This window comes from Diabrotica virgifera, chromosome 1 (assembly GCF_917563875.1).
Source record: "Diabrotica virgifera virgifera chromosome 1, PGI_DIABVI_V3a".
NCBI classification, from domain to species: domain Eukaryota; kingdom Metazoa; phylum Arthropoda; class Insecta; order Coleoptera; family Chrysomelidae; genus Diabrotica; species Diabrotica virgifera.
Window position 1 is genome coordinate 314091555 of NC_065443.1, and position 288358 is coordinate 314379912.

At 32.5% G+C, this 288358-nt stretch overlaps 3 protein-coding genes and 1 long non-coding RNA gene across 4 annotated transcripts; 2 read left to right on the forward strand and 2 right to left on the reverse strand.

Annotated features, from left to right (window-relative positions):
* Nucleotides 1-5354: 5354 nt before the first annotated feature.
* LOC126886374 (uncharacterized) lies at nt 5355-87362 on the reverse strand. Its single transcript, XM_050653265.1, has 4 exons — nt 86961-87362; nt 57030-57176; nt 33772-33860; nt 5355-10287 (listed from the first exon to the last, which is right to left on the reverse strand). The coding sequence occupies exons 3-4, from the start codon at nt 33849-33851 to the stop codon at nt 8736-8738; spliced, it is 1632 nt and encodes a 543-aa protein (XP_050509222.1). The 5' UTR covers nt 33852-33860; nt 57030-57176; nt 86961-87362; the 3' UTR covers nt 5355-8735.
* LOC126886375 (uncharacterized) lies at nt 68070-70034 on the forward strand. Its single transcript, XR_007698582.1, has 2 exons — nt 68070-68444; nt 68826-70034. It is a non-coding gene; the product is annotated as an uncharacterized LOC126886375 (long non-coding RNA).
* A 13553-nt stretch (nt 87363-100915) lies between the features above and the next one.
* On the forward strand, nt 100916-208903 carry LOC126878608 (coiled-coil domain-containing protein 170). Its single transcript, XM_050641427.1, has 16 exons — nt 100916-101041; nt 151496-151797; nt 158240-158447; nt 160222-160534; nt 164745-164917; nt 175508-175708; nt 192478-192621; nt 195068-195130; nt 195197-195229; nt 195281-195313; nt 196046-196081; nt 196276-196314; nt 196639-196671; nt 201259-201531; nt 205782-206095; nt 208631-208903. Exons 1-16 carry the CDS (start codon nt 100982-100984, stop codon nt 208806-208808), a joined length of 2403 nt encoding a protein of 800 aa, XP_050497384.1. The 5' UTR covers nt 100916-100981; the 3' UTR covers nt 208809-208903.
* LOC126886376 (uncharacterized) lies at nt 127886-142672 on the reverse strand. Its single transcript, XM_050653280.1, has 2 exons — nt 142186-142672; nt 127886-130703 (listed from the first exon to the last, which is right to left on the reverse strand). Exons 1-2 carry the CDS (start codon nt 142546-142548, stop codon nt 130320-130322), a joined length of 747 nt encoding a protein of 248 aa, XP_050509237.1. The 5' UTR covers nt 142549-142672; the 3' UTR covers nt 127886-130319.
* Nucleotides 208904-288358: the final 79455 nt, after the last annotated feature.

Below are 288358 nucleotides of genomic sequence, written 5' to 3' on the forward strand. Positions count from 1 at the left end.
TTGCATTATTAGATGTGTTAGCTTATTGAAAGCGTGATACCAAGTTAATGAATTTCTTTCACCGTTTTCTTTTTACTTTTGCTACTAAAAATAATAAATAGAAATTGAGAATAGAATTTATTATATATAGCAAATTTGAAAATCTTGGGGTAGCGGCAATCTCAAAGTAAACTCTTTATAATAGTTCCAAGCTTTTGATATTATTTAATATCATCATCAGGAAGCACCAAAACCATTAAAAAAACAATATTTTACCAAATAAACCCACTATTAATAAGTTTGTGATACTATAAATCCCAAACACCTTAGTTTTTTCATTAAACCAGGTGCCGAGGACCCTCAAAATCACAAAATTAACAAAATATTTTTCTGAGAAAGACCGAGCTACATACTCTCACTAGAAACCCTTTATATCTCAGAACAATTTTATTACAAAGTTTTATGATTAGGTATATGTATGTACTTACGTAATTTGAGGATGTAGCGTCTAGGTCCTAAGTGATAAAATACTGCTTCCACAAGGTGCCTTCACTCTTGCTTATTCTCGCCCCTTCGTTTTGCTTCAGTCCAAGTTATATTTTTCTTCTTCGGAATTTCTCCCACTTCATCGTTCCAGGTTCTTTTTGGTCTTCCTTTACCTATCTTGTTTTGTACTTTTGCCTTCCGTACGCGCTTTATTTGTCTATTGTCGTTCATTCCACACAAATCTCCAAACAATTTAAGCTTGTGTTTATATAGGATTTGCAAAGTATTTGTGTAATTGGTTCGACTTTTAGTGCTTCTCTTACAATTCTGTTTCTTATTTTATCGCTTGTTCTATCATTTTTTTTTATTACATTAACTTTTTGGTAAAATTTATGGTAAGACCAATAATTCATGTACAGGGTTATTCACTATATTTTGACCCCCATGTAAACTGCTTTATTTACAGAATTAGAAAAAAATGTAAAAAACGAAAGTTATTCGATGTTTAAATTATGATTTTTTGACATATATATCATACTAGTGACGTTATCCATCTGGGCGTGATGACGTAATCGACTATTTTTTTAAATGAGAATATGGGTCGTGTGCTAGCTCATTTGAAAGGCTATTCAATTCTCTATTCAGTAATATAAACAGTAAGATAATTATCTCTACAGGATGTCAAAAATTTTTTTTTCAATTAAATTAATTGACACAAAAAGAAGAATCTATGTAATTTATTTAATTCAAAATATCTTCTGCAGTTAGAAAACACAAATAGAAAAGTTTATTGCACAAATAAACATTGCTTTTTTGCTTAAATTCAATGTTCAAACTGCCAAGAGGCAGATGGGTGGCAGCTTGACATTGAATTTAAGTAAAAAATAATGTTTATTTGTTTAATAAACATTTATTTCTGTTTTCTTACAGCAGTATTTTGAATTACATACCTTCTTCTTTTTGTGTCAATTAATTTAATTAAAAAAATTTTTTGGACACTTTGTATAAATAATTATGTTAATGTTACTGAATAGGGGATTGAATAACCTTTCAAATGAGCAAGCACACGACCCCTTATTCTAATTTAACACTAGAAGCACCAGAGCGGTCATTTTGACTGCTTTCTATTTTTGACCCTCTGTATTACTTATTCATAGTTGCTTTAGAAAGTTGATAGTTAACGACTTTTCCTAGATATATTTGAGGAATATAATTCCTCCTTTATAGGTACTTAGCGTAATTACTTTTTGAGATGTGTTACTCTATACCTAGAAGCACCAGGGCAGTCATTTTGACTGCTTTCTATTTTTGACCTTCTGTATTACCTATTCATAGTGATTTTGGAAACTTGATAATTTAGGACTTTAGTACATCTATTTAACGATTACAATTTCTCTTTTACAGGTAGGTACTTAGTGTAATTACTTTTTGAATACAGAGAAGGGCTAAATTATGGAATAAATTAATTTTCTCTAAAATGGACGACTTTGGAGAAAAATCCCGAAACAGGTCGATTTTGATTTTTAAATTACAATTTTTTGGCATATATTTCATACTAGTGACGTCATTCATCTGGGCGTGATGACGTAATCGATGATTTTTTTAAATGAGAATAGGTGCCGTGTGGCACCTCATTTGAAAGGGTGTTCAATTCTCTATTCAATAATATAAACATTAATATCATTATTTATACAGGGTGGCCAAAAAATAAATTTTTGAATTAAATTAATTGACGAAAAAAGAAGAATGTATGCAATTTATTTAACTCAAAATACATTCTATCACTTTCAGAAAATAGGAAATAATGTTTATTTGGCAAATAAACATTGCTTTTCGCTTAAATTAAATGTTCAAACTGCCAAGTGGTAGGTGGGAGGCTGTTTGTGATTTAATTTAAGCGAAAAGAAATGTTTATTTGTGAAATAAGCATTTTTTTCTATTTACTGACAGCAATACAATGTATTTTTAGTTAAATAAATTACATACATTCTTCTTTTTGCGTCAATTAATTTAATTCAAAAATTATTTTTTTGGTCACCCTCTATAAATAATGATATTATTATTTATATTACTGAATAGAGAATTGAACACCGTTTCAAATGAGGTGCCACACGACCCCTATTCCCATTTAAAAAAATCATTGATTACGTCATCACGCCCAGATGGATGACGTCACTAGTATGAAATATATGCAAACAAATTGTAATTTAAAAATAAAAATCGACCTGTTTCGCGATTTTTCTCCAAAGTGGTCCATTTTAGATAAAATTAATTTATTCCATAATTTAGCCCCTCTCTGTATATTGATGTCTACCTAATAAAAAAATGCCGTCCTTATTATAGAGAAAAAGTACCAGATCTGAGCGATTATCAACAGATAAATTTGCACTTGCGTCAGCAATATGGAACCCATCTATTGAGAATTGTATATTTTGCTATACCTATATTTGGCTAAAATATATCTATTGACGAACAGCTTTTTCCCACGAAGGCAAAATGTCACTTCACCCAGTACATGGCGTATAAACCTGATAAGTTTGGAATTAAATTCTGACTTACAGCTAATGTCTAGTCCAAATATTAATTGAACGGATTTCCTTACCTAGGGATAGATGAACAAGGGCCAGACAATCAACTTCTAGGGAAACATGTAGTTCAGTAGAGCCATCTAATGGGACCATTTATGAATAAAGGAAGTACTGTCATGATGCATAAAAAGTATTACGAAAGAAGGCTCCCAGCAGTGTTGCAGCTGATAACAATAACCCGAGCAATAAAGGATATTTATCCGTCAATAAAAAAACGAAAAGATGGAATTATACAAATCAAAAGTTTTCAAACACGAAGACTTGAGCTAACCATAGAAACCAGTTGTACCAGAGAAAAATGATCAAAAATGTTCTAGATAGTACAAATCAGAGATACAACACCTGAACTGAATTAAATAATAAACGTAGGCAGTGGAAAACAGGGAACTGCAACACAAATAAAACATGTGAAATTTGGCATATACCTACGTAAAATTTTTGTGTGTATATCTTGTACAAGCAAAATTTAAAAAATTTGCGCTGCATAAATTGTGGTTAAATAATTTAATAATTTATTTAAATTAACTAAATATGTCTTTTATTAGTAGGTATTAACACAATATAGGTTTTTTTCAAGTAAAAAAGGATACGAAAACGACTGGCGATATAAAATTCTAATACCCGTCATCTTGACCGCAACGGTGCTTCTAGATATGCAAAAATGCTGGTGCTTCTAGTGTTAAAAAAATAGTCGATTACGTCATCACGACCAGATGGACGACGTCACTAGTACGATATATATTACGTCAAAAAATCATAATTTAAATATCGAATAACTTTTGTGTTTTACATTTTTTTCTAATTTTGTAAATAAAGCAGTTTACAGGGGTGTCAAAATATAGTAAATAACCCTGTAACTGCCTGAGCTTATTGGTTTTTAACTTTTGGTACCTGCCTGACTTTTTAGTACCTTCTCTCCCCTTCGCCGTAAAGAGTCGTTTACAGCCGATCCCCTCTCATGCTGACGGCGTTATTGCAACTCGTGACCCCCCTTTCAGTGATTTTTAAAAAAATTCCTAAATTCCCCCTTTGGTCTTATCAACGACTTAATTTATGAATGTTCCCATAGCAGGATGGGTTGGGATATACGATTTATTTGTTGGTTATACAGGGTGTCCCGAAAAGATTGGTCATAAATTATACCACAGATTCTGGGGTCAAAAATAGGTTGATTGAACCTCACTTACCTATATACAATAGTGCACACAAAAAAAGTTACAGCCCTTTGAAGTTACAAAATGAAAATCGATTTTTTTTCATATATCGAAAACTCTCAGAGATTTTTTATTGAAAATTGACATGTGGCATTTTTACGACAGCAATATCTTAAAAAAAATAAGTAAAATTTGTGCACCCCATACAAATTTTATGGGGGTTTTGTTCCTTTAAACCCCCCCAAACTTTTGTGTACGTTCCAATTAAATTATTATTGTGGCACTATTAGTTAAACACATTATTTTTAAAACTTTTTTGCCTCTTAGTACTTTTTCGATAAGCCAGTGTTTATCGAGATATTTTGAATATTTGTCGAATCCACCACATATTTGTATATGGTTAAGTACGGTTATAGAGACCTGTTAATAATCTGAAAATTTATTTATAATTTACATTTTTAGGTATATTTTGAAAAAGAAGCTACATCTCGATAAAAGGAGACTTATGAACAAAAGACTAAGAGACAAAAGTTTTAAAAACACTGTATTTAACTAATGGTACCACAATAATAGTTTAATTGGAACGTACACAAACATTAGGGGGGTTTAAAGGAACAAAACCCCCATAAAATTTATACGTAAATATATTGAAAAAGAAGCCGCATCTCAATAAAAACTGGCTTATCGAAAAAATACTAAGAGGCAAAAAAGTTTTAAAAACGTTGTGTTTAACTAATGGTACCACAATAATGAATTAATTGGAACGTACACAAAAGTTTGGGGGGGTTTAAGGGAACAAAATCCCCATAAATTTTTTATGGGGTGGACAAATTTCACTATAATTTTGTTTTAAGATGTTCCTGATATAAGAATTATACAGGTCCATTTTCAATAAAAAATCTCTAATAGTTTTCGATATATTGAAAAAAATCGATTTTCATTTTGTAACTTCAAAGGGCTGTAACTTTTTTTGTGAGCACATTTGTACTAAGGTAAGTTAGATTCAATCGAACTATTTTTAATCCCAGAATGTGTGGTATAATTTATGACCATTCTTTTCGGGACACCCTGTATAATATATCAGCCAGTTCTGTAGAGCCGTTCCTAAATTTTAATGTGTTTATTATTAAAAAATATAAAACAAATCTACAATATCGTAATATAATTTATTTTATTTACAAATTTTCGGTAAAAAACATACAACCATAATAAATAAATAATTACATAAATAACAGTTCCCAATAATATAAACCTGAATTTTCTACAAGCAGATCTAATAGCGATTTCAATATTTCTAAATCTTGACAATCTCGAAAAATATTGTAAGTATACCAAAAATATATTCGATCAGAACTAAGGGTGTTTAGAGGAAAACGTCTTATGCTGGGGCCACAGTAACGTCTAATGCCGTTATTTGCCATTTCTATAAAGCAAATAATGCGTTAATTAACGGCATTAGACGTTACTGTGGCCCCAGCATTTGCATCAGGAGCAATAAATTACTACGTTTCCTTTTTAAAAGCTTTTGCTTAGACCCACTTCTTCTACGACTTCCGGCCTTTTGCAGTTTCCTTCAGCTGTGGTACTGTTTTCACTATCTTGGTCCCGATGTCCTGGATTTGTTTCATCCACCTCTTTCTTGGTCTACAGAAGAAATACCAAATAGAAATTTAGAAAAATCTAACGTCGAAATAGAAAAAAAACTTTATTTATTTTCTTTTTTATTGTTCCTTTTCTAACAGGCCCCAAACAGGATATAATGGTAGATTCCTAGACCATTAGCCGATGAAAGTTATTGTGAAATGCAATAGATGATAGTCTACATGTTATAAAATATTTTTAGAGATTGTTGCGACTTGTCATTACTTAACTAGATCTAGTAAAATATAATATTTAGGTCAATCAAAAACGCTATAATACACAATATTATAAATAGGTCATGGTGAATAATTGTCTCATATATTATAATTAAGTCTACAGAATACGCCAGCTAGAAAGTACCAGTGCAGTTTGTAATTTTCTATGGCTCCAAAATAACTCTGTGTTGAAACCAAAGATATTATACACGGTAGATTAGGTTAGTCATATGCCACTCAATCCATCGAGGTGTAACACCGACATAGGATTGAGTGGTCTAGCCATCTTTGCCAGTCACATGTGCGGGGTCGCTTGGTTAAAAGAGATAGATAGACCACCGATCGACTGTTTCCATGGTGTTTCCGCGTTACGCTTTTTTGGTGAGTATGCCGTGTCTACCCTTGACATGTCTCTGGTTGAAACACGATCACGACAGGACACCTCCTCAAGAATATAGTCCATCAAGAGCTTCTCAGGAAAATTCGCAATACTAACCATGTGCATTATTAGTTTTTTCTTAGCTGGCGATTACTCTAGAGACGTTTTAAAACATTCATACAATATAGTAATACGATTCAGAAGAGTTTATTAATTACAATGAGAAAAGCACTTGTCTCAAAGTCAGGAAATTACTTGTGTAAAATATCTGTGGAGTAAGATCAACATTGAACATAACAAAGACAAAGAAATGGATTGCTCCAATGGCTTATATAGAACGCTTATAATATTTTTTAATCCAATATTACTACGCCAGCAACTAAGAATGTATAGTAGATATGTATAAATGTATAGTATGTAGTAGAATATGTAGTAGAATGTATAGTAGAAACGTGTTAAGAAGTACCAACGTATTACCACATGTGAAAAGCTTAGTAGAATAATGAACTTCTAAAAATCCAAAACTTAATCCAAGACTGAAACCAAAACAGTTGCAAATTTTTAGAGCGACGGTACCTAATACATTAATAATTTTAATACATAAAATAATTAGTCATTTTAGAATAACGCTGTAATCTTTGCAATACTTTTTAATACTGTATGAATTCTTCAAACGTCTATTACACAATCAGTGAAACGAACTAAAATATCTTAATTAAAGCTTTAATTGATAATACCATTACCACGCATCAAACCAACATACTTTTAGCTTGTTCTTGCGTTAATTACTTTAGAATTATCTTTACCTACAATTAAAGTTCAGTCACATCTACAGTTTGTCAAGTTGAGGTGAAGAAAAGTAATTCCAAGCAAATGTTCAGTATAATGCTTAGTAAGCGATAGAGAAATTTTTCTTTAATAAATAAACGCAAATTTCTGCATCACTCACACCTACCGAAAACTTAAGAAAATATTGCCTTCTTTTTAACTACCATAGAAAACGTAGATCTCACTTGAAATGAAGAAAGAACCCAGTGGAAGATGTCTAAACAACAGAGCTAAATATAGAAACAATGGTCAAGGCTATAGAGTGAGGAACTAAAATTTTGAGATCGTAAACAAATTTATTCATCTAGATTCTTTTATAATCTGTAATAATTATACAATGGAGAGAATAAAAAGGACGATACACGATACTACTAGAGAAACGTGCTATTTTAGATTGAGCAAATACCTAAAGAACTGGGACTTAAACAGTAATTCCTCTATGGAGTCAATACCTAGTGCACTGGTGAAGAAGAAAATCAACAAAACAACATGAAAGTGGATATCCAAAAAGGTTCATATGAACCTAAGGGCAACCATGGATTGCCTTCAAGGGAACCATCTGCGGGTGTATTGCCACCAACATTATGGAATACAGTCGTTGATGATCTGATTCATGAACTATACAAACCAAGAAATCTAGGTCCAGGGTTTTGCAGACAACATTGTAATAGTGATCAGTGACCTTTCTGGGTCTTTCAGTGACCAAAGAAATTGTATGGGGAGAGGGGGAACTAGAAACAACCAACGGTCAAGGGTACGGGGAGTGGGTCAAGTGTCTAGGCCACCCTGGATTTCAAACTCAATTGGAGTACTCATATTAACAATATAACCACCAAGGACAGCACTCTGGAACTGCAGACGAGTTGTAGGTAAAACCTGGTAATCTGTTAGTTATACATATCAGTGAGTGATACGACCCACAGTTACTTATAGTTCAGTAATTTGGTGGTAAAAGATAGCTTTGCAATCTTGTGCGATCTCTCTCACCAGCATGCAAAGACAAGCTCTTCTAAATATAACAGGAGCCTTGAGTAGTACAGGAACTACATCTTTAGATCCTCTCATTGGACCACTTTATTGGAATTATGTATTTCGGCGGTAGCTTTTAGAATCATCCCAACATTGATAATTAGAATTTTGGAGCATTTATTTTTAGACTGTTAATAGAGGAATGATGTTGAGCGTAATTGATAAATCTAGATCCAAAGGACATTCGTCGACAAAAATCTACAAAATGGTTTAAAGCTGACTGAATTCTTTGATTGTATGTATGGGTTTGGTCGACAAAAAATTATCTTGAAACTAAAAATCTGTTAAAATAACTTAAGATCGATCCTTGGAACTACTTTTTTACACCTCTACTTCTTAAATAAATAAAAAAGTCATTTTTTATATCAGTTTCAGAAATTTGCATCAGAATAACAAATGTTTTTCTTATTTCCTTTAGACTTAGCTATAATACATTTTATTTATCTTTAGAAGACTCACTAGAGTCTTGTTTCATTCTCGGTATTCTGCTAAGGCCCAAACTCCTTGGTCCATGTTCAGGAACAGCAGCAGGTGTCACCTTCTGAATTTCTTCTTTCTGAACACTACCAACAACGAACCTCTTCTCTTCTTTATTATTATTAACCTTGTTGTCGTTATTTTCTACGAATCTCTTGTTATCCTCCCTTTCGAAAAGTGCCGATACATTTTCTTGAGGAAATCTTTTGTGTGGTTGGCTATACTGAATTGGAGACGTTTGGACGTTTGACCTATAAAACTTATTAAGATAATTGTTTTTCGGAATTGACGATTTTGAGTTGATTTGCGGGAACAATTTGTTGTCAGGCATACCAGCTATGACTTGTCCAATAGCATCCTCTTCAAGCATTCCTCCTGAGTACTCATCTTTATAAAAAAAGTTCCCTTTGTCTTTCCTATCAATATCAAAGTTTCTTCTTGCTACACCGAATGGATACAAGAAGTAACTGGCCAAGCCTGCAGTCACCATCAGACCTACTAAACCAACACCAAGACTAGGAACTATCTCTCTAGATAGATAGTTGTAGATCTGAGCCCCAATTGCGTTATTTTTATTTTTTATTTTGTTGGTACTGGTAAGTGCTGTACTTTCTTTACTTGCTGGTTTCCTCCTACGTTTGTTCTTCTTCTTTTTACCAGAGGAGGTTTTCTTCTGCTTCTCGGTTGTTAAAGAAACTGAACCATCTTTGGATTCCAAAGCAATTGAACTTGAATTGGTTGCGGTAGTGTTGACCATGTTGGATTCTGAAGTAGATACTTTGGTTACTGTATTAGTTGTCGCAGCCGGACTCTCATCTTTGCTACTAGAGTCTGTCGATAGAGGTGCTTTGGCTGTTGTGGTTGTAGTTATCTTCTTTTTACTTTTTGTAGCATGTTTATCATTTTCTGGTTTATGACCTGAAGATACAGATACTGATGCAGATGTGCTGTAGATTTTAGATTTTTCCTTTACTTCTGGGACTTTATTTTCAGTTTTCTTTATTTCTGCAACTGTTGTTGTTGGAGGAGGAGAAGTGGTAGTGGATTTTCTTTTCTTTTGATTGAACTTACTGATTTCTGTAAATTTGATTTTTTCTTTGACACCATTCGATGCATTTACAGTCATGGATGGCTTTGTTGTTCTGTTATATATAGGAACAATTGTATCATTCTTCTTGTTATCATCAGCTGCAGAATTTGTAGAGTTTATTACAGTTGGTTTGTTGGTGGTCAAGGGTTGCCCACTTAGCAGAATCCATGTAGAAATACTGGAGTCTGTAGTCGGTCTCTCCAGTTTATAGAAATTGAACTTTTTGGTAGTACTTTCCTCTATGTTAATAGAGTCTTCATCGACAGGTATTGCAACACCTGGATGGGAATGCTCGTATTTTAATTTCTCCTGTTTAAGTTTTATTCTGGGTGGAGTTCGAACGTCCATTAAATCTAAGACTACATTTTCAGTTTTCTTGTTGTCTATCGATGCTTTTCTACCTTCTTCAATAGCTGAGGATCTACAATAAAAAATACATATTAAAGATTTATTGGGGAAATGAGTCACAATTTAAGTTTGAAATTGAATTTATTTGACGTTTCGACTTCCACATCGGAAGTCGTTTTCAAAATACAAAACATTAATAAATTAAACAAATTTTGTTTTTGTTGCTTGATAAAAAAAATTCATCTAATAATTTAATTTTATCTGACTCATTCTTATTGACAATCCAGACAATTATTCAGATAATACATTTACATGTGGAGATAGTATCTTGAGGTTTTTCCTTGGTTTTCCCTCGTGATGTACTATGGAATTACTAACACGAGAATTTAATTGTAATCATTGCGTGTTATTGTCTTTTTAAAGACAAATCACATGCTTTGATTTTTGCTGACGGAGATTTTTAAGTTAAAGTAGCTTTCATGTAATCGAATCTTTCAATAAAGTCGTCCCAGGAACGCAACTCAGAAATATTGGCAATATAATAATTTTAAAGTCGTCTACTTTAAAATGTGTAATATATGTCTGAATTGTTAATATGAATGAGTCAGATAAAATAGATTATTAGAAGATTTTTTTACTAAGTCACAAAAACAAGAGTTGATAATTTATTAATGTTTCGTATTTTGATAACTATTTCCGCAGTAGAAGTCGAAAAGCCAAATAAATTTAATTTCAAACATATTAAAGTATTTTTTAATGGTAAAATGTTGATAGAGTATAAGATACTTAAGCCAGGGCCAATAATTTTTGATATAAAAAATAGTAATAGGATAAATAAAAGGAAGAATGTAACAAAACATGTAAACAAAAATGTAAGAAAAAATAATTTAGGAAAGATCAGAAAGAGGTCGGGAAGTTTAAGGGGGGTGAGTTTTAACGGTAAAAAGTTCTTAAGGGCTTATCAAGATTTCCCGCAAAATTACAGGTGAAATGAAAAAACGTCCTATAAATTTCGTGTTTACACTATTTTCATATAGCTTTAAAATTTATGCAAAAAATTCAAATACCCGATTTATTTGGTTTTCTTGTTTTTATGTTCCACAAAAATTTTTTTTCACAAAATTTATCAAAAACTTACCTTTTAATGTGCCAGATAGACTGAATTTTTAATTTATAACATTTATTTTTTTCCATTATTTTAATTTAATATAGAAACAGCACCTTAATTTTTAATTGAAAATTCTCATGTCATCATATGTGCTTTTTTTAAGTCTCTTTTATTTGGTTTTCTTGTTTTTATGTTCCACAAAAATTTTTTTTCAAAAAATGTATCAAAAACTTACCTTTTAATGTGCCAGATAGACTGAATTTTTAATTTATAACATTTATTTTTTTCCATTATTTTAATTTAATGTAGAAACAGCACCTTAATTTTTAATTGAAAATTCTCATGTCATCATATTATTATGTGCTTTTTTAAGTCTTTTTTTTTTCTGTTCGTGCAAAATAGCGAATTCTCACCATAATGCAAAAAATATAAAAACTCGAATTTTTATTTTTTTTAATCACTATGTAAAATTGTGAACTGTTTACAAAAAATTACACTTCAATTATTCAAAAACAATCAGATTTTATGTTACATTGATAAACAAAGAAATTGTAAATTCATGAAACATAGACATTGCAAAAAACATGCAAAAATAGTTGATTTTATAATTATTAAAGATTTGCTACAGATTTTATCTAAAAAATGTGACTGCAGAAATTTTTTTCAGTAAAAAAGTTAATTGACTCAATTTTAATTATATTTACAGCATAGATAATGTGACAATATAATGCAGTAATAAAATAAGTATCTAATAAAATTCTTAGTACATATTTTCATGTGCTTGGCGATCCCTTTTTCTTTCAGTTCTTTTCTTATAAGAAGTAGGCATGTAAGCATTATGATAATGCGTTTTTACTGTGACTAATCAGGCACATTTATTCTCAAATGAGCTGAAATGTTTTTATGGAACAAATTTAATGTCTTTTGAATAAAAATTTAAAAATTTTTATACAAATAGATAGAAAATAAAATTATTTCATGAAAAACTCTCACAATAACAAGTATAATGAACATAGAGAGGGAAATAAAACTACCATAATACACATTATGTTCAACATTTTATTTATACAAATAACGAGAGAGCAATAATGAGTTTGCAAAAATTATGCAGAGAGTTGTCATTTTGATTACAATTAAATATATTATAATTTAAATATCTTTATTTATCTTTAGGAGACATAAAAGCATATATTTACAACAACTACCAATATATTTTTTGCAAAAATATATTTTAACAAACAGAACATGTACATGGTATTAACCTTTTTTTTTAACCGACAAAAGAAAGATTCATGAAGTATGGAATATGTAATGTAATAATGAAAACTATCTCATGTATAATGTATAATATTGCTAATAACCAAAATGTGAAATAATGGACATACATATTACCAAATAAAAATTGATTTAGTTTATTTTTTTCCACTAAATTTATTAGTGTTTTTTTTTAATAAAAAAATTGATAAAAACTTTTACACGATATCTTATTAATAGTTAATCTCTAAAGGTACTTTTTTATTAACCAACACATACAGCGTGTCTACTTAAGTTGGAAACATATGGGGAACTTTTTTATTATTAATTTCACCAAAAAAAGTTATTCTTCATTAAAAATTCTGCATGCTCTAGAACCTAAGATTCAATCATCATATATCAAATTTTATCAATATTGTACGAGGTATGTCAAAAAATATGAATTTCGTTCAAGGGTAAAGTACCTTTATTTCTCTGAATATCGAAAATTCTTATTATGAAAAGTTGTTTGGAATTAAAAACCAAGATCAAATATGTAATTACATGCTTCTAGTTGAAAAAAAAATTAAAAATTTTTCTCTTTATGAATACCCAACGTCATTTTTATTTATTAAAAATTAATAGGTATGATAACTTTTTATTATTCATTTTACGAGAAAAAGTTATTCTTCGTAAAAATCTTTGCATGGTTTAAAATCTATGATGTAACTATGATATATCAACTTTTATTAATTTTATACGAGGTGTGTCAAAAAATATGAATTTCGCTCATGAGTATAGTACCTTTATATTTCACAATATTTCAATTAGAAGGATGTAATTACATATTGAAACATAGTTTTTAATTCTAAACAACTTTTTTAATAACAATTTACAATATGGTGAAAAATAAAGGTACTTTACCCTTGAACGAAATTCATATTTTTTGACATACCTCGTATAAAATTAACAAAATGTGATATCTGATGGTTGCATCTTAGGTTTTAGACCATGCAGAACTTTTTATGAAGAATGACTTTCTTTCGTAAAATTAATAATAAAAGAGTTATAATATGAGTAATAAATAAAAACGAAGTTAGTATCCATAAAGGGAAAAATTTGGAAATTTCTTTTTCCAGTTGGAAGCATGTAATTGGATATTTGATCTTGGTTTTAAATTCCAAAAAACTTTTCATTATAAGAATTTTCGATATTCAGAGAAATAAAGGTACTTTACCCTTGAACGAAATTCATATTTTTTGACAGACCTCGTATAATATTAACAAAATTTGATATATGATGATTGAATCTTAGGTTTTAGAGCATGCAGAACTTTTTATGAAGAATAACTTTTTTTCGTAAAATTAATAATAAAAAAGTTTCCCATTTGATTCCAACTTACGTAAACACGCTGTACATATAGAGAGACTTTTTTGTCCCAATGTCCCCAAGTTGTCCCAATTTTCTACCCTGTGTAATTAACTGTATATCACTGTCACTATCTATCATCAAGAATATTTCAAAACAAAAACCACATTATTTACATATCAGGATCTGAAACCAAAAGATAAAATGGAGTAGCCATACCAATAAACAATAGAATATCGAAATATATTAGGCAATACTAAATAATAACCTATAGACTCATAGAAATAACATTAGAATCAAAACCAGAAAATTTCCATCTCATTCCATGTGGGTAAAAATGCCCACAACAGATGCTCAAGATGAAGACATTGACGAAATTTACAAGATAGGAAATATCTTGAAAAAAATTCGCAAAATAAGCAACTGTGAAAAACTGAAAATGATCCACATTTGAGAGATATTGTCGAAAACAATCTAGTGATAACAAATTTACTTTAAAAACACCATCCAACACAAGAATCAAATCGACCACATACTCGTGTGGAAAAGTAGGAAAACCTCAGTAATAAAGGTTGGGGTGGATCGGATCTTAACCTAATAAAAATTAACTGTAGTCGCAAGCTACACACTACTAGAAAAATACATCAGAAAAAAGAGCCAATTGTAAATGATGCAAAAATATCCCAGACGAAACTGATAAACAAGGGAAACCCACAAACATTAGAAGATATAAATAAAATGTGGAATGGAATAAAAAGTTGTATACATTTAGTGGAAAATAAAATGTCTGTACATCAGAGATAAAAGCAATCGTATAAATAACGTGTATTAAGAACTAGAGCAATATGTAAACCACCATGAACGTCATGTAGGTACTACATATTCGAAAAAATTCATATTTGACCAGAGAGTCTAAGCCACAACTTCAAGCCATTTAAGACTATAATGGAGAAGTAAAAGCTGACATAGAGAACATTGCAGATACCTGGAAAGACTACTACTCAGAATTGTATAAAGGCACCATTCTCAGAACACAAGAAACAAGCAATACGAGAGGCAGAATCAATCAATTTTCGAGCAGAAGTAGAGGAGGTTCCTAACTAACTAAGACACAAAAAGACACCAGGGATCGATGGCATTCTATCTAGTGAAGATTCTTAAAGTAATGGTCGAGATTGGCGTAGATGTAATACTGGTTATGTGCAACGTGATATGGATCATAGGTGAATGGTGTTATTCCTATGTCATAGGTCATACTCCTTCCAATTTTTTAAACGTTTTTTTTTTATTTTTTTTTAAAATTATTTTACTGTTTTTTTTAATATATATTTTATTTTGTGCGAAACACTTTTTTTTACTTCTTTTTTTTCTATTCTTTTTATTTTTGTTCCTTTTTTTTATTTTTTTTGTTTATTATTATTTTTTTGTTATTATTTTATTTTGTGTTTTTTTTAATATTATTTTTTTTTAAATTTTTTCAAACCACATTAACAAATTATGCCTATTTATTACATATTACGTTTACAACTTGTATTTACATACTTTAACATGTTTATAAATGAGATGAAGAATTTCCATATCATTTGTAAATATTAAAGTATGTAGGTTTATTGGGAAAAAACATTTTAAATCTTTTAATTCCTTATAAAGGTCGTTTATGTTATTTATGTTTAAATGACATTCTAATATGACATGTGTTAGATCTCCGATTTTGCCACAAGTACAATTGGGAGTATAGTCCAGGGCTCATCTGTTTTGAGATGGACGTTGAGAGGTGACTCAAATTCTTTTGCAGAAATTGCTTGAAAATAACTCAAATAATAATATGTGAGTTATCCTCCCACTCAAAATGGTCCGGAACATTGTTTAAATAATAAAAATGTCAAAATATGAAGGAAAAAATCGATTTTTTTATTGGTTTTTTGATTATAACTTAACTGTTCATTTTTGAGAAAAGTTTTACCAACATAAAAGTTGCGTAATTAAATTTCCTACAATATAGAATTGGTTAAAAATTTAAAAAATAGTCACCCTGGTTGCAAAATAGCAATACTTGCAAAAAAAACCATACCAAAACAAGTATTCGCATTTTACGATTTTCAACCATTTATGCTACACTTAGGACCTTCATATTTTACCCAGAAAAACTTTATGATATCGTAAAACAACACTGTAAATTTCATTAAGATCGGTTTTATAGATTTTGCAAAATAAATTTTGCAATCCAGCTTTCGCAAAAAAAAATTCATTTTTTAAAAATATTGCAGGACTGAAAATACAGCAGATAGCAAGTTGAATTTTTTTTTGCTTATAGAAGTGTACTGTACCTTTCATTTGCAATTTGCAAAATTAAAATCGAATGATTACCACGGCGTCAGGAAATTTTTTAAATAAACATTAATTTTTGGTGCTACGCGCAGGACAGTGGTGTTCGATTCACATGAAATTGATTTCCACCAAAATTTATTCTAATCTTTATCTAATATATTATTTTCTTACTCTATATTTTGTTGTATTTTAATATTTTAATTCCACAAAAATCAAACTAATTTTATTATTGTTTGTGAAATATTGTTTAAACAATTGCATATGTTTAAAAATAATAAACTTTTATTCTCTAAGTTAAAATATATGAACAAAGAAAGTTTTTGCTAAAAAAAGTGTTATTTTAAAGGATAAAGTATGTGTTTTTATTTTGCAATAAACAAATTTATTTATTTATATCGAAGTGTAATAAAAATTAAAATGTATCAATCATTATTAAAGGTCATTGAAATGCCCAATCAGAGCAAACTATCAGCTGTCCTGCGCGTAGCACCAATAATTAATGTTTATTTAAAAAAATTCCTGACGCCGTGGCAGTTAATCGATTTTAATTTTGCAAATTGCAAATAAAAGGTACAGTACACTTCTACACGCAAAAAAAAATCAACTTGCTATCTGCCATATTTTCAGTCCTGTAACATTTTGAAGAAACGAATTTTTTTTGCGAAGGCTGGATTGCAAAATTTATTTTGCAAAATTTATTGAATCGATCTTAATGAAATTTACAGTATTGTTTTAGTGTATCATAAAGTTTTTCTGAGTGAAATATGAAGGTCCTAAGTGTAGCATAAATGGTTGAAAAAACGTAAAATGCGAATACTTGTTTTTGTATAGTTTTTTCGCAATTATTGCTATTTTGCAACAAGGGTGACTATTTTTTAAATTTATAACCAATCCTATATTGTAGTAAATTTAATTATACAACTTTTATCTTAGTACAACTTTTCTCGGAAATTAATACTTTTAAAGTTATAATCAAAAAACGAAGAAAAAAATCGAATTTTTCCTTCATTTTTTGACATTTTGATTATTTAAACAATGTTCCGGACCTTTTTGAGAGGGAGGATAACTCAAATATTATTATTTGAATTATTTTCAAGCAATTTCTGCAAAAAAATTTGAGTCACCTCTCAACGTCCAAATGTACTAATATTTTTACAGATCCGCCCTGGTCTAGTATCTGCCAAGCCGATTGTATGCATGTAAGATGGCGTAAGAGCATGATTGGCTCTCAACCGATTAATGGTCTTTATAAAATGTCTGTTATATTCTGTGTAAAACCATCTTTTTGAGAATATCCTAGGGTTAGAATGAGCAAAATTTGAGCCAGTATTACATTCTCTGTAATGCAATTGCCAATTATTTTTAAGTTTTTGTCTGCTAAAAGTATCAATATCTGAAGCTGGAATTAAATTTTTGTTTATTTTTTCTCCGATCACATAAGCTGATTTAGCAAAATTGTCAACTATTTCATTGCCTTTTATTCCCGAATGACTCTTAATCCAAGCAATTGTTACATTTACTCAGTGGCGTGCTGGCCATATAAATGAATCGGTGCAATCACCGAGAGGCCGCGGCCTCTTGAGGCCGGTCAAATAGGTTTTCACAAAAAATTTTACACAATGTAACAAAAAATATTTTTTTAATTTCTAATCGGATGTTAATTTTGCTAATAATATTAATAAAACATTTAAAAAAATCAAATTTTTTTATTGTGAAATACAGTTTAAGTAAATGAGTAAGACTCTATAGTCTATATACATAAATAGATTGCTACAGATAATATTATTTATTTTCATACATACAAGTATATTTATGGTTTTACAATTTCCTTCAAACATGTGTGTACTCTGCAGAATTAAAAAATGGAAAAACGTCTTGCTCATTTTTGACCGAATTATTGAAAGTATCTAAAAACGACTTGATCAAGACAAATCAAACCGTTTTATGATGATATAAGCACTCTACATCCTAGAAATTTTGATACAATAAAAAAATGGTACACCTTTGATGGCATTTAAATCATTTACTGAACAATTAAGAAAGTTTTATCCTACCATATCTGCGACTGCAATTAGAGAAGAACTCATGGATTTTGCTGATAAATGGATTGTATTAAAATAGGATTTTGCAAAATACTGAGATTATATAAGATGGAGTTAATGATGAGTATGTTCAGCCTACAGAAAATATAAAGGATGATATTATTAATCCAAGTGATAATGAACATGAAGTAACAAATGACAATGTTGATATCTTGAAAACCTCACCTTCATGTGGTACTAAAAAGTGTAAAGATTGTATAGCTTGCTGTTACGCTGTTTTGCATAAGTACAACTTATATCAGTGCGTGCTTATCCAAATTTAAATAGTATAATATTAAGCATTTATTAACCCTTTCAGTGACGCAAGTATCTCTCGAAAAAAACTTTTCAACATTGAAATATCAAGATCACTTTTATGATAATGACTATAGAAAAAGAAGCTTTGTATGAGCTTAAAAATGATGAAATAATCGACGAATTTGCTCAAAAATCTAGTTTACTGCGGAAATTATTGATCGAGAGTTAAGCAATTATTTTATAAAATAATTGCAAAAGAATATTTAGATTATTGCGTTGTATTAACATTTTAAATATTGTTAAATTAAAGTATTTGTACTCTCTTGTATACCTAATTGATTTACTAAAATGCAAATTAATACATAATTTAAAAATTCTCAATTTTATTTTACTTGTACCTTAATTACATCAAATTTATATTATATTGATTTAGGAAATTATGGTTTCTGCCTTAGGTACTGCATACAATATTGTCATACATTATGTCAATTATTATTTGTAAGATTTATTATTCTTAAATGAAAAAATATAGCAAATTAAGAAAAAAATCATTGAGTTCAAAGTTTTATGTTTGATTCAAAAATAATTTATATTTTTGTTTTTTTTTGTTTTTTTAAATACCGAATAAAACATTCTGATAATAGAAGGTAAAATGAGGATGGGAGGCCGCTTTTCTATAAAATCACCGGCCCGCTTGAAAAGTTCCAGCACGCCACTGCATTTACTCCTAATTGTATAATTTCAAACAGAGTTTTAAGAATATTCAATTCAATGTGGTTTATGTGTTTGACTGTTTGAATGTTACTCAATCTGTCCACCACGCTTTTACTGTCAGTAAATATAACATAATTGCTAGTTGGATTCAGTAGTACATACTGAACAGCAAACATTACTACTATCATTTCTGCTGTGTATATTGAGCATTCAATAGGTAGGCTATATTGATGATGTAGGCTATATTTTAAACGTTGCACTGTGATTTATCTGATATCTTTTAGACTTTGTCTACATACGTAAGATAAATTTTGTACTAGAATATTTAATATATTTACACTAATAATAAATCCAATTTGATTATTGCTTTCATCTTGATAGTTATCTACATTGTACATACTTCTGAATCTTACTGTTTCTCTTACATTTCAGGCGACCTTAGTCTTCGGTTTTCTCATTGAAACATGAATCACGCCGGAAGAAATCATGACAATTCCGTGTAACCGTTAACATGAAGGAATGCAATGCAATAAATATGCATATGAAAAACCAGTTCACTATACAGGAGATGGCATACTTATTTTGCGAATACATATTCTGAGTACACGCACAGAATTTTGATTACAATTCAGAGTTGGACTTACCAGTTTTACGTTAACTTTTTATATGCGTCAACAGGTGAAAGTTTGATATTTTTTATTGTAAATGCTTTAAAAAACAGACGGTATTTTTTCCTTTATTTTATTTAGAACATTGGAATTTTCGCATAATGTTGACATTCCATTTGTTGAAACATCCGCTTAATTGAATAATCGGTCATAAACATGAGGTTTAAAATACACAGCGAACCTATATAATATGCGGCGAACTTACTCTTTCTTAACAAATATTTAAACCTGATATCATTTAAAACGTGAAGGGCCTGACATAGTGATGGTGCCACAAGTATAAAATGTAAATACACAAAATATATCATTCCAAAAATTCTTCAACTCATCTCTTATTTAAAATTTGGCCTTATTCATATCATTAGTTTTTAAGTTAGAGGACTCTAATAGCCACTTTACACGATGCAACTAATTGCGCAATTAATGGCACAATCTCTTGCAGCAATAGAAATTGCTTCGTGTCATACGAAAATTGCACAGAAAAGCTGCAACAAAAGATGCAATTACTTGCATCGTGTAAAGTGGCTATAATGCCTGGTTGCACCAACAAATATTAAGCTCCAGCTTAGCCCAGCTCAGCTTATAAATAGGGCCGCTTTAAGATTCACATACTTAATGCATAATTGCACCATAATTTTCGATTCTTATCAATGCACTCCACGTGGCAATTCATTGTGGTAAGCGTAAAATTACAAAAATACTAGATTTGATTAAAATACCCTAAAAAAGGGCCACAAAAAGACAAAACGTTTTCGGATTAAGAAATCCATCATCAGTGTTCTAAAAGCCCTAAAATTAAGTATAACCTAATTAATTGAGAAAAAGGTAAAAAATTGACAGATGTTTTAAAAAAACAAGAGGCCATACTTACAAAAAATAGCATGCTTCTTGTTTTTTTAAAACCTCTCTCAATTTTTTAACTTTTTCTCAATTAATTAGGTTATACTTAATTTTAGAGTTTTTAGAAAACTGATGATGTACTTCTTAATCCGAAAACGTTTTGTCTTATTGTGACCCTTTTTTAGGGTATTTTAAAATATACATTTTACAACAAATCTAGTATTTTTGCGATTTATGGTATACAGCCAGCTACAGGAAGTTTATTTTCCTCGTGGATTAAGGTTTTAAAATTGATCTAAGACTCAATGGTGCAACGCTTATGTTTCGTAAGCTGAGCTTAAAGCACGTCTAAAGCTTAAGATCTGTTGGTGCAACCAGGCATAAGTAATGGAAAATATCGAAACAACTTATGTTTTGCCGATGATATTGTCATATTTGCTGAGGATCTAGGAATGGCAAACGAGATCGTAGAGGAACTCGTTGTGGCTACAGAAAATCTAGGTTAAAGTATAAACATCTCGAAAACAAAAATAATGACAAATTTGGTACCCAACGAGAACATCATTATTGGTGGGCAACAAATGGAACTTGTAGATAAATATAAATACCTAGGACATGAAATTATGATTGGCAGGAATAATCAGAATCATGAACTGAAGAGTGGAATCGGTCTTGGATGGGCAGCATATGGCAAACTGAGAAAAACTTTTAAAAGTGAGCTGCCCACATGCCTAAGGAGAAAGGTATTTAATCAATGCGTCCTCCCAGACTTGATATACGGAGCAGAAACACTTACCTTAACAAAAGCCTTGGCTACCAAACTGAGAGTCACATATGTAGAGAAGAATGGAGCGATCCATGTTGGGAATAACTCTGCGATACAAAATAAATAACGAAGAGATCAGGAGAAGAACCAAGGTGACTAACGTCATCGAAAGGATAGCAGATGGGCAGGACACATAGCTAGAATCAATAAAGAGGTCCTTCGTCTCTATTCCAATAACCTTGGCAAGAGGTTAGACAAGAAGACAAGACAAGACAAGACAAGACAAGACAAGACAAGACAAGAGATAGTCGGTAGACCACCTACACGATTAACTGAGGCCTACGTTCAGCAGTGGACTTTTGAGGATGGATGAAGTTGATGACTTTAAGTGATGTTGAATTTTCTGCGTTTAAAACCATCGAAAAATCTTTCCTGGTGGCAAAAAAATACTGATCTAGAAAAGCGCTTGCTTATAAGTGTTATTCGGACTCTCACCCGTTTTAAAGAATATTTAATAGATGGTTTATTCTGACTTCAAACATGGTCGTTAAACATTCTTCTTCTTCTTCTTTCTTGTATGTAGGCTTTAAAGCCTGTTTCTTCTTCAATATTAGCCTCCTAAATTGTTTAAGTTATCGCACCATCTTTTTCTTGGTCTGCCAATACTTCTTCGTTCATTTGGTGATTTATCTCGTGCTGTTCGTACTATGCTATCCTCTTCCATTCTACTAATGTGTTCGTTCCACTCCTATTTCCGTTTTGTCACCCATTCATTTATGTCTTCTACATTGCATGGTTTTCTTATGCTTTCGCTTCTCTCACCATCCAACAGACCTTTCCCTGATATTCGTCGGAGTATTTTCATCTCTGTTGTTTATAGTAGTCGTCTCGTTTTAGATGTGTCAGGTCTTGTCTCTGCCGTGTATGTCAATATAGGTCTAATTGCCGCTTTATAGATTCTTGCTTTTGTGTCTTGTCTTAGGTGTTTGTTCTTCCAGATTGTGTCATTAAGAGATCCTGCCGCTTTACTTGCTTTTAAGCTTTGTTGTCGTACTTCCTCTTCAACATCTCGGTAACTGGTTATATCTATTCCCAGATATCTAAAACTGGCTTCCTGCTTTATTATTTTCCCATCAATTTCGATTTCACATCTTAGTGCGTATTTAGATGTTATCATACATTTGGTTTTTTCTGCTGATATTATCATATTGTTTTCTTGGCAATTGTATTGAAGATGTGTGTTAATCTTTGGAGATCATCTTCTGTCTGGGCGATTATTGCGGCGTCGTCTACATAATATATTTGGATTTCTTTATTCCCCATTCTGTAACCATGACTTTTACGTACTGCTCCTATTATTTCGTCCATTATTATATTAAAGAGCAGTGGGCTTAATGAGTCACCTTGTCTGACTCCGCCTTGTACTGGTATAAACTGCATTAAGTTTCCATTTATATCTTTGCCTGTATTCAATTATGAAAATAGATGGTTTTCGATGGTTTGTATAATATTGATAATTTGTATGAACGTATACGTATAAACAACCACGTATAAGTATTCTAGGTAGAGATTTATGTAATTTTGCATTGTACCAGTGAAATTAACATAAGTGCTTTTGACATTACATGGTTCGATATAAGCAAATATAGTAAGTGGCTTTAGCGACTATATGGACTTTCAAAAGCACTATGCTAGTGTAAAAATGCAGAGATAAACTCGATAGACTGACAAAGCGTAACAGTGTCAACAAATGCTAGGTTTTCGGGGAATATACGGCAACAAAAGACCTGATGAATAGTGATGAACTTACCACAAGAAGATCAGCTACAAAATACTTAGGTCCAGAGGCGGCTTTAGCCGGCTTTTATATGCCATATCTGTTGAGGTTGGCGACTATTACGGCAAATTCATTTCTATCCTGGGCTGTCTGTCCGTTGTTGCTCGGACAATATCTTATATTTCTCAGCCACGATTTCTTGTTTCAGCCTATACTTTCCCTTCAAGATTAATTGTAGCTGTCTGTATTTAATGTGGCGCATGATATAACCGAGGTGAATCGTTTGTCCCGTCCTAATACTTCGGAATAGTTGTGACTGGATATACATTTTTCTTAAGACTTCTGCATACGTCTTCTGGTCCAGATGATTCTTAACATATGTCTGTAGAGTCACATTTACAACATTTGCAGGTTTTTTCAATCTTCCTGCCTCATCGTGCACGTTCCAAATCCATACATCAGTCAAAGATAGCACTCTAGTTCGCGAAGTCCTAGCTGGATGGACAATTTTTGGTGAGATAGACGATATATTAGTATCATGGATAGCTATTTTCGCGCCTTTTTCATATATGATCCACGGTCAAAGACTAGAGTTTTGGTTTTTGAGAAGTTTATCTCTAGTCCCATTGTGGCACTCAATTCCAACAGGATATTCAATAGTGCTCTAGATATTTTTCCGTTTCAGTCAATACCACACATCACAGAGTCGTCTTCGTAGCATAGGTAATTGATCACAATTTCGTTGATTTTGGTACCTTTTGGACATTCCTCCAGAGATTCCTTAACACTCGCAGGACCAACCTTTTAGTAGAAACAGCGAGGACCAAGAAGGGTCAATAAATGTCCACACATAAATTAACCAAAAACGTGCTTCTTTATTTAAATTAATTTAAAAATAACACTTTTATATTATTCCTAGACGTTAATGGAATAGTTAAAAGATACGAATTTATAATTTACCCGGAGTCTTCTGTTTCAGTGGAATTGGCATCATCGTAGGATAAAGAAACACTTCTGACTTCTTGCTGTGCTTACCGCATACATACTTGCATTTTGAACAAACTATGGTTGTTTTTGCCCACTTATTGGCCTGTTTTCTTTTAGATTTTGCTAATTTTCAACATGAATGGTATCGTCCCTTTCCATTTTGGGATGGTGTTGAAGGTATTCAAGGGAATTATTTATAGTCCAGTGTCAAGTTTTTATAAAAGTATGAGGAAATGAATTAAATTATAGAAATGCTAATTATGCCATCTATGGGCCATTCCACGAACATACGACTGTTTTGGATTACTTCGACAACGAATATTTTACTGTGCAACATAAGAAGTACGAAAGTAAATGGCGCTAATAATTATTCCAATAAACAACAATGTAATTTGCAATTTACTTTCGTTCTTCTTATTTTGCACAGTAAAATATTCGTTGTCGAAGTAATCCAAAACAGGCGTATGTTCGTAGAATAGGGTATAATAGGGCAGTAGTACGCCGACAACTACTAATTATTTGATATTTTTAGGAACAAAGGTATTTAGAAAATCGGATGTAATGGAATGTTGTGGATACTTTTTAACCTTCCTGGGTCCTTCTAGGGTTAATAATGGGTTCCGCATATTAAAGAAGTGGAAACAGGAGACAGTCCACAATAAAAAAATATAATTTTTATTACATCGATAATTGTAACTGAACCCCATATAAACATAATATTTAAATAGGTAATTTGATTTATCAGTTTTTTGAGTTTGAGTTTTCACAGAGATGAGATATTGCACCAAAAATAGGTATTAGATGAACTCTCTTACTGTAGTGAACTAGTTTTATGTTAAACGGATTTTATCTAAGCTATTGCCATGAATGTTTAGAACGGAACTACCTATGTTTTTCTGTACTTAACTACATCTGTGTAATTTTTCTCCTAAAATACCGTTAAATAAATATTTGAAAGTTAACTATACAATAATAAATAAATATGCATATTTATAGTACTTAAAGAAATCAGTCTTATTTTATACTTAAATATCTCTTCTAAACTTATTAACGTATTATCAGTTGTATGTTTTGATACGCTTGTCTTAAATGCTATACCAGTTTGTCCAATATCAAAAAGAGATAAAGACTAACAATTTTGTGATGAAAAGAAGTCATACTTCAGATATTTGTTAAACTAACAGTAACAAAATAACACCTGACTTAATGTTGGCAATAGCAGTAATCGCTAAGATACTCAACAAAATCCTGAAGGTTGAGTCTCTTTCAGGTCCAAAAAACAAGAGAAAAGAATACCGTACGCTAAGCCTCATGAGTCATCTCCTAAAATTGTCCTTAAAGATAATCCACAAGATGATATACAAGCTGTCTGAAAGTCAAATTTCTCCCAACCAGTTCGGGTTCATAAATGCTGTTGGTAGGAGAAAGGCTTTGTTTTCAGTATGTCTTACTCCAGAGACGCAGAGATGTCCATTACGCACATATACTTATAGCCCGGGAGCTAGTGTCAAATTTGACCGGAGCATTTTAGCATGGTTGTTTTCTTTTTATTTAGTTAGGTGTTCCAAAGCTTATCAACAAATGATGTGTCAGCTGCCCAAAACCGGGGATTTTAGACAAGAAAAGGTAAAATATGAAACTTGATGGAAAAACGCTACAACTTATATGTCAAATATTTATCTCCGTGACTTACGTGTATTATAATAGCCTAGAATACCTAGCTACTGGCTTTCATTCAAGCGACTCGGGTTCAATTCCTGCCGTTGGAATTTTTTTTGTTTTTAAAATTGACATTTTGATTTGAAAAACAATTATGTTTTTGATAATACCACGTTTTTATTATTTATACGACACAATATAAAAAAGTCTGTATGTCTTTTATAGAATTGTAAACTATGCATTTGATCATATTATTGTGATTGACCTTAATAAGCCAATTTGTTGTACATGAACCCCTAAAGCTTCCTGAGTTGGTACGACCCTCTTTTCACTTAGATTGGTCGTATCAACTCAGGAACCTTCAGGGGTTCATGTACAACAAATTTGCTTTTTAAGATCAATCATAATAATATATGATCAAATGCATAGTTTAGGATTATACACTCACCGGCAGAGAAAACGGGCACCCCAAAAAATGGGTAATTTTTAATATCTTGTATTTCCTAAACCTGATGTCCGGTTTAAGTAATTTTTTTAATATGTTATAGCCTTATTCTTTATCAATATCGCTGTAATAATATTGTTGCTAGACAGGTACATTGTCATTGTATACAGGGTGTACGAATCAAACTGTGTTTTTTTCTCAAACTTTGGAACACCCTGTGGAATGTTCTAGCTTTTACAAAATCCTAAAATTAAAACCCAACTATAGCCACAGATTTTCTTAACATTCTGTTTTTTTATTCATTCGCTTATGTTGGATAATAAAAAAGTTAGGCACTTTAACAACTACCCCTGTTTTTCGACAATACAGGGTGTTTTTCAATAAGTACGGCAAGCTTTAAGGGGTAATTCTGCATAATAAAATAATGACAGTTTGCTTTATAAACTTATGCCCGCAAATACTTCATTTCTGAGATAGGGGGTGTTGAAATTGTTCTTACAAACTGACGATTTATTTATTGCTCTAAAACGGTTTGTGATATGCAAATGAAATTTGGTAGATTTTAAGAGCTAGTTATTGCGCATTTTTTGGCATACAATTGAGAATTTTATATTCACCATTGGCGTGCATACGGATATATCTAAAATATTTATACCCGTATGCACGCCAATGGTGAATATAAAATTCTTAATTGTATGCCAAAAAATGTGCAATAACTACCTCTTAAAATCTACCAAATTTCATTTGCATATCACAAACCGTTTTAGAGAAATAAATAAATCGTCAATTTGTAAGAACAATTTCAACACCCCCTATCTCGGAAACGAAGCATTTGCGGGCATACGTTTATAAAGCAAACTGTCATTATTTTATCATGCAGAATTACCCCTTAAAGTTTGCCGTACTTATTTAAAAACACCCTGTAGTAACGAAAAACAGGGGTAGTTGTTAAAGTGCTTAACTTTTTTATTATCCAACATAAGCGAATGAATCAAAAAACAGAATATTAAGAAAACCTGAGGCTATAGTTTGGTTATAATTTCAGTATTTTATAAAAGCTAGAACATTCCACAGGGTGTTCCAAAGTTTGAGAAAAAAACACAGTTTGATTCGTACACCCTGTATACAATGACAATGTACCTCTCTAGCAATAATATTATTACAGCGATATTGATAAAGAATAAGTCTATAACATATTAAAAAAATTACTTAAATCGGACATCAGGTTTAGGAAATACAAGACATTAAAAATGACCCATTTTTTGGGTGCCCGTTTTCTCTGCCGGTGAGTGTATAAAAGACATACAGACTTTTTTATATTGTGTCGAATAAATAAGAAAAAACGTGGTATTATCAAAAAATAATTGTTTTTCAAATCAAAATGTCAATTTTAAAAACAAAAAAAAATCCAACGGCAGGAATTGAACCCGAGTCGCTTGGGTGAAAGCCAGTAGCTAGGTATTCTAGGCTATTATATACGTAAGTCACGGAGATAAATATTTGACATATAAGTTGTAGCGTTTTTCCATCAAGTTTCATATTTTACCTTTTCTTGTATAAAATCCCCGGTTTTGGGCCAGCTGACACATTATTTGTTAATAAGCTTTGGAATACCTAACTAAATAGAGACAAAATAGCCATGCTAAAATGCTCCGGTCAAATTTGACACTATACTCGGTTCACTAAACTCAGACACAACTGGCTAGTGATTTTAGTAAGTAAATTTGCCAATTTGGCAAAATTGACAAAAAGAATAATTACTAAATGGTCAATAATTACTAACTAGTTAGTAATTTTGCCAATTTTGACAAAATTGGCCAAAAACAAAAAAAAAATACCTACTAAAATCACCAAACAGTTGTGTCTGAGCTTAGCGAACCGACTATACCTCCCGGGCCATTACGTCTGGTTTATTACGAGAAAGCTTTTGATCGAATACAGTTCGCCAAATTATGCAAATACTAATAAAAGCAGGAATTACTGGAATCAGGCCACAAATCTCAGACTTGAAGGTAAATACACCGAATATGTGAAAATCGTGCGTGGAGTGAGGCAAGGATGAATTTTGTCCACTCTCTGTGTACTCTATTTTATCTACTCTTTTGTTTCTTTTGTATATATACTTCGAAATAATATTTAGCGAAGCTTTGCACGAAACTCAAAAATACATTCTACTAAACGGGTACCAGCTAAACAACATCAGATCAGCAGATATATATCAGCATTATAAGACCTAAAAGTCCTCATGAACAAAAGAAAAAGAAAAATCGATAATAGTTATACGATCTTTAGATTTTTGTAAAACTACATTAGACATTGCAATAAAATTGAGAAATTATTTGTCGTTGTATATTTAGCAGATGTAATAAATCAATGAGAATGGAAATTTAAATAAGAAATCTGAAATTTTAATGAATTTTAATTTCTACGTCTTTGGATATCAGTTAAATTCAATAAAAAATTTTCACATAAGACAATACCCCTTTGTAAGATATGACAAGTACTATAGAAATCTCAGAAAGAGAAGCAACATTTAATAAAATTGAGAAATCAACATAATTATTATATTCGAAAATATTTAAATGAGATATTACGAAAATGAGAAAAAGACGTAGGAGTATTGAAAACCAAATAAATTCCAACATTATAAACAGATAACAGTAAAAATCAAACGTATATATTAAATGATGTTATATTTACGAACTAAATAATAAGTAAAACAAAATAAAATTAAATTTCGGAATAAAGTAAAAACATGTTTTTCATGCAAATAAATGCATTTCCCCTCAAAGAGGAATGTTCAAAACGCATAGACAACAACTGTCACATTATAGTAGGCCAGGAACCGAAGCTTTTCACCTCGCAATTTTTACAGAATGGATCGATTTGCTTAAAAATTTGAGAATAAGTAGTGGATAGTCCAAGGATCAAAATCTACATGATTCTGAAATGCGCTTTTACCATGGGGGTGGTTGCTACCCCATCCCGTGGATGGAAATGTTTTATTATATTTTAACCATAAAAGTTAATAAAAACGTTCATTCTAAGCAAAAAATGTTCTATACATTTTTTTGATAAAATTGATAGTTTTCGATTTATTCGCTATCGAAAGTGGTAGTTTTGTATAGAAAAAATCAATGTTATTCGATATACTCATTTACGATGCACTCAATTTTTGCAGTAGAATTTTTTTCTAAACTAGGTTGTTGGGAATTTAATAACCTACAATTTTATATTGAAACATTTTTTCGTATCTCTGATGCTAATCTTTGTACTTTGAAGAAAATGGCATTTTTTACCAAAATACAAAAATTCGTTATTCGCTTTTAACTCTAGGTTTTTAAAAACTGATCATTCTAAGCCAGTCAAGCTTCTAAAATCTATTAATAATACATAAATAAATAAGAATCAATAAGACCAATCACTAAAAACACCGTTAACTTACATTATGCTTCCAATTGTTTTTCTCTTTTTTTTTCAAAAAAATATATTGATTTTTTAACCGTCACTTTTTTATTTTTTATCTTAAAATGTTTGTTAAAAAATAATATTGTAGGTTCTTACACGATATATAAGCCTATTAATATTAAATCTTTATAAAATCCTCAATCGAAAAAAGAGGTGACTTTGAAAGGGTTGGTAAAGGTGGTTTTTGCACGTTATTACAAGTTTTAATTATCAATAGCTCACTCAATTTTTGACGTAGAAAATTTTTTTGCAAAGCAGGTTCTTCGGAACTAAATTAGATACAATTTCATATTTAAACATTTTTTCGTATCTCTGATGCTAATCTTGCTATTCTGAAAAAACTCCATTTTTTCCAAACTACAAAAATTCATTATCCGCTTTTAACTCCATTTTTTTTAAACTAATCATTCTATGCCTGTCAAACTTCTTGAACCTATTAATAATACATAAATAAAAAATACCAAATAAGGTCAATGACTAATTTTAATTAGGGTGGTGATTAGGGGTTGCGTGCGATCACTTTTTCGCCGAAAAAAAATAGGGACTGATATTCTTTTCATTAGAAGTCACTTAATGTTTAAGCTATAGACTTCTTTATTCTTGCTGAAAATAGATGTTTTTAAGTACTTTAAATTAGTTTGAACAAGTTGTCCTAGAAAAATTTCTATGTCCGTCTTTTGACTATGAAACTACAGTATATAGCATTTGACGAAGAGGAGCCAACATATTTTAAAGTATAGCTCGATTACTATTGGTCTTAAAGGAAATAAAAACAAAGTTTTTGTTTATTTTTTCAAAAGGTACATTTTTTTAAGTAAAGTTGTTTTGATAAAACAAAAACTTTTGGAGTTATTAGCAGAAAACTGATTAAAAACATTGATTTTTTCGATATAAAATTAACTTTTTTGCTAGCGAATAAATCGAAAACTATCAATTTTATCGAAAAAATGTATATCAACTATTCCACGAATATATGCCTGTTTTGGATTATTTCGACAACGAATATTTTGCTGTGCAAAATAAGAAGAACGAAAGTAAATTGCAAATTACAGTGTTGTTTATTGGAATAATTATTAGCGCCATTTACTTTCGTACTTCTTATGTTGCACAGTAAAATATTCTTTGTCGAAGTAATCCAAAACAGGCGTATGTTCGTGGAATGGCTCATAGTACGTTTTTTGCTTAGAATGAAAGTTTTTACCAACTTTTGCGATTAAAATATAATAAAAAATTTCCACCGACGAGATGGGGTGGTAACCACCCCCATGGTAAAAGCGCCTTTCGACATGATATAGATTTTGATCCTTGGACTATTCACTAATTATTCTCAAATTTTCAAACAAATCGATCTATTATGTAAAAATTGCGAGGTTTTGTCCTATTTTAAGCTTTATTACTTGGACTGTAGTCATAACATCATATTATAGTGAAGAAATTTATACACTTCAATTTGTCGATGACCATAGTATCGACATTTAGTCCCAGGACAAGGACGACATCGAGAAAAAAACATGTCGAGAAAGCTAAAATAGAAATACCACAAGAAAGGACCGAAAACAAATTTAGGGAAACAAAAATTCTGAGAATATGGAAAAATTAATGGAAATGATATTGTGAAAAAATTCTTGTTCGTCTTTTTGTGTAGACAAAACTCATGTTTTCATGACATGTTTTTCGATGTGTCTCCAGTAAATTGTCGTTCCATTATTTTAGTGGTCTTCCCACTGATCGTCTTCCTATTGGGGAACCGTCTCTCGCTGTCCTGACTACCCTATTTGTTGTCATTCGGCTTATGTGGTCGTTCCATTCTACTCTTCTGTTTCTTACGCAGTTCTGAGTGTTCTCCACCTTGCATCTCCGTCGTATCTACATCTGTACTTCTAGGCTATAGTGTCTTGCGATCGATTTTTTGAAAGGTTTTCATTCTAACATTCTCTTTGTTCTTGTAATCCTAACATTTAGTTCTTAAACCTTGTAATAGCACTTAAAAGGGAAATTTATCAAAACATACAAATAAAATTATACGTTGCCAGTCTGCACAAATGATTTCCTTCAATTTAAAGTTTTAATGACTCGTTTACTTTTTAGTCGACAAACATTTGACTAGCACGTCACTCATTCCATACGTTTCCTTCTTATATATCTTTCATCAAGTTTTTCGCTTAAACCTTTTGTATCCATCGCTGGTACCATTGTACAATTGATGTATCCTTTGTAGATCTTTCCGCAGAGTATCGTGAGGATCAAAACTGATCGCTTCGGGAAACTGGTCATTTCGTTTTTTATAACTATAGTCCTTCACGTTCTGCCAAGTTTTTGATTTGTGGTCCCAAAACCACCCGTCCAAATGTTTTACAGGTTTATGCACGTGTTGGTAAAAAGCTACGCGCTGTTTAGGCTTTTGCCCAGTCTTCACACTAATATAAAGTATGAGTAAGGGAATCCACCAAGGAAACAGAACTAAAACCTTTAAGAAACCTAAAAGGAAGAATAGTCCCATAGGAATGAGATATAAGTACGGATTTCTTAAAAATCCGAAGAGGAAATTCACACCTCTCCATATGTATCCTATAGCTTCGAAAAGATGTTTGAGATCGGGAAATTTCCACGCGCCTCCATCACCATTACTACCACTACCACCTGTACCTCCAGTACCACCGTTACCGGGAGTACCAACGCTTTGTGGAATTACAGATTGCCCAGCTCCTCCTGTACCAGGGTCTGCTACAGCCTCTACCGGTTCCACGGCATCAAATACCGGATCCGCTTCTGCTTCTACAGCTTCTGGATCAGAGTCATAAGTATCAACAGCAGGTAGTCTAGTACCACTGGCACTAGCGCTAGGATTTTGGTGAATGTGAGAGTTTAGGACCAAGTTTAGATCCGAACATTCCTGTTGACGTAAATTCGGTTGCAACATAGAGCTAGATATATGTATGCTAGGACAAGGAGATTTGACTCCATTGTCGGTGTTAGGAACCAGATCTAGATTAAAAGTACTCAGTGGTTTAGCTTGAGTACCTGTGTCAGTGAGTGGTAGTATAGGATCTATAGGGACTAAGTCTGTTAAATCAGGAACACCTGTTAGAGAAAATGGTGGGGAATGGGAACTTACTTCTGGCATAATATTAAATTCGTTAGAGCTACCACCAGTATTAGCTAAAGATGGTATTGGACCTAGATCGTTGAGAGAAAATGGAGGAGATGACGAAGTTACTTCTGGGTTAGGAGTTGGGAACGGTGGGGTTTGTTTGTAGATTTGTTTCAAATCTAAGAGATCACTATTTTCTTTCCATTTTGTTATGACTTTATGAACAACTGGTTTTGCATTTTTCTTGCTAGAAGGTTTTGTTTTGGAAGTAGTTAAATTATTGACTTTTACGGGTTGTCTTTTGGTCGAGAGTTTTACTAAAGGTTTAATAGAAAGTTTAGATGAACCTATTTTTGTCTTTTTAGGAGATGCTGTCGTAAATAAGTTGCTGATTTTTGCAGTAGTCTTCTTAATTTGTTTTTTGGTTGTGTTTCTACTACTACTAGGAGTTGTTAATTTAATAGGAGACTGTTTAATATCTTTTTTTGAGCTAGTATTTACTACTATTGTATAGTTGGTCTTTTTCTTTATACTACTACTATTAATATTACTACTACTACTACCAGCGACTTTTTTTGATGAATTTACTCTAAGTTTTCGACTAGTTGCAATATCGTCTTCTTTCACATTATCACAGACATTTGTTTTTAGTAATAAAGTTTTTATAGGGTCGTCTAAAATGTAAGAGCAGTTTAAGAGGGTTTTATGACTAATACTTTGTTCATTATTAGAAGAAATATTGTCTATTTCTTCGTAGACAGTGTACCTGGTGCTGGTTTCTTCTATCGGTGAAGAAGCAGCCAAACTGATGAATATTATCACAAACGACACTACCCGCGAATACATTTTGATCACCTGTAACAAAAATGCAGAATTAGGAAATTATTGAAAAGAGAAAAAATTATTAAAGAAAATAGTCATTATTAACACATCGCAATAGCTATCTCTACTGTTTTGGACATTCTAATGCGTTTAAAAATCGTTGTTGTATTTTCCAAATTTTTGTTTCTACGAACATTTTTTCAAACTAAAGTGTGTTTAAAATGATCAGTGTAATACAAAGTAAGAATAGAAATATAAACTTACACCCCACCTAAATTTCTTGTTCCCAATATTTATTAAAATGTATAAACAGTATAAACAAGACAGCTGTCTAGTAAAAACAATTAAGGGTATATACGAGTTAAAGAAACATCATAAGCAATTCCATTTCTTAATGTTGTTCTGAAGCTATTTCCTTGTGGCATTTTAATAATTAAGTATTTTCTATGGGAAATAAGCCACAATTTTACTAAAAAATGAATTTATTAACGTTTCGAAGCACAATGTATTGTATTTTGTCAATAAAATCCGATTTGGGCTTCGAAACGTTAATAAATTCATTTTTTAGTAAAATTGTGGCTTATTTCCCATATAAAATACTTAATTAATTACATTTCAAACCACTCAATTTTGGATCCAAAAAACTTTTGGATCTCCGATTTGTCTGAAACTTGGTGCATAGCTTCTGCAGAGCGCAAAAATAAGCTCGAGCTGAAGCATTTAAGCCCAAACAGTCTTCTTTTTTTCTCAAAATATCATTTTTATCGGTTTTATAGTGATTTGGTATTTACTTAAACAAATTTGTATTTTATCATAGAGTATCAGTGGAAAAACAATGTTTTAATAGAAAGGACTCAAAAATGTCATTATAAGGCATTATAACAAGTTATTTTGATTCAAAAACAAGTTATTTATCAAATTTTAGTGTAGAAAACGTTAAAATACCGCTTTTTACATTTTCCTCCATTCGCAAAATACATCATCTGCGATTTTATTGAAAATTTGCTCACCTACAGCCAAAACAAAGGTCTTTAAGAGATTAAAAGGGTGTTTATAGTTTTACAATACAAAAAAGTTATATGCAATAATATCAGAGTAAAAATATAGGCGTCTACTCTAACTACAATTAACTCGGAAAATATCGACCTCAGGACAAAAACTGTTAAAAAGAAATTGTAATAATTGTGAATACAATTTATTTGAAACAATTTCAGTTCCTATCATTTTTAAAGAAAAGTTAAAAATGACGGAGATATTGAACAAAACCACTGCCATAAAACCAATCAGGTCTTACGCTCGCGCCTTTACAGCATACGTACTAGCTTAAATATTGATTTTTGCAAAAAATGATAGAAATAAAAATTGTATAAAATTTCATTCTCTCCATTTTTGTATATCTAGGTATACTTTTTGTGTAAAACTAATAATAAAAACGAGATAGTTCAATAATTATATCACTATTTTCCACCTTAACTTGGAAAATATCGAGAGCAAAAAAAAATGTCATAAAAGAAATTATAGGAAATCGTATTTTCAACAATTTCAGTCCTTACATTTTTTGTCTAAAAGTTGAAAATGGGGGACATATTGAGCAAAAACGGGTCTCCTTTAAATCAAAATGGCAGCTAACGTAACGGCGGAATTCATTCGCGATTTTAAATTTAGACTACTATTGACCCCCCTAAAGATTGGAAAACAATTATTTTTTTTGCAGCTCAGCGTGCAAGGTCAAATGCTATCCCGACAGGACTATATACTATTGAGTCTGATATTTTTTTATGTATCTTTTTTTGTATTGTAAAACTATAAAAATCCTTTTAACCACTTAGAGTCCTGTGTTTTGGCTATATGTGGGAAAATTTTCAGCCAAATAGAAGATGATGTATTTTGGGAATGGCGTAACTTGTTATAATGCCTTATACTGACATTTCTGAGTCTCCTCTATTAAAAAATTATTTTTTTCATGGATACTTTATGATATAACACACATTTGTTTAAATAACTACCAAAGCACTGTAAAATTGCCAAAAATGATATTTTGAGAAAAAAAAAGAAGAAGACTGTTCGGGCTTAAATGCTTCAGCTTGAGCTTATTTTTACGTTCCGCAGAAGCTATAAGCCAAGTTTCGGACAAATCGGAGATCCAAAAGTTTTTTCTGAGTGCATCCAGGCAGCTAAGTATAAGTGTCAAAACAAAAAAAATATGGCGTAACAATAGCAGCTGCATATTTTGCACTAAAACATAATCTAAAAAAGAAAATTTGGTCCAATTGCTCAATACTCTGGGAGAAAAAATTATAATCCATAAGGAAAAAATTTCCTGTAGCTGGCTGTATACCATTAATTACAACAACTGAAGAAAAAATCTTCTGTGTAACAGGTATATTTATTTGAAAACCCCAATATAGAGCTACATTAAAATACAGAACGTTTTCGCTCTAAAGAGAGCATAATCATTGTTCTAAGCCTAAAATAATAATGATGCTCTCTTTAGACCGAAAACGTTCTGTCTTTTAATGTAGCCCTTTATTGGGGTTTTCAAATAAATATACCTGTTACACAGAAGATTGTTTTCTTCAGTTTTTAAAAAAGTTATCATTGGTACAGACTTTAATGCTAAAAACACCGTATGGGGTTCGAGGGTACCAATACAAAGAGTAATGAATTATATGCAGCAATGTATGCATATGCATGTAGATATAGTGTAACAGGCCTCTTAAGCCAATTGCTGGATGAATAATTTGCATCGTTTTATATTCTTAGCTGTCAGCTTCCAATCTCTGATTCCCATCTCTCTGACATCTTCCATTACTATATCTTTTTATTTCTTTCTTGGTCTTTCTCTCTTTTTTTGCCCTCAAGTACTCCCCAAATAGTATTCGTGATATGTTCATTACCTTGCATTCTTTCTAGATGTCCGAGCCATTCCAGTCTACCATTTTTCACTACTTTTGCTATTGGAGGGTTAGCATACAATTGGTACACTTCTACATTATTTCATCTTCTCCATTCTCTATCAACTACTTTTCCACCAAACATTTTGCGAAATAGCTTTTTTCACATGTTTTCAATCTGTTCTGTATGGTTTTGTGCATGGTCCGTTATCAACAGCATAGCAATAAACATGGCCAGGATGAAAAGTCATGGAAGACTTTTGGAAAGAGGAAAGAGTTTTGGAAGTTCTCTGACAGAAACCTTGAAAGACGTAAGCTTGTTTTTGTAGTAAAAACGGTATAAACAGCATATTCATCAACTTTAATATTATCAACTGACGAATTCATTTTAAAGTATATAATTTGATATATAATAAAATACCAAATTCATGTAAGAAAGTGTTGCATTTACCATAAAATTTTTATTACATCTGATTCACCAAAATTTCTGTTTTCGGCTACATTATTTTAGTATGTGGGTCACAACAACAATAAAGATTGTTAACATTTTTTCGCCTTTCAAGAAACTCATTATAACTGTATAAGAAGGCTATGACCCAGGTAAACATTTTGAGGTTCGGATGATTGGAAAACCCGCGATAATTGTATAAATTAATTAATATTTTTCGAGAAGTCAATAATAATAATGGGAGAGGTTAACCAGCGGCGTAAAAAATTAAGGCGGGAAAAAGAAATTATTGTTGCTCGAAAAATTTATTTATTTTTTCATTCCATAGTGCTTCAATGTCATATCAGAGTAAGAATATTCGTAGTTTATAGATTTCTTGCTGTTGTTTCCTGTTATCTGACTTTTTTTACCGCTTGTAAATGTCTTGTTACGTTCTATGGTTCTATATAACGTAACAGCTTCTTCATTTTGTATTTCCTTAATTAGGGGAGTGCATATAGATTTTCACTTCGGAAAAAGTCAAACAAAATAGACCTTTTTGTAATTTCATTAAGAAATGTTTAATAAACAATATAAAAAGTTCTACTCGAGAAGTGGGTGCTTCATTTTTTATTAAACAAATGAACTGCGAAATTAGATGTTTTTTTAAATAGTTACGAAAATATAAAATGTAGAAACAACTAACTTGACCGTTGAAAATCTCAGAAAATTTTACAAAAAAAACCCTTTAAGATTTTTCTAAATTTAAATCTGTAGCTTCTATAATTTTTTATTTATAACTCTAAAGTCACCCTTCTCACAAACATTGGCGCACTGTAAACTAGCGTACGGCGAAGTGCACGGTTGAGTTATTTTAATGTAATTCTTTAACTAATGGATCAAATGAAATTTTATAAATTGATCATGAAAGAAGAATAATTTATCTTTCTTATGGTTGTAATAAAAAGAAATACAATGTATGGGCATAAGTATGGTGTGGGCGGAAAATGAAACTTACATGAATTTGGTTTAAAAATGATTTAAAAATGTGTAACTAATACAATTTTTCTTAAAAAACTCTCAATTTTGCACAGCTTACCTTTCAGACATCTTACTAAACGACGTTTCTCTAAAAAAAAAACTCAAAAACTTAATTCAAATGATACGACGTCTAATAAAATGTAATTTTTGAAAACTTCGTAGTTTTACAGAATTACCATCACTTTAAGACGGTATTAATCAAGTTTGAATAGATTTATTACAGTTTTATAGGTGCTTTTTTAAAGCTTAGGATCAAACCTTTAAAATGTACTAAATTATTTTACTTTTGAAATGAATTAAACTATTTCTTTTTCAGAAAATTAAGAAAGATAAGAAAGATGTAATACAAAAACCGAAAATTACCAGTTAAAAAAATGTTTATAAAAAGTGATCAAAACTTTTTTCTATAAAACTTACCTAAAATACATTTAGTAATAAGTTTCAACAATAATAAATGTTCAACAAAATTTTTTTTTTTTAGCTCTTATACAGTCTGCGTAACTTGAAACCTATTGATAACTTTTTTATTATCAGTTTTACGAAAAAAAGTTATTCGTTATAAAATAGTCTGCATCGTATACCATCTAAGATGCAACCATCATATGTCAAATTTTCTTAATTTTATATGAGATATGTCAAAAAATATGAATTTCACTCAAAGAGTAAAGTACCTTTATATTTCACAATATCCAAAAATTGTTATTAAGAAAAGTTGTTTGGAATTAAAAAATATGTTTCAGTGTTCAATTACATCCTTCTAATTAAAATATTGTGAATAATAAAGGCACTTAACTCTTAAGTAAAATTCATATTTTTACATACCTCGTATAAAATTGCAAAAGTTTGATATCTGTTAGTTGTATCTTATATTTTAGACCAGGTAGAGCATTTTATGAAGAATAACTTTTTTTTCGTAAAATTGATAATAAACATTAGTTATCACAATTGTAATAAAATGATGATAGTCTGGGCTGATTATCTGAGAATAGACCATTTTTGGGAAAAGTTATTTACCAGCAATTTTATTGCTGGAATCGAAACTTATGATTGTATATATTAATAATATAGATATGCAAAGTCCGCAGATAGTGTGCTACTTTTTTTATAAACAAAATGGCGCCCGAAAATCGTGTTTTTTTCAATTTTTGCTCTATTACTCCAAAGAGTTTAACTTTAGACCAAAAACACCCAAATAAAAATTCACCGCAATTAAATTCTGTATAGAGACTTGTTTTTTCCGATTTACTTCAACGAAAACTTTCCCCGGAAAAAGCGGGGTTTTCCAACAAAATCTTTAATTTTCAACTAAACTTTTAGATAAGTAATTGTTAAACAATAATTAAATAACTTGGTAACGTAAAAGCCCTTTCCGAATGTATTACAATTCCAGAAGCCGATGGAAATTTAATGAACAGTTTAGCAGCAATTGAAATGTTAATTAAAAATTTACGGTCGCTATAATAACAACAATAATTACGATGCATAAGAATAACTATGATTTTTTCATAAAAAGACACTATACCTATCTAACGTACTCTACAGAATTGAAATTGGACTATTTAAGCGGCCTCAGGAATATTTTAAAATTCTAAACAATTTTTGGCTTATAAACAAATAGAATATCTCGGGAAATATTAAACTAAATTAAATTGTGAAAACGGTATTCGAAAGACAGCGGCAGGACGCTTCTTATAAAAGAAAAAACGTTTAATTATGACAAGTGGTTCCTGAGACACAACCGGTCAAAATTGACCGAAATTTACGGCAAAGATATAAAAAATAGGATCATAATCTTCAAACCATCACCTTTTTTATTTTTGTCCTCTTTCTCCACACCAATTTTCATATCTTTAAAATCCTCATAACATATATTATTATAATAAAAACTATCGATAATACGTGTGAAAATTGCCAAAAATAGCAAAATTCCAATCAAAAATTAGGTTGGAGAAAATGTAACCCTCAAAGTTCAAAATCGGTATACGTTAAAAAAAATGCATTTTCTTGGCTTTCCATGGAGCAATTTCCTTCATTCTTTTTTTGTTCCCAAGTAACTCGAGTAGAGCCATCAAACTAATGCATTATTAAATGTCAAACTTGCTTTTTTTTGTTATAATAAATTTATTTATTTATTATAACACAATATTTTAATTTGTTTAAATAAAAATTGCTTAAATAATTATACAGCTTTCAAATGAGAATATTTATGTTTTTAACTTTAAACGGTACACTTGTAGTAAGTTTACCTAAAAAAAAGCCTACAACTGGAAAAAATATGTAATTTTCTGTTCTTATAAATAAATTAATTTATTATAACAAAACAAAAGCAAGTTTGGCATTTAATAATGCGTTAGTTCGATGGCTCTACTCGAGTTATTAGGGAACAAAAAAGAATGAAGGAAATTGCTCCATGGGAAGCCGCGAAAATGCATTTTGTTAACGTATACCGATTTTGAACTTTGAGGGTTACATTTTCTCCAACCTAATTTTTGATTGGAATTTTGCTATTTTTGGCAATTTTCACACGTATTATCGATAGTTTTTATTATAATAATATATGTTATGAGGATTTTAAAGATATAAAAATTGGTGTGGAGAAAGAGGACAAAAATAAAAAGGTAATGGTTTAAAAACTATGATCCTATTGTTTATATCTTTGCCGTAAATTCTGGTCTTTGACCGATTGTATCTCAGGAACCACTCGTCATAATTAAACGTTTTTTCTTTTAAAAGAAGGGTCCTGCCACTGTCTTTCGAATACCGTTTTCACAATTTAATTTAGTTTAATATTTCCCGAGATATTCTATTTGTTTATAAACCAAAAAATTGTTTATAATTTTAAAATATTCCTGAGGCCGCTTAAATAGTCCAATTTCAATTCTGTAAAGTACATTAGATAGGTATAGTGTCGTTTTATGAAAAAATCATAGTTATTCTTATGCATTTTAATTATTGTCGTTATTATAGCGACCGTAAATTTTTAATTACCATTTTAATTGTTGCTAAACTGTTCATTCAATTTCCATAGGCTTCTGGAATTATAATATATATGGAAAGGGCTTTTACGTTACCAAGTTATTTAATTATTGATTAACAACTACTTATCTAAAAGTTTAGTTGAAAATTAAAGATTTTGTTGGAAAAACCCGCTTTTTCCGGGGAAAGTTTTCGTCGAAGTAAATCGGAAAGAACACGTCTCTATGCAGAATTTAATTGCGGTGAATTTTTATTTGAGTATTTTTGGTCTAAACTTAAAATCTTTGGAGTATAGAGCAAAAACTGAAAAAAACACGATTTTCGGGCGCCATTTTGTTTATAAAAAAAGTAGCACACTATCTGCGGACTTTGCATATCTATATTATTAATACATACAATAATAAGATTCGATTCCAGCAATAAAGTTGCTGGTAAATAACTTTTCCTTGTATTTTGCTAATTAGCCCAGAGTATGATGAGTATCCGTAATTTGAGAAAAAATTGAATTTTTTTTTTGTTAGAATGATGTATATTAAAACATAGTTTTTAATTTCAAACAACTTTTCATAATTTTTGATATTCTGGAATATGAAGGTACTTTACTCTTTAACGAAATTTCTATTTTTGACATAACTCGTATAAAATTGATAAAATTTGATATATGACGGTTGAGTTTTAAATTTTTGACTATCCAGAGAATTTTATGAACAATAACTTTTTTCGTAAAATAAAAAAGCTTTCCATGTGGTTTCTAGCTACGCAGACATACTGTATAAAAGTTTCTGTATAAGAATTTTTAAATTGTAATGCCATATTCGGATTCAGCATAATCAAAAACAAATTAGAAATATATTTGATCAAAGTAAAATGATGAATTCAACGATATTTTTAAAATTATTTATACAAAACAATTGTTATTGTTTAAACAATTAATAAACAATTAGCGGCCAAATCTGCGAGTAGAACTTTTTACTTTAATATGTATATAAACTAACAAAAAAGTTTTAGAAAAATATAAGCTTGTTTGAATTTTTCCGAAAGAATGCTTATTTTCGTTCTAATTGCACTCCCCTAAATTTTCTACCGATTATTCTCCCTTCCTGTTCTTAAATAATTAACATTAATATAACGGTCCTTTATTTTTGTTTACTGTTTTGTTTTTATTCTCAAAATCAAAATAATTGGGACTTCCTGGTCTTCCTCGTATTAGAAAAATGAACCAGCAATAGAGCCTGCATTCCGGCTCCTCGTTTTAGAGAAATGAACCAGTGATAAAGCTTGCATTCTACTGGCTTCATTCCAGATCTGGAACACCGTCGACCTTTCCTCCAGAAGCCCTCTATGGAAATTCAAGTTAGGTGTTTCATTGCAGATATGCGATTTTGTACAAGACTTGCTGTAATATAGAGGCAAGTCAATTTATTTTTTAAATAAAATGTTTATTTAAATTTTTGTCTTATGCTTTGATCTGCTTTGTGTTCGTTATTGATACCATTATTTGCCTTAGGGATTAGCCGAACTCCCTCTAAGAAGAGCTAGCCAGGGTAGAGATCTCCATGATTGTCTTTGTGATGGTGAAGAGGAGACACTTTAGCTAAGGTTGACCTCTTCAGGATCCAAGTCAATCGTGGATTTCAAAAAGGTATAACCCACGTGGTTAGGACCTTACAGTCTTTGAATACAACTGTTTTAAATTCTTGGGAATATTCTTTGAGTACCTTCCCTCCTTAGTTGTTTATTTCCTCTTTTTGACAAAATTCTGGAGACAATTCACATGTCATAATCTCCATTAATATCTTACTGAATATTAATTTTTTTTTATTGTTTTACCATAATACGTGGACCTTACAGATACTTAGTAGTCTTCAATGCAATTAACAAACACCGTATTAAATATAAACGCATAGTCCACAGTACATCGTCCTTTTTGGAAGATGATTACAAAAGCCTTTAAAATGGTTTTAACTGCTTCGTTTGAGCGTGTATACAACTTTCTGGAAAAATTTTAGCGTGCAATTTCCGCATGCCCCACGCCCAAACCTGTAGCTATAGCGCTGTTAGGTTTTGTTATTGCAAAACTATAAAATTTAAATTTTAATCAAAAGATTATACGTTAAAATAAAATAAATTATTTTTTTCGAACGAAAAAGAGGGCGTGATCGTAGAGTCCCCAATTCAATCCATTGTTGTCTATTTTGCGCCACCTGTTTGCAGTTGTATCCTCCAAACTTCTTTATGTCATCAGTCCATCTCATTTGTGGCCTTCCTCTACTTCTTCTTCCTAACCACGGTCTCCATTACTGTATTTCGTGATTCCATGTTTTATCCTTCAGAAAGTACTTATACTTAATTAATAAATATTATCGATCTCTTGTCCGACAAATTTACAGCCGCGTTTCGTTAGTCCGACAACTCAACGGGACGCGGAAACGCGTCCAACCTGCACTCTGAATTTTTTCAGAAAGTGGTAGACTCACTCAAACGAAGCAGTTAAAATCATTTTTAAGACTTTTGTTATCATTTTCCACAAAGGACGATGTACTGTGGACTAACCAGATTTATACATTGTCACACCTTCATATTTTATGTAGCCAAGTGTTTAGTCATTAAAAAATTACCTCAACCAACCACGATGCCCCAGAAACCACCAATTAAATTTAATGACAAAAAAAACTGCCTAAATTGCTACTGAAAGTTATCTTCTGTGAATTTTGAGGTGCTAATGACATAAACTTTCATTTGTCTCACTAATTTCTTAAATTGTAGGCGGAACGTATCATGATTTGGGATGTCGTGTATTACGATGTAATTACTAATAATAAGAGTTTTGTTTGTAAAGTGTTATATCCACACTCTATTCTTCTTTATGGTGTCGAAACCTGGATTGTTAATATTGACTTAATGAGAAAGCTGGAAGCTTTTGAGATGTGGCTTTTTAGGAGAATTTTGAAAATGTCATGGGCCGATTATATTACGAACGAAGTGGTGTTGCACAGAATGGAAAGAGATAGAGAACTTTTGATCACAATTAAAACGAGAAAGACATCATGTTTGGAGCATATACTTAGAAATGATAAGTACGAGTTGTTGCAGCTGATTATGAAGGGTAAAGTCGAAGGAAAAAGGGTTCCTGGTAGACGATAAATATATCCTGGCTGAAAAAACATTCACGACTGGACAATGGTTATAGCCAACCTTCATTAGCGGAGTCAGCACTAGAAGAAGAAGAAGAGTGTTTTGCTACCTTAAATGTATATCATGAGCTATGCAAAATTACTAAAGACAAATAATGTTTCGAAACACAAAAAAATGAAACAAGACACTTGTTCTTCTTCCTTTAGACACTGATAAAAATGAAAAAGGAGCCAGTAACTTAATTTAATTTAAATTATTGATTGCATTAGACAGAAATTTAAATATATTATGTACGTCCACCCAGTTTTTAATTAAAAAGCAAAATGTAACCCTATTCCACGAACATACGCCTGTTTTGGATTATTTCGACAACGAATATTTTACTGTGCAAAATAAGAAGAACGAAAGTAAATTGCAAATTACATTGTTGTTTATTGGAATAATTATTAGTGCCATTTACTTTCGTAATTCTTATGTTGCACAGTAAAATATACGTTGTCGAAGTAATCCAAAACAGACGTATGTTCGTGGAATGGCCCATAACATTTTGAAATCACGTTAATAAATTTCTGTCGATATTTACGTTAAAGTTATTAAGAATATTAATGATGTATTTTGATGTGATTGGAAGACCCCGAAGGCGCAGAGTATATCTCATAGAGATTCAAATTGCAAGGGCAATAACTTTAATTCAAGGAGGTTACTCAAGATGCCGTACAGCAAAAATGTTAAATGTTTGACGTACTACGATAAATAGAGCCTTGCTGGCTCAGGGGTCATGCTGGCCCAGGCATGAAATGTATATTAGAGGACAACCTTATACGCATATAATTATAAAACGGAACCACTATACAGATATAGAGGATCGACCTTTACAACTATGGATCATCAGAGATCGTCGAAGTAGTGCTCAAACGCTACAAAATGAGTTGGTAGAAGCTACGGGTACAGAGTAAATACTTAAACTATACGTAATCGGCTTCACGAACATGGGTTGAATACAAGAAGGCCAGCTAGAGTACCTCCTTTGACCCCTGTACATCGTAGAGCCTGACGCTTGTTTGCAGAAGAACATATGAATTGGACCAGGGTACAATGGAGTAATGTAATGTTTACTGACGAGTCCAGATTTCTTTTAAATCATGTTGATGGACGTGATACAGTCTGGAGAAGACCAGTGGAAGATTCCAAAATTCAAGAATTACAGGTTTTTGGCGGAGTTCAATTATGAAGTGGGATAACTTTAAATGGTCGCTCGATCTAATAGTTATTCGGCGAGAAGCGATGATGACAGAGCGGTACATTAACGAAGTTCTTGAACCACAGGTTGTCCCATTTGCTGAAAATATGGGTCGAGAATTTATCCTTCCCCATGATAATGCGAGACCACACGTGGCCAGGATGGTGCAAAAATTAGTTGACTACCCACAATATTCAGGTTATGAAGTAGCCAGCGAGAAGTCCAGATCTATATTCCATTGAAAACATTTAGGATACACTCGGGAGGCGTTTGAAGGATCGTTAGTCACTAGGATACTTACAATATATCGGGGAAGTTCTCGTGGAAGAACTAAATCAAGGAAGTATTCGAAATGTGATTGAAAGCATGCGTAAACGTTGTGCAGAAGTTCGGCACAGTTAGAGGAGTCCAGTTACATGCTATTCGTTTTGTTTTAAAATAACTTTTAACAACGCTATTATTAAAAAAATAAATCGAATTTCTCACATTTATCACTTTTTATTTGATGGATTCGACCGTTACTTGAAACGGGATAGGAGCACCCAGTACAGAAAACGAGATATTATAGCTGTTTATCTTAAGGTATGTCATTCAGAATTACATTATAGATTAGATAATATAGAATTTGACATCCTAGATTCTAAAGTAAGAACTGAAGTAGATAATATAATAGACAAAAAATTTAATACACAATGTAAAAAACTGAATAATCTAATTTGCAATAGTAAAAAACTCAATACTCATACAACAAATTTTTCAAATCATAGTTTTTTCAATAGATTTATAAACTTAACAGATACTAAATTCAATAATAGTGAAATAGAACTTTTAGAAAAAGGATTCAAACACAACTTGCCTCAACATAATAATCAAAAAAATTTAGAATATTTAGGTGTAGAATGTGAAGTAGCGTTAAACAAAACTGCCAAAAACATAGGAAAAAGCATCATTGCAAAATCTATTACTGATGTATGTAGTGAAACTAATAATTCCTGTTTCAAAGAAAACCAAATAGCCGTTTCAATTAAAAATAAATCAATAAAACATGACATAATATTTACAAAAGCAGACAAAGGTAACACTACTATTGCTATCGATAAACGAGACTATAATAACAAAACAATAGAATTTTTAACTAACCAAAACAGTATAAAACTAAACAAAGACCCCACAGAAAAATACCGAAAACAAATTAAACTAGCCATTGAAAATTCAAAATCAATACTAAATCCAACAGAACAGAAATACCTTAATATTATGAACCCACAACCTCCTAAATTATACTCTTTTATTAAACTACACAAACCTGACCACCCAATAAGAGTTTCTTTTTATACAGCTCCGTCATATAAACTTTCAAAAAAACTGTCAGATATTATTACAGAATACACTAAATTTTCACCTAAATTCACCGTAAAAAATACACTAGAACTAGTTAATAAAATACAACATTTTCAATTGCCCAACAACTCCAGACTAATTTCATTTGACGTAAAAAATCTTTTTCCTAGTGTTCCTCCTACAGAAACTTTTGTTTTAGTTAAGAATCTTTTAGACCATAATAGTACAAATCCGATCATTGCATCTGAAATTTTACACCTTCTTGAAATTTGCATAAATCAAGACTATTTTGAATTCAATAATCAAATATACACAAACAACAGTGCAGGACTTATTATGGGTAATCCTCTAAGCCCATTGCTATCAGATATATTTATGAACCAACTTGAAACAACAATTTCTAAACATCCCGTATTTAAACAGTTCTTATATTGGTGGAGATACGTGGATGATATACTAGTATGCTTTACAGGAACTAACAGACAACTTGACCAATTTCTATCATATATTAATTCACTTCATAATAATATTGAGTTTACAATAGAAACAGAACAGAATAACTCCATAAACTTTCTAGATGTAACGATTTCCAGACTACACAACAAACATGAGTTCTCCGTATATCATAAACCTACCCATACTGACACAACTATACACAATTCATCATCCCATCCTACACAACACAAATTAGCAGCCTACCATAGCATGATACATAGACTGACAGAAATTCCCATGACAAAAAATAACTTCGAGATAGAACTAAACATCATTAAACAAATAGCAGTAAACAACGGCTATAACGAACAAACAGTTAACAAAATTTTAAACCAAAAACTCCATAAGAAAGCCCTAAAATTAGTGTATCCACCACCACAGAAAGAACCCAGTACCTTCTGCTCTCTCACATATACTGGCAAGATAACAACAAAAATAGCCAGATACATAAAAAAGAAAGGAATAACACCAGCTTTCAGAACTAACAACAACTTAAGCAAATATATTAAGAACAATAAAAGTCGAAAGAGAAAGCAACTACAGAGTGGTATGTACAAACTAACTTGTGGTGACTGTCCGAAAACGTACATCGGTCAAACTGGCAGAACTTTTGACAAACGGATAGCAGAACACAAAAGGGCATTCAACAATAGAAAAACAGACACTTCTACATACGCACTTCACCTTCTAGATCATAATCATTCTTTCAATGAAGAGTTTCAAATTCCACATATTCAAAATAAAGGCCTTAAGCTATCTTTTTTAGAATCTATGGAAATTAATAAACTGAAAAATACAGATATAATTCTGAATGACCAACTCGAGACAAACAGCTCCCCACTCCTCAACCTCTTCAGTTGAAGACTTAAAAAGGCAAACACATTGTAAACTATATCACTTGAGAAAGGCACTCCGCCGAAACAGCTGTAGTCACTTAGTTATAATAAATTTTGTGGAAGTATAGAAAACAAACGTTTTCAGTGTTTTATTGCTAGACACTTTTTATTTTTTTTTACAAGAAAATTAACAGTTTACGAACAAAAATTTTGCTATATTTATGACGAAAAGCCTTAGATGTAAGTAAATAATAAAAAAATACGAAAACAATATTTTTAAGAAACGCTTTTCTTTAGTTACAAGTGACTAAAATTAAACATATTACAAAAAAAATCAACTAAAAAGCAAAAAATAAAAAAAAAATGAAAAATCTAACACATTCGCCAAAGAAAAGCGTGGCGCGTCTTCATCGAATAAACGGTTTTCGCACCACGCTTTTCTTTAACGAATGTGTTAGACTTTTTCAATTTTTTTTATTTTTTGTTTTTTAGTTGATTTTTTATGTTTAATTTTAGTCACTCGTAACTAAAGAAAAGCGTTTCTTAAAAATATTTTTTAGGTTTTTTTTTATTTTTTTACTTTTTAGTCTTACACTTTTCAATCATTAAAATATATCGTCATGTTTACTAAAATATGTATAAAACATAATGATGTACACTTCGCGTCAAAAAAAAACTGGTACAAGTCTTATAACCGAAAATCGTGTTTTTCTAGTTGTGTAAATTGGTCTTGTCACATATGTCATTCTTATTTTTAGGCAACGTTGCCAGTTCAACTAAAATATTATATCAAACCAGGTAAAAGCAGGGCTGTGCGGCAGACCGCAAGTTATTAGTAGGTTTACTAAAAATTAAAACAACATCGAGCATTCTCAATTAGTCAGTCAAATTTATTTAAACATGCATGCTAAAAAATTCTCTTATTCATTTTGTAATGTTCCATCATCTCAATTAAGTACCCATAAATTAATTCGTGTTCTATTATAATTTATGACAGATATGACATGAATGACCGATAATAACTCTAGACATGACATTAAATTATTATGTTTAATTTAAAATCGAGAAATGTGAAGGGTTTCTCGTAAAGTTGTGGGATACTAATAAATAAAACACACTGAAAAAATTAAAATTTGAAATTAATACAAAATGAATAACTTTTACAGTGAATAATTGTGGAACTTAAATATTATGTATTACAATAAAATTCGAAACTCCTGAAATATTAAGCACATAGGTGGAAAATGTCGCCTGTCAACATGTTCAATGTGTTTTATTAAATGTATTCATTTTTTTTCGAATCATGAGAAATATAATAAGAATTTTTCACAAAAATACGCCAAAGTTAGGCCACACACATTACCATAATGTGTATCGGTTGCGTTCCGTCACAGTGAAGTTATTATAAATATTGACAATTTGAACTGTCAAAATTTTTATTTTATCATTTCTTGTTTAAAAAATAATAAAATTGATAAGATAGCCTCAGTTGAGGAGAAAGTAATAATAATAAAGATGTTTTATTTAGTCAATAGTGTGCGAACAATAAGGTAAATAATAACGTGGGCCTAACTTTTACACACATGCCTACTGTGGCAAATGTAGGTATTTTTCAAAATGTTGGAATGTGTTTAAATCCTAGAACAATTTTAGCTTTTATTTTTAATACAGATTTTAATCCCATACAAATAGCTTCTCATGATTTTTGTTGTAAAATGATTAGGAAAGCAGGAATTTAACAGTTTAGAATTTTACATTAAGTTACCTATGGCCCGTTTTACGATTCACCGCCATGATTTTTGAACGTTATTTTTTGTATTTAGATTTAGTGCAATTCCATTATCTGTGCTGGCAACAACGCCGTGATTCACGAGCCATTGTGTCCAGTCTGAACACAGGTTTACATTGTGAAAAAAAGTGTACCAGTTTTTTTTGACGCGAAGTGTACAAACATGAAAAGTAGTCGGAGTCGGCAAAAAATTTGAAACTTTATTGTTTATTTATGAAGCATAATGTAAAGAATTACCGTAAAAAGTAAAATTATGTATAGTTCATATAATTAGCTACAATCTGTAAAAGTTTCACGTTTCTTCAATGTAAAAAATAAAAGAATTTAAGCATTTTCCGTTAAAATCGTTTTTTATTTAAACAATTAATAAACAAAAAAAAAAAATATTGACTATTCGTGTATTGTTCCCGCGAATGCATATGTCTGCAAATTTTTAGTCATTTTCATTGAAGAAAAGGCAGTCAAATTACCGTCCAAAGATTTGACCCAAACGATTGAACTAAAGAAATGCGTTTAATTAATTAATACGACAAAACGAATTCTAATGTTAATTGTAGCACGAAACGTCTCTACCGGTAGTTTTTCTAAGACTACGATAAAAACACGAATTTTTTGAATTCCAGTTTTGGTTGAAGTTTTGTTTCGTATCGTATTGAAATTTGACACGAATAAACGCCGATTTATATAATATAAACAAATATATGAGCGTTAAAAATTTGAAACGTTTTTTTTTATTACTATTCGTGTATTGTTCCCGCGTATGCATATGTCTGCAAATTTTCATTCATTTCCATTGAAGAAAAGTCAGTCAAATTAACGTCTAAAGATTTGATGCAAACTATTGAAGTAAAGAAAAGCGTTTAAAAAATAATAGAATCATAAAAAGAATTAGTTCAAAGCTACGAACATCTTTACAAGCGGCTCCTTTTTCGTTTTGATCAGTGTAGGTACAGTCGGAAAAATGGAAGAATACCCATGAACGAACATATAAAACACACTGTATTTTCCTGTCACCGTGTCACAAAGAAAATTGCCCAGCGGAAGTACATGTAATAATAATTATTACATGCACTTGCGCTGGCCAATTTTTTGTGCGACACGGTGACAGGAAAATACAGCGTGTTTTATATGTTCGTTCATGGGTATTCTTTCATTTTTCCTACTGTATATGTAATTATGCATGTATATTCCTTGTGCATTCTATGTAGGGCCATTAGTCACACATTAATCTGTAACACCACATAAAATAGTCACGAGTCAGGATCATTCTCCTTATTCCTGACTGGCTTTACAACCCCTCTGCTTTAACAAATAAATCAGCTTTAACATCATCCATCCATCTTTTTCTGAGACGGCCTACTGACATTCTACTGCCTGGTCTCTCAAAGATACTGTTTTTAACACTCTGTCTTCCTGTGACCTTACCACATGGCCTGCCCGTCTTATCCGGTTATCTTTTATATGACTTAAGATGTTTTCAGTACCATATAGAGTCGCCAATTTAGCATTACGACGCCTTCTCCACTCTCCTGTCATTTCATCTCTATGATGACCAAATATCATTGTGAGAACCTTCAAATACCAGCAGATTATTTATTTTCAGCTGATGTTCATGTTTCGCTTCCATATGTAACAACTTGAATAATTGAGTCAGGATCATTCTTCTTCTCTAAGTTCCATCTTCTATCGAAGGTTGGAAATCATCATGGCAATGCGGACCCTGTTGACTGCCGCTCTAAATAGCTCTGTCGAACCATTCCCTTAAGTTCTAAAGCCAGGATATCCTTCGTCTTCCACATTTCGCTTTCCTCGGATTTGACTTGCATAATAAGTTGCAATGATGAGTATTTTTGCCCTCTCATCACACGCCCCAAGTACTCAAGTGTCTTTTGATAGTTAATATTATTTCCGGTTGATTTCTTATCCTTCTAGTTACTTCCACGTTTGACATTCTTTGAATCCATGATATTCGTAGGATTCTTCTGTAACACCAAAATTCAAAGACGGCCAACTTATTCAAATGGACTTGTTTCAATGTCCACGCTTCCAAGCTATAAAGAAGAGCAGAGAAGAAGTAACACTGAAGCATCACCAGGTGTAGTTCCAACCTTATATCCCGACAACAAAGATACTTTTCAAGTTTAATGAATGATGCACGTGCTATTTCAATACGTGTCTTAATTTCTTTTAATGTGTGTCTCGTGAATATTGCAGGATCATTGAAAAATTAAATTGGTGTCAAACATTCGTATCAATATGTAGTTGATACAAGTGAGAAAATTTCTAAAGGTAGCCAAGCAGGGTTGTGTGCTATCCCCATTGTTGTTTAATTTATATTCAGATATAATTTTTAAAAATGCTTTGCACAAAATGGAACTTGGTGTTTTATCTTTTAAAAAAATGTGTTAACAATCGCCTTATCTAAAGTTGTTGCTAATTTCAGCATATCATGTCCAGCTTAATTTCTAGTTCCAGAACCTTGTCCTCCATGTATCTGTTCATATACCGTCTTTGCTGGCCCACATGTGCGTGCAATCATTAAAATCAGCTCCTATTATGCCTCTCTCCTCTGTTGGAATGCCACTCACTACGTTTCCAAATTGATCATAAAACAGCTTTTCTTCTTTTCTCATCCAGATCAATTTGAGGAGCATACACAAACACAACAAATACTACAAACTTCAGTATTATTGTATCACTCGTTCTTAGAACTTTTACTGAACAATTAATTTTACATAATTTATAAATAATTTTACAATTATAACTTCAACAGTTACTTCTTTTATTGAGAGCTTTTCCGAGGTTTTCCATTTTCAATAGTGAATATCACATTACATGTATACACAATATTGTACAATATACGAGTATTTGCTCACATTGTTAGTACCTGTACGTTAAATATATGCTAATTTATTTTTATTACTCTCTCATATATTAAGATGTCACATACAGTTTTGTTTACAGAAATATAGCTCGCACGTCACTGTCAGCTAGCCTTAAAATATTCATCATGCGACATGCACTGTTGCACTTGAGCTGATCTAAATAATATTTAAGATATTCCTACCAAAACGGTATCCAATTGAATAAAAACACAGATGGGCGGATGCCGTTATTAAAAACAAGCTGTTCTTTTATTCCTTTTTTACCTCCTTATGAAGAAGAAGAGTTGTTATTAAGATTTCTCTGAGTGTTACTGCATCTAATTTAGCGAGATATTTTAATGAGCACGTTTTTGAGGAAATAACGGTGAGGATTTATTACTAAGAACTAATAATTGCGGCAGGACTGTCGTTTTAGAAAAACATTTACTTAACTAGATGAAAAATAACTATAATACAACAAGGTATTTCACTTGGGCTGGGTGGAGAATTTTTCATTGGGTGGGATCGGTACTCACCGTAGGGACCGCAGATGTTCGAATACAATTAGCGTCTTTTTACCAATACACACTACACATTACACTAGGTACCAACAAGACATTTACTCAATACATACTACACATTACACTAGGTACCTGACCATGCTAATGGCCGTTAGTTGTCGAGGCATTAAGCTAAATAAAAAAAGATATTTTGCTAATATTGCCCATTTAAATTTTCTGATCTAATCAACGAATATTGGAAATTATGAAAGGACCAATCTCATTGCGAGGAAACGCGACAATGTAATATAAAATAAAGAGGAGCAACCCTGGTTGTTTTTCTTCTTCAGAATAACTTATTCCAAATGAACAGTTTTTTTCACAAACAAAAAAACAAAGAATATGGACAAAAGCCCGAATACCAAAACCAAAATAGAAATAGACTATAGCAACAAGAGAGAAATCATCCAAGATTTGCCTGTTCTAAACAAATTCTATACAGGTATTGATCATCGAGTGGTACCCGCCGTATAAAGTTAAAATATATCTACACAAGGAAAGATATCGATTATTGAGAAAAAATGAAATACACACAAGGGCACAGACAGGCGCGGATACCGGGGGGTCAACGGGTTCATGGACCCCCCTATTGTATTAGACACCCACCCATGACCCCACTGACTATTTCCGTGATCCGTAACACGAGAAGAGTCCCACCAGAGCTCATACCTTTTGATACCGTAAGTATCTGAGATGAGTGAATTTTATCCTTAGAGTAAGTTTGAGTCGTATGACTAAATCTGGATATACATATAATATTTAGCCCCCCCCCCCCCCCTACTACGAATTTCTAGATCCGCACCTGGGCACAACCCTGTGATATTAAAATATACCAACAAGATATGGAGACCAAATGAAAATAAAATACACTTTCTACTGCAGATATAAAGGTTCTTAAGAAATATATCTACCTAGACCAAATTCTGAAGGTAAAAGCTATCCGAGGAAGCCAAAAGAAACATTGTCCAAAAATAAAACCGAAGAAAAACACTAGCAGTTCACCCCACACCCTAATGAGACAGAGAAAAAATATAAAAGAGAATATAAACACAAGTAAAGAACAAATGAGTGAGATGAATCAAGAAGTACACAAAACAAAAGAAAATATTTAGAAAGATATAGAAAAAACGAACTAGGTTTGACAACCTGTAGAAGTGTTGATAAAATTAAAATGGGAATACGCTGGAGATGTAGCTAAGAGCGATCTTAACAAATGGCAGAGAACAATTCTAACCTGGAGACCATACGAACACAAAAGACCCAGAGGCAGACCTCCTATGAGATGGACATATGATCTGAAACGAACTGCCGGGAAAAATTGGCTAAAAGTAGCGTACAACAAAAAACAATGGAAAGGAAGACTTGAAGAGGCTTATGTTCAGATGTGGACGTGAATGGCTAGAAGAAGAAGAAGAAGAAGAAGAAGAAGAAGAAGTGTTGATAAATACATATAACTACCTCGAACATGGAATTAGCATAGACAGGACAACCAAAATGGGGTCTCGAAGTCAACATTAAGTAAGCTGGTGCCATGTGTATTGGAGGGACAAAGCAGTCAATTACATTAGGCGATGGGGTAAAAATTAAACACTGATGAATACAAGTACCTGGGCATGAAGATAACTCAAGATGGAACACTCGATGCTGCTATAAAAGACAGAACCATATAGGGTAGAAAAGCCATATCCATGATGAATGGCATTCTGTGGGACAAAACAATACCTGAGGCGAGCAAACAGCTCATAAAAAATACCATACTTAAAAGTATAATCACATATAGGGCAGTGAAGTTTGGCTAATGAAACAAAGAACAGAGAAAATGATACTAGGAACAGAAATGAACTTCTGAAGAAGAATGGAGAAGAACAGCAGGAGCAGGGAAATCAAAAAGAGATCAGATACTAAATGAGAGAATGCGAGAAATGATGGGATCTTTCTGAAATTCCAGTCTACCATCTCCAGATATCAGGTCTGTTCCAACCAAAAGTCAAACTAGTCAGAAATAGTCAGCAAACAGTTAGCCAGTGCGAGAACATAAGACAGTCATTAGTGCTATCCCCTCCACTCGCACTGGTCGACTATTCGCTAATAGTTTCTGACTGGTTTGACCGCTAGTTGGAACAAACCTATCGTGATGTCAAACAAATTTTTATTGATGCTCCCAAAAGCTGCAATAGTGTAGCTGTTACAGCTACTTTCTTCAGACGACAGAACCGCTGTCACCTACCTAGCAAAGGAATCTATCATATATAATGGAGAACTGCAAGCAATCTTCAATGCCCTGAATCAATGTACCAGCAATGCTATACATACATTTTCTTATTATATCAGATTCTTTGAGTGTCTTAAATGGTGTCAAACAGTTTATCCTACTCATGTTAATTGAACACAGGTAAAAGAGATGCTACACAATGCCCAAACATATATGGCAAAAACATAACATTGTCAGGGGTACCATCTCATATTGGGATAATGTAATGAAGCGGCTGATAAAGCAGCAACAGAAACTGCAAATCACATGCCACTTCCTATAATCCAAAACATATCATTTTAAGAAAACAACAAACATTGATAAAAACTCACATGAACCCGATAAGAAAACTGGAGCCAAACGGAAGCAAAATAAAAAATTATCAAACCAGATGTTACTACTGCTTTACTACCACCTCCAGCTCAAAAACATGATCAAGTAGTCCTTAATAGACTGCATCTAGGTCATACAAAATATACACATGGATAAATCATTTCCAAGGACCTTCAGCCGTTTGCCACAACTGTCAAAAACCAATTTCAGTGCAACATATACAGTATACAGCAGTAGTCTCTCCAGTGTACTCAACAGCAATATCGACAGCGAAAATACTACAACACAAATTGAAAGAAGCTCACAAAATTCTCGATAGAAACTGGCTTATCGGAAACGTACTAAGAAGAAAAAAAGTTTTAAAAACATTGTGTTTAACTAATGGTACCAGCACAATAATAATTTAATTGGAAAAAATCAATTTTCGTTTTGTAACTTCAAAGGGTTGTAACTTTTTTATGTGCATCTGCATATTTGTAACTAAGGTAAGTTAGGTCTAATCGAACTATTTTTGGTGCCAGAATATCTGGTTTAATTTATGACGTGCTTTTTTGTTACACCCTGTATATCCGAAAAGACTATTAATTAAAAATAAAAATCGACATGTTTTGGATTTGTCTCCAAAATGAATTTATTCCATAAGTTTGCCCCTAACTGTATTTTCGAGAGATTAAAAATTATAAATTACATATGAATCTACGGTTTTAGTACTGTTATAGGAAGTTGAAGGATGAACTATGACACGGCCGAATAATGCGGACAACATGAACTGACAACAAAAAAAATATAAGTACACTAATACAGCGCATAACGCAAGAAGCAATAAATGAAATCATTATCATTACATGGGATTGAAATGTAAATGACTATTTTTACGCTACCGTGCAAGAAGCAAAATGCGCAAATGATTAAAAAGTCTTACCGATCTCCAACCTTTGCAATAATGGTACATTAAGACCAATGCATCAAATATTCTGTTAGTATTTTGTTATTAAGATTAAGCAATAAATGGGTACTTACTAAACACACTTTTTTTGAGCGAATCTGCCAAACGGCTTGCACTCTACGAACAACATATGAACTACTGTTAACTTCTTGTGTTCGCAGCCTCGAACGGATGAAGGCTCTCCGAATAGCGGTACCCGGTATCCATTGCTGTGCTGACACCTGAAAAATATCGGACACGTTACTTTACCGTACCATCAGTCATCAACCTATCTTTTACCCAGTGCCCAATATTCGATGGAAAAGGTCATGGTGATTGAAAGACGAGCATTGTTGGAATTCTTTTTTAATAAGGAGCTGGTGGACTAATTACGTTCTGAGAATGTGAATTAGAATGTGAATCGGTCATTCTTCGAAACTGACAATGTTTATGTTTTTTTTGTTATGTTTTGTGTATGCATGAGTTTTTTCAAACGTAAAGTACATATAGGCACATACATATACACGACTTTTTTCAATAATGCAAAAACAAATTGATTTTTCAAATATAGTTCAATACAAGTAATGAAGCTTAAAATAGGACAAAACCTGACAATTTTTACAGAATGGATCGATTTGCTTGAAAATTTGAGAATAAGTAGTGGATAATCCAAGGATCAAAATCTATATGGGGCCGAAGGGCGCTTTTACCATGGGAGTGGTTGCCACCCGATCTCGGGGGTGGAAATTTTTAATTTTATTTTGACTGCAAAAGTTGGTAAAAACGTTCATTCTAAGCAAAAAACGTCCCATACATTTTTTTGATAAAATTAATTGTTTTCGATTTATTCGCTATCGAATGTGTTAATTTTATATCATGTGTTGTTAATCAGTTTTCTGCTAATAACTCAAAAGCTTTTCGTTTCATCAAAACAACTTTACTTAACAAAAGTGTAAATCTTTTGAAAAAAATAAACAAAACCGATTTTATAATTTTCTTTAAGACCAATAGTAATTGAGCTATACTTTATTATATGTTAGCTCTTTTTCGTCAAATGCTAAATATTGTAGTTTCAAAGTAAAAAGACGGGAAAACTATGCATTTTTCGAGAATAACTTGTTTAAACTAATTTAAAACATTTAAAAATATCTATCTCCAGAAATAAAAAAATAGTCTAAATAGTCTAAATTAAGTGGCTTTTAATAAAAAGAATGTCAGTCCCTATTTTTTTCAGCTCAAAAATGATCGGAAACTTGCCCCTACTTACCACCCTAATTAAAATTAGTCAATTAGCTTTATTTGGTCTTGGTCTTCTTTATTTATGTATTATTAATAGATTGTAGAAGTTTGACCGGCTTAGAATGATTAGTTAAAAAAAAAATGGAGTTAAAAGCGAATAACGAATTTTTGTAGATTGGTAAAAAATGCCTTTTTCTTCAGAATAGAAAGATTAGCATCAGAGATAGGAAAAAATATTTAAATATAAAATTGTAGCTTATTTAATTTCCAAGAAATTCGTTGGCAAAAATTTTTTCTCCTAAAATCAATATATTTTTTTCAAAAAAAAGGAGAAATCCTATTGGAAGCATAATAATGTAAGTTAGCGGTGTTTTTAGTCATTGGCCTTATTCATTCTTCTTTATTTATCTACCTATGATTAATGCACTCCAGAAGTTTGACTGGCTTACAATGATTAGTTTTAAAAAACTGGAGTTAAAGCGAATAACGATATTTGTAGTTTGGTAAAAAATGCCATTTTCTTCAGAATAGAAAGATTAGCATCAGAGATACGAAATAGTTATTTATGATATAAATGTTAAAATTACACGTTTAAGGCACGCATATGAAAGTTTGAGTGCCTTAAAAATGTACTTTTTAACACGCATATCATACAATATTTTTTCTACAAACGTAATTACAGGACAAATATCTACAAAAACTTTTACTTGAACTTGACTGACATTCCATTTTTATATTTTTTTGACATTACATCAAAATTGCCTATACGCTCTGAGCTTCGCCGGTGTCGCTCCTAGCGGACTACTAATCAACTTTTACCGGTAATTTTTAAATTTATTATTTAATTGTTATCGCTTAATATTTACAACGCTAAAAAGTAATTAAATTGTAATACATTTTTTTAAGATTTTGCTAATCATTTTGACGTTCTATTGATGAAATATTATTTTCTTACTTCGGATACTTTCACAATTATCGTGTAGATGGCGCTATTAATTTATAATTACATATTACGGAACATTAAAAAAACGTAAATTCAGTATTTAAAACGTAAGTATATTTAAGGTAAAAATATATACCACAGCTTTGACCAACTAATATTTTTTATAATTAATGTTTTTAATTTTAATTTTAAATTAATCACTTTGACATTTATGTAAAATTTCCGGTAAACGTTTACAGACTTGTCACTACTGGCGCTCGCGAATTTAAAAATATCCCCTCTACGTACGAGCTCACAGCGTATACGGTCAATACGAACTGCAGTGCCTCAAAAATTTTAAAGCACTAGTGCCTTAAAGTAGCATTTTTAACGCTCGTATGGTGTGCTAAAAATTGCATTTTTAACACGGTTGTAGAAAAAAATATTTAAATATGAAATGGCAGGTTATTTAATTCTCAAGAACTTCGTTTGAAAAAAAATTTCTGCGGCAAAAATAGAGTGAGTCGCAAATGAGTAATAATATCGAAAAATATTGATTTTTTTCGATATAAAACTAACAATTTCGATAGCGAATATATCGAAAACTATTAATTTTATCAAGAAAATGTATAGAACATTTTTTACTTAAAATGAAAGTTTTATCAACTTCTGCGGTAAAAATATAATATAAAATTTCCACCCCCGAGATAGGGAGGCAACCACCCCCATGGTAAAAGCGCCTTTCGGCATCATAGATTTTGATGCTTGGACTATCCTTTACTTATTCTCAAATTTTCAAGCAAAGTAATCCATTCTGTAAAAATTGCGAGGTGAAAGGCTTCGGCTCCTAGAATAATAATATACACAAAAAATTCAATAAAACACATTATGAATTTTATAGTGTAGGTATCTATTTAAAAGGTATATTAAAACAAACTAAGGTAAAACCAAAATTTACAATAATTATTGTACTTTTAGCAAAAATTTCTCATAAAAACCGTAGATAATGTTTCTCAAAATTTTCTATTTAAAATATATGTGTTTCTCCAAAGATCTTTATCTCTGGTCATTTCTTTTGAGTCATGAATAGGTCTTTTGCATATTCCTGTAATTTTACCGAGCCATCTGGTTGGGGATCTTCCTCGTGATCTTCGACCTTCTACCTTTCTTTGAATAATGTCTTTAGTCTTTCCATGTTTTCTGTGTCTTCTCTCATTAAATGTTCAAATTATTTGAATTGTTGGAGATGGACTCTACTGGAGAGCCGTGATACATTGTGATTTAAGCTCATATAAAATTGAGTTATTTGTCTTGTGGTCGGTCCACGGAATTAGTAACGTCCTTCTTCACAGAACTTTTCAGTGGCATCTATCTTTCTTCTTTGCTCTTGTCTTGGGGTCCATGATTCACATCCGTATGTTAGCATTGGGAATATCAAGCAGTTGACCAACCTCATTTTTAGTATTCGTGGCATTTGAGAGTACTTCCATATTTTAGCCATTTTTCCTACGGCGACTTTTGCCAGATCACATCTACGTTTTACCTGTTCCTGCAGTGCTCCTGTGCTTGTGATCAATGATCCCAGACATAAGTATGAGCTCACAACCTCAAACCAGTCAATCGTGGCTATGTGTGGATGGTTGTTATGTAGTCTATACACTATCATGATCTTTGTCTTTTATATGTTTAATTGCAGATCAAGTATTTTACTTTCGTTTTTAACCGGTCGTATGAATGAATATTTGCAAGAAAACATTTGACTATTTGTCATCTGCAAAACGTAGATTGATTATATTTCGGCCATCATAACATGCTCCCCATATGTGTTAAATAATTGTGGAGATAGTATACATCCCTACCTGACACCTTGTTCAGTCATTTTCAGTCTCTCATTGATTATATGTAGCATTATATTGAGTGACACGTGAGATAACTGAGATGGTTCTATGTATAGTTGTCGCATTTATGGAAGCTGCCTTTTTATGTATTATTTTCATTGCAGATTTTGTCCAGTTTGTGGCTTGGAATGCTATGTTTTGTTGAAGAGGACATGAACCAATTTTGAGTTATAACTACTTGAGTTTATTGATGACCCGTCTTATTTCATTTTAGGGTATATGAGGTTCTTCTTCCATTCCTTCAGGGGTTTGGTGAACAAGGTTTTGTTTTTTACACTTGAAATTAAATCGTTGACAAAAGCAAAATTTGTTCTTATTTTTTTTCACTAACCCTAGTACAGCCATGGTTTTAACATTTCAAATGAATCATTGTGGGATAAAATATTTGTACATTTTTTCCTGCCTCTACCATATGAGTGCCTTTTTCGCGAGGAACAGCAGTTGGATGATAAATGTTGGATAATTTTTCTTAATTTGGTTTCTTCTTAAAGCCCTCTTGGTCGGAATATTAAATTTTCAATAATTTTGAAGAAATAAGCTGAAGTTATTGTTACATATGTAAGTTCGCGACGTCATTATTAGAAGCCATCAGAGCTCGACATAAATCTTAGTTAAATAATACCTTGTTCAGTTAATTGTTTTGACGTCATTGCAAAAGACTGTAGAAACGATTTTTGGACATTTTCGCCCTGTATATTTATTTTTACGTATTCAATATCTTCAACATCTAAGCTGAAGTATAGATTTGCTATATTGTCGACAAAATTACGTCGTCCATATAATGAAAGTTCAATAACACGTACCACATTCTTTATACGATAAAAATGAGTTCTCGGTTATTTAAATAGTTTCATTGTGTTTGTTAACATCACAAATGCATCATCTGGCTGAAGTACAACTAAGTAGCAATGGTGGTTCCTCGTTCCCACCAAAATTACAAATCCTAATTTGAATGTGTTTCTGTATTTACCACGATAGATCAATTAGTTTAAGATTTGGGTAATGTAACACCTTTAGGTCCATTATAGTTCAAAATAGTTAAAAATAATAATTAAGGAATTTACTATAGCGATAATGACAATATTATGCTAATTACAGAGGCACAAATGTTATGTCTGGTAGACTGTACAATGTACAGAGACATTGTTCTTCCCCTTGCAAAAAAGCATAAGAAGAAAATTGCATCTACACCATATGCGATCCACTGAAAATGATATAAAAGTTAGAGATAGAGTTCTCAGAATCTGATAATATAAGTAATCATTACATCGTTTTAAACAACGAAAAAAAAAATAAAAAGATGTCATCTAATATTTATGTTTTACATTTTTTATGTGCAGATTATCATTTTTAAACTTTGTTCTTCAACAGCTGTTAAAATAACGAATGCCATTAAAACTGTAATAATACCAGTTTCTAAGTGATAGTAAAAGCTGATATAAATATTAATTGACGAGTTAAATGATTATTGGGTGTAATAAAACATAACAAAGAGAAATTAAGGCGCTACTGAAGTAGAAATAATTTTTAATTATCTCAGACATAAGAACAACCGACCTACAAAAGTCAACTAGCTCGTTAAACATTTCTAATTTTTAGTTTTCTGATATTATCGAAAATTAAACTTTTTAGAGAAAGGACTGCCGATAAATATACAGAGAGAGTCTGTAATTTGGAATTAATTCAATATCTCAAATACTCATTGTTTTTTTGAAAAATGCTCAGACCCGTCGATTAGTATTTCAAATTGTCCTTTTTATCATAAAATAATAATGTATACAGGGTGTCCCAATTTAGAGATATGACGTCATCGTTGATTTTCTTAAATGGCAACACTGTCATTTTGATAGCTATTTTGATAGGGTGTGTAAAGTTATGCACAACTGCAAAATATCAAATTTTTTGCCTTTACCATTTACAAGATAATAGAAAATAACCAAGTTATGTCTATAATTTGGAATAAATTCAGTAATTAAAATACTAATTGTTTTTTTGAAGAATGCTCAGACCCGTCGATTAGTATTACAAATTGTCATTTTTGACATACAATAATAATGTATACAGGGTGTCCCAATTTAGAGATATGACGTCATCGTTGATTTTATTAAATAGCAACACTGTCATTTTGATAGCCATTTTGATAGGGTGGGTAAAGTTATACACAACTGCAAAATTTCAAATTTTTATTCCCTACCATTTACAAGATAATAAAAAGTAACAAAGTTATGAAAAACAAGTAGTCAATTAATAATTGAATTTAATTATTTCAATTAAGCAAATGCTCATAACGTTGCTCATAGACAATTGGACAATAATTGAGGGCAACATTATGAGTATTTGCTTAATTGAAATAATTAAATTCAATTATTATTTGATTACTTGTTTTTCATAACTTGTTATTTTTTATTATCTTGTAAATGGTAGGGAATAAAAATTTGAAATTTTGCAGTTTTGTATAACTTTACACCCCCTATCAAAATAGCTATCAAAATGACAGTGTTGCCATTTAAGAAAATCAACGATGACGTCATATCTCTAAATTTTGACACCCTGTATACATTATTATTGTATGTCAAAAAGCACAATTTGAAATACTAATCGACGGGTCTGAGTATTTTTCAAAAACACAATGAGTATTTGAGATATTGAATTTATTCTAAATTACAGACTCTCTGTATAAACGAAACGGAGGCATTATCAAGAACTACGACAACATATTTGAGAAACCCAGCGACATATCAATTTTTGATTAAAGAGGGACATTTTTTCGATATTTCGATTATTTTGCCTTCACCTCTAAGTCAGTCTAAGAGTCACCTCAACATATTTTAGTGGTAATGGGGCTCAAATAAGATACCGTTTGAAAACCCTTGTAATTCCCTATAAGACATGGATCCCGCGTACCAAAAAAAAGTTAATTAATAGCAAGCTGAAAATTTGTTAAAGCTTAACGGTGTCTAGTTGGACAAACTTTGATGTAAGGGAACACTGAAACAGGGGAAGTTTTAATTATGGAACGTGATTTTAATTATGCTGCGGAAGGTGTCATCCTGACAAGCTTATGATTGTGAAAACTAGCAGGTTGTTTTTAAGTTTACTCAATAGCAAATTTTAAATAATATACGAAAAAATGTTTGTCCGTCAAATATGTTGGGTACTTTAATAAGTCTGACACGTAGAACTTGTCAAATGACAGGAATTATGTTAGTGATAAATAGCAGTCTGATTTTTGCATGAGAGTTTAATGAAAGGGATGAAATAGTTTGCATGAAATATATGGGACGTTTTCGTAGTCTGACGTTCGAAACTTGTTAGTAAGACAGTAAGCCAACAACATAAGCTGCTTGTTCTGGATATCGAAATAAAAAGTAAAGTTAAACCAAAATATCGGAGAGGACCACAAAAAATCAAGTGGTGGATGCTAAAAGATGAGAAAAAAGGTCTATTCAGGAAAAGAATAGTAGATATGTTGGAATATAAAAGGAAGCCCTAATACAATTTGGAGAAAGATGGCCAGTTGTATTAGAGTGACTGCTATTGAAATACTTGGGAAAACGTCAGGAAAAAAGTTTGAGGATAAAGAGTCTTGGTGGTGGTCAAACGAAGTACAAGGAAAAATAAAAAAGAAGGGAAAATTATATAAAAAGTGGCAAGAAACCAGATCCGACACAGATCTTCAAAACTATATGGTCGCGAAAAAGAAAGCGAAAGTATCAGTAGCAAAAGCTAAACCAGAAGCGTATCCAAATCTATACGATCAACTTGATACCAGGGAAGGCGAAACGAAGATATAATATAAAATAGCCAAACAAAGAGCAAAGAAAGCAAAAGATTTTAATCATATTAGATGTATCCAAGATGAAAATAATAAAATACTAGATCACGACAGGGATGTCAGAAAGAGATGGAGAAAGTACTTTGACAGCTTATTAAATGAAGAATTTGACAGACAGCCAGCCTGTAGAGTCAACGGAGACAGTAGCAGCAATGGTCACCAAAATAACCAACGAGGAAGTGGCTCAAGCGCTTCAAAAAATAAAGAAAGGAAAAGCTGTAGGACCAGATGATATTCCTGGGGAAGTATGGAGAGCATTGGGAGAGACAGGAACAAGGTGGCTAGCAGGTTTATTTAATAGAATTATGGAAGTTGGACAAATGCCAGACGAATGGAGAAGCAGTATACTATACTACCTGTCTACAAAAACAAGGGAGATATACAACAATGAACAAACTACAGGGCTATAAAATTGTTTAGCCACACCATGAAAATATGGGAAAGAGTAATTGATAGACGGATACGTGAAGAGACCGAAATATCCGAGAATAAATTTTGCTTTATGCAGGACAGATCAACAACAGATGCAATTTTCATTATAAGGCAGTTGATGGAAAAATACAGGAGTAAAGAAACAAACGCTCATATGGTATTCATTGATCTTAAGAAAGCATATGATATAGTTCCTCGAGAGATTCTGTGGTGGGTACTCAATAAGAAAGGAGTCCCTGGTGAATTGTGAGGGATATGTATGAGGGAGTAACGAGTAGTGTTAGGACAGGTGTGGGAGAGACTGATAAATTTCATGTGAAAGTAGGATTGCACCAAGACTCGGTGCTTAGTCCGTATTTATTCTCATTAGTTTTGGACCAGATAACAGCGAAACTACAGGGTAACATTTCATGGTGCTTAATGTATGCTGATGACGTCGTGTTAGTAGGAAATAGTGAAAGAGACTTAAAACGAAAACTGGAACAGTGGAGAAAAGCTCTCGAGGAAAAAGGTTTAAAATTTAGTAGGACAAAGACAGAGTATTTGGAATGCTCATTTAAAGATGGAGTTACTACAAATAAAATGGTATCTTTAGATGGTGAACTGATTGTAAAAAGCAATAGTTTTAAGTACCTGGGATCGGTATTACAGAGTAATGGAGAAATAGATGGAGATGCATGCAGTAGAATTAGAGCTGGATGGATTAAGTGGAAGGAAGCCAGTGGTGTGAAGTGTGACAGGAAAATTTCAATGAAGTTGAAGGGAAAATTCTATAAATCAGCCATAGGGCCGGCTATGATGTACGGAACTGAATGTTGGGCAGTGAAAAAAAAAGAGGAACAACGAATGCATGTGGCAGAAATAAGAATGCTTAGATGGATGAATGGAGTGACAAAAAATGATAAAATTAAAAATTAAAAATGAGTATATTAGGGAAAGTCTAGGTGTGGCACCAATTAATGCCAAAATGAGAGAGCATAGGTTGAGATGGTTTGGTCATGTTCAACGTCGAGACGTTGAACATGACCAAACCATCACCAAACCATCACCCAATACGAAAAATTGCTGAAGTGCAGATTCCTGGAAGGAGTAGGAAAGGAAGACCAAAGAAGACCTGGGGAGGGAGACGATTAGGCAGGACATGTTGGTAAAGGGGATTAATATTGATATGACCTAAGATAGAATTGTGTGGAGAAATGCAATTAGGGAAGCCGACCCCGCATAGGGATAAGGCAAATAGAATGATGATGATGACGTTCGAAACCTGTAACCTGTTACACAATTGATATATCCATCTTTTGATTTTTCAAATACACAGAATTTAAAACAATAAAGTAAATAATGACATACAGTGACAGATAGTACTAACAGCGGCTACTTGATTTTAAATTTTTTAGTGGGAATATAAATAGGTATAGTATTTTTACTACAAAAGCGATATTACGTAGATCAAAATTTTTGACGTAAGAGAACTGTCAAAACATTAGAATGTGACTTTTCATTATTGCCCTCTGTTATTGCCATGTTTATTGTAAATTGAGAAGCTAGACATCATTACTTGTCAGATATATTTTTCTCTGTTATTGTTTATTGAACAAATAATATCCATAATTCTTTATTTTAATTATTGATGTCAGTTGGATTTCTATACTTGCCGAGATATATTATTTAACAACAATATTATCCTAATGTATAATCAATAAAATAGACAATTTAACTATGTGTTCACAGGTACATTGTTATTTTTATTTATATTACTAACTTAATATAAAAAATACTAGATCTAAATATAGTTATTGAAATAAAAATACTTTTTATTCGTATATTTTATATTTAGTTCGTATTAAATACTACTCAGAACATCCATCTGTCGTTTTTAGCTTTAAAATATATTATTAAATGATCTCTTTTATTGATTATATAGGGCTTTTCATCGATTGTCATTTGTTTCGAGCTCCTGTCATGTGTCACATATTATTAATATATCTACGCCATACGTCTTTGATTTGTATTATTATATATATCAATAACGTATGACGTAGATATATTAATATTATGTGACACATGATAGAAGCTCGAAACAAATTACTGTGAATGAAAAGCCCTATACACTAAGTATAATATTGTTGTTTTTTTACCTACTACAAAAACACCCTCATTTTAATTTAAGATTTTTGACCTCAGAACACCACAGCATTACCAAAAACTTAGAATAGTAAATAAGTGTGAATAATTTTCCAAATGTTTAGGTATTATTTAAGAATACACTACTCACTACTAAATTGGATTTTTAAAATGAAGAAAATAATCACATTTTTAAAATTTCTTTTTTCACTTTTTAGTATACCTATGTAAAACGTGATACGTTGTTTAGTCCATAATATTATGAAAGATATCACAGAAATGTAAACGTTTAAAAATATTTCAAAAGTTAAATAATGAGGTACTGTCAATAAATCAATAACTTTTATTATGTGATATTCCATCTAAATTTAAGTTTTATTTCATAAAAAAACCAGTGTGACATATAAAACTCACAACATAACATAATTGACCGCAACCAGCAGCACAGCATTTTCGTTTGAATGTATCAGTAGCGTAGGAATGTGTAAAATATTTAACTAAAATTATTATTTTTTGGGATATTGAACTTAAATAATTGGTTTAGAAAATTTATATTATTGATAATAATAAATATTTTTGGTCATTTAATTAATATAATTCTTACGTTTTTCTTATTAAAATACCATGTGGACGCTTATACAAGATCGGGCAGTTCCGTGTTGGTGTGGTATTTTAGCTAGGGAGAGATTAAATATCCAGCACGCAACCGCGCTGTTGCCAGATTTACATATTTTCTATTAGCGGGAATTTTAAAATCTCGAATGCGAGTTGGTTTAAAATTTGACAGTTGTGTTTTCTCGAATCGGAATCTTAACCTTACTTTTGTGATTATTTATTTACAAATATGTAAATAAATTCAAACAAGTATTGTATGTACCTACTGTGTTATAATTTAAAACTCTTAATTATGTTAGTCTTTAAAAAAAATGAAGCCCACAAAAATACACTTGTTTACAGTGCAAATGATTTTTTAATGGAAATAGGGATTTAGGATTTCATTTGCAGGAAAAACATGGGCAACCTACCCAGTTCGTAAAATTGCAATTCAAAAACTCTTTAGGTAAGTATGGGTAACTTTCGCATTATTATTTATTTTTTAAGTATTAAGGTTGATGTTGATATCAAAAAGTTAGATTTCAAAGGTAGTTTTATGTAGGTAGATACTAGATAGAGGCCATTCCACGAACATACATCTGTTCCAGACCATCGCGACAACGAATATTTTAGTGTGCAACATAAGAAGTACTAAACTAAATTGCAAATTCCATTCTTGTTTATTGGAATAATTTCTAGAGCCATTTACTTTCATACTTCTTATGTTGCACATTAAAATATTCGTTGTTGCGATGGTCTGGAACAGACATATATTTGTGGAATGGCCCATACAAGTAAGCTATGAGTAGTATAACTTCCCATGTAGTCACCTGTTATGTTTTTGTAGATTTTACTGTCTGGATGGCACAGGAAGAGACACAAAATAATATTCAGTACTGCAGTCACAGGAGTACATAGAGTACGTAGAGATATAAGAAAACAGCTGTTCAACATCACCTGACACCGTTTAGTTTTTAGAAAATGAAAAGTCTTTAGGTTGAATGCGATCTGCAGTATCTTGCATTGCTACATAATGAATGTGTTTATATATGGTATTTTTTATTGAATAATCTATACAGGAACAACTAAATGAATGTATACATATATTGCAGACATTGCATTTAGTTTTTTAGAGCAGCAAGTTTTTTTGTGTTTCAACAAGGTATTCAGTTTTTTTTTTCTTTTAGTATATACACATTATTATCTTGTAAAATAGCAAGCTAATACAGTTCGGTATCTAGACGTTATGGAGCATTCAACAGGTTTACCTTTTTTAAGCTTTATAACCCTTTCAACAGTTTTATTCCTTAAAAACAATAACAACTGATTTTCAATGGTCATATTATTGGTATTTTAATTCCATAATCCTTCCTATAACAATAGGTGCATTGTTGGAAGTTATTACAGTAGTTCTGCTGGAAATACTTACCAAAATTGTATGTATCTGCATCATTTAGAATTTTACCCAAACACCTATTAATACTCTATCTGAATCTAACATGTATTGCAGCTCTTTCAATGTCTTGTATACATAGGATTTTTTCAGAATCAGATATTTCATTAAGATTTACTTGCCATGCCTTGTCTATGTACCAGGGACATAACAGTCTATTAGGAACAGAACCCATTACATTCAGGCATTGTAAAAAGTGTTAGTTATGTCTGATATGAAAACATTTGACTATATAATACCAGCACACTCATGTATTTTTTCAAAAAAAGTTGGTAAATAAAAGTATTTTTTATGAGCCCATGAGTTCCATTAGTTGCGATAAGCGATTTACCAAACTTAATTAATATTTCCTTTTGCACAGTATTCATGGAAACACATAAGACAAAAATCATTATTGTTTAATTCGGGAGGATTATCAATAATTGAATCGTTTATTTCAGAAAGGGGTCAAGTCACAAGTATCCACTTTTGAGAAAATAAAGTTTACACACTGTTTACATTCAACAAACAATCACATTATATAAAATAAAAATTCTACCTAGCAACCTGGAGTATTTGTTAAAAAATGTTGTATTTTTTAAAAATGTATCTTGTTAAATTGTTTAAGAAAAAAAATTAATTTTTTGCACTCATTTTGTCAAGATTTGTCACTTGACCTCTTTCTGAAATAAACGATTCAATTAGTATGCCCTGTTGTTTGTAAAATAATATTGGACATAACCCGGTCTGTAAGCATTCACTTACCCACAAATGAACACTGGTTGCGTTATCTTTGTGCCTACATCCATCTTTCAAATCAACGTCATAGGAGTGTTTAATGTTCGTGTTATCTTTTCTTGTAAGTAAATCAACTCTCAATAATATTTAAAAAATGGATTAGTGGTAACATTTTTATTTTAAATTATATTGTGTATATGTAAATATTTTACTTACATTTTTGAATATGCCCATAATGTGTTTTAAAATATGTTACTTTTATGTATTGTAATATTCCTGCACAACAATCAGTTTAAATATTTTTAGATATTAGTATTTGATTAGTACACGAAATGCAGAGATGTTCTCTCTTCTATCTTAAGAGCTGATTTAATCTCTACTTGTATCTGTAAAGTTTATCATTTTTCCCATAGACAATTTCAACACTTCCGGTTCCTCAGCGTCTATATCCAAACCTGTTACGATGACATAATCATATTTCTCTTCTCTTTCTCTAGGTAATCTAGTCTAGTAATTAATTCTCGAACTGTCTTGTTTGTATTAAATATCTTAATTATGTACTTATTTTATTTTTATAATGAAAATTAATAAATCAACCATATGCGGCACAGGATACAAATGTTTTCGGAAATATATCTATAAAAATTTAATTACCTCTTTTGTATACGACATATCGATACATTTTTGGCAAAGTAGCGTAAGTGACATTTTTGAAAATCATGTTTTTCCCATTAAACTAACGCTATTATTGTTCAGAAGGTACTGCCAAAGTGTAGTAAGCCTATACATATATATTATGTTTAAAGTAATTCTAGGCTTACTACACTTTGGTAGTAACTTCTAAACAATAATAGTGTTAGTTTAATGGAAAAACATGTTTTTCCCCAAAAATGTCACTTACGTTACTTTGCCAAAAATATATCGATATAATATAATAAGTAAAAACTATTTTTATAGCTAGGAATTACTTTATTGAACAGTCTTAACCTTCGGATGACCAAGCGGGGGAAATTGTGACCCCAGCTTATGTTTTTCTTTAATAAATTCAAAAGTATTTTCAATTTTTAACTCATTATTTTTTTATTTGACTTTAATATCATTCTAGATATCCTCATATTTTGAAATAAAAAGAATTCCCTATATTTTACGAATAAAAAATATATTCTGAAGTTGATGTTTAGTAAAATAGCGTCTATTATGTGTAATTCCAAGTAGTGTTACGCTAATGACGTCGACTTTGCAAAGTAACAAGGCACTTACTCAACATACACACTACACATGACACTAATACTCATGTTGTGACTGGCTGAATGACATAAAGTCCATGCCATAAAAAAAATTTAAAAAAAACTTCATTTTTTTGTTAAATGTTATTTTTGACCATTTCCCCCCCCCCCCCCCCTTGGTCATCCGTGTAACAAAAAAAAGGTTGGTCATCGGAAGGTTAAACCTGTTCATAAATTTTGTTACTATATTTTTTAACTCCGATTATAACAATAATAACTTTTTAGTTTAGATTTAGGTCAAAGTGTGTAATGTCATGTTTTATGTATAGTATTTTTACTACAAAAGCGATATTACGTAGGTCAAAATTTTTGACGTAAGAGAACTGTCAAAACATTAGAATGTGACTTTTCATTATTGTCATTTTATTATAAACATGGCAATAATGAAAAGTCACAATCTGATGTTTTGACAGTTATCTTACGTCAAAAATTTTAACCTACGTAATATCGCTTTTGTAGTAAAAATACTATATTTTTTAGCCCTAACACATTTGTAGGTAGCAAATCATATTTGTTATTCTTATCTTATTTTAATTATATTCATTTTTTTGATTTAACGAAATAAACCTATCAATAAAAAAACTGTTGTTTAGTTGTGTACACCCAAAAACTAACTTGATGTAATACAGATGTCAATTGAATATGACGTAAATACATGTCATAAAGATGTCTTACGTCACAAAATTACCACAATAAAACGTTGCCACTAATTGCTCAATTTAATGTCATTCAAGTTAGATGTGATGAATAGGGCTTTTTATTCACAGTCATTTGTTTTGAGCTTCTGTCATGTGTCACATAATATTAATATATATACGTCATACGTTATTGGTAATACCAATGATACAAATCAAAGACGTATGGCGTAAATATATTAATATTGTATGACACATGACAGGAGCTCGAAACAAATGACAATCGATGAAAAGCCCTATTGATGGCAAATTGGTCATTAAACCTGACATCATATTTTGGTCATGTTTAGGTCTCCTACCAATTAAGACTAAAAAAACATGTCATTTAGACTTCACTCTGTTGGCTGGTCAGTTAAAGGATTTGAAATATATGGATTACTGAATTTTAAAGAAAGCTGCATTAAATATAATGAAAAAAGACAACCTATGACAATAAAACATTAATTGTTAGTCTTTGTTCTGCTCATACTTAACATAATCGTCCTATTTGAAGTCCACATACTGTGTAATAAAACTTAAAGCCACTTTGTGGGCGTTTTTGACATTTTCATAATTGTCTTTAATAGTAAAATGTATGTGTAACACAATAGATGTAAAATTATTATTATTAACACATTTACGGACACGCTTTGCCTGTAGCCACGTCTTCTTATGGAGCAAATGACTTCATATGCAGTCGTGTCTGTGAATGTGTTAAATAATTAACAGAAAAAATTATTTTAATTGCTTTAGCTTTCAATATAAACCACAATAATACCACCATTAATTTTTAAGTATATTATGTAAGAAAATAGAATTTACCTAATAACTCACCTCGCCGCCAGGTAAAGTAAAGGTGCTACGTCACTGAAATGTTTTTTCATTTTGATTTATTTTGTTGCTTTAGTTAGCAGATACATGATGGGAATTATTCATACAATACATATTAATACTATTAAAACTAATACATATTAATACTATTAAAACTAATACATATTAATATTCTAAATAATTATTTAATACTAAAATAAAGAAAAATGTCTATCTATACTACATTAATTGAGACATTTTCACTTTTCTTTTCGCAGGATCCTCGGGATTTTAAAGCTGTGTCTCTATCTTTATCTTGTTTTGTACAATAATTATTGTTTGAGAATGGCATACATACATAATAAGATGCTTCATGTTTTTGTACTCCTGTGACTGCAGTACTGAATATTATTTTGTTTCTCTTCCTGTGCCATCCACACAGTAAAATCTACAAAAACAACAGATGATTACATGGGAAGTTATACCAGTCTATATTCCTTGGTTATACCACAGTATAGGAGGAATTCCTCCTAGGCTGTGGTTATACTACTTATAGCTTACTTTTATCTAATATCTACCTACATAAAACTACCTTTGATATCAACATCAACCTTAATACTTAAAAAATAAATAATAATGTGGAAGTTATTCCATACCTACCTAAAGAGTTTTTGAATTGAAATTTTACCAACTGGGTAGGTTGCCCATGTTTTTCCTGCAAATGAAATCGTAAATCCCTATTGCCATTAATTTGCACTGTAAACAAGTATATCTCTTTTGGGCTTAATCTTTTTAGGACTAACATAATTAAGCGTTTTAAATTATAACACAGTACATACAATACTTGTTTTAATTTATTTACATTTGTAAATAAATAATCACAAAAGTAAGGTTAAGATTCGGATGTCAAATTTTAAACCAATTCGCATTAGAAATTTTAAAATTCCCGCTATGTAAATCTGGCAACAGCGCGGTTGCGTGCTGGATATTTAATCTCTCCCTTTTAGCTATGCTAGAGAAATTCAATTCTAGAGTTGATGTTATGGAATATCATTATGTATTTTCGTTAACGCAATAGGGCTTTTCATCGATTGTCATTTGTTTCGAGCTTCTGTCATGCGTCACATAATATTAATATATCTACGTCATACGTCTTTGGTTTGTATCATTGTAAATACAAATAACGTATGACGTAGATATATTAATATTATGTGACATATGACAGAAGCTCGAAACAAATGACTGTGAATGAAAAGCCCTATTGATGAAATCCGATTGACATCAATAATTAGAATAAAGAACTAGAGATATTATTTGTACAGTAAACAAAAACAAAGAAAACTATCTGACAAGTAATGACGTTACGTGGCCATGACGAAAAGTCACATTCTAATATTTTGACAGTGCTTTTACGTAAAAAATTGTGACTTACGTAATATCGCTTTTGTAGTAAAAATACTATATATGAGGCCATTATTTGCAAAACTCGCTAATCGACAAAAGTTTCGAAAATGATTTTTTTTGTAAAGTTTATTTTAATTTTAAATAGGAATCGAATGATATAATCAGAATTTCTCAAAATTTGTTCTTTAGCATACAAATGCTGTCGAAGAAACTACAGTTATTTGCAGAACTCGCTCTTCGCTTTGAACGTTTATCTGCAAAACTCGCTGTTTGCTCAACCACCAATGAAATTTGCCGGTTGGTTCACGTGACAAACACGTTATTACAACAGCTGTGTGCTGTGTTGAAGAAACGAATTTTCAGTAGTTTGTAATTATTATTCAAGCGATTAAACGGTTATATTTTGGCGAATTAGGAACAGTTTTTTTTATTGTTATGGAGTTAATAAGTGAAAATGGTTGTTCTGTTAAACCTAGTCCACAGGGAAAAGGACGCAAAAAAGTTCTTCAGCCAGAAACACATAAAAGGAATGTGGATAAACTTGCTAGGTAAGTGCTTCATATTAAAATTTATGATTTTAGACTTCTGCGACAATCATTTGATTTTTTATGCAGTTTCGCTTGTGTTTCGCGTTTTAACCTTGAGTAGGGTTACACAGAAAGTTTATTAAAAGAGTTGTATTGTTACAGAAATGCACCAAAAGCACTGCCGGCCTTTCCAACTTGTGGTCATAACGGACGACCCGGACTGCCGTATTACCACACTCACGATGAAGCAAGTGATAGATTTTCATGCCTACCTTTATGAGTCAAAAGATAAAATTAAACAAGATCTTATGATATTGGTATGTTGTAAGGGACAGAAACCGAAAAGAGGGAAATCTAATCATGCTGCAGTGTCGATAAAATACCATGTACGTTTGAGTGAAGGTAAGATGATTAGAGTATGTGCCAAGTCATTTCTAGGAATCACAAATTTAAGCAAGGACCGCATACAAAGAGTTGTAAGAAATTTTGTTATAACTGGGGAGCTACCCAGGGAACGTAGATGTGGCAATAGAGTGGGTCCAAAAAATGATGAAAAAAGAAACTGCATCAAAAAATTTATAGAATCCATAACATGTACAGAATCTCATTACTGTAGAAGCAAGACAAGCGTGAGGGTCTACTTGCCATGTGACTTGAATTTTAAGAAACTTTTCGACCATTATCTTCGGAGAGTGCCTCAGCCTATGCATGTGAAGCTTAGTTATTTTCGAAAGTATGTGAATGTTAACTACAACATCGCTTTTGGAACTCCGCTGACTAACTGTTGCTCCACTTGCTTGAGAACAAAGGAGCAGTTGAAAGTAGCAACTTCTTTAGCTGTTCGGCAAAAGTTAACCATTGAGCATCGTGTTCATATCGTAAAAGCAAAGGATTTTTTCAAACTCCTTAAAAATCCGAAACCCAACACAACTTACTTTTCGTTCGACTGCCAAAAAAACTTAGCACTGCCTAGACTGCCTGATCAAGCAGCATATTTCAGCCAGCGAATAAACTATAATAATTTTACAATTGTTGCTGGAACTTCTGCAGATAAATTAAGACCAACAAATGTGTTTTCTTACGTGTGGACAGAAATTGACTCTCGAAAAGATTCTAATACAATAGCGTCAGCTTAGCAACATGCTCTAAAGAATTTTGATTTTGATGTCAGCATAGAAACAGTACGTTTGTTCGCTGATGGTTGCGGCGGACAAAACAAAAATTCGAATATGATGGCAATGTTGGCTTATTGGCTTCTAGAAGAATCGCCGAATCATATTAAACAAATTGAATTAATTTTTCCGATCGTCGGTCATTCCTTTATTCCACCTGATCGTATCTTCGGCCTTATAGAAAAAGACATTAAAAAAAGGCCTGTTATCGTGGAGATTAGTGGCTACGACGATTTAATCAGAAAGCATTCCACTGTACGGAAAATCGGTATTGATTGGGATGTGTTTGATTGGAGGACACAAACAAAACGAGTTATTAAGCTGCCTAGTTCATGGCACTTTGAATTTAACAAGGCAAAGCGGTTAATTTTTTTCAAAAAAGCCAACAATGTTCTAGTCAAAGGTGAACCCAATTACCGAAATGACGTTGGAAAAGCTAAAAGCGTTTGTAAGAAAAATTGGTCTCTTTCTTCAGTGGCTCCTAAGAAATTACCACTGGGAAAAGAACTAAAGGGGGATAAAGGAACTATTAATAGTCTCCTTTCCAAACACTATGGAGAAAATTGGAGAAGCCTTCCTGAACTAAATTTTTACAAAGAGCACTTGAAGACAGATTCTACGTCACCAGAAGAAACCGTTGATGGTTTGGAAAATTGCCAAAATGCAGAAAATGACTGTTTTTTTATTTGAGCATGACTGATTGATATTACTTTCGTTTTTTTTTGTTGGTTTGTTATTTTTTATATATTTATTTGCAAAACTGGTTGTTTGCAATAAACATTATTTTTTTTCTAAAAATCTGTAAATATTTTAGGCTACAAACTTCTAATTTCTATTGCTAAAAACTATAAGCAACATTAATAAAACTCTTTACGTTGTGAGCTAAACACTACTCGGCCGTTAATCGTTTTTTTCGATTTCCCAAAAAATGACTTTCGAGCAAAGAGCAAGTTTTGCAAATAATGGCCTCATATGTTTGGTTGCCTACACCATAGGTCACTGCCAATCACAGAGCGTTTAATTTATGCAAGCAATGTATGTTGTGTTGCCTATAATGAAATCGTTCATTAATAGAAAATCATTCATTAATAGGGGTCATTAATCAATGATTTTGAGGGTGTTAAAATTGATCATAAATGGACGGTCGACGGAAAAAATATTAAATGCTCATTATTAAATGATTAAGTGGTTTTAATAAAAAATATTAAATTATTAAATCCTTGCCCATTTTCAAGAATATTCATTCAAGTCAGAATTAGTCATCATCATCATCATCACACAGCCAAATTTGTCCTCTGTCGGCCTGCTCAAGATGTCTCCACCCTTCCCTGTCCTGCGCCGCTGCAATCCAGTTTGTCGCCATTCTTTTAATGTCGTCGGTCCATCTGGTAGGTGGCCTTCCACGACTTCGTTTGTCTTTGTCTGCCCTTGGCCGCCACTCTAAAATCTTCTTTGTCCATCTGTTGTCTCTCTACCTTGTGACGTGTCCGGACCTTTCCCACTTTAACTTCGTAATGCGTTTTATGATGTCTTCCACTCCAGTTCTTCGCCGTAACTCGTCATTTCGTATTCTGTCTCTCAAAGTTAAGTCAAGCATGGATCTTTCCATTTTTCGTTGTGCTACTTGTAATTTTCTTATTGATGCTTAAGTATCAGCTCCATAAGTAAGCACCGGTAGTACGCACTGGTTAAATGCTTTTCTTTTTAGCTTGATTGGGATGTTTTCCTTGCACACATCTCTTAGTGTGCCCAGAATTAATTATGTCTTCCAGCAATTGTAAATACATTTCTCCAGTCAAATTACCATGTAAAAAGTAAAAATGATCCCATCAGTCATCACCAAAAATCAGAGGTGTAACCAGGATGATCCTAAGGGGGGGTTACAACTACTTGATGGTCTCTGGGGGGTATGGAATAGTAATGGTGTTAAGCGTATAGACCTCAAAGTACATCCAAATGAGGGGGAGTTATAACCCACAAAACCCCTCCTCCCCCCTGGTTACGCCTATGCCAAAAATACCGACGTAAATGTATGGGAATCTAACTCGCAATAAAAAAATGGCGTCGTAATTGTAAAAAGACCTTAATTTTCTTGCAAGGAATTCTACAATTTCTCTATTTTGTCTATTTAAATGACGAAGTATTTTCTAGAACTTAATACTTTCTTTTGATAAAACTTCTCTACATGGTTCTCTACTATGGTTTATCCAAAATAACTGGAAAACCATATTTAAAAGATTCATCACTATCCAATCTACACTCGGGTGCAAAATTAACCGGACACCTTAAAAATGGGTAATTTTTGATGTCTCGCAATTCCTAAACCTGTTGTCCGATTTAAGTGATTTTTTAATATGTTATAGCCTTATTCTTCAACAATATCGTTCCAATAATATTGTTGCTAAACAGGTAAATTTTCATTATATACCGGGTGTACAAATGAAGCTGTGTTTTTTTCTAAAACTTCGCATCGCCTTGTGGAGTATTCTAACATTTACAAAATACTCAAATTTAAACCCAAATATAGCCTCATGTTTTCTCAACATTCTGTTTTTTGAGTCATTCGCTTATGTTGGACCGTTAAAAAGTTAGGTACTTTAACAGCTAGCCATGTTTTTTTATCAAAACAGTATGTTTTTAAATAAGCATGGCAAACTTTATGGAGTTATTCCACATGAAAAAATAATGACAGTTTGCTTTATAAACCTATGTCCGCAAATGCTTAATTTCTAAGATAGAGGGTGTTGAAATTTTTGTTATAAACTGACGATTTATTTATTGCTTTAAAACCGGTTGAGATATGTAAATGGAATTTGGTGGGTTTTAAGACGTAGTTATTATACAACTTTTGACATACAAGTTAGAATTTAATATTCACCACTGGCGCGCATACGGGTAATATGAGCTAGTTGTATGTCAAAAAATGTGCAATATTTACGTCTTAAAACCCACCAAATTTCATTTGCATATCTCAACCAGTTTTAAAGCAATAAATAAATCATCAGTTTGTAAGAAAAATTTCAACACCCCCTATCTCAGAAACGAAGCATTTGCGGACATACCGTTTATAAAGCAAACTGTCATTATTTTTTCATGCAGAATTACCCTTTAAAGGTTGCCATACTTATTTAAAAAGATCCTGTATTGATGAAAAACATGGCTAGTTGTTAAAGTACCTAACTTTTTTATGGTCCAATGTACGCGAATGAACCAAAAAGCAAAATGTTTGGAAAACATGAGGCTGTAGTTAGATTTCAATTTCAGTATTTTGTAAATGCTAGAATATTCCACAGGGTGATGCGAAGTTTAAGAAAAAAACACAGTTTCATTGGTACACCTCGTATACAATGAAAATTTACCTGTTTAGCAACAATATTATTAAAACGGTATTGTCAAAGAATAAGGCTATAACATATTAAAAAATCACTTAAATCGGAAAACAGGTTTAGGAATTGCGAGACATCAAAAATTAGCCATTTTTAAGGTGTCCGGTTAATTTTGCACCCGAGTGTATTTTCTCTATTATTTTCATTTCCAGACGTAACCTTAATACAAATCACTCACGCACAACATTATTATAGCAGGACAACGCATGTTTTGTTATTTAATCACGTTTTCCGCTTATATAAAGTCGAATTTACCATATTCAAGTACAATTTAGACACTAATGTAGCACTATTTCCTTTCATAGATAACACCAGTATAAACATTCTCTACCAAATCTTAAATGGTGTATTAGATCTTCCCTTTGATTTGGCAATGTTATAAAATGGCGAATGAACTGGGTATGACAAGAATAAGATCTAAGAAAGTTTGGGAAACACAGTAAATATTATAGTTACTTAGATAAGTTCTAATAATTGTTAGTATACATACTATAGTGAACCCAAATTTTATAGATATTAAAGTTATATTATTTTATGAAAATATTCAAAAATTAGATCAGTAGTTTTTAATATCATCAAGCAATGAAAGTGGGTAGAAAAATATGTTTGATAATTTGACAAGAATGGAATACGAAGTCCCACACAAAATTGTGGAACAGTTTTTTTTAACAAAATACAACAATTTTCGCCAATTTCGAAAGAATTTTCTCACAACATTTTGTCACGTATTTTTGGAATGTTTATTTATGTGTACACCAATTTCTTTTCAATTATAACACAAACATTCTTGCGCCAATTGGATTCAAATAATGAGTTATTTAATTATTTTTAGTGCTATAAACACGATCAAGAAATGGCAATATAGTTATTTATGATATAAGTATTAAAAGTATAATTTTAAGGAACGCATGTGAAGGTTTGCAGAATGAGCGAAGCGAATTCTGCAATTCACATGAGTGCCTTAAAAATGTACTTTGAACACGTGTATCATACAATATTTTTTCTACAAACGTGTTAAAAATGCAATAATACAGTTTAAATTAAATTTTAAAAAACCTTTAATTCATTGAAAGGAGTTTTAAATTGCATCGTATATTACGGATCTTAGCAACCATTGTTGACTTAATTGTTTACGAAAGTTTTGAAGCATCTGTCAGACGCCTGTTAGTTTTTTAAAACGCGGTTGTGGATTTTTCGTTTAAATGCAAGAAAATATCGTAGAAAAAGATTAATTTCAAGATATAGAGGTAGTGGCCAGTCGAGCTATCCTGGATTTGTTGCCGAGGAAATCCAGAATGCAATATGATGTCGCTTATAATAAGTTTGAGAAAATTTGACATTTCACTTTAAACTGCAGTGCCTTAAAAATTTTGAAGCACCCATAGGGGAGTGCAATTAGAACGAAAACAGGCATTGTTTCGGAAAAATTCAAACAAGCTTATATTTTTCTAAAACTTTTTGAAGTTATACTTCTTTACCGGCGATAGAGGGTGATTTTTTTATATGTTAAAACCTATCAGCCCGGCGCATGCGCATTATAACTTTGTTCTGATTGGATGTTCAAATGACATGTCAAAAATTATCCGATATGGCAGCTGTGGTTTGGAGGTAAAGGTAAAGGTAAACAAATGTATAATATATTAGTTTTATTGTTGTGAGGACAGAAACAAAAAAGTTTATAATATTGTAGGGACTTTTAAATAGTTTTTAAAAGCAACAGGTACGTAATAATTGTTATTGTATCATAGGTATAAACCTACCTATTTGATCTGCCAAAATACATAGTATGTAATACTTTTATTTATATAATTTGATTACCATCAAAATTTCTATCAATATTCACCTAATATATTGTTTTTTTACTCTGTTTTGTTGTATTTTTTCAATTCTAAATCATTTCAATTCAAAATTAAAATAACTTGATCAATTTTCAAAATATCAAAATATCACAAGTTTAATCCGTTTAGTTAGTCGATCTTCGTAAATAATGACACATAGTGTCCATGGCTAAGCGGAGAAGGCGAATGAATTCCAATACCAACCGCTCTTATCAGCGCTGGTTCGAGTCCCAATAGAAACTTTCTTTTTTGTTTTTTTAATACATTTTATGATTGTAAGTATATTTATTATATAATTATATTTTCAGAAAATACGTACTTAGTTAAAAAATTTTTCGACAATTAATGTTCAGACATCATTTGTGGCTTGTTTAATGTGTTTGTGTGTGTTTTATTCTTTTATTATTTTAATTTTTGGCACTGTTCTAATAAAAATGTTTGAGAAGTAGTAAGTATAAATTAGTTTAATATTTAAACAAAATATAAATAAAAAGTATATTAATTTCGTTTAAATCATATAATAGAAGTATAACTTCTTACGTGCGTACAAAGTACACACATATTCTTTTTTGGTAGTTTATATACATGTTAAAGTAGAAAGTTCTACTCGCAGATTTGGCCGCTAATTGTTTATTAATTGTTTAAACAATAACAATTGTTTTGTATAAATAATATTAAAAATATTGTTGAATTCATCATTTTACTTTGATCAAATATGTTTCTATTTTGTTTTTGATTATGCTGAATCCGAATATGGCATTACAATTTAAAAATTCTTATACAGAAGCTCTTATACAGTATGTCTGCGTAGCTAGGAACCACATGCAAAACTTTTTTATTATCAATTTTACGAAAAAAGTTATTCTTCATAAAATGCTCTAGATTCTAGATAGTCAAAAATTTAAAACTCAACCGTCATATCAAATATTATCAGTTTTATACGAGTTATGTCAAAAATATAAATTTCGTTAAAGAGTAAAGTACCTTCATATTTCAGTATATCAAAAAATGCTATTATGAAAAGTTGTTTGAAATTAAAAGCTGTTTTAATAGAATTACTTCATTCTAATCGAAAAAATTTTTTTTAAATTTTTTCTCAAATTACGGATACCCATCATCATTTTATTATAATTATGATAACTATTTTATTATCAATTTTACGAAAAAAAGTTATTCTTCATAAAATACTCTACCTGGTCTAAAATCTAAGATACAACTAACAGATATTAAACTTTTGCAATTTTATACGAGATATGTAAAAAATATGAATTTTTCTTAAGAGTTAAGTGCCTTTATTATTCACAATATTTTACTTAAAAGGATGTAATTGAACACTGAAACATATTTTTTAATTCCAAACAACTTTTATTAATAACAATTTTCGATATTGTGAAATATAAAGCTACTTTACTTGTGAGTGAAATTCATATTTTTTGACATACCTTGTACAAAATTAATAAAATTTGACATTTAATGGTTACATCTTAGATTATATACGATGCAGAGTATTTTATAAAGAATAACTTTTTTTCGTAAACCTGATAATAAAAAAGTTATCAATAGGTTTCAAGTTACGCAGACATACTGTAAAATTACATACGCAGTCATACTGTAAAAAGACCCAACCAAAATTTTTTTTGTTGAACATTTATTATTGTTGAAGCTTATTATTAAATGTATTTTAGGTAAGTTTTATAGAAAAAAGTTTTGATTACTTTGTATAAACATTTTTTTAACTGGTAATTTTCGGTTTTTGTATTACATTTTTGTTATCGATCTTAATTTTCTCAAAAAGAAATAGTTTATTTCATTTCTAAAGTAAAATAATTCAGTGCATTTTAAATACTACATCCTAATCTTTGAAAAAGCACCTATAAAACTGTAATAAATCTGTTCAAACTTGAGTAATACTGTCTTAAAGTGGTGGTTATTCTGTAAAACTACGAAGTTTTCAAAAATTACATTTTTTGAGACGTCGTATCATTTGCATTAAATTTTTGAGATTTTTTTTGAGAAAAACATGGTTTAGTAAGATGTCTAAAGGTAAGATGTGCAAAATTGAGAGTTTTATAAGAACAATTGTATTAGTTACACATTTTTAAATCATTTTTAAACCAAATTAATGTAATTCTCACTTTCCGGCCCACACCATACTTATGTCCATACATTTTATTTATTTTTATTATATAACCATAAGATAACTAAATTATTCTTCTTTCATGATCAATTTATAAAATTTCATTTGATCCATTAGTTAAAGAATTACATTAAAATAACTCAACCGTGCACTTCGAAGTACGCTAGTTTACAGTGGGCCAATGTTTGTGAAAAGGGTGACTTTAGCGTTATAAATAAAAAATTATAGAAGCTACAGATTTAATTTTAGAAAAATCTTTATGGTTTTTTTGTTTTTTGTAAAATTTTCTAAATTTCTCAACGGTAAAATCAGTATTTTTCTAGAATTTATATTTTCGGAGTTATTTAAAAAATATCTAATTTCGCAGTTCATTTGTTTAATAAAAAATGAAGCACCCACTTTTTGAGTAGAACTTTTTGATATGTTGTTTATTAAACATTTCTTAATGAAATTACAAAAAGTTCTATCTTGTTTGATTTTTTCCGAAGTGAAAATCTATAGGCACTCCCCTACCAGTGCTTTAAAGCGACATTTGTAAGGCTCTTATGGAGTGCTAAAAATTGCATTTTTAATACGTTTGTAGAAAAAATCAGTTATAGGTCGGACAATCATTCGCAAGAGTAAAGATAGCCATTTTGATTCAAACCAATAAATGTCGTTAATTAGAAATTTATTATAATTAACTAAATGAATATATATATACAGGGTGGTGAATCGTAAAACGGGCCATAGGAAACTCAATGGAAAATTCTAAACTGTTGAATTCCTGCTTCCCTAATTATTTTACATTAAAAGTCATGAGAAGCTATTTGTAGAGGATTGAAATCTGCATTAAAAACAAAAGTTACAATTGCTCTACGATTTAAATACATTTCAAAATTTTGAAAAATATAATGTATTTGTACATTAGGTATGTTTGTGCAAGTTTGGCCACACGTTACTATTTAACTGACAGTACGCACACTATTGACTGAAGAAAAACATCTTTATTATTAATACTTTCTCCTTAACTGAGGGTATCTTATCAAGTTTATTGTGTTTTAAACAATAAATGATGAAATAAATAAAAAAGTGACAGTTCAAATTGTTAATATAATAACTTAATTATTACCAAATGCAACCTTATACACATTATTGCACTGTGTGTGGCCTAAATTTGGCGTGATACTGTTTAAAATTCATTATATTTTTTACAAAATTTTTAATAATTATTGTTTGTAGAACAATTTTAACAGTTGTTTTCAATGTAGATTTAAATCCCCTACAAATAGTTTCTTACGACTTTTGATGTAAAATAATGAGGGAAGCAGGAATTCAACAGTTTATCATTTTACATTGAGTTTCCTATGGCCCGTTTTCCAATTCACCACCCGGTACATATATATATATATATATATATATATATATATATATCTTTATTGCACTAGATTGATCATTTTCTACACAATAAATCATTAAATGCCATTTATATTCTTGCATAATATGGCGATAGTATATTTTATGACTCCCGATCATAAGAAGACCTCTGAGAAAACAGCTAAACAGTTAAAGAGCCAAGTATTTATGAATAATTAACAACAGCTGTTTAAGCGACCATAACCATAAATCTAACATTTTTTATATCATGTTCAGCATGTAATACATTTTATACAAAAAATCAAAATGTGCAAAAAAATTGATGAATAATTTTAAAATATTAAGTAATGCTGTTATGTTAAATGTCTTGAAGAATTCTTACAGTCATTAGATAAAACTCATTCGGTTTGTTTTGTCATCGGCATAAACAATCAGAAGATTAATAAATCCAATATCTCTGCATTGGTACAGACACAACAAATCTTATTCTAGATAATAACAAGGAGATAGGGATTGTTGATGAATAATATTCAATGGAGAAGGAAGAGATGGTCAAGAAATTAACACCAGAATAATATAAGCTAGAAAAGCTATCGGATACTTTAATGGAAATATTTGTGAATGGATATTGTAAATGGATAATACTGACGACTGGAAAGGTAAGTAGAACAAAACAGCAAATAGAACAAAAATTTGAAATAGCCATGAAACAACTATCGATACAAAAATGAGACTGGTAAGGACTCTAATTCTTTCAGTTTTCACTTATGCATCGTAATACTAGACCATTATGAAGAAAGATAAAAAAATTATAGATGTAATTAAATGTACTACTGGAGACGAATGCTGAGAATAGAACAGGTGGCCTGAAGAACAAACGAACCTATAATACTGAACCAGCTAAATATAGCGAAAATATTAAGAACACAAACGTCAGAACAAATAATAGGCTATGTTCTACACGTGCTTCGAAGAAGTGGTCTTGAAAAACTTACCATCCAGGAAAAGGTAGAAGACAATATAAATCGAGGTATAGACCGTATATAAGATACATGGACCATATGGTTGGTGCTATTGGTACTTCATTGTAAAAATGAACTAGAATGACAGAAGATAGATAGAAATGGACTACCATTGGAAACATTAGCTAATAGCTTCACGATATCACGGTACCTGCATCAGGTTAACGACTAAAAGGAAGAACAAGTAGAAAGATAATGGTCGAATACGGTAAACCATGTAAAAAATCTTACTTAGGGTATGTATTGAGGGGGTCTCGACATATGGGAACGGGGATAAAAACTTATTGATTAAGATATGCATATAAGTGAGTAGTGTGGAATATTAAACGCCTCTACTAGGTACCGCTAGACACAGAAAAGTGCATGGTGTCCTGATCGGTGTTAAGACCATCAAGAGGAATTAATATTTGGCACCCGAAGAAGAAAACCTGGAAGGATGATATTATGCTGGTATAAAAAAATCGGACTCAGAGACTGTAAAAGAGTTTTGATTTTTTCATTTACTTTAAACAAATTCTAGGAAGACGAAAGTATTGTAAGAAGTGCTATTGTTTTTGTTTAAATTTGACATAAGTGTGGCATACTCAAAAAAAGGAACCTTAAGCTCGCGGGGACACATGAGCGGAACGCAGTTTAATCTACGCCACATTTTTTCAGCAATTGTTCACTAATGTACTACCACTTTAATAATTTTTCACCCCTAAGCCCCACTTAAAAGGAGTGATACCGCTACCTTAATGGTCAAGCTTGTCAAGCCAGCAGGCAGAATTAAAAAAAAATAGTATTCTGCTAGGTTTTTACCAATTTCTTCCACCCTAATAATTTTTCACCTCTCAATTACCCCTCGTGGGGAGTCAATAATTTTAGTTTAAATTTAGGGTGAAAACTTACCAGAAAACTGTGGTAATATTTTTTTTAATTCCGCTAGTTTGAATATTAAGCTAGCAAAATCGTACCCCTAAAGGGTGGTTTAGGGGTGCAAAAATTATTAGGGTGTTAATAAATAAGTGAAAACATGGTGAAAAAATATGGCGTAGGTTAAATTGGATCCCGTTCATGTGTCCCTCCTAGTTTAAGGGCCTTTTAGAAATTACGCTCTTTAAACTTGTCAATAATACTTCAGTGCCATCCTTTTATTTTAGATATACATTGGGGCTTAAAAAACCTGTAAAAATTTAAGAGAAAAACAAATTTTCTTACCTCCCTAAATCAACATGTTTAAAAAAATCCTCAGCAGTAAAATCCAATCAAGAGAACGACTTGATCCAGTACTATTTGGTACCAAAAAACTGTTTGGTCACTTACACACTACACAAAACGATAGAAAAAGGGAAAAATCACTTAACCTCCAGATAAATAAACAACAAAATAGTTTCTTGTTTCTTTTCTTATCTACTTCACTTCCTGCTGCTTCGACATGATCCTGTAGCATCTGCTGAACAATTAAGTAAAATACTTGTTTAGTTTTATTATAATTGTGATTAAGAACACGCACTCTTGAATTCGACAGTTGTCACGCTGTTGGTGTCTTCAGCGGTTTTTTCGCTACCTTGAGTGACATATGGCGTGGTTTAATGAGTATGAAATGGCAAGAAACCACGGTTTTGGTTCACGGTACCCGGTTGCTGAACGCAGAGGCGAGAAACTCGCAGAAGACTGAAATTTTGCGGTAGAGATGTGACTGACGATGGTGAAAGGAACGGATCTTCTAAAAAAAAATGGCAGAAAACAACAGTATTATAAAAAACGCTGGACGGAAGGGCCGCCCGAGAACTTTATCGTGCCGATCTATTATCGTTATGGTACTAGATATTGGTATTCTATAAAAATAACAAAGTTACTCGTTATTTTGATATTTTAGAAACACCTACTGTACTTAAAAGTATTTTATGGTTCTACGCATCATTAATTCCTGCATTTGAGAAAATGTTCGATGCCATATTTCGGGGACACACTATAGATGTGTAGATTATTGCATAAATCAATAGAATATTATAGTCATACTTTCATTTCAAATTAGTTCATTTTTCTGAGAAATTAATAGTTTACAATATTTGCATTTCATTCTATTTCGATTACGCCAGTCAATGCGCGAGATTAAGAACAAGATATTATCTCCAAATTCTATCCTACTGCATGGATTTTAATGAAATTTTGGGAGTAGCCCAATCTCCTAATTCAAAGTCTATCCTATATACTATGGCGCTTTTATCATGGGGGAAGTTCCCACCACTTCTCAGGGGTGAAATATTTTTATTTTCGAATTACATGGAGAAAAAGGAAGATTTTTAAGAAAATTTAAAAATTCATTTTATAATTTGATCACATTTTTTAAAAAAACCATTCATTTTAAACCCGTTTAACTTTTTGAAAGTAGAAATAACACTATATTAAAAGGTATTGAGAAGAAAAACAATTCATTTAAATTATGGTGGATGGGGAGTTAAATGTATATACTTTTCATTTTTCCTTAAAGTACATTAGTCATTATATTTTTTGCACCATATCTCGCTTAGTTTGTAAGTAACCGACATTTAACGGTGCTCGTTTTAAAGGCCTTTTCAAACACTACAAAAGGTGTTGGTAGCATTATACACCTAAAACCTACCGTTCCTCTGTTATTTCAAGTTGAATACACCAATTTGAGCATGCACCAAAAAACAAACTATTTTCACCTACCATATCTCTTTTTGTATTATAAATAGAACATTTACGAAGGAACGAATCTCTTTATTATTTATAATCTAAAAAATGTTTTATATAGAGTTTTTAGTTCGACGCATAGTTTTTAAGGTATTCACAAAAAATCCGTCCGAAAAGGTGTCATTTTTCAATGAAAATGGCCAATTTTCAACTACGCATAACTCAAAAAGTATTGAGTTCTCAAAAAAAAGTATAGACCAGTTTTTGCTTAGAAATAGGTTCTTCAGCCACTTCCGTGCTTATTTTGACCAACAAATTTTCCACCCCCTTGAAGAAGTGGGAACCGCCCCAAGATAAAAGCGCCATAGTATATAGGGTAGATTTTGTTTCTTGAGCTATTCCCTACTTACTGTGAAAATATCAAGAACATCAATGTAGTAGGATGGAATTCGGAGCCAAATACCCTCATTGACTGCTCTACAATAATGCTCTGCTATGAACGCGTGAGAGAGGACACACATAAGATTATAGCAAAATTTCTATTTACCGTAACTTTTCGAGTTTTTGAGCTACAGCAATAAATTTTATGTCATTGGAAAGGTAATTTTGCATTATTTCAAAATGTGTTAAAATATACAGGGCGTATCAAAAAAATTAAGATTTTTATTCATTTCCGGTTCAACCGGAAGCCATGTTTTTGGTAAAATTTATTGTGATAATAGATAATAAAATACCATATATGTCTGCAAAATTTCAAATTTTAGTTTCTATTAAGAAGGAAGTTACGGGCACTCGAATATTTTTTTATAAAAAATTCATAACTCCCCTCCTATGGGGAGCTAAGATATATGACTAATGTCATTCAATTTACTGATAGGATATCAAAAATATATCAAAAAATAAAAAAAATCCTTGGAGCCATTTTTGAGAAAATCTAGTTCAAATTTATGTCAAACTTTGACCCCTTAAATATAGGCAACCCGTAACTTTTTCTGAAAAACGATAACATCTTTCTTATAGCTTTAGGCTATATAACGACTTTTTCAAATTAAACTTATCTTCAAAAACTTTTTAGATAGATAGGGAAATGTGTCGGGGGGGCGGTCGGCCATGTTGGCCGCCATTTTGAATTTGGAAATGTCAAATTCCGTACTTTTATTTACCTATCGATGAGCTTACTTTGAGTTGAATTTCATTTATTTCTGTCAAAATTTGCAAAAATGGGCCCTAAATAACCCCCCTATTTCGGCCCCCCTTTGAGAGATTTTTTTTAAAAGCTTAGTTTCTCGACAAAATTCTCTTAAACTTACTCATACCGAATTTCATCAAAATCGGTCCAGTAGTTTTTGCTGGGCGGTGGCGACATACGTACGTACATACGTACGTACGTACGTACGTACGTACATACTTCCGACATGTTTTTTTTATTTGCTTTTTAGACTCAGGGGGACTCAAAACGTCGAAAAAAAGTGAAATCTGAAAAAATTTTTTTTGCACGATCCTATAACTTTATCAATTATACTATACTACATATATAGTACGATAAAGTAAAACAGCATATAAGAATAGTTAGTTTTCATTAGTTACGAGTGACTAAAATTAAACATGTTATAAAAAAAATCAATTAAAAATCAAAAAATAAAAAAAATTGAAAAAATCTAACACATTCGTCAAAGAAAAGCGTGACGCGTCTTCATCGAATAAACGGTTTTCGCACCACGCTTTTATTTAACGAATGTGTTAGATTTTTTCAATTTTTTTTTTGCTTTTTAGTTGTTTTTTGAAGATATTCTTCTTTAGCGGCGAATCGATTGAGGGTAAAATTTGATTATTCCGCGCGCATGCGCACACCGACAGTATGGTATTAGTCGTTATACGGGCTCTGATTGGGTGTTGAAATTTTGAAATGATCTGTCAATAATTGTTCAATATGGAGGTTATCGGTAAACAAAAATATTGTATAATATTAGTTTTTATTGATGTGTGGACAGAAATAAATCAAATTTATAATTATAGTGACTTTTTAAATAGTTTTGAAAAGCCGCAGGTACGTAATTCTAAATGTTTCAGTTGGAAATACCTAATAGTTTCAATACCTATCTATTTGGAAAATACAAACAAAATAATGTAGTTACCAATTAGTAGGCAATGCTTTAATTTACATAATCTGATTACGAACAAACTTTCTACATATCTTCATCTCATATATCGTTTTCTTACTCTATATTTTGTTGTATTTTATTTCGACAAAAATCAAACTAATAATTTTATTAAATTCATATAAATTTATGGTGTAAACGTTTAGTTTCTGTATATTCCCACATGGCGTATACGCGAATGTGGTGCAGTTTGAAATGCCGTCAACTTTCGTACGGCGCGGTAGACGTGAAGTTTGTTCAAGCCCCAAGCAAGTTATTATTTTTTTATTTTTTTTTATAGATTTTATGATTGTAAGTATATTATTATATAATTTTTGAAGATATTCTTCTTTTTTGAAAGTGGTAGATAAGAAAGTTAGTTTGATTTTTAAATAAAAGAAGTACAAATAACCTTTTAAGTATATTTACTTCGTTTAAATTACCTATTATATAATAGAAGAATATCTTCTTACGTGCGTACAAAGTACACACACATTCTTTTTTTTATAATATGTTTAATTTTAGTCACCCGTAACAAAGAAAAGCGTTTCTTAAAAATATTTTTTTTAATATTTTTTTATTTTTTACTTTTTAGTCTTACACTTTTCAAACATTAAAATATATCGTCATGTTTATTAAAATATGTATAAATCATATGATGTACTAACGTGAAAAGTAGTCGGAATCGGCAAAAAATTTGAAACTTTATTGTTTATTTATGAAGCATAACGTAAAAAATTAACGTAAAAAGTGAAATTATGTATAGTTCATATAATTAGCTACAATCTGTAAAACTTTCAAGTTTCTTCATTGTAAAAAACAAGAGAATTTAAGCATTTTCCATTAAAATCGTTATTTTTTATTTAAACAATTAATAAACAGAAATTTTTTTTATTGACTATTCGTGTATTGTTCCCGCGAATGCATACGTCTGCAAATTTTTAGTCATTTGCATTGAAGAAAAAGCAGTCAAATTAATGTCCAAAGATTTGACCCAAACGATTGAACTAAAGAAAAGCGTTCAATTAATTAATACGACAAAACGAATTCTAATGTTAATTGTAGCACAAAACGTCGACGCTGCCAAGCCAAAACGGCATAAACGCCAAAATGACCACTTTTTAGTTAGCTGCACTAAAAAATAGGATTTTAATTTCCGCACCAGACAGTCAACGCGGAATAACCGCAGAAAAAGTGAAATAGGTGTAATATAGGTTTAAAATTTTTATAAACGCCAGTCTAGTCACGCACGTGAACACCGACGTGAACACCGATTGACATAATCGCCAGTGCCCGTAAGATTATCATTGTGTACATTTCGGTCCAGTAATAATAGTAAAGGTATGTATTTTTACAATTTTTATGGATAACTAACATGGTATTATCTACCTTTGCAATATTTTAAATTTGTATTGATTTTTAAAGCGTAAACACACTGAATTTCTTTAAAAACTATGAGGCGTTTATGCCAAAACCACATATTTACATCGTGGTTGACACAAGTGCCATTCCTCAATGGTATTCTTATGCAGGTTTCTTATTTAAAAATTGCGCAAATAAAAAGTTTATTTTAAAATATTCTATTGTAACTTTGTACTAGTGTGATGAACAATTAATTTTGTATTACAGCATAGAGTTCAAATCAATTTTATATAGCTAAAAATGGCGATCGATTTTTGGCGTTTATGCCATTTTTTTGTTGCACATGAATAGCAGAAGTAAAAAAATAATGGCCTTACTAAATGAAAATAAAACATATACCGAATCAGTACAAAATGATATACTGACTGACAATAATCCCCCTATATTTCCCTTAGAGGTTTATGACATTTATAATGCCAACATTGCAGAAGCTTTTAGCAATGACATTATCATCTTTGAGGAACCACCAGACGTTGCAGTAGAAGAAGAAATATTTAGTCACGATCTCACATCATGTTTCAACTTAGCAGCAGATAATGGTTTGAATGCCGGTATAAGTAGCGATCAAAATAAGGAAAATACATACAATCAAATCAATACGGATGTTGAACCAAATATTGACAGTGATTATGAATTAGAATCCACTACTTATTATCAGATATCCACTTTTAAGTATTTCATATTTACTTTTAAGTATTTCATCCTAGCACCAAAACATGTTTAAAGAATTTAAAGTTTTGTTTTTAACTTAGAATGTATTTTTGATTAATAAAAAATAAACCCTATCAAAAATCTTCATAATTTCATCATTTTTCTTTTTGGCATAAACGACAATTTTTGATTTTCGTTTCTTTTTTCATTAATGGCATATATCCCTTTTAAGTGCCATATTGACTAACCTTACAACGATGCCATCGACACAAACGCCAGAGGTAAGTTTGGCATATTCACCAATGGTATATCTTGATTGGACATAAGCGCCATTTTATAGTTTTAAATTTATTTCAGAAAATATTTTCAGCCACATTAATATTCACAATATATTAAAATTTGAAAAAAAAGTCACCAATTTTTTTGAGTCACTGTGCAGATAAGCAGAATTGGTAAAAATAAAAATAATCAGTTTTTTGTGTTTCCTGAAAAATCAAGTTAATGTCGTTTATGCCGTTTTGGCTTGACAGCGTCGACGTCTCTACCGGTGGTTTTTCTAAGACTACGATAAAAACACGAATTTTTTGAATTCGAGTTTTGGTTGAAGTTTTGTTTCGTATCGGATTGAAATTTGACACGAATAAAAGCCGATTTATATATAAAAAAATATATATGAGCGTTCAAAAGGGCCTAGCCGGGTAAGATGATGAAAACTGCCCCCAACTCGATTCGAATTCCATATAGGTGACCGTTTAGCATATATAGTGAAACTTACTTTCTGAAATTTTTAGCCCCCTAGGTGGTCATGTGACCCATCTAGAGCCTAATTAGGGTTTGTATGTTTTTATTTTTTATCTCAGCCGCATCGGAAACTAGCGAAAAACTTTAAATAAAAAAGTTGTAAGTTTTAAAAAGTTTTGTCCGAAATTTTTTTTTAATTTTTGACCGGAAATTTAAATTTTAGAACGATTTTAAAATTTTAAATGAGTATAAAAAAATAACTAAGACATACGTTCTCACGAAAAAAATATATAACGTGTATTTTTGCATGTTTCACCCTGAATTTTTTCAAATTTTTAAAATTGGTGAAACGCACCAATTTTATACATACTTTTCAAAAATGGCAATACCGTTACTAGAATTGGTAAAATACTGAAAATAATTGGGGTTTGTTTAATAAAAATTTTTTGTAACGCCATCCATTTTCAAGATACAGGGCGTTGAAGAAAACAAAATTTTACACATTTTTTACGATTTTGCCGAAACTACTGGCAACATTGTAATAAAACTTGGCGGGTTTTAAGAGGTAGTTATTGTGCATGTTTTGACATACAATTAAGGATTTGATATTCATCATTGGCGCGCATAGGGGTAATGGTCTGAATTTTCAAAGAGAAAAAGATAGTACGCCACTGACCTATTTCAAATTAACAATCATTTTTGAATTCCTCGTTCAATTTGCGATAAAAATCTATCTTCGCATTTTTTCATACGACGCGCCGTTTTTCTGCAAAAAATAAAATATCTTAACGCTTCCAAAGTATTCGAATTAGTTTTTATGTAGATGTAGAAACTAAGTACTAGAAGTTCGAATACTTTGTAAGGGTTAAGATGTTTTATTTTTTGAATAAAACTGGTGCGTCGTATGAAAAAATAGGTAGACAGGTTTTTTGTCACAAATTGAACGAGAAATTCAAAAACGATTGTTAATTTGAAATATGTCAGTGGCGTACTATCTTTTTTCTTTAAAAAATTTAGACCATTACCCCTATGCTCGCCAATGATAAATATAAAATTCTTAATTGTATGTCGTAAAACGCACAACAACTACCTCTTAAAATTCGCCAAATTTTATTACAATGTTGCCAGTAGTTTCGGCAAAATCGTAAAAAATATGTAAAATTTTGTTTTCTTTAACGCCCTGTATCTTGAAAAAGGATGGCATTACAAAAAATTTTATTAAGCAAACCCCAATTCTTTTTCAGTTTTTTACTTAGGGACCTTTCAAGTATTACATATCGCTGGTTGGGTGGGGGAGGGGGTCAAAAATATTCAAAAATTGCGTTTCGCAATAGTTAAACTCCCATAAGAGTGCGTTACGTAGGGGGGGGGTGGTTAACAGTATTCAAAAATCGCGTTACGTAATACTTGAACGCTCCCTATTCTAGTGACAGTGTTACCTTTTTTGAAAAATATGTATAAAATTGTATCAAAAACGAAAAAAAAAACCAAAAAAATGCGGTTTTTTATTTTTAAAGGTGCGTTGCACCAATTTTAAAAATTTGAAAAAATTCAGGGTGAAACATTATGCAAAAATACAAATTATATATTTTTTTCATGAAAACGAATGTCTTAGTTATTTTTTTATACTCATTTAAAATTTTAAAATCGTTCTAAAATTTAAATTTAAATTTCTAAAATTTAAATTTTAAATTTAAAAATTTAAAAAGTCTTTCGCTAGTTCTCGATGCGGCTGAGACAAAAAATAAAAACGTAAAAACCCTAATTAGGCTCTAGGTGGGTCACATGACTACTTAGGGGGCTAAAAATTTCAGAAAGTGAGTTTCACTATATGTATATGCTCAACGGTGACCTATATAGAATTCGAATCGAGTTGGGGGCAGTTTTCATCATCTTACCCGACTAGGCCCTTTGAAATTTTATTGTTTATTTATGAAGAATAACGTAAACAATTAACGTAAAAAGTGAAATTAAGGGCCGGTTGTTCGAACGCTAATCAAGAAGTTGAGTATAATCAATCAGTTCATTGTAATTAATTTTGCTTGATGGGAATCAAATCGAGACGTCAAAAATACATGTAAAACACTAATCATTCATTGATTGTAGCTAAATCAGTAGGTAATTAAAATATAGCCGCAGCTCTTAAATTATTAAAAATTGCTTATTATTATTGATTTTTAAGTAAAAACAAGAAATTAACATCAGAAAGAGTTTAATTATGGTTTATTTTAGATTAAAACCAAAATAATAAAATAAATCAGTCAACATAACCTCAAAATGTGACATCTGTCAGAAGTACGTTTAATCAAATATAATTGTAATCAAATATTTGATAATGATCAGTGGATTCCATTTTTGATTAGCGTTCGAACAACCGGCCCTAAGGGTAGTTCATATCATTAGCTACAATCCGTAAAATTTTCAAATTTCTACATTGTAAAAACAAGAGAATTTAAGCATTTTCCATTAAAATCGTTTTCTTTTATTTCAACAATTAATAAACATAAAAAAATATGCATTGACTGACTATTCGTGTATTGTTCCCGCGAATGCATATGTCTGCAAATTTTCATTTATTTGCATTGAAGAAAAGTCAGACAAATTAACGTCTAAATATTTTATGTAAACTATTGAAGTAAAGAAAAGCGTTTAATAAAAAAGGATAGTGTTCAAAATATTGGCTAGTTATCTCATGTTTCCCCCATCCAAAAGATAAATCGATATTGTCAAAAAGTACATAAAAACAATGGTAATGATTCCAAAGAATCGAATCAGTACTTCTAACTATCTGAAGACATCTTTACACCGCTGTATTTCCCAGACAAGTTTTTAATGATGATCGACCTAGTTAAGAGAACGCAATACGAAAGAAAACAAGTGGTCAGTGAAATCTCTTACCCGAGCAGCATACTATAATAGCCAGTTTTATCGAGAATCTTATATCCCTGGTAGTCTTTTAATTTATAAACATACACCGATCTTCCGACACTCGTATTATTATACCTTACCTCTTTTCATCCGGATCCGGATACAAGTGAAAGATGTAGAGCTGCGGTTGATTTCGCCCAAACATATTATTGGGAGGTAGGAGATCATAGACGATTAAGAATTTCCACATGAGGTATTTACATTTAAATTTGATATTAATGCCGAAAATGCAAAAAAAGTTTCTTACTTGTTACAAGCAAAATCCACCGTTAAGATAGTCACGTGGAAGCCTTTATGCATCCCGTTGAACAATAACGGACCCATTTTAGACCACGTCAATAGATTTAAGACAAGAACCAGGGCAAGAACTGCGGAAATCCTAACCGAGCTAGTAGTAGCAGCAGAACGAATGGGGTTACATATAAATCAAAATAAAACCAAATTCATGGCGACTAACACAAACACAAGAGCTGGAAATGTGGACGCAGATAATAGTTATTTATGATATAAGTGTTAAAAGTACACGTTTAAGGCACGCATGTGAAAGTTTGCAGAATAAGCGAAGCGAGTTCTGAAATTCACATTAGTGCCTTAAAAATGTACTTTTTAACACGCATATCATACAATATTTTTTTCTACAAACGTAATTACAGGACAATATCTACAAAAACTTTTACTTGAACTTGACTGACATTGCATTTTTATATTTTTTTTGACATTACATCAAAATTGCCTATACAGTCAATACGAACTGCAGTGCCTTAAAAATTTTAAAGCACTAGTGTCTTAAAATAGCATTTTTAACGCTCGTATGGCGTGCTAAAAATTTCATTTTTAACACGGTTGTACTGGCTAATTGGCTCTGTCAAAGCCATTAATAAAAAAAAAACACGGTTGTAGAAAAATAACTATTAAATGATAATTAAATAAATTGTAATGTTTTAAATAAATGTCAATTCAATACTATAATATCGAATGCCAAATTTTATAACGGTCAAAGTGCCATAGATAGTAGTACAATTTTTTTAAGAATACAGAATACAAAAATTAGATTAGTAGTTTATAAGAGCACTAGAAAATAACCGTAATAATTTTCAAAGTGGGTAGAGAAATGTGAAAGAAATGCGATGGCTTGACAAGAATAGAATATTAATTCCCACACAAAATTGTTTAATGGCTTTAGTATAAACAATTTTCGCCAAATTCACAAGAACTTTCTCATGAAGTTTAAATATTGTTGGAGTGGTGTATGTTCAGTCTGTAAAAATGACTTTTATTCACTGAAAATAAACAATATTCCTTTTTTTGTAAAATATTAGATCTTGAGGTAGAATTTTCTTTTTCAAAAAGAAAAGAAAATTTGCAATAACTGAAATTAATTGGTAGCTATAATTCTACATAAAACTAGGGATAGCTGGATCTAAAACTTCTGCCCGGGGTTTCAATTGGTTGAGATATAAGATCACGATAAAAGATAAAATTAAGTTCCGATAATTATGCTCCGTCAAGGATGACCTGGAGTGTCTTGGATTCAGAGTGGAAGCGCCCATCCGCACACAGTCTTTTCAATGCATGGCTATATCAGCCACTCCACAGTCGGTAAAGTTTCCATCCGCAACTTTCCCTATCCCTCTAAGACAGGTCCTGAAAGGCCCTGCCCTTTTGGCAACTGAGTGAGAAAGTAATTAATGTCTCTGTTACCGAGCTTTATACAGTCGGCTATATTTGGAATTAATACCCTCGTTCGCCTATTCTCATTTGTTCATTTTTTCTGCCACCTGGTTCTGCTGCAATATATAGTTAATAGCTTTGATCGCGCAGGACATCCTGGGTATACCCAGAGAGAGAACGCCTGCGCATTACAAAAATTGAGCGTTCGCGCACGTCAAATCTTTCCCTCTGAACACCCTCCGGATTGTTAATTCGGTGTTCGCGCAGTACAGAAAAAAGATCCTGAACGTGTCCGGGATACGCTCTCGACGTTCGAGGATTTTAAGTTCGCACAGGCACAGGCGCACAAAATATTTGGGAAGAATTTCTTGACATTCTGTTCTTACTCCTTCCAATTCTTAACCTAAAATATTGTTTTGTTAAACAACTTGTAGATGTAGATTCTGGTTTTTAAAGTTTTAAAATTATGTAAAGTGTTGTATCATTTAAATATTCTTCAAACAAATTTTAATACTTTTTTTTTTAAAGCTTTTTTTAGTTGTGTTTGTCAATGTTTTCCATTAGTATGTTTATAAACAAGTCGGTACCTTTTCTAGTATTCATTCGATATTCGATAATTATCTATTACGGTAGTATGTATTACAATAAATTGTACTCTGTTTTTACTTAATTTCTTCTATCTAGATGAGCTTATAAGTAACTACATATTCTTGTGGTTTATTTTTCAGTTTAATTTATGAGTTAAATTAGTCTCTTATTGAATATAATGAAACATAAACAACACATCAAACTTATTCTGAAAATATTTCTTGTGTCTTGTTATATTTCATTATTTTTGTGGTGTAATAAACCACAACACAATGCCACAACCTATCAAATTCAATACATATATGTCAAAATTGGAAATGATTGCTTTACTAAATTATTCCTTCCTTCAGATAATGTTCAACCCCCAGGAAGTTAAAGGTAATTTTTATATCTAAATATTAAGCTGCCATTTCCAAGTAATACATAACAATCTTTTACTATCTACAAAAGTGTAGACTCTTTCTCTTTGTTGACATAAAATTTGTTGAATTTGCATTTTTTTTGACATTGATTTCGAAATAAGAAAGGGACAACAAAAGGCTTCCTTCTCTAACCTTAATGTATGCAACCCGTCATTACATTATCAATCCGAAAATTGTTCGTGGAGCGAAAAATCCTGAGCATGTCCAGGATAAGTTTACGTTGACGCCTGCGCATTGGAAACTAATCCCGAACTTACTCTGAATACGTTCGATTTGTACAGCGCGAACACTGCTATTATTTTCTCCTGATTGGTCTTCTCACCACTTGCATAGGCACTGTATACGCCCTTATTAGTGCTTTTCTTTGGATTTTTTCAAGCACCCTTCTATATTTCTTGATGTTAAGAACTTGTTGTCATACAACGTAGCGTGGACCACCTTCATTCAAATTCTCCTTTTGGCAGTCCCTGGTACTCCCACGTTAAACATAATCCTTGTCAGCTACACAGTCCTCTCCTCTGTCATGAGAACGACGTATTTAACGTGCTCAGTAAAAGTTTGCCTCGTATCTAGAGCTACTGTCAGCTACTTTACTTTTTTGGCAGGTAAGATCCCTTATATCCGAAAGGCCTAGAACTATATGGTCTGGGGTCCTCGGAACTTTGAGGATCATAGCTTCAGTCTTCTCGGCTGCCAGAATGAGGTTCCTGCTTTTTATTCACGTCTTCACTTTGTTGAGGACTCGGTTCTATCTATGCACCAGTTTAAGCAGTTTTCGTTGTGCTCTACCAGATTATCTGAATTTCATTGTACAGGACATTCTAAAGCAATGATCCCAGGATGAAGCCCTGAGACACTCCCGCTGTGGTGCTCATACTCCTCATAGAGTTACCCCTCGCAATATTGATGAATCTGTGAAGTAGTCTCTGACGCAGATATGGAGCTATCCCGAGGTCATCCAGTAAAAGAGAGCCACCATCTATCTGTTCCTACATATGACATATTATGATTTCTCCCTCTTGATCCTGTATGGCGTCTACCACAGATTTTTTATTCCTGAAACTATACTGATGGCCGAAATGCACCGTTTTTCTATTACTTCTGGAATATAGGCCAGAGATATAGGTCTGTACGCCCCAGGCTTCTTCTGGTTTTGGGATAAGTGTGAGATTTTCCATTTTCAGATCTTCTGTACTGTGTGTATCTGTGTATATCTGTACTGTGTATCTTTTATTTATACATTGAGTCTATTTGATTTTACGACATGCTCGTCAGGTGTACCTATCTGCTGGTTATTTCCAGGTGTAAACGTACGCCGACGCCGACGGTTTGGGAGATTGATAATTGTGTTTATTATTACTAAGTAGTTGCTTTTCTACTCAAAACGATGTCCACATATCTCCTCTTGTTTCTTTGTAAATGCTAATATTTTTTGTAAATTATGACAGAGTTTTTCAATTTCTTCTTCATAGTCTTGATTGCGAGCATATGCTTGTAATACATTCATTCATTAGCACACCAATATATAAGTTATGAACTATAATCCTTACTTATTATTGTATCAGCTAATAACCCCTGATTGATGCAAACATTTTCTTATTAAAAAACAATTAAATGAGTTGAACAAGTCACCGCGTGCGTGATATTTTTGTCACGTCAACGCTAAAGGGTTAATTCGGAGATATTGATCAAATTTACCATAAATAAATGTAGCAGCATCAATAAGAAAATGTTATATCATCCAAAATGTGAATGAACTCTATTCTAACATAAAAAAGAGGACAATCCAATCGCAGCTGCTTAATGTTGCCTTTATGCGATGGGATGACATTCCGCCGAAACAAGTTGTTATTGAGATATTGATTATACAAACAGAAACTTCCTATTGTGCCTTTCAACCTCATTGTTGGCTAACAACGTTGCGAAAATCTCAGGTGGTTAGCATACTTTTTTATTTAGCGGTTAGACTCAAGTACCCACAAAGAGTGTTGTGATTGAAACTTTTGATGGTTTGCGTATGTCCGGTAACACAGAGGAGGATTGGAGTGTTTTCGAGGCCCTCTGCAGAACTACAAATGTGAGTTGGTGAAGAATTTCTAATATTTATTACACAGATTTTCAAAAAAAGAATGCGTGTGTACTTTGTACGCACGTAAGAAGTTATACTTCTATTATATGATTTAAACGAAATTAATATACTTTTTATTTATATTTTGTTTAAATATTAAACTAATTTATACTTACTACTTCTCAAACATTTTTATTAGAACAGTGCCAAAAATTAAAATAATAAAAGAATAAAACACACACAAACACATTAAACAAGCCACAAATGATGTCTGAACATTAATTGTCGAAAATGTTTTTAACTAAATACGTATTTTCTGAAAATACAATTATATAATAAAATACTTACAATCATAAAATTTATTAAAAAAAAACAAAAAAGAAAGTTTCTATTGGGACTCGAACCAGCGCTGATAACAGCGGTTGGTATTGGAATTCATTCGCCTTCTCCGCTTAGCCACGGACACTATGTGTCATTATTTACGAAGATCGACTAACTAAACGGATTAAACTTGTGATATTTTGATATTTTGAAAATTGATCAAATTATTTTAATTTTGAATTGAAATGATTTAGAATTGAAAAAATACAACAAAACATAGAGTAAAAAAAAACAATATATTAGGTGAATATTGATAGAAATTTTGATGGTAATCAAATTATATAAATAAAAGTATTACATACTATGTATTTTGGCAGATCAAATAGGTAGGTTTATACCCATGATACATTAACAATTATTACGTACCTGTTGCTTTTAAAAACTATTTAAAAGTCACTACAATATTATAAACTTTTTTGTTTCTGTCCTCACAACAATAAAACTAATATATTATACATTTGTTTACCTTTACTTTTACCTCCAAACCACAGCTGCCATATCGGATAATTTTTGACATGTCATTTGAACATCCAATCAGAACAATTATAATGCGCATGCGCCGGGCTGATAGGTTTTAACATATAAAAAATCACCCTCTATCGCCGGTAAAGAAGTATAACTTCAAAAAAATGTTGCGGAAAAATAAATAGTAGGTTGGTAAGCGTGAGAATATTATCATCGTTAAAAATAAAAAATTGCAAAATATTTTTGACCCAATTAATACGGTGTGTGACAGGGTACAACGAATTTGATAATAATTTCTTCTCAATAGATAGGACTTTTTTATATCGAGTTCAAAATGCTTGTCAGAAAAATTTTTAAAGTAGAAGAATAGTCTTTATACATTACTCTACAAAGCAGAAAAAATATAAATATCAATACCTCCTTGTCTCAAGAATTTGTATAAAATTTATTTGACCACCCCGACAAATTTCGAATACAATACAATATAAAAAAATATGAAAAAACAATTTTTTTAAGAAACGCTTTTTTTTAGTTACGAGTGACTAAATTTAAAAATATAAAAAAATCAACTAAAAACCAAAAAATAAAAAACTTCAAATTCTTCTTCTGCTATAAATTCACACTCACTAAAGTTTTTCTCCAAAAACAAACTGTCATATGAATTGTCCCAATTGTCCCCTACAAATGCATTTAGATTATCTACTTATAATCAAAGTTAATTCTATTTTAAGAAGGCTTTTTATGGTGTTGGATAATTTATAGAATGCTTCAGTTGCTTCGGCTTCGTCTGGTTTGCCAGTTATAGGGGCATATACCTGGATAATGTTAGTTGTAATTGGGTAGGTATTAAGTTAAATGAGGAGTATTCTTTCCGATACAGGTACTAAGTTTTTGACATGTCTGGCAGTTTCTTGATTTAGGATTATACCTTCTCTATTTTATATCTTTCGTTGGTTTTACCTGAATAATATTTGCCAACATCACTAACTTAACATTTTCCAGAGTTCGTCCATTTCATTTCGCTTATTCATATATTATATCTGTTGATGGTTTATATACATCTCCTTGATTGCAATATGAGTCCTTCCTGCCTCTAATAATGTTTTAACATTCAATGTGTAAATTGTGAGGTTTTTTATACTAAATTGTCAAAGATATCGTTTGTTGACGACTGAGAAGGTCTTACGTCTTTGGTTGTCCTTCTCTGTTGGATCTTGGTATCCGAATTCCATTATCAGTAATAATATTCTCTATGATTTGTCGTAGTTATGCTAATTGTACTAAAGACTATTCTCCGAATGTTTATTGCAGTGGTTCTGCATTGCCTTTTGCATTTTTATATTTATGCCGTTGACAGTTATTAAATGGTGCCCTTCTACTTATCAGCACAATGGTCCCTGTTTTTTTATAGAGATGCTACTCCTCTATTTCTCCTCTTTTCCGGGCGGGGACCGGCTGCATCAGTTATAGGGTTACTCCCTTCTCCACCCAACTAACATAGCCAGTTTACGCCAAATTGAAAAAAATAATTAGAATTCGAAATCTTACAAATAAAAAACATGTTATTTTAAAATAAATATCTGTCATTTATACCAAAAGATATCTCACAATAAAACACTGAAAAACGTTTGTTTTCTATACTTCCACAAAATTTATTACAACTATGTTATTACTACAGCTGTTTCGGCAAAGTGCCTTTCTCAAGTGATATATTTTACAATGTGTTTGCCTTTTTAAGTCTTTAACTGAAGAGGTTGAGGAGTGGGGAGCTGTTTGTCTCGAGTTGGTCATTCAGAATTATATCTGTATTTTTCAATTTATTAATTTCCATTGATTCTAAAAGTGATAGCTTAAGGCCTTTATTTTGAACATGTAGAATTTGAAACTCTTCATTGAAAGAATGATTATGATCTAGAAGGTGAAGTGTGTATGTAGAAGTGTCTGTTTTTCTATTGTTGAAAGCCCTTTTCTGTTCTGCTATCCGTTTGTCAAAAGTTCTGCCAGTTTGACCGATGTAAGTTTTCGGACAGTCACCACAAGTTAGTTTGTACACACCACTCTGTAGTTGCTTTCTCTTTCGGCTTTTATTGTTTTTAATATGTTTGCTTAAGTTGTTGTTAGTTCTGAAAGCTGGTGTTATTCCTTTCTTTTTTATGTATCTGGCTATTTTTGTTGTTATTTTGACAGTATATGTGAGAGAGCAGAAGGTACTGGGTTCTTTCTGTGGTGGTGGATACACTAATTTCAAGGCTTTCTTATGGAGTTTTTGGTTTAAAATGTTGTTAACTGTTTGTTCGTTATAGCCATTGTTTACTGCTATTTGTCTAATGATATTTAGTTCTGTCTCGAAGTTATTTTTTGTCATAGGAATTTCTGCCAGTCTATGTATCATGCTATGGTAGGCTGCTAATTTGTGTTGTGTAGGATGGGATGATGAATTGTGTATAGTTGTGTCAGTATGGGTAGGTTTATGATATACGGAGAACTCATGTTTGTTGTGTAGTCTGGTAATCGTTACATCTAGAAAGTTTATGGAATTATTCTGTTCTGTTTCTATTGTGAACTCAATATTACTATGAAGTGAATTAATGTATGATAGAAATTGGTCAAGTTGTCTGTTAGTTCCTGTAAAGCAGACTAGTATGTCATCCACGTATCTCCACCAATATAAGAACTGTTTAAATACGGGGTGTTTAGAAATTGTTGTTTCAAGTTGGTTCATAAATATATCTGATAGTAATGGGCTTAGAGGATTACCCATAATAAGTCCTGCACTGTTGTTTGTGTAAATTTGATTATTGAATTCAAAATAGTCTTGATTTATGCAAATTTCAAGAAGGTGTAAAATTTCAGATGCAATGATCGGATTTGTACTATTATGTTCTAAAAGGTTTTTAACTAAAACAAAAGTTTCTGTAGGAGGAACACTAGGAAAAAGATTTTTTACGTCAAATGAAATTAGTCTGGAGTTGTTGGGCAATTGAAAATGTTGTATTTTATTAACTAGTTCTAGTGTATTTTTTACGGTGAATTTAGGTGAAAATTTAGTGTATTCTGTAATAATATCTGACAGTTTTTTTGATAGTTTATATGACGGAGCTGTATAAAAAGAAACTACAGGTCTTATTGGGTGGTCAGGTTTGTGTAGTTTAATAAAAGAGTATAATTTAGGGGGTTGTGGGTTCATAATATTAAGGTATTTCTGTTCTGTTGGATTTAGTATTGATTTTGAATTTTCAATGGCTAGTTTAATTTGTTTTCGGTATTTTTCTGTGGGGTCTTTGTTTAGTGTTATACTATTTTGGTTATTTAAAAATTCTATTGTTTTGTTATTATAGTCACTTTTATCGATAGCATACGTGGATGACATACTAGTCTGCTTTACAGGAACTAACAGACAACTTGACCAATTTCTATCATACATTAATTCACTTCATTGTAATATTGAGTTCACAATAGAAACAGAACAGAATAATTCCATAAACTTTCTAGATGTAACGATTACCAGACTACACAACAAACATGAGTTCTCATAAACCTACCCATACTGACACAACTATACACAATTCATCATCCCATCCTACAAAACACAAATTAGCAGCCTACCATAGCATGATATATAGACTGACAGAAATTCCTATGACAAAAAATAACTTCGAGAGAGAACTAAATATCATTAGACAAATAGCAGTAAGCAATGGCTATAACGAACAAACAGTTAACAACATTTTAAACCAAAAACTCCATAAGAAAGCCTTGAAATTAGTGTATCCACCACCACAGAAAGAACCCAGTACCTTCTGCTCTCTCACATATACTGGCAAAATAACAACAAAAATAGCCAGATACATAAAAAAGAAAGGAATAACACCAGCTTTCAGAACTATCAACAACTTTAGCAAACATATTAAAAACAATAAAAGCCGAAAGAGAAAGCAACTACAGAGGGGTGTGTACAAACTAACTTGTGGTGACTGTCCGAAAACTTACATCGGTCAAACTGGCAGAACTTTTGACAAACGAATAGCAGAACAGAAAAGGGCTTTCAACAATAGAAAAACAGACACTTCTACATACGCACTTCACCTTCTAGATCATAATCATTCTTTCAATGAAGAGTTTAAAATTCTACATATTCAAAATAAAGGCCTTAAGCTATCACTTTTAGAATCAATGGAAATTAATAAAATTGAAAAATACAGATATAATTCTGAATGACCAACTCGAGACAAACAGCTCCCCACTCCTCAACCTCTTCAGTTAAAGACTTAAAAAGGCAAACACATTGTAAAATATATCACTTGAGAAAGGCACTTTGCCGAAACAGCTGTAGTAATAACATAGTTGTAATACATTTTGTGGAAGTATAGAAAACAAACGTTTTTTAGTGTTTTATTGTGAGATAAAATGAACTTCCATCAAGTAACGGTCGAATCCATCAATTACCAAAAGATATGTTCAGTACCTAATTAAAACATCGTGAAACACTCCTTTGCACTGCCTTGAGTGCAATAGGTTTTGCAATAGTATTTCGACTATTGAAAGAATTCAGTTAGCTAAAGCCCACACATTACTAAGAGTCAATAACATATACCACCAGATGTCGAATCTAACATATAATTTAAAAATTAATAAAAAAAGTTATAATTGATGAAATACAATGGCAGAGCCACTCTAGCAGATAACCGTCGGATTACCAAAACTGTGATACACCTCGCAACATTAACTAAAAAAACCGAAAGCAACAACTTTTATTTTCGTACTGATGCATAATTATAGGATGCTACTAACAAGCACAACAATTTACACATCCGAATACGATTTAAAGTTAATAGAAACAAAAATAAACGAATAAAAGGGAAAGTGTAACACTAGTTTCTATTTTCTACTATAGGCTCAAATTTGATAGGAAATATTTCCGTAAGATCGTGGCGCGATTTAATGAAAGTGAATACAAAAACAGTTGATTTAGCAAATTTAATATACGGTGTGTCATAAAAAGTTACATAGCTGAACGTTGATTTGTGATAGGGTTAAACGTTTGAAGTTTTTTCTAATAGCAAATTTTCATGGAAGCTATTCTTCTTTTTAACGTATATACACCAAGGATTCCTACAGTTTTCACTGTATTCCTTCACTCAACCGTTCTCTCCAGTTCTTTCTGTTTTGCCAGTTTCCTTCCTGCAGATTTCTTCTTTCCATTGCCTAGTCCATTTCATCTCTGAAAGATCTTCGGGATCTGCCTGTCTCTATTCCTTCTTCCTATATGGTTCCACTCTGTTATTTTGTTTATCCAACGATTTTTTCCTACTCCTCTGACATGACCTACCAGGTTAATCTCTTCTGTTTTATTCACTTGTTCTGTTCTGTGTTCATATTCATTCTGATTATTTTCTTAATCCCTGTGTTATTCATTTTATCTCCTCTTGTTACTCTGTAGCTTCTCCTTAGTAATTTCATCTCTGTTGCTTTTATTTTGTTTTTGGTGCTCTTCTTTTTATTGTCCAATTTTCACACCCATGATATTCTTCTTTTTGTTTTTATACTGATATTCTTATGCCACAGTACCGGATTTAATTTTCGTGTGACATGTATGTTCGTTTGATTTGTTTATATTTATCTATTTTCAGCTGTTTTGTTTCTATATTCTACGTTGTTACATATTCAGTTTTACTTAGGTTTATTTCTAATGCATTCTTTGTATATTCCTGTTCCAGTCCTCTCATCATAAAGCTGAGGCCAACTTCATCTTGTGCGATCACTATTTGGTCGTCAGCAAAACTTACGGTGTATAGGTATTCGATTCTTACTGGTATGCCATTTCTTCGAACTTTCCTTTCTATGGTTTCAGGTTTTTTTCGGGAATATTTTGAACAGGGTAGGGGATGTGGAGCAGTCCTGTAATATTCTCGTTGTCGTCTTAAATGGACTAAACATATTCCATTACCCGTTTTGATAGCTACTTTCTTATTCTTGTAGGGTGCTTTCACATTCATCCTCATCACTTATCTCACAGTTTTAACATTTCATCCGCGATAGCAGAAGACGAGGCGCTTGTGATAACCTGGCTTATTTTGTGCAAAAATAAAAGAAGGGTTGTAAGAAGTCCGTAGGTTATTTATTTTCTTTACTACCGTCTTCCTATTAGCACTAGACTCAATAGGTTTGTAAGTAATAAAATTTTGTTCCTGCCTGTCAATCGTTTGCACCAACCTAAATCTGAGCCAATTTTCGTATACACACGTCCACGGTAATTTTAGTGTTGCCGATACATCCTAATTTCAAATGCCTCTAAGCGGTTAATAGTAGGAACATTACCCCTAAGAAAAGTTAGTTAGGGCCACCCCTTAGCGGACCGAAGGTGCCAGAGAAGCTGGTCCTAGGGATTTCAACACTCAATGTAGAAAGTATGACAGGTAAAGGAAGACAGCTCGCTGATTTAATATAGAGAATGATTGGTGTACTTTATGTGCAATAAACTCGTTGGAAAGGTAACTAGTCGAGAGATCTTGGATATGTGTTATAGTCAAAGCCCGAATTTCAGGCACTCCTAGGTTTGACTAGGCAATCCTCAGGTCTGACTGACGGTCTTAGTCAAAGCCCGAAATAAATAACAGTTTCGGCCTTTGACTAGTCAAACCTAGGAGAGACTAAGTTGGTCAGGCAAAGGCCGAAATTTAATTTTATGAAATCGGGGTTTGACTAGGCAAACCCCGATCTAGCTTAAAATATCGTAAATTATTAGATATCGTTTAATAAGACGTCATTTTTTAATTTTAATGTTTATTATTTTCATATTGTCGTAATTTGATTAAAAAAATTAGTGTTTATTCTCAGATGTTGAGACATTATGGCATTTAGATTTGCACAATACGTTATACCTTTTTACACTTACATAATTTTGAAGAGCATTTCTTATTTCAGTAGCATTTTATAAAGCCTTGTAATCTAAATTTAGAATCTTTTGTTCTAATTTCTCTTAGAGACAGCTTAACGTCAGAAACATCTTCGAAATTAAGAAAATTCTCTTTATCTAACAATAAAACACTGAAAACGTTTGTTTTCTATACTTCCACAAAATTTATTATAACTAAGTGACTACAGCTGTTTCGGCGGAGTGCCTTTCTCAAGTGATACAGTTTACAATGTGTTTGCCTTTTTAAGTCTTCAACTGAAGAGGTTGAGGAGTGGGGAGCTGTTTGTCTCGAGTTGGTCATTCAGAATTACATCTGTATTTTTCAGTTTATTAATTTCCATAGATTCTAAAAAAGATAGCTTAAGGCCTTTATTTTGAATATGTAGAATTTGAAACTCTTCATTGAAAGAATGATTATGATCTAGAAGGTGAAGTGCGTATGTAGAAGTGTCTGTTTTTCTATTGTTGAATGCCCTTTTGTGTTCTGCTATCCGTTTGTTAAAAGTTCTGCCAGTTTGACCGATGTACGTTTTCGGACAGTCACCGCAAGTTAGTTTGTACACACCACTCTGTAGTTGCTTTCTCTTTCGGCTTTTATTGTTCTTAATATATTTGCTTAAGTTGTTGTTAGTTCTGAAAGCTGGTGTTATTCCTTTCTTTTTTATATATCTGGCTATCTTTGTTGTTATCTTGCCAGTATATGTGAGAGAGCAAAAGTTACTGGGTTCTTTCTGTGGTGGTACAGTACCTTCTGCTCTCTCACATATACTGGCAAGATAACAACAAAGATAGCCAGATATATAAAAAAGAAAGGAATAACACCAGCTTTCAGAACTAACAACAACTTAAGCAAATATATTAAGAACAATAAAAGCCGAAAGAGAAAGCAACTACAGAGTGGTGTGTACAAACTAACTTGTGGTGACTGTCCGAAAACGTACATCGGTCAAACTGGCAGAACTTTTGACAAACGGATAGCAGAACACAAAAGGGCATTCAACAATAGAAAAACAGACACTTCTACATACGCACTTCACCTTCTAGATCATAATCATTCTTTCAATGAAGAGTTTCAAATTCTACATTGATATGTCCTCAAGTACCTTAACCATTGTTTAATTAATAAGACCACTGTCGATGAAATAATTCATATTTATTACTAATATGTTATTCAATACATTTTACATTCAGTTTTTCTATAACTACTGTCTTTTGCCCCGTTGTTCTCTGCCCTACCTGTCAGTCCGCATGGAACATCACCGCAGAACAGTAAGTGCCAGATGGCCATCTCTCTCAGAGCTACCAACTCACTTTAAGCTGTGTTTACACTTAAAACATCCCAACTTATCACCCTCACCCTTAATTTATATCTACCCAAATATGATTAATATGATTATGTAAAACCTAACTGAACAATTTTTTTTTTTTTTTTTTTGACTTACTCTAGAATGAAATCATTGTATTTCTTTGGCATATTTGTAACGCGTCTGCTTCTACCTGTTTGAGACATATTATCAGATGGATAATTAACAATAATGTTTTGTTCATTATCTGACCTGTAAACTGTATCAGTTGATGATCTGTTGCCAGTGTCTGAAGAAGTAGCCATGTCCAGCAAAACTGGCTCACCTTGGGTTTCCATCGTTAACTTCTCCAAATTTGATTCAGATTGTGTTATACTCTCACCTACCGGATGTACTACGTTTGGTAGTTTTATATATTGAAAGTCATTGTTACTGTCAAGTTCATTTTCCCTGTTGTTTGCAAACTCAGTGCTACACCTGCCTACCTGATTCGTATGACGCTTCCATACCTGACCACTATCTAATCTGCAATAATAAGTTTTCTTACCTACTTTATTTATTATTTTAGCTGCCACCCACAACTTTCGGTTTGTTTCCCTATAGTCTCTTACCATAACCCTTTCTCCTATTTCAAAACATCTTTTCTCCTTTATAGAAATATTTTGCTGTTCTTTACTGGGCTTTTCGGCCATCATTGATATTCTTGTTCGCAATGATCTATTATATACAAGTTCAGCTGGTGACTTTTCTGTTACTGGGTGTTTTGTGTTGCGATATGTTAGTAAATATCTTGATATTAATGTAGACAGTGGAATACCAGAGTTTCTTGGATCATCTAGGGCTGTTTTCAGCTTCATTTTAAATGTCCTGACATACCGTTCTGCAGCTCCGTTGCTGGATGGATGGTAAGGTGCCCCTGTTAAATGCTTAATCCCATTTTTCTTAAAGAATATTTCCATGGTTTTGTCAACTAGTTGAGGTCCATTGTCACTCACACATAACCTTGGTAGTCCCATTCTGGCAAAAACTTCCCTTAGTTTTTCTTGCGTTTCTGCTGCTGTCGCCCTACTCATAGGAAATACCTCTACCCATTTGCTGTAAGCATCCACCAATATTAAGCACAACTTGCTTTTTAATTGCAAAAAATCTATATGCACTCTGTCAAATACTTTGTCCACTTCAGGCCACGGTGAAAACTCTGATGGAGGGTTGTCTCTATTCTTTAAACATGGACCACAACTTTTTACCCTATGCTCTATGTCGGAATCTATTTTAGGCCAGTAAACATATGATCTCGCTAATGACTTGCACCTGACTATTCCAAAATGTCCTGCATGGAGCTCATCGAGGATTTGTGGTCTTAGACTTGATGGTACCACAATACGATGTCCCCACATTATTATGTGCTCATCTAAATACAACTCTTGTCGTTTATGGTAAAATGGCATTATTTCATCACTTAAATGTTTGGGCCATCTTTCCGTTTTAATATACATCTTTATTGCCCTTAAAATGCCATCTTTGTCTGTTTCTTCTCTAAGTACTTTGTTGTTAATTGGCCAGTATTCTATAGACTCCGTGAAATGAATATATGTCATTCCTTCCGCTGGTTCCTCTACTGTTCCCGTAACCTGCACTGGTGACCTTGATAAATAATCAGCTACAGGATTGTTTATTCCCTTGATATGTTCAATACTGTAGTCAAACGATGACAAAAATAAAGCCCACCTTTGTATCCTGTTTGCGGACATTTTAGGGATGCTCCTGTGTTCTCCAAATAATGCAACTAGCGCTTTTTGATCTGTCCTTAATTTAAACTTATTACAGCAGAGGTACTGGTAAAATTTATTTATGGTAAAATGAACTGCTAAAGCCTCTTTTTCAACTGTAGAATATTTTTTTTCTGCTGGCATGAGAGTTCTTGACACACATGCTACTGTTCTCTCCTCTCCCTCTTTAACTTGGCTTAACATGCCTGAAATACCCTTGTCACTTGCATCTGTTGTTACTATTATTGGAAGGTCAGGGTCAAAATAAACTAAACAATTATCTGATGCTATTATATCTTTTATAATATTGAATGCCCTTTCACATTCTTTTGACCAGAAAAACTTTACATTACCTTTTAAAAGCTTGTATATTGGTTCTAAGATCTGGGCAGCCCGAGGTATAAATTTATGGTAATAATTTACTAGCCCTGTAAAAGCTCTAACTTCTGTTATATTTTCTGGTTTAGGTGCATTTATTATTGCAGCAATTTTACTATCTGTTTTCTTAAGGCCTTCTTTTGATATTTTGTACCCCAAGTATTCAACTTCCTCTTTAAAAAATACACATTTTTCTTTACAAACTGTCAGCCCAGCCTTTTCAAGTTTGCTAAGAACTTCCCTCAAGTTAGTCATATGTTCTTCTGCTGTTTCCCCCGTTACTATTATATCATCTAAAAAATTTGTTACATTTTTCATGCCCTTAAAGAGATTTTCAATTTCTCGTTGAAATATACTACTTGCTGATTTTATTCCGAATGGTAATCTTTTAACTGCGTACAAACCCCTGTGAGTGTTCCACGCTAACAACTTACTTGATTCAATATTTAAGGAGAACTGCATATAAGCTAGTTGTAAATCAATTTTTGAAAAACGTTGACCTTTTTTTAGTTTATTCCATAATTCATCAATTTTTGGAAGTGGATATTTCACATCTTCTAAATGTTTATTTATTGTTGTTTTGTAATCCCCACATATTCGTATTTTCCCATTTGATTTTTGAACAAAGACTAAAGGTGTTCCCCAATCTGAATTGTCTATTAATTCTATTACTCCCTCTTTCTCTAACCTATCTAACTCTAACTCTACCTCTTTCGCATAGGCTAAAGGAACAGCTCTGTGCTTGCAAAAAACTGGTTTAGCATTTTCCACAACTTTAATTGAAATTTCCTTATGATTAAAGTTTCCTAACTTACTAGTAAATACGTTTGAAAAACTGTTTATTAGATCTAGAATTTTACTATTACTTACAATTTGATTCATCATTTCAAGCCTAATATTGAAGGCCTTTATCCAGTCTCTCCCTAGAATATTTGCAGAACCTTTTTGAACAACGTATAGCTTTACTGGTATTTTCTTGCTTTTATAGCCCATATCTATTATAAAATATCCCTCTGGTGAAAAGACACTACCTTCATAACTTTTTAGCAACAGATCATCACTGGTTAGCCTAAAATGAGAAAAATTATTTATATATGTTTCTTTTGTGATTGCACTTATACCAGCGCCACTATCAATGATCATCTCATATATTTTGCCTTCAATCTTTACCTGGATTTTAAAGGGATTGTCTACCTTGACTTGTACATGGCACAGATCAACAATTCTTGATTCTATGCTGTCTAATGTATAAATGTCCTCTTCCGCCTCACTATCTATAAAATTAACACTATTTTTATGTGCCAAACAGACCCTAGCCAAGTGCCCAATTTTTTTACATATATTACAAATGTAATCTTTATATTTACAACTATTTTTGTGTTTATTTCCACATATCTTACATTTCGACATCTGATTGACACTTGAATTTACATTGACGTTTGAGCTGCCATGCATTGTCCGCCTTGTCCCATGTTGCCAACCTCCATCCTGTCCCTGCCGACGAACTCGAGAACTCGACGATGACGAAGCTTGCTGATGATCTATCACGTGAACATTTACAGTTGACCTCGAGCTTGTTTTTGAAGCCATAATAGCATTTTCTGTCTTCATTGCCAAACTCACCATCTGCTCCACCGTCGCCTTTTCATCCTCTTCGCATAATCTGTCGAGAATTTTACTAGGACACATACCACTCACGAACTTATTTAGCAGCACTTTGGTTAGATCTGCCCCAAACTTGCACGTAACTGCAGCACTTCTTATCCTAGCATACCAGTCCGCTATTTTTTTCTCAGTTTCTTGCCGCAGGTCAAAAAATGTACATCTCTCTCTCCATGTACTCACTTGACCTCCGTAATGGGTAGCTAATAACTGTGATAATTCTGCAAATGTTTTGGTTTTGGGAGCTTCTGGAAAACATAGATCTCTCAACAAGGTGTATGTGGGTGCACTTACCGAACTGATTAGGATCGCCACTTTAATAGCTTCCTCTTCAACCCCATTTGCCACAAAATGTTGTTCCAATCTTTCTTCGTAAATAGTCCAGGGTTGTAAATCTGGAATAAATTCTTCGAACTTTTTGTTCGCCATCTTGATTCACTAACAAAGGTACCGGACATCGGTTTACATAAAACAATTAGTATTTACTTCGTTACCACTTTTATCCTCGTCGCCATTGATATGTCCTCAAGTACCTTAACCATTGTTTAATTAATAAGACCACTGTCGATGAAATAATTCATATTTATTACTAATATGTTATTCAATACATTTTACATTCAGTTTTTCTATAACTACTGTCTTTTGCCCCGTTGTTCTCTGCCCTACCTGTCAGTCCGCATGGAACATCACCGCAGAACAGTAAGTGCCAGATGGCCATCTCTCTCAGAGCTACCAACTCACTTTAAGCTGTGTTTACACTTAAAACATCCCAACTTATCATCAACAATAGAAAAACAGACACTTCTACATACGCACTTCACCTTCTAGATCATAATCATTCTTTCAATGAAGAGTTTCAAATTCTACATATTCAAAATAAAGGCCTTAAGCTATCTTTTTTAGAATCTATGGAAATTAATAAACTGAAAAATACAGATGTAATTCTGAATGACCAACTCGAGACAAACAGCTCCCCACTCCTCAACCTCTTCAGTTGAAGACTTAAAAAGGCAAACACATTGTAAACTGTATCACTTGAGAAAGGCACTCCGCCGAAACAGCTGTAGTCACTTAGTTATAATAAATTTTGTGGAAGTATAGAAAACAAACGTTTTCAGTGTTTTATTGTTAGATAAAATGAACTTCCATCAAGTAACGGTCGAATCCATCAAAATTCTCTTTGCATTTTCTTATTTGATTTCTTGAAAAAAGTGTGTTTATTGTTCCGTATTTCGTACAAACTCTATATAAACCGTCAATTGTTTTATCTTGTATGATACCCAAAATATTTCGAGCATCTCCTTTGGCTGTATCAAAGCTAGGGATCGGTATTGTTACAGTTTTTTCGATCGAAATTGGAGGAATTTTTTTTCACTTAATTGTTCCATAACGTTAGCCTGGGCATAAAGACCTTCAATCGCCTTTTCTTTATTTATTTTAATATTTTCTGTGTGTGCACAAAGCATGCATGTAACTTTTCTTTTAAAACCTTCATAGTATGCACCAGGTGTGCTGTCAGCGTATACAACATGTACCACCTGACTACAAATTATGCACGTATGTGCGTCAGAGCTCTCTTTTTGGCAAATACAACAAACCACATCCGAAGAAGTAATCTGAATTGTTTGACCATTTTCTTCCTCTCCTAGTGACGACGGTCCAGGGACTTTGTTAGTATTATGGTGATCCTTAGTTTCTCCTCCGATTGCAATATCTTTTTTCACAGTTGACGATAAAACAATTGACGGTTTCTATAGAGTAGTATGACATAAGGAAAAGTAAACACACTTTTTCAAGAAATCAAATAAGATAATGCAAAGAGAATTTACTTAATTTCGAAGATGTTCCAGACGCTAAGCCGTCTCTAAGAGAAATTAGTACAAAAGATTCTAAATTTGGAGGACAAGGCTTAATAAAATGCTACTGAAATAAGAAATGCTCTTCAAAATTATGTAAGTGTAAAAGGTCTAACGTTATGTGCAAATCTAAATGTCATAATGCCTCAACATGTGAGAATAAACACTATTTTTTTATTTTAATTGCGACAATATAAAAATAATAAACACTGAAATCAAAAAATTACGTTTTATTAAACCTAATATAACAAATTACGACATTTTATACCTGATCGGGGTTTGACTAGTCAAACCCCGATTTTATAAAATTAAATTTCGGCCTTTGCCTGACCAACTTAGTCTCTCCTAGGTTTGACTAGTCAAAGGCCGAAACTGTAATTTATTTCGGGCTTTGACTAAGACCGTCAGTCAGACCTGAGGATTGCCTAGTCAAACCTAGGAGTGCCTGAAATTCGGGCTTTGACTATAACATATGGATGTAAGTTAGTAGGTACATACTTGGATATGTATCAGTTAGAACGGTCATGGCAGAAATGGAATAGGCATTGTGTGGAAAGAACACGAATGAAGGGAACATCTTCTAAGGATAACTAGAAGAAGTAATAGGATAATGAGAATGAGTGTACAACAGAACGCAGGCAATATCAACGTTAACACCATATGTGCCTTCGCCCCACAGGTAGGGTGTAAAGAACAGAGGAAAAGGAAGAATTTTTGATAGAGGACTTAAAACGCAAATCGTGACCTATATAACATAATTTGAAGATGGTGTAGAACAGGTAAAGGGCAAGATTTATAGCTTCCTAGCGCAGACCCTTTGAACTTTGGTCTCTAGGTAGGTACATCAAATGACCGGAATTGACGTTAGATTTTCTTATGATAAGGGCCTAATCTGAGCCAGAACATAAATATCATATTTCGTTGAGTTCATTTACAAAAGTAAGAGATACTACATTTGAACGAGAGGTTTTTACACTAAATAGCTGTCGTGTCGGTTACGGAACTAACTACACGTCATGTTGGATAAATAATAATATAAAACCGTTATGTGACATAGTTGCAACTCTATTTGTTCCTACAAATTGAAACACTGCTATTTTTTAATCCTTTTTGAACGAATATTTTTTTAAACATTGCTATTGACCATTGAAAACAGTTTACGTTAGAAATAGTCCAGGGCGCATCTGTTTTGAGATGGACGTTGAGAGGTGACTCAAATTTTTTTGCAGAAATTGCTTGAAAATAACTCAAATAATAATATTTGAGTTATCCTCCCACTCAAAATGGTCCGGAACATTGTTTAAATAATCAAAATGTCAAAATATGAAGGAAAAATTCGATTTTTTTATTGGTTTTTTGATTATAACTTTAAAACTACTCATTTTTGAGAAAAGTTGTGCTAACATAAAAGTTGTGCAATTAAATTTCCTACAATATAGAATTGGTTAAAAATTTAAAAAATAGTCACCCTTGTTGCAAAATAGCAATAATTGCGAAAAAACCATACAAAAACAAGTATTCGCATTTTACGTTTTTCAACCAATTATGCTACACTTAGGACCTTCATATTTTACCCAGAAAAACTTTATGATATAGTAAAACAATACTGTAAATTTTATTAAGATCGGTTTAGCAGATTTTGCAAAATAAATTTTGCAATCCAGATTTCGCAAAAAAATTCATTTTTTTAAAATGTTTCAGGACTGAAAATAAAGCAGATATCAAGTTGAATTTTTTTTTGCTTATAGAAGTGTACTGTAACTTTCCTTTGCAATTTGCAAAATTAAAATCGATTAATTACCACAGCGTCAGGAAGTTTTTTAAATAAACATTAATTTTTGGTGCTACGCGCAGGACAGCGGTGTTCGATTCACACAAGTTGATTTCCACCAAAATTTCTTCCAATCTTTATTTAATATATTATTTTCTTACACTATATTTTGTTGTATTTTAATATTTTAATTCCACAAAAATCAAACTAATTTTATTATTGTTTGTGAAATATTGTTTAAACAATTGCATATGTTTAAAAATAATAAACTTTTATTCTCTAAGTTAAAATATATGAACAAAGAAAGTTTTTGCTAAAAAAAGTGTTATTTCAAAGGATAGAGTATGTGTTTTTATTTTGCAATAAACAAATTTATTTATTTATATCGAAATGTAATAAAAATTAAAATGTATCAATCATTATCAAAGGTCATTGGAATGTCCAATCAGAGCAAACTATCCACTGTCCTGCGCGTAACACCAATAATTAATGTTTATTTAAAAAAATTCCTGACGTCGTGGTAGTTAATAGATTTTAGTTTTGCAAATTGCAAATGGAAGGTAAAGTACACTTCTATAAGCAAAAAAAATTTCAACTTGCTATCTGCTTTATTTTCAGTCCTGTAACATTTTGAAAAAAATGAATTTTTTTTGCGAAAGCTGGATTGCAAAATTTATTTTGCAAAATCTATTGAACCGATCTTAATGAAATTTACAGTATTGTTTGACTGTATCATAAAGTTTTTCTGGGTGAAATATGGTCCTAAGTGTAGCATAAATGGTTGAAAAACGTAAAATACGAATACTTGTTTTTGTATGTTTTTTTTTTTCGCAATTATTGCTATTTTGCAACAAGGGTGACTACAGGGACCGCTCCGTTCATATGGGCAAGGTCGTGCGGCGCACGACGACGCCAAGGCGTTAAATGCGCCCTTTGACTCGGCAGAGTTAAATAAAAAAAATCCAATTCACAACTAAATATTTTTTGAAGTAAAAAAAAATTGCAAAAAATAACTTAGTCCACTCATTCCCAAACATTACTATTGCCTTACGTATGTTATTAACTATACCGATTTCTGTACCTTCAGCCGAGAGATTATTTTTTAAACTAAAACTAATTAATAATTACTAAGATCTAGAGTGGGTCAGGAGCGGCTAGAAAATCTTGTTATTATTTCTACAGAATCTGAGTTTTTAAAGGACTAAAAATCTAATTAGTGAATTTGTCAAAGTTGATGCAAGAAAAGTTCAATTTCTATAAGAAATATCCGTTGGTTTTCATAATAATAAGTGTATTTGTTAAAAAAAAATCGCAATATAAATATGTTCTATTTTTTGATCTTCAGTTTTTTTTTTAATTTTAAGTAATGTTTTATAACTTTAACATAGTTTTTATTATGTTCTGTTTTATTGTGCAATACAGTGTTTTATACAGGGTTGCGAAAAAGTCTGGCAACTTGGTTATTTCTCGGAAACCGCTAGAACGATTTTTATAGATTTTGGTGGGTAAGGGTCTTCGAATGCAGCCGACATTATAGTGGTAATTACATTGTTGTCAAGTCTTCCGTTTTTCTGGAAATCTGATGAACTTTCTTATTTCAAATCGAACACCCTGTATATATTTTGCGTTTTGAAGTCCTTAAGAAATACTTATTATTTTTTATGTTATATTTCTATACCTATTTCTAATTTCGGAGTTATTGCTACATTTATTAAAAAATAATTTTAAACAAATTATGAAAATCAATTTTTTCGGCCCCGTTAGACCATATTTTAGGTTCTTTGGATCATTGGGAACAAAAAAGGCCCTCTGTAATTTTCTTATAAAGTTAATAGTTTCCGAGTTATAAACAATTTAAAACTGAAAAAAATCGAAAAATAATGATTTTCTAGGTTCGAAAACATAAGTAAAAAATATTATTTTTTGAAACTACGAAGTGCCTAAACTCAAGTTCAAACCTTACTTTATCAGATACCGATAAGAAATTTGGCATTATTTCATTTTAAAATATTGTTTTTTAATTGTTAATCCAGCCTGATTGCCCGTCTTCTCATATGCGCTTCATTAATAATTAAAAAAACAATGTTCTAGAATAAAACGTGCCAAAAATTCTTATAGGTAGCTGATAGAAGAAGATTTAGGCTTGAATTTAGGAACTTTGCTTGAAAATCATCATTTTTCGTTTTTGTTTTTCAGTTTTAAATTGTATATAACTCGAAAACTATTAACTTTAGAAAAAAATTACAACAGACCTTTTTTGTTCCTAATGATCCAAAGCACCTAAAATAATGTCTATACGGGCCGAAAAAAATTGATTTTTATAATTTGTTTAAAATTTTTTTTATAAATGTAGCATTAACTCTGAAATTATGGCATTTAGGTGTACGGAATATAACATGAAAAATAATTAGTATTTCTTAAGGACTTCAAAACGCAAAAAGTATACCGAGTGTTCTATTTTAAATAAGAAAGTTCCTTAGATTTCCAGAAAAACGGAAGACTTGACAACAATGTAATTACCACTATAATATCAACAGCATTAGAAAACCCTTACCCACCAAAATCTATAAAAATCGTTCTAGCGGTTTCCGAGAAATAACCGTGTTGCCAGACTTGCCTAGGGAAAGAAGCGAAAACATAAGAAGGACGTGAAGATATAAATGGATGGGTGACAAAACGGAAACAGGAGTGGAATGAACACATTAGTAGAATGGCAGTACGAATAGCACGTGATAAGTCACCAAATGGACGAAGAAGTATTGGCAAACCAAGAAAAATATGTTGCGATAATCTAAACAATTTACGAAAGCTAATATTGAAGAAAGAACAGGCTTTAACGTCTACTGACAAGAAGGAAGAAGAAGAATATATTATTTTTTATAAGTGTACTGTATACCTATTGTTTCCTTAAAAAAATCTAGTATAGGTAGATGTAGAAAAAATTTCAGTTTTCCACGTTGAAATGTGAAGGAATGGTTGATTATAATATTTCTACTACCCTGGTACTTTTGATACAGGCGCTTATCAATATTTTGCACGACGGCGCCTAAGTTACTTGGCGCGTCCCTGGGTGACTATTTTTTAAAATTTTTAACCAACTCTATATTGTAGGAAATTTTATTACGCAACTTTTATGTCAGTACAACTTTTCTCGGAAATAAATACTTTTAAAGTTATAATCAAAAAACGAAGAAAAAAATCGAATTTTTCCTTCAGTTTTTGACATTTTGATTATATAAACAATGTTCCGGACCTTTTTGAGCGGGAGGATAACTCAAATATTATTATTTGAGTTATTTTCAAGCAATTTCTGCAAAAAAATTTGAGTCACCTCTCAACGTCCAAATGTACTAATATTTTTACAGATGCGCCCTGGTCTAAAACGGTTTTCTTTACAAAAGATATATACCCCAATTAAATATCTACATTATTAATTTTATTTTAATTATTAACTTAAAAAAGGTTTCTTTTTATGGTGTCTTTGAACTTATTAAAGAAAAAAGTAAATAATGACATTCGTATATACTAGGTATGAATATTTTATTATTCTAAGATTATTAAAACCAAAAATTTTAAAAATTTGTATTTGAATGGTGCTGATTTTATTATTTTTTTATATTTAAAATAATTAAAGTCAAAGCATTTGGTATCGCCATCTAGTTAGATCTCAACGAAACTTAAGGATCAATGTTTTCTATATTCATCAACGTTATTGGACTAAAAATGGAGGCTAGCGAGTTATACACATTACATGACTCAATCGTAACTGTGTCATAAAGTCTTCGTATACGAAATGATTTTTAAAGTAAAAAAAAATGTGTGTGTACTTTGTACGCACGTAAGAAGTTATACTTCTGTTATAATATAATTTCAACGAAATAAATATACCTATTTAACAGTTACAATACAAAAAATTAACAATAATTACCAAAAATGAACCAAAACAATGCCAAATATTAAAAAAAAAAGAAAAAAATATGAATCGTCCGGGATTTGAACACGCAATCTCGCGATTTTTTGATCTCTGGTCCAATGCTCTACCAGCAAGGCCATCAAGCAGCATGCTACTTACCTTTCAGATATACATAATTATACATCACGGTGACAAGTGAAATATAAAAATAGATGTTTTATTATTTCACGCCCAAGGAAGACAAATCCAAAGACACAAAATTATAATAAAAAACCTTTTAAACCACCTTTTTCAAATTGCGCAAGTTGTATTATTATAATATTAATGTTAATAAATGAAATATAAATATTTTGACGTTTCACAATTTGACAATTCACTTTTAACTGCAGTGGCTTAAAATTTTTAAAGCACTAGTGCCTTAAAGTAGCATTTTTAACGCTCCCATGGAGTCCTAAAAATTGCATTTTTAACACGTTTGTAGAGAAATATATTTAAAAACACTAATATATTCTTTCCACACCTTTTCTGGACTGATACATACATAAATTAAAACATTTTGAAGTATAACTTCAAAAATATAATATGAAAACTATTTAAAAAGGCAGTATAACTATTAACTAACCTTTGTTGTTTCTCTTCCCACAAATTTTAAAACGCAACAACCATACATAACCAAACCGTCAACCGTCCAAACCACAGCTGCGCTACAGCTGCCATATTGGATAATTTTTGACATGTCATTTGAACATCCAATCAGAACAAAGTTATAATGCGCATGCGCCGGGATCGTAGGTTTTAACATATAAAAATTCGCCCTCATATCGCGCGTAAAGAACTATAACTTCAAAAAGAACTTACAATGACAATGAAGTAAGACTTCTTGACATATTATAACATTAAAATTATCCAAAAAAATTAAAATATTATTCCAAAACGTTTTCGGTTCTATGGAACCATCATCAGTGAAATCTTACAATTAGTTGAAACTAGCCACCTTTAACTTTATTCAAAATTTAACCTTTATCTTTACATTAATTACAGTGGTTACACTTATTCCATTTATTAAATAATTTTTTAATAAAAAATTTATAATATATTTTAAACAGAATGTTAACAAAAAGTAATGGTTTGCAAAAAATATATTTCCTAAAGCAAATACAAACAAATGTATACTTGTTTACACTGATGAGTGCCCTAAGAACCGCAAAATAATACAAAAGATGGAAAACATATTGTGAGATAGTAAAAGATAAATCTAGTCTTATACGTGGCTAGTTGATTTCAGTCATAATTATTATACTTATGATGTCACAGAAGATTCTATTTTAAATGATGAACAAAATGACAAAAAACAAAGTTGGTTATTAACTGCACAGACGAAAAAAGACTAACAAAACATATATCACGATCTTAATTGACTACATTTGTAGTGCCAAATTTTGTGTAATTAAAAGGTAAATCCTTTTAGTCCTTGTAGTCAATTAAGATCGTGATATATGTTTTGTTAGTCTTTTTTCATCTGTGCAGCTAATAACCAACTTTGTTTTTGTCATATATTTTTTGTGTTTAATTGTACTGCATTAAAATAAACTAATTTGACTTCTCTCACACATACTATGAATCTGTGAGAGTAAAAGCTGAACACCTAGGCAACAAAGTCACATTATTCGATTGCTCATGCGAGTTTGAAATCAAGGAAGACACTTGGGTCCCAATGTTACAATCAAACATCAGATTGTACACTGTAATTTTCTTGTACTGATATCTTATTCAGTTTCTTAAAGGGCCTTATGATGGCGTATAAACTGTAAACGCCGAAACCGGTCGCCCGCAAACTGTTAAATAAAAACCTTCAATAAGATTGTGAGCATTAGACTTTTTATACCCTAACATTTCGATTCTATTTTAGTTTCCCATGTTAGAACAAATAATAATTAAAAAACTCTAACATGAAGTAAAACCACTTGTATGTAATTGGTATATTTATTGAAATTTAAAAATCCCAATGGATTGAATAAAATGTGTCCAATTCAGAACGTTTTCAGACCTATCGGTCCATCATCAGTGAATTTGAATACTTGCTAAATAGCCCCAGAACCAAACAATGGTTGGATGTATAATTCGATTTACATTATGTCAAATTAATATTGAGCAGGCTAAACGCCGATGTTAAAAGATATAACCTCCGGGAACATGGTGAAACCCTACCAGGAAACTTAAACAACCATCTTAGGCCAATGTTGACTACCAAGTCTGGGTCAAGTCAACGTTGGCCTAAGATGGTTGTTTAAGTTTCCTGGTAGGGTTTCACCATATTCCCGGAGGTTATATAGTCCATTGAAATGTTACATTTAGTGTGTATTTCTTAGAGGAGTCAATTTAATTTTTTAATGTGTAGGGGGGTTCAGTAGAAGCTTAAGTTCAAGTTTTTGGGGTTGAGGCCCTTGTCCCCCGGCCGCCATCTTGGAAAAAGAGGTGCAAAGGGCTTTCGCGCTGTATCTTCCAAACTAGCAATCCTACAGAAAAGTTAATTACACATGAAATGTAGCAAATTAAATTTCCAATAATTTTATATTTATTACATTTTATCATCAAGTGACCAACAAAAAAGTTATAAACAAAAATAAGAAAAAATTTTGTAAGAAGTTTCCTTTTGGAGGTTATAACTTTTTTTCCGTTCATTTCACAATAAAATAACATCATAGCGATTTTGTAGAGGATTTTTCAATGAACAATTTTCACAATAAAGTTGTTTAATTTGATTTATTATCTAGATTTTACAGCGCTTCAAACTTGACCAGATTCTCGAATTCTCATAGGAATATAGTACTTTTCTATCTATACAGGGTGGTTCATCTTATTCGCCTCGGTCTCTGTACGGAAAACCACTTGATATTTTAAAAAAATTTCTTCACAGAAATATACAAGGCCTTTAATACTACAATCTAAAAATTATGTGAATTATACAGGGTGCTCCAAAAAAGAGTGGTATATCAAAGTTATATTTTTTCTTATGGAATGCCCTATATCTAATGACATTATTGAATTGTCCTTAAAAAATAAGCTATACTTTCATAAGGGTTCACTATACCTAAATACAGGGTGTTTTGATTTATTTCGATTTTTATAAAAATGTAAGGTTTTAGTAAAAAATAAATATCTACGAATCTAAGAAGCAGTAACAAATTATTTCTTGGATCTTAATAACAGACTATTTAGCATACTTAAACAGATGCTTATTGCAAAGAAATTTCTTACAGGGTGGTCAAAATATGAGATTGTTTTATTAACAAATTCAAGCTGTAATAACTTACTTATTTTAAATGGAACACCCTGTATCTTACTAGTCTATCGCGTAGAACATTTACTTAGCTTTCAATTTGTATTAGGATTTCCTATACCTATCTTTTTACAGGGTGGTCAAAATATTAGATTGTTTTATTAACAAATTCAAGCTGTAATAACTTACTTATTTTAAATGGAACACCCTGTATCTTACTAGTCTGTCGCGTAGAAAATTTACTTAGCTTTCAATTCTTATTAGGGTTTCCTATACCTATCTCCCTTCATTTTTTAAATATTTAAAGATTTCCTAATTTGTAAGCTTTAAAAATTAGAATTAAGTACCTATGTCGTGGTTATGTACAACACATCACCAACACTGGCAATATACTTAAATGTCTTAGTCAAGATAGTTTCGTTAATAAAATTTACATTTTTATCATTTAATCACACAGAGTGTTCTTATTTTAAATGACATACTCGATATTCTATTCTTTATAATGGAAGATATTTAAAATCTCTTCAATTCCATGTAAATATTCTCAATACACATGTTATTCTGTAAATATAAATTCCCATGTTATTCTGTAAATACCCATTTTTACATATTTTTGTACAATAGGCTAGTTTTCGTCAAAGTAGCCATTGCATTTAATTGTTTGTAATTGCGATTCAAAGATTCAAACAAAAAGTGGTGTTCTTAAATTTACTCAATAACCGTTGGGATAAGATATGGAATATACTTATACGGAATGAAATATAATTTAAATACCTTCCAGAATACGGCATCTAATATAGAGTATGCAGTTTAATATAAACATATTATTCAATGTCACATATAGGCCAAAATCAACTAAAATAATACAACACTCTGTGTGATTACATGATAACAATGAAAATTTTATTAATGACAGTATCTTGTCTAAGTATATTGCCGGTGTTGGTGATTTGTTGTACATAAACACGACATAGGTACTTAATTCTAATTTTTAAAGCTTACTAAATTAGGAAATCTTTAAATATTTAAAAAATGAAGGGAGGTAGGTATAGGAAACCCTAATTAGAATTGAAAGCTAAGTAAATTTTCTACGTGATAGACTAGTAAGATACAGGGTGTTCTATTTAAAATAAGTAAGTTATTACAGCTTGAATTCGTTAATAGAACAATCTAATATTTTGACCACCCTGTAAAAAGATAGGTATAGGAAACCCTAATACAAATTGAAAGCTAAGTAAATTTTCTACGCGATAGACTAGTAAGATACAGGGTGTTCTATTTAAAATAAGTAAATTATTACAGCTTGAATTTGTTAATAAAACAATCTCATATTTTGACCACCCTGTAAGAAATTTTGTTGCAATAAGCATCTGTTTAAGTATGCTAAATAGTTTGTTATTAAGATCCAAGAAATAATTTGTTACTGCTTCTTAGATTCGTAGATATTTATTTTTTTCTAAAACCTTACATTTTTATAAAAACCGAAATAAATCAAAACACCCTGTATTTAGGTATAGAGAACCCTTATGAAAGTATAGCTTATTTTTTAAGGTCAATTCAATAATGTCATCAGATATAGGGCATTCCATAAGAAAAAATATAACTTTGATATACCACTCTTTTTTGGAACACCCTGTATAATTCACATTATTTTATGTTGTAGTATTAAAGGCCCTGTATATTTATGTGAAGAAATTTTTTTAAAATATCAAGTGGTTTTCCGTACAGAGACCGAGGCGAATAAGATGAACCACCCTGTATATTAGGCGAGCGGCATGCCGACCACGAAAATTAAATTTAAGGTGAATGACCATTTTTAGTCTATTTTTATGTTTTTGAGGTCGCTGAATTCGAATATGAAGTTTATTTTTATCTAGAGTTGGTGGAACATGTTCAAAAATCAAATTTTATACAAAAATGCCAAAAATCAATTTTGATGATTTTTCAAATTTACCTCGCTGTATCTTTGGTCGCTGTAAATATTTCCTTTTGAAAATTTTACTGTGTCATCTTTAAAGTATTTTGATAACAACGAAATTTGTCCGAAATGTTTAGACACATTAAAAAAGGGTTGTTAATTTTTAAACCTTTTGTCATCCTATTTCGTTAGTTTCATATTTACTTAAAAAAGTTGAGGGACAAACTTTTTAGTTTATAATTTTAACTAACACAGAAATAAAATATAATTCATGAAGAAGTTTTTTGGAAAATTTTAAGTCAAAATATACAATAGGAAAAAAGTTATGCTACTTCATAGACAAGCTGCACACCCCAAAAAACGCTTATATCTCGAGATCCTTGCCATGGTGTATGAATGGCTAATTTTGATCATACTTTATGATTTTGATATCAAAAATCGTTTTTTTGCTCTTCTTAAGAATTTTGCATTTTGCGGTTGCGTCATTCTTCTTCTGAACCGGCGAATTTGTCCTCAAACAACTTCTTGGGCCTTTTCTATATATCGACGCTGTCACGCCAAAACGGCATAAACGACATTAACCTGATTTTTCAGGAAACACAAAAAACTGATTATTTTTATTTTTACCAATTCTGCTTATCTGCAAACTGACTCAAAAAAATTGGTGATTTTTTTTTCAAATTTTAACATTTTGTAAACATTAATGTGGCTGAAAATACTATGTGAAATAAATTAAAAACTAGAAAATGGCGCTTGTGTCCAATCAATATATAACATTGGTGAATATGCCAAACTTACCTCTGGCGTTTGCGTCGATCGCATTGTTGTAAGGTTAACCGAAATGGCGCTTAAAAAGGATATATGCCATTAATGAAAAAAAAAACGAAAATTAAAAATTGTCGTTTATGCCAACAAGAAAAATTATGAAATTACGAAGATTTTTGATTGGTTTTATTTTTTATTAATCAAAAATACATTCTAAGTTAAAAACAAAACTCTAAATTCTTTAAACATGTTTTTGGTGCTAGGATGAAATACTTAAAAATAAATAATACTCAAATAGAAGAGCTATACAAAAATTGGTATAAAAATAAAACTCAAAAAACACTTTCAAAGAACAACAACTTAAAACCTAAGAAAACACAGAAATCAGAGGTACATAAAAATAGTTATTTTTTAATTTCTAAAACAAATAAAAAATAATTATTCACAAAAATAACATAAGATTTACTTCTTTTATATAGTTCAAAATAAAAGTTAGTAAAAAAAAACAGAAAAATAACAGAAAAATATTTAACAACTTTTAACTTTTAAACAATTTAAAAAAAAATTCTCTCCGTTTCATCTTGTACATCTGTTTCATCCAGTTGATCTGGAACTATGTTGTTCATTTTTAGAGATAAATATTCTGCATGATACTCTGGTTTAATAATCAATTCTGTTGCTGCAAGTTGAAACATGATGTGAGATCGTGACTAAATATTTATTCTTCTGCTGCAACGTCTGGTGGTTCCTCAAAGATGATAATGTTATTGCTAAAAGCTTCTGCAATGTTGGCATTATAAATGTCATAAACCTCTAAGGGGAATATAGGGGAATTATTGCCAGTCTGTATATCATTTTGTGCTACTTCGGTATATGACTTATTTTCATTTAGTAAGACCATTATTTTTTACTTCTGCTAAAATACTATGGCATAAACGCCAAAAATCGATCGCCATTTTTAGCTATATAAAATTGATTTGAACTATATGCTGTAGTACAAAAATAATTGTTCATCACACTAGTACAAAGTTATAATAAAACATTTTAAACTAAACTTTTTATTTGCGCAATTTTTAAAAAAGAAACCTGCATAAGAATACCATTGAGGAATGGCGCTTGTGTCAACCACGATGTAAATATTTGGTTTTGACATAAACGCCTCATAGTTTTTAAAGAAATTCAGGGTGTTTACGCTTCAAAAATCAATACAAATTGAAAATATTGCAGAGGTAAGTAATATCATATTACTTATCCATAAAAATTGTAAAAATACATACCTTTACTATTATTACTGGACCGAACTGTACACAATGATAATCTTATGGGCACTGGCGGTTGTGTCAATCATTGTTCACGTCGACCTTCACGTGCGTGACTAGACTGGCGTTTATAAAAACTTTAAACCAATATTACACCTATTTCACTTTGTTTTCGGTTATGCCGCGGTGACTGTCTGGTGCGGAAATTAAAATCCTATTTTTTCGTGCATCTACCTCAAAACTGGCCATTTTGGCGTTTATGCCGTTTTGCCTTGGCAGCGTCGATATGCTTAGGGTTATAAGTTTTATAATGGGAAAAAAGGTCAAAAACAGATTAATAATAGCATAGGAATGTTAAAATTATAATAAATTGTATGAATAAAAAATATATATAGATAGAAAAGTAAGCCTAACCTTTGTTTTTATTGTATCCCTATGAGCATTCGAGAATCTGGTCAAGTTTGGAGCGCTGTAAAACCTATATAAATAAATAGAATTAAACAACTTTTTAGTGGAAATTGTTCGCTGAAAAACCCTCTACAAAATTGCTAAAATGTTATTTTATTTTAAAATGAACTGAAAAAAAGTTATAACCTCCAAAAGGAAACTTGTTAAAAAAATTTTTACATATTTTTGTTTATATCTTTTTTGTTGGTCACTTGACGATAAAAAGTAATAGAAACAAAATTGTATAAAATTTAAATTGCTACTTTTTATGTTTAATTAGATTTTCCGTAGGGTTGGTAGTTTACGAGATATAGCGCGAAACTCCCTTGCACCCCATTTCCAAGATGGCGGCCGGGGGACAAGGGTGGCGACCCCAAAAAACTTGAACTTAAGCTTCTGCTGAACCCCCCTACATATTAAAGAAATAAAATTGACTCCTCTAAGAAATGCATGGTACGGATTAAAAAATGTAACATTTTAATGGAGTAATATCTTTTAACATTGTTTGGTTCTGGGGCTATTTAGCAAGTATTCAAATTCACTGATATGGACCGATAGGTCTGAAAACGTTCTGAATTGGACACATTTTATTCAATCCATTGGGATTTTAAATTTTAATAAATATATAAATTTAATAGAAGTGGTTTTTACTTCATGTTAGAGTTTTTTAACTATATGGTATACATACAGCCAACCTAGGGAACATCCCTTTTAGTTTAAATAATAATTATATCAATTTAGACATAATATTATGCTAGTAAAAAAATCATTAATTAATAGCCATTTTAATTATCAATCAAGCTAAACTTGTAATAAAAATAACTCAACTAAAATATTCTACTAAATGTCATATGTATAATTATTGTGAGTGAAGCAAAGGAGTTCTTAAGCTGAAGTCTAAAGGTGGGAAAATATCATGTAATGTAATATAAATTTATAGGTTCTAACGATAATTTCCCACCTCTACTGGTTTCATCACTTTTGTCAGTTTTTAGCGCACTCATCATTGTATACTAATTGCGAATGGCCGAAGTTAACTCGAACATGAGATCTTTTTGTATACATCTTCTACATCTAAAAAAAAAACAGAATATAGAGTCCAGTTTTGAAAACTTTCTATCGACGGTGGTTCACTTTAGTTAAAATTCTGTATTTTTCGTTAAATTTGTCCTGACTGAAGACCGCATAGAGGGTACCTATTAATTATATGGGATTTGACGGTTTCAAAATGAGAGAGACTATTTCTGATTGTAGTTGAAATGATCGCTCTTCTGGTAGAGTTCGTAAAAGAGAAGCAATATATTTTCCAAAATGATCGAAACAATCTTCTGTTGATACACTATCATTAGCAGGTCTTTTACGAACATCATCTAGTTTTTCTGTCGAAGAATTAACATCATTTTCAGCAGGTATCGAAGATAGTTTCTGTTTACGGAATATGGTTGGAGTACTCGGTTCAATTTTTCGTTTCAAAGAGTCACTTTGCCATTTCTCTTCTTTAGATGTGGATGCTTCTTTTTCGTACAATTGTTGAGATGGTGTTTCATTATCTTCAGGTGAAGCTTCAATTATGGATACGAAAGGTTCCTAAAATTATAAATATTAGTGGCAGTTATATAGGCAGTATTTTCGTATAATTATGATTTTTAGTTTATCTACTAGTAGGTACTATATTTTTCTATTAATATGATTTTAGGTCTTAAGTAACGAATACTAACATATCAAAAAAGAAAACACCATGGTTTAGAGAGGAAGTGAAGAAAAGAAGAAAGCCTTTTTACAATAAAGAACAAAACAAACACAACAAGCATACAACCACTACAAACAAATCAGAAATATAACGAATACTTTAATCAGACAAATAAAAGTGGAACACTGGCAGTCTCTCAACACAGATGGAACACGACTTTTACGGAACATAAAAAGAAGCAGAGAATGATCAAAGGACAAAAGAAAGAACGGAATGAATTAATAAAAACGAAACACATTCAGAAGGAAACATGGATAGACTACTTCCAATCTCTATTTGCTAAAGGCCACGATAATGAACCACCAACACCTGAAGTTACGACATCGAGGAGGGAGAGGTAAAGGAAGCATTAAGAAAATTAAAAAATAGAAAGTCTCCAGATGAGGACACAATATCGAACGAACTCCTGATGTATGGAGGACAAGATCTAACTACAACTATTAAAACTAATACAAAAATTAATAAAACAAAACAGAATACCACAAGAATGGAGATCAAGCATCCTAATACCTCTCTTCAAAAAAGGAGACAAATCGGACCCGGAGTATTACGGAGAAATTAACTTATTACACACAACATTCAAATTAACAACAAAAGTGATAACAAACAAACTGAATGACATTATAACATTAGCAGAACAACAAGGTTTTAGGTAAGGAAAATCATGCATCAACGCTATATTTACAATGAGGTAAGTTCAAGAGAAATCATTAGAATATAACAAACCGGCATATTTATGTTTCGTGGACCTTAAGAATGCATTTGACAGGGTCAAAGGACGTTATCCACTTGCAAGAGCGATAGCTCTAGAAATAATTAAAACAATTGAAAACATCTACCAGAAGAACATAATAAAAGTAAAAGTGACGAAGATGTAAAAGTAAAACTAACTGACCCATCTCCACCCAATTATTAAAGCTGGCAATGGGATAAGACTTCAGATGAGACAGCTGGCAATACTTATCTCCTAGAGTGAAGATTATTTACGTATGCTACAGTGGCGTGCTGGAACCTTTCAAGCGGCCCGGATGATTTTATAGAAAAGCGGCCTCCCGTCCTCATTTTACCTTCCATTATCAAGATTTTTACTCGTTATTTATAAAACAAAAACAAAATAAAAAATATAAATTATTTTTGATTTTCAATGCATTTATTTCATTTATTCAATGAATTTTTAAAGAAATTTGCTGTCTTTTTATGAATAGGCAATCTTACAAATAATAAATATTATCAAATGTATGACAATATTGTTTACAGTAAGGCAGAAATCATAATTTCATGGATAAATAAATATGATTTTTTTGTAAATTAAGATAAAAGTAAAATAAAATTTTGAGAATTTTTCAATTATGCATTCAGTTGCATTTTAGTAAATCAATTATACAAGAGAGTACAAATACAAGTAGGTACAGAACAAATGCTTTAATTTAGCAATATTTAAATGTTAATACAACCTAATAATCTAAACATTATTTTTTTGAGCAGTAGATTTTTGAGCAAATCCGTCGATTATTTCATCCTTTTGAAGCTCATATAAAGCGTATTTTTCTATTATAGCCATTAGAATAAATGTTTTCAAGTGATTTTGTGTTTAAGGACTTTTTAACCGATTTTTTTTATGTATTTCAGTGTTAAAATACTTGTGTCACTGAAAGAGTTGATAAATGCTTATATATTACATTTAGATTTGGATAAGCACACTGATATAAGTTGTGCTTATGCAAAACAGCGTAACAGCAAGCTAAAAAATAACCTTAACACTTTTTAGAACCACACGGAGGTGAAGCTTTCACGGTATCAACAACATTGTCATTAGTTACTTCATGTTAATTATCACTTAAATTAATACTTCTTTCATATTTTCTGTAGACTGAACATATTCATCATTAACTCGATCTTTTATAATTTCAGTATTTTGCAAAATCCTATTTTTTAATATAATCTATTTATCAGCAAAATCAAAGAGTTCTTCTCTAATTTCAGTCGCAGATATGGTAGGATAAAAGTGTCTTAACTTTTCAGTGAATGATTTAAATACAGCTAAGGGTATACCATTTTTTACTGTATCAAAATTTCTAGGATGTAGAGTGCCGACTGTAGATGACGATTTGTCTTGATCAAATCGTTTTTCGATACTTTTAATAATTTGAATAAGTTTATCTTTAAGTTTCATATTTGTGGAAAACTTGTGAAAATTTTTTTTCCATTTTTATATTCTGTAGAGAACATATTTATTAGCTGTTAGAAGAAAAATGGAAAACCATAAATATACTTACGAAAATAAATATTGTCTGTAGCAATCATTTATGTATATAGAGTCTTATTCACTTACTTAGACGGTATGTTACAATTGAAAAAGCTTTAAATGTTTCTGAAATGTTTTGTTAATATCATTCGATTAAAAATTAATTTTTTTTGTTACATCTAAAAATTTTTGTGAAAAAAGTTATTTGACCGGCCTCAAGAGGCCGCGGTCTCTCGGTGATTGCACCGTTTCATTTATATGGCCAGCACGCCACTGGTATGCTGCAACGAAATTGTTGAATAATAGTAACTAAAACACCACTTTGCTACATTCTCAAAATGTTTCAGAAAATAAGGTAGGGGCTATGTTTAGTAATAGAAATAACCTGCTCGTCAAAAGTTAGGGATATAGAAAATTTTGCTCACTTTCATAGTTGATTTTTTCGTGATCAGATTAACGGATTCCGCTAATTTTCTTTATTATTTTAGAGTTTTCTTTAGTATCTAAACAGTTGTGCAAAGGTTTACGCAAACTTCTTTTTTGTACTTATACCGGGTGGAAGAAAGGAAATGTTTTTCTTATGTTAAGTTTAAGACACCAAGTAGGGAGGACGAGGTACAAATGTGAGTATCTTCTTCTTCTGAAAGTTCCGCTCCTATCGGAGATTGGAAATCATTCTGGCAATTATAATTTTGTTGGTTACGCGCCGGAATAATTCAATTGAGCTGCATCCAAACCATTCACGGAGATTGCGTAGCCACGAGATTTTACGTCTTCCTACGCTTCTTCTGCCTTTGATTTTGCCCTGCATTATATTCCTTAATAGTTCGTATTTTTCACCTCTCATGATGTGCCTTAAGTATTCCAACTTCCTGATTTTTATGGAATTTAAAACTTCGAATTGTTTTCCTAGTTGTTCGAGCACTTGTTCGTTTGTTTTACGATCTGTCCATGCTATTTTCAGAATACGTCTATAACACCCCATTTCGAATGCTTCCAGGTTTTTAATGTTGGATTGTTTTAGTGTCCATACCTCAACCCCATACAAAAGGGTGGAGAAAATATAACACCGAAGCATTCTTATCCCGAGCGTTATATTGATATTGCGATTACAGAAAAGTTTCCTCATTCTGTTAAAAATGGATCGTGCAATTTCAATGCGGCATCTTATTTCTTTTGTCTGATCAGTATCTTCTGTGATCCATGCTCCACGGTATTTGTACGAAGATATTTGCTTAATTTCTGTATTATCCAGTACTAGTCTAACTCTGATGTTTTGTGCTTTTGTAAATACCATTAACTTGGTTTTCTTCAAATTTATTTTTAGTCCATAATCGTTGCAATGTATATTTAGTTGTTGAGCAAGGTGTTGCAATTCTTCCAGTGTTCCCGCTAGAAGTACGGTATCGTCAGCATATCTTATATTATTAAGTGGCTCACCGTTTATTATTAGGCCCTCATTGACTTCAGCCAACGCTAATAATTCTGAGATGGCTTCACCATTGTTTATCTACACAATGGCTAGTTATACAATGGTCTAGTTATTTATGGTCTAGTTATACAATGGCTTCACTATGTGAGTATACATACATCAAAATCGTATGGTAGTCTTATGTTTTGTGAACATTTTGTTTTTTGAGTGTCCTTGATATTTTTAGAAACAAAGAAAATATAGGTTTTGTAGTTTAACATGTGTTTTAATTGAAACAAAAGTTTGAGACACCTTATAGAGGGGAAAAGGCACAAAGGGGGTATACACGGTATTATGTTATAGTCTGATATTTTGCGAAAATTTTATTTTTTAAATTTCTCTGATATCTTTAGGAACGAAGCATAATTTAAAAGTTTGACGCATGTCAAAATTTTCAATGTATTTTAAATGAATCCATTTTTTTCGAATCCTGAGAAAACTAATAAATATTTTTGAAAAATTTAAACGCAGAATGAAGGATATCATTATTACCGAGGGCCAAAAGTCGCTGAAAACTTCTATAATGTTTATTTTAATAAGTTACAGGGGTGAAAATAAAAGAAAAAATTTAGTGTGATTTTTAATTGCAAATATTTCATTCAAAATAAACTTTTTATTTATTCTAAGGTATTTTTGGCCATCGGTAATAAAGTACCTAGTCTTTCATTCTGCTTTTAAATTTTTCAAAAATATTTATTAGTTTTCTCAGGATTCGAAAAAAATTAATACATTTAAAACACATTGAAAATTTTGATATGGGCCAGAATTTTGCATTTTGTTCCGATCCCCTTAATAGCAAAGAAACTAGACGGTTTTACTCTTTAATATGTGTGTGTTTTAACTGACGGCATACGATACGTGAGGAGGCCATGTCGTATCATACCACTAAGATGAAGTTATGTCCTGTATCTAGTGCGAAAGGAACAGAGTGTTTAACGAAAAAATCTGTGTAATGTATCTCTCGCTATTTAAAGAACCCCCACGCAGACATCAAACCCGTACTTATTCTTAAGAAAATTCCACCCCAAAACATCACAGACCTTCCATTAAACAATCTCGTCTCTTTTATGTTGAGCTGTGCATACCGCTTACCTGGTCGACAAATAATTCTTACCTATAGGTGTTTACGTTATGTGCCTTTTAATTTTCAAAGTTTTGTTAACTGTTATTTTTTATTGTGAATTTAATTTTGTTTCAGTTAAAACAATGTTAACAGTAATGTAAACATATTATAGTCTAAGAGCCGCTATAGGTGAAATTTATTAATCATTTTAGGCACGATGGGACCCTATAACTTAAATAGTAGAACCTAAAAGAAAAGGTTTGAACACTGTGCCGTCACTTTTCAGTGGCACATGCGTCGACAGTGGCGCATCAAACTTTCCACTTATGGACGGGATAAATAAATTTAAAGGTACCCTCCCTTAATAACAGAATTAATTTTTTTTTTATTTTTTTAAGTTCTATGTGATTGAGACATAAGATTCAGCGTAATTTTAACCCACCACCCCCTTCCCCCTACCCCACCATCAAAAACTTCATTTTTCGTTTTTATTTTTTTTGCTGGCATGCAATCAATTTTAAGATTTCAATTTACACGCATAGCTGAGGCTTTTATAAAACATATCTATTTTTTACAGACCCGTAGGTAGAGTGTACATAACCTCAAAATATTTTTAAAAAATTTTTTTCTGAAAAAAGCGCATAACTTTTTTTGGGGAATAGCTGCAGGTCTAATTTTTTCTTAATCTTGTGTGTTTTATCAAACACTATATTTCTAATTTTTTTTAGATTTTTCTGTAATGCTCGCCACCTTCAAGAATCCGAAAAACTGCTTTTTGGGGGGTTTTGGGGGATTTTCCCTATTTTATAGACTTCATAATATATCAAATCAATTTCGATTTTATAGGATATATGTAACTTGAAGTAAGTGAGTCCTTTAGAATATTTAAAAATGGGAGAAACACGTTCAAACCCCCCAAAACCCCCTTAAAAAACAGTTTTTTGGATTTTTGAAGGTGACCAGCGTTACAGAAAAATCTGAAAAAATTTAAAAATATAGTGTTTGATAAAATACACAAGACTAAGAAAAAATTAGATCTGTAGCTATCCCCAAAAAAAAGTTATATATTTTTTTCCAAAAAAAAAATTTTAAAAATTTTTTGAGGTTATGTAAACATAACCTACAGGTCTATAAAAATAGACGTGTTTTATAAAAGCCTTAACTATGCGTGTGAATTTTTTGAAATTTCAAAATTGATTGCATCCCCCCAAAAAAAAATAAAATCGAAAAATAAAGTTTTTGATAGTGGGGGCAGGGGGAAGGGGGTGGTGGGTTAAAATTACGATGAATCTTATGTCTCAATCACATAGAACTTAAATAAATGAAAAAAATTGAATCCTCCTGGTAGTGAGGGAAGGTATTTTTTAATTTATGTATCCCGTCCATAAGTGGAAAGTTTGATGCGCCACTGTCGACGCATGTGCCACTGAAAAGTGACGGCACAGTGTTCAAACCTTTTCTTTTAGGTTCTACTATTTAAGTTATAGGGTCCCGTCCGACCTATAGCGGCTCTTAGTCTAATAGTAAAATAACTATCTTCATTGTTTCTAAAGATATCAGGGACATTCAAAAAACAAAACGTTCACAAAAATTAAGACTACTCTACGATTCTGATGCATAGTAACATTTGTATATCGTCCTCCCTACAGGGTGTCACAAACTCTGGTAAACTAGAAACTTTCTTTCACCCGGTATAAGTACAGAAAAGAAGTTTGTGAGTGAAGAAGTGAGTAAACCTTTGCAGAACCGTGTAAATAATAAAGAACAATCTAAAATAATAAAAAAATGAGTGGAATCCGTTAATCGGTTCACGAAAAAATCAACTATGAAAATGAGCATAATTTTCTATACAGGGTGTCCAGAAACTCTCCCGACAAACGAAGACTGGAGATTCTTAAGATAATTTTAAGACAATTTAACCCAATTCACCTAGTCCGAAAATGCTTCCTAAGGGAACTAAAGCTCTTTGAAGATGGCGTCTTGTAATTAGATTTTCTTAAATAACTCCAGAAAGCTTCTATTGAGAAAAACTAAAATTGGTAGGGGAGAGTTGGACAAAACGGAATACCATTCTTGTTTACTTTTACTACGGAAAATATGTTAAAGAAATTATCATAATATTATTTTTTATAGGTATAACATTTATTGCAGCACACAAAACACATATCTTTAGTTATTTTTAATAACTGGAAAATAACAAAAAAAATATTTATTAAAGTCCTACACATCCTGTTTTATCCAACCACGGTTGGATAAAACGGGATAGGTTTATAACATTTAATTTTTTGTATGAGATTATCTAAAATTTAATTTATCTCTAAATTAAGTAGACATTAAACTGTATAGTAAAATTTACCCTTGAAAGAATAATATCTTCAGTAGTCAGAAACTTAAAAATAGGCGTTTTTTATGTTTTATGGAAAAATGGGAAATAAGACCTTTTATTTAGGACTAGGTACGTATATTAGTACAAAAGTCGCATAAAAATATGTTGTTCTTCTCTGCGGTATGATAAAACGCTTCATATCTCTATTTAAAAAATTAATAGGCCAACAAATAAAAAGGTAGATAAAACGGGACATAAGAAACTGTATCCCATTTTATCCAACTTATAAGTGTCCCGTTTTGTCCAACTCAGACATTTTTCAAAACAAAAGTGGCTGCCGCCTAAATTTGAAAGTAAAATTAGGTAGACTGCACATATGAGAATATTCGTTAATGACTGCTTAATTAAATGTAATAGTCACCGGAATTATATTTTTATAGATGTAGGCAGTATAATGTAGAAAACAGCGCAGTTAAATGTACAAAGTATCAAAAAAATAGAGTCAAACAATTCTATACAAAACAACTTTTCAGCAAATAGTGGCATCGAGGTAAAACGAACTGAGAATGTTAAAATGACGACTGATAACAAGTTTCCGTCGTTGTCCGATTGATAGCACCACTAGTTGGGTCTCTAGGCTAGGTATCCCGTTTTATCCGACTATCCCGTTTTATCCAACTCTCCCCTACACATGTTTATCTTCCAGAAATAAATCGATTTCATGCATTGCGAATTTCTAGTACAGGTCATAGGCGCCCGTTCTGGGTAGGGCAACGGTTATTTTATCGTATAACTTTTTTATCGTTAACTTCTAAGCATTTTTTATACTGGACTATTAAATTGCAAGGCATTCTGTACTAAAATGTACTCTTGCTTTAAGCCCATAGGATGAACCGTTTTCTAGAAAAATCGATTTGAAAATTTTTCGTCTGCAGATTTTGAAAAAAAATTGTCAAAAAAAACCATTTAGAAAAACGAAAATTGGTATGTTTATTTATCTTCCAAAGATAAATCAATTTCCTTAGTTGCGAAATTCTAGTACCGCTCATATGCGTCCGTTATGGGTAAGTCAACGCTTATTTTATCGCATAACTTTTTTGTCATTTTTGAGCATTTTTGACACTTGATGATTAAATTATGAGGTATTTTAGTACTAACAGTTACTCTTGTTTTAAGTCGGTAAAATACACGGTCTTTTTTTGAAAAAAAATTTTAAAATATTTTCAAATTCAATAAACGAAAAATTTCAAATCGATTTTTCTAGAAAACGGTGCATTCTACAGCCTTAGGAGAAGAGTACCTTTTAGTACTAGAATGCCTCACAATTTAATAATCCAATATTAAAAATGCTTAGAAGTTAAAGACAAAAAAGTTATGCGATAAAATACCAGTTGCCCTACCCAAAACAAGCGCCTATGACCGGTACTAGAAATTCGTAATTAATGGAATCGATTTATCTCTGGAAGATAAATAAGCGTACCAATTTTCGTTTTTCTAAATAGAAGCGTTCTGGAGGTATTTAAGAAAAACTAATTACAAGACGCCATCTTCAAATAGCTCTAGCTCCCTTAGGAAGCATTTTCGGACTAGGTGAATTGGGTTAAATTGTCTTAAAATTATCTGAGGAACCTCCTGTCTTCGTTTGTCGGGAGAGTTTCTGGACACCCTGCATAATCCCTAACTTTTGGCGAGCAGTTTATATTATATATGAACACCTTGGGACCAGAAGGGGGCAAGCCACAATTTCGTCAAAAATGAGTTAAAGTAGAAATCACACACTTTAAGACCATATTAATGTCCCAAACAGAAAATTTCAGCAGTTTTCTCATAGATGGCGCCGCTGTAGTTAAGTCCCCTTGTGTCACCATTACTTTATATTGCAACAGAAGAAGACAAGCCACAGTAGTAATCAACATGGCGGCGGAACATTCCCGTGCATGTAAACGGAAAATAGACTTTTCTGAGTTTGATTCTGAACACAGTGACCAAGATCCGTTTTTAAATAAAAGCGAAGATGACAAAGACTATACAGCATCAGGAAGTAGCAGCGATTGGGAAAATATAAACTCAGGAACAGTAAGTTTATTTACTGTGTGGATTGTCCCCTTATGTTATATTTTTTTAACCTAAAAATATTAGGATTGTTCTAAAGGTTTTTTGTGGCGTATACCTTTTTAGTAAAATACCTACTTCATTGTAGGAAAATGAAAAGGTTTATACTCCACAGACTTCTCGAGTTTTCTTGCCAACTCCAGAAAAGAAGGCGCCTTCTAGATGGAGACACAAGGATATTTAACGACGTAAAAAATTAAGCGCAAGACTGAAAAAAATCTAGTTTACGAATATGTATACAAGGTGAGGCAGATAACTGGCCTATTAGAAATATCTCGAGAACTAAAGGCAACAGGATCATGAAAATTGGAATACAGGGGTTTTGAAGGATGATCTATTAAATGAAAATATTTTCATCTCTTTACAACTTCCGGTTATACCGGAAGTTGCTTATAACTTCGGTTTTTTAAATGGGACACCCTGTATATTTTTACATTTTTAGATTCTCTCCGATGTCTTCTTTCTTAAAATATGAGGATTTGTAATGTTATACAGGGTATATTAAAAGATAATTACGTTTTTTTATTAATTTCGTAGCAACATTCACATCCTGTAGAATTGTAGTAGTTTGACAACTAAAACTCTACTTACGTTCAAATGATTTTTAATATAGTCTGCTATTGCTAAGAATCATTAGTATAGCTAAATCTTTAATTTTAGTATACAGGGTTGGTCGAAACTCGGAATGAGTATTTTCTGAGTTTTCTTAAATGGAACACCCTGTATTTTAGTATTGTAATGAAATGATATTTTATGGTACTTTTTTATTTCTTAAGCATTCCCTATACCTAACTGCTTTAATTTGTGCTTAATCGTTAATCGCACCAACAATCTTAACTACGTAGGTATTTTGATAGCTACACCATTATTGGTAATTTTAAGGATCAGTCTGGATTATTATGTATTTATTTCTGAAAAATTATTTGTGATTGAATATTTTCACGGCCAACCTAATAAAATTTTACCTATTTTTTGTTGCAATTAATGTTTAGCTTGAATCACCAATAACTCACAAATTAAAGCAGTTAGGTATAGGGAATACTTATAAAATAAAAAAGTACTATGAAATATCATTTCATTACAATACTAAAATACAGGGTGTTCTATTTAAGAAAACTCAGAAAATATTCATTCCGAGTTTCGACCAACCCTGTATACTAAAATTTCAAAATTAGCCATACTAATGATTCTTAACAATAATAGACTATATTAAAAATCACTTGAACGTAAGCAGAGTTTTTAATGTCAAACTATTACAATTATACAGGGTGTGAATGTTGCTACGAAATTAATAAAAAAACGTAAATATCTTTTAAAATACCGTGTATAATATTACAAAATTTCATATTTTAAGAAAGAAGATATTGAGGAGAATCCAAAAATATAAAAATATCCAGGGTGTCCCATTTAAAAAAACCAAGTTATAAGCAACTTCCGGTATAACTGGAAGTTGTGAAGAGATGAAAATATTTTGATTTAATAGATCATCCCTCAAAACCCCTTTATTCCAATTTTCATGATTCTGTTGCCTTTAGTTCTCGAGATATTTCTAATAGGCCAGTTATCTGCCTCACCCTATATACATAAATACAAAAGGGAAGAAAATAGAACCAAAAAAATTAGGTGCACCTTTCGGTTGCAAAAAACAGTGTAGGCAGAAATTGGTGCTTGCCAACAGATTCTACCAGATACTGAGAATAATGAACCACTGGAAGACATTGACCATTTAGACGACTTTTCAGATATTGAAAATATTGACAACTGAATTATTTTATTGTTGCATTTTATGTTCATATTTTAGAATATATTTTTTTATACAAAAGGGGATAAGCCTCATATTTTTTCAAAAAATGTTCAAAAACTCAAGAACCGTTAAATAAACGTCTGTGTTACTTTTATTGTGTATTTATTATCATATTTCCAAACGATTATGGGCTTTACTACCAAGAAAAATTTAAAAATTGGATTTCAAGATTTGAAAATAAGTTTAAAATGATGTTTTCTCCAAAATATTGTTTGGTGGCATGCCCCCTTCTGGTCCCAAGGTCTTCATATGTGAGGATTCTAAAATTGTAAATTAAATAAAACAAATACATACTTACCAAATTTAACTGATTTTCTCTTGATTTTACATGTGGTTTGAGAAAGCCATCCATTATTGTGAACCATCCAACTTTAGGGGTATACACTTCATCAGGAGAACAACCAGACTTCATGCTCTGCTTAATTTTTTTTAGTTCTTGCATATAGGAACTACGCAAATTTTTAAATTTGATTACTACATGGACTTCTGTGAAACCACGAATGTCCATTTCAGCAGCAATTCTTCTTGCTGCAGCTGCACGACACTCTCGTTTTTTATATTCCTCTCTCGACGGATCCCACAAAACTGGCTCATTTTTATATAATATCACAAACTTATTGGTATCTGCATCATTCATTCTTAAAATTTTAGCAGTCGTCATTATTAAAACGTTTATCTTTTTCACTGTTCACGACTACTAAATATAACTGCACGACGCCGACGACCGACGACCCAAAACAAGGTTGATATTTCCACGATCGTTACTAGTTCGTTACTCTTCGTGTTTCACGAACATCTTTGTTTACTGGGAGCGTAGCTTGCGATAGCGTGACCCCACGTTCGTGATACTCGACAAACTGTAGGATTTTTTTTACGTCAACAGTTTGTCAGCGTCGTTACAGTGAGAATTTATTAAAGGGTATTTTTTTTTAAATAATACTGATTGATTATTACACGGTAACGCAATAATTTTTATTTTTATCTGTGTAAGCGATCTAAACTATTTAAAAATCACTACTTCCGAGATTCGTAATTATTCTTTGCTTTAATTCTGTTTTACTTACACAGGGTATTCCGTTTTTCGGGATAGGTACGGGATATTGAAATGTTTCTTACAAACTGACGATTTATTTATTGAAACCAGTTGAGATATGCAAATAAAATTAGGTGGGTTTTAAGAAATGGTCCTTCTTCTTCTTCTTGGCGGATTGATACCTCTATGGAAGGTTGTCACTCCATCTTTTGCGCGGTCAGCCGATACTTCTTCTGCCGATTGGTGATCCATCTCGTGCTATTTTGACCACACGTGTCTCCTCCATTCTCGTTATGTGGTTGTTCCATTCTATTTTTCTATTTAGTGTCCATTCGTTTATACACTGTACGTTACATTGTCTTCTAATATCTTCGCTCCTTTTTCGATCTCTCAGTGTATTTCCTGTAATTCTTCTCAGTACTCTCATCTCTGCAGTTTCCAGTAGTCTTTGTGTTGTGGCTGTATCGGGTCTTGTTTCTGATGCATATGTCATTATTGGTCTTACACTGGCTTTATAAATTCTTGACTTCATCTCAGTGTTAATATGTTGATTTTGCCATTTAGTGTTATTAAGGCGTCCTGCCGATCTATTTGCTGTTTGTACTTGATTTCTCACTTCTTTGTCTAGGCCTCCGTAACTTGACAATGTAATTCCAAGGTATTTTACTTCCATTACTTGTTCAATACTGATACCATCAATTTCTATTTTGCACCTGATTGGTTCTTTACTGATTTCTATTGTTTTGGTTTTCTGAGATGAAATTGTCATATTGAATTCTTTTGCTCTTATGTTAAATCTGTGAACTAATCTTTGCAGACTATCTTCATCTTGGGCTATCAATATTGCGTCGTCTGCGTAGCAGAGTATTTTTACTTCTGTGTTTCCCATTCTATATCCTCTTCCTTTGTTGACGTTTTTGATGATTTCATCCATGATTAAATTGAAAAGCATAGGACTCAATGAGTCTCCCTGTCTTATTTCGCTGCCTATATCTGTAGGTTCTGTAAGTTGTCCATTTATTCTGACTTCCATTTTGTTGGTTTGATAGATGTTCCCAATAGTTTTTATGATATCTAGAGAGACTTCTCTATTATACAGAAGATGGATTACATCTTTGAGTCTTACTCTGTCAAATGCTTTCTTTAAGTCAATCAGACATAGAAATGCTGGTCTGTTATACTCTAGTGATTTCGCAGTAATTTGCTTTATGACGAATATTGCATCTGTACACGATCTTCCAGTACGAAAACCCTGTGGTTCATCTGCTAAATTTATCCTCTAATTCATTACGTCTTGTAAGATTTTAGTTGTAAGTTTTAGGGTAGTATTTAACAAGTTGGTACCTCTGTAGTTTTCTGGCTGCTTTTTATCTCCTTTTTTGAATAGTAGAGTTAGTTCGCTCGTTCTCCATTTTTCCGGTATTTTATTGTGTTTTATGATTTTGTTAATTAATGTTGTTAATTGTTCTGTCATTGCTGCTCCACAATATTTCACTAATTCGTTTGGTATTCCATCCTTACCTGCACATGCAGCTTTTCTGTTCTTCAGCTTTTCGAGTGTTTTTCGTACTTCCTCTGCACTTATATTAACATCTTTATTTGTGGTAATTTCTGATGTTTCCGGTTCTACCATCATTTGTTCTTCCTGTGCATAGAGTTTTTTTTAGATAGTCAATCAATGTATCCTTTTCTATGTGTTTTGGTTCTATTAGTTCCTTCACCTCCGTTCTTTGACGGGAAGAAATAGTTATTGCGGGTTTTTTGACATGAGTAAAATGTTTATATTCATCATTGGCGCACAAACGGGTAATGTTCTGAATTTTTTAAAAAGAAATAAAGGTATTTCAAATTAAAGATTATTTTTAAATGTCTCGTATACATTTGTAACAAAAAACTTTTCCGCAAATCGCCAGGAAATTTTGACATTCCTGTCAAAATTTCTTGAAGAAAAAGTCAGGACTTCCTTACTGTAAGGAAATGTCATTTCCTTACTGTAAGGAATAGTATATTGTGCAACAAGTGCAGAAAGGTACTAATTTCTCACGAGTTTGAAAAGTTGCGGTACGAGCGCAAGCGAGTGCCGCAATTCAAACGAGTGAGAAATTACCTTTCTGCACGTGTTTCACACTATACTTTTTCTACAAGCACAGTTTTTCCTAAAAATAAAAATCACAATTTCCAAACGACGATTAATTATAATAGGTACCTATGTGATAAATTTTAAACTGTATTTAATTAATACATACTAATCAATTTAAATTCCTTATACCTAAATAAATTGCACAGAAATCAGTTAAAAAATTAATACACTGCCTTAATTTGTTTAAATTTAAACAATTATTACACATTATTGACATTATATTTATGCAGTCACGGATTTACACAAAACCTTCTTCATTCGACGTCTCTTGCACAGGTTGCTAAATCCTTATTGGTTATTTGATAATTATAAAATGTTTAATAAGAATATACTTGTAAAATAAAACAGTTGTAACATCCATAATTTAGTTTCTATGCTATAGTTAAATATAATAATTGTCTTATAGGTTATATATTTGTCTAAAGTTTAACCACGGATGTAAACAGAATATAACGTTACTCAGAATGCGGTAGTCCACGGATGTAAACAGAATATAACGTTACTCAGAATGAGGTAGTCAACTGTGCAGAAAAGAACTTTGCGGCACAGAAACGTCACTTTGCGGCACAGAAACGTCACTTTTCTGCACACTAGTGTCAAATATCTTATACTGTGAGAAAATATCAAGTTTGCTAACATAAAACCGTGCAGAAAAGTGCACTTTGAATAGTGGTTGTAGAAAAATGATATTTCCGTACAGTTGTTAGTGTTCTACATAAATGATAGAAAACATTGTCAAGTTTGACAATTCAACCTCAATACGTTTCCATAGTAACCCAAGTAATTTTATTAGGAATTTCAAAGCACCATTTATTTGGGAATAAAATTATCGCGTTTTTTTTAAATCAATCAATATCTGTCGAATTTTAAACGATTTGCGGAAAAATAGTATGTTTACCTCGTAGGAAAAGCCACATTCCTGGACTCTGTGTTGCTAAGTCTCGGCTTGCGCCTCGACTTAGCAATCTTCACAGTCGTCCAGGAATGTTAAGCTTTTCCTACCCGGTAAACAATGTACTATTGTTCAAATGGTGCAAAGTATTTATGCAAAAAAACGATTTTAGCGTATATCTCATTTCTTTAATACATTATCAAGAACTACCACATAATATTTGTTTTTGAACCAGGAGGAGTAAACTAAAAAGATAGATTCACACCCAAGAAAGTCACTAGAAAAATCACCAAATACGTCTTCTTTTTTGGTTGATCATATCGGCATTCGACTATAATCTATACATATTATATTACACTAATACGTCGCTAAGGAGTTCTAATAACAAATGTTTTTTATATAAAAGTAGACTAAAAATCTAAAAATTAAAGGAATAACGTACAAAACACAAAAAACCGCCGCTATAACTTAATTAACTCATAAAATGATAGAAGTGTCAAAATTTCATAAATATTAGCGTCAAAATTTCACTTCATTTCAAAATTTTCAACAGTGGAGTAAACTTGCCTGAGGTTGGACCAATCGCAAACAAGTATTACGGCGCGATAAATTTGAGTTATTCTTCTTGGTTTAAAAACAGACCATAGTACACTATTAAACCAGAACAATATATTAATTGAATATGTCCAAAAAATATGGCTAAAAGGAATAAAAACGTCAAAGGGGGATTTTATTGTTTAATAATATGTTCAATGGACCCCCAAAGAGGAAAAATCTCATTAAAGGGTGTGTTAGTCCCTATACTCTAGAGCAGCGGTTCTCAATCTTTTTTGGTGACGGAACCCTTTTGGAAAGCAAAATACTTAACGGAACCCTACAATAAAACAATAATAGCAATAACCATAATCAAATTCCAATGTAACAGTTACTTATTACTTACTTACATAACAAGTATGATAATACATAGAATATAATATTAAAATAAAAAAAAATCTAACTAATGGGAGGTATGAAACTGTTTTTTAGTTTTCATCAATTGGTTGATATCAGGTTTGATAGATGACATTAATTTGAAGTCTCAGATCAGGTTCGGCGTCCAGTCTATTGCGGTATTTTGTTTTTGTGGCTGCATATGTTGAGAATCCTGTTTCGCATAAATATGTTGTTGGGAACGGGAGAAGAATATTCAGAGCCATTGTGGCAATCATTGGATATTCATCACGGATTCTGCACCAAAAATCTTTGAGAGGCGTCGTTTTAAACAGTGACTCCATAAATGTGTCTGATGACATTTCTAAAAGAGATTCGTATATATCGTTTGACATATTTTCGGGCTTTTGTAAGTTGGGTTTATGAATCCATGAATTCAGTTTTATTTTTTTCTTCTGTTCTTAGGGAAAATACATCAAAAGATGCACGCATGGAAGTGAGATATTTGACCAATTCTTCAAATACATCATCTTGGAACATTTCTGAGTCCGTATCGCTAACAAACTGAGTAAAGCTTTCTATTTTTCTCTTTCTGACGCAAATAATTAAAAAATCTAATTTTCTTTTGAACGCAGTTATTTTGTTACAGGCCTGGAACACTGTTGTCTGTTTACCTTGCAATGATAAATTTAAATCCTTCAGTTTTTGAAAGATATCCGCCATAAAAGACAGTCGGAACAACCAAGTTTTATCATACAAATGGTCTTTCAAATTAAAATAAGTATCTGAAAGAAACATTTGTAACTCGGCTCTAAGTTCAAATAGCCTTGTTAAAGTTTTACCTCGAGATAGCCATCGCACTTCTGTATGGAGCAGCAGTGTTTTATATTTGCTGCCATGATCTTCACACAATAATGAGAACAATCGGGAATATGGTCGTGATTTGATAAAATTAATTCTTTTTACTGCTTCATCCATAACTAATTTTAGATTTGACGGCATTTGCTTCATCGCAAGTGCTTGTATATGCAGGATATAATGGCTGGAGCTATAATTAGGAGCTTTATTTTTTATTCGTGACACTAATCCTGCTGTTTTACCTGTCATCGCCTTGGCCTCATCAGTACAAATGTCAATGCAATCGTTCCAACTGAGATTATTTTCCTCAAAAAACATAATTATTTTATTAAAAATTTCCTCTCCGGTTGTGTTTGTGGGTAGCGGTGAACACATAAGCTTGTCTTCATCAAAAGAACTTTCATATGGATATCTCACGATAACCAGCAAGATATCCAGACCAGCGACATCAGTAGACTCATCTATTTGCAAGGCAAATCGTGTTTTTTGTAGACGTGTAGGTAACTAGGTAGTTCTTGTATGACGTAGCTGGCCAGATCATGAATACGCCGTGAAACAGTATCGTTCGATAGCGGTACAGTAGAAAGATGCTTTGCAGATTTTTCACCGAGCATTGATTTTGTTATATCTAACACACATGGTTTTATTAAATTTTCAGCGATATTGTGCGCTTCAACTGCTTGTGCAATGCGATAGCTAACTAAATATGATGTCTCTGTAGCCTTTTCATTGAAAGTTGTGGTTACATGCATTATAGTTTTTTGACTTTCCAATAACTGTTCTTTTTTACGTATAAAAAATTCTTTATTCTTGTTTTTAGACTCGGGGTGTACAGTTTCTAAATGTCGGCGCAACTTAGCAGGTGCCATTGGAACTATTAGGAAACAGTTTACCACATATAATGCAGATAGGTGAGCCGTTGGAATTAACAAATCCGAAACTGTGTCATCATACTTCCTATTTTTCACCTTTGAAAACGTGGAACTTGACGTCGTTGCATAATCGTCTTGACCGGTAATTGCTGTATACTCCGCGCGTACTGCTTTCGAACATTCGGCTTCGGTAGAAGATGTTGTTGCATCACGTTTAACGCCTTTAAGCCAACGTTCCATTTTTCTTTATTAAAAACCAGAAAATAACGTACGATCACAAACAACAAAAGTACAAAACTGATACAATCAGAATACAGCAGTAGAAAAATAAACACTTTTTTCTAGCAGGACTACTTACAGTACTGACTAAGGACTAAGTCACCAAAGAATGCCCCAACCAACCGAGTTGGTTGGGGTATTATTTGGTCACACTAAGTCGTGTATCGGCGGTGACAGGCTAGTAAAATTGTATGAGGCAACAGGAGGCAACTAAGTTCGACCTGTGGTTCTACCACGCCTCGTGAATCGTGCTATACCGCGTCAGAAAAGTCGAACAGAGAGAGGTGTTTTAAATTTTTTTCTAAATTCTCGCGGAACCCTTACAGGGGTATCGCGGAACCCTAGGGTTCCGCGGAACACACTTTGAGTATCGCTGCTCTAGAGTGGTTTAAAGTTAATTTTATTCACTTTTCTCACATCATATACATTTACAGAAAAATTAAATTTCCTATCGAAATGTCATTTTCTAAAGTCAAAAATATTTTTTTTTACAAAAATATATTTAACAAGCTGAAAATGCGAGCATTATCATAACGAAAACTTTATTTATTTACGTATTTTAATTCATAACATGGAAAATTGCTATTATGAAAAGTAGTTTAGAATTAATAATTATGTTTTAATGTGCAATTATATCATTCTAATTTAAATGTTATGAACTATAAAGGCAGTTCACTCTTGATCGAAATTCATATTTTTTATATACCTCGTATAAAATTAATAAAATTTTACATATGATGGTTGCATAATAAATCTTAGAATATGAAGAGCTTTTTATGAAGAATAACTTTTTTTCGTCAAATTAAAAATAAAAGAGTTATAAATGAAAATGTTGCTGGTATCCATAATTTGAGAAAAATCTTCAAATATTTTTTTCCATTAGAAAGATTTATTTGCACATATCAGACCATAATTGCTTATACCAAACAATATTCTTTCATATACTGTCGGTTCGCTAAACTCAGACACAGCTGGTTAGTGATTTTAGCCAATAATTTTGCCAATTTGTCAAAAAAATAATTACTAATTAGTTAATAATTACTAAATAATTAGTAATTTTGTCAATTTTGGCAAAATTCGCAAAAAAATTACCTACTAAAATCACTAGCCAGTTGTGTCGAGTTTAGCGAACCGACTATATTTTAATTTCATAGCAAATGGAACAGTCCATTTATCATAAATGGGAAGCCGCATACTCGTATAAACCTTTTTGAAGCTGTTAATAAATTATTGCTTTTAAAATATACTCAAATTGTATCTTTGAACATCTTATTTATTTTATATAATAATTAAATTCACTATCAAATGTCATTAATGTTTTATTAATAGTTAATTTAAAATTTAGTTTGACATTCACGAAGTGTCAAACTCAAATGTAAATAACCTATTATGCTTTGCTTAACAAATCGAGATTAAAAAACTAGCCTACTTAATACAACGATTTCAGCTGGACGTGTAGTGTGTCGGAGGGAAATAACCCGATTGTGACGTCACATTTTACACTTTGGCGTCGATTATCTCGAAGACAGTTAGAAATATCGAAATACCGTTTTCATATTTGGATTCAGAAGAAAAAACTACATAAGAATCCATCGATAAATCTGATCTGAGTATTGCAGGAGCGGCAACGCAATAACACACATACTTTTGCGAATTTATAAACGAAATGTTTTCGTTGAAAAACGGAGCAAAAAAGTACGAAAAAATCAATTGTTTTGGCTGTAACAATTTTTTATGGGGGTACAGGTATACGCATTACTTCACAAAAAAAAACTTATAGGTATTCTTTCTCTTTAAAATAACGTTCGGTAGGAGTTTTTAAAATTCATAATATTCGAGATACAATTTTTCAAAGTACGTAACTCACACAATTTTTGAGCCCTTTTCCCTATTTTTTCTCAAACACTGTGCTATAACTTCTTTAGGCGCTATTGTAAAAAATGTTGAGAGTGAATTTTTAGAAAGCGACAGTATGAGCTACGCGCACACAGACAGGATGAATTTTCTAGATGCTAGTTGCTAAATATTTAAAATTACGCATGCATCAGTGCAAATAAAATGCAAAAAGATATTTTGGTGTTTTTAGTAAGTACCTATTTATTAAAAAATTGTGTCTTTGCATTTGTCTTCGTTGGGAGACTAAACGTTGGGAGATTAAAATATGATAAATTGAGATAAAATGAGAAAATTAAAAATTTGTGTTGAAAATCTGACTTTTTTAGATTTTCTACGATTCATCAAGGGAAAAGTAGCCTGCGGGGAGGCTACAGCTCATAAAAAATGACTTAATAACGTTATTTTTAATTTTTGGTATTATTTTAAGTAATAAACTTAGTTTAATATCTAAATAAAAATAGAATTAAACTGTTTAAAATATATTTATTTCGTTGAAATCATAAATGATAGAAGTATAACTTGTTACGTGTGTACAAAGTACACACACACACACTCTTTTTTTCTATGAAGTTTTGCAATGATACATTTATTTACATAGAAAGAAAAATCAAAGAAAACCATTATTCGTCCATATTTACTTTTTGTCTTTGACAACTAGGCAAAAAAGCTCCTGTTATATGTGTTCTCTATATTTTACTTACTTTTCAGATGGACGACGTTGACATAGACATAGTAACATCGCTTCGTAGTGAGATAGCTGCCCTACAATACAAGAGGGACCAGCTTCAATCGGACATGGAAGAAATGAGATCACAATTGACTTCCCGAGACCAAAGATGTCTAGATCTAAAAATCGAGACCGACCAGCTTCGAGAACACGCAGCAAGGCAGAATGCCGCAATCGCTTCTTTGAAGAAACATACGCAGGATATGGAGGAGAGGGAAAGGAATTTGTTGGCTGTGCAAGCCAGGCAAGAGCATACCATTCAGAGTGCTCATAAGGATCTCAGGTGAGGATGCAACAGTCTTTTAATATATATTTTTTTAATTATAAAACTAAGAAATAGAAAGAAAGAATACGCTTCTTCCTCTTCAGGTGTCCTTTTCTAGAGAAAGCTGACGATAACTTCATAAAATTCTTCTCTCTTCTGGGCTTTTCTTATTAGTGATTGGAAGTAAAACACAGTCAAGTCTTGGACATTTTTTAGCCCCGTCATTTTTCGTCTTCTTCTTCTTCTATGCCTTCTTCTTCTTTAAGTGCCATCTCCGCGGCGGAGGTCGGCAATCATCATAGCTATTCGTATTTTAGAGATGGCTGCTCTGAAAAGTTCATTTGATGTACATCCGTACCACTCTCTCAGGTTGCGCAGCCACGATATTCTGCGTCGCCCTATGCTTCTCTTTCCTTGAATCTTTCCCTGCATAATCAATTGGAGCAAGCTGTATCTCTCTCCACGTGAAATATGTCCGAGATATTCCAATTTTCTTGTTTTGATGGTATTTAGGATTTCCATTTCTTTATTCATCCTTCTCAGAACCTCTTTGTTTCTAACGTGTTCTGTCCACGATATTTTCAGAATTCTTCTGTACACCCACAGCTCGAATGATTCTAGTTTTTTCATTGATGCAGCATTCAAGGTCCAAGCTTCCATTCCATAAAACAGAGTCGAGAAAACGTAGCACCTAGCCAACCTAACTCTTAGCTCCAACTTCAAATGTCTTGTGCAGAGCACTTTCCTCATTTTGTTAAAATTTGCTCTAGCCTTTTCTATCCTGATTTTGATTTCCTGTAAGTAATCTCCTGTGGAGTTGATCATTGTTCCAAGGTATGCATATTGATCGACTCGTTCGATATTGGATCCGTTGATGACGGATCCGTTGATATTCTATGCCACTACAGCCCAAATTGAGCCTTAAACTTCTTTATTTTTTACCTCCACTCCTGATTGTCTGTGGCTGCTCTTCTCCATAAACGGACTCCTGAAAGGACTTGTGCGTCGCTGTTTACTGTGTCTTCCCAGCGCTCTCTTGGCTTTCCAACCGGTCTCTTTCCCTGAATTCTAGCATTCAGTGCTCTTTTTGGTAGCCTATCCTCTGCCATTCTTATCACATGTCCGGCCCATTGCAATCTTTGTATTCTAATGAAGTCTGACAGGGATGCTTCCTTATAAAGTTGATAAAGTTCGTTGTTGTATCGACTTCTGAAGATTCCGTTTTTCCTCACAGGTCCTAGTATTCTCCTCAGTACTTTCCTTTCGAATGTGTCGAGTTTGTTTTTGAATGTTTCTTTCAGGTCCCAGGCTTCACTGCCATAACATGTTATTGGTCGAATTATAAAGTTTTATAGATTCTCATCTTTGTATTTTGGTGGACACTTTTAGACCGAAATATATTGAAGAGGGCAAAATAAGCTCTGTTTGCCTGCGTTATTCTCTTCTGTATTTCTCCATCTTTTGATCCGTCGGCATATATTTCTACTCCCAGGTATGTAAACTTTCCAACCGTTTCAATGTCATCTTCATGTTTAATGTTTTGTGAGACTATATTTCTTCTCGTCTGAGTCATTATTTTTGTTTTTTCTGTGTTAGTTTTCAGACCTAGCATTTTTGTTTGTGTTTTTAACTCTGCGTATGTTTCCTGTGCTCCTGTTGATGTTCTACTCATAATATTAATATCATCGGCATAAGCGGCCAGTTGAACCGTTCGGTTCGTCAGTAGGTTTCCTCGTCCAGTTTGCATTTGCCTAACCGCATACTCCAGTGCCAGGTTAAACAATGTTGGGGCCAGCCCATCTCCCTGCTTTAGTCCCTGCGAAATTTTGAAAAAGTCTGTCCGGTGGTTTTGTATTCGTTTGTACACATGCCTAAGTTTCATCCATTGTGGCTTTAATAAGTCTTATTAGCTTGTGTGATATTGCCAATTCAGCCAATATAATATAGTATAGTTTGTTCCTTTTGACTGAGTCGTATGCCTGTTTGAAGTCTACAAACACGTTGTGAACATCAAAATCGTGTTCCCATGATTTGCTCAAGATCTGTTTGACTGTAAATATTTGATCCGATGTCGATCTTCCCCGTCGGAAGCCCGTCTGATACTCTCCAATAATATTTTCTGTTAGTGGTTGGAGCCGCTGGTTTATAATATACGTGAGGACTTTATATGCTGTACATAGTACAGAGATTCCACGGTAGTTTTGCACTGGAGTTTGTCTCCTTTCTAATAGATCGGGCTTACTATACTTTTCTTCCAGTCGTCGGGTATTTTCTCTTCTTGCCATATGTCTTTGATGAGCACGTGGATGTGACTTGCTAGTTGGTGGCCACCTATCTTATACAGTTCTGCTGGTATTTCGTCAACTCCCGGAGCTTTATTCTTTTATGGGCCTTACATAAATGTCTAGCAGTACAATCAGATTAGGCACATCGAATGTTAAAAGCCTCTATGCAGCAGGCAAGCTCAGTTACTTAGTTCAAGAGGTTAAACGCTTAAAAATTGATATAATAATGAGCATAAGTGAGCTCCGCTGGCCTGGAGCGGGAACATGTGAACAAAATGAAGGCACACTATACTATTCTGGAAGTGTAGAAGATGACGTACATCATAGGAATGGAGTTGGCATATTTATAACATCTAAATTCAAGAAAGGTGTAAAAAATTTTTTACCTGTAAACGACAGACTAGCGATACTCCAATTAAATAGTAAACCATTTAATGTCAATGTTATACAGATATATGCCCCTACTTCAGAAAAGAAATATGACAATGATGTAGAATCATTCTATAGTCAATTAAAACAGACACTTAACAATCTAAAAAGGAACGAAATCGCATATATTATTGGATATTTTAACGCGAAAATTGGTCAAGGACGAAGATCTGACCTGGTAGGTGAATATGGACTAGGGGAGAGCAATGAAAGAGGCGATAGATTATACCAGTTCTGTCAAGAACATGACATGATAATCGCAAATACATGGTTCAAATTACACAGAAGAAGATTATATACATGGAAGGACCAGGAGATAACTCACTTCTTATAATTAGAAATCAGATAAATTATATTCTAGTAAACAAGAGATTTAAGAATGGTGTCAAGAGATCAACGACATATCCTGGTGCAGATATCGGTTCAGACCATAACCCTCTAATAGCTGACATCCAAGTGAAGCTCAAAAAAGTCGAAGAAAGCCCCAAAACAACAAAATTACATATATCAGCATCCAACAAAACGCTAATAGAAAATGACCTGAATAATCAGCTAAAGAATTCAACAAATGAAAACAATACAGAAATATGGAACACGTTTAAAGACCTTACCTGGAAAGTAATGGAAAAATATACAACAACGATGCAGAGGCACAAAAAACAACAATGGATGACTGATGAAATCCTGGAATTGATGGAGCAGAGAAGAAAACTGAAAGATAACAAAACAGAATACAAAGAAAAACAGTAACTAATTAAACAAAAAATAAAGGTAGCTAAAGAAAAATGGATGGAGGATAAATGCAAGGAATTAGAAAATTTGAATGAAAAACATGATACGTTTAATATGTTTCAAAAAGTTAGAGAAGTAGCTGGTCTTTATTATAAGAAAACTCCACATACCATAACCGATTCGTCGGGAAAAATGATAATAGACGAACACGAAATTCGAACTACCTGGTATAATTATATAAATGAACTGTATAATGATGATAGACCCGAAGAACTGGACACTTTAGATGCAGGTGAAGGACCAGAAATACTAAAATCAGAAATACAACATGCTATAAAATTGGCAAAAAACAAGAAAGCCGTTGGTTCCGACAACACACCTACAGAAATGTTAAAGCTCATAAATGAGGAAAACATTGGAATACTAATCAAACTTTTCAATGATGTTTATTCGACTGGTGATATCCCTAAAGATTGGTTAAAGTCCGAATTCATAACCCTACCAAAAAAAAACAACGTCCGAAAAACTGTAGCGACTATAGAATGATAAGCCTTATGAGCCACACCTTGAAAATCTTTCTACGTATCATCCACAGTAGAATCAGAGATACATGTGAAGAAGACCAAGATGAAACACAATTTGGCTTCAGAAATGGACTGGGAAACCGGGAGGCACTCTTTGCACTAAATGTGTTATTGCAGAAATGCCGAGATCAAAGGAAAGACGTCTTTGCTGTATTTATTGACTATGAGAAGGCCTTTGATCGAGTACAACATCACAAATTAATTAAAATATTAAAGGATAAAGGAGTTGATAGTCAAGATGTGCGAATCATAGAAAAATTATACTGGCGTCAAACAGCGACAGCTTGCATAAATGTGAAATCAACAGAAATATGCAAAATACAAAGAGGTGTCAGACAGGGTTGTATACTGTCCCCACTGTTGTTCAATTTGTATTCAGATATAATATTTAAGGAAGCGCTGCATAATTTGGAATGGGGTGTGAAGGTTAATGGAATTCTGATAAATACAATCAGATATGCAGACGATACAGTTATTTTAAGTGATGATATGAATGGATTACAACACCTTTTAAATGCCATTGACACAGTGGGAAGAGAGTTTGGCCTAAATATAAACTGTTCAAAAACAAAATACATGGTATTTAGCCGTTTGGCCCATCAAGATTCACGTTTATATGTAGATGGTCATATAATTCAAAGAGTACCCAGTTTTAAATATCTTGGTTGCCATATTACTGAACAACTAGATCCAGATAAAGAGATAAAATGTAGAATCGAGATAGCCCGCACGACATTTTTAAAAATGAGGTCATTCTTCTGTAATGATACCTTGCAACTTCAACTTCGAAAGCGCATGATTAAATGCTACATTTGGTCAGTCCTCTTGTATGGTGTCGAAGCATGGACATTAAAAATATCCACCATTAACCGTTTGGAGGCTTTTGAAATGTGGCTGCACAGACGTATTCTAAAAATACCATGGACGGCTATGCTGACAAATGTGGCAGTCCTTAAGAGAGCAAATGCTACCCGCGAGCTGCTTGATAACATCAAATATAGAAAGATGGCCTATTTTGGACACGTAGTAAGGGGAGACCGGTATAATATTCTTTAACTTATTATGATGGGTAAAATCGAAGGACGCAGAGGAATTGGTAGAAAGCAGGCCTCTTGGTTGAAGAATATCCGGGAGTTGACAGGAATAAAGAAAGCAGAACACCTATTTAGAATAGCTCGAGACAGAGACAGTTTCGCCATGTTAATCGCCAACGTCAAGGGGACTTGATAGGGCACGTTAAGAAGAAGAAGGGCCTTACATTTTTCGTCTTACTAAGAAGCAATAAAGAGAGTAATAAAGAGAGAGACAGAGAGACAGAGAGAGAGAGAGATAGAGAGAGAGATAGAGAGATAGAGAGAGAGAGAGAGAGAGAGAGAGAGATAGAGAGAAAATGCCAACTGTTATATCTGCGAACCATACTTATACCAATTTCTTGGATTATATTTATGGTGCATTTAGGCAAGTGATCAACTGGCTTGGTGGGACCTCTAAGGAAATACCATTGCCTTTGCTAAAGGTGAGACAGCGACATAGTGAAAGATGATTTCCGAAATTTTCTGTGTGGACGCCTGTGTCCCATACTGTTGGAATTATGGTATGGGGACGTTGATCATCTTTGATGTTCATCAAAAGTAACATTACCGCTCTACTTTGTATCTAGGAGGTGGTTGACCACCCAGACGTTCTGTTATAGTTACGGATGCCCCCGACCCACCACCAAGGGTTCTACACTTTTCCAACAAGAAAATGCGCGACCACAAGATAAGGTTGTATTCCACGTTCCATCAATTCATCTAGATAAACTTCCGTCGAATCTTGATTTCTTGTACGCAGATAGGAGTAAAACTAAATGAAAATGAAAGACAGTTGATATTTCAATACGATTCAGGGGCAACAGAAGAATCACATAGAGCCAGAATTGTGTAGGTGCATTTTGAAGACAATGAAGTCGATTCTTGGCCCCCTAGATCTCCCGATATCGCAGCTATTGACGTGTGAGTTTCGGTATAAGGATCAAGCATGGGATGAGATCAGATACTTGAAAAGGAAATCTATCATCGCATTAAGAGTATGCTCAGACTCAGGCGTCTCTCTGAGTGAAAAGTAGAGGCCCAACAGATAATTTATTTTATCCATGGTTGAATTTTTTATAAATTTTAAGCATGTAGATATTTTCCTAACTCTGAGAGATATGTAGACACAAAATTATTACAAACATTCAGTATTACGGGGTGTTCTTTGTTCTATGTGACTTAGTATGTATTAAGGTGGTAACATATATTTAATGCCGATTGGTGTTATACCTACATAATGATACGGAATAGTAGGTATCCGTAAGATACAAACCTTTTACTATATAGCACCTTATTGTACAAACTACGCACAGTTTCAAAACGACTTACTCATTCTTATGTTCCTTTTTATTTTTAGGTATAGCGAAGAAAAAATTAAGGAGCTTGAAACGAAAATTAGAAAGCTGGAATTTGATCTAAATGCCGAAGAACAGAAAAAGGAAAGCTTGAAATTACAAATCCAAGATTTTGTTAGAAGATTATCGGTAGCTTTAGGAGCTGATCTGTTAGACTTTGCGTATATTAATTCAGAATCCCTGTTTCATAAAGCTGCTGAATTAATACAGGTCAGTAAACTTATTACTATTTGATATACAAAAAAAATACATACACAATAACCGCCACGCTACTTGACATAATAGAGAACATTAGAGAACAGATAATACAGTCCTGGAACCTTCACTTGTTGCACTGTTTACTTTTATGTCTAGTGACGTTTACAACGTTAGAAAATGTATAGAAACCAATATAAACATAGAAAGTTGACAAATTATAAAACAGTTTTTTAATTTGAAGTTTTTAGTTTCAATGTGTTAAAGTTGTAAAAGTTATAAAGTACATATTGTAATAGTGTTGATGTTTGAATAAAGTGTTTTTAAAGTAGAATGACAATACTATTAGTTAATGTATTTTTGTATGGAAAAACAAATATTTTGAATAGTTTCATGACAGTCACATGATATGACAGACATGAAAATCATAGGTGAGAATATGCCGAATTAGCCCAAGACTAGAAAATAGGTATCCGTGTGTCTACTAGCGTGGTGCTTACTGTACATATACAGATTTTCACAATGTAATTACATAAAACAACTTTGGATAGAACAGTACTCAATATTTAGTTTTTTTTTTACCGTTAATACCAACAATTTCTCTTCTTATTCCACATTCCTTCCCTTGTTTTTATCACTTAATCACAGGTTATCGTTAGTCACTTTACAATTAAGAATTCTTGATCTTCATACTGTTCTTGCGAAAATATTCCATAGTTGCCACAAAGTATTCCAGAGTAAAGTGAAATTAATGGAATTAAAGTATAGAAATGACACCCTGACACATGAGGGTCTTGTAGTTTTTTCCACGTTGATATTGTTGCATGTTGCATTCACAAGGTATTTTATAGATGCAGTTTTTACCTCTTTCTTGAGAGTTGTTGGGTTTCGCTTTGGATAGGATAGATCTCATATAAACCTACTATATTCTACAGTTCTGAATATGGAATACATGCCTGCATAAACATCTGAAAATACTAGCATTCGAATCTTCTTCTTCTTCTAATGCCGACTCCACTAATGAAGGCTGGCTATAACCATTGCAAATTCGTCTCTATCTTCTTCTTCTTCTTAAAGTTCCCTCTCCTATCGGAGGTTGGATATCATAATGGCTATGGTCACTTTGTTGGCTGCTGCTCTGAACAGTTGCAATGAACTACAGTTAAACCATTCTCTAAGGTTCCTCAGCCATGAGATGCGTCTTCTTCCTATGCCCTATGTTTCTTCTTCCTTGGATCCTTCCTTGCATAATAATTCTCAGCAAATCGTATTTTTTTCCTCTGGTAATGTGACCCAAATATACCAGTTTTCTAGTTTTTATACTGTTCATAATTTCTAACTCCTTATTTAAACGTCGTAGCACTTCAACATTGGTAATCCTTTGAACCCATTGAATTTTCAATATTCTTCTGTAACACCACATTTCGAACGCTTCTATTTTTCTTATGTGTTGTCTCTTCAATGTCCAAGCTTCCATTCCGTATAGTAATATAGAAAATATGTAGCATCTTAGAGCCGTCAATTTGTTTGTAAGCAGTGTCTTCATTTTTATAAATGTCTGCCTTGCAGTTTCAATTCGGACTTTAATTTCTTTGCTTTGGCCATTTTTGTCATCAAACAAGGTTCCCAGATATTTGTATGTCTTTACTTTTTCTATTTGGGCTTGCTCTATCATTAACCTTTCATTTACATGTTCTGTTTTTGAGAGAATCATAAATTTAGTTTTTTTCTTGTTTACGATATATTGATCCCAACAATCAATTTTTAATCGATACTTTTTATTTTTCAGGAGACAGCAAGACTGCGCAATAAAATATGTTCCATTCAAGATACTTTAGGTTCAGTTGAACTGGACCTTAAGAACTGTAGAGAAAACTTGGAACGTTCTTTGCTCGAAAAGGAAAGTCTCCATCGTCAGTGTACAGGTCAAGTAATGGAAATAGATAGACTGAAACAGGAGAAGCAAACTGTAGAGATGCAGCATCGAGTGCTAGAGCGAGACTTTGTGGATGCCAAGAATGAGTTAGCAGCATCGAACAGAAGCCTTGATAAGGCTACTGTAACCATCGGGCAACATGAAACTATGATTTGTCAGATGAGAGGTAATATACACACTAGACTAAATTATATACCTAATAGAACTTATAATTATATTTCTTAGGCTTATATAAATTATAATTCTTAATATCATCATAATTCTCTATTCGCGGTGTGCAAGTACTTGGAAGGGAAACGAGAAACGACCGTGCGCGAGTCGCGGAGAAATATTGCAACTATCTTAAATAATTCATATTGTCAATTGAAATTGTCAAATTGACGTATATTTCATACCTTCTGTCATTGACGCAGAAAAATTATATATTGCTCCACAATATTGATATGATATGCAATTATTATATAAAAGTAAATTTAATTAATTGTATTTTGCTTGCAGTACTGCATTTTAATAACTAATTTTATTTACTACATACAATTGTTTACGTTTGCATAACATAACCTGCACCTTATTTTTTCTTCTTATTATTTTTTTGGACTATGGCCTTGACAATTATCCAGTAACCAGAACTAATATAATTGGCCAATATAATTAAAAGTGCGAATAAAAGTACAGAGCGTAGAAATAGGGGTCGCTTTTCCGAACTTGCACGGTCCCAATACCTTTAGGCCTATTTTCTCTGCAGTACTAGAAGACTTCGTTTCCATTCTATTGGTTTCTATTCTTCATTTTCTTCTTATTTATATCCCAAGATTTCTGTACTTGGCGATATTCTCGTTGTATTTACCACGCAGATTATTATTTTTAGATGTCACCACATAAATTAGCATTATTTTGTTAGTTAGTTTGTCAACTAGTATGATATTCGTTCTATTATGTACCACTGGTTAGTCTGCGAGTATAGTGCGGTCCTAGTATAGCTTGTAGTTTTCGTTTTCCAGCATTCTATCAATGATGTATTGATAATAAGGGAGATGGTTGGTTTGAAGAAATCCCAGCTTGTTATTGGGGAAGAATCTATCCTATTGGAATGCCTGGCATCCCCCTAGAAGATGTTGGATGGTTTTTTGGATTGGGCGGGCATTCATTTGTCGTTTTAAATGCAAGGGTCTTTCACAATATATGTTAGATAGCTTTTGATAAAGCTTACCTGCTTCTGAATAGCCAGTAGAAAATTCTTAGTTTCAGTAAACCTATTAATTTTCTGATGTCAACCAATAGGTCGACGTTATATTGTCGACATAGTCTTACAAAGGATGTCGATCATGTAGAGTTTTAACCATTCAGATACGGATTTTTTCTTTATTAAAAATATGGTTTATATACTGTTGTGATCTTGATTATTGATATGAGATAATATTCTTATATGTCATTTATCTTGTGTTTCTCGGGGCCTGTAATCTTCTCGCGACCTTCTTGATTTTCTTTCTCTTAAACGTGATTCTCTTATTTGTAGGAATTGGCATAAACTATCTATGTCTTTGTAGTTTTGCAATGTGATATGGTCTTCCAGCGTTTCTTCGAAATGTCTTGCAATCAGTTCGACTAATTGTTCCGATGAGTAATTATATTGTAAATGTTTTGCGTTATAGTAAATTTGTAATGCATATGTCCTTTCTGATATACCCATCCGATCATTGTATTTCCCATTTTGCAATTCCTTGTTAATTTCCAATTGTTGGACTTTTCCCCAGAAATAATTCAAAAATTTTTGTTCAAATTGTTGCCAACTGTCAAATTCTTCTTCTTTGCAATCGAACCATAGGCTTGCTTCATATTTTAGATGGTTTCTGATAGTTTCTTTTGCTGTTTCGAAATTTCCGAAGTGCTGTATTTTCTTTTTCAGGCTATTTATGAACGGTACTGGGTGTAATCTTCTTACATCCCCGCCAAACCTTATTTTCACGTCATCTGTGCTATGTATAACCATTTCTCTTCTTTCTCCGACATTTTGTTGAATATTGATTTCCGCAATCTTTCTTTCCACTTCTTCTATGTCTGCTTTAATAGCGTTTTCCAACTTGTTTTCCAAATTTTCTATTTCCTTTTGCTGGCAATTCGTTATCTGCTTTATTTTGATTTTGATTTCTTTAATCTCTAACTCCTGTTTCTCGCTCTTTTCTGCAATCTCTTCTATTTTTTTAACCATTTCCTTCTTAATACTCTCTATATTTCTGTTGTTTTCTTCTATGGCTTGTTTTGTTTCGTGTTGATTGTCATCCATTTTTTTTGATGTTTCTTCCTGATTTTTATCCATTGTCCTTTTTGCTTCTTCCATTGCTTGTTTTGTTTCTCTTTGATTGTCATCCAGTTTTTGTGACTGGAGTTGCATCAGTTGTAATAGTTTATCTATTCCTGATAATTCTTGCTGTTCTGATGCCATGATTGTCTTGTCTAAAATATCTTCTTGGTCTGAATTATTCTCTTGATTTGAATGTTCTTTTTGTTTTTTGTTGTCTTTGCTTTGGCTTCTTGTCACAGACATTTGTTTTCAAGAAGTACTGTCCCCGCCAAATATGAAATTTTACTAGTATGTTACCAAAACGACTTCTTCTCACCCAATATTATAAATTGTTCATAAATATATCAAATGTAAATATCGTAAAAATAAAGTATTAAATCAGTTATGTAAAATTTGTACCTAAAGAGATCTAAAATTTTATGTTATCAAATGTAAGTATCTCACTTTTTACCACAGGCATATAAATTTTCAAATACCGGCTTTACTCTTTCTATCCTTCAAATTTGCCACTAGAAATACTTTTCAATGCCCTCCACGTTGGACGACAGTTGTTGTGATCTTGATTATTGATATGAGATAATATTCTTATATGTCATTTAATTTAATCAATGCATTAATAATAATCTAATTAATTTACCAGATCACATATCAATATGTTTTCAATCTCAGGGCTTTTTATAAAATTAACTACTTACTTACGTGGCTTTTAAGTATTTCTCAATGGTTCCTAATCGGGATAGGAAAGAAAAGAGTAAAATAATACACACATATGGGTTACAATTGTAATCAAAATATTGTTTATTTTATTTAAATGGCAATCACTGCTTAATATTTGCTATATCTTATTATTCTTAAACATAACATTTACACATGGGAATCTTATTTCCTTTTGGTTTCCAATTGAAAGTTTTTATTAACATTTAACTATTATGATTTATTAGCAACAATTCTATTTAAGTTTGATGAAGCTTTTCTGATATTATTGATTATGTTTCTTCAATTTTAAATGTGGTATTTAATACGAAAAACCCATACATTCATGTCCAAACAAATGAGACTGACCTTTTTCTGGTGAACTGAGAATGTCTTCACACAAGACCCGTTTCCTGCTATCCTTGGCTGCGATCAAAACCTCGTCCTGGCTTCCAGTAATGTTCTCCTTTGAAACTACCTCGTATAGCTCTCGTTTCCTGCTTCTGTCGTGATGCTGTGTTCTACCTTTTTCGAAAGTGCAATCAGCTACCGGGAACTCTTGGCTCAAGGAGGTTCTTTTACTCTCAACCTGGCCTACCTCTCGTTCCACGATAGATACTCCACACTCACGGAACTACACCGGCTTTCTCACTCTCCGTACACTACCGTCTACTACTGGACTTCCCTTCTCGACAGCTCAAAACATTCTGATCTCTATTTGTCATTCATTCCCCTACTTTCTAAATATCCCTTCCAGATTCACAAATCAAACTTCCACCACCAACTCTCATTCGCAGTATTCCTCAAAACCAATTTTTTAATCTTTCTAAATATGCTTAATGGATTTCAAAAGAAAAATAGTTAATTCCCATTCTAAAATTACTTTCTACTATTTACAAAATTTAATGATCTATTATCTACTTCAACTGAGTCTTATTTAGCATAAGCTAATTATCGAACCTTCCGCGAACAACGATAATGACCTATTATCGATTTCACTTGAGTTTTATTTAGCATAGGCTAATGATCGAACCTTCCGCGAACAACGATAATGGTACGCGCCATTCACTTTGTTTGTTCTAAGCGCATTGTCCCGAGTTTCGTTTAATCACTTCTTAAAATTAAATATAACAATTTGTTGTATACAGGTTGTTCTAAATTTATATGCCCGTGGTTGAGAAAATTGAAAATATTTTATATTAAATTGAATTCTGTTTATAATTATCAAAATTTAATTTTCATATCAAATAGAAATATAACAATACATTTATTGTTATTGTTCTTGTTATTGCTAATATTATTTTTTTAAAGAAGAGTCTCATCCTCTTAAACTATTTCCAATAAACTAAATTATAAACTATAGAACCTTTTCTTATTTCAGATGATTTAGCACTAAAGGAAGAAAAAATTCAAAGACTGTCCACCGACCACAAACATATTCTAGATTCTGTAGCAATTCTACTCAGCACACCCGCAAGATTTGTGGATTCATCAGAAACTTCCATCAAGGATCGGATACTTGAACTTATGAACGACAATAATGATAAATCAGCTGTAAGTACATCTTCTTTTTCTTCTTCTTCTTTCTTTTTGTATAGACATTACTCTGTCTGTTTTTTAATGTGCCTCCAGTAAGTTGACGTTCCATCGTTTACGTGTTCTTCCCACTGATCGTCCTCCTATTGGGGAACCGTCTCTCGCCGTCCTTACAACTCTATTTGTTGTCATGTGGTCATTTCATTCTACTCTTTTGTTTCTTACCCAGTTATTAATGTTATCCACCTTGCATCCCCGCCATATATCTGCACTTCTAGTTCTGTCCCATAGTGCCGTACTTATCTCTGTGTTAGGTTGTGTTTCTGCCGCGTATCTCATTATTTCTGATGGCCGTTTTTTGTAAATTCTGATTTTTCTTAAAACTATTAGGAGTGTACCTACACGAAATGAAGAAGTTTTCTTACTGATAATAGGATTCCTTCATTCAATTACTCCGCATATATTCTGACTTCCATTTAGTTGTTTTGGTAGATGTTTTCAATATAGTCCAGTCGGGTTAGACGAACAACAGGCCTAACCTTGCATTAGGAGCTGCCCCAAATTTTATTTTTTTAATCTTTAGAGGAGGTCAATAGTAGTGTAAATTTAAAATCTTGACTGAATTCCGCCATTGCGTTAGCCGCCATCTTGATTTTAAACGAAAACCGTTTTTGCTCAATATCTCCGCAATTTTCAACTTTTCGACAAAAAGTATAACAACCAAAATTGTTGAAAATGTAATTTTCTATCATTTCTATTTTTACAATTTTTTCGTGCCATCGATATTTTCCGAGTTATAGCGGAAAATAGTGACAGTTATATATATATAAATAGAGCATAATTATTGAATTATCTTGTTTATTGTTAGTTTTACGACAAAAATGTTCCAATACAAAAATAGAGAGAATTGAATTCTACACAATTTTAGTTTCTTTAATTTTTTGCTAAAGTTAATTTTTAAGGTAGTATAGTATGTATGCGATAATGGCACGAGCGTAAGACGTGATTGATTTTGTAGCAATTGTTTTTGTTCAATATCTACGCCATTTTCAACTTAAATTGTGCCAAATATGATTTCCTACAATTTCTTTTTAACAATTTTTTTCATGAGGTTGATATTTTCCGAGTTAAGTGGGAAAATAGTAAAAAGTGGTGGGGGGAGCATAATTACTGAATTGAATCTTTTTTCCGAGCTGCCCCAAATTTTATAATTCTATCCTTTAGGGGAGATCAATAGTAGTGTAAATTTAAAATCTCGACTGAATTCCGCGGTTGCATTAGCCGCCATATTGATTTTAAAGGAGAACCGTTGTTGCTTAATATCTCTGCTATTTCCAATTTTTGGACAAAAACAGTAGGAACTAAAATTGTTGAAAACGCAATTTACTACAATTTCTTTTCCACAATTTTTTTATGCCATCAATATTCTCCGAGTTAAGGAAGAAAATAGTGGAAGCGGAGGGAAGCATAATTATTGAATTGTCTCATTTATTATTAACTATACGACATAATTGTACATAAACAAAAACAAACTTCCAATGAAACACCAACCAAACTAAGTACATAAAAGACATAAATAATAACTTATATGCATTAAGTTCACTTAATTTTATTAACTAGCGGGTTTTTTTGGTTGAATTTGTCTGTTGATAATTAAGTTTCATGTCAGCTAACATATTTTAATATTTCAACAATTCTTTTTTTAATTTTGGACCCCGTTGGGGGAATTTTCCCATTCTCCTCCCCCTCTTAGACCCGCCACTGGTTCTCTCGAAAAATTGTAGTAAATCGTATTGGAAACAATTTCAGTCCTTACACTTTTTGTCGAAAAGTGGAAAATGGGGAAGATATTGAACAAAAACAATTGCTTTAAAATCACTCGGGTCTTACGCTCGCGCATTTACCGCATACGTACTACCTTAAATATTGATTTTATCAAAAAAAAATTAAAGAGATCAAAATTGTACAAAATTTAATTCTCTTCCTTTTTGTATAGGTTAAAATTTGCTGTAAATGTAATAATAAACGAGGTAATTCAATAAATCAATAATTATGCTTTAACTGTCACTGTTTTTTCCCCATAACTCGGAAAATATGGACCACACGGAAAAAATTATAATAAACGAAATTATAGAAAATCCCATTTTCAATAATTTCAGTTTCTATATTTTTTGTCGAAAAGTTGAAAATGGCGGAGATATTGAGCAAAAACCGTTCTCGTTTAAAATCAAGATGGCGGCTAACGCAACGGTCAAATTCAGTCGAGATTTTAAATTTATACTACTATTGACCCCCCTAAAGATTAGAAAAATAAAATTTGGGGCAGTTCCTAATGCAAGGTCAAATGGTATCCCGACTGGGCTAATAGTTGTTATGACATTTAAGGAAACTTATACAGAAGATAGAATACATCTTTAAGTAAAATCAATGGAAAAATCCCTGTAGCTGGCTGTATATCATAATTAGAAATCATACAGAACAAGTAAAAACTTCGTTTGTACAATGGTATAAAAAGTTTATTGAAAAACTATTAAAAAGTCATCCAAAAGGATTTGCAAAACGTTTTTGATCTAGATCAGATCATCTTCAGTGCCTAGACCGAAGTATTTCCACGTTAGAATGAATGCAAAAGGTTAAAATTATGACTATTTAAAGAAAAATGTGGATAATACTTACGTTCTGCTTAGTAGATGAAACTAGCAACCTTATAAAATAGGTGACATCGAGAAATATGATTCACATGTTGATAATTTGATGTTAGTAGCGACTCTAAGTCGATGTTAAAAGATAAAATTTATTAAGAGTGCTCAACGGGCAACACTGCTCAAAAAAAACGTGTGGTTCTTGCCAGTTCAATGAACACAGACCAACAAGAGTATAGGAGATGACAATCTATTTATCAGACAGAGGTGACATGACAACAGACAGGTAGTCAATTTTTTGGTTATGAATTTAAAAATAGTGTAGTTTATGAATTTAAATTATTAGTTAAGCTGAATGGATGTTAATGGCTGTATTAAAGTGGAATTTAAATTATAATAAATTAGATTCTATTTAGTCCTGTCGCCAGGGGGGGTACAACGGCCTCGTTAATTCAGATGGACTTACCCAAGTTTTTTTTATGTATTTTGACCCGTAGAACACGAATTTTTTGGGTAACAGTTGATCCGGATGTCGATAAGATTGTTATAGACCAAGAACTTGAGGAATCAAATAACAGCGATTTTTGGCAAAACAAAACAATATTTTGTATTTTTTGGGTCATTTTAAGCAAAAAATATTTCTACAAGTTTTTTAGTAGGATGCACAGTTTTCGAGATAAACGCGGTTGAACTTTCAAAAAATCGAAAAACTGCAATTTTTAAACCCGAATAACTTTTGATTAAAAAATAAAATAGCAATTCTGCTTAGCGCCTTTGAAAGTTCAAGTCAAATTATGTCGGTTTTGATTATTTGCATTGCTAAAAATTTATTGTGTTATTGTTAAACAAAGCTACAAACAACTAGTGCGTGAGTGATGTTTCTATGATTTCTCATTTAAAATCGAACGAGTAGGTAGAATAGGTACTAGTGCAATCAAGACTATTTCTATGTTACATGCGTTAAAACTAGTGATGTGAGTTGTAAAATTACATAACTTACGTTACATAAATTACACGTAACTTACGGTAATATTACATGATACCCGTAACTTAATGTAATTTATGTAATTTTTGGAATTTACGTAATTTATGAAATTTAACGTAACTTATGATAAATTTACATAAATTACCGTAATTTATGTAATTACTGGTAAAATTACATATATTATGGCAACTTATGCGCGCGCAATTGTCGTAAGTGCGGTGCGCCGGTGCCGGCGCGCGCGAACCAGTGGGTGCTATTACGCTCGTCGCTCGTTAGTCGTTCCTTAGTCTGAGTCAGGCAGGTTATGTTTACATTTCTGTTATTGTATGTGTAATGTGTATGTATAAGTTAGTTTTCGACTGTTCTTTCTCTATTCATTCACGCAGCGTTGGTTACTTTACATTTATTTATAAGGAAGCACAGAAACTATAAGGTAAGAAATATATTATTTCTACAAACAGCAAAACACGTGCCGGTGATGTCCATAGCAACCTTAGATTGGGAAACACAGGGGCGGGCCTATCGCATATCGACTGTACGTTAAATCTAACGCGCGTCATTTTATATGTGGCTACAGTACTTAATTCTGAATTCGGTTTACCAAGTTTTATTCGATTTTTTAGATTAGTTTACTGTACAATAACTATAAGAATGATAGGAGCAACGGGGGTACTTGTGCATGTAGCATGTGTAATTGAATTACACTGACATAACTTACTAAATAAAAAATTTTGATAACGTTGAGGGCAAAATAATGTAGTTGTCCGATCCAGTATTCTGCTTATTCGAATTTCATTAAATTGTTACACAGATTCAATTTTAATCTTTCTTCTATTTAAGGATGCCTAACAATTTTTTATGCCCTCGTGCCCATCAAATACTTTGAAAAATAATGTTTTTTCCCTTCTTAATGTTTAAGTCTACCTGAATATTTTTTTTAGGTCATAAAACATGGTGAAACGTAAGACAGATATCTGGCTTTATTTTGAAGTGTTACCTGCGGGTTCTTCTAATCAAAAGACCATAAATGTGAGGTGTAAATTTTGCAAGAGTGTACATGCAAAAAATGCTACAAGAATGAAATCTCATCTTCAACAATGCACTTATGTGCCGCATATGATAAAACTTAAATTCAATATTTTAACTCCAAAGTCAAAGGGGAATCACTCTAAATTTCCATTTGAAACATCCATGAAAAAGATCACATCGGCAAAATTGGATAACGATAACACTGATGCTGCTTGTACATCATCAACGGTTTCCACAGCATCAACATCTGCTTCTGATAACATTCATGTGGAAACACCTGTTTGCACAAAAATCAACAGAATACAATCATTTTGTGATCGAATGACACACGAACAAAATAACGAATTGAATATTTTGCTTGCTAGAGCTATTTACACCAGTTCAGCACCACATTCAATTACCGAGAATGAAGATTGGAAATTGTTTTTTAAAAAAATTAGACCTTCATACACCTTACCATCGAGATATATGTTATCAAATCGTCTCCTGACCGAAGAGTACGAGCGAGTTGAAGTTCAAGTTAATGATAAAATTAAGCAAGCTGACAATTTATCATTGCAATGCGATGGTTGGTCCAACTTGCGAAATGAAAGTGTAATTAATTTCATTGTTACAACACCCGAACCGTTATTTGTCAAATCAGTACTAACAAAAGCAGAGAAGCATACCGCAGAATATATAACAAAATTAATGGTTGAAGTTCTGGAGGAGTATGGACCTAAAAAATTTTTCGCTATTGTGACTGATAACGCAAAGAATATGAGGAAGGCTGTGAGACAATGTGAAGAGATGTATCCCCATCTTGTATCATACGGCTGTTTAGCGCACACATTACATTTATTGTGCAGCGATATTTTGAAATTATCTTCAATAGAGACACATTTGTCACATATTATACATATCGTTAAAACTATTAACCAGTGTCAAGTACTGAGAGCTCAATTCACAGAAATAAGAAATGAGATGAAGTGTGGAGTGTCTCTTAGCCTACCTGTAAAAACAAGATGGGGTTCACATGTAAAATGTCTTCAAGATCTGACTAAATGCAAGTCCGTCCTACAACGTCTAGCAATATCTCCAGATAAAACAATTCAAGATAGAATACGCAGCGCAAAAGCAAATTTACTTGATGAAGGATTCTGGATAAATTCTAGCGCTCTTGTTGAATTGCTTAAGCCAATTACTGAAGCAATAACACGTCTTGAAGGAGATTCTTCGTCAATTCATTTGGTTTGTGAAACTTTCGCGAAAATCGGTAGTAACATATCTACTCATTTAGAATGCGTGAAACTAACGGATTGCGAAAAAACAGAAGCGATGGATAAATTTATATCAAGGAAGGAATACGCCCTTCAACCGATCCATTTTGCCGCAGACTTACTAAACCCTCGGTCTGTTGGTGCAAATTTATCATCAGCCGAAAGGATTGAAGCGATGAAATACATTACTACTATGTCAACCACGACCACGATAGAGATTGGTGATGAAGGAGTGTCAAAGATTACTGAGGATTTAGGAAACTATTTAGCTAAAACAGACTTTTTTGGCGAAACATTTTTATGGAACATACTCGATAATGTCTCTTTGGTTACATGGTGGAAAGGATTTTGTGGACATTCATGCCTCTCCAAAGTTGCAGTCAGGATATTGACAATGCCGTGCACTTCTGCGGCAACAGAGAGAAGCTTTAGCTCCCAGAGCAGCATTCATACGAAGAGAAGAAATCGCCTAACAACTCAAAGGGCAGCAAATTTAAATTATATACAATATAATTCAAAATTGCTGAAACGTTCACGACAACATCACATACAAAGTCAATATCCTATAGAAGAGACTGTACAGAACAACGTTTCGATAGAAGGTAGAAACTTACAGAAGGAGATAGAAGTAATTGAAAACCATATTTCCGAAGAGGAAGAATTAGACGAGGTAATTTTAAATTTAGGCATTTTTTAGATATGTGATATGTGCATGTGATATATGCAGTTTGCTTCTTTTCCGATTTTCCAATGCATTCCACCGTTTTCGAATAAAAAATTATAAATCTTATGTTTTCAGACAATATCATCATGGCATTCAAATACAACAGGAAATGGAAATTCCGACGATGATTTTAATTTTGCTGACTTTGCAATGACCGATGATGAAATTGATCAAAGAATGGAAACTAGGGAACAGAGACCAGCACGCATTTTGAGACAAAGCAAAGTGAACATTTTAGAAAACGTCTTAATGAAATCGGTAAATTAGTGTAAACACATACATATTTATTGTTTATATTCCAAAATTATCAATTTCAGGGTAAAGGCACAGAACAACCCCAAAAAAAAACGGAAGTCGAGAAGGATACTTCAGATGCCGAAAACAAGGTAGTTAGATCTGTATATATTATATTATAAACCCATTATTTTTACTCTCTATGTTTACACTTTCCTATTTAATTTCAGGATGCAGTTCTGGATTTGCCGGAGATAAAAAAAATTACACAAGGCTCATTGGAAGAGCAAACAATTGAAACTTCGACGTTTTATAACAAGAAGGTCTCCAGTTGTCTGCGAAAAAGGAAGTTGTGATTTATAAAAGCCGCTTAAAACAAAACTAAAGAACCTATGTTTTCATTTCTTTATTATTTGTATGTATTTCTTATCCACTTTTCTTTATTTCATAAGTATGTAGTTACTTTGTGTTTATTATATTCAATATGAATGCAAACAATTGATTTTTTAATACAATGAACATAAATTACATAAGTTACATAAATTACATCTGGTTTGTAATTTTTGGGTAATTTTACACGTGTAACTTACAATTTCTGAAATTACACGTAATTTCACATCGCTAGTTAAAACGCATGTAAAAGCACGGGAAACCCTACGTGTTTATAGCTTTGTTAAACAATAAAAAAATAAATTTTTACCAATGCAAATAATCAAAACCGATATAATTTGACTTAAACTTTCAAATGCGGTAAGCAGACTTGCTATTTTATTTTTTAATCAAAAGTTATTCGGGTTCAAAAATTGCAATTTTTCGATTTTTTTAAAGTTCAACCGCGTTTATCTCGAAAACTGTGCATCCTACGAAAAAACTTGTAGAAATATTTTTTACTTAAAATGGCACAAAAAATACAAAATATTGTTTTGTTTTGCCAAAAATCGCTGTTATTTGATTCCTCAAGTTCTTGGTCTATAACAATCTTATCGACATCCGGATCAACTGTTACCCAAAAAATTCGTGTTCTTCGGGTCAAAATACATAAAAAAAACTTGAGTAAGTCCATCTGAATTAACGAGGCCGTTGTACCCCCCCTGGCGACAGGACTAATTGTAAAAGTCTAAAAGGCAACTCTCTGTTACAGAAAGAACTGGTATTATTGTTATGTTAGTAAAAGTGTTATTCATAGTAAAGTCAATGACGTCACATTGATGACAGTTTTTTTTAAACAGCTAAGAAGAATTACAGGAAATATGCTGAGAGATCGAAGGAGGAGTGAACACGATAGAAGAAAATATAACGTAAAGTGTATAAAGAATGAAATAACCACATAAGAAGAATGGGGGAGTCCCTCGTGGTCAAAAAAGCAAAAGATAAATCACCAATCGGTAGAAGAAGTATCGCCGACAGCACAAAAGATGGAGTGACAATCTTCCATAGAGGTATCACTCCGCCAATGAGCAAACAGAATTAGTTGTAAAGAGCAAGATAACACACGGAAATAAGATATAACACAGAGATAGAATCATATAAAAATAATGATAGAATTTTAGAGGGACTGCTAGGAACAGAAAGTGGCAAAGAAATCAGAACGTCCTTGGGTGTCAGACGAGATAAAAGAAATAATAAAAGAAAAAAAAACCTTTTAAAATATGTGTGTGCAACGTATTCAGTAAATTTCAACATGTATGTATAGTCCGTTCTTTAACGGTAAAATATTGCAAAACCTCTAAATTTTAAAGAACCGCTTAGATTGACATGAAATTTGGCATACACATAGCTAACAAGTCAAAGAAAAAAAGTGATATTGTGCCGATATGTGCGTTTGCCCAGGGGGTGGTTTTCACCCCCTCTTGGGGGTGAAAAAATATTCGTCCAAAGAAAGTCAGGAAATGGATAAACTTACTAATTTTAAGTAACTTTTGTTCTATAGAGTTTTTTCACTAAGTCAATACTTTTCGAGTTATTAGGCAGTGAATATGTTCATTTTTTCAACAAAATAACCACGCTTTTAGACGATTTTTCGCAAATAACTCAAATAGTAAGTATTTTGTCGAAAAAACATTCTCAGCAAAAATATAACCTGTAAAATTTTTTAAAAAAATGGTGTATATATCACGTCTCTACACCTAGTAGAATCAGAGTTATAGCTAATGAAAAATAGGTTCATATTCGTCAAATTCCAAATGGAATACTTTAACGTGAAATAACCAAAAATGAAGCAAATTTCGGGGAAAACTCATTACAACTTATTTAAAGTGTTTAAAAAAAGCTTCATTTTTGTTTTATAAAAAAAAATTCTAGCATCAAAATTAAACAAGTTACGCTCCAAATAAAGTTAGTCCCTTTTGGTTTTGGTAAAAAAATCGAGAAAATGACCCCCTAATTACTATCTTAAATGAACTTAATCGTTACGACTTCACAAGTTTCTTGACTTATGTATATATTGTTTATATGATCTGTAAGTTTCATCGGTTCAAAATCCGTATTATTGAAAGGGCTGTAGTTAAAAGGGGTTAAACGAGTTACTGATCACGAATGTATGCAAATTTAGAAACACCAAATCTTAATCAATTTTTGTCTAACAGAAAAACAAAAACATACATGATATTCAGAAAAGCAAATCTGACTTTTTTTGTTTTTCGAGATTTTTAGTATCTCTAAAAATTTTTAAGTTATTTTGAAAAAAAGCATATTTTTCAAAATTTAAATTTTTAAAAATTTTACTTTGAAACCAATTTTTTTCAAAAATAAGCACTTTGAATCGATGAAACTTACAGATCATATAAACACAACATAAGTAAAATAATTTGTGGAGCGGTAACGATTAATTTAATTTAAGTTGCTAATTAGGGGGTGGTCTTCCCGATTTTTTTTTGCAAAAACAAAAGGGACCAACTTTATTTTGAGCGTAACTTACTTAAATTCAATGCTAGAAACTTTTTGTAAAAACAGAAATAAAGCTTTTTTTAAACACTTTAAAAAAGTTATAATAGATTTTCCCCAAAAAGTGCTTTTGGATATTTCACGTCGAAATATTCTATTTGAAATTTGGTGAATATGAATCTATTTTTCATTGGCTATAACTCTGGTTCTACGAGATCCAGAGACCTATCGCGTAAGCAATTTTTTTTATTTTTTTATAGGCTGTATTTTTGCTAAGAACGTCTTTTTGAGTTATTTGCGAAAAACCGTCTAAAAATGTGGTTATTTTGTTGAAAAATGAACATATTCACTTGCAAATAACTCGAAAAGTGTTGACTTGGCGAAAAATCTCTATAGAACAAAAGTTATTTAAAATTAGTCAGTTTACCCATTTCCGGACTTATTTTGGACATATATTTTTTCACCCCAGAAGGGGTGAAAGTCACCCCAGGGCAAAAGCACACATCGGCACAATATCACTTTTTTTCTTTGACATGTAAGCTATGCGTATGCCAAATTTCATGTCAATCCAAGCGGTTCTTTAAAATTTAGAGCAAAAACCGTGAAAGAACGGACTAGTAATAAAATCATTCAAACTAAGATTTATGTAATTTAATTTGGACAGTCTTTGATACGTTTCACTTTTTATTCTGAATTTATTTCAATTCTTAAACGATTTTACAATTTTAAGTAATGATAATTTTTTGTTATAGTTATTCCTAAACCTTAAAACTGACGCTAACACTCGACATTTAAATCCAACCTAAACGTCGCACCCTGCGATATTCATTTTTAATTTAAAATAATTTACAGCAAGTGGAGAGGCTGCGGGAAAAACTAACGGCGGAAAGTCAACAGCTAGCTCGATACGTGTCCCTCTACGACCAGGCCACCGTGAAGATGAGATCGCTGGAAGATGAAAAAACTCACATGGATGCACAACTGCAGAAGGCCGACACAGAGATTAACGCTTGCGAGATTTCAAGAGATGCTTTGATAAGAGATAAATCTACGGTAAGTAAGAATTTTTCAGTTTCAACATGAGCTTTTAATACACTAAATAGTGCTTTATATACATTTCTTGGTTTATTTACGCACGAACAATGTATAACAGTTAGAATGATTTATTTGTATGTGTACGAATAAGCATGTACATATGTGAAATTATTATTAATTTAAGAATTTTGTGGACTGTATATTATAGGTGAGGTTTGCTAGTTCAAATGGGAATTTCTAAGGGTTTATATCTACAGAAAATATTATAAATAAGTTTATAACACCCTTACCAAGGCTCCTTCTTTAACCCTAGAACACGGGACCGTTTTTGCCAAACTATTTTACTACTTCATGGATAAAAGCCTATATTTTTTACTTTGAATTTTTTATTCATTGTATAGAAAACAATTAAGATTACAACATAGGGTACAAATATTTCCTCGGTGTTCTCCGCAAATAGGCTTCTTGCTCTCCTTGCAGTAGTTGGTGGTCATGCGCCTTTTTTTGCTTGGACAGTAGAAACAAGTCTTTCTCTTCTTTTCCTGGGTCGTATTTGCATCATCTCTTTTAGTTATGTTGAGGATTTCAGCTATGTCTTGGCGAATATTTCGACGTAAACTTGCGGTGCTGTATCTGTTTATCGCCATGACTATGACTGCTGTCGGAGACAGAGGATTCAGTTTCCAAATTGTCCTCTTACTTGTCACTACCACTATCTTCAAACGGATCTGGATCACTCTCTTCACTGTTCATAATACGTGGCGCTTCCTCCTTCAGTTGTTTAGCGGACCAAAACTTGGTATTATGACATCCTAATAAGAAAAGCTCAAATATTAAATAGTATATCGTGTAATGAGAATGAAAAACCATTTACTTTAATTTTTTATTACTAAAACACTCAAAATAAAAACACAAACAATAATAACCAGCTGATTTATTATAAATATGACGTAATAAGAGACTTTCGTAAAATTTACGAACCAAGCGACGAAAAATGGTCTTAGGATTAACTGGAAATTAGAACAACCGTGTGCTACACTATCAAGCTCAGTACTAATGTGGAAGGTACTTAATTGGGGAAATCGTTAAAATAAACCAGAGTGGGCGAGAATGTCCAATGTTTTATGAGCGTCGTAAAATTTACGAATGATCCGTATTCTAATAGTGTTGTTCTGAAGCTATTTTCTTGTGGCATTTTTACAATTTTAACTATTTAGAATGGGAAATAAGCCACAATATTATTAAAAAATGATTTTTATTAACGTTTCGACGCCCAAATCGGGTGCCGTTGTCAAAATACAAAATACTATTAATATAAACAAAAATGTTGTTGCTTAGTAAAAAAAATCTTCTAATAATTTATTTAATTTGACTCATTTATATCGGCAATTCAGATACATATGATACATTTTAAAGTAGAAGACTTTAAAATGATATTGCCAATATTTATGAGTTGCGTTCCTGGGACGACTTTACTGAAAGATAGTTCATTCGATTATATATTCGATATAAATGAGTCAAATTAAATAAATTATTAGAAGATTTTTTTTACTAAGCAACAACATTTTTGTTTATATTAATAGTATTTTGTATTTTGACAACGGCACCCGATTTGGGCGTCGAAACGTTAATAAAAATCATTTTTTAATAATATTGTGGCTTATTTCCCATTCTAAATAGTTAAAGTATTCTAATAGGGTTAACTTTCCACTGCTCGCGTTTTGACTACACATGTGTCTCGCGTTTTGGTTAAACAGGTGTATCAGTTCACTCACGTTTTGACTAACCACGGATTCATGCACGATTAAGCCTTATTCGCAGATTCACAAATACTGTGTTGAAGTATTGTCTTAAATTATTATCGCACAGAGAACAAGAGCGTTTGTTTCGCGTTAATGAAACTTACATAGAAAGATCCAAAACAATAATATTAGTGTGACGCACGGGGGTAACACAACTGATCCGTACGCTATGAGTGATAGCACCAAAGACAGGTTATTACTAATCACAATGTTTGCTTTCGTAATGAGATTTAGCCGAAACGAAAAGCTCACTTATTTTTCCCTTCAAGCGAAGTTGTCTCGTGTCAGGTGACGGGTGCTGGTGTCGACAGGTACTCGACAGTAGTATCGGAAAAGGAGTTGTTCACCCTCAGGTGAGCAGTACTATAAGCGAGAGTTTTCACACAGCGCCAAGGATTATAACCCAACAAACTACAAGCACAAGCCGATTGCAGATCCTAGCTTGCTACGCTTTCTAGACGTGTTGTCTAGACAACACAAAGATAAGAAGAAGGAGCAACAAATTTAAAAAAATATATACAATAATACACACACCGGCAAAACTAGCCGAACACCTTAAAAATGGGACATGTTTGATGTCTGGAATTTCCTAAACCACTGGTCCGATTTGAGTGATTGTTTTAGTATGTTATAGCCTTATTATTTAAGAATATCGTTGTAATAATATTGTTGCTAGACAGATAAATAACATTTTATACCGGGTGTACTAATCATACTGTGTTTTTTTCTTCAAGTTTGGAACACCCTGTGGAATATTCTAGCATTTGTAAAATATTAAAATTAATACTTGATTGTAGACTTAGGCTTTCTTAACATTTTACTTTTTGATTTATTTACTTATGTGAGATAATAAAAAAAGTTATGTGCGTTAACAACTATCCATGTTTTTCATCAATAAATCCTCATAGTAGGGGAGGAAAGTATACTCAATTTGCAGTTACTCGAGCGTTATGGGGAGCTATTGGATTGTGAAGAGTATGTGCTAAAATCAGAAAAAGGTTAATTTAAGTTTTCCATAAAGTGGGGGACTTTTCATTTTTTAATTTAGTTTTCCATTTGAAACAATAATTTTTCTCCGATTATAGCGCTATCTATCCATAATTCGAAAAAATGTGTCGAATAAAAGTTGCTTATTTTTACGTAGAGAATTAAAATCTGCAATAAAAATTGGGGGCTCCTATTTAAGATTTTAAATTAAATCCCCCACCCCACCTCCGTGGGGTCTCGTGACACCCCACGGAGAGGGGTGGGGGTAAATTAAAAATTTTAAATACGAACCCTGCGATATTTCGCGAAATGAACATCAGATCGTAAAACTGCAAAATACAATTATTCATTATTTTTCAAAAATCTACCGAATGGCACCAAACACGACCACCCACGGAGGTAAGGGGGTGGGGGGTTACTTTAAAATCTTAAATAGGAGCCCCCAATTTTTATTGCAGATTTGGATCCTTGACGTAAAAATACGCAACTTTTATTCGCAACATTTTTTCCAATTATGGAAACCTTAGTCCCACACTTTATGGAAAACTTAATTAACGTTTTTTGGTTTTAGCACCCACTCTTCACAATCCAATAGATCCACATAACGCTCGTGTAACTGCAAATTTATTATACTTTCCTCCCCTACTATGAGGATTTATTAATAAAAAGCATGGCTAGTTGCTAAAGCACATAACTTATTTATTTTCCAACACAAGCAAATGAATCAAAAAAGAAAATGTTAAGAAAGCCTAAGTCTACAATCGAGTTTTAATTTTAATCTTTAATATATGCTAGAATATTCCACAGGGTGTTCCGAACTTTAAGAAAAAAAAACACAGTATGATTGTAACACCCGGTATAAAATGACATTTACCTGTCTAGCATCAATATTATTACACCGATATTCTTAACTAATAAAGTTCTAACATACCAAAAGAATCACTCAAATCGGACAACAGGTTTAGAAAATTCGAGACAAATTTTCCTATAAAATAAAAATAAAACAATCACTGTTTCCTAAAACCAATAAAAAACCAACTTTTGTCAGTGTAGGTATTTACCCTGTCGACCGTCCAACCCCTTGTGCACACCGGAAAACGATGGTCCTTTTCAGCGACTATTACCCCGAGGACGATCAGGAAGGCCGTGACCTCGATATATTTAGAAAATGGAAATAACTAGGTCGGTTCCATGCTGTAACCCAACACAATCATCAATTTTTTCATCCATCGAAACGCGATGAAGACTTTTGTCATATCAGTACAAAACTAAACTCGAGTGAAACGTGTTTATTGTAGTAAGTTTTAAGGGTTGGTTTTTTATTTCTAGATATCCCATGCAACGAGAACGAACTGATTTGGTTTATCAAGATAAAATTGCGAATATTTAAAAGCTTTTTTAAAATTATAGAAAATATTTTAAATTATTTTTATAAAATCAAAATTCATTAAAATTACAATTGTTAAGATCTTCTTCTTGATGTGCCAATCCGTGACGAATTTTGGCGATCATCATGGCAATCTTCACTTTATCTGCAGCAACGCGGAAAAGCCGCACATATGTTGTGTTGAACCAGGCTCTGAGGTTCTTTAACCAGGATGTTCTTCTTCCTGGACCTTGCTTTCCAAATATTTTTCCTTGCAGGATGGCCTGCAGGAGGGCAAATCTGGATTCATTTCGCATAATGTGTCCAAAGTATTCCAACTTTCGAGATTTGATGGTGGTTAGTACTTCTCGGTTCTTCCCCATTCTTCTAAGAACCTCCTCATTTGTGACCCGATCAATCCATGAGATTTTAAGAATTCTCCGATATAGCCACATCTCAAATGCTTCAAAATTTTGTCACATATCCTCGTTCAAGGTTCATGATTCAACACCATAAAAAAGGACAGCGAAGACGTAACATCTCAGCATTCTTACTTTTATACCAAGTGAAAGGTTGTGGCTCTTGAAAAACGCCCCCATACGGTTGAAGATTGATCTAGCTTTTCCGATACGCGCTCTCATTTCTTGGTTATTGATCCATTCTTCATTTATTATGGTGCTGAGGTAGTTGTAGTGCCTCACTCTTTCTACAGGGGTTTGGTTGATATAGAGTTGACCTTCTGTTATCTTTTTCTTACTGACGATCATAAGCTATGTTTTCTTTACGTTTATATTGAGTCCATATTGTTGACTGTAATACGTGATTTTGTCCATGAGGACATGTAGGTCTTCTAGGTTGTCCGCAAATACTATGGTGTCATTTGCATACCTGATATTATTTAGCCGGTACCCGTTTAGTAGAATACCTTTTTCAGTTTCATGCAAAGCTTTGATAAATTTTCTTTCAGAGTAAAGATTGAAAATTAGGGGGGACAAAATGCAGCCTTGCCTCACTCCACGCATGATTTTGACATATTCGGTGAGTTCACCGTCAACTCTGAGGTTTGCAGTCTGATTCCAGTAAAGGTTTCTAATTATTTTCAGATCTTGATATAGGTATATAGGTATAGATATAGATATAGGTGCTTGATATTCTAGAGCTTATCTGCTATAGCTAAGAATATTGTAGTTTTATCATGATATATCAAAATTTCGTTACCGATGCTGATTGAAAATTGAAGAAACTTGAACATACAATATTAATTACTAGCATCTTCAAACGTATAATAATAATATTAAAGGAAGAATACAATATTTATCTTTGAAGAACAACAAATAAGACCAAGAATGATCATTATAAGGTAATTTGTTTAACTGTATTACAATGGGTTTTCTGTAAACTAATTCCAGCTAGTTCTTTGCGTTGATGAATGAATAATTGGTAAATATTTTTACAACAGTTTCGTAGGATTTATTCCATATAGAAAAAGTTTTAAATTTAAGAAAGAACAACAAAAATGTAGTATTCTGAACGGCAACAGAAAAAATAATCAAGTACGAAATATATTTGAAAAAAAAATACAGCTTCAAGTTTCCAGTAGACACTAGCCTCGTGAAACAGTGTTGTCAAATCGGTTTCGGTTTCGCTCGACCTAAAATTTCTACTCGGTGCGGGCGAGGGTGAAAAATTTCTCCATTTTTTCACTAAGTTTCGTGTTAATATGTTGCGAAACCGACAAATTAATACTGAGATGAGGCCAAGAATGTGTAAGGCCAGTGTAAGACCAATAATTACATATGCATCAAACCCAAGACCCGATACACCCAACGCAAATACTAATGGAAACGGTAGATATCCCAAGTAGCACCGAACGGGTTTATTAAGTCTTTTAAGGATGCTTTAAAACTGTAGAATAAAACTAAAAATAAAATCATTTGGTTTTTAAGTAAACCTTAAGGTTGCAATAAAACCGCTTTCAGCATAAAAGGGCCCACTATGAAAGAGGTCAATAAAAGCAAAAATAAAAACCTTCTTAAAACTTTGTTTTCTTAAGCAACTGGTTTTAAAGCTGCTGTAAAGGTGCTTTTAAAAACATGTTAAAAGACACTTTAAGTGCAGGCAGCTTTATAGCAAACTTAAAAAGGTTTCTTAAATGGACACTTTTAAAGCCAATTTACCATATTAAATTATTCTTTAAACCCATATATTCCATATTATAGGCAAACAAATGTTTACATGTGTTATGATAACTAGGTAGATACGTATTTATTAAAGGAATTAAAATAATAAAAAGTACTTGGTTATTTTCGACTGTCAAGGTAGAAAACACGTACGCACCCAACTTTATTGATAATGTTAACAAAAATAGGTCTAAATAACTCACGCGCCCTAAAACTTTTGGCTTTTGGCGATTAAAAAATAAAAGTAATAAAAAAATTTAAATCCAAAAAATATTAATTTGAAAGAAAAATAATTTTATCTACAATTTTAATGTTTTAATGTTAAAATAAATCGAATTTATGTCTTTAAGTCGCTTATTTATAATTTTTATGTAAGCCTTATACTGTAATCTATCATGGCTTTCAGCATCTCCAGAAAGAAATATGGCTGAAATCCAAATAAAACTATTTAGTCTATCGACAGAGAATTGTTAAGAGCAAATGGTTTTTTTCATACCTTTCCAAGAGTATATCCTACATAAAAGCAAGGTTGTCTTGGAATTAAAACCGTTTAGTTTTAATGCCGCTGTTAATAATGCCACTAGGTTTTAATGTAAATCTAACCTAAAATCGAGGCGTCGTAGTACTGTCTCATCATCATCAGCCTCTCTCAATCCACTGCTGGACATAGGCCTCCCCTGTTTGTCTCCAAAGTGTTCTATCTTGTGCTTGCTGTACCCAGTTTTTTGTTGTCCTTCGTAAGTCAACTTGCCATCGTGTTGGTGGCCTTCCTCTGCTACGTTTATCGGCTCTTGTCTCCATTCAACTAGTTTACGAGTCCATTTTAAGTTAGAGCTTTTTCAATGACGTCTATGACTTTGGTCTTAGCTCGTAGATATTCGTTTCTAATCCTGTCTCGCAGAGTGGCCCCTATCATTAATCGCTCCATTCTTCTCTGCGCTACTCTTAGCTTTTGTACGTTTTTCTTTGGGAGCGATAATGTTTCTGCACCATAGGTCATCACCGGTAGCACGCATTGGTCGAAAACTTTTTTCTTCATATTAGTTGGAATGCCACTCTTAAAAACGTTCCTAGTTCCTAGTCCTGTCACTCTTTAAAACGTAGTACTGTGTGCGTTGTATTTTTCTTTTAAAATGACCAGTTCGTTTATACTTTAAGTACTTGCGACTTATTTCTTCCACACTAACTCTACTTTCACTTTTTACAACACACTGCACTACTGTTTCGCTCTAAAACAAATGGCCGACCCTTTTGGACATGGTAGAAAAGGGGATGAGTTTAGTTTTATTGTTTTTAACAAGAAGCATAGTATAGTCTTTACGATAACCAAACTGATTCAGTTAAGAGCGTTTGGTTTTAATATAGCCTACACCGAGAGAACAATTTCTTTTCTCCTAAAACACCGATTTCTTTGAGCAATATTTCTTAAAAGTTAACATATCCTATTAACTTAAACATACCGGTTCACATATAAAGAAACAAGTTTTTTAAACACAAATCAATAATTTCTTACAGATAATTTCTTGAATACTAAGAAATGCATTAATAGTTACATTTAATTTTCTTATTCTAAAGTTTTTATTTCTTAAATTGAAAACTACAAATATTTTGCAGTATAAGAAATATAATGTTAAGTTAATCCATAGTTATATTTGTGAACAAGAAATTTTCTTGCAATCAAATAAATATTTTAAACCACAAGAAATAATTCTTCAGAAATACACTCTGTAGTAAGTGTGGTTATAAATAAAAAAACTTTGTCATTAATGCCGAAATGTTACATGCAAAGAGATTTTCTTCCACAAAAGAATTGCGCAGATTAACTATTTATGATTTAGTCGTCAGTGTTTGTCAAGATGGCGTGATATGTTCATGTTCATATAGATGGATTTTTGATTTATTGGTGTTCTTTAAAAATTAACGGATATTTTGAAGGTACGTACATATATTATAGGTATTAAATAAAAGTAAATTGAGTAATTTAAGATGTAATAATAATATTGTTTCGTATCCGAATGGTTAAAAAAGAAACATAATAGTATCTTTATATGCTTTTTAGGTATAATGATGGACGACTCTGAAATAAAGGAGCTTATTATTCTAACTGGGAAATATGCCACAATTTAAAGCTGGGACAGAATGATATAATATATAGCTTCAGAACAATATTAAGAAAGGAGTTATTAACCAACTGCGGGGCCTTCCAGAAATGGTAGAACTTTATACATGTAAGTACCTTTTTGAAAAATGTGTATACTTATGAGTATCAACTATAATAGGTTTCTTGAATGTATCGTCTTCTATAAAAATATACAATACAACGCTATATCAAACATGGCGGGTGCAACGCTAAGGATGTTTTCTGTTAATTTATTTGAGATAAAGAAATCAGTTAGTCTAACAGAAATATATGTTTATGGTTAAGAAATGTTATTGCCGAAAACCGTGAATTAGTTAATATGTATTAAATGACTTAGATGTGAACTAATAATACTTTCCCGTAATAAAATTTCTTAATGATTAGGTATGCTGTCTCTTTTAGATTATAAAAATTAAGAAAATTACATATTATTATGTCTGCTTCAATGTTTTACATTGGTTATATTTTCCCTCATGTTTTAGCTAAACAATGTTTATTGTGTGACTTAATATTACACAGATAAATAATTAATATTTCATTAACAAAAAGAAAAAATAATCAAAGATGTGTAGGTTAAATAATGCCATGTTTGAACTAAATATAATTGATTATTATTAGTATTAATAGTTCTTATGTGGGGCCGTGTATTTGTTTTTTTTGTATTTCCTAAATTTGTCAAAATAAATATCTATATCTTTATAAAAAAAATTTTATTATAGTAAGTTTACTCTTTCTACATAACGATTTTGTTTTAGTGAATTGCTGATATACAAGGAGCTATTAACAAAAGAAGGAAAATTTGAGGAAGTTGGATTTGCCTCTCCATCCTTTTATTGTTGTGTAGAAGCCAGTGGTTTAAGAGTGGAGAAAATATTTGTATGTAATAATAACGTTTTATATCTTGTTTTATTAATAAATAATGATTTTACCTTAACACAATGATTTATTTCGCCGTATTTAATATCACTTTATTTTCAAGAAATATTAACTTAACTCTAAATATACGTTTATCTCTGCGAAATATATTTCTTAACATTAAATAAATTAACTATTAATAGTAAAATAATAATATTCCTTACTAAGAAATATTATTGCTAAGAAAGAAGTTTTCTAATGTGTAGAAAATATATTTTTATGAGTAATAAAATTAATTAACATCAAGTGTAATTTCTTTCTGGTAAATGGGTTTGAAGTTTGCCAGAAAGTGATAGTTCAATCATGTTTAAGATATATTTCTTTGGCTATAGTAGAATTTATATGAAATATTTTAGAAAATTATATCTTACATACAAAGATATATTTCTTAGGCAATATGCCAAGTCGATCTTTCTTAAATATTAATAAAGTTTCTTTATGTCTAGAATTTTTTTCTCTCGGTGTACTAATTGCTTTTAAGAAAAAAACTTTAAAGAAAACTGAAAAATAGTTTTAAGGCCTATGTTTTACTGACATAATAGTCTTGATATCAAGTAGTTTTAATAAAAGGTTTTGTTAGTCATATTAGGAGAATCTTTAAAACTGCAATAAAACTAAAAGGTGACAAACTAGAATCTAATAAAACCAAACAGTCCGAAAGTTCTTCACAAAACTGATTAGTTTTAAAGTGAACTGAGAATAAACCATTTTAAAACTACAATAAGACAAATTATCTATTAAGATTAATTAGTCTTATACCATACTCTTATTAGATACTTTAAAACTAGTGACAAATGCTTAACAGTTTTAAAGTTCTGGCAGTACATCTACAAAGTAATTTTAAAACCATTAGCTTCTTATTTACCACAATAAAACCTTTATAAACCTTACATAAAACTAAAAGGTTTTTATTGTGCTACTTCGGATGAGAGTACTGAGAAGAATATTATGGTCCAAGAGCTGTGAGACATTTTTGAGTAGGTATTTTAGGCAACCTGAAAATGTTTCATGTGACTCTTCCATGATAGCCTAATACAATAATGCCGGTCTGGCTGGAGTGCAGCGGTTATTTTCCACAAAAATCCCCCCCAAAATTAAACAAAAGGGTAAAAATTGTTATTACAAAAAATATCATTGACGTGACTTTAAAGTAAATTTAAATATTTAAATATAAAGAAAATAAACAGGCCAGGCGATTTGAGGGCGATTTTAACTCTGCAAAATACTTGCATGGGCGCCCTAGGATTATTTTCAGGGGATGCATCTGAACTTCAGAAGATTTCATCTGAATCTGTACATACTATTAACGAGTATAAAATACACAACTAGACATGCATAACTATGTACATTCCTTCCGGACAGGGAGGTGAAATTGTTATTTTGCCAGAGTATTTTTTAATATTAAAAATAAACATTCTAAAAAGACAGTTTTTTTGGTGAAATTTTCCAACTGCTAGGTGATCAAACAAATTACGAGTGCATATAAATGAAAAGGGCTATAGGTAAGCAGCAGTGTGCGAAAGAGCGTATACCGATAGCTGTTTGCGTCCTCTGTTGTAGCTGAGCGAGTCCGTTTGCTCGAGAAAAATCACGTGACCTGGCGATATCCATGTTGTTGTTCCTCGAAACGTTAGAGTATTTATTATAATATATTATAGTTTTTTAAGTAACTTTTTCTTAATTAAAGAAAAATTATACGTACTATACAATAGATTTTGCAAATATGATAGAAAAAGACAAATTTATTATTATAAATATATAGGTAGAAACGTATAAAACTATAAACTAAATTAATTCTGTGTCCGAATCTTGTACCTCTTCTTCAAACTCCTCAGCTGTGCTTAAATATTCATTCTCTTCTTCCTCGTCAGACTCCTCTCGAGACTCAGATTCCTCTTCTATATGATCTGCAAATAGTTGTAATATGTATTTAGAATTAATTAAAAATGAATTAGTGATTAACTAGTTGAGTCTCTACGTATTCTCCGTCCTTTTATACGGAGTCGAAGCCTGGACAATCACGGGCGCATCTGAAGAAAGACTTGCCGTTGTTGAGATGTGGAGTTATAATAATGTTAAATATATCATGGACACACGTAACAAACACGGAAACATTATTAAAGATGAAAAAGGCAAAATAAATACTCAACATATAAATTAAAGAAACATGAGCTACTTTGGTCATACCTACACTAAGAAATAAAAAACGTGATGTGATTGGTTATATAAGGAAAATTATTAAGCACTGGTAATTTTTCATTAATTCTAAATACATATTACAACTATTTGCAGATCAGGTAGAAAAATCTGAGTCTCGAGGGGAGTCTGACGAAGGAGAAGAGCATAAATATTTATTTCAGCTCATTTTTCTTTCCTTCATAGTGTTGAGTATTTCTTTTGCCTTTTTCATCTTTCTTAATGTTTCCGTGTTTGTTAAGTGTTGTGTCCATGATATTTTTTACATTATTCGATAACACCACATCTCAAAAATGGTAAGTCTTTTTCAGATGCGCCCGTGATTGTCCAGGATTCGACTCCGTATAAAAGGACAGAGAATACGTAGCAACTCAATTAATTAATCACTGATTAATTTTTAATTAATTCTAAATACATATTACAACTATTTTCAGATCATGTAGAAGAGGAATCTGAGTCTCGAGGGGAGTCTGACGAAGAAGAACAGAATGAACATTTAAGCTCAGATGAGGAGTTTGAAGAAGAAGTACAAGATTCGGACACCGAATTAATTTAGTTTATAGTTTTATATTTTCTACCTATATATTTATAATAATAAATTTGTCTTTTTCTATCATATTTTGCAAAATCTATTGTATAGTACGTATTATTTTCCTTTAATTAAGAAAAATTACTTAAAAAACTATAATATATATAATAATAATTACTCTAACGTTTCGAGGCACAACAACATGGATATGTCACGTGATTTTCTCGAGCGAACGGACTCATTCAACTTCAACAGAGGACGCAAATAGCTACCGGTATACGCTCTTTCTCACACTGCTGCTTACTTATAGCGGTTTTCATTTATATGCACGCGTAATTTGTTTGATCACATGGCAATTGGAAAATTTCACCAAAAAAAACTTGTCTTTTGTAGAATATTTATTTTTAAAATTAAAAACTACCCTGTCAAAATAACAATTGCACCTCCCTGTCCGGAAGGAACGTACATAGCTATGCATGTATAGTTGTATATTTTATACTCGTTAATAGTATGTACAGATTCAGATGAACTCTTCTGAAGTTCAGATGCACCCCCTGAAAATAATCCTGGGGCGCCCATGCAAGTATCTTTCTGTTTATTTTCTTTATATTTAAATATTTAAATTTACTTTCAAGTCATATCAATGATATTTTTTGTAATAACAATTTTTACCCTTTTGTTTAATTTTGGGGGGATTTTTGGGGAAAATAAACGCTACCCTCCAGCCAGACCGGCATTTTTGTATTAGGCTATTATAGAAGAGTCACCTGAAAAATTTTCAGGTTGCCTAAAATACCTACTCAAAAATGTCTCACAGCTCTTATACTATTATTACAGTAAATACGTTGAGAGATCGAAAGAGGAGAGAAGACATTAGAAGAAAATGTAACGTACAATATATAAACGAATGGACACTAAATAGAAAAAAAAAATTGAATAACCACATAAGAATCATGGGGAAGACACGTGTGGTCAAAATAGCACGAGATAAATCACAAATCGGCATAAGAAGTATCGGCCGACCGCGCAAACCATGGAGTGACAACCTTCCGTAGAGGTATCAATCCGCCAATGAACAAACAGAATTGCTTATAAAGAGGAAGAAGAAGAAGAAGATAAAACTAGTTATTGGTCTAAAAGCTAACGAGATATTAGTTGAAATGTAGTTAAAAAAGCAAAAAATCAAGATAATCAAAAGCAATAAAGCAAATAATATTGGATTTTTCATTGTATCTATAATTTTACTCTCGGTATTTACCGTGAATATTTTAAATTTAATTTCGAAAATTAAAATTACCCGTGAATATCTGAAATACATCGAATCTCATCAGTTATTCCATGTTATTGTTGTGTGTTGTAATTCAATTTTATTCGTAACATTAGCATATTCGTAACAAATGTTTATTGACTGTGTATGCCAATAAATTAATAAACAATCGTCCCATTCAAATATTTCCGAACACACAAAGTGCCAGGCACATTTGTAGTCAATGTCAGACCTAATATTATAATAAAGGGAAATCAATTCGATCTGCTTTGTGTAATATTATTAGTTATTAGTAAAGTTGGCTGTAGATAGAAAGGAATAAAGGAATAAAAAACAAAGGCATATTGTAAAAAGAGGTTAAATTAAATTGTAAAAATATTCAATCGAACAATAGGGAACTTGCATAAAATTTTAAATTCGAAAAAAATGTTATAAATCAAAAGAGAACATAATTTAGAACCTGTATCAAAGATAAAAAAGTTTTGTTTTTCTTTCGTTTGGCCCCTAAAGACGACTAAAAATTCAAGTTATACCAGCCACCCCAAAACGCGTCGTGACGTCACGGGGTTGTATGTTTACATTCTACACCAATTGTATATATAATTTTAAATTAGACATTATAAACGTCAGTAAAAAATACAGTTATGTGACGTTAAAAGTGTTTTTGATCGTTTGAACTATTCATAGAAAATTTGTACTTTTACAAAATGGTTTTATTTTCAATAGTAAACCTTCTTTCCTTTCCTTCAAAAACTGTATCAAACTCCAATCTCAACAAACTGGTATATATTATTACAACGACATACGATAAATGTCATTAGAATATAAATAATTTTCTTTATTCCCCGAAGACGAGCTGGCCAAATACCCAAGTAGGTGGAGGCCAATAATCTAAAGAAAAAGAATATACGTAAATATAACCATAAACGAAACCACATAGTTAAACTCTGTGACGTCACGGGTCGTTTGAACTATTTTAAGATAAAGAAGACTTTAAATTTGTACTTCTAAGTTATTATGAGTTTTTGAAGCGTGAAATTTTGGAAATCTTATTTTTATACAAAACTGAACATTATTATGTAATAAAAAAATGTGCAAGTTCCCTATTTATTCTCATGACGGTTTAAAATTCATAGCGCTCTTATCAGTTCTGATTATAAAATTTCTATTATACAGGAAAGTATAAAAAGGTTTTAGGGGATTTTAGCCACTGACATGCGGTATCCCATACCGCGCTGATGATATGTTTTGTTGTAAAACTTGTTTTGTAAAAGATTCCTAAAAAACCATCTGCGTACAGGGTTATTCACTATATTTTGACCGCCCTGTAACCTGCTTTATTTACAGAATTAGACAAAAATGTAAAATACAAAAGTTATTTGATTTTCAAATTATGATTTTTTGACATATATATCATATTAGTGACGTCATCCATCTGGGAGTGATGACGTAATAGACTATTTTTTTAAATGAGAATAGGGGTCGTGTGCCAGCTCATTTGAAATGTTATTCAATTCTCTATTTAATAATTAACTAACATTTAGATAATTATTTATACAGGGTCTATAAATTTTTTTTAAATTAAATTACTTTTCACTTAAATTATGGTTTTAGTATGAAAACTATTAGGCTATTGATTATGTACTTGAGAAAGGAACTACAACGTTAACGGGGTTTTATTGTTTCATATGGTCAATGGACCTCTAAATATGTGCGTTTTTGAGAAAGGGGTGAACTACTAGAAAGGGGACTAGCCCTAGGCACAGGGTGAATTAGGGTCAGTTCTATGAAATTTTGGTACAAACATGTCTACAGAAAAATTGTTCCAGATTAAATTTACTCTCGAAATATTACCTTATAAAATCAAAAATATTCTTTTTTACAAAAATATATTAAAAAACACGGAAGACATTTACAAAAAAAAAGAATGTGTATGTACTTTGTACGCACGTAAGAAGTTATACTTCTATTATATGATTTAAACGAAATTAATATACTTTTTATTTATATTTTATTTAAATATTAAACTAATTTATACTTACTACTTCTCAAACCTTTTTATTAAAACAGTGCCAAAAATTAAAATAATAAAAGAATAAAACACACACAAACACATTAAAAATGCCACAAATGATTTTTGAACATTAATTGTCGGAAATTTTTTTAACTAAATACGTATTTTCTGAAAATAAAATTATATAATAAATATACTTACAATCATAAAATGTATAAAAAAAAATAAAAAAATAAAAGTTTTTATTGGGATTCGAACCAGCTATCAGCGCGGTTGGTATATTGGGGTTCATTCACCTTAACTTAAACGCTTCGCCACGGAGGCAATGTGTCATTATGTGCGAAGATCGACTAACTAAACGCATTAAGCTTTTGACATTTTTGACTTAAATTATTTTGATTTTGAATTGAAATGATTTATAATTGAAAAAATACAACAAAACATATAGTAACAAAACAATATACTAGATGAACATTGGTAGAAATTTTGATGGTAATCAAATTATGTAAATAAAAGTATTACATACTATGTATTTTGGTAGGTTCAAATAGGTAGGTACCTATGATACATTTACAATTATTACGTACCTGTTGCTTTTAAAAACTATTTAAATGTCACTACGATTATAAACTTTTTTGTTTCTGTCCTCACAACAATAAAACTAATATATTATACATTTGTTTACCTTCATATTGAACAATTATTTATTGTTGACAGATCATTTCAACAACCAATCAGAGCCCGTATAACGACTATTGTTTGTTTTTTAACCAAGAGGAGTGATTCAAATTTACCGCGCCGTAATGCTTGTTTCTAATTGGTCCAACCGCAGGCAAGTTTACTCCATTGTTATTAAATTTTGACACTAATGACATTTATCAAATTTTGGCACCTCTGTCATTTTATAGGTTAATTAAGTATATCGGCGATTTTTTGTGTTTTCTGCATTATTCCTTTAATTTTTAGATTTTTAGTCTACTTTTATAGACAAACAGTTGTTTTTAGAACACTTTAGCGATGTGTTAGTAATATATAATATGTATGGATTATCATCGAAAGCTGATATGATCAACGAAAAAAGAAGATGAATTTAGTGACTTTTCTAGTAACTTTCTTGGGTGTGAATCTGTCTTTTTAGTTTACTCCTCTTGGTTAAAAAATCAACTATAATACTATACTGTCGGTGTGCGCATGCGCGCAGATCAATATAAATTCACCCTCAATCTCAATCGCGCCTAAAGAAGTATAACTTCAAAAAACAGGAAGAAAGCAATTTTTTTTTGCCCCATAACTTTTTCTACGGGGATAGATCATATTGTAGTTCCTTTAAACTCTCTTATTTTGAACATAATATTCTAGTAAAACTATCTGAATAATAATAATCGTTTCAGTTTGTCAATTTTCTTGAACGTCTTGCAAGAGCATTGAACATGGATGAGATTTCCCAAGATCTGGGAATCGATCTTCACACCGAGACGATATTAATGAGAGCTGAACAACTGGCTAGACTAGAGAGTGAAAAATTAGTAGACAAGGTAAGATATACTTAATAACTGTGAAGAAAAGTTATCAAGGGTGTGATATATGTATTTATAGCAAACAAACTTTATTTCAACTGCTATAAATTTTTAGCACACTCGTGATACATACTAAATTTTATGCACGATTGTTACACATTGTCTGAAATTGTCTGAAATTTACAGCCACCTATAAGATGAAATCAATCAAAGATAGTGTGATACTTCATTTCAATTCGAGTTTCACGATTCTCTATATCGTCGTCAACACAAGAAAAACTGGTAACTCCATTTTCCTTAATTTTTCAGGAGATCCTAAAAACAGTAACATTAGAAGAACTCCAACATGGGTTTATAAAATAAATATGAAAAAACCATGTAACTCAGCGATAGTTTAAAGCAACAAAAATCCCTTTATTTTTAAACCGTACTAAAACATTTATGATAGGTCTGGATCCCGCGTATGAAAAAAAAGTTGATTAATAGCAAGCTGAAAATTTGTTAATAGCTTAAGGGTGTCTAGTCGGACAAACTTTGATATATGGGAACACTGGAACAGGGGAAGTTTTAATTGTGGAACAGGTTGAAAATTTGGAACGTTCAGACCACGAAAACGGCACATGTATTTTGTCCGACAGAACAGACTTAAACTCTCCGAACAGAGATTAAACTCTCATGCAAAAATCAGACTGCTATTTATCACCAAATGGGCGTTTTAATGAGTGGAACATGTGGAATATGTCAAATGACAGGAATTATGACAGGTGATAAATAGCAGTCTGATTTTTGCATGGGAGTTTAATATCTGTTCAGAGAGTTTAAGTCTATTCTGTCGGACAAAATAAATGTGCCGTTTTCGTGGTCTGACCGTTCCAAATCCTTAACCTGTTCCACAATTAAAACTGCCCCTGTTCCAGTGTTCCCATTTATCAAAGTTTATCCGACTAGACACCCTTAAGCTATTAACAAATTTTCAGCTTGCTATTAATCAACTATTTTTTCATACGCGGGATTCAGACCTATTACTCAAATCAACTTAATTTATCTTACTTCCTTACAGATGTGAAATTAGAACTTAAAAACCTCTATTCACTCCAAAAAAACAAATCAAATCAACGGCAGTAATCACTTAACTGACAACAGAAAATGCTCGGGAGTTGCGTGTTTTACTAACATAATTTTTTGACAAGGGGAGATACCTGCTTTTCTAGCATACATTTTAAAATTAGAAATCTACATTTAAATGACGTATTATTTGTTGGATGGCTAGAATAGGCGATTGGCTAATGGATGGCAGTAAAATCTCATTTTAAGTAAAAATTGGAGTTACGCGGTTTTGTTATGTCGACGACGATATGTATTTCATGGTTTCTCTATCATCAGGAAGAACTTGAGACCTAAGCTGGAAAGAAACAAATCGTCGATCCATAAAACACGTTAAGAGGAATGGTAATACTCGAATTAAATAGTTACGACACTTATCTTACGTTACGTTTTTAAACTTCATCAGGAGCATACTACACAATTATTAACAATAAGATACGTAGATAAGATTAACAATTTGACGAAATAACTGACGAAACTATACTATATCTGCTTTTCTTCTTTTTGATGTGTTTATCCGTGACGAACGTTGGCAATCATCATGGCAATAGGTTGAGGTTCTTCAACCAGGATGTTCTTCTTTTTCCTGAATCCCTCTTTTCAAACAATATTTTTCCTTGCAGGATGGCTTGTAGGAGAGTATATCTGGATTCATTTCGCATACAGTCGGAAAAATGAAAGAATACCCATGAACGATCACATCAATCTCTTATTTTGTATTTGCTGTCTTTTTCTATAAATAACAAACGTTTGTTATAGAAAAAGATAGCAAATACAAAATAAGTGATTGATGTGATTGTTCATGGGTATTCTTTCATTTTTCCGACTGTAATGTGTCCGAAGTATGGTAGATTTCGTGATTTTATGGTGGTCAGTACCTCTTTGTATCTGCTTTTACTCTATCTATTATGACTTAATTTACACGAAGGGCTTTGTCCACTTGAGACTTTTTTTCTATATATCTGATGTCTAGGAATTCGATGACCTCAATATTTCCATGTTCAAGTAGACAATGTTAATGCCTGCTGGAAAATTTGGCAATCGTTAATTCCACTGTCTATATCTTCAGATTTAGGTGGATCTATCTTTTTTTACGTACCATGGACCATTACCGCTGCTCCGTATTATCCTAATTTGAAACCTCTGACCCTTTACAAAACACTGTGAGAACTTACTTATAAAAGCCTTGTCTAACATCGTGCATAAAACAATACGGTTTATAATTACAAAATAAATACAAGAGATATATTATATTCTAGGATTTCGTTTGAAATTTTGCTTCTTACTAAGAAAACCGAAATACAAGAAAAACTAAAAACAAAATAGATATTTTTGAAGAACAGTAGAATTAGAACTATAGATTACCAAATTAGTATTTTTTGCAGAGTTTTCTTATTTGACTCAGTTGTTGGTTACAATGACAGTAAGTGTATGTCTTATTAAGAAAATATATCTTCAATTATTGAAATTGACGCGGCGTATTTTTTAGGACGAGAGTAAATCACTTATTCCCTACGATAAGGTAATAAAAAAATTAATGTAATATAATAGAAAATTATGTATTATTTTTTAGGACGATTATAAATATTACTGGCCATATGATAAGGTAATAATTTAAACAAAATGTATCAAACGATTACTTTATCAATAACTTTTTCAATCATCTGTAGTATTATTATTATATGTTACTCAATCTCATATATCATCTAAAGCATCGGTCATCAGTCTGTGTTCTCTCATTTTGACCTAGATATGAATAATGCCTGCCTATGCCATACATAGATAAAAATAAATATTTGCACCAAAAGGTATATTTATTAAAAAAAAAACCTTTTCGGGCTATATCACAAAACATTTTCTGAATAAAAATCCCATTTTCAGTGCAACTAAAAAGTGTACACGCTTAAAGCCAATAAATACATGGGTCTTTACCCATATGTTAATACTATAACTGTAAATAGACCTTAGGTAGCAACTAAATCGGTTGCTACTGCTACTTAGGCTTTGTAAACTGACGCTGTTACCAATGTGCCACACTTACATGTCACAATATAAGACGTTGGTGATGATTTTGTGTCAATGCACTAGAACACCACATATCATGTGCTTTCCTGTCAATTTCATAGTAATCCAAAATTGATAGTTATGATACGACCACTACTTGGTCCCTACCTAAACCCCATTGAATCATTTCAGGCGCCGCTCGATCGTATAGGCATATCGTATCATCATATAGCATAATAACATACCATAGAGAAACTCATTTTTAAATTTTAACTTCTAATTATTAATTTTTGTAAATTGAGGTAGGCACTTATTCATAAAATATGTTTTCTAGGATTACTACTACAAATACATATGGCAATATGATAAGGTAAATTAAAAATCAAAATATATTATAAATACCATGTTATATACAATAAATTGTGTGGTACTCAAAAAAATATAACAAGATTTTGTTATATTGTTGCATCAAAACATGTTCTCTAAAATCTACATATTTTGGTTAAATAATAATTACAATATACTACAATTTCAGAATGAATATTAATAAAAAATATGTTTTAGGATTATTATAAATACTGTTGGCCCTATTATAATGATAAGGTAATTTTAAATAGAAAATAAACCATTTTTATAGATATTTCTCGGAATATTTCCTATTTCAAGCAAGTTGAGTAATATTTATCTAAAAACAAATAAATATATTAAGTAAAAATTAATACCCAGCCAAAATTTTTGAAAAATTTACGCCGTATTTTCTTAAACCTGGCATGCTTTATGTCACAGTAAATATCGACGAATTTTCCAAAAATAGATTTAAGTTTGTTTATTTCCCTTCGTTTTATAAATAAAGAAGAGTTAATAAACGTTAGAACTTATTCAAATAGTAAAAACTTTTGCAAACAATTGATTTTAAATAATTTTTAGGCATTATGTGATTGGTATTGGCCACGAAAAAAGGTAATAAATAGCACTGTTAGTTTTGTTTTTCTTAAATAACTTGTCATAGCTTCATAACTTCATCCATCACAATTCTCTTTTATTTTCAACAAGTAGATGCAAAACCAAATAAATAAGATATTACATTCAACTTGTATTAATTAATTCAAGATACTGTTACCTACTTTCAAAGTTTTCTAACACTGTTATTACCTCGTAGGTATATTTTTATTATTTCCTTCGTTTTTTACCTTTCCACCGGCTTTTCAATTTTAAGATATTCAATAAATTATCATTATTCCATCGGGACTAAGATCGGCTGGACACATTGCTAGGATGTCAAATAAGCATCCCTTCTTCTTGTGAAGTAAGGCTGACCCCGGGAAAGATGAATCGAAAATCTAAACATCGATATAGGTAGATAAAGTTTAAATAGGCAATTCAAATAAAATGGAGAAGGAAGAATAATTATTGACATGTTTTGATAATCTTGATTGATAATCGGACCCGGAGAATTACAGAGTAATTAACTTATTAAACACAACATTAAAATTAACAACCAAAGTGATAACAAACAAATTGAATGAAATTATAACATTAGCAGAAGAACAACAAGGTTTTAGGTCGGGAAGGTCATGCACTGACGCTATATTTATAATGAGGCAAGTTCAAGAGAAATCGTTGGAATACAACAAACCAGCATATTTATGTTTCGTGGACCTTAAAAAAGCATTTGACAGGGTCACATTAAAGGACGTTATCCATTTGTTATACTCGAGAGAGGTACCTCTAGGAATAATTAAAACGATCGAAAACATCTACCAGAACAACACAATAAAATTAAAAGTGGACGATGAATTAGCTGACCCAGTTGAAGCCGGCAATGGGATAAGACAGGGGGATTCCTTGAGTCCATTATTGTTCAACCTGATCATGGACGAAATAATAAAAAAAGTAAGAACTAAAAAAGGATACCAAATAGGATAAAAACAACCTAAAATAATCTGCTATGCGGACAATGCAATACTAATCTCTCAAAGTGAAGATAATATGCAACGTATGCTGCACCAATTCAACATAATCGCCAGAAAATTTTACATGTTAATTTCCTCCCAAAAGAAAAAATGCATGGTTATAACAGCAGATCCAATAAGATGTAAATTGGAGCTGGAAGGTCAGATAATAGAACAAGTTTAAATACCTAGGCATCACACTATCCAGCTACGGAAGGCTCGAAACAGAAGTGGAATATCAATTGAATAGAGCAAACAGAGCCTCAGGTTTCCTGAATGACACAATGTGGAGAAATAAAAATATCGGAAAAGAAATGAAAGGCAAAATTTACAAAACAGTCATCAGACCAATAATGACATACGCGGCAGAAACACGACCCGAGGACAGAGAGGACAAAAATATTGCTCGAAGCAACGGAGAGGAAAACCCTTCGAAAAATCGATGGTAAAACTCTATGGGACAGAGCTAGAAGTACAGATATACGACGGAGATGCAAGGTGTGTAACATTAATAACTGGGTAAGAAAGAAGACAGAAGAATTGAATGGAATGACCACATAAGCCGAATGGCAACAAATAGAATAGTCAGGACAGCGAGAGACGGTTCTTCAATAGGAAGACGATCAGTGGGAATACCACGAAAACGATGGAACGAAAACTTACTAGAGGCACATTGAGGAAACAGACAGAATCATGTCTATACAAAAAAGAAGAAGAAGAAGAAGAAGAAGAAGAAGATTGATAATCTTTGACAACACCAAAGCTCTCTTCTCTGCCTTGCGAACCATGTAACTCATCTACTTATTAATAGTTCAAGTCGTTTCTAGAACTATTTTCAAGTACTTTATTTTTTGGCAGGTAATATTTTTTTCCCTCCAGGAAATAAAATAAGTGCCCTTTGCCCCTCGAATCTGTAATGATCATACCTTCAGACTTTTCAGCCGCTTGAATGAGGTCTCTATTTCCTATACACATCTCTACTTTGTTCAGGGTAAATTTGATAATGCATGATCGATCAGTCTTCGTTGTGCTTCACTAGCACCAAGAGGTATCCTCTATACATGCTATTGCCTGTACAAGAGTGTCCAAGTCAGTCTTCAAAGTCTTGTTGTAAGAATATTCCAAAGCAATTAATAGCCCTAGGATGCAGCCCTGCGTTACTGCCGCCCTGGTTCTCATAGAGTTACTTCTCGTAATGTTGATGCGTCTATCTGTGAAGTAGATCCTAAGCAAGTTCCGTCAAAGGGGAATATCCCTAAGTTGCCCAGTTATCTGACGATAATTTCCCAGCTAGTACGATGAAATACATTTCTTGTATCGATGAAGAAAGTCACCATCCATCTTCTACTACATAATATGATCCCTCCCTCTTGATCCTGCTTATGATGTCTACCACAGATTTTTCTTTCCGCAACCCATACTAGCGGTCGGCTATGACGCCGTTTTCCATGATTTCCCTCTCCAGTAGGTATTGTCTTCACAAGAATCTCAAAGACCTTGCCAATAGTATTTAAGAGCGTATAGGTCTGTGCATGCCACGCTCCTACAATTCCTTTCCCGGTTTCGGAATAAAAGTAGCAGCATATTATCATGCAGGTAGCGATTCCAGTACGTAGCGTTTAGTTTCCGAAAAATACGATTAAATAGGTTTAAATATGAACAATTCGCAGTGTCTGGAACGTATCGTATCAGACATATCTTAGTAAAATCAGGTTTTTCGGAGACTACGCTACGTGCTGGAAACACTACGTGCATGATAATATGGCGCGACCTTAAGTATGAGAATTCTCATTTATTTCAGATCTCCTGAGAACTCCTACCTTCCTTGAGGGTTGTTCATAATATGCTGTACACCTGTCTCCTTACTGATAACTTTTATTCTATCTATTCTATTAGTTCCAGGCACTTTTTTAATTTGAATGTTTTGCCAGCTTCCTTCTTTTTTCCCTCGTGAATTCAGGTACAGGTATCTCCACCTAGTGTGGCGTAAAGATTACTATTTTTCTCTGTGGAAACTATTCCGACTATCCAATTACGCCAATTATTCGGTAGGCGTCTCCCCAGATCACGGTTATTAGACTTTATTACGGTTGTCTTGTCCGACGGTGGTGGGGAGACTTATATTTTTGACTTTACGTCACAAGAGTTTACATTCCCATATTTTTAAATTATTTTCGATCATTGAATGTGTGTTATTATGTAAATATGTGTATTATTTGTGTTATTATGAAATAATAAGACAAACAGTACACATTTTATCTTATACCGGGTGGTGAATCGTAAAAACGGCCATAGGAAACTCAATGTAAAATTCTGAATTGTTGAATTCCTGCTTCCCTAATTATTCTACATCAAAAGTCGTGAGAGAATACTTGTAGAGAATTAAAATCTGTATTAAAATCAAAAGTAAAAATTGTTCTACGATTTAAATGCATTCCAAAATTTTGAAAAATATGATACATTTGCCACAATAGGTATGCGTGTAAAAGTAAGGGCACACGTTACTATGCTGACAGTGCTCACACCATTGACTGAATAAAAAATTCTTTATTATTAATCCTTTCTCCGCAACTGAGGGTATCTTATCAACTGTATTGTTTTTAAACAATAGATGATAAAATAAAAATATTGACAGTTCAAAAATGTGAACAATATTGCATTGTGTGTGGCCTAAGTTTGGGCTGAAAACTAACATGTATTACATTTTTAAAAAATTTTGGAATATGTTTAATTACGTAGACCAATTTTAACAGTTATTTCCAATACAGATTTTAATCCTCTTCAAATAGTTTCTAAATAATGTCTTTTGATGTAAAATAATTATTAGGGAAGCTGGAATTCAACAGTTCAGAATTTTACATTGAGTTTGAGACGTAGTGTCTAAGAACCGTGTCCCCAGATACCCTTTTCAATATTTTCGCAAAGTTCTTTCCAACATCTCCTCTCAAAAACAATCTTAAATTTTTTTGAGTTTAGTGGATCACATCTAATCATTTAATAATCGTTAATAATCATTCATCTAGAGTACTTGTTAATTTAAACCTTTTAATCTACTTATTTTGTATTACCTTTGTATCTAAGATACCTTATTTTAAGAGGTATATAATTATTTCGAAAAGCTTTGTGGGTTTTATTAGTTTATTGCATAATGTTATCACTGATTTATATACCATATTTTATGTCATTACATATTTAATTAAACTTTTCATCTTCTGTACTCAACGGCGTAACCAGGATGATCCTAAGGGGGGTTGGTTACAACTTTAAAAGGGTTTGATTTGTCAACAACACATAATGGTGTTAAGCGTATAGAGCTCAAATTAGATCCCAATGGGAGGGGGGTTATAACCCCCAAAACCCCCTGGTTACGCCTATGTCTGTACTGTAGTTGTATACATAGCACAAATAAAAACAAATCATTTTAAACCACCAACCATTATTATAGCACAAAATTTGCTTTTAAACTACAAACAGCTGAACATATTATTTTTTGATATATTTTTTCCAAGAACAAATTCCTCATAGTTCTGAACAAATATATTCAGTCAGCACTATTTTTCTCAAACATCAGTTATCTCCTTACTTCTATTCACAGACTACCCTGATCTACCAACTTCAACGTAGAGTGAGAAATCTTCGAGAGCAACTACAACGGAAAGAACTTCACTTAGATCTACTACGAAGAAAATTGTCGCTGCAAGAAGACAATACGAGAACTAAATGCGTGATCCAAAACGAGCGCGATGAAGCTAACCTACGAGTAAAGAAGCTGGTCAAGCAAGTGGATCGGCTTCAGCTACAACTTGCCGAAGCCAAAAGTCAGATTAGGGATCTCAATGCACAGCTGGCCGAAGCTGCAGATTATAAAGTACGTTGACGAAGATTGTTAAAATTATATTCTTACTGTTCTTAATAACATTTGTTCTTAAAAATATTAGTGCCTTATCTTCCTTACATATCCATACCATATTCATTCTATAATATAACTATTATATAATATATTATATAATTATATAATATAAAATTTTCATAGACATTTTTTTTTGAACGAAGTCTTATTCGTGAAAAATTTTCTTCAATCTGTCATTTGTTATACTTGACAATGTTTAATCACTTTTAATGTCAAAAGACTTTTCTTAATCGACGGAACGCAAATTAGCCTATTTTATTGGTTCCGATATTTTTGCTTGATCAAAATAAAACTGACTCATCATACAGCTTCAAAAATTCACTGCTGAAATTGGAAATTAGGCCTCTTCTAGCCTCAGTCTATCGTGTCGACTCTTTTGTCTTCCCTTGATCTCCAATCTCCGTTTCATTAACCTCTTTTTCCATCGTCAATCTGTTTTTCTAGCTCGGTGTAATGCTATCTCCATTTTATTCTCCATTTTAAACCTACAATTTCTGTAACCACAACGAGTTACCATCTCTCTTACCATTTCTAGATCCTCAGCTGTTATGACTATATCATCGGCGAAAGTAAGTTGTGTAGATACTCTCCATCTCTTTTTATTCCCTTTATCAGCCAATCCAAATTCTTAAGGTGATACAGTAGCGATCAACAGGTAGCCAAAACGCGTTCCAAGATTGTGGCTGTAATTTTGAATATTTTTTCGAGATATTTGGCACACGTATTCGTAATATAATAAAGAATGGCGGTACAGAATCCAATTTGAAAAATATATTAATATGTGGAAATTACTCTGTAATTAAATACAATATTAAAAAAACGAGCCTGTACCGCCATTAAGAAGAACAAAAAAAATACATTTCCTTCAAATAAACTTTTTTATCCGATGCCTAGATTTTGTGTCATTTTGGAACTACTAATGAAATAAAAAAATTTAGTAGTTCCAAAATGACACAAAATCTAGGAATCGGATAAAAAAGTTTATTTGAAGAAAGTGTATTTTTTGTTCTTCTTAATGGCGAGACAGGCTCGTTTTTTTAATATTGTATTTAATTACAGAGTAATTTCCACATATTAATATATTTTTCAAATTGGGCTCTGTACCGCCATTCTTTATTATATTACGAATACGTGTGCCAAATATCTCGAAAAATATTCAAAATTACAGCCGCAATCTTGGAACGCGTTTTGGCTACCTGTTGATTGCTACTGTTTCCTCTTAAAAACATGTTGTAGCACCGTATTGAAAAGATTAGGTGACATTGGATCTGTGCCGCTGCCTTGTCTAACTGCCCCCTCTATTTATATGCGATTACTATTATTAGTATGCAATTTTTAAGTGGCTGTTGCCTATAGGTATAGGTATGTATATATTGTATAATAATTTTGTATACCTATAATCTAGCCTGCATCCTTTAAGCGCCTGTAGTATTTTGCTTAGCTCAGCTGTGTCAAAGACTCTGTGACCATCGATAAACTAGAGCTTAATGTATTCCACTACTTTCTCTATGACTGACTACTGCTCGTATGATTCCCTTACTGTTTCTGAAATGAAACATCGAGCTCATACCGTCTATTAAATAATATAATATTTTGGTGTTCAATTTTATTTAATATTCTAAACACTTTGTTTATCTAAATATCATTAATGAATATTTCTTAACTTTTTCAGAGATTACTCTAATTTCTCTAACTACCACCATATCGCAGGCATACATACATTATATTTTGCAGATATATTTTCAAAAAAGAAATCTGATGCATACTAAAAAAATATAGGCCTGGCTCCCGCGTAAAAAAAAAGAATGTGTGTGTACTTTGTACGCACGTAAGAAGTTATACTTCTATTATATGATTTAAACGAAATTAATATATTTTTTATTTAAATATTAAACTAATTTATACTTACTACTTCTCAAACATTTTTACTAAAACAGTGCCAAAAATTAAAATAATAAAAGAATAAAACATTAATTGTCGGAAATTTTTTTAACTAAATACGTATTTTCTGAAAATAAAATTATATAATAAATATACTTACAATCATAAAATATATAAAAAAATAAAAGTTTTTATTGGAATTCGAACCAGCTATCAGTGCGGTTGGTATATTGGGGTTCATTCGCCTTAAATGCTTCGCCACGGAGGCAATGTGTCATTATGTGCGAAGATCGACTAATTAAACGGATTAAGCTTTTGACATTTTTGAATTAAATGAAATTATTTTGATTTTGAATTGAAATGATTTAGAATTGAAAAAATACAACGAAACATAGAGTAAGAAAACAATATATTAGGTGAACATGAACATTGATAGAAATTTTGATGGTAATCAAATTATGTAAATAAAAGTATTACATACTATGTATTTTGGTAGGCTCAAATAGGTAGGTACATATTATGATACATTTACAATTATTACGTACCTGTTGCTTTTAAAAACTATTTAAATGTCACTACAATTATAAACTTTTTTGTTTCTGTCCTCACAATAATAAAACTAATATATTATACATTAGTTTACCTTCATATTGAACAATTATTTATTATTGACAGATCATTTCAACACCCAATCAGAGCCCGTATAACGACTAATACCATACTGTCGGTGTGCGCATGCGTGCAGATCAATATAAATTCACCCTCAATCTCAATCGCGCCTAAAGAAGTATAACTTCAAAAAAGGAAAATAGCAAGCTGAAAATTTGTTAATAGCTTAACGGTGTCTAGTTGGACAAACTTTGATGTACGGAAACACTGGAACAGGGGAAGTTTTAATTGTGGAACAGATTACAGGTTTCGAACGTCAGCCTACGAAAACGTCCCCTGTATTTTGTCGGACAGAACTTCCAATTGATTTGTTACCCTTTCATTAAAATCTCAATCAAAAATCAGACTGATATTTTTCATGAACATACTTGCTGTCATTTAACATTTTCTACGTGTCGGACTTATTAAAACGCCCAAACGTGGCCAAAGGACTCAAGTGAATTTAAAACCAATAGTGACATATATGGGTATTTCACTTAACTCTTGGAAATAGTTTGTTTATCATTTGACAGCCATTGGATATAAGTATGCTTATATCCCTTGGCCTTCAAACAAGTGTTAGTTATATCGTTTGGCAGCCAACTCGTTAATGCTTGTTAGATTAGTGGTACAGTGTGTTAAAGTTCATACCAAACCCTTCTTTCAGTGCGTCATTAATATTGACGTCATATAGGATTTTAAGAATGTCGCGAATCATTGCATCATATTTTAGTTAATGCGAGTTGACACGATCCAAGTGAACTTGGAAAAAGAAAGAAAAACTGAAAGAGAAATGTTTGTACCAGAATACTGGGTAGATATTAAGACAGTTCAAAATTTATGGTTGTTAGGATGAAAGACCAGGATTTTGTTAACTAGATACACTTCGGCAGATTCGACATAAAGGTACTCTACCGGGAGTATGAACCATGCAGTGGCTCAACTTCTACAGAAATTTGTCTTACCAATAATGGGACGGAAAACAAATCACATATCAAGACACTCTGGATAATATTTAGGAAGATCCCGACGAACTAGACAACTGTTTCGATAGCGAAGATGACCATTAATATAAATAGTCTATGATAGATATTAATAGTCTATAAATATTATAGTTAAGTTTAATTCTAGTGTTGTTTCCTGCTTTTTGCGTTGTTATGCCAATTTTTAATTATTTTTACAAAAATTATTTGTTTTATTGATAAAATTGTATTTATAAAAATAAAGAGTACACTACAAATATTTAGTTGGAAGACAGTGGTAAGTTTATAATTATAGTATTACATAAAAGTGTTTGAAGTTAACAAGACCAGTTAATGACCAACTATTTTAAAAAACAGACGGTAGAATTTAGGAAACGTGTTAAACTTTAAACTTTGATTTTCTCAAAACTACTAAAAACGCACTTGTATCCCTTGGCTTCTACACGCCTTATATAATGTCTGCCATTGAATAAACTTAAAAACAACCTAAACAACCTGCTAGTTTTCACAATCATAAACTTGTCAGGATGACACGTTCCACAAAATTAAAATAACGGTCCACAATTAAAACTTTCCCCTGTTCCAGTGTTCCCATACATCAAAGTTTGTCAAGTCATTAACAAATTTTCAGCTTGCTATTAGTAAACTTTTTTTGGTAGGCGGGATCCAGGCCTAATAATATTTGATCTTTTTCAGATAATTTCTTTAGAAAAGGGTAGAAAACTCGAGGACCTTCAGAAACGCCTGATCGAATCAGAGACCCTTAGAAACAAATGCAACCGGAAAGTGACTTTGCTAAAGGACCAGGTCCGCACCACTGGGGACACCGTGGAAAGAGAACGGAACATCAGCGAGCACTCCATTCAGCATCTTCGGGACGATTTGACTAGAGTCAAAGAAAATTTGCTGGACGTTCAAAGACGCGAGGCTCAGTTGCAGAACTTCAAACATTCGGTCGCTAAGATACTTAACGTCGGCATGCCGATTCCTGATTATGATTTAATTTCCAGGTAAATATATAGCTCTTCAGTTAAATGTGCTACGGTATTATACTTAACTGCATTCTGGAAAGTGTATAAATAGACCAACGCATTTAGTAAAAAATAAATCGATTTTTAAATATAGCATCTATCGACTTAAAACTTTTTGCATTGTATTCGGGATGACGTCAGGAAAAAGTATACAATAGAAAAATATGTCGAAATGCATAATTGCACTTGCAGTTGATAAAATGTATACAAATCCTGTTTCGTAAACTTTCTTTATAGTTTTCATTCTTTCTTTACTTTTCCTCAATACCTCAATATTCTTCTTTTATTAGTGTTAAATTGTTTTTTCTATGCTTGTTATTTCTTGGTTTATTTATCATCTTTGGTCGTTCAATCGTAACTATCTACTATTTCTCTAATTTTTTCAACGAAAACTTTTCGTTTATAAATTTGCAAAAGTCTGTGTGTTATTGCGTTGCTGCTCCTGCAGTACTTAGAGCAGGTGCATCGATGGATTCTTATGTAGTTTTGCCTTCTGAATCCAAATCTGAAAACGGCATTTCGATATCTCTAACCGTCTTCGAGATAATCGACCTCAAAGTCTAAAATGTGACGTCACAATCCGGTTATCTCCTACAGACGCACTAAACGTCAGCTCAAATGGTTGATTAGGAAGTAGGCTACTTTTTTTTAAATCTCGATTTGCCAAGCATAGGTTATTTACATTTGAGTTTGACACTTCGTGAATGTCAAACTAAGTTTTAAATTAAGTATTAATAAAACATCAATGACATTTGATAGTGAATTTAATTATTATATAAAATAAATAAGATGTTCAAAAATACAATTTGAGTATAAATATTTTAAAAGCAATAATTTATTAACAGTTTTAAAAAGGTTTATACCAGTATAAATACGGCCTCCCCTTTATGATAAATGGACTGTTCCATTTCTAGTCATTCGCTAAACTCGACACAACTGGCTAGTGATTGTAGAAAGTAATTTTTTGTTTTTTGAGAATTTTGCCGGAATTGGCAAAATTACTAATTATTTAGTAATAATTATTAACTATTTAGAAATTATTTTTTTGTCGAATTGGCAAAATTATTGACTAAAATCACTAGTCAGTATTGTGTCTCTGTACATCCTTCTAATGGGAAAAAATATTTGAAGATTTTTCTCAAATTATGGATACCAAGAACATTTTCATTTATAACTCTTTTATTTTTAATTTGACAAATAAAAGTTATTCTTCATAAAAAGCTCTTCATGTTCTAAGATTTATGATGCAACCATCATATATAGGGTGTCCCAAAAGTAGTGGAACGGTCGAATATTTCGCGAACTAAACATCGGATGGAAAAACTGAAAAATACGTGTTTCAATAATTTTCAAAAATCTATCCAATGACACCAAACACCAACTCCCACTACACATCCTGGAGGTGGGGTGGGGGGTAACTTTAAAATCTTAAATGGAAACCCCTAGTTTTTCTTGCAGATTTGGATTCGTTACGTAAAAGTAAGCAACTTTTATCCAAGACATTTTTTCGAACTGTGGATAGATGGCGCTATAATTGGGAAAAACCACTTATCCTGATACCATAGGTAAATTATAGAAACGGTCTAATATCTCGAGAAATACACTTCCAAATAAGAAACCAAAAAACAGGTTTTTAATATTTTTCGAAAACCTATCGATAAACACTAAACATGACCCTCCAACCCACCCCCTGGAGGTGGGGTGGGGGGTAACTTTAAAATCTTAAATAGCAACCATTAGTTTTTCATGACAAATCCGAATCTGTAATAAAAAGTGGGGGTTGCTATTTAATATTTTAAAGTTCCCCACCTCCAGGGGGTGGGTTGGAGGGTCATGTTTAGTGTTATTCGATAGGTTTTCGAAAAGTATTAAAAAAATTTGTTTGGTTTCTTATTTGGAAGTGTATTTCTCGAGATATTAGACCGTTTCTATAATTTACCCATGGTATCAGGATAAATCGTTTTTCCCAATTATAGCGCCATCTATCCACAGTTCGAAAAAATGTCTTGAATAAAAGTTGCTTACTTTTACGTAACGAATCCAAATCTGCAAGAACATCTAGGGGTTTAGATTTGCGATTTTAAAGTTACCCCCCACCCCACCTCCAGGGGGTGTAGTGGAGGTTGGTGTTTGGTGTCATTGGATAGATTTTTGAAAATGATTGAACAAATATTTTTCAGTTTTTCGACCCAATGTTTAGTTAGCGAAATATTCGACCGTTCCACTACTTTTGGGACACCTTGTATAAAATTTTATTAATTTTATACGAGTTATATAAAAAATATGAATTTCGATCAAGAGTAAACTATCTTTATAGTTCATAACATTTAAATTAGAATGATATAATGGCACATTAAAACATAATTATTAATTCTAAACTACTTTTCATAATAGAAATTTTCAATATTATGAATTAAGATACGTAAATATACAAAGTTTTCGTTATGACAATGCTCGCATTTTCAGCTTGGTTAAATCTTAGTTTAATATTATGCTGATACTTTTATATTTCAGACTTCAAAAATTGGTGGATGCACATCACGATTTTACGTTAGTCTCCAGAAGATACGATGATCCTGTCCTTAGATTAGCTACAAGAAGCCCTACTGGTGGAAGTAGATGCACTAGAACCCCAGATAGGTCACGATACGATGATTCAGGATACATCGATGGGGTAGATCTGGACGTTTAAAACATATATATATATATATATATATATATATATATATATATATATATATACAAAACACGCACAAGACGGAAAACACGCACAAGACAACACGCCATGCCGATATCTGTGGGCTCGCGTTGACCTCTCCTTGTTTGATTTTAAAAACGTTTTAGACGTTTGGCATTGCTTTCCTCAGGTAGCTGTACCTTCCTCCGTGGATGTGTTAGTTGTTGCTCTCGAATCCTGAGGGTCTTCTAACATTATAGCCACAGGTTGGTTGCGTTGCTCCTGTTTGGCTATACCATACTGATGACGACTAATAAGTCAGAAACACGTGTCTGTGGTTGCATTCCGTCTTGTGCGTGTTTTGTGTTTTCATTGTTGCGGGCCATGCCGATATCTGTGGGCTCGCGTTGACCTCTCCTTGTTATATATATATATATATATATATATATATATAGGATGGTTGGCATGTATTTAATATGGCACTAACGTTTAACAAGATTTACTTTGTTTAGTAGTAAAACTTCAGGTTGCCAAATATCGAAATGCCTTTTGGTTTTATAAAATATCTTAAAAAGGGCGCAGAAGGCATTTAACAAATTATTCATTTATAACAAAATTGTAAGAATTTTTGTTGTATTTCAACATACATGTTCAATATACCTACCCGTGTCGTGTTAGAAGATCTAACAACTAGTTTATTAAATGGTGCACTACTATAGGATTAGTAATTGTTATTGGAATACGTATACAAGATTAAATATGTTAAATCTTTTGTTTGTATTTGTGAATAATATTAAAACTTTTCCTGAAAAACCTGATTTCCTTTAATACTCATAACAAACTTGCTTCATTGATTTCTATCATCAGATGATCTAAGGGTTTCGCATAATGAGTGGACCGTTAAATTAAGAATTTGGTCGGACACCTGGTTGGTGACCTTTGGTCTTCTTCCCGGAACAGAACCAAAGGGCTGTAGAATTTGCTGCAGACATGTTATGAAAAGCCTTTTTTAAATGTAAAGTTGGTTAAGAATAAAATGGTTCATCCAATGAGCTACTCAGGGTATATGAAGAATTCTTCTCCAACACCACATCTTAAAGCATCAATTTCTTGGAGTTCTTGTGCGTAAAGAGTGCAAGTTTCTACTGCGTATAGAAATACTGAGAATACAAGTGCAATCACCAAGCCTGTCTTTTCAAACTTTTCAAATTTTCCATACCAATGCATCTCTGAACTTCTGGTTAGCAGTTGCCATGGTTAGTTATGAGATAATTGGAGCTGTCTAATATCTGGTCTTACTGCAAGTGGTTAGGTACTTAGTTACAAAGTGTTGAATATGTCTATCCATTATTTAAGTCTTGTCTCTATTTTTAAAACCAACTATAAGGCTTTCCAATTCAATTCTCTGCAGAAGATTTAGCTAGGAGGTATATTTGTTGGTCATTTGCTGCTATAAGTGTAGTTTCATCAGCACATCTTAAATTGGAAATTTTTCTACCAACCACCATTGCTCCATTAATCCATCCTTCTAAAGCCACCCTCATACCATGTTTGCCATAAATATTAAATAAATCAAGTGACACAATGCATATTTTTCTAACTCCTTTCTCTACTCTGAATTTGCTTGAGAACTTTTAATCGTTAAAATGAATGAACATTTCATTAGCAACAGTACCTATTTCATATTACTTTGGAAAAACTCAGTAGATTTAAAGGTCTTAAAGACTTTCTCTATGTAGTTAACTTCTGTTAAAAAAATTTAATTTTCTTTACGCAAATATAGCAATTGAGAACACGCTATATATAAGAAAATGTATTCCTACTTTAAAAGGAAATGTATCATTAATTATTTTTTATCAGTATTTACTTAAATCACGTGACCAATATGGTAGACTAAAATTGAGAGGGAGTGTGAGAGGCAATTTAAAATTCAATTTGTTTTTATAGTAGTTTATTATTTACAATGGCAAAAGTAAGCATTTGGTAACTCCTATGGATTTGTGCAATAACTAAGTTAAAACATGTACGTTGTGTTCTTTGTTTTACAGTATCAAATGTTAGTATTATTAATGAATAAACATAATACAATGGCATTATTTTTTTACTCTTTTTAAACACTGTTCATTTAGCAATGTATTTTGATGCAAAAAACAGCAGATATAGAGAGACAATATAGAGAAAGAGAATCGCAAGATCAAACAAAAGAAGATACAATGAAAGTAGATATTGAACTGTGTCGAAGAAAGCTTTAAAACTAGAGAAATTTGAAAATTATGTCAAGGGGTGAATATGAAAGAAAGTGTTCCAAAAAAAAAGAATGTGTGTGTACTTTGTACGCACGTAAGAAGTTATACTTCTATTATATGATTTAAACGAAATTAATATACTTTTTATTTATATTTTGTTTAAATATTAAACTAATTTATACTTACTACTTCTCAAACATTTTTATTAGAACAGTGCCAAAAATTAAAATAATAAAAGAATAAAACGCACACAAACACATTAAACAAGCCACAAATGATGTCTGAACATTAATTGTCGAAAATTTTTTTAACTAAATACGTATTTTCTGAAAATACAATTATATAATAAATATACTTACAATCATAAAATGTATTAAAAAAAACAAAAAAGAAAGTTTCTATTGGGACTCGAACCAGCGCTGATAACAGCGGTTGGTATTGGAATTCATTCGCCTTCTCCGCTTAGACACGGACACTATGTGTCATTATTTACGAAGATCGACTAACTAATCGGATTAAACTTGTGATATTTTGGTATTTTGAAAATTGATCAAATTATTTTAATTTTGAATTGAAATGATTTAGAATTGAAAAAAATACAACAAAACATAGAGTAAAAAAACAATATATTTGGTGAATATTGATAGAAATTTTGATGGTAATCAAATTATATAAATAAAAGTATTACATAGTATGTATTTTGGCAGATTAAATAGGTAGGTTTATACCCATGATACATTAACAATTATTACGTACCTGTTGCTTTTAAAAACTATTTAAAAGTCACTACAATATTATAAACTTTTTTGTTTCTGTCCTCACAACAATAAAATTAATATATTATACATTTGTTTACCTTTACCTTTACCTCCAAACCACGGCTGCCATATCGGATAATTTTTGACATGTCATTTGAACATCCAATCAGAACAAAGTTATAATGCGCATGCGCCGGGCTGATAGGTTTTAACATATAAAAAAATCACCCTCTATCGCCGGTAAAGAAGTATAACTTCAAAAACCTGTTCACTACAAAAGCAAAAATGGAAGTTGGAGTCAAACTAACAAAAGGTAAGCGACGAGAAAATTCTTAATAGATAGAAAGAATAGCTTTTAAATGAAATATTCACAGGAGAATAGGAAGAAGAAGAAGAACTGAAGGAAAATAACGATAAAGAACGAACAGAGAAAAGACACTCTATTGAATGAGAAATTAAAGAAATAATTGAGAAACTAAAGAAAAATAAGAGCCCAGGAAAAGATGAAGTAACAGCTGAAATGTTCAAATATGGCGGACCAGTACTAATAAGGTATTCGGAAAAATCCCTGAAAGAAATATGGGAACAAGAACATATACAGAAAGAACGCATATACCGAAAAGGGCGAACAAAAATACAGATCTCTCTGGCCTACGTTTGATTTCTAGGAAATGGTCCCAATAATTTTCATTGATGTTCTTACCAAGGTAGGTGTAAATTTTTAATATTTTTATTTATTGCTCGTACGCACTGATTCGTCAAAATGTCTGTTCCTTCTTAGAGATAATCATACATTTTGTTTTCTTAATGTTTAGTGAAAGTCCATATCTCCGTCTTACTTCTGTGATTCTATTCATTAACTCCTGAAGGGCTTCAGAACTGTCATCGAATACCACCGTGTTGTCTGCGTAACTTTTAGTGATAAACTGTCCGTTAATTCGAATCCCGGCTTTAACATCATCTACTGCTTTTTAAAATATTTCCTTAGACTTGAACAGCAGTGGTGATAGTATACATCCCTGTTCCCTGTTGAATTTCCCTGCCTCTGTCTGAATAGGCGATGTTTGATTCCAGTTAAGATTGCGAGTATTTCTTAGATCACAGGTGTTTAGTCCAATATTGGTTAATATCTCCGTCAGCTTGTCGTGTCTTACTCTATCGAACGCTTTATAGCAATCAATGAAGCATGCATAAATATCGCAATTTATGTCTCTTCTATTACATACATGAAATAGAACTTATATGGTAAAGACATTACCTCTCTCGTACCCATTACATGTCGAAAACTAAACTGTACATTTTTTTTAATACGGCTGAATTTTTGTTTGCACAGTCCAAGATAATTACATCCTTTGATGTATAATTTTTAGGAATAATAATTTTAAATATAGCTCATTAAAAAAGTAAAAGGTGGTTTTGATTGCTTTCGATTCAGAGGGAATCGCTGGACAGCTGTTTCTGCCATTGCAGGCTTCCTCAATAGCGCTAGCGTGCAAACCTCTGAATTGAAAACCAGCTAGCTCATCTATTTAAGGGAAATTTCAAAGATCACTGAAATCTCCATTGGAACGCAAACCAGCGACATCTTTTAAACAAACTGAAAATCTCAGATGCAGAATTCACATTATAATAAAAATTAAGATGGTAAATAGTTATTTAAATCTGAAACTTTTCTTGTTGAAAGTTCATTCTGGTACATCCTTAATCTGTGACTTTTACAATTTATAAGACAGCAGACGACGAATATAGAACACAAAAAGACTCTACTATATGCAGTCACATTCTGTTTTCATTCGTCTAAGAAAAGGACAAAAAGAAACTTCCTAGTACTCAAATCTGAGTAAAGATAGAAAAGTAAAACATGGTTTTGCTTGCTTTCGATTCAGAGGGATGCACAATCGCCGGACAGCTGCTGTCCAGCGATTGTGCATCCCTCTGAATCTCATCTTTTACTTTTCATCTTTACTCATATTGGAGTACTAGGAAGTTTCTTTCTGTCCTTTTCCTAAACGAATGAAAACGGAATGTGACTGCATAGTGCATATAGTAGAGTGCTTTTTGTTTTCTATATTTGTCTTCTGCTGTCTTATAAATTGTAAAAGTCGCAGATTAAGGATGTACCAGAGAGAACTTTCAACAAGTAAAGTTTCAGATTTAAATAACTATTTACCATTTTAATTTTTATTTTAATGGTGAATTCTGCAGCTGAGACTTTTCAGTTTGTTTAATACCTCATTAAGTTGATGTTGTTCTGAAGCTATTTCCTTGTGGCATTTTTATAATGAACTATTTTAAATGGGAAATAAGCCACAATTTTACAAAAAAAAAAAAAAAAATTATTAACGATTCGACGCCCAAGTCGGGTGTCGTTGTCAAAATACAAAATAATACTAAATAAACAAAAATGTTGTTGCTTAGTAAAAAATTCTTCTAATAATTTATTTAATCTGACTCATTTATATATAGTCCAGAAAGCCACTGCGCACCCGCTAGGAAAAATATTCTAATTCGGATTTTTTGCACATTCTTACTCAAAAAGGACCCCTTTTAACAAATTTGCATGTTGCCAGGACCAAAAGTTGGTCAAAAATTTTTTAAACGTTTTTTTTTTTGTTTTTTCCTAAAACTATTTTTGTTGCATGGAACAAATTAGTCCTGTCGCCAGGGGTGGTACAACGGCCTCTTTAATTCAGATAGACTTACCCAAGTTTTTTTTTATATATTTTGACCCGTAGAATACGAATTTTTTGCAGCGATTTCTCGCAAAACAAAACATATTTTTGTATTTCTTGGGTCATTTTAAACAAAAAATATTCCTACAAGTTTTTTCGTAGAATGCATAGTTTTCGAGATAACCGCGGTTGAACTTTAAAAAAATCGAAAAATTGCAATTTTTGAACCCGAATAACTTTTGATTAAAAAATAAAGTAGCAATTCTGCTTACCGCATTTGAAAGTTTAAGTCAAATTATATCGGTTTTAATTATTTGCATTGCTAAAAATGAATTTTTTTACTGCTGAACAAAGCTATAAACACATAGTGTTTCCCGTGCCTAATACATGCGTTTTAACGCATTCTACGTAGAAATTGCCTCGCTTGCACTTGTAGCTACTCTACATACTCGTTAGATTTTAAATGAGAAATCATTGAAAACAACACTCACGCACTAGGTGTTTATAGCTTTGTTTACCAATAAAATAATAAATTTTTAGCAATGAAAATAATCAAAACCGATATAATTTGACTTAAACTTTCAAATGCGGTAAGCAGAATTGCTACTTTATTTTTTAATCAAAAGTTATTCGGGTTCAAAAATTGCAATTTTTCAATTTTTTTAAAGTTCAACCGCGGTTCAACCGAAAACTATGCATCCTACGAAAAAACTTGTCAGAACATTTTTTGCCTAGAATGACCCAAAAAATATAAAAAGATGTTTTGTTTTGCGAGAAATCACTGTTATGTAATTCCTCAAGTTCTTTGTCTATAACAATCTTATCGACATCCGGATCAACTGTTACCCAAAAAATTCGTATTCTACGGGTCAAAATAAATAAAAAAAACTTGGGTAAGTCCATCTGAATTAAGGAGGCCGTTGTACCCCCCCTGGCGACAGGACTAAATTCTTTTTAGGTTTTTTGGATCATTCCAAACAGAAAAGGTCTTTAGCAACTTTTCTCTAAAGTTGATAGTTTTTGACATATAAGCGATTAAAAATGTTGCCAAGGTAGGTAGATATTCTTCAAACATCGATTGATAAAATCCCGAAGAGATTTTTGCAATGAAATATCAAAAACCTATTTGTTTTTTAATTGCCAATCAAGCGTGCGCGACACTATTTTCCACCGTTGCATGTGTATACAGTATGGTGCAAATTAAAGGAATAAATTCGTTATTTGGTAAACCGGTGACTTTAAGGAAAAATCCCAAAAACAGGTCGGTTTTTATTTTTAAGTTATGATATTGTGGCATATATAGTATACTAGTGACGTCATCCATCTGGGCGTGATGACGTAATCGATGATTTTTTTAAATGAGAATACGGGTCGTGTGCTGGCTCCTTTGAAAGGTTCTTCAATTCTCTATTCAGCAATATAAACATGTACATAATTATTTATACAGGGTGTCCAAAAAATTTTTATTAAATTAACTCATTTGGAAAATTGACAAAAAAATTAAATTATTAGATACCCTGTATAAATAATTATATAAATGTTTATATTACTGAACAGAGAATTGAAGAACCTTTCAAATGAGGTAGCACACGACCCCTATTCTTATTTAAAAAAATCATCGATTACGTCATCACGCCCAGATGGATTACGTCATTAGTATACCATATATGTTACAATATCACTACTTAAAAATAAAAATCAACCTGTTTCGGGATTTTTCCTTAAAGTCGCCGGTTTACAAAATAACGAATTTATTCCTTTCATTTGCACCACACTGCATACACAATGCAACGGTGGAAAAAAGTGTCGCGCACGCTTGATTAGCAATTAAAAAACAAAGGAGTTTTGAATATTGTATTGCAAAAAACTCTTTGGGATTTCATCAATCGATGTTTAAAGAATATCTACCTACCTTGGCAACATTCAAATTTTCAGTTTTGCACATAGTTTTTGAGGGTTAAAAATGGCCGATTTCGCAATTTTCGCAATCAGCTTTAGAGAAAAATCACTAAAGACCTTTTCTGTTTGGAATGATCCAAAAAACATAAAAACTGTTGTTCCATGCAAAAAAAATAATTTTAGGAAAAAAACAAAAAAAACGTTTAAAAAATTTTTGACCAAATTTTGGTCCTGGCAACATGCAAATTTGTTAAAAGGGGTCCTTTTTGAGTAAGATTGTGCAAAAAATCCGAATTAGAATATTTTTCCTAGCGGATGCGCAGTGGCTTTCTGGACTATACATTTTAAAGTAGAAGACTTTAAAATGATATTGCCAATATTGATGAGTTGCGTTCCTGGGACGACTTTACTAAAAGATAGTTCATTCGATTACATGAAATCAACCCCAATTCAAGAATATCCGCCACAAGAAATCATAGCATGTGATCTGTCTTTAAAAATACAACAATGATGGCAGTAAAATTCTCGCGCTAGAGATTCCATAGTAAATCACGAGGGAAAACCAGGAAAAAACCTTGTGATACTATCCCGATATCTTAAGTATTTGTGCTTACTTTTAGTTTACTCTCAAAAATAATACCAAATTCTGATTTAATGTATGTATGCTATTTTAAATTATAAATAATATTAATAATACATAGATATTATATAAATAAAATTAAAATATAAAATATGTACTAACTCGATATGTTAATGACTTACTAATCGTGGTATTTTCTTTCTATTGACTTCCTCCTGTAGTATGGGTAACCACATCCTACTGCATTCTACCGAGGAATTTGCGACACAATTATTGTTTTCATTTAGCATAATTAGAGCAGCTCCTTTGATTTTTCTCTTTTTACTATCTGTTTCTTTCAGGACTATACTTGAACTCTATGTTCATTATCACATGCTTGTTGACATATTTGAGATCTATCAAATTCTATTTGAGATCTATTTATTATATAAGACTGATGTTCACTTATTCTAACGTCTAATGGTCTTGATGTTTCACCTAAATAAAATTGTTCGCATTCACAAGATATTTTATAAACACAATTCTTTCTTCTTTCTTGTTCATTGTTAGGTTTAGTTTTAGATAGAATAGATCTCAATGTGTTTGTTGTTTCGAATGTTGTTGAAATGTTGAATTTATTTCCTATTGTTTTAAGTTTCTCGGATAGTCCTTTTATATATGGTATTGATATTTTCCTCGTATTATTTCTTGTGGCTGTTATAGGATCCCGTTCTACGTTGTTCTGTTCCATTCGATCCAATCTTGACAATTCCTTATTTATAAACGATAAAGGATAATTATTTTTTAATAAAACAGATGTTAATAATTGTTTTTCTTCTAAAAATGAATTTTCACTAGTAATACCACTAGAGGTCAAATTATTTCCGGAAATTTTTTTGAGATCATGAATATTTTGAAAATTTCCCGAGTCGCAGACGAGGGAAATTTTCTAAAAATATTCATGATCAAAAAAAAATTTCCGGATATTAATTTGACTTCGCGTGGTATTCGGTAAGAAAATTCCACACCAAATTTGCATTTGAAAATCCAAAGCTGCATGAACAGATTAATAGCGCGCCATAGCTTTGTCAGCAATTATTTAGGCTTTCAAATTCGTAATTTCTACTCATTGTAGTTGCATGGGAATACCATTTCAAGATAGAAAATAGTATATTCTTCAATTTTACATAAGTTTTGAGTAACTACAAGTGATAGAAAATGAATTAAAACTAAATTATGTAAACAAATAAAAACCAGTCTGTCAAAAATGTTCTGTTATTGTAAACGTCAAAAAATTTCCACTATAATTCGCTGTTGGGTACCCCACGAGCAAAAAATTTCCGATAAAATTCCTCCGTTGCCATGGTGATCTGTCAAAATAACGTATTTTGATTGGTTCAAAATTACAGGTGTGGAATTTTCGGTAGAACAAGTAATTTTGGCTCTATCATATAAGGATTTAATGATTCCCTTTTTAACGTTAATGTTGTGATTTGATTTGTAATTGAGATATCTGTTAGTGTGTGTTGGTTTTAATTTGTTGTTTTAATTCATTTTTTTGGTAAAATTGTGGCTTATTTCCCATTTAAAATAGTTCATTATTAAGTTGATGGTCCGGAAATCACAGCAAACATGAGATTAATTCGCCAAAACAGTTTCATATAACCGTGAGATTGTATTGAGATAGTTAAGCAGACGGAATTCTACCAGAATTCCACACATCCCAATTGTTCTCCAAGCTAATTGTCGGACAAAGTGAATGCATTCAAAGTCAACAGCATAAAGAAAAGCATGAAACACGAGCACATTTGCGATTCGTGACACGAACGAGAACACCATTAGTTAAGGGAATATAACGTTGGCGTAACGTCGGACAGTATCCATCCGTCCATCCATCAAGTTAGCCACCTCTAGCGGGTCTTTGGCTACGCACGTGCACCTTATCAGAGACCATTGGTAATCTAGGCCAGGCCAGGAGAAAGTGCCTGCTCGTTTAATACCAGAATTGTTAAAATCACCGCCGAGGTTTAATGTCTTGGAAAATTGCAACCGAGTCTACCGTGTGGGGATTTGTCATTCCCGTTGCATATTCTCGGTCTGCTAGTCCTGCATTCTAGATCCTCGTATTAGCATAATAATGAAAAATATTAATTATTTTTTCAATAAGTCGGATATAACTAAATAAGCTCTTACCTAGATAGAGCGTGTATGGATTATTTTGACAAAGCATACTTTTTCTAATTCTGGATAAAATATGAAGAACATAAGAACTTATGTATCGTTTTTAAGAATAAAACATTGAAAACTTTTGTTTTCAATACTTTCACAAAATTTATTACAATTTATTTTCACTACAGCTGTTTCGACAGAGTGCCTCTCTCAAGTGATGAATTTTTACTATTCGTTTACATTTTATAGTCTTTAATTGGAAAAGTTGATGTAGGAAAAGCTGTGTGTTTTAAGCTTTTTAATTGATTATTCTTCATATATTTTAATAAAGATAGCTTAAGGCGAAGTAGTTTTCAATCCTAATAGTAAATTATTAATATTGAAAATATTAAAAATATTACTAAAAGATTTTTAAATTGAAAACTTATTGGTACACTTTCCTGGTGACACCTCCAAGACTTCTACAATTTGCAAGTCAAATGGATGCTGCAGTGAAGACGAGAGGGAAGGAATTCTACACTATGCAATTCACATCCCCCGTCTGCAGCTGGTAAAGTTCCAACGGAAAAATGCACCTAGTTACTCTACGGAGTAATACGACTATAAAATAAATTAGTCGTTATTAAATAAGTAAATTATTTTATAGTCGTATTACTCCGTAGAGTAACTAGGTGCATTTTTCCGTTGGAACTTTACCAGCTGCAGACGGGGGATGTGAATTGCATAGTGTAGAATTCCTTCCCTCTCGTCTTCACTGCAGCATCCATTTGACTTGCAAATTGTAGAAGTCTTGGAGGTGTCACCAGGAAAGTGTACCAATAAGTTTTCAATTTAAAAATCTTTTAGTAATATTTTTAATATTTTCAATATTAATAATTTACTATTAGGATTGAAAACTACTTCGTCTTTCAATGCCAGATGGCGCTAGCCACCTACTATCATCACTTCAGTTGCAATGGGTCGGAAAACCTCTCGATACGAATCAGTTAAAATATGGAGAACAGTGCCTACGTTCCTTCCGATGAAGGCTCCAATAAGAGCCGAAAATCGCGATTCAAGTGACTGGACTGCACTCCGTATTCTAATTGAAAAGTAAGATTGTTTTGCCTTCGCATTGCAACTGAATAAAAATGGTATACATTTTTATTTTATAGCTTAAGGCCTTTATTTTGAATATGGAGAAATTCAAATTGGTCATTAAAAAGTGATTATGATCTAAAATGTGTAGTGCGTACGTAGAATAATTAGTTTTGCTATTATTGAAAGTCGTTTTGTGTTCTGTTTTACGTTTGCTAAAGGTTCTACCGTTTTGACCGATGTAAGATTTTGGGTAGTCACCATATGTAAGTTTGTATACAGTCCGTCTAATTTACTTACCGTTGCACGTCATTATTTACGTTAGAGGTCTAAGTTGTCACTGTTGCCCAATTACAAAAAATTCTTGAATTCATTTTAAATCAAATACATCACACAATTTTTGCGGAAGTGCTGATTATACAGCAAAACAAATTAATGTTCAATGTAAATAAATAAAAACTTTAGAAATAGAAAACAAGAATTAAGTTATAATCTACGTTAAGGTACATAATAAAAACAGTAAATGTAATGAAACAAATACTTATAGTAAAGAATATAAACAAATATGAAATGTCATGACCGCAACTGTCAAATAAATGTTACCAATTTATGCCAAAATATCACGTTCGTTCGATTATAGTTACAGTGTGTTCCGAATAAATGTGCTTCATAAAAACTTCATTTATACAAATCAAATGAAACATATTATTGTGTATTTCTTTAAGTTAACATTAATAGAAATCTTTAAATATTATTTCTACGCGTATATAGTAAAATATTCCTAGTGGCTGTAACGCCAGTGTACTCGGCAAAGTGATTCTAAAAAAGAACACACCTACCGCCTAAATATTTCGTGTTGGTATCATATGACGTCACGGGCTATGACGCGGATGACGTGCAACGGTAAGTAAATTAGATGGAGTATACACCACTGTGTAAGTGCTTTTTGTTTTGGCTCTTTTTGTTCTTAATACATATTTACTTAGATATTATTATTTGCTTGAATCATGTGATTGTGAAACATAGATACATACAGTCGAAAAGATGAAAAAAAGTATGTGTGTGTACTTTGTACGCACGTAAGAAGTTATACTTCTACTACATATTATGTGATTTCTAAGACAATACCAAAAATTTAAAAAAATAAAAAATAAAACGCACACAAACACATTGAAAAATGCCACCAAGAAAAAATGATTTCTGAACGGTAATAATTGTTGGCAAAAATTTTAAATACGCATTTTTTGAAAAAAAAATTATATAACAAATATACTTACAATCATAAAATGCATAAAAAAATAAAAAAAAATAAAAACTTGCATCGGGAATCGAACCCGTGAATTTCGGGGCGCTTTGATTCGTAATCGAAGCCTAGACTCACTCGTCCAATACCACATTATTTTTCATGTGGAAAAATAGGGTAACTGAACGTTTCACTGTTTGACAGTTGTTTTGAATATAATTAAATTATGTAGTTTAAATTTTGTGGAAGAAAATATTAAAATATAACAAAACAGTAAGAAAACAATATATTAGATGAAGATTGGTAGAACTTTTGTTTGTTGGTAATCAAATTAAGTATGTAAATCAAAGCATTACATACCTACTAGATGAATAAATCTACGCCAAAAAATCATAATTTAAAAATAAAAGTCGGACCTAATTTGGGATTTCTCTCTAAAGTCCCCATTCTTGAGAAAATAAATGTACAGTAGAGGGTCGACTATCCGAACGTCGATCAACCGAACGACCGCTTATTCGAACTATCAACTCCCGCGTCCCGCACTCGAATACCGAGAAAGCGTTAGTAATTGATGCTTAAAATATCTTCAATATTGTATCCAAAAATAATTATGTTGTTGCAAAGACTGCACTTTTTTGTTTAGTTGCTAGTTGTCATTATCAAGATATAAATAAATATGTAGGTATATAAATATGGCTTTTATTCACTTGTGGATAAATATGTATGACTATAAATATGTATCAATATATTGTAGTTCGATTATCCGAACAAATCGGTTTTCCGAACACCTATGTCCCCCAATTAGTTCGGAAAATCGACGCTCTACTGTATTTCAACCTAATCCAAATGTATAATTACAATATGATTATAATAAAAACTACTTACCAAATTAGAATGAGTTTTCCTTGTCCAAAATAGTCCAAAAGTCCAAAAATATAGGTATATGAAAACTATTTAAAAAGGCAGTATAACTATTAACTAACTTTTGTTTGTTGTTTCTTTTCACACAAATTTTAAAACGCAACAACCATAAATAATCAAACTACAGCTGTGCCACAGCCGCCATATTGAATAATTTTTGACATGTTATTTGAACATCCAATCAGAACAAAGTTATAATGCGCATGCGCCGGGATCATAGGTTTTAACATATAAAAATTCACCCTCATATCGCCGGTAAAGAAGTATAACTTCAAAAATACCCATGAACGATCACATCAATCACTTATTTTGTATTTGCTATCTTTTCTATAACAAACGGTTGTTATTTATAGAAAAAGACAGCAAAGACAAAGCAAGTGATTGATGTGATCGTTCATGGGTATTCTTTCATTTTTGCGACTGTATATAAGGCCAAACTAAAAACCTATATTAAGACAATCCTATCCGTTAAGGAAAGGACCTGGAGAATTCCGTGAAAACATTGAAAGTGTACCAGATGGTGCCAGGCCTAACAGAATCCTCAAAATAGATAACCCAGGTTAATTAAATTGCCCAGTCAGAAGTATACGAACACAAAGAAGGGAGCTGTAGAGTATATTTCAAGTGTTCTCTTCCCAGATTCCCAGTGTTCACACAGTTGCCTAGTAGTTAAAACCATCAAACATACTGTAATCCAATAAGAAGTGACTAGATGATTGCTGAAGTGATCTTTGGTTCTCGCAATATCGGAAGGGCTATTGAAACTTTTAAACCATACAAATCTGTGGGACCAGATGGCATATTTCCTAGGTTACGCCAAAAAGGACGGACATAGTCATAGATCCCCTGATTGCAATATTGTGACCTGGCCATGCTGTGACAAGTCACCCTTATTACATTTTTAGAGATACAAGGTGCATTTTATAATACCTCCATCGAGTAAATAGTATACTGGTGGGAAAGAAAATCAACAACACAAAATGCAAGTGAATTATTCAGGTACTTCAGGAGTAAAATAATATCCACAGACACACAAAAAGGTGTCATAAACCTGAGGGTATTGTCACCAAAATTATAGAATATAGTCGTTGATTATCTGATTTATGGGCTTAGCAACCCAGCTGTCTGATACAATCTTTGGTCCCCTTTTTTCCATTAATTTCAAAAATAATCTAACTGGGCATAAATTTTCGTTTGATGAATTTCTTACCAGCCATTTGCTGCTTGCCAAACTTTTCGAACCGCCTTGATTTGTTGTGGAAAAAATGCTGTTGTATTTAATTCCGCCCGTAAATTCTCCCATATCATCAGATTCCTTATAGAAAAAGTGAATCTTGCAGTTTACGGCCTCATTGCCTCTCCAAGCAAGTTCAAATGAGCAAAGATGAAAAACCTTTAAAAAAATACCAAGTTTTTTGTAAAAGGTATATATTAAATTACCCTAAATGAGGGTCACAATACAAAACGTTTTCGGATTAAGGAATCCATCATCAGTGTTTAAAAGCCAAAAATTGCATGCCTGAGCCACCAAAATGTATAGGGTAAAAACCCTTTAAATATAAATGATATGGTTGTTTTACATATTTATATAAAAATCATCTGATGTTAAAGATATGCCTGGATGTTACCCAGGGCAACACAGGACTCTTCCCACGTGGTTGGAATTTTTTTTGGAGAAAACCTCACATATTGGATTTCAATGGCAATTCGTTTTCTTAAATGTGACAGTTAAAAAATGTAAAAAGAAAGCTATTAAATTTGTTGTAAATAAACAGAAACCTACCTAAAAATATTCTCACTATAATAATCTAGGTAGAACATTCGCGCTGTAATAATAATATTATTGGACAGAATTAAACACGTGACGAAAAATCTTACTACACGAATGGAAATTAAAATCATTAAAAAATAATCAACTAAAAATTTGAAAAAACAGCTGCCATAAACAAACGGTCATAAAACAATAATAAAACAATTTTATTTTATCTTATAAAATTCAGAGACGGGCCTAAATGGCCTGAATACGGAACTTAGCTAATGTTAATGTCGTTACACACACAACTAACCCGAATAATTGATGGGTAGTGCAGGAGGGTAGGTGAAAGGTGACAAATGGCTTACACACGAAAAGAAAGATGCGAGTGCCGACCACCTACCGTTTCTTTTATTTATTTATTTGGAATAACTGCGTGTTACCCCGTACGAATATTTTTATTCGAGTTTTATTCAAATTTTGTCGCGAATGTCCTAAAAGTTCGTGTCAGGATGACATGAGGAGCTTATTAACAAAATGAATGGTCTTTCGTCGCTGTTTGTGAGACAATAAATGAGGAAATCCCAAAAATATTATTACTAAACATTTCGTACTAACACTCCAGAATACAAAACAAAACAAATTAGCTTAATGCTAAAGAAATGCTTTTCATTTTCCTTATTAGTTCTACAAGGTAAATTCTTCTCCTCTTTCAAGTGACATACCCGCTCAAAACATCGTCAATAAATCAAATTATATTTTTATAATTTACTGACAACTGCTCGATATACTGACTTTGTGCTAACTTTTCACCCTACCATTATTCTATTTATGACATACCTAATATTCGGTTAAAGGTTGGCAACAATCTCAGCGAATTAATGTATATCTTGTGCAGTTCGAAACAGTTAATGTGTGTCCAAACCAGTTCAATCTTCAAATAGGAGAAATAAAAATGAAGGTTATTAAAACAGAGAGACAAAAACAAAAAAAAATGGATAGAACCTGGAGAAGTTAAGAATGCAGGAACTAAGCTAACAATATGACACAACCCTAAATAGAAATATTCTTCTTCTTCTTTGGGTACCGTCTTCTTAGTGAAGGTTGGCGATGACTTCTGCAAAGTCTTATTTATTTTGAGATTTTCTTATTAGACTTTGAATGTCTAATCCTGTCCATTCTTTGATGTTGCTTAGCCAGTCTATGTCTATAATAAGTTGAAGGAAGTTATACCTGTCGTGTCTAAATATGTGTCCAAGCTAAGATGTTTTATGTTTCTTGACAATTTCTGTGAGTTCACGTTCTCTATTCATACGCGTTAAAACTTCTTCATTTCTCACGCGGTCGGTCCACGTCGCTGTCTACCCTCTCTAATAAAAATTTAACAGTAACAAATAACACAAAGGAACTATGGAAACAACAAGGTTTTCGGAGGGGTAGGTCCACAATAGATGCCATATTCATAGCCAGACAAATTGCTGAGAAAGCACTGGAATATAATAAACCTGCATTTACGTTCTTCATAGATCTGACTAAGAAGTTGGAAGATGTGCTAATCTTGTTAAAGGAGAGAAATCAGCCCAAAAAGGTAATAGGGATAATTAAAGACATTAATACGAAGAACAAAACCAGAAGAAAAGTCGAGAATGAACTAACATCGGAAGTGGAAATCAATTCGGCAATCGAACAAGCGGATAGCTTGAGTCCATTGCTTTTTAATTTAGTAATGGACAAAATCAAAGATAACATTAAAGGTACTGGAAAAGGATAATAAGATGGCAGAAATACAAATAAAAATCCTCTGTTATGCTGACGACGCAATCTTAATCTCCGATAACGAGGATAACCTACAGCGAATGGCACAAACTTTCAATACAGTGGCGAAGAACTACAACATGAAAATATCTGTATCTACTACAAATAATCAATAAGCTGGATTTTTGCAAGATTGGCCTGAATCCAGCGCGGATCCAGCAAAATCTGGAATCAAAATAAAAACACTATTTTATGGTTTTTTTGTCTGTATACTAAATTTCTAAACAACAGAAATATTAATTATTTAGTTTTTTGAAAGTGATAACTTAAAAACATATATAATAGGCCTTACCTACTTCGCACAGAACTGCACACATAGCCGGTTTTAAAGAAAGCCCTTCCGGCCTCTGCGCTGGTAGGTTTTAAGGCCATCAAATAGTCATAGACCATTGACAAACGATCGCATTTCACTCCTTCGGTCTCATAAACCGCCATTTTCTTTTACAAAATCTTTTCGTAATCTTTTTGGGAATCAGTTTTTTTTGGCTATAAATGTTTTGTCTTTCTCGTTTCAATTTAATCTTAACTTTTTGTTCCAAAGTAAAATTCACGGGCTCCGGATTAGTTAGCTCATCTTCTTTCATTATCTCTTGCACTGGTTCCACAGTTACTTGTTTATTTCTACGAATCAACAAATGTTTCATCTCTTATCACATTGCATTTTTTTCGGCATGGGGAAGTAACCAGGATTGTTTGGTTCTTCGTCATACTGTTTTTGATTTTGTAAATACACTAATGTACCTGTAATCTCATGGAGGCGCCGTTCCCTGATTCTGTTGTGTAGTGCAAATTTCATGATTGTGTCGGCCGTTATCAAAGTAGATTCTATTCTGCAAAGAGCTTCTACAGCTGGTTAGAAGTGGCGATTATGTCACCGTGACAGAATGGCAAGTTGCCGACTCACGGCTTTGAATAAAGAGGCTAATGAAGACATTAAGTAACTTATTTCGAATTTGACACGTTTGCGGATCCGCGCTGCTGGATCCAGCACTGTTTGCTGGGTCCAGCATGTAAAAAAAGCGTTGGAACCAGCTGGATTGCTGGATACTGGATCCAGCAAATGCAATCTCTATTAACAACGAACTAATTGAACAAGTATCGAGATTCGAATATCTGGGAGTCGAATATGTAGTTATGGAGATGTTAAAGAGAACGTCCGAAAGCAAGCAAATAAAGCCAATTACGGGCCAGGATGTCATCTGGAGAAACAAAAATATGAGGCTGGAAGGCAAAGTGCGCATTATACAGAGCATTTGTAAGACCGATCATGACGTACGCGATAGAAACAAGATTTGACACAGCAGAAACTAAGAGGATACTGAGCTCATCAGAAATGAGAATGTTGAGGTCAATAACTGCGAAAACACTGAGAGACAGAATAGCGAACGACAGAATAAGAGATATCTGTAACGTACAAGATATAGTACGGTGGGGAAGACAGAGAAGACGAGAGTGGAATCAGCATGTGACGAGAATTGACAGCGAGAGAATAGTCCGTATAGCCAGAGATTCGAAGCCAATACGCAAGAGACCAATAGAAAGGCCCTTTAAAAGGTGACAAGATAGCTGGCAGTCAACATCACAGCTACGAATACAAGCTCAAAATCGGTTAAGAACAGGCCAAGAGGCCTAATATAAGAAGAAGAAGAAGAACTATGGAAAAATACAAAAGAATCCATTTTGAATATAGTCAAAGCGGTCCTAGGTGAAACAAGTACAATAACCAACACTCTGAGATCCATCTTGTCTAAAACCAAACCCAACAGTACACAAAATAGATCCTAAAATTCCATTTACAAAATAGCTGGTTAATGTGACTACTTCTACGTGAGATAAAATGCAATACCACTAAGTGTCAGGGTTAACGAGCATGAAACATAAATAAAAAATTGGTTTTAAAGATTATTGTTAAGTTTAAATTTGATAATGGAATTTAATTTTAATTTTTACCTACGATAGAGGTTACACGAACAAATTAACAAAAAAATAACACACAAAAAACAGTTTGATAATAATACCTCTAGGAAGTCTAATATGCATTTCACGTTAAGAATAGAACATTACGGAGATAGCCCCATGCATTTCTTATGGGCGAACGAAGCGCACCGATGCCACGCTGTACTGAATAACATGAATCGTATATCGGCAGTCGAGTATCCATCAGTGCGCGAGACGTTTGTCAATACTCCGTAAGCGTAATGTTGTGTTCTTAACGTGAAATAAATCATACGGCAATAACATCATTTCAAACAATGTTCAATGTTCTATAGTCCAATAAGATCGAGACCATAATTTCATTTGTTTGAAAAGTACAAATACACATAACCTAAAACGATCATGTTATGAAATTTTTATTATATGTACCAACAATGATGGATCAATCCGATATAATAATAAATAGTTTTAAGTAATATCGTCAAACATTCCATCAGGAATGAAAGACATGGATTCCTGGAGGCCAGGTGAAAAAATTTAATTTTATTATTTAAATGATGTTTACTGTAATAATATTAGGGGAGCAAAGTATGCTAAATGTGCAGTCACTCGAGTGCTTTGGGGACCTATTGGGTTGTGAAGAGTAGGTCGTAAAACCAAAAAAAGTTAAGTAAAATTTTCCAATTTAGTGGGGACTTTTCATTTTTAATTTTATTTTTCATTTCCACACAATCATTTTTTTAGATTATAGCGCCATCCATCCATAATTCGAAAAAATGTTTCGAATAAAAGTTGCTTATTTTTACGTAAAGAATCCATATCTTCAATAAAAATTTGGGGCTCCTATTTAAGATTTTAAAGTAACCCCCCACCCCACCTCCGTAGGGAGTCGTGTTTGGTACCATTCGATAGATTTTTCAAAAATATTGATCAAGTATGTTTTGCAGTTTTTCGATCTAATGTTTATTTTGCTTGTTTATCCCGCGATATTTTGCGAAATATCGCGGGATTTGTAATTAAAATTTTGAATTTACCCCCCACCCCACTCCGTGGGTGTCATGTTTGGTATCATTCGATAGATTTTTGAAAAATATTAAACAAATATTTTTTAGTTTTTCGATCTAACGTTCATTTCGCGAATTATTCGCTTTTTTTGTGAAACTTTTTAACTCCCCCATTTCCTTACGCCCCGCTTAAATCGTCAAATTTTTGAAATATACACTGTTTTGCATGTCCTTAACGTACCTTACCTTAATCTGACAATTTCGAGAATTTTTAAGGATATATATTTTTTTTTTCGGGCCACCCTTAACTAACGCCCCTGTGTTAAGAGCCAATATATGGTAGAGGTACATCTGCAGGGCATCAGATTTCTCCCCATATGATAATCTGACGCGCTCGAGTAACTGCAAAAATCCCCGCTTAGGCTCCCCTACCATAAATCCTTCTGGGATTGGACTAATTCAGAATTTTAGGAAGTAAATATGAAAGTGCTGACTAAATTATCAAAGTATATTAAAATTATTTTTGTCCTCCGCGTCCGTTAAATTAACAGTTTATTTTCGAGTTAATCAACATATGCGAAATCAATCAAATCGCGTTGTTTTCACATAAATATCGAGTATATCTCCATCTGTTTTTCAATAATTTCAGTTCAACATCCCTCACATCTCCCATTTCAAAAACAGACAGATATAACACTGGGAGCTCGCGATTAAAATAAATATCAATTATTAATTAGGCCAAAATGTGTCACTCTACGTCTACCTGCCGAAGATACCTACTTGCTAGCTGGAGCTGGCTTTTGGAAACTCCATGAAATATGCACAGCTTTGAATTAAACATCATCTGTCAGTTCAGACAAAGCTTCTCCATTATAATTTTGAATTATACACGAGGTCATACAGGGCAGAATGGAGTAAATGGATGGTGCTGGGTGCTTTGTAAGAAAATGTTTGTTTTCGATTTTAGTGAATTTGATTTTAACTTGAAAATTTATTTGTGTGCCAAGAGTAGTTAACAGATCCTTATGCCCCGAGGTTGACTATATTCCAAAGGCGAAAAAATCTTGGTCCCAGCATTAGAAAGTCGTACAACATTATTGACCATAAATTCAATTTAATTTTTTTTAATTTTAATTTTTTGCCTAAAACAAATTATCCTTCTTGGCAAATTTTTGCGAGGAAGGCGAAGACCAGGAAGGCGAAGGATTTCCTGGCTGAAAAATCTATGTACGTGGTTCAACACAACAACCAACCACAACTCCTATCAGAGCAGCAGTGTGCGAAGTACAGATTATCATGATGGTCGTCAAAATCCGAAACGGAGAGGCACTACAAAAGAAGAAGGAGGCAAATTTTGTCTACATTAAAAATAATGATAGAAACAGCAGTTGTCGAACGATGGAAGGAATACTTTCGTATTTTGCTAAATATTGAATGAGATGGAGGAAGCAGATATTACATTCCATTCTGTAGATGTGGAAATACAGCACCAATACTTCAAGAAGTAAAGAAAACGACAGCACGAGGAAACGTTTTATATAAAAAATTGTATGACATTATTCTGAGATTATGGCAACAACAGAAAATGCCTAGGGAATGGAATATTATAATACCCATACATAAGAAAGGAGAAAAAGAACAATTTCGAAGCCATAGAAGCATATCGCTGATTAGCATTGCATATAAAGTTCTATCAATTATTGTCTTGCTAAAGAGGCTCACTCCGTATTCCGAAGATATTCTAGGCTACTACCAAAGCGGCTTTTAGGATCAGACAAACATTAAAAAAATACTGGGAGTACAACCAATATGTACATAAAATTTTCGTAGATTTCCAGCAATTATATAATTCGATAAAGAACAGCAGCCTATACCTAGCAAAGTTAAAATTAAGGATACCAAGAAAATTTCAGTGAAGCTAACTCAAATGTGAGCGATAGATTCATATGCACGGTAAAGATAGAGGCCTTAGACGATGACAAAACCCTTATCACCTTGCTATTCAATTTGACCAGAATATGCAACAAGTAAAGTATCGTCTAAGCTGGCAGGGGGATTTGGAAATAGAGGATCAAAACTATTGTTGGCTTTTGCTGATGAATAAATGTAGGCACTCATTCTACAAGAGACGTGAGAGAGGTGTTTTCACAACTCGAGGAAGGAAACAGGTAATCTGGGTCTTCGAATAAATGAAGAGAAAACAAAGTACATGCTAGTGACCAAAAATCCAAGATCAAGAGTAAGGCAGAACATAACTATTATTTTCTACAACTTCGAAGTAGTAAAAGGTTTAAATATCTGGGAACCGTAATCACAGATGAGACCCACATAGAAAAATAGTTAGATTTCAGCAAGGATAGCTGCCGGGAATAGAAAAATATACTTCCTATCATTACTAAGGTCTAAGCTGCTAAAAAGACAATGAAAAGATTGTACGTGTCAATTATTTGCCCAGTTTTCACATAATGAAAAAATTACAAAACATCTCAACAACCCTTCACCTCGTGGGAGGCCTCCCTGAAAGTGGAGCCCCCAATCTCGCCCAATCTCGCCAGTGGATGTAGATGCAGAACATCTACATCTACAAGCCCCAGAGCCCGTCGCAGAACCAACAGCAAGACACCAAGAACCCGCAGACAGATACCAAGTGCCATCGAATAAGTATAATCTCGGATCTGTTAACTTTCGGCAAGGTCTTATATATAACTTTTAATACATCACTTAATTATGTCTCTTATGAAAAATAAACATGATTAGTTAGATTATTGTTTTATTTGCTCCATTCTGAATTTTCATTGTTCATGTTTTTGATTAGGACAAAGTGGACTCACAACATGGGTGATTGCGCTAGTCTAGGGTAGACGATAGCTATCATAGTTAATTGAAATATTATTAAAAAACCAATACAGAAGTAAAAACTTCGAGATGTATTGATATGTATGAAAAAGCCAATTTTTGGTTAAAGTTTCATTTGATTTTGGATTTTTTAATAAAATGCGAAGGTTTGTCTGCAAAAATAATTTAAATTATTTGAATAATAAAATCTACTGTAAAGTTTAAATTAGCAACTCTCTATTCCAGAATAACTTATAGATTCATTAAATTTAATGCAGATATATTACGTGGTTTAAGTTGTGACGTCATCGGATGTGAAATGACGAGATGAAAGTTGAGTTTGTTGAAACAAGAAAATACACTACATAATAAGATAATTAGACTTGCGTGGAAAAACAAAGCTAAACAAGCCGAGAAAACCAGAATTTAAGAGTATTTTTATGTGATGAAATGTTGGTTGCCTAACAAGGCAAGCAGGCAACAGGTTGAAGGTAAACGGTAGAATATTGCGAGAAAACAGTATATATACAAAAGGTGGCTATTTATAGTATAATTTAGTATAATAATAAATTTAACACAATAAATAGCCACCTTTTGTATATATACTGTTTTCTCGCAATATTCTACCGTTTACCTTCAACCTGTTGCCTGCTTGCCTTGTTAGGCAACCAACATTTCATCACATAAAAATACTCTTAAATTCTGGTTTTCTCGGCTTGTTTAGCTTTGTTTTTCCACGCAAGTCTAATTATCTTATTATGTAGTGTATTTCCTTGTTTCAACAAACTCAACTTTCATCTCGTCATTTCACATCCGATGACGTCACAACTTAAACCACGTAATATATCTGCATTAAATTTAATGAATCTATAAGTTATTCTGGAATAGAGAGTTGCTAATTTAAACTTTACAGTAGATTTTATTATTCAAATAATTTAAATTATTTTTGCAGACAAACCTTCGCATTTTATTAAAAAATCCAAAATCAAATGAAACTTTAACCAAAAATTGGCTTTATCTTGTCATGTCATGTCACCCTTGTCAAATTGTATATCCACTTCATAATTTCTCAGTTGGTCTGTGCCCATTGAATTGGCAAGTACCTAGTATCTTCGAGCAGGGAACCATGGCACCCTTTTAGCATGTGTTCCACTTTATCCATTAACATCGACTTGTAGTCATAACATTTTAACATATTACATTATGTAAACCATATATGATGATGTTAACACTATTTACAGTGTGCTAGTTTCAAAATACTCGGCAGGATGTAAGTATTCCCACATTTTTCAATTTAACAGTCACATTTTTAACCTTTTGCTTTAAACTAACGTGGAAATACTTCATCCTAGGCACTGAAGATGTTCTGTTTAGAACGAAAACGTTCTGCAATCGATGACATTTTATAGTTTTAAATAAACGATTTTATACCAGAATACATCTCGAAGTTTTTACTTCTGTATTGGTTTTTAAACTATGGTATACAGCCAACTATTGGGATTTTCCCATTGATTTTTTTTTTTTTGAAATGTTATTCTTCAATACTATTTCAATTATCTGGGGTAGTTTATTGCATCACTTTGGTAGAGACAAGTGTGTTTGTATTATCTTTTGTCTCGGTTATAGAGTAGACTGTAGGAACTCCTTTAGAGCTGCTAATGGAATGGAAACGGTAACCGTACTTTGTATTGTGTATATACTATGCAGTGTAAGTTTCACATGTCAGTCTATCGCAAGGTACGATCACACGTGTCCCCTGGGTAACGCTAAATGAGCAGCACCGATTCGTCGTTACGCGCGCTGATCCATGAGTGTACGAATCCCTACTCGAAACGGCCCTTCTCAGGGCAACAAAATCTAAGCCAATACAATGTGCCTCTAGATTTTCACAATTATCCCACTAGAAACAACAGTAATTTCGTGAATTTGGAGAACAGACAGCAAAGAGAGGAAAATCAGGCATCTCTCATCTGACTAAATGAAGAAAAATATGTAGCAAACACATCAACAGAATGTAACAAGCTCTTGCTACCAATACTGAGAAAAGAAGCTAGCAATTAGAATACACCAACATTACCAGGTTAATAGCAGGTTAGGGACATATAATCGATAATAACTACGTAAGTACAGATATATCAGAATTAGGTATCAATTTAAGGGTACACAGGAGCAAACAAGATCTACCACAAAAAAAATAATGTGTGTACTTTGTACGCACGTAAGAAGTTATACTTCTATTATGTGATTTCAACGAAATCAATATAATTTAAACAGTTTCTCTACTACTTTCCAAAAATTTTTATTAAAACAATACCAAAAATTAAAAAATTAAAAGAATAAAACACACACAAACACATTGAAAAATGCCACAAATGATTTCTGAACAATAATTGTTGCCAAAAATTTTAATTAAATACGTATTTTCTGAAAAAAATTATATACCTAATAATATACATACAATCATAAAATCTATAAAAAAATGATATAACTTGCATTGGGCTTGAACCTACCGTACGAGAGTCGAAGCGATTTCAAACTGCACCACCTTCGCGTATACGTCATGTGGGAATATCCACAAACTGAACAACATTTCGACATTTTGTTTATATGAATTTTTATTCGTTTAATTTTTGTCGAATTAAAATACAACAATATATAGAGTAAGAAAACGATACATTAGATGAAAATTTGTAGAAAGTTTGTTCGTAATCAGATTATGTAAATTAAAGCATTGCCTACTAGGGGTATAGCATAGCAAGTACTAGGTATGAAGGTGACTTCCAAATAGGTATGAAGATAATTTTTTATTGGAATACAACTGAAACATTTAGAATTACGTACCTGTGGCTTTTCAAAACTATTTAAAAAGACACTATAATTATAAATTTGATTTTATTTCTGTCCTCACAACGATAAAAACTAATATATTATACAAAATTTTTGTTTACCGATAACCTCCATATTGAATAATTATTGACAGATCATTTCAACACCCAATCAGAGCCCGTATAAAGAATAATACCAAACTGTCGGTGTGCGCATGCGCGCAGATCAATATAAATTCACCCTCAATCTCAATCGCGCCTAAAGAAGTATAACTTCAAAAACGATTTCTGCATTGGGAATCTAAAAGTCAAAACAAAACTATATTTATGGTTTAATCTTCCTGTAATTGTATACAATAATGTTTAACTTGACATTTCATTTCATTTGTTAATCCGAATTTTTTAAAAACGACCGAAAAACACAACACTTTAGAAATCTTTTTATATCTCACTTTGTCCCGTTCACCTACACTCAACAATGTTACTTCCCAGAATATAACCGATGAAATTTCACAAAAAGTTGATAAAAAGGGCAGTCGACATGAGCTTTTGGTATTTTTATTATTCAATTTAATTGTACTTTGGAACAATAGTCACTAATAAAATTACCATTATTCAAATACGGTAGGTACATACAAAGTTCCTGAATAGCTGAATACGAAATTATCGCAGGAATTTAACCAGGGTGTAGAACAGTGGCGGCGGGGGTAATGCATAGTTTTCTCAACAATGTAACTTAGGTGAATCAAACTAATCGATACCTTAGCTTGGTTGAGAAACAAAAATAAGCTACAAACGATATTATTTACAAGGAAATGAGCTCGCCAATTTTATGCAGAGAAGGCTTGGTGTAGTTTGTGCGCAAAAATTCTTTGGAAGGGTAATAAGTCGAGAGATCTTTGATATCGAGGCAAGTTATTATAGTCATGGCATGTGTGAACAGTCATGGTAAAAATGAGGTCAGTGTTATTTTCAACGACGAGTGGAAGGAACATCTTGCAAGGGTCACCATAAGAAGTGATAGAATAATAAGTATCCAATTTAATATAGACAATACCAACGTGAACAACAACGTGAACGGAATTATAGCAGCATGGAGAAGAGTTGCCAGAGACAGGGGCGAATGGAGGATTGTTCTGAAGAAGGCTTTGGCTTATAAAGAGCTGTAACGCCACTTATGATGACCAACGTGAACATCATAATATGCCTACGTCCCACAGGCAGGGTGTGAAGAATAAGTAAAGGAGAAATTTTGGAGTGCTCTTGACTAGTGAGATGGTCGAGATTCCTGCAGATGGAAAGTGGTGGTGATTTGAAGGGACATATTGGTAGAGATAGAGTGAGAATAGGAAAACTTCATAAAGCTTTTTAGAAGAAAATAACAAATAATGAAGGAAATAGTGTAATTGGCATTTCAGTGACATGGATTTAGCTGTGATTAATGTATATTCTTTATAAATATGTATATCATGGTTAAAGAACCTGAGGAAATGGTTCTCCACAACAACAAGTAATCTATTTAAAGCATCAGTTAATAAAATAATGATAGCCAGAATGATCGCCAATATTCGAAACGAATAGGCACCAAAAGAAGAAGAAGATAAATACAGTCGGAAAAATGAAAGATTACCCATGAACGATCACATCAATCACTTATTTTGTACTTTCTGTCTTTTTCTATAACAAACGTTTGTTATTTATAGAAAAATATAGCAAATACAAAATAAGTCATTGCTGTGATCGTTCAAGGGTAATCTTTCACTTTTTCCGACTGTATGTACTGAATACCAATTTGTTACATACTAATTTACCCACGCTATATCTCTTAAACGAATAGAGATTTTCGAATGGGACAAAAGTGTGATATATCCTACTTGTAATACACTTTAATATGGCGTACAAAAAAATCATCCCCTAAATAATCATCCCTTAGTTACAACCCCTAACTTTAATTTTTTTAATAGCACCCTGTATATACTTTTATAGTTTTGGATGTGGTCTTTTATCGTCTATTCAACACATTTTTTGAAAATAAAATCGGTTCGTAAATTACCTAGAAACTATCAGTTTATTTTTGTTAAATTGTGTGTCCCAGACTAATTTATCCAGGCTATATTTCTGAAACGAATAGAGATTTTCGAATGGCACAAAAACTGATCTATTCCATTTTTAATGCACTTTCATATGGCGTAGAAAAAGTTCATCCCCTAAATATTCATCCCTAACTTACAGGGTGCTATTTAAAAAACATAAAGTTAGGGGTTGTAACTAAGGGATGAATATTTAGGGGATATTTTTTTTTCTACGCCATATTAAAGTGTATTACAAATGTTATAGATCAGTGTTTGTCCCATTCGAAAATCTCTATTCGTTTATGAAATATAGCCTTGATGAATTAGTCTGGGACACATAATTAACAAAACTAAACTGATATTTTCTTGGTTATTTACGAACCGATTTTATTCTCAAAAAATGTGTTGAATAGACGATAGAAGACCACATCCAAATAAAAAAATATACAGGGTGCTATTAAAAAAATTAAAGTTAGGGGTTGTAACTAAGGGATGAATATTTAGGGGATGATTTTTTTCTACGCCATATTAAAGTAGAACAGAACAGTTTTTGTCCCATTCGAAAATCTCTATTCGTTTAAGAGATATAGCGTGGATAAATTAGTCTGGGACACCCTGTATAGTAGCAGGGGAAGAGTAAGTCAGATAGACTTTCTGCTGCATAAAAAAGCCAGTAAAAAGAGGTTACTAACTGTAAAGTGATAGAGGGTGAGTGTATAGCTAGTCAACAACGACCGGTTATAGTTCATTCAAACTAATTAGGAGACCATAAAGTAAAGGCTGGAAGTTAAAGTATAAGAATTGGGCAAAATTATTTACTAGGAGGGCAACGTATGGCAAACTAAGAGACGTGTTCAAGGAAAACATCCCAATAAAGCTAAAAAGAAAAGCATTTAACCAGTGCCTACTTCCGATGCTCACTGATAGAACTGAAATACTGACATTGACTAAAGCAAGATGGATAAAAAATGGAAAGATGTTAGGCCATGCTTGGCCTAACTTTAAGAGACAGAATACGAAATGATGAGTTACGGCGAAGAACTGGAGTGGAAGACATCACTAAACGTATTAGGAAGTTGAAGTGGAAATGGCCAGGACACGTCGCATGGGAGACAACAGATGGACAAAGAAGATTTTATAGTGACGGCCAAGGGCAGACAAGCGGAGTCGTGGAAGACCACCTACCAGATGGACCGACGATAATAAAAGAATAGCGACAAACTGGATTGAAGCAGCTCAGGACAGAGAAGAGCGGAGACATCTTGAGGAGGCCTATATCCAACAGTGGACAAATTTGGCTGTATGGTGACGATTTACTAGGAGAGTGCTAAAAGAGTTTGAGGAAAAACATACGGTAAGTAACTGGTGAAAGTCAACAGCAAAGTTGAGGTACGAGTGGGAGGGAAAGTGCAGAGAAAACATCTGGTAAAGAGCCTCCTAGGGAAAAAAACTTGGTGGTGGAACGATGAAATGTCAAAGAATTTTGGGGAGAAGATAGACACTAGAAAGGGTTATGGCGGCTCCAAAGGAAAGGAAAGGAAAGTAAGTATATACCTATACAAGGTTGCAAATAGGGAGGCAAGGTGCACTGTAGCTACTGATAAGGAAAGATAGTCTGTACCGCTGTATGAAGAGTTGGAAACAGCCGAGGGGATCAATAGATTATACAGAACTGCTAAAGCAAGGGACAAATTATCAAATGGCGACTTCCGTGAGACATATTAAAAATACAAATAAAAGAGTATTAAGATCCGATGGTTAAATAAAGTAAAGGTAGTATGAATACTTGGTAAGAGTACTGGAAGAGAGACAGAGAATGCTGGACTCCAAATGAGAACCAAATGTTATACCGGAGATAACGAGAGATGGGGTTGTCGAGTCGTTAAATAGGATGAAGAATGCTTAGGTAGTAAAATATGATGAAATATCTGCAGGTTTAAAAGGCACTAGGAGAGGAAAGGATTGAAGTTTTGGGGCAAATGATGAGTAGGATATACATACAAGGAGGAAAGGATGCTTAATGCATGGGCATAGTGCGTGATGTTATCATTGATAACGATAAAGAGAACATTGAGGAGTGTACGAAGTACAAAGGGAAAGATTAATGTCGCACATAAAGCAAAGGACAGACAAAGAGAGCAAAAGAAAGAGAAACATTGAAGGGAGACCAACAGTTTAGGTTTATTCCAGGAGGGAGGATCACCAACGACTTGTTTTCGTTGAGACGTAATTCTTGAGAAGTATGTAAGGCTTGTGAATGATATGTATGATGGAGCGCTCATCTAAGTAAGGACTTCTTTCGGATTGACCGAAAATTTTCCAGTAAGAGTTGGTTTGCATTAAGAGTCTTTACTGAATCCTTACTTGTTTAATTTTGTTATGGATCATTGGTCAATGCACTTTGCTGATGATATTGTATTAATGGAAAATAGCAAAGAAGTGATGGAAAAAAGTTGCAGAATTGCAAAAGGACTATTGCAGAGGGAGGACTTAAGGTAAGCAGGTTTAAAATGGAGTATACTTAGTTGGGAGAAACAGGAATGGTTGAGGACATTAAATTTCTTGGAGAAAAATTAGAGTGAATAGGAGAGTTCAAAAGACCAATGACATCCTGGAAAAGAAATATTACCAGAGAGCTAGAAGACAACGGGTTAATATGGAAAGAGGTGAAATCCCTGGCCAGAAACAGAGATGAATGGAGGGGGACTGTAGAGGCCCTATGTTCCAAATGGAATCAAGAGGAGTAAAGTAAGTAAGTAAGGAGAGTTCAAATACCTTGGTTATACATAGAAAATGGGACATTCGAACGAGAGAATGGGTGAAAGGAAAGATATGCAAGAGTCTGGTGAGGCCTGCGTTGGTGTATGGCGGTGAAGGCCTGTAAAAAAATTCGGGATAGATAAAGCCGAAATAAATATGTTATGGTTGATGTTGAATAAGACTAGAAGGGACAAAATCGGAAACGACGTTATGACAAAAGTTTCAAGAACAAAGATCAATGGTGGAGAACCGAGGACCCAGGCAACCAAATAACGTTTACAAAACGTTGAAAAGACGTCATAATGATCACCAAACCACGTCAGATTGTCACGTTTTTTCGACGTCGAAAGTCACTTGAATATGTCCCATCGTAACTGACGTCATTTTTATCACGTTTTAAATACATGATATAAAAAGCGTAGTTTTTATGTCGTTTTTTTAGATTATTTTTCATTTTATGATTTTAAAAATACACAATAATAATTATTCGTGTGGGTATCGTTGATATTGCAATTTTTCATTTAACTATTTTAAATTTAGCTTATAGGCTAAAAGTTAAACCGAATGGGAGACTATAAAATGCATAGAATTACAATAGGTACCCTCAATGGAACATTATATAATTTTTACTTTTTATATATTTATTTATTTATTTATTTATTTAAAACCTTACAAGCACTATAAACTAATAGTAGCTACATGTAAAGTGAAGTACTAACTAAGAATATAAACCTAAGGTAACATATAGGTATACTTACTGTGTCAAAACTTAAACAACATATAAACTAATAAATAATTTATTAACAAATTAATTTAATTAAACTCGAGAACACATAATTAGTTCATTAACAGAAAATAATTACCAAAACAAAAAAAAAACACATAACTTCAAACCGTTTTCAAGAAGAACTATTGCATTAACTAACTCACTTGAGAAAAACAAATAAGAATATCTTAATTAACACGTTTCTTCAACTAAATATCTAAATGAAAAGTCTTATATTATCACACAAAGCACGTAAACAATAAATGAAAAATTTCTTATTACAATTTAAGCTTACAAACGTCAATATACAACATGACATTATAAGCATTAACTCGTTAAGCTCCTCCCATTTTTGTGACGTCAGATTTGGGCTGTCTGAAATGAACACGTGTTTTTAAACGTATTTTAACGTCATTAATCTTACGTATTTAAAATCACCTACAAAAGACGTTTATACGACGTAATGTTCAAACACTTGTGTATATTCAACTTGGTTGCCTGGGGAGGAAACGGAAGGACTGTGTGACAGATGACTTTAAAGAGAATAGTTTAAATAAAGGAGACAGGATGTTAAATCGACCAATTGTGGTTTGATCCCATATAAACACAATATTTAACCTAGACATGCCACAAGAAAATAGTTTCAGAATCTGATTCTAATGTTATAATAAAAATTTGAAAATATTGGTTTTTAAACAATTTTTGCATTGAAAACGTCAAATTATAAATAGCTACATTGCTAACCAGTCATTTTAATCCAAATTTTATAACCCCCTCTAATCGTAATTGTTCTTGATGGCTCGGTATATACCCAAATGTTTTGTTCACATGTATCGAAGTATCAGTGATTCTCTTATCAAAATTAATTGCTTTTAATTAGTCCTCTCCCCCATTTCGATCCGCCCATGTTGGACCACATATCGCGTGACGTGTCCCACTAGGTGTGTGGTCAAAAAGTCACTGATATCATATCTATGAACTCCCGTTCAAATAGCACACTAGATTAGACGCATGGCGGCCATTCATTAAAAAAATGCTAATCTAATGAAGTAAGGAAAATAAAGTTTAGTTTTTTCTAGTGTTTATTGCTTTAATGGCATTACAAGCTTTTAATGACGGTCATAAAACACGGTAGTGCCGTTTGGAGTTACGTCGGTATGTCACAATTGCGCCGTTTGGGTAATTTAGGTGGGTCACAAAGAATGATAACTGATAAATTTATTATTATGACGTTTCATGACTGTGCTGAGTGAAAACGCCACGCACAACGCACAGGTGGGTAAAGCCATCTGTTTTTGTTAGACTGCTTCCAACAAAACAATTACAAATTGCTACACAACCATATTTAACAGTGGAAAAAACAATGGAGTTCCACATAAGGTTGTGAAACTGTTTTTGTAATGACAGTTACATTTTTACCTAAAAAATTTGACTTTTCGATTTCCATTCCAGAAATGTTTTCCAAAAATGATTATTAACGAAAAAAAATTGTGTTAAATTTAATTGAAAGAGTGTCTAACGTGCAAAGTGTTTTTGATATTAAATTTTTTCAAAAAATAAGTGAAAACTTCTGAAATTCAAAGTTTGCTCATGAAAGTATGATTGAAAGTGTACCTCAGGCGCTTTTTTCACAAGCGCCTTCGGGTACACACTTTATTCCTCCTCCATTTAATATTCATATGTTATGTTAATGATATGCCCAAATATGTCAGATCAAGTAACATATTTATGTATGCAGATGACACAACTATTGCTACATCTGCTTCAAGTGTTGAGGAATTAACTGTCTTACTGAATGTTATATCAGAAGACTTTACAGGATGGTGTAAAAAGAATGCTTTGGTTGTTAATGCTAAAAAGACCACTACCATGCAATTCTACTGTAGATCTAACTCAAGTCATCAGTTCTCTATCAAAGTAAATGATAGCATGGTAATTCGACAACTACCACTAAACGTTTGGGTTTGTATCTAGATAGTAATATGAGCTGGGAATCTCAAATTAATCACGTTTGCAAGAAAATAAATAGTAGCTATTACGCAATTTTACAATTAAAAAGTTTTTTTACAATTGAACAGTTATTGAATATTTATTATGAAATTGTGTATTCTCACTTGGCCTGTAATATAAATCTTTGGGGTAGTGCTGTGAGTGCTACAAGAGTATTTGTCTCTCAGAAAAGGATAATTAGATTAATTTTCAATTTGCCATACAGGTTTTCATGCCGACAATATTTTAAAAAATATAACATTTTAACAGTACCTTCTATTTATATTTTTAAATGTATACTGTATGTAAAATCTAATATAACTACGTTTCATTCAAACTCTTATTATCATCAGTACCCCACTAGACAAAATGACTTTATAAGACTACCAAAACATAATACTGGACGATACGAAAAATCCCAGTGACTTTTCAATCATCTTCCCAATGGTATTAGATCTGAAATAAACCCAAATAAATTTCGAGGCAAACTAAAATCGTACCTATTGCAAAATTGTTTCTATAGTGTAAGAGAATATATGGGTGATGTAAATAATTAATTCTATGTACTGTTTGTATTTTATCTTATAACTAGCTGACCCGGTGAACTTCGTTGCACCTTAGATAATGTGTCATAATTAGATAATGTGTCATAATTTTAATTCTAGATCAATTGGTCGAACGCAATTGCTAGAGATCAATAACTCAAAATCAACTGCTCGAAAATGAATTGCTCGATATAAAAATTGATCGAAATAAAAATTGCTCCAATAAAAAAGAAAATTATATGTCCAAATATTTATTCACAATAATGCAAAATTTGTAGGTATATAAGAGAGGTACATTTAATAGAACAAATTATTTAATATTGTACGTATATAATCACAGATATTAATTTGTGGTTCATAATATGTAATTGTTTGTTAAACGCAATAACCTATCAACACTATCTCTATATCTTCTATGATCATTTTGAGGTTGTGTGCCACTTATGGATACTCGTTCTCAGAGGCATCTTTCAGTGCATCACAGGTTTTCGATTTCTTTCTAACGCATTAAGTTGGAAGTGACAGAAAAAATGGTACGTCCGTGATCACAGTTTGTTATAACATTTATTCTAGTTGTTGATAGATGGCGCTATAATCGAACAAAAAATGATTTAGGAATTATATATACGACTATAATCTGTACAATTTATAAGACTATACAAATCAAAGAAAATAACATTTTATAAATGCAATAAACACAATTGATTTGTTTTTATACCAAATTGCAAATTAAAGGGTTAAACTGCAATACCCTTTTCATATTTGGCTGATTACGATTCTGACAACTGTCACAATTAACTTAAATGTCAGATTATAATAAATGTTATAAATGTGTATTACCACGGACTTACCTTTTTTGCGGTTACTTGTGACATACTGAAAAATGCCTCTGAGAAGGACCACACTGTTCAATTTTTAGTTCATTTAAACTTTGTTCTGGTTCTAGAGCGGAAATAAATTTCTGCCGTTATTTTTCTTATATTTCCAAAGCTCAAACATATTTAAGATTTATAATAAAGATGTTTTCAGCATAAATTAATATACGATTATATATGTGGAATATCATATAATTTGTTCTATTATACTATCTTTCTTATGTCTATATTTTGTACTATTGTGAATAAATATTTTAGATATACAATTTTCTTTTTCATTCGAGCAATCAACTTTGAGTAAATGTGACCTTTCGGCAGTTGCTTTTCTCTGTAATAATTGTATAAACTCTAAAAAACGTAGGTGTTCTACAAAATATTTTATAGAAAAATTTTTTGATCAACAATAGAGTTTGATTTTATGCTTCTGTATTTCGGTAAAATTTTAAAAGCATTAAAAAGAGTAAACTGACGGACGGACCTATTGAGACAGAGAGCGAAGTGTTCTTGCGCTAGTTTTTTGGGGAAAAATTATTATTGTAGTAGAGATACACGCCTTCGCCAAAATTTTGATTATTATACCAGAGATGCGCCTCTAAAAGCATCTGCCAAAATTTTGATTATTATACCAGAGACATTGTCCTTCGGCAAAATTTTGAAATATTTTTGGTACATTAAAAATAGTAATCGATAAATTAAAAACTTCATAATTTCACGGATGTTAGTACAATTTTCGCCCGTTCTTCTCGTGTGCTTAATGTCGTCTCTCGTGCTCTCGTGTTGTCCTACGGGCTCGTTTTGTTATCTCGGAAATTAATTGAGCTAGAGAGACGATTTATATACCGTTGGATAGCGAACTCATCAGGGAGTATAACTGCCAAATTTCATAAAAATCGGTCTAGTAGTTTCGGAGGAGTATGGCAACAAATATTAAGAAAGAGAATTTTTTATATATATAGATGTTAAATATTTAAATGGCTATTAAAAAATAACGGTTGAAGACAAAAAAGTGAAAATTTAGGATTGTGTGTATATTTTGGTTCTACATCGTATAAAATTAAGAAAAAAAAATTTGGCCAAAAAAATTTTAAATAATTTTGGGGGGGCAAGCCCCCTTTTCCCTTAGGTAGAACGTTCCACTTCAGAAACCATCCCGGTTTCATGCACAACAACTTTGATTAAGGTCATCATACGATCAAATGCATAGTTTGCGAGTCTATACGGAACATACATACATACAAACATTCATTTTTATTTATATAGAAGAGGTAATATTTAGATGGCTATTAAAAATTAACGGTTGGAGATAAAAAAGTGAAAATTTAGGATTGTATGTATATTTTGGTTCTACATCGTATAAAATTAAGAAAAAAAAATTTGGCCAAAAAAATTTAAAATAATTTTGGGGGGGCAAGCCCCTTTTCACTTAGGTAGACCGTTCCACTTCAGAAACCATCCCGGGTTCATGCACAACAACTTTGATTCAGGTCATCATACGATCAAATGCATAGTTTGCGAGTCTATACGGAACATACATACATACAAACATTCATTTTTATTTATATAGATAATTTTTAAGTGATATTTTATATGCATATATTTGTATTTTAAACTGACGTATCCTCTATCATGTAAATGATCTTGCAGGACAAATAAAGTATTCTACTCAACCATTATAATATAACTTCGGTCTAACCTATACGCAATTCAATCTATAGTAAATAAATTACTAATAGTCTAGTCGCAACATGGGGGGTCCCGTGGACACTTTTAGTTCACCGCGATTTGATGGTGGTATTATAGGTTTTTTGGGTCGCTGAATCCAATGGAAGTGGTCTGGAAGACCAAATGTGGTGCGTTTAATTGTTTATTAACAAATTATGGTAAAATTAGGTGTTTTTCAGGAAGTATTAGAAGCTCTGTAAATAAATTGATAGTGTTAAGATCTTCTCTGGTGTATTTTTGGTCGCTGAATCGAATGCACGTGATTACTCAAAATATGTTCTTATTTTGTTAATAACAAAATAGTAGTTTATTCGCCGAAAAGCTCGAAATGCGCTATCTACAGCAAGTTTTTAGTCTTTTTATAGTATTTTATACGCTAAATCGATTGCCGCTAGTCGTGATAGCTTAAACCACGTTCAGACTTTGTTATGAATAATTTATTGCAAAAATAACGGTTTATAGTACGCTCACTCACGGTTTTGCTCTAAATTTTAAAAAATCATTTGAATTGACATGAAATTTGGCATACACGTAGCTAACATGTCAAACAAAACAATTTATATTGTGCCGATGTCTGCTTTTACCCTGGGGGTGAGTTTCACCACTTTTCGGGGGTGAAAAAGAAACCTTTAAGTCAATACTTTTCGAGTTATTTGGTCGTTTTGTTGAAAAATAAACATATTTACTCGCAAATAACTCAAAAAGTATTAACTTGGTGAAAAAACTGTATGGAACAAACGTTGCTTAGAATTATTCAGTTTATCCAATTCTGGACTTATTTTAAAGGTTTTTTCTTTCACCCCCGAAAAATGGTGAAACTCACCCCAGGGTAAAAGCAGACATCGGTACAATATCACTTGTTTTGTTTGACATATTAGCTACGTGTATGCTAAATTTTATGTCAATCCAAGTGGTTTTTTAAAATTTAGAGCAAAACCGCGAGTGAACGTACTATAAACCGTTATTTTTGCAATAATCTATTAATAAAAAAGTCTGAACGTGGTTTAAGCTATCACAACTAGTGAAAATCGATTTAGCGTATAAAAATAATATGAAAAAGACTATAAACTTGCTGTAGATAACGCATTTCAAGCTTTTCGGCGAATAAACAATTATTTTATTATTAGCAAAATAAAAACACATTTTGAGTAATCGCGACTAGTCGCATTGGATTCAGCGACCAAAAATATACCAGAGAAGACCTTAACACTATCAATTTATTTACAGGGCTTCTAATAATTCCTGAAAAACACCTAATTTTGCCATAATTTGTTAATAACAATTAAACGCAGCACATTTGGGATTCCAGACCACTTCCATTGGATTCAGCGACCCAAAAAACCTATAATACCACCATCAAATCGCGGCGAACTAAAAGTGTCCAGGGGATCCCCTATGTTGCGACTAGACTATAATATCTCGCCGCAGCGATGACGGTCTGGTCGGAATTTAATGCATTTTCCTTATCCAAAAAGAAGTGCTACACCTATATTCTAAACGCGTTGCGTGCGTTCTATACTATTTATACATCGTCTTCTTCAAGTGTCATCTCCGCGACGGAGGTAGGTAATCATCATAGCTATTCGGACTTTAGAGATGGCTGCTCTGAAAAGTCATTTGATGTACATCCGTACCATTCTCTCAGGTTGCTCAACCTCGATATTATGTGTCTCCCTATGTTTCTTTTTCCTTGAATCTTTCCATGCATCATCAATTGCAGCAAGTTGTATCTCCATCGACGTGTAATATGTCCGAAATATTCTACTTCCTTGTTTTGATGGTATTTAAGATTTCCATTTCTTTATTCATCTTTCTAAGAACCTCTTTGTTTGTGACGTGTTATGTCCACGATATTTTCAGAATTCCTCTGTACACACACAGCTCGAATGATTCCAGTTTTTCATCGATGCCGCATTCAAGGTCCAAGCTTTCATTCCATAAAACAAAGTCGAGAAAACTGTATATAAATAGAGACTGAAACTGGATATAAATATTAATTTATTAAATATTTAGCACAAATATTCCCGTTTCCTGTGATCCTGTGAAGCCAATAAAATACATTTATTTCAAATCTATTTTAGGTCTGGATCCCGCGTATGAAAAAAAAGTTGATTAATAGCAAGCTGAAAATTTGTTAGTAGCTTAAGGGTGTCTAGTCGAATAAACTTTGATATGTGTGAACACTGGAACAGGGGTAGTTTTAATTGTGGAACAGGTTAAAAATTTGGAACGGTCACAGCACGAAAACGGCACATTTATTTTGTCCGACAGAACAGACTTAAACTCTCCGAACAGAGATTAAACTCTCATGAAAAAATCAGACTGCTATTTATTACGTGTCATAATTCCTGTCATTTGACATATTCTACATGTTCCACTCATTAAAACGCCCAATTGGTGATTTTCCCAAATTGGCCCAAATTTTCAGCTTGCTATTAATCAACTTTTTTTTTATACGCGGGATCCAGACCTATTTTATTGGCTTCAGTGGAAAATTATGTTCGTAGTAATTAGTGCAGTCACTGAAGGTTTTCACCTCCGATTTCGTTGAACCTCCATAGATTTTCATGAAAATTGGTGAGTAATTAGAGGATACCTCAAGGAACAAAGGTGACATGATGCCAACTTGCGCTTTTACCCTGGGGGTGGATGCCACCCCTTCTGTGGGTGAAAATTATTTTATTAAAAATAATACCATAAGTCGATAGAGGGATAAATTATAAGCAAAATTTGTTATATAAAGTTATTAAAATAAATCAACACTGTTTGCGTTATTAAAGACCAAAGATTTTATTTTTTCGTTAAAAAATGCATGTTTTAAATCGGTTTTTCACGTATAAATCAAAAACTATAAGCTTATACAAAAAAGTTATTATTGCTGAAATTGAAGATAATAAAAAATTGAATACACTACTCATATAAAAAACCAAACTAATGTTAGTTCAAAGTGAGTTATTGGCAATTGAATGTGTATTTTTTTCGACGAGTACTCAAATCTAAGTGTTCAAGCTCAAATAACGGGAAAACTATGCAATGTATAAAATATTCCTGGTAAATATTTGTCAAAGTACTTCGGAATACCTATCAAATGAGCTTCAGAGAAAGGTAATAGCGTCAAAATTAAGCAAGTTATAATGAAAATAAAAGAACCGCTTCGAATTTTTTAGGAAAAAGTGAAAAATAAAACATACGCCATTTCCACAAAAATTAAAATTTATAGTAATCCTTATAAAAACTTCTTTATATTAGCATAAGTAAAGTTTTCGATAATTTTGGCCCGTTTAGAAAGCATATTTTTGAAATAAAGGTATAATTTAAAAAAATAATACTTTTTAAAATTATCGTAATTCTCATATTCTTTTGATAATAACTCCAAAAATACTTAATATACGTAAAAAATTATATATAACCAAATTTTAGTTTTTTCTGTGCCAAATATTTTACCTGTTTTACTATTTCTATAGGGTACACAATAACCGAGATAGAAACGTTTAAATCTTAAATTTTGCTGTGGGAACCATGCAACCGGGGTTATTTAACCTTTTATTTTTAAAAAAGTAAGGGGTTTACAAGATTAGGTTAACGTGCTTAAATAGCACCTGGAATTAGCTTTCAAACAGTGTTTAGGTGAACCTGATCTCGTAAACACGAACGGAGTTATAAAAAAAAACAACATTTTTTGGAAAAATTTTTAAAAGATAAATTTTGAAAAAAATTTGGAGCATAAATTTTAACGCTATAAACACATTCGAGGGCTCATTTGATAGATATTTTTAAGTACTTTGAAAAATACTTAGTAAGTTTATGTTATACAATGCATCAATTTCCCGTTATTTCAGCTTGAATACTTAGAGTTTTTTACTCGCCGCAAAAAATATACATTCAATTACCTATAACTCACTTTAAGTTAACATTAAAAGGTTTTTCTAGTAAGGAATTTATTTCGTTTTTTATTAGCTTCAATTTTGATAATAATAACTTTTTTCTAAAACTTACACTTTTTGAGTTATTGATGAAAAATTGGTTAAAAACAGGCATTTTTCTGAAGAAAAATTAAAATTTTTGATCTTTAATAACTCAAAAGTTTTTTAATAAAATAATTTTCACCCCCGAGGAGGGGTGGCATCCACCCCCAGGATAAAAGCGCAAGTTGGCACCATGTCACCTTTTTCCTTGAGATATCCTCTAACCACTCACCAATTTTCATGTAAATCGATAGAAGTTCAACGAAATCGGGGTTTGTGACTATTTTGCTTGACAATTATTGATTTAGTTATTTATCTAACTTTTTCTAATTTTTGTTTCGTTCAGGTTTTGCTATGCTCTAGCTCTGTATTCTGTAGAAGTTTTTCCATATTTCTTCCCCGATCGTTTTTGTCTATCATTCTAGCTCCTGTTCATATTATTATATTTTCCTTCACATTCTTTATACTTGTTTATGAGGACACCTACATTCTTAACCCTTCTTCACTATTCTATGCTGCTGTAGTAAATAGTTTAAAAGATAATCATGCAGACTGAAACTAGATATAAACATGTTCTTAAATATTTATGAAAAATATTCCTGTTTTCCTGTGATTAGTTTCATGACAGACATCCCATCGTCGGTCGGTACGGTAGTATAATTAGAGCCGTTTTCGCAACGGTCCGCCGTTTTTTGCGCGCCGCCTGAACCTCTAAAATAATGAATTTCGCAGAGGCAGTAATCCGTTACGTAAAACCTGGCGTAATTTAACTGAGAACAATGGAATACCGTAAACATACAGAAAAACGTAACAAAAAGTCAATTTGACTGACGGATATTCAGCTTCAGTTCTACTAACAGACGTGGAAATAAATTTAAGAGAGGAAAAACATGAAAAATCCTTTGTCCCTGTCATTTTTGTTTTGTTGCAAAGAGAAATCTTTGTTTCTGGAGCGTTTGACGGCAACACAAGCCGCCGGTCCGACCGATATGGGATTATTGTCATGTTTTCCGCATTAGTTTTGGAAGTGTCTCTCAGATCATCTAACGGCTGCTGCTGCTTTCAGTTTTTGCTGCTTGCGTCTTTCCTTTTCCCTTCATATAAATTCGATTGTCTCCGGGAGTGACTACTGCTAACATCACTGCATTCGTTAAATATTTCCTGTACACGATATTTTACTTTTACTAAAATTCTTCTTCTTAAAGTGTCGTCTCCTTGATGGAGGTTGGCTACTACAAGTGCAAACTCTTCTCTGTCTTCCGCTCTTCTTATTAGCTATAAAAAATTTAGCCCTGTTCATTGTCGGATGTTTCTGAGCCACGATAGTCTTTTTCTTCCTAGTCTCCTCTTTCTCTCGATTTTTCATTTCATTATAAGTTAAACGAAATGAAGTCAGTGCATATAAATTTTACAAACAACAAAAAAACAATACATTCCTGTTAACGTAAATATTACTCAGATACAATACGCCGATACCGCAAAATATTTGGGTATAACACTAGACGCCAGGCTACGCTGGAGGGCCCATATTAAAAAGAAACGAGAACAGCTTAACATGAAGTATAAAAAAAATGTATTGTCTATTGGGAAGACAATCCACTCTCTCGATCTACAATAAAATACTTTTGTATAAACAGAATAAAATTGGCAACGAGAACTTATTATTCACTGTATAAAAATTTCCTAAACAAAAAAGAAATATCGAGAAAAACCAAAATGAGAGTATATAAAACCGTATATATGCCAATTACAATATATGGGGCAGAAAACTGTGTACTCAATGACAGACAAAGAAAAAGATTACAAGCTACAGAAATGAGATACTTAAGAAAAGTGGTGGGAGCAAGAAGATTAGACAAAAGAAGAAACGAAGATATAAGACATGAACTACAGGTAAAATCGCTCAACGAAAAAGTTGAAGAAAAGAAGTTAAAATGGGCTGGACACATGATAAGAATGAGTGGCGACAGACAAGTGAAAATGACATGGGAGGCCAAAACCGTGGGTAAAAGTACGAGGGGCAGACCAAGGAAAAGCTGGAACACTAGTGTAAACGAAATACTTAAGAAAAGAGGAACATCGTGGCAAGAAGCAAAAGTTTTAGCAGCAGATAGGAAGAAGTGGCGTAAATTTGCAGAGAGTATTATGTAAAGGAGGAATCCTCGACGCCTAATGGTATAAGAGGCAATCGATTATGTATGTATGTATAAACAGATTATAAAACCTATATCGGCATGTGGCATCCAGCTATGGGGCTGCACTAGTAATACTAATTTAAACATCATTCAACAATTCCAAAACAAAGTGCTGAGGAGAATTGTCAACGCTCCATGGTACTATAGGAATAGTGACCTCCATAGAGACCTAGACATGGATACTGTTAAAAAGACCATAGAAAAATTTGCCAAGAGTCACGAACAACGACTTCTTCAACACGTCAATGTTGAGGCCATCCAGCTCCTCGACAACACGTATCTAGCTAGAAGACTCAAGAAGAAGAAGCCCTTAGAGTCAGTTAAGTGAAAAATAGTGCACGGTGCAAGTGATGGTACAAATTAACATTTGTGTAATATATTAACAGAACCTAAGGGGTACTATTGAGTTTGTCCTTAGTCTTAAGTTTTTAGTAGTAATTTAGGTTAGAAATAAGTTGCTCATTGATCACATTATTTGATCAGATTTTAGTGTTCTTAAGCATCTTATTGGTGTTTAATAAATAAAAAAAACTATAAGTTGAGCATATTAATACTTATTATTTCTCAGTATGTGGCCTAGTTATGATGTTTTTCTACCTTTCACTATGTTAAAAAGTTCTCTTTCCTTGCCTATTCTATGAAGCACTTTTCGTTTGAGGTATACGATATCCATGAAATTTTGAGGAGTCTCCGGTAGATCCACATTTCAAAGGCCTCAAATTTATTTACGGTTTATGTTTTAAGGGTCCATGTCTCAACCGCATAGAGAAGAGTTGACCAGATACAGAGTTTTGATACACGTAGTCGAATTTTGAGTTTTTCTCGAGAATCACAAAGCAGCTTTTTGATTTTTTCGAAAGGTTTTCTGGCCTGTTCTATTCTCGATCAATTCTATCCTATTTCTAGATCAGGATTTAGGCTGCTATCGATCCAACATCCGAAGTACTTAAATCTATTGACCTGTTCTAAAATGTGCCCATTTATGTACAAGGTTGAGGTACATTTTGGTTTTTTCGGATTGATATTATTACTCAAATTAATTCATTATACAGGGTGTTTCATTGGGAAAGTAACATACGTTAACTGCAGAAAGAGGATACTTAGGCGGTCTCAAAAATACCATACTTAATGGGTCTTACTCCATTAATAACAAAGATACTGAGTGTTTTATCTATTTTGCCATTTTCTTAATTGGTTCATAACTTTTTAACCACACTGTATATTTATTTTATATTTGGCAAGCAAATATTGTTTAAGGTGTACAATAAATTAAATTATTTACAGTTGTAAAAAATCCAGGTCCGGATTAAAAAAAATTGGAAAAATATTCCAACCCAAAAACAACACCCTGTACATTAAATTTTTTTTAAATGGATTTTTCAGTTGAAAAGAGGATGAAAAACAAAATTTAGTGGTAGGCTTTGAATTTTTGGCAAAATGATTTTTCTGGTCAAATTTTGAATTTAAATTCTGAAATTATGTGAATTTCGAGAGCTCTAAGTAGAAAACAATTGAAATACAGGTTACAACTTGTCAACCGCACTGTATATTCTGTAGGTCACTGTAGGTGTCCAATCAATTAATTTATTTACAAATAAAAAAATCCAGGTCCGGATTAAAAAATATTGTATAAGTGTTCCGACCAAAAAAAAACACCCTGTATATTAAATTTTTTTAAAATGGATTTTGTATTTGAAAAGAGGCTCAAAAACTAAATTTAATGGTACACTTTGAATTTTCGGCAAAACAATTTTTCTGGAAAAATTTTGAATTTGAATTCTGAAATTATGTGAATTGCGAAGCTTAAAGTAAAAAAAAATTAAAATATGACTTAATTTTAATTAATACCATTATTTATTCTAAATTGGTAAAATAGTAACATTTTGACACATAACAATAATTTTTGATGGTGGTAATTTTGAATAAGTACTTTAGTTTTCAATAGTTATGCTGCACATTTTCTCTGTTTTGTTATAATTTTTAGATACTTTGTTGATTAAAGTGATCTATTCTTTATTGACTCTTTATTATTTATTCATTATTTAAAGATGAATATTCGCCATAAACTATTTGTCACAGAAAATAAAAAAACACTAAAATGCTTTAACATTTTACCAATTTAGATTAAATAATGGTATTAATTAAAATTAAGTCGCATTTTAATTTTTTCTACTTAGAGCTCTCGCAATTGACATAATTTCAGAATTCAAATTCAAAATTTTATCAGAAAAATCATTTTATCGAAAATTCAAAGTATACCGCTAAATTTAGTTTTTCATCATCTTTTCAAATGCAAAATCCATTTTAAAAAAATTTAATATACAGGGTGTGTTTTTGGGTCGGAACATTTTGCAATATTTTTTAATCCAGACCTGGATTTTTTATAATTGTAAATAAAATAATTGGTTGGACACCTAAAAGAATATTCGCGTATTAAATATAAAATAAATATACAGTGCGGCTAACAAGTTGTAAGTTATATTTAATTTTTTTTTCTACTTAGAGCTCTCGCAATTCACATAATTTCAGAATTTAAATTCAAAATTTGACCAGAAAAATCATTTTGCCGAAAATTCAAAGTATACCACTAAATTTAGTTTTTCATCCTCTTTTCAACTAAAAAATTCATTTTAAAAAAATTTAATGTACAGGGTGTTGTTTTTTGGTCGGAATATTTTTGGATTTTTTACATTTTGTAAATAAATTAATTTATTGTACACCTGAAAAGATATTTGCGTAACAAATATAAAATAAATATACGATGTGGTTAAAAAATTATGAACCAAATAAGAAAATGGCAAAATAGATAAAACACCTAGTATCTCTGTTATTAATGGAGTAAGACCCATTAAGTATGGTATTTTTTAGACCGCCTAAGTGTCCGCTTTCTACAGTTAACGTATGTTACTTTCCCAATGAAACTCCCTGTATAGGATGGATTAAAAGGAGCGCGATGGTCGAATTTTTCGCGAAATTTACATCGGATCAAAAAACTGAAAAGCGCGTGTTCAAAACGTTTTTTAAATCTAAAGGCCGGATTTCACGCTACGTAGGTTTCGTGGGCCATGCAAAACGTACGATAAAATGTACGTTTTGTCCAGTGTATACACACTACGTTTTCTATTACGTTTTTTACCTCAGTTACTCAGTTCCAATCCAGAGTCTTGAGTTGTGTGAAGTTTGTTTAGTGAAATTTTTTTATTATGGAGGAAACACGACTGCTTTCTTTTGAACCAGATGAACCAATTATTTACGAATGGACACCTCAGCCTATGTATTGTCAACTGCTAGAGTTGGTAAATTTCTCAATAGATTGGAAGCAATTGAAATATGGACATATCGAAAAATGCCGAGAATCTCCTGAACAGACAGAATAACCAATGAAGAAGTACTAAGAAGAATAGAGAACAACAGGGAGATACTGGATTCCATCAAAATAAGAAAAATGCAATACTTGGGTCAGATAACACGTGGTGACAAATATGAAGCCCTAAAATTAGTAATGCTGAGAAGGAGCAACGTAGGTAGAACAAAAATGTCCGGGCTGAGAAATCTTAGATAATGGTTTGGATGCAGCTCAACTGAACTCTTTCTGTCTGTAGTGTGAAAAGTTAGAATAGCGATGATGATTACCTTCGTCGCGGAGATGGCACGTAAAGAAGAACACCCTACGTATTGACACAAGACACCTGCATGAGAAAAGCCATTACATCCCATGAAAGACTCACAGCAACTCTTAGATATCTTGTAATAGGACGCAGCTTTAAAGACTTGGAGTTCACAATCATAATATCCAAACCAACGTTAACGAAATAATTCCTGAAACCTGTAATGTAATCTACTTGGTTGTAAAACAAAACTACTTAAAAGTAAGTACATAATTAATATTTTAAATATAGAAAGGAAGGAGGTTTCTACTAAAATCACCTTTGAAGATGTATTTGTTTATTCGTTGTAAAATAGGTAAAGGTTTTAAAAAAACCTGCTGCGCCTGGACGAAAAACAAGGGGTAGAAAATGAAATAAAGTCCAGAAAGTGGGGTTGGATCGGTCACACACTCCGAAAAGATCGTACCAGTATTGTAAAGACTGCCCTAGAGTGGAATCTCCAAGGAAAAACCAAAAAAAGAGGTCGCCCAGCACACACTTGAAGAAAATCCATCATTGACAAGATAAAACGTCAAGAAAATCTTGAAATGAGGAGAAGGTCTTAGCGCAAAATAGAACTCGATGAAGCTGAAGCTCTATGCTCTTAGGAGTTTTTTGAAGAACTGCTGCTTTGTGTGGTTTTCCCGGTTTGACTTCGCGTTTAATAATTTTGGTTTTTACAAAAACCGTTATTTTGACGATGCGATGTTTCGGCAAGTTCGCACTTGCGTTGTCAAGTCAGATAGTTCCGTGCCTCACTGTGGCTTGAAATAAACTTACTCTTTTTATCGAGACATTTATAGTCGTTCTTGACACGCTTTCCTCGAACGGTTCCAGGCTCTTGTTATTGGCCCTGTATAGGTTCGAGGGACAGGAGGGGTAATACTCGTCGATGTTGTTGCCTAATTTATTTTGATCTTTTTCTTCAGTACCGTTTTCCATGTTGTAGAAAGCTTTTGAGCATCATCTCTTTGTTTTGGACTGGTGGGATATTTTGTAAAATAAAAAAATCTGTAAAGTGAGTGCAGCTGTAAACAATTCCGGAGAGAAAGTATCTTCTTCTTGTAGTGCCTATCCGTTTCGGATGTTGGCGACTATCATGGCAATATGTACTTTGCACACTGCTGCTCTGAAAATATTTGTGATTGTTGTGTTCAACCACGTACGTAGATTTTTCAGTCAGGAAATCGTTCGCCTTCCTGGTCCACGCTTTCCTTCTACTTTTCCCTGCAAGATTAGTTGCAGCAGTCCATATCTTTCACTGTTCCTCATGATGTAACCGAGGTATTCGATTTTGGCTGTTTTTATTTTGATTAACAGCTCTTTATTTTTCTGCATCCTCAGCAAAACACCCTGATTAGTAATGTGGCCGGTATAAGATATCTTCAGGTTTCGACGATAAAGCCACATTTCAAAAGCCTCAATTTTCTTGTAGGTGGCGTCTATGAGAGTCCACGACTCAACTCCGTACAACAGTATAGGAAAGATATAACATCATAGTAATCTGACTTTTATGGATATCGACAAATCATGACATTTGAATAATTTTGCCATTTTTTGAATTGCAGATCTTGCTTTCTCTATCCTACATTTGATTTCTATGGAATGGTCCCAGTTTTCATTGACGTTCGTACCAAGGTAGGTGTATGTTTTTACTCTTTCTATTTGTTGAGAGAAAGTATCACCTTATCTAATTCCACATTTTATTCGTAACTTTTTGGTATCTTCATGAAGTCAGACACAATATATATCAGTTCTTAATCAAGGCAATATATCGGTAGTCAATGCGACAGTCAGTCAATGCTCGAAGTAATTTATGGTGATCTATAGTATCAAACGCCTTTTCATAGTATACGAATATCTTCTTCTTCTCGTTGTCCTTATACCTTATAAGAGCGTCCGATTTTGGTATCACTTATCCATCTTTTACCCATTTCTTCCACGCCTTCCGGTCTCCTGCCATTTCCTTCATCTGTTGCACTGTTTTCCCTCTCTTTGTCCCGATTTCCTCGATCTGCTCCATCCACTCCTTTTTAGGTTTGCCCCTTCTTCTTTTCCCCTGTCTTTTGGCACCTGTCACCTTCTTTACTAGTATGTTCCCGTTCATCCTAGTTCTATGTCCAAACCAATTCAGTTTTCTTTTTTCAATTTTTTTCTTTATTGGTTCCTGACTTCCTAGCACGTTTCTGATGTTTTCGTTCCTTTCCCTGTCCATCTTCGTCTTTCCAGATATTTTTCTTAGCTGCTTCATTTCTGCTGCACTTACGGCACTTTCATGTCTTTTATTTGTGACATTGTGACCCATGTCTCGCTTGCATATAGAACAGATGGTACTGTGATTGTATTATATACATGTATTTTTGTTTCCTGGTTGATTTCCTCTTTTCCCAGTATCGTATCATTAATCACATAATATATTTTCGTTTTGCGTTTATATTTCGTATTTTTTGTCCTATTTGAAATTTCTAGGTCTAGCTTTCCGTCATTCGATGTTATCGTGCCCAGGTACTCGTAAGCCGTCACCCTCTCCAATTCTTGTCCTTTACAGGACACTCGTGTTTCGCCTTCAATCTCCTGCTCCTGCTGACCTATTTTCATCGTCTTGCATTTGCTGAAATTTATTTCTAATTTCATTTTGTCTATTTTCTCAGTCCATATATCAGTTAGTCGCTAGTTAGTCGTTAGTTAGTATACGAATATAAATAAGATAATATATGCTTTTTATATTCTGTGCACTTTTCTATTAGCTCGACAGATATGGTTTAAAAACTAGTTCCGATATTTGTAAAAATATTTTTAAATTTAAAACTTTCTGAACCAAAAATAGCAGTAAATTACAATTTTCAAACTTTGATACGAGTCTTCGATAAACGACAAAGCAGCATATGCTCCAACTTCGCGATTATCCTCCTCGTCCCCAAAACTTCCCACCCTCCCTCGCTCGGTGCTAGTTCCAAATAGTCGCTTATTACTTTTATCCAGATTTATCCGCTTACTCTTTCTCTTTTTTTGTTATAACTACGTGAACACACATCCAAAGAATCAACTCCATCGTCAAACAGTTCCCCCTAAGACCCTTAAGGGACCCCAAATAAACCATTCGAATGCGCAGTCCTCCACAGCATAAATCCCTATAGTGTACGGACGCTCAGTATTGCGACGACATCCACCGCGACGCTATGTCACGTGCTTGCTCCTATCCCGGCGTCCGCTCAACGTGACAGATGCTCCTGCAAAAACTTTGTTTATTACGGAAGTAACGATGACTATGACGATTGTTTTTGTTGACTTTTTTGTAGAGATGTTGAGATTTTGTTGGTTTTCTTAAGGTCGTTTTATTGTTAAAAAAGTGATTTTGGTTACTTTTTTTATTTTTCATAGTTTGTTCGAGAATGGCTTCAACAAGTGAAAATTGCTGTAGGGATGGAAGGTACTGTCCATTTTTAAAATAATTCAATACATTTTTGCAAGAAAGTTATTTATAAGAATGAAAATTGTATGAAATGTAGGTACATTGAAAACATATTGGTAAATATTTTAATTAAATAGAACAACTAGTTGATATCTACCAACGAATTTATTATAAATATTTTTATTTATCGTACACAGCTGTTTAGATAAAAAAAATACAAAAAGAACTATGGGAAGAAATTAATTATCAAAATTATTGATCGGGAAATTTTTTATTAAATAAAAATTAATAACTGAAAATAGTTTCTATCCTTGTGGGATCGATATTCATCAGAGGGACCGCAGATGTTCGGATACAATTAGCGTATCTTTGTAAAGACAATGAAGTCGACTTTACTAAGTAACAAGACATTTACTCAACACACACACTACACATTACAATACCAAATCAACTGTACCATGCCGGTGACCATTAGTTGTCGAGGCATCAAGCTAAATAAAAAAAATTGTTTGAGTTTTATTATCAAAAATGCCTAAAATATTTTTGGTTAACCTTCGGATGACCATGCGGGGGAAATTGTGACCCCAGCGTATGTTTTTCTTTAATAAATCCAAAAGTATTTTCAATTTTTAACTCATTATTTTTTTATTTGACTTCAATATCGTTCTAGATATCCTCATATTTTGAAATAAAAAAAATTCCCTATATTTTACGAATAAAAAATATATTCTGAAGTTGATGTTTAGTAAAATACAGTCTATTATGTGTAATTCCAAGTAGTTTTACGCTAATGACGTCGACTTTACAAAGTAACAAGACACTTACTCAACATACACACTACACATGACACTAATACTCATGTTGTGACTGAGTATTGAAAGTCCATGCCATAAAAAAAATAAAAATATAAAAAAAAACTTCATTTTTTTGTTAATTGTCATTTTTGACATTTTTGACCTGGGGTCATTTCCCCCCCCCCCTTGGTAATCCGTGTAACAAAAAAAGGTTGGCCATCGGAAGGTTAAAATAAAAAAATGCTCAGTTATAAATTTTATTAGAAATATGTTAGTTGTATAAATAGAAATAAAATTATTCAGAAATAAAAAAATATATTTTTTTGTTATTTGGAAATTCAATTTTTATTTTTCATTTATTTTCCTAAAGTACCTCTGGTACAAGAACAATAACATTAGATTATATATTAATAAATAACGAAAACAAAAATAATAATTTTGTACAGGGTGTTTGGTAAAGAATGGGCCATAGCTTAATCTTAGGTTCCTGAGCTTAAAAGAGGTCGATTTAGGCTAACACCTTAGTATTAAAGTTGATAATAACTGAAATACAGGGTGTCAAATTTATTATTTATTTTTGAACATTTTCTAACAGGTATGATATAATAACACGAAATTTGGTAAGAGGGGGTTTTTTGGGAAGAGAAATCTAAATTCGTCACCAAAAATGATGTATTACCCACAGGGCGCCACATACGCCTTTCAGCGCTCATTTAATAAGTTAAATTTTTTTTATTACCCACTTCACATACTTTTTGAATCAAAACTTTTATTCTCTTAATATTTTTACTTGAAAAAGGTATACTACATTCATCTCGGTAAACTCAACTTGTTTTCGAGATAAACGCATTTTAAATCTGCGATACAACATAATTTTTTGCATAATATCATTGTAGTTAGACACGAAAAATAAACTTGAAACCATAATAATTTTGCCAGTTCTCATATTTATGTCATTGCATCGCAAATTCCATTTGAAGAAATTTGCGATTCATTTTTTAAATTTTTATGGTTTTAAGTTATTTTTTCTACGACCGTTTAATAACATGCTCATTATTCGCTATTTTTTCATAGATAATAGCACCCATTACTGTACCCGTGAGTAATAATTCATTACTCACGGGCTGAAGTTACTCTCGGGTCATTACTCACGGGCTGAAGTTAGATTCAAGTGGCGCACGCCACTTTTAATATTAATCGTATATAAACTGCAAATAAAATTACTTAAACTTGTTTATTTAATACAATGATTATTGTAATTTATACCAATAAAAAATTTCGAAAAATTTTAAAGGAATTTTAACTGTAACAATGTCAGTATATTTTGTACGTTTAAATCTTGTTTACTAAACATTTTGACGTTTATCATTTAATTTACTGACAGTGACATTAGCGCATTTTGTTTATGTTTATTGGAATTGATAACTAATATTGTGTTTGTTTTTCAAGTTATATTGTGTTAAATATGTTATAATGTATGGTTATATATTATTATATTATATATAGTTAAATGTAAAAATACATTATAACTATATATCATCAAATACGTCCACCGACAACAGACATTTCCTATTTATTAGATTCACTGATAGTGAATGACAGTAGGTACAAATTTAAGCTTATAATTTTTCAGAAATAGTCCAGAAAGCCACTGAGCATCCGCTAGGAAAAATATTCTAATTCGGATTTTTTGCACAATCTTACTCAAAAAGGACTCCTTTTAACAATTTTGTATGTTGCCAGGACCAAAAGGTGGTCAAAAATTATTTAAACGTTTTCTTTTGTCTTTTTTCCTAAAATAATTTTTTTTGCATGGAAAAAAGTTTTTTTAGGTTTTTTGGATCATTCCAAACAGAAAAGGTTTTTAGTGACTTTTCTCTAAAATTGATAGTTTTTGACATATAAGCGATTAAAAATTGAAAAATTGCGAAATCGGCCATTTTTAACCCTCAAAAACTATGTGAAAAACTGAAAATTTGAATATTGCCAAGGTAGGAAGATATTCTTTTAACATCGATTGATGAAATCCTGAAGAGTTTTTTGTAATACAATATTCAAAACTCCTTTGTTTTTTAATTGCTAATCAAGCGTGCGCGACACTTTTTTCCACCGACAGTATGGTGCAAATGAAAGGAATAAATTCGTTATTTCGTAAACCGGCGACTTTAAGGAAAAATCCCGAAACAGGTCGATTTTTATTTTTAAGTCATGATATTGTGGCATATATGGTATACTAGTGACGTCATCCGTCTGGGCGTGATGACGTAATCGATAATTTTTTTAAATGAGAATATGGGTCGTGTGGTAGCTCATTTGAAAGGTTCTTCAATTCTCTATTTAGTAATGTAAATATTTACATAATTATTTATACAGGGTGTCCTTCTACTTCTTTTTTTGTCAAATAATTTAATTTAATAAAAATTTTTTGGACACCCTGTATAAATAATTATGTAAATGTTTATATTACTGAATAGAGAATTTAAGACCTTTCAAATGAGCTAGCACACGACCCCTATTCTCATTTAAAAAAATCATCGATTAGGTCATCACGTCCATATGGATGACGTCACTAGTATACCATATATGCCACAATATCATGACTTAAAAATAAAAATCGACCTGTTTCGGGATTTTTCCTTAAAGTCGCCGGTTTACGAAATAACGAATTTATTCCTTTCATTTGCACCATACTGTCGGTGGAAAAAAGTGTCGCGCACGCTTGATTAGCAATTAAAAAACAAAGGAGTTTTGAATATTGTATTACAAAAAACTCTTCAGGATTTCATCAATCGATGTTAAAAGAATATCTCCCTACCTTGACAACATTCAAATTTTCAGTTTTTCACATAGTTTTTGAGGGTTAAAAATGGCCGATTTCGCAATTTTTCAATTTTTAATCGCTTATATGTCAAAAACTATCATTTTTAGAGAAAAGTCACTAAAGACCTTTTCTGTTTGGAATGATCCAAAAAACCTAAAAAGATTTTTTCCATGCAAAAAAAAATAATCTTAGGCAAAAAAACAAAAAAAAATTTAAAAAATTTTTGACCACCTTTTGGTCCTGGCAACATGCAAATTTGTTAAAAGGAGTCCTTTTGGAGTAAGATTGTGCAAAAAATCCGGATCGGAATATTTTTCCTAGCGGATGCGCAGTGGCTTTCTGGACTAAAACGAATAGAAATTATATTGACTATTTCTAGTTGTATTTTTACAATTTACAATAAATAAGAATTTAGTAATAGTAGGCAACCAATTATTCAGCCACGCACTGGGGGTAAATAGCATTTAGGTATTTCTGTAAATTATTATAATTTAAATCTCGAGTAGATGATAATTAAATTTTTTAATAATTAAAATAAAAAAAGGTCGTAGAAAAAGTATAGTATTCTACTCGCATGTAATGGCTATTACTCACTCTGATGAATTACGACACTCGCTTACGGCTCGTGTCGCAAACTTCATCATCGTGAGTAATAGCCATCATTACATGCTCGTTGAATAATATACTATTTCGGGTGTAACTACAATGATAGTATGCAAAAAATTATGTTGCCTCGCAGATTTAAAATGCGTTTATCTCGAAAACGGTTAAGTTTAGCGAGATGAATGTAGCTAGCATACCTTTTTTAAGTAAAATGTTAAGAGAATAAAAGTTTTGATTCAAAACGTATGTAGATTGGGTAATAAAAAAATTTAACTTACTAAATGAGCGCTGAAAGGCGTATGTGGCGCCCTCTGGGTAATACATCATTTTTGGTAATGAATTTAGATTTCTCGTCCCAGAAAACCCCCTCCCCCCATACCAAATTTCTTGTTATTATACCGTGCCTGTTAGGAAATATTCAAGAATAAATAAAATAAAAGTTTAATTTTGACACCCTGTATTTCGGTTATTGTCAACTTTCGTACTAAGGTAAGTTAGCTTAAATCGACTTATTTTAACCTCACGAATCTAACGTTAAGCTATGGTCCACTATTTACCAAACACCCTGTACATAACTTTAACTAATATCAATTAGATTAAATCTTGTGGTAGACCTGAACGGTTTTTAAAAACAGTATAGGCATAGCTTTCATGATATGTGTAGGGTTGTCGGGTACCCCGTCAAAAAAGCCCCGTCGAAAAAGCTCCGACAAAATAGCCCCGACATAATATCCCGCGCCGCACACAAAATAGCTTCGACAAAATAGCCTGCAGGCAAAATAGCCGCGGAATAATAGCCCGCCGACAAAATAGCCCCGACAAAATAACCTCGACAAAAAAGCTCCCTTCAGAATTCATCATGAAATAATTCCTTAAAAATACATTTTTTCGGAAATGGTAATTATCCTCTATTCAGATGTTTATCTTAACCACAATAAATAAAAATGGTCTTTTCAGAGAACTCGAGTCCTGTCTTCTCTGCCTCTTGGAAGTTTGAACATTTAATTTAAGCGAAAATCAATGTTTATTTATGATAATATAAACACTTTTTTCTGTTTTCGGGCAACAGTAAAATGCATTTTAAATAAATAAATTAAATACATTCTTCCTCTTTGTCAAATAATTTAAATTAAAAAAAGTTTTCGGACACCTTGTATAAATAATTATGTAATTGTTTATATTACTAAAGAGAGAATTAAATAACCTTTCAAATGAGCTTAAAAATAAAAATCGATCTATTTCAGGATTTTTCCTTAACCCTTATCCGGACAAGGTGGGTCCAACGGACCCGAGACGCCAATTCTTTTATCATAAATTGATAAAAATTTTTTGATTGAATTTTATACATTACTGAATTTGTTTAGAAGTATGTTTCCTTCAACATAGTCATGAGCTATTCAAAATATTCATTATCATTTTTGAAATTATTGCGTCGAAAGAATTTTGTCACGTAAAGGGGCAACACGGGCCCGTGCGTCGGACTCTATTTGTATTTATACTTAAAGTCTAAATCTTTGTTACAGAACTTAATATGACAGTCAATTAACGTTTTTGTGGATTATCTAAACGACTTTTATGATTCCGGAAATCCAATAATAAATTCTAAACGTGTAACAAACAATGTAAACATCTCTTTGATGTGAACATCAGAGGTGTTATATCATAGATGTATATGTCAATAGGTGTTATATCTATTCTAACTGAATTTTAAAAAACTGATAATCATTGTTGCAATTCAATATTATTGTTAGGTAGGTACCTATACATTATACATATTTTGAAATAAATAATGCATCTGCTATCAGTCGTTAGATATCGATGTTACTGTCAATAACTAAGCTCCTAAAATTATATTGAATTACAGTGAAAGTAGATAGTGCGAATAAAATGTCCCGAAAACTAATGTATGGTTTTTTATTTTTATTGTTTTTTTAACGTAATATTTATATAATAATTTAAATTGTCATATCAATTTGCTATTCTAGTTGGGAATAAGCTAATCTTGTGGCTTAGTCCCAACTAAAATAGTAAATTGATATGACAAAGTATTAATTTGTAAAAGTAAAATAATAATATTCTTCTGACTTATGTGATTTATTCATTTTGTAAAGATTGTTCTGTCGGTACTTTATACATGAGCTGCTAATTACCATAATCTTTTCTCAGAAGGGTTTTTACACAATAATGAAAGACAACAACCCCGTAAACTTTTTCCAGGGTATGCGTAAACATCAACCCCTCTTTTCAAATAAAATGTCCTGGTAGATTTACAAAAGTTTTTATTTATTTATTAATTAAGTCTTTATTTGGCTCCAAATGTTTATTACTTGTGAACAAATATTTTTTCTACAAAAGTTTTCTTGCATTTCATTATTTTGTGCAAATCCTTCAAGTAGATCGCACCCTCGAGGTAGGCCGCATACTATAGTAGCACCTTTTTTTTTAATTTAGACAATTTAAATTTAACTTTAATATTACATCAAAAAATAATATTAAAAATATATGGGTAAATATGAATAGTACACTCAAAAACAGTGGTGGGCCCAACGGACCCGAGTTGCCCGGTTACGTAAGTAAAATGTGTTGCCCGGATAAGGAAACGTCGCGGGTTTACGAAATAACGAATTTATTCCTTCCATTTGCACCATACTGTACGTCTGAATTGCTGATATGAATGAATTGCAGATTAAATTAAATTATTAGAAGAATTTTTTTACTGAGCAACAACATTTTTGTTTAATTTATTAATATTTTTTATTTTGACAACGACGTCCGAAGTGGAAGTCGAAACGTTAATAAAATGATTTTTTTTAAGTAAATTGTGGCTTATTTCCCAATTAGAATAGTAATTTAAAATAAATCGTACTCCGTTAAAAGGTAAAACTTTTTATTGGAGGTGTTTTCTAAGAGGCTGTTTTAGCCGGGGCTGTCTTGACTGGGGCTATTTTGTGTGCGATCTATTTTGTCGGGGCTATTTCGTTTGCGGGCTATTTTGTCGAGGCTATTTTGTGTCCGGGCTATTTTGACGGGGCTTTTTTGACGGGGCTGTTTTGACCGGGCTATTTTGACGGGTCACGGGGTTGTCGAACATTTCCTTAACAGTAGGTTTTAAGTTCAATGATTTATACAGGTTGGTGAATAATTTACGATAGGTGAGGATGTTTTTCAAGTTAAGGTAAACATCATGATGAGTTCCTGAGGACATCAATAAACCTTCTCTTCTCTTCTAGTTAGAAAGTCCAGGGAGAAATAATTAATATACGGTTGGAGTTCATGTATAGTTATTTTGCTCTGTTGCTATAAGTTTTGCCAGGTAACTTCTACTGAAATTTACTACCTATATAGTTACCTTTTTTCCTCTATGAAAACGAATTTGAAATCGCTAGCTGTCAAAATGTAGTTATTCCAGTATAATGATTGGTAGCTTCTTTGTTAAAATGATCTATGGTTTCAGTAGATAGGTAATTCCAGTATGAGAAGGTAGCCATATAATAGAAATTGTTACATCTTGAGCAGAGTAATTTTGGTAGATGTCATGAATGTTTTTAAACAAAGGGTGGTCAGTTAGACAGTTATTGATAAAACGGATACATGAAAGAGAATTCATACCAATGGCAACATGTCTGTTTTGATGGGAGATGCATTTAAAAGCCAACATAATACTATATAGTTAACCATTATAATGATAAAATATTATAAAATAAAAGACATACATAGTGGATTCATCATTTAAAATTTAAAATGATATATGTATTCATATCATTTCTTCTTCTTCTTATGTTGCATCTCCGTTACGAATGTTGGACACTGACGTTGCCTATTCGACTTTGTTGACTATAGCTCTAAAAAGTCGGTAGTCGTGAAGTTAAACCATTTTCATACGTAATAAAGCCAGGATATTCTTCCTGGACCTATTTCTTTTCCATCAACCTTACCTTGAAGTATGGTCTAAAGTAGGTCAAATCCATGCGTAGAGTTCCTCAGGTGTTATGTACACTCTATTATCAGATAAAAAAAAACAATGTCTGGGTTCATCGGTTAAAGTTTATGAGCAAAATGCAGTCTTTACCTTCTACATATATATTTATATTCTCTGGTCAATATTTAGCCAATGGACTATTCTTGGCGATTTTGGACGAGTCTTCTCCTTATGGTATTTTGGAATATTCTAAAATTGAAACGGTCCAAAAATTTGTTTTGTAAAGAAGTACTGCTAAAAAATGTTTATCTCAGTATATAAAATTAAGGAAATTAGCAGTTGTAACCCTTCTCGCCGTGCCTTTTTGTGTTATTCCCAATGACATCAAAATGTAGTAAGACTCTTGAAATTGTTGATTGAGTGACATTAAATCATTCAACAAGTTCAACTTCTGTGTGTCCTTCATTTAAAAGGTTTAGTGAACTATATTTTTCGTTTCATATTTTTAATCAAAATCTAATTGTTTTTGCTTACATATCGGAAAGTAGATAACGACGAGTAAGAATTTGCTTTCAGAATTTCGAATAAATTCGGTAGTTTTATACTTATACCGCTTTGTTATTATTTACCTATATATCTTCTTACCACATTTCAAAATTGCAATAAATTATTTTTAACACAATTCAATTTTCAGCATGCTACTGCGGGAAATGTCTCCACAGTAGGAACAAACAGAATTACTGTCGACATTATTATTTTTAATCTGTGAGATCATAAAAGGTTCAACACCAAAAAAATATTTCTACATCAACACGAACAGGAAATATTTAAAAAATTCTACCCAAAATTTGTTTCTGTATGTATTTGTAATGAGAGGAAATATAATTTTAACGTTCATGAATGTTTGAAAAGTTTTTTTTCGGAATGTTCGTGTTTCAATTAAAAATAGCAAGTAAAAACACTATAAATGGCCCAAACGTGACCCGTAAAAATTACGAAACGTAGGAAGGTCCATAAAGAAGCACTTAAGAGTCTTTAAATAACATAAAGTTGCATTAAATCATATTCGAGTCAGCTGTTTTAGGCCAGTATTTGAAAAATTTAGACTATATTTTTATCTGACAACTAATGATACTTACATCTTCTCTTCTTCTTCGCGCGACTAGGATTACTCCTGTTTGTCTGCCTCTTATTCTGTTTCAGTTGTTGTTGACTGTACATTGTTGTTTAGGCAATACGTAAAGTATCCTTAACAATAGTAACCTATACTTATTGTACGGTTATAGAGTATATTCCCATAGGTAAGCTGGTTAAGAGTAGATAACGATTTTTCATATGTAATTTAAAGTATTATCTGCATAAATGGCACAAAGAATATTTGCTACGAGAGGTATATGGTTCAAAATGCATACAGTATCACGACTAATAAGTTATGTTCACATACATGTAGAGTACTTACAGTTTTATTCCTTGATGACGTGTCACATCAGAGCTCTGATTGAATTCCATAATCCATTTGGTTCATTTGTAAGGCACTCACTAATACGCTAAATAAATCATCGTCGATAATACTGAGCAGATTGAATTATCTGAGCGGTATAAAACGATAGCAAAAAAAAAGCCGGTAAAATGCGGCCTTTTTACGAATAGCGGGAGCGTCGATAGATTAGAGATGATTCTCGTTAGGAAGCTTTTGACGATCTGCCCCGGCGAGGGGTTCAAATGCGAGTCTCAACAATAACCTGGAGTTTCCAGAAAGGTTACATAAATACTACTTGAATTTTAAGTAATCAGTAGTACAGGGGCGTAACTAATTATTTTAGTGAGCCGTGTATAATATATTTATTGTACATATTGCCGGGGGCGACAGGCGAGAGAGATGGCCTATATCACCTCGAAGAGAGGGGATTGGCAAAGATGTGCACAACGATAAGAAATGTTTGAAGAAATTAGAGTTTATATACACAAGGGGTAACAACGATAAAATGGAGGAAAACGATAAGTTTTCCCCCTAGGGATAGATTTTAATCTTCCAGGGGAATCACAGCGATTTTCGTAATACCACGAAGAAAATCACCGTGAGTAGTGTGAATCTTGACAGTACGAACTAGACCATCCTTACCAGGCAATACATCTATTACCCTGGCAGTTGGCCATAAGAGTGGAGGAGTACCATCCTCCTTCAACAGAACCAAATCCCCGATCTTGACAGGGTCAGTAGGGTCGGTCCATTTATTTCTTTGCTGCAGGAGGCAAAGATAGTCTTTTTTCCACAATTTCCAAAATTGCTGTTGAATTTTACTAATACGCTGAAAAAGATTCAACCTATTTTCAGGTATCTCTGAAACACTTGGTTCAGGGGGCGCGGTTAAACTTCTTTGAACTAAGAAGTGAGCTGGAGATAGGAAAGCGAAGTCATTGGCGTCAGACGACATCCTAGTGATGGGTCTCGAATTTAGAATAGCCTCGATTTGGCATAATACTGTGTTAAACACTTCAAAGGTGAAGTGGGAATTTCCTATAATTCGATAGAGGTGATACTTCACACTCTTTATTCCTACCTCATGGAGGCCGAATTGATGGGGGTTGCGGGGAACACCCATCTTGAAAGTTATGGAGTTTTGAGTACAGAATTCCTTAATCTGTTCCGAATTATTTTGATTTAAGAAAAAATCATAGAATTCGCGCATTTCATTTTTTGCCCCATGGAAATTTGTGGCATTGTCGCTCCAAATAATACTGGGCGTGGATCTTCTGGCAATAAACCTTTTCAGAGTAAGAATATAGGCTTCTGCGCTTAATCCTGTGACGAGTTCGATATGAACACATTTAGTGCTCATGCAAATGAAATAGGCTACGTATGCTTTGTAAAGCGGTGCCTTCCTCAAATGTGAGGACTTAATTAAGAAGAACCCCCCATAGTCCACTGAGACGACTTGGAAGGGTCTAGTGGGGAGTACACGATCGGGATGCATATCTGCCATCTGTTGAACAGAATTGGGTGTCATGAATCGGAAACAGTTTACACACTTACGAATTAAGCGTTTAATCTGTCTTAATCCGTCAATTGGCCAGTACTTCATTTTGACATACGAAAGTACTGTTTGCGCGCCTGAATGTAATAACTTATGATGAGCTTGAGTCAAGATTAGTTCTACAACTCGACATTTAGAAGGAAGTAGAATGGGGTGTTTTTGATTATACGATATGGGGGCGTGTCGGAGACGTCCTCCCACACGAATCAGCCCATCATTATGTTGTAGGAAGGGGTTGAGTTTACGAATGGCTTTATTGGTCACGAGTTTAGCATTTTTCAATTCAAGAATCTCTTTTTTAAAGTAGATACTTTGGATATACCTGATGATCGCGTGATCAGCGATCTCCATTTCGGGTGGCGTCAATATATCCGTATCTCGTGGAGAGTTATTTATTTTCTTTTTAATATTACTGATGAATCTAAAAAGATAAGCGACAATTCTTTGAATTTTACGAAAAGAAGAAGATTTAGCGAATAGATTTTCAAAGGTGTCGTTGAGTTCGTGATTTGTTGCTATGTTTGAGACAACTAACTTCCTTAATTCAGGAAGATCATCCTGAAAATGAGGAATTTGATGAAGAGAAAAATCGATGGGATTGTCTCTAATAAAGCTAGGTCCGCATAACCAGTCTTCGGTGGTCTGGGGATTATCAAAGACATTTATCCCTCTGGAAGCGGGGTCAGCGATGTTTTCGTGACTTCTGACGAAATGGAAATCACAAGGAAAGGTTTCCAACAAGGAATTGACCTTTTGAATTCTGTTTTGTACAAAAATGTTCCAAATGTGTTTTTTAGAAAGTATCCAAGACAAGGCAATTGTAGAGTCAGCAAAGAGATGAGATGAAGATATACTCAAATTTTTCTTGAAGATGTGAAAAAGTCTATGAGCCAGAGTGACTCCCAACACTATTCCACAAAGTTCCAATTTGGGGATGGTGAGTTTATTTTTTAGCGGAGAAATTTTGTTTTTAGAAGCGATAAGCCGCGACGATACAGAAAAGTCTGAGTATGTCGCTTTGAGATACACACAAGTGCTGTATATTTTTTCCGATGCGTCGGTGAAAATAATTAATTGAACATCAACAACTTTCTTTTGTAAAAGTAAGCATCGAGGTACCTTGACCTCTTCTATAGTTTTGAATGTCGATAAGAGGTTTTGCCAATTTTTCATAATGATGGGTGAGTCAATGGGTTGATCCCAGTCCAATTTCTGGGACCATATTTCCTGTATCAAGAGCTTAGCGTTCACAAGGACAGGGGATAACCATCCTAGCGGGTCATACAAAGTAGCAATGTAGGAGAGAATAGTACGTTTAGTAACAACATTAGCCAATTTGAAGATAGGAGTTTTAAACGAAAAGTGGTCGCGTTCTGAATCCCAGAATATGCCTAAGACTTTATCAGATCCCGTGAAGTTAAGACTGACTTCAGAGACGGGATTTAAATTGTGTTGAGACAGAAATTCTGAAGAACTGCAGTTCCACTTGTGGAGGAGGAAACCATGGGTTTCTAGCAAAGAAGTTAATTGTTCGAAAAGACAACTTAATTCATGAAGACTGTCAGCACCGCTGATCAGGTCATCCATATAGATAGATTCTTGCAGAACACTAGTAGCAAGTTCGTGGGTATGTTTGTTGTTGTCAGCGATGTGCTTGATAACTCTTTGAGCGATAAATGGGCTACTTGGGAGCCCGAAGGGTAATCTTTGAAATTGATAGCACCGTAAAGGCTGCTGAATATTGTCCCTAAAGAGAAAATTTAACAGAAATGTTTCAGTGGGACAAATGGCGATTTGTAGGAACATAGCCTTGATGTCGCCTACTAGTGCGAATTTAAACTGACGAAACTTAGCGAGAATGTCAAAAAGTTCATGTTGGACGACATAACCTTTGTCTATGACGTCACTGAGGGAGATTCCCGTAGACGATTTATTGTTTGGATCGAAAACTATACGAGTGGAAGTAGTAGAGTTGGATTTGAAAACGGGAAAGTGAGGGAGAAAGTAATTAGGTTTACCTGAGTCATTTAGCATTTTTAACGGCACTTGAATTATTTGTCCGTTATTGAGATATTCCGATATAATGTCCTGATATTTTTCCAATAAATCAGGGTTGAGTTGAAAACGTTTCTCGAGACTGAGAAAACGTCTTTTTGCCGAGAGAAACGAATTTCCCATGTCTATATCTTCGATAGGGAGTTTGAGATTGAGTGTGGACTCATATCGTCCATTGGGGAGAACATAAACATGTTTTACAAAATTAATTTCAGCGGGGTGATCATTAATGAGATCGGTGTTCTGAGGAGCGGCTTCTTCCAGCTCCCAGAATTTTTGTAAATGATCGGATAGTTCCTCGTTGGACACTACCGGCTCATTTACGGCGGAAGGAGTGTTATGAGAACAACAAGTAACGAGAGAGTTTGAATAAAATTCCAAAGCCTTTTTAGTATTTTTCGACTTAAGAGCAAAGTCTGGAACTGACCCTGATATCGTGTACCCGAGTAGAGTGCGTTGAAGAACGGGAAGACCTTTTCCCAAACGAATTATTTCAGGTTGAATGATATCGTTATACAGGTCTGCACCGAGCAGGATACCAATTGGGGATGTTACATGGAACATCGGATCACCTAATGGTATCTCTGAGGGTATGTTTAGTTTGCTCGCCGAAATAGAAATTTGAGGAAGCGGATTTGTTATCTTTGGGAGTACAGAGCACGAGATGTCAAAAGGAACGTCGTTAGCGACAGCGAAAATTGTTGTATCTACAATAGATTGAGACGAGGATGAGGTGGAGTTAATTCCATTGATCCGTAATTTTCCATCTCTAGTGGTGAGTGACAGTTCCTTTACGAGGTCAGCACTAATAAATGAAACCTGTGAGGCCGAGTCTAAAAGTGCCTTTGCGAAGACCCTCTTGCCGCTAGGAGCGACAAGATAGACCTGGAGTGTGCTTAATAACACCAAATGATTATCAAGCGAGGCTGCAGATAGAGCCATTGAATGTGGAGTCGAATTTTGAAGATTAACTTCCGTTTCAGGAGCTCTAACATGTGAGGGCCCCTGTTGTGAATTACCCTGTGTATGGGAGTTATTTGAGATAGCGGTTTTATTATGATTATTTGAGTTGTGTTGGCCAACAGCCGCGGAAGGGTTACTATGACCCGTTTTGTCGAAATGGAGCAACGTGTGATGACGAGATTTACAAACTATGCAAGAGAATTTGGATTTACACTGATCGAGCATGTGAGACCCAAGACAATTAATACAAAATTTATTTTGTTTGACAAAACTAAAACGTTCTTTAGAATTCAACTGCTTGAACTGAGGACAAGAGTAGATCGAGTGAGAGTCGTTGCAATAGGAACATTTCTTAGGACCTAAGCGAGGCGAAAGGTTACTGGTAGAAGTGTCTGAGGCTAGGTGTAAAGAGTGTCTGGAAGTAGTAGTCGATTTTGGTTTTGATTGAGATTGAATATTCTCAAGATGAACAACGCGTGTCTCGATTTCCCCTAGAAAATGGACAAAATCAGGGGTAGCTTGGCTACCACCGGATTGGAACTCAAGAGCCCTAATGGTAGGTGCGTCGAGTTTCTGAGTAGCGATATGTATGAGAAGTAAATGCAAGAGATCTGAAGGGGGCCTATTCAAGTTCAATAGGGCCTTGAAATTATTTGACATGACCGTATGAAAATTTCTTAATTGTGAGTGATTTGCGTTTCCAGAAATAGGAGGCGCATCAAGAATTTGAGAGATGAGAGTTTTGATAAGCGATTTAGAGTTGGCGTACCTTTGTGTCAGGTTATCCCGGGCTATTTTGTAATTGTCACCTGTGAGTGGGATATGCTCGAGAAGCGTCAAAGGCTCGGAAGTTAGAAAACTTTTGAGGTAAATGAGTTTTTCCAGATCACTTAATGTAGTATCAGATCCTATTATTGTATCAAAGGTCTCAATGAATGAATTGTATTCAGTAACTAAGCCACTAAATGGTTTTAACTGAATACGAGGGAGGTTTACTGTTCGTTGCCTAGCCATAGACTGTGAGGTTAGAGAAGAATTAGGGTCAAATTGGAGGGAGGGGGTAGCAGTCACATTAGAACTTTCAATGACCTCTAACCTTTCTTCCAATAGAGAAATTGTATCCAAATATTTATCAAAAACCACAGAGGAATCAGTAGAGGGGGTAGGTTCCTCGGGGATCGTCTCCAGCACATTTTGAGCATCGCGGAAAAGTCCGTAAGAATGTTTGAGTTGTGAAATTATTTCACGAATTTTATATTTGTTTAGAGAATTAAGAGTTGTGGGAACCGAATCAGCCAACTTGGTTATATCAAGTTTTGCGGTGAGCCTCTGTCGGTTATATTTTGATCGGTCAGCCATGTTGCGAGAATGTGAGATTAGATAGATTATTTGCAAATGTCTAAACCTATAAATCGATGCGAAAATGAGAGAATATGTACAACATATTATATATTACACGTTTAATAGTGTGAGATTGGCTTAATAGTATCACCCTGTATGAGCGCAGATTAGTATATGAAATGCAAAACTATAAAATTTCAAAATATATGCAATTTTCCAAAATGGGTATTTTTCAGCAAGTGTGAGACACCCTTAACAAGTATTTAAATTAATTAAATTGAAGGAAAAAACAATTATTTATTTTCTATAGTTTTCTAGAAGTGTAAAATGAGCTTAAGCGAAGCTAAATGTAGCAAAAACTTACAATTTATGCAAGAAAACAAAATTATTTTTAATAATTTTTGTAACCTGTGAACCAGGCTTAATCGGATTCAAAATTATAAATTTAATTTAAATCAAAAGGTTGAACAAACAATGTTAAAATTATAACACCCGTACTATCAGCCAAGAAATGAGTACACTTTTTGTATACTATAAACAGAAAAATATATTTACGAAAATAAAATAATGTAATATATGCAAATATTTTTTCATACAAACAAAACGACTCCTTTATTTGAACAAAGCAAGTAGTTTCTGAAATTGCACGTGTAGACCGGGCTTAACAACCTACCAGCTATTGTAGAGACGTGCTGGGTTAAATACTGAGAATTTGAGTGCAGAAAGAGAGGAATATTTTATTTTTGTGCCGGGGCGGCGTGGCTTGGAAATTTCCAAATGCAACAGAAAGACACTATAAATGATAAACCGTTATTCTCAGAATAGAGATTATCAAAATATGCAAATACGAAGGACCTTGAGGATTTAATTAATAAATAATTAATATGATACGGCTCGATGGAACAGAAAGGTTTAGGCAATACGTAAAGTATCCTTAACAATAGTAACCTATACTTATTGTACGGTTATAGAGTATATTCCCATAGGTAAGCTGGTTAAGAGTAGATAACGATTTTTCATATGTAATTTAAAGTATTATCTGCATAAATGGCACAAAGAATATTTGCTACGAGAGGTATATGGTTCAAAATGCATACAGTATCACGACTAATAAGTTATGTTCACATACATGTAGAGTACTTACAGTTTTATTCCTTGATGACGTGTCACATCAGAGCTCTGATTGAATTCCATAATCCATTTGGTTCATTTGTAAGGCACTCACTAATACGCTAAATAAATCATCGTCGATAATACTGAGCAGATTGAATTATCTGAGCGGTATAAAACGATAGCAAAAAAAAAGCCGGTAAAATGCGGCCTTTTTACGAATAGCGGGAGCGTCGATAGATTAGAGATGATTCTCGTTAGGAAGCTTTTGACGATCTGCCCCGGCGAGGGGTTCAAATGCGAGTCTCAACAATAACCTGGAGTTTCCAGAAAGGTTACATAAATACTACTTGAATTTTAAGTAATCAGTAGTACAGGGGCGTAACTAATTATTTTAGTGAGCCGTGTATAATATATTTATTGTACAATTGTCTTTCCACCTTTTCGGCGGCCTTCCAACGGGTCTTCTGCTATACGGTTTGTTGTTTTTACAGATGTTCGCTAATCTATCTGGTTCCATTCGGTTTACATGTTCGCTCCAGTTTTTCTTTCTTGTTTTTATCCACCTGTTAATATTTTGAATTTTGCATCGTTCTCGTATACTTCTGTTGCTTTGTCTGTCTCTTAATGATATGCCCATTATTGATCTTAATAATTTCATTTCGATATTGTTGATTTATTGTTTCGTCTTTCTTGTATCGATCCTTGTCTCCGCTGCATATGTTAGGATAGGTCTTACGGTTGTCTTGTATACTTTTATTTTGCTTTCCGTGGTCAGATATTTGTTTCTCCATATATGGTTTCTCTGAGGCAACCACTTACTATTGCCGCTTTTGTTGCTTGTGTTGTAGTCTCTGTTCTTATATTCCTATCATTAGTGATCTCTACCTCTAGGTAATTGAATTTCATTACTTCCTCTACAATTTTGCCGTCTATTTCTAACTTGCATCTACGCGGTTCTTTACTTATCACTATACATTTAGTTTTTTTCTACTGATATTCTCATATTAAGTTTATTTGCCGTGATATTGAAAGTGTGGAGCTACCTTTATAGGTCATCCTCGTTATCAGCAATTAGTACTGCATCATCGGCATAGTATAGTATCGTGATTTTATGCGCTCCCATGTGGTATCCATGTCGTTTTCTTTCTTCGTGAATTATTTGATTCATCACCATATTGAATAACAATGGACTGAGCGAGTCTCCTTGGCGGATTCCTCCTTTCAGTTCTATACGTTCTGTTTCTCCTGTTGGCACTATAACTCTGGTCTTGTTGTTCTTGTTAATTTCATTAATTAACCTTATTATCTGGTGGTCTATTTGTTCAGCTTGTAATAAATTTAAGATATCATTTCGCCTCACCCTGTCAAAAGCACTTTTTAAATCTACAAAGCACATGTATGCTGGTTTTCCATATTCAATAGACTTTTCTACTATTTGCCTGATAATAAAAATTGCATCTATTGTGCTGCGGTTCTTCCGGAAGCCTTGTTGTTCATCTGTCATGTTCGATTTTTCCTTGATTTTATCTTTTATGACTGCCGTCAACAATTTTAATGTGCTATTCATCAGACTAATGCCTCTATAATTTTCAGGATTTTTCGAGTCTCCCTTTTTGAGTATCGGTAGCAGGAGACTTTCCTTCCATTCCGCTGGTACTACTCCGATATTTATTATATCGACAAATAATTTTAGGAACCATTTGAGCAGTGTTCCTCCTCCATATTTTAGCAGTTCATTATTTATCTTATCAGGACTAGGTGCTTTTTTATTTTTTAATTTTTTTATTCGTTCTTGTAGCTCTTCTTCTGATATTAGTACTCTACCGTGGGTTTCATGTTTATTTCTCTGTTCTCTTCTTCTCCTTCTCCATATAATTTCGTGAGATGATCAGTCCATTGTGTCTCCGTAATGTTATCTATCCGTACAAATTCATTCATTTCTGTTTTTTGTCTCCTTATCATCTTCCACACCTTTTTCTGGGATCCATAGAAGTCGTATTCCATATCTTTGGTAAATTTCTCCCAGTGTTCTTTTTTGATGTTATCTATTTCTTGGTTTACTCTATTCCTGATTGTCACGTAGTCGTCTCGTGCCTCCGGTGTCTTCACTCTTTTGTATGTTAGGAAAGCTTGTTTCTTTTGATTTGCTAGTGCTTTCACCCTTTCGTCGTACCATGGAGTTTTGTATTCCCGTTTATTTCTGTTGACTTTATACTTACATCGCATTTACTAAATTATGTTGCATAAATATTCTGCTTCTTCAGCCCACGTTCGTCCACTACTGGACATATGCCTCTTTTATTCGTGCCCACTGATGTCTACTTTTAGCAATTCTCATCCATTGTTTGCACACGAAGTGTTTGATATCATTCGTCCGCTTTTGAGAGAGGTCTCTTATATTTTTGTTTCACTCTGTATAACATCCTATAAAGTTCTTGCATTTGGAACAGTTAACATTCAAGCATCGCTTTCCAATCAAAAATTTATATTCCCAGCAAAGATGATATAATATGGTTATATTATAAAAAACTGATACATTGAAATCTTGGCTCTTTGTAATGTCCAAAATTTCTACTACCGTATTTTTTTTGTTTACTTAGGATTAAGTCAATGCCACACAGGCCAAAGGTAAAGAGGTTACACAATTTTCAGTACTGTGGAGAAATTTTTAAGTAAACATCTGCTCGATCGCAATGGTAAAGTAGAGTTCATATTCTAAAACCTAGCATAAATCCTAACGCACGACAATGCCTCCCTTTTGTCTTGAATAAAACATGGTTTGAATCTGTAGTAGACTCTGAATGACTGACTGCGATGCCATTTAGTGTGATGAAAGTGAGAAAATTTAGTGTGATTTTTAATTTCAAATATCTCGTTATGGCTTGCAAACTTTAGAAGCTTCGGAGGTGTAACCAGAGAAGGTTCCCATTGTTTTTCAATCTGGTGAGATGTAGGGTAATATTTTTAATATTGTTTTATGTGCTATTAGATTGAAAACTTAGTCTTTTGTTTTTTGTTATCAGTTGCCGCTAGGGCATCCATACAATTTCGTTCGTTGCAATCCGTAACTGCACGCCAGGGTTTGTCCTGGTTGGGTCAGAGAGAGCAGCTTATGTGCCTCCTGATGAAAGACTAATAAGTTTCGAAACCGGTAGAGATAATTGCTGCACTCTCTGATTGAACTAGAATATAATGCGGCTGCAGTTTCGTGTTGCAACGAAATTGAAAATGGTTATTCATTTTTGATTCAAATATCTCATTCAAGAGAAATGTTTTATTTACTCTAAGAGACTTTCTGCCTCGGTAATAACGTAATCTTTCACTCTGCGTTTAAATTTTTCAAAAATATTAATTAGTTTTCTCAGAATTCGAAAAAAGTGTCTAGAAAGTATGGGAGCCGAAATTTTGCGCCTACGCCCTTCAGTAAATTAATAACGTTTAAAACATTCTGATAAAAATTCTAAAACGTTAGAACGAAGTAATGAAACTGCTGTGAAATTTGAGAAGTTATGGAAATGACAATTCTGGACCTCGGAGGTAAGCTACACTATGTTTACAGTTGAGTCCGCGAGTCTTTACCCGTGCGTCATTAATACCTGGCGAGATAAAACACATACTTTATATTTAGCATCATTCTCTTCCACGCATGAAATTAATGACAAACCAGCTGCCGCCTGTTATTAAGTAAAAACACATGGTTTGTTTACTTTTGTGGCTGTCAGTTTGTTGAATTTTTTTGCTGTTATTTTGTCGAATTTTTGCATTTTGAAGTTTTTTGTAGTATACAAACAGTTGTTTTCACAAATAATTTTATATTGGAGTTATAAATTTTGTAATAAGTTTGATATTTTACGATAAATTTTGACAACGTACAAAGCTAACCTCATTGTTTACACAGTTGAATGCTTGTGTTTAAGATACCGCCAAAGCGAATAAAATGACAAAAAGAAAATATGTTATTGAATTCTTTTATAAATTGTTTATTTATTTATTAATCAATGATAATAAAATAATTTATTAAGCTGCTTCAAATGTAGCTGTAATTAGGCACCAAAATTGTAAAGCAAAATTAAATTTGAAATTCTATTTATTTGATAACGTCAAATTTTATACTATAACCCGTGATCGGAATAATATCCACTTGCCGTTGCGTTTAGTAAATTTCCGACTTATTTCGTATGCTTTAAATGATGACGCACGGGTAAAGACTCGCGGACTCAACTGTACATGGTGTTGTTTCGCATAAGTTCCTTTAATACACTCATCACTCAAAGAGCTTTCTAGAGGTATACTACACTTTGTACTAATGACCACGAAAAGGGAATTATATACCAAAAAAATAGAAAACTATAAGTGCGTTCGCGGATACCCCGGACAACTTGTCGCCGACAACTTCTAACCTCACCTAATATAAATAATACCGTTAAGAGATAAACATACAAGGTAGATTTACTTTTATTTAATATTAATAACTAATTATTAAATTATACTCTATAAATATACCTTGTAATTATCTATCAACGATATTATTTGTATTATTTTTCTACAACCGTGTTAAAAATGCAATTTTTAGCACTCCATAGGAGCATTAAAAATGCTACTTTAAAGCACTAGTGCATTAAAAATTTTAAGGCACTGCAGTTAAAATTGAATTGTCAAATTGTGAAACGTCAAAATATTTATAGGTATTATTTCATTTATTAACATTGATATTAATAGTGTACAACTTGCGCAATTTGAAAAAGGTGGTTTAAAAGGTCTTTTAAAATTGAATTTAATAGTTATTTATGATATAAGTGTTAAAAGTACACGTTTAAGGCACGCATGTGAAAGTTTGCAGAATGAGCGATAGCGAGTTCTGCAATTCACATGAGTGCCTTAAAAATGTACTTTTTAACACGCATATCGTTCAATATTTTTTCTACAAACGTAATTACAGGACAATATCTACAAAAACTTTTACTTGAACTTGACTGCATTCCATTTTTATATTATTTTGACATTACATCAAATTTGCACATACGGTTAACACGAACTGCAGTGCCTTAAACATTTTTAAAGCACTAGTGCCTTAAAGTAGCATTTTTAACGCTCGCATGGAGTGCTAAAAATTGCATGTTTAACACGTTTGTAGAAAAAAACTAACGTATTGACAGTATAGCCAGTTTTGATGTAATGTCAAGAAAAATATAAAAATTGAATGTCAGTCAAGTTCAAGTAAAAGTTTTTGTAGCTATTATTGTCTTGTATTTGAGAATGAATAAATTATAATTGTTGATATATAAGCCGTTTGTAGAAAAAATATTGTATGATACACGTGTTAAAAAGTACATTTCTAAGGCACTCATGTGAATTGCAGAATTCGCTTCGCTCATTCTGCAAACTATCACATGCGTGCCTTAAAATTGCATTTTTAACACTTATATCATAAATAACTATTAAAGTGCGCATGCGATTTTCTGACAATTTATGCAAATTTCTGACAATTTATCACTGATTATTAGTCGCAGACAGGTATCCGCGAACGCACTTAATGTTCAAATAATTTAAGAGGTAAAAAGCGTCATGTAAACGTGTGTGTTTTTACCTCACAGTTACTAACTGCAGGCTGATGGCAAATAACACTATGTTGACTTAGTGCACTGAGTTCCTAGCCACAAACGGGTAGATGACTGTTTTGTTTAAGAAATAAATCGGTTTGTTTTTATCTATTCCTTTTTTATAGTTACATAGTTTTTGATTTTATAAAAATCGTGGTGATTATTACATTGTAATAAACAAACAACGAATATTGTGTACTTCTCTTAAAAATTGGTGTTTCTATTTCGAGTGATATTATAATATTTATAATATTATAATAATTTATATTATAGTAGCCGAAAATGTGTTCACGTGGTAAACTGCTAGAGCATATGGTTTTGGAAGGAACTAATACACAAAATTATGGCAAGTAATAATAATTATTTCTTTAATCTACGAATCCTTGTTGTCTTTTGTGTCAGTTGGGTATTTGATTCGAGAAAGCATTTCTTGTTGTCACTTGATTAATAATACCTATTACATTTTAAGTATTTTAGAAGTATAGATCAAACCTATCAGAGTCAAATTGCTCTATGTCACTCTAAATTACCATTAATTACAGTAATTAGGGCAAAGTTGAACGTTTTATTAGTTGGATTGTACCAATTAGTTATATATTATGATTAAAATATTGGTCACATTGTTTTCAGACCAAAAGATACCTAATTATGGGATATATAAGATTTTTGTAACATTCAAACTGCTCTACTGCACAGTTGCTTAAAATGACATACAGTAGGAAAAATGAAAGAATACCCATGAACGAACATATTATAAATCACGCTGTATTTACGTGTCACCGTGTCATACAAAAAATTGGCCAGCGCAAGTACATGTAATAATTATTATTACATGTACTTGCGCTGGGCAATTTTCTTTGTGACACGGTGACAGGAAAATACAGCGTGTTTTATATGTTCGTTCATGGGTATCCTTTCATTTTTCCGACTGTAGTGTAGTTTACCTCCGAGATCCAGAATTGAAATTTATCAAGCTATACAAATCCTCCCAATTACTATGACTTAAAATATAGGCGAGGCAGTGAAGCAGTAAAAGCCGAAAACCTACAAAATTTTTGCAGTTAAACTTTTTTGTTAATGGAGGTGGCCTTTAACATCCATGCTTGTATTTCGTACAATTTCTTTATTGCCTCACGTAATACTGGGTACTTACCGTCAGAAAGTAATGCTTCCTGTCAGAAATAAACTTGTTCATTTTTAAAAAATCCACAAGGAAAAGAAAAAGTTTTTCCTGTAGTTGGCTGTATACCATCAATCACAAAATTGGAAAAATCCTTTGCAAAAGGTATAAAATTTTTATTAAAATCCCTTTAAAAGGCTACATCACAACAAAAGTTTTCGATTTTTATGAAAAATCATCATCAGTGTTAGATAAACTGGATGCTAGCTGAGCCACCAAAGAAAAATATTCGGGTAAAAACCCTTTAAATATAACATAGATGCGTTAAAAGTTATTAAAGTATGCACTTTTAACGCATCTATGTTATAGTTAAAGGGTTTTTACCCGAATATTTTTCTTTGTTGGTTCAGCTAGCATCCAGTTTATTTAATACTGATGATGATTTTTTATAAAAATCGAAAGCCCTTTAAACGGATTTTAATAAAAATTTTATACCTTTTACAAAGGATTTTTCCAATTTTGTTTATTTTTGTATTCAATATTTAAATCACTCTGATATTTCCCTTTTTTGCCTTTTTGCCTGATATTTGAACAACATTATGTTGAAGATTCGAAATAAAGTGCTGTCAAGATTTATTTATATTCTTTAAATACGTTAAGCTCGGCCTATTTGGTGTGAAGCTTTTAGTCATTAAGTGTCGCAAGGTGTACGACAGCGGCAAAGTTGATTTGTCGGTAAGATAGAGACCCTTCATTTAAGTTTCCTGACTAAGAAACATACAATATATTAGTACGGCGTGCAACTCCAACAGAAACATATTGCTCTATTTTTGAAAAATATCCACGCTCTAACTGTTGCTGAACTCTTAATGTTTTGTGATTAAGAATTACCGGACAGAATGTTTATGTTTATGTTGTTGTCGACACTGGAAATACGACTTGAGTCGATGCCGACTCGATTTTTTTGTTTGTGTTCGGTGGAGTAGAATGGATGTTTTGACATTGTGATATTATTGCCAAGTGTTTAGCGCCGCGACGCGGTGCCTTCAGACGGTGATGCTACACCTGTGGCCTCGATTGTGGCAAACTGGATAAACGTTTCTATTTCTGCCGTTGGATTTTACTAAATAAGTCGAGGACAATAATTCACGAAAAAACAAAATATTTGATTTATTGGACAAGTGTTTCACTGAAAGTAATAAAAACATAAAACAAAAAATAAAATACCACAAGTAGTCCAAGTAATGAAGCTTAAAATAGGACAAAACCTCGCAATTTTTACAGAATAGATCGATTTGCTTGAAAATTTGAGAATAAGTAGTAGATAGCCCAAGGAACAAAATCTATATCATGCTGAAAGGCGCTTTTACCATGGGGGTGGTTGCCACCCCAACTCGCGGTGGAAATTTTTTATTTTATTTTTACCGCAAAAGTTGGTAAAAACATTCATTCTAAGCAAAAAACGTTCTCTACATTTTTTTGATAAAATTAATAGTTTTCGATTTATTCGCTATCGAAAGTGTTGGTTTTATCTCGAAAAAATCAATGTTTTTAATCAGTTTTCTGCTAATGAGAGATTTTGCACCTCTTATTTTGCAATTCCGTTATGGTTATCGTTATACTACGTCTGCGCAGTAGCGAATATATGATCCGTTATCGTTATTAAACATAAGGGATTCCGTAATTTACGGAGGTTTAAAGTAGTGCTTATCGTTATCGTTATAGTAATGGTTAAATTGCTTTGTTGCCAGAATGTAAAAAAATTAGTAAAATTACATTTACATAGATTCTAATTTTGATGACCTATAAATTAAAATATTAAAAACTGTTCAAGTATATGCTTAAAATTACAATAACATTATGAAATGAGGTTATGTTTAAATAGCGATAACGATGATACGAAAAACCTACTTGACAGGATGCAAAAACTCTGCTTTTTAATTGCCGTAATCGTTATGCTTAATAAAGTTAACCATAGCGGAGCCAAAATCAGCGGTTATTTCAAGAGGTGCAAAATCTCTCTAATAACTCAAAAAGTTTTCGTTTTATCAAAACAACTTTGCTTAACAATAACGTACCTTTTGAAAAAATAAACAAAACACTTTTTTTTTTCTTTATGACTAATAGTACCTAATCGAGCTATACTTTATTATATGTTAGCTCTTCTTCATCAAATGCTAAATATTGTAGTTTCAAACTCAAAAGAAAAAACTGCATTTTTCGAGGATAACTTGTTCAAACTAACTTAAAGTATTTAATGATATCTATCTACAGAAATAAAAAAGTCTCTAGCTCAAAAATTAAGTGACTTATTATGAAAAGAATATCAGTCCCTATTTTTTTCAGCGAAAAAGTGATAGGAAACTTCCCCCTACTTACCACCCTAATTAAAATTAGTCATTGATTTTATTTGGTCTTCTATATTTATGTATTATTAATAGGTTCTAGAGGTTTGAGCGGCTTAGAATGATTAATTAAAAAAAATGGAGTTAAAAACGAATAACGAATTTTTGTAGTTTGGTAAAAAATGCCATTTTCTTCAGAATAGAAAGATTAGCATCAGAGATACGAAAAAATGTTTAAATACGGAATTGTAGGTTATTTAAATCCCAAGAACTTGGTTTGAAAAAAAAAGCGAATAAATCGAAAACTATTAATTTTATCAAAAAAATGTAGAGAACATTTTTTGCTTAGAATGAATGTTTTTACCAACTTTTGCGGTAAAAATAAAATAAAACGTTTCCACCCCGTGTTGGGATGGCAACCACCCCCATGGGAAAAGCGCCTTTCGGCATCATATAGATTTTGATCCTTGGACTATCCACTACTTATTCTCAAATTTTCAAGCAAATCGATTTATTCTGTAAAAATTGCGAGCTGAAAAGCTTCGGTTCCTGGACTAAAGATAAAATAACTGTTTTTAATTCCCCCGGAATACTGACAACATCGTCATCATTCAACCTTCTGCGTAAAAAGTGGAACATAGGCCTACCCTAATTTCTTCTAGTTCTGTCCGGCTTGAGCTTACTGCACAGCCAATTCCCAGCTACCAATTTGACGTCGTCAGTCCCTCGTGCAGGTAGTCTACCTTTGCCTCTTCTGTCTGCCCATGGTCCTGTACTGTGATTTATGTCCACTATCAGTCATTAAATCTGGTCAATCTGGGCCAATCTGGGCCAATTCCACTTCAGCCATTTTATTCGCTTTATGACATCTGTGATGCCTGTCCTTCTGATTTCCTCGTGTCTAAGGCTACGGCTCCATGGGCGGGAAATTGACGCTAGCAGTAGCGGGAAAATTACGGCAGCAGCACAGCTGTAAAATCTTGGCTCCACGAGAACGACAATTTACAACATGCATAGCGTCGCATCTGGCCGCATCTTGGTTTGTAGTGGTTTCATGCAGAGTCGGCGATAAAGGGCCTGCGATGGATGCACTGCAGGCGGGTGCTCTTAGGCTACGGCTCCACGGGCGAGAAATTGACGCTAGCAGTAGCAGTAAAATGAACTTAAGGTTCCGCGGAACGGAATGGGAATAGCCGAACTGAACCGACTACGCACAAGTCCTGTAGTCGGTACAGTTCGGCTATTCCCATTCCGTTCCGCGGAACCTTAAGTTCATTTTACTGCTACTGCTAGCGTCAATTTCTCGCCCGTGGAGCCGTAGCCTTATTTGACGAGCGACAAGACACAATACTGCAGTTGAACAGTGGATTGTGGATTCAGAAATCGGCTAGTTGAACCCCAGAATTTTATAATCCGTCTTTACAATAGCCGAGTTGAGTTCCGAAGATGGGTAAATTGATTCCCGTTGCCATCTGGGGCTTGGTCGGTGTACTTAATGTTTTCTAGGAATGAGAAAACAATAAATTATTTTATAATATATAGTTTTGTTACAAAAATGTATACCTATATATTTATAATAAAAAATATAGCCTACATTGACATGCTAAATATATGCTAAGGTATTTAAATGCCAGTCTAGGGGTACCTATTATGTACGTTTTTGTCTATTTGGCAATAAGAAGAAAACCAAAGGTACTATCCCTTGCAAGATAATTCGGATGGAATTCCCCAGATTTTTTTGTGCTTGATATCGGCCCAGTCTCTTAATCTGGGGAATTCCATTCGCATTATCTTGCAATGGAGAATATATATAGACCATGGACGGAGAACATTTACTTAAAAGAACTTTGGGCAATATTCAAAAGTTTCATCTATATTCATAAATGGTGTTCAAACCTGTTAAAAATTGTAAAATGCTGTTACAGGAAAACATAATAGTTTGATTTTCTATGTCGTTTACCATTAGAAAATACTCGTTTTTGTTGGTTTTCACCTGGAAATGTTTTAATGTTTATGAGTTTCTTCCATACTTTTTGGTAATTTAGGCAGAAGAGATAGTCGGGCGTTACACATATTTTTCGGACCAATTCCACATCTTTGGTAGTCAAGGTACTAATATCGCCATTTCGTAATTCCTCATGCAAAATTTTCATATCACCCATTTTCATAGGTCCACTGACATCTTCTACGGTCTTTCGCTTCAAGGAGTTACTTAACATTTTACGATTGAGCACATCTTCGTTTAATTCACAATGATTGTGGTCATCCATAATTTCCGTCACTACGTTGTCCCCTTGGGTTTTTAAAAATGCTTTACATTTTTCTTTTGGCTGCGCACAAAAAAAATCAACGCCGTCATTTTTGAAAGATTTGTGAAAACGCTATTTGAAGCCATTCCTGAGAAGACTAATAAATATTTTTGAAAAAAATAAACGCAGAATTAAATATTACAGTATTATCGAGGGTCAAAAGCCCCTGAGACCTTCTATAATGTTTATTTTAATAAGTCACAGGGGTAAAAAAAATGAAACTTCTTGTTTATTCTAAGGACTTTTAGCCCCCCGTATTAATGTAATCTTTCATCCTGTGTTTAAATTTTTCAAAAATACTTATTGGTTTTCTCAGGATTTAAAAAAAAATGAATGCGTTTAAAAATATTTCGATCAAAATTTTGCGCCTACGGTCTCAAATAGTGTTAAAGTATTATCCATTTTTGTAATCAGTGTTTCAAAAGCTTTTAAATGAGGTATCACATGATGTACTTTCCCATTTAAAAAAATTAAAGTTATGTCTGTCACCTGAAGAGGCATCGCGTAAAGTTCGAAACATTGATGCTATAATATACTATGATTATTTTAAAAATCGACCTGTCCCAGTGTTTTGCTTATGTGCTAAAAATAAATAAGTTAATAAGGGGGTAACACTTATTCGAGCGCACTGTATGTATTACATTTTATATTTGATTATCATAAATGCATAAGCAATAAAATAATTACAAATTAAAAGCTATTAAAAGGTAATTGGAAGGATTACGATTCCCGGGATTCAATTCGACCATCTAAATATTTTGACCCTTCTTAATTTAGATATTTACCTCCGCCCCTGTAAATTACTGTAAAAATGGGTCTGGACTTATCCATCTGCGACATGACCTTGACGACGCGTCTTTTACCGATCTTGAGCGATAGTTTACAGCATCGTGGAGCCGCCCAGTATTATCGTTGTTGGTTTCATTTATCACTCTTCATTTTGCTGCTACTGCTAGCGTCAATTTCCCGCCCGTGGAGCCGTAGCCTAACGCTGTCTCTGAGAGTCACTCTAAGTATTCTTATTAATTTGGGCCAGTAAACCTTTGGTTGCTATGGTCTGAGTTAACGATAATGTTTTCGCGCCTTAAGTAATGACTGGAAGCACACATTAGTTGAACGTCTTCTTTTTCAGATAATTTGGCACCTTGCTCTTGAAGATGTCTGATAGAGCTTCATATGCGGCCCATGCTAAAATGATTTTTCTTTGCTGTTTGGCAATTTGATTGTCCCTGGCAATTTGGATTTCATGACCTAAGTATTTATATTTATAAACTAATGTGATTTAAGAAACTCGTAACATGAAGTAAAACCACTTCTATGTAAAAGGTACATTTAATAAAATTTTAATAATCCCAATGGAATAAATAAAATAGGTGCATTCAGAACGTTTTCGGACCTATCAGTTCATCATCAGTGAATCTAAAATAGAATAAGTAATCCCACTATTAAAATTGAAAAGATGGTTGAAATTTGAGCTTGATGATTTCAATTCTAATAGTGGGATTACTTATTCTATTTTAGATTCACTGATGATGGACTGATAGGTCCGGAAACGTTCTGAATGAACCAATTTTATTTGATCTATTTTGATTTTTAAAATTTTATTAAATATACCTTTTACATAGAAGTGTCTTGACATCTTGGGCATTAGTGCACCATATGTAAAGCACAGCTGAATCTTATGTTTGTGCGTCACAGTGTTGCCATGCCATTTCTTTCATAATTTCAATCAATGTTAAATGAACCTACAAGAATAATAGAATAAAATCGTTTACTTCTCCGTCATTATACAAGGTAGAATGACAAATGACATGTCAAATGAAAGCTTATAATCCAAGGATAGTACTGAAAGTGAGAAATTAGACCTATATTGTCTGTCCCTCAAAAA

Bases quoted from the DNA above. Each gene is read 5' to 3' on its own strand.
- LOC126886374 (XM_050653265.1), bottom strand. From the start codon at position 33,851: ATGTATTCGCGGGTAGTGTCGTTTGTGATAATATTCATCAGTTTGGCT. The intron at 10,288-33,771 runs GTACACTGTCTA...TTTTTATTGTAG, and splicing joins ATAGAAGAAACCAGCACCAG to ATCCTCAGCTATTGAAGAAG.
- LOC126878608 (XM_050641427.1), top strand. From the start codon at position 100,982: ATGTCCGGTAACACAGAGGAGGATTGGAGTGTTTTCGAGGCCCTCTGC. The intron at 101,042-151,495 runs GTGAGTTGGTGA...CTTACTTTTCAG, and splicing joins CCCTCTGCAGAACTACAAAT to ATGGACGACGTTGACATAGA. The intron at 206,096-208,630 runs GTAAATATATAG...TTTATATTTCAG, and splicing joins GATTATGATTTAATTTCCAG to ACTTCAAAAATTGGTGGATG.
- LOC126886376 (XM_050653280.1), bottom strand. From the start codon at position 142,548: ATGACGACTGCTAAAATTTTAAGAATGAATGATGCAGATACCAATAAG. The intron at 130,704-142,185 runs GTAAGTATGTAT...TTATAATTTTAG, and splicing joins GAGAAAATCAGTTAAATTTG to GAACCTTTCGTATCCATAAT.